Source organism: Ovis canadensis, chromosome 3 (assembly GCF_042477335.2).
Source record: "Ovis canadensis isolate MfBH-ARS-UI-01 breed Bighorn chromosome 3, ARS-UI_OviCan_v2, whole genome shotgun sequence".
Classification (NCBI taxonomy): Eukaryota; Metazoa; Chordata; class Mammalia; order Artiodactyla; family Bovidae; genus Ovis; species Ovis canadensis.
This window is the reverse complement of record NC_091247.1, coordinates 5811325-6096452: the sequence shown is the minus strand read 5'-3', so window position 1 is coordinate 6096452 and position 285128 is coordinate 5811325. Positions and strand designations below refer to the sequence as shown.

General features: G+C 47.7%; 5 protein-coding genes and 1 non-coding gene across 13 annotated transcripts; 5 read left to right on the top strand and 1 right to left on the bottom strand.

Annotated features, from left to right (window-relative positions):
- Window positions 1-42102: 42102 nt before the first annotated feature.
- FUBP3 (far upstream element binding protein 3) lies at window positions 42103-89868 on the top strand. 7 transcript variants are annotated; one of them, XM_070292290.1, is made up of 20 exons: window positions 42106-42305; window positions 53708-53813; window positions 63256-63286; window positions 65601-65650; window positions 66001-66072; window positions 67493-67550; window positions 69572-69734; window positions 70552-70650; window positions 73284-73388; window positions 74399-74501; window positions 75547-75647; window positions 77881-78022; window positions 81806-81966; window positions 82712-82785; window positions 83105-83185; window positions 83365-83441; window positions 86282-86353; window positions 87484-87611; window positions 88500-88544; window positions 89633-89868. In XM_070292290.1, the coding sequence occupies exons 1-19, from the start codon at window positions 42222-42224 to the stop codon at window positions 88506-88508; spliced, it is 1716 nt and encodes a 571-aa protein (XP_070148391.1). In that variant the 5' UTR covers window positions 42106-42221; the 3' UTR covers window positions 88509-88544; window positions 89633-89868. The 7 variants fall into 7 exon arrangements, with proteins under 7 accessions (XP_069436108.1, XP_070148391.1, XP_069436109.1 ...); XM_069580008.1 differs by having other exon boundaries at window positions 63253-63286; XM_069580007.1 differs by having other exon boundaries at window positions 42103-42305; window positions 63253-63286; window positions 88500-89868.
- Window positions 89869-95318: 5450 nt separating this feature from the next.
- Window positions 95319-95421, bottom strand: LOC138438423 (U6 spliceosomal RNA). The gene has a single exon (XR_011256359.1). It is a non-coding gene; the product is annotated as a U6 spliceosomal RNA (small nuclear RNA).
- Window positions 95422-109194: 13773 nt separating this feature from the next.
- Window positions 109195-125507, top strand: PRDM12 (PR/SET domain 12). Its single transcript, XM_069586271.1, has 5 exons — window positions 109195-109417; window positions 111162-111352; window positions 112879-113034; window positions 121496-121607; window positions 123549-125507. The coding sequence occupies exons 1-5, from the start codon at window positions 109195-109197 to the stop codon at window positions 123953-123955; spliced, it is 1089 nt and encodes a 362-aa protein (XP_069442372.1). The 3' UTR covers window positions 123956-125507.
- A 7599-nt stretch (window positions 125508-133106) lies between these two features.
- On the top strand, window positions 133107-143061 carry EXOSC2 (exosome component 2). Its single transcript, XM_069580006.1, has 9 exons — window positions 133107-133267; window positions 134906-135007; window positions 136691-136736; window positions 136995-137084; window positions 137937-138002; window positions 138948-139016; window positions 140171-140347; window positions 140790-140918; window positions 141425-143061. Exons 1-9 carry the CDS (start codon window positions 133146-133148, stop codon window positions 141503-141505), a joined length of 882 nt encoding a protein of 293 aa, XP_069436107.1. The 5' UTR covers window positions 133107-133145; the 3' UTR covers window positions 141506-143061.
- A 2422-nt stretch (window positions 143062-145483) lies between these two features.
- On the top strand, window positions 145484-284317 carry ABL1 (ABL proto-oncogene 1, non-receptor tyrosine kinase). Of its 2 annotated transcripts, none has more exons than XM_069582162.1 (11): window positions 145484-147082; window positions 249400-249573; window positions 250152-250447; window positions 258029-258301; window positions 268162-268246; window positions 269048-269225; window positions 270977-271161; window positions 274412-274564; window positions 276091-276180; window positions 276529-276693; window positions 280637-284317. In XM_069582162.1, the coding sequence occupies exons 1-11, from the start codon at window positions 146947-146949 to the stop codon at window positions 282355-282357; spliced, it is 3456 nt and encodes a 1151-aa protein (XP_069438263.1). In that variant the 5' UTR covers window positions 145484-146946; the 3' UTR covers window positions 282358-284317. The 2 variants fall into 2 exon arrangements, with proteins under 2 accessions (XP_069438263.1, XP_069438264.1); XM_069582163.1 differs by lacking the exon at window positions 145484-147082 and adding an exon at window positions 234489-234735.
- Window positions 146242-146340, top strand: LOC138436517 (uncharacterized). The gene has a single exon (XM_069582164.1). It carries the CDS (start codon window positions 146242-146244, stop codon window positions 146338-146340), a length of 99 nt encoding a protein of 32 aa, XP_069438265.1.
- Window positions 284318-285128: the final 811 nt, after the last annotated feature.

Here is a 285128-nt window from a genome sequence, read left to right as displayed (position 1 = left end):
GCTATATGATATGAGTTACACGATATTTGCTTTTCTCTTTCTGACTTACTTCACTTTGCATGACAATCTCCAAGTCTTTTTCCTTTTTTATGGCCTCCTTAGTATTTTTATGTGTAGAGCTTGGTGGCATTTCACATTTTCATGCAACTATCACCACCATCCACCTCCAGGACTTGTTAAGCTTGTTTTCATCTTGTTAAGCTGAAACTCTACGCTCATTTAACAGGAATTCCCCACTTCCCTCTCCCTTCAGCCCAGGAAGGGGTTATTGTTAAACAAGGCTGGGAGGGAAGACTTTCTGAAGTGGTGACATTTAGAAAGCAACCTGAGCTAGCCCTCCAGATGGAGGAGGTGGGGGAGGGATGCTCAAAGTAGCAGGTGCAAAGGCCCTGAGGTGAGAGTGGGGTCATGGGTTCAAGGAGCAGCAAGGAAGCTACTAGTGGGATGGGGGGTATAGAGGGCAGAAGGGGAGGAAGGCAGCGGAGGAGAGGAGAGATGGAGGGCAGGTCACATAGCATATTGTGGATAGAGATGAGGACTTTGGCTTTTGCTCTGAGTGAGACAAAAGGCATCGGGGGCTTTTAGGCAGCGATGTGTCGTGGTTCCTCGCGGCACCACTGCCCTCAAAGGCATGGTCTCCAGTGACTGCTGAGTGAAGAGCCTGAGGCCGGGGCTCAATCTGGAGACCATTAGGATGCTACTGCTGGGTCTGCAAGATCCGTGAGGGGGCTTGGATCAGGCAGCAGGATGGAGCGGGTGGCCCGTGTTGGAGTCAGGATTGGTTCTGAAGGTGGAGACAGCAGGATGGGCTGATGGACTTGGTGTGGGGGTGGGGGGAAGGGCGGAGCCAAGGAGGCCCCAGGGTTCTGTGTCTGTTGAGCTCTGTGACCCAACTTTTTTTTTTTTTTTCCCCAGCAAGAACATATTACTACTATAATGAGAAAGAGAAAAAAGAGGCTTGGACTTCTCTGGTAGCACAGTGGATAAGAATCAATTCAGGGACAATGTTCCATCCTTGATCCTGGAAGATCCCATGTGCAGCAGAGCAACTAACAATGGCCATGGGCCACAGCTATTTGAGCCTGCGCTCTAGAACCCGTGCCGAAGTACTGAGGCCCATGCGCCTAGAGCGCACGCACCACAACCAGGAGTAGCCCCTGCTCTCTGCGGGAAAAAGGAAAAAGAGATTTAGGAGGGAAGGGATATGTGTACACTTATAACTGATTCACATTGTTGTACAACAGATACCAACACGACACTGTAAAGCAATTATCCTCCAATTAAAAATAAATTAAAAAATAAAAAGCAAAAAAAGGAAGTCTATCTTTTACTCAAGGGGGAAATCATCCTCTTTGCTGAAAGTGATCCTGAGGGAAACATTGCAAGAGGCACCGTCTTTTTCCGGGGGCCCCTTGAAGATGGTTTATCCAACTTAAGGGACTTGAAGCGGCGGCAGGGGCGGTGGTGGTGGTGGGGCCTAAACCTGCCTGCTGGGCAAGTCAGTCTCTTATTCCTCTTGTTCATACTATGCCTTTCCCGTCCTCCAGCTTCTGACCAGGGCTGGCGGGAATGGACAGAGCAGAAGAAGGCAGAACAGAGCAGAACAGAGGACTGGGGGTCGGGTGAAGGACAGGGGAAGCAGGAAGGTATCGGTGAGTTGAATGAAATCCTTGCTTCTGGTAAAAGAGAGCATCCTTCTCCTCCATCACCTATTGGGCTGGCCAAGAAGTTCATTTGGGTTTTCTCATAGCATCTTAAGAAAAACTCAAATGAACTTTTTGGCCAGCCCAATAGATTCCCAGCCCAGACTGGGTTCCCCTCCATGCCCAGTTCCTCCTGGCCAAGGACTGTCCTTGGCACCTCCCTTCATCCTCCCCTCTGTCACCTCCAGTATTTACCATTGAGGCTTGGAGAATCGGGCTCCTTCTGGTCTCACTCCTGTGCCCAGGCTCACATGGGTTCACTGGCCCCCAGCGTGTCCCCTCCCACTCCTCAGGGATCTCTCTCCTCAGAGCTTTCTCACTACTTTTCTGCTGCCCAGACATCTCCTTTCCTCCTCTTTCTGCCCACCTGAGGCTCTCCGTGTCCCCCACGCCTCTCCTCCTGACCGACCCTTCCAGCCCTCCCCACAGGGCCTCTTCCTCCAGGCAGCCTTCCTGATCCCCCACCAAGATGCCCTCCAGCCCAGGCAGCTCCTCCACATAGCACATCACAACTGTAATTAATAATTATCTGGGATTTTAAATCATCATCTTCCCTCTGCTAACCTATAAGCTTCTCATTCACTCAGTATTCCCAGCCCCTAGCAGCATGCCTGACCCAGAATCAGGGCTCAAAACATACTTACTAAATGATCTATAACTCAGATAGAGACAAGTGAATCTGAAAAAGCCCCACCCAGGAGCTAGCATGCAAAATGGGCTTTGAAAGTAGATAAAAATGTCAGTAAGCAAACACAGAAGGATGAGGGTTTCCAGGGAAAGAACTCACCATGAAAAAGGAATGATGGTAAGAAAGTGTATGTAACCTCAGTCCTCAAAGAGGTAAACAGAGGAAAGGAAAATGTCTTTAACCTTTATTGAACAAAAATTCAAGGAATGACTGTCCATCTGGATGGAGGGATGGACAGGTAGGTGGTTGGATGGATGATGAATGGATGGACAACGGGTAAAATCAAATCCTCTCCTTTTAAGAAACAAGACCTGGGAGAAAGGGGGTTAATAAAGATGCCTGCGTTGAACTGAGGTTAAGGAAAGCGGCTTTACCTCCAGACCATACCTTCACTGCCTACCCTTGTGCCAACCGCCTGTCTGCCACATGCCTTCCTGCTCTCGGGACCCCAGTCCCCGACTCCAGCGTCTCCCCCACAGGTACCTACTCCTTTGCTCTCTACTTCTTAGCAAAGTAGAGCAGAAGCCCCATCCTTGAGAGTGACCAGGAGGTGGACCCTTTGTCCAAGCCCCTGCCCAGGGAAGGAGGGCTCCCTCCTCCCCGCTCCCTCCTCTGCCATCTCTCGGTGACTTTTGTCCTTGGACCGGCTGCGTGATCAGAAGAGGTTTCGTTCTCTGGCAACTGGGTGGCCATTAGGAAGCGGCAGACGCATTACCATCTCAGTGCACAATGGCTGGCTAATTCAGTTATTCTGTTTCACCTGAAGACTGTCTCTGCCGTCCCCAGCCTCTCCTCTGGAGCAGGGCGGGCCCCATCTGTCGGACAGTTCGCTCCGATGTCTGCGGCCATTATGCCTCCACTCGGAAGATGGTGCGTGTGCGCGCGAGCGAGCGTGTCCGCCTGTCTGCACTCTCTCCCTCTTGTCTCTTTATCATGCTCCCAGGGCTAAAGAGAACTTGCTTCAAAGAGTGATGTCAGATGTGTGCAAAACAGACCGATAAAACCTAATGCATTCGCTCCCCTTTTGTCTGCCTGACTCTCCTACTAAACATTTCCCACTCAGAAAGCCACTTAAAACACATCAGCAGTAACTCCACAAAACAGCCACTTGTTGGCTAATTGTGCTAAGCAGCTGCCGGCAGGGTTGGGGGAGGAGTGGGCAGGGCGCCTCTCTGAGAAGCCCCTTTGCTTCCAGTCCAGCTTCTGGGGAAGGGTGCCTAGCCGGGGCATCGCCTCCCTTCTCGGCTGCTGCCCCCGGAGGCTCCCTCTAGGAGAGACGTGGCAAGGCTCATTGGATGGGGGACAGAGAAGAATACAGGCTTGGGCCAGGATGCCCTCCCAGCTCCCCACCAACTTGCTAGGGGGCCCCTGGGGTGGCGGAGGGTCATCACCCTTCTCTAGGACTCAGTTTCCACACCCGTCCCTGGAGGGTTTTGGACTGTGTCATCTAAGGTGGCTTCCAGCTCCCAAAGTCTGCCTGGAGGAGAACTCCAGGGCCTCAGACAGACCCGGGTTCAAATTGTGACTCTGCTCCAGACTGGCCGTGTGACCTGTAGCCCCAGTCTCTCAGAGCATTACCTTCCTGGTGGAGAAAACGGGATGGTTGCAATGCCTAGCCCTCACGGATGCTGTGAGAATTCACGGAGGTGGTGCCTATGTGGATCTCAGAGAATCACGGTCTGAATGACTGGGGCTGCTTGTTACACAGCACCCTGACCCAGTCTCAGCAAATCAAGTAAGTTGAGACCTGAAGGATAAGAGCTGAACCAGCACAAGAGGGCAGAGGTGAAGCAGGGCAGGATCACAGTTGGCATTGGTGGGAATGGTATATGCAAAGGCCCTGAGGCAGAGCTGGACGGGAGGACCAGAAAGGAGTCCAGGGGAAAGGCTAGAGAAATGGCAAGGGCTGGACTAGAGGGAGCCTACAGGACACCATAAGGAGCTTGACTTTATCCTGAGGGCAATAGGGAGTCACTGAAGGGATGAAGGCAGCAAGACATTCTCATGAAATTTCTCTTTTTCAAAGACTCTTATTGACCTCCAGGTGGAGAAGGAGTTGGGAGGTAGGGGTTGAGGGCAGAGACAGGGCTCTCTCCCTCTGCTCCAACTGCCCGAGCAAGTACCGGCGGGGCAGCGGGAGTGAAAGGTCCTCCTGGGGATGGGAAGAGGGAGGAGCCAGGATTCCCGCTCTGGATTCTCAGGCCCCCCAGCTCACTGGCCACTGGCTGGTGTGGCCACTGCCCAGTCTGGAGAGGCAGGGGTTAAGTGCAGCAGCCTTGCAGAAATCAGAGGATTACAGGGCTGCTGGTGACCTGTCCCTTCTGTCAGACAGACATGACGCACCCTGCTATCTCTGGGCTCAACTGTCACTGCCACGCACTGTATCAGGACTCCATTAGCAGGCCCAGAGCCGGCTTGCAGCTGTCAGGCCCGGGGGTGTGCGGATGGCCGGTCCTTCCCCTGCTGTGCCTGCTCACGGGGACCACCCAGTCCACTGGTGCAGGTTGCAGCTTCCACCTGCGGCTTTCCCGGAGGGTGTGGGCTCGGGTCTGAGCCTCTCCACTTTTAGCAGCTTCCTGCTCCTGGACATCGGATGGGATGCTGGATTCTCCGAACGTCAGTTCTCTCATCTGCACAGTGAAGATGGAGGTGGCACCCACCCCAGGAGGCCATAGGGTAGATTCAGCAAGGCTCAAGGCTTCCGCCAAGTGCCTAGCAAACTGGAGCCGCTGTATACTCCCTGCTTCTTTCAGCTCCCTTTCCGCACTGCGAGGTGCTGGCTATTATTATCACCCCATCTTCCACTTCTGCCCGTTTCCCTTTTGACCTTGTCTTTGGAAGCTCAAAGTCAAAATGAACTGTTGTTCAAAATAACTCATTCTTCCCAGGTTCCTGGTATAATTACCACCCCCCTTCACCATCGCTTCTGATGCCTCCTCTATTTTTGCTTTGAAAACTTTAACTGTCCTTGGTGCATGTGATTTCAGGGGGAAAAAAAATCTTGCAAATGAAAATAACTTAATTGCTTTTTCTGACTTTCAAAGTAACACATGCTCCAGGAAAAACATCCAGACAATACAGAAAGGTAGAGGGAAGAGAGAAACAATGAGATGATTTTGAAGCAGCCTCAAGTCCTTTGTAACAGAGTTGGAATAAAACAGGGGTGCTCCCCACCTGCCCCCCAGCCCCTCCTGGACTCCCTGGCTTCAGCACACACCCCTCAAACCCCCTCTCAAGTTCTTGCTCCCCACACATGCTCTCTAGACTAGGCACTTTTTCCTTCCGTTGAACTCTTTTCATTTCAACATTTATGAAGCGTCTGTTTTGGGCCAAGACTCATGATCCAGCCAAGTTGGACTCAACCCTTTCAGCCTGTGATTAACGGGTGTTGCATTATTTCATTGCCTCAAGTCTAGACTTCTGCTCCCTCGCCTAGATTGTCAGTTCCTTGAGGGCAGATCCGCAGCTTCTGTCTCACTGTGGCCCCACCCCTAGCATCTACTATTTCCAAGTAGGATTCCCCAGGTTTCCCCGGCGCCTCAGTGGTAAAAAAATCCACCTGACGATGTAAGAGATGCAGGTTTGATCCCTGGGTTGTAAAGATCCCTTGGAGAAGGGAAGGAAATGACAACCCACTGCAGTATTCTTGCCTGGGAAATCCCATGGACAGAGGAGCCTATGGGCCACAGTGCATGGGGTCACAAAGAGTCGGGCACGACTGAGGGACTAAACAACAGCAAGGACTCCCTGGGCGCCTGCAGGAGGGGTGGCCGCCCTTTAGCTCAGTACGCGTGGACTGAGCACATGTACCCAGGCCGCGCTCTCTGCCCGCTCTAACTCATCCGGTCCTCCTGTCTGCCATGGGATGTGGCTGTCATTACTCCCACTTGGCACATGAGAAAACTGAGTTCAGACAGGTTGGGACGCTTACCCAAGGAACCACAGCAGATGAGCTGAGAGTCAGGATTTGAACCCAAGTTTCTGAGGCTCCTGGGCCAGCTCTGAGCTCCTACACCGGACCGCCTCCTGGCACAACCCAGTAACAGTACAAGGCAGGTGATAAATGCTCTCAGCAAGGCATGTGCAGGACCAGAAGGCACGAAGGACAGTGCCGTTGTGCACAGGGCCCTGGGAAGGCTCCCTGGAAGAGGTGATGCTTGACTGAGTTTTGAAGGGTGCATGGAAGTGAGACAAACGGGAAACAGGTGGGAAGAATTGAAAGCAGAGGGGACAGCATGTAGGGCTGGTCAAAGGTGCGAGTCAGTCGTGACAGGAGGACCATGGGCTGTTCTGATCACTGCAGGCTGCACGTGGGGTTGGCTGGGAGGTGAGGTGAGTGGGGAGCGTGTAAGGCTGAACCGTGAATCCCTTATACACTCTGCTTAGGCATTTGAACTTGAACTTGAACTTGATTCAAACAGCTCCCTGGAATTCTAGGGCTTCGTCAGAGGTGCCCCAGGAACCAGGAAGAAGATCAACCAAAGGGAGGTGGCCCCAGCCCCCACCCCGGTCTCAGGTAGCGAAGCTGTGCTTTCATTGGTTGTGAATTTAGATTTTCAGTGGAAAGTTCCTTTTGAAGGGTTCTGCAGCAAACATGTTTGAAATCGCTCTTGCAGGTTGTAGGATGTTTTCAGCTGGGAGTGACAGGACCAGATTTTTATGGTTTGTTTGTTCTTCAAAAACCTTGGTTGAGCCCCACCCTTCACCCTCCCTGCCCCAGGCCCTAGAGAGGGTGTGTTCAGGAGCTCCAGTCTTGGGGATGCCGTGTCTTAGGACTGAGGTCGGGATCCTTGGGCCCTAGTCCTGGCTCTGCCTGTAACGGGCACAAGCGCCCCCTCTCTGGGTCTGGAGATTTTGCCCCTTGACCTTGAACTTGATCTGTGCCTTTGGCCACAAGCCAAATGTAAATCTATCCCCTGTAGCTTGTCTTCAGGGCAGATGCCCACTGTTTATTTGTTTGGTTTTTTTTTTTTTGGCTGTGCTGGGTCTCCTCCCAGCTGCCGTCCCTGGCCTTGGGCTCTCAGTGGCTCCTCAGGGTCACCGCCCCTGACCTCGGACGTGGGGTAGCTCCTCTCGGCCGCTGCCCCTGACCTCGGACACAGGGTAGCTCCTCTCGGCTGTGCTTAGTGAGCCGGCTCACAGCCGCCTGCCCCCGAGGCCAGGGCCGGTGGCCGGGAGGAGCAACCCAAGGGGTGGTGGCTGCAGGCACAGGAGGGCCTGGAGGAGCCATCCCACGTTAAAGGTCAGGAACGGTGGTGGTAAGGAGATACCCCTCATCCAAGGTAAGGAGCAGTGGCTGTGCTTTGCTGGAGCAGCTGTGAAGAGATACCCCACGCCCAAGGTAAGATGGTAGGTGTTGCAAGAGGGCATCAGAGGGCAGACACACTGAAACCATACTCACAGAAAACTAGTCAATCTAATCACACTAGGACCACAGCCTTGTCTAACTCAATGAAACCAAGCCATGCCCGTGGGGCAACCCAAGACAGGCGGGTCATGGTGGAGAGATCTGACAGAATGTGGTCCACTGGAGAAGGGAATGGCAAGCCACTTCAGTATTCTTGCCTTGAGAACCCCATGAACAGTAGGAAAAGGCAAAATGATAGGATACCAAAAGAGGAACTCCCCAGGTCAGTAGGTGCCCAATATGCTACTGGAGATCAGTGGAGAAATAACTCCAGAAAGAATGAAGGGATGAATCCAAAGCAAAAACAATACCCAGTTGTGGATGTGACTGGTGATAGAAGCAAGATCCGATGCTGTAAAGAGCAGTATTGCATAGGAACCTGGAATGTCAGGCCCATGAATCAAGGCAAATTGAAAGTGGTCAAACAAGAGATGGCAAGGGTGAACATCGACATTCTAGGAATCAGCAAACTAAAATGGACTGGAATGGGTGAATTTAACTCACATAACCATTATATCTACTACTGCGGGCAGGAATCCCTCGGAAGAAATGGAGTAGCCATCATGGTCAACAAAAGAATCCGAAATGCAGTACTTGGATGCAATCTCAAAAACGACAGAATGATCTCTGTTCGTCTCCAAGGCAAACCATCCAATATCATGGCTATCCAAGTCTATGCCCCAACCAGTAACGCTGAAGAAGCTGAAGTTGAACGGTATTATGAAGACCTACAAGACCTTTAAGAACTAACACCCAAAAAAGATGTCCTTTTCATTATAGGGGACTGGAATGCAAAAGTAGGAAGTCAAGAAACACCTGGAGTCACAGGCAAACTTGGCCTTGGAATGCAGAATGAAGCAGGGCAAAGACTAATAGAGTTTTGCCAAGAAAATGCACTGGTCATAGCAAACACCCTTTTCCAACAACACGAGAGAAGACTCCACACATGGACATCAGCAGATGATCAACACTGAAATCAGATTGATTATATTCTTTGCAGCCAAAGTTGGAGAAGCTCTATACAGTCAACAAAAACAAGACCAGGAGCTGACTGTGGCTCAGATCATGAACTCCTTATTACCAAATTCAGACTCAAATTGAAGAAAGTAAGGAAAACCGCTAGACCATTCAGGTATGACCTAAATCAAATCCCTTATGATTATACAGTGGAAGTGAGAAATAGATTTAAGGGCCTAGATCTGATAGATAGAGTGCCTGAATAACTATGGACTGAGGTTCGTGACACTGTACAGGAGACAGGGGTCAAGACCATCCCCATGGAAAAGAAATGCAGAAAAGCAAAATGGCTGTCTGGGGAGGCCTTACAAATAGCTGTGAAAAGAAGAGAGGTGAAAAGCAATGGAGAAAAGGAAAGATATAAGCATCTGAATGCAGAGTTCCAAAGAATAGCAAGAAGAGATAAGAAAGCCTTCTTCAGCAGTAAATGCAAAGAAATAGAGGAAAAGAACAGAATGGGAAAGACTAGAGATCTCTTCAAGAAAATTAGAGATACCAAGGGAACATTTCATGCAAAGATGGGCTCAGTAAACAACAGAAATGGTATGGACCTAACAGAAGCAGAAGATATTAAGAAGAGGTGGCAAGAATACACAGAAGAACTGTACAAAAAAGATCTTCATGACCCAGATAATCATGATGATGTGATCACTCATCTAGAGCCAGACATCTTGGAATGTGAAGTCAAATGGGCCTTAGAAAGCATCACTACCAACAAAGCTAGTGGAGGTGATGGAATTCCAGTTGAGCTGTCTCAAATCCTGAAAGATGATGCTGTGAAAGTGCTGCACTCAATATGCCAGCAAATTTGGAAAGCTCAGCAGTGGCCACAGGACTGGAAAAGGTCGGTTTTCATTCCAATTCCAAAGAAAGGCAATGCCAAAGAATGCTCAAACTACCACACAATTGCACTCATCTCACATGCTAGTAAAGTAATGCTCAAAATTCTCCAAGTCAGGCTTCAGCAATACATGAACCATGAACTCCCTGATGTTCAAGCTGGATTTAGAAAAGGCAGAGGAACCAGAGATCAAATTGCCAACATCTGCTGGATCATGGAAAAAGCAAGAGAGTTCCAGAAAAACATCTATTTCTGCTTTATTGACTATGCCAAAGCCTTTGACTGTGTGGATCACAATAAACTGTGAAAAATTCTTCAAGAGATGGGAATACCAGACCACCTGACCTGCCTCTTGAGAAATCTGTATGCAGGTCAGGAAGCAACAGTTAGAATTGGACATGGAACAACAGAGTGTTTCCAAATAGGAAAAGGAGTACGTCAAGGCTGTATATTGTCACCCTGCTTATTTAACTCATATGCAGAGTACATCATGAGAAACGCTGGACTGGAAGAAACACAAGCTTGAATCAAGATTGCCGGGAGAAATATCAATAACCTCAGATATGCAGATGACACCACCCTTATGGCAGAAAGTGAAGAGGAGAGCGAAAAAGTTGGCTTAAAGATCAACATTCAGAAAACAAAGATCATGGCATCTGGTCCCATCACTTCATGGGAAATAGATGGGGAAACAGTAGAAACAGTGTCAGACTTTATTTTTGTGGGCTCCAAAATCACTGCAGATGGTGACTGCAGCCATGAAATTAAAAGACGCTTACTCCTTGGAAGAAAAGTAATGACCAACCTAGATAGTATATTCAAAAGCAGAGACATTGCTTTGCTGACTAAGGTCCATCTAGTCAAGGCTATGGTTTTTCCAGTGTTCATGTACGGATGTGAGAATTGGACTGTGAAGAAGGCTGAGCGCCGAAGAATTGATGCGTTTGAACTGTGGTGTTGGAGAAGACTCTTGAGAGTCCCTTGGACTGCAAGGAGATCCAACCAGTCCATTCTGAAGGAGATCAACCCTGGGATTTCTTTGGAAGGAATGATGCTAAAGCTGAAGCTCCAGTACTTTGGCCACCTCGTGTGAAGAGTTGACTCATTGGAAAAGACTCTGATGCTGGGAGGGATTGGGGGCAGGAGGAGAAGGGGACGACCAAGGATGAGATGGCTGGATGGCATCACCGACTCGATGGACGTGAGTCTGAGTGAACTCCGGGAGTTGGTGATGGACAGGGAGGCCTGGCGTGCTGCGATTCATGGTGTCGCAAAGAGTCGGACACGACTGAGCGACTGAACTGAACTGTGCTGGGTCTCAGTTATGGCATGAGGGCTCTCAGTTGCAGTGTATGAGATCTAATTCCTTGACCTGGGCCCCCTGCGTTGGAGCTAAGAGTCTTAATGACTGGACCGCCAGGGAAGTCTCCTGGATGTCCTGTCTTGATTGGGCAGTGGCTGCCTGGGACAGCGCCTCCCAGAAAGGAAAAATAACCCCAATAAACACGGCAGCCACCGCGAGTCCCCAGTCCCCAGCACTTGCTCTATGACAAGCACCCGTCATACCGTGTCCCTCTGAATCCTCAGAACCAGTCATCTTACAGGTGGAATAACTGAGGCTCAGCAGTGAGGTCTGTTGCCAAAGACACAGAGCAACTCCAAAGTGGAGGCAGGACTCGAACCCCAGGCCTGTGGCTCCAGCGTCTGCACTCATGGCCAGCAGAAGACAGGGTGGTGGGCTGGCAGCAGCCGTGAGTGCCCACCTGAGGCTGGGCACCCACCTCCTCAGGTCGGCCGGGCAGCGTTTCTAAGGAGGAGGAAGGATGGAGGTTGTGCTGGATGAAAGGGAAGGAGAGTGGACTACTCGGAGCTGGGGTCTAGTCCGGCCTCATTCTCACCCTCTGACTTGACTCCTCCGTGGGGAGGCCCTGCAAGCAGAGACCCCAGCCTGGCCCAGCGGCCCCCTCCGGCCTCTGAGAGAATCCGGTGACTCCACCCCTGGGGCTCCACGTGGAGGCACCTCTGCTGTCCCACCTTCCCAGTTGTGTGCCCCAGCTCTGTGGTGACCCTGTGGGTATCTATGGGCACCTCCCTGCCTTCGATGGTGGGCCATCACTTCCAATCCCAGAACGAGGGCACTGGAGGCTGGCCCGGATGTCTGCACTGCAGGTCACATGAGGGGTCCTCCTGCTCTGTCTCTGGGGGTCCACCCTCCCTCACATCAATCCCAAAAGGAGCAGCCCTGGTCTTGTCCTCAGCTACGTGCTGTAGTCGCTCACACCAGCATCTATGGATTTTGTGGCCTTTCCTGGAGATAGTTGGGCTGGGGGATTGGGTCCCAGAGAAGCCCTTGCTGCCCCCACACTTCTGCTCTTCATCCTCAGCCCCAAAGTCCCCTGCTTTCTTCTTCCTCTGCTGTGCAAAGCACCTCCTGACACCCTCTGATGTCTTAGGGCCCTGCTGGAAGTCTCAACCATCCCCAACCTGAGAAGTCGGCTACGTGGTTTGGCACAGTGGGTCCAGCAAGTCTGACCCTGCAGCAAGTTGTCTGGCGACAGGGATGCTGGATGGAGCTCCATAGTCATCCACCTGGGCACCACGATCGGGGACTGTGCTCGCCTCTGCAGGGGCCCTGCCTCTCAGCACTGGACTCCCTACAAAGGGTGTCATCACGGGCACACCTTTATGGAATGTTCTCTCCAAGAGGGAGCTCGTCGATCTTTCCCGGGTCATCCACATCTTTTTTTATTTATTTATTGCTTCTTTGAGTCATGCTGTCTCCACTGCTGCGCATGGGCTTTCTCTAGTTACAGCGAGTGGGGGCTGCTCTTTAGTTGTGGTGTGTAGGCCTCTATTGTGGGGGCTTCTCTTGCTGCAGAACACGGTCTCTAGAGAATCCAGGCTTCAGTCGCTGTGGCACACAGGCTTTGTTGCTCAGCAGCAGGTGGGATCTCCCCATATCAGGGATTGAACCCGTGTTCCCTGCATTGGCAGGTGGATTCTTAACCACTGGACTACCAAGAAAGTCCCACATCTCCTTTTCTAAGGGGGAAAAAGAAGCTATTCAAACCCTTATCCTAGTGGAATGCTCAAGTTCAGTCCTGTTTCCCAGATACTTCAAGTTTATATACAGTCAGTAAGTCTGTTAACAATTGCCGTTTTCATCTGTCATGAAAAATATCCCCTATGTTTATGTTACAGCCGACTTTTGCAATATCTGGGTGAGAAGAGGAGGCCGGGAGAGTGACTTCTGCAAGTGTTCATCGATTTGTGGATTCAGCAAATATTGTTGAGTTCCTCTTATGTGCCAGGTAGGCCCTGTGCTATGACCTCAGGATACAACTTTGAAAAAGGCAAACAAATGACCCTGACCTCGGGAACTTACAGGCTACTCAGAGGTTTAGCCAGTTAGTATAAAAGTCTCAGGAAGGGCTTCCCTGGTGGCTCAGTGTTAAAGAATCTGCCTGCCAGTGCAGGAGATAGTGAGTTCAATCCCTGATTCAGAAAGATCACATATCGTTGTCACTGTTGTTCACTCAGTCATGTCCGACTCTTTGCAACCCCCATGGACTGCAGCACACCAGGCTTCCTGTCCTTCGCTATCTCCTGGAGTTTGCTCACACTCACGTCTGTTGAGTCTGTGATGCCATCCAACCATCTCATCCTCTGTCACCCTCTTCTCCTCCTGCCCTCAGTCTTTCCCAGAATCAGGGTCTTTTCCAATGAGCTGGCTCTTTGCATCAGGTGGCCAAGGTATCGGAGCTTCAGCTTCAGCATCAGTCCTTCCAATAAATATTCAGGGGTGATTTCCTTTAGGATTGACTGGTTTGATTTCCTTGCTGTCCCAGGGACGCTCAAGAGTCTTCTCCAGCACCCACATGCCTTGGAGCAGCTAAGCCTGTGTGCCACAACTACTGAGCCTGTGCTGTAGAGCCCAAGAACACAATGCTAAAGCCCTCACAGCCTGGAGCTCAAGTTCTGCAACAAGAGAGGTCACCACAATGAGCAGCCCCCACACTGCAACGAGAGAGTAGCCCCTGCTTGTTGCAACTTAGAGAAAGTCAGAGCAGTGACAAAGACGCAGCACAGCCGAAACTACATAAAGCCTCGGGGGAAAGAGGAGAGCATTCCTGAGGAGGCTAGGTCTGGCTGGGACCTGGAGGAGAAGGAATGTTAACCAGCCAAGCAGAGGGGAAGGATGTTCTGGGTGTAGGGAACAGCATGTGCAAAGACTAGGAGGTAAGAGACCCATAGATCCGTCTGGGGAGCTGAACGATCAGCGTGGCTGGAGGGAGGTATCCAGCCAGAGTGAAGGAGTTCAAAGGGGACAGGAGAGACTTGAGGGAGAAGACAAAGGCAGGGGTCAGGCCTGGCTGGACCCTTGGGCCAAGTTTAGGAGTATGGGGGCCGCAGAGGATTATACATTCAGGAGTGGCCCAATCAGATGAGCAGTTAGTGGAGGAAAGTTCAGGATCTGGCTTCAGAACGGTTTAAGTTCAAATCTCAATTCTGACATGAATCATCGATCTCGGGTAAATTGCTCAAGCTCTAAGCCTCAGTTTCTCCAGCTATAAAATGGGCACAATCATAGGTTCTACCGTCAAGAGACACAGAGAGGAGTCAATGAAACAGTGCGTGAAGCCAACAGCCCAGCTCCCACACGTGGTGGGTGCTCCATGGACCACATTGCTGGGGGCAGACTCTTCGCTCTACCTGCTCACTGCTGTATCTTCACACCCAGGAAATAACAGACACAGAAAACACGCGTCAAGTGAATAGAGAAGCAGATGGTGGATTGGAGAGGTAAGCAGGAGTCAGCCAGGAATTCCTCTTGATTATGGAAGACAAGAAGATTAAGAAATAAGCTAATCCAGTTATCAAAATGGGCTTCGCAGGTGGCACTAGTGGTAAAGAACCTGCCTGCCAATGCAGGAGACATAAGAGACGTGGGTTCGATCTCTGGATTGGGAGGATCCCCTGGAGAAGGGCACGGCAACCCACTCCAGTATTCTTGCCTGGAGAATCCCATGGACAGAGAAGCCTGGTGGGCTACAATCCTTGGGGTTGCAAAGAGTCAGACATGACTGAAGCGACTTAACCTGCACGCAATCATCAAAATATTATAAGCCAGCACAAAAGGTTAAGTAACTTCCACAAAATAGCATTTCCCTGCCCATTGACATGTGCGGGCACAGAGGGTCAATCAGTTGCCCAAGGGCACCCAAACAGAGAGAGCTCTGAGGCTGAAATTTGCATCCAGGTCCTCTGAAGTACAACCACAGTGTCACATGTCCCACCAAGTCCTGTTCCACTTGGACTGGCTCATGTGTTGGCCGCCCACCTGCAGGCATAGGAGGGGACTGGTGGGCACAGAAATCAGTGGTCCCCAGAAGGGGCTGGTCTCGATGACTTCAGTACGTCAACAGCTATTGGGATGGCCAAAAAGTTTGTTCAGGTTTTCCATGACATCTTATGGAAAAACTTGGATGAACTTTTTGGCCAACCCAATATTTATCCAACACCTACAGGTGCAACAGGGAGCATGAGCTGTTTGCACCAGATTTATATCTCATGGGGGTGGAGGTGTTGGACATCAAACCAAGAATGACCAGTGGGTGGAGAGCCATGTTGGACAGGAACAGACAAGCTGATGGCCACTGGCAGGAATGGTGGCTGACCTATGGGGACAGTTCTGTGTCCATTTCCCTCCCCTGGAACCCACGTGCTTCACCAAGCCCTTCAACTAAAGGGTAAAAGGCTGCCCCCCGGGGCCTCCATGTCCCTGCTACAGGACTGCACCCAGGGCCCATCTGATTGGTCCATGCAGCTGTTCAGGATTTTCTGAGTCACCCCCACATGGTTACAGAGAGATCTGAGTAAGGCCCTTAACCCTAACCCTAATCCTAACCCTGATGGCAGAGAGGAGTAAGCTGGGAAGGCTCCTGGAGGAGGTGACATTTCAGGGGTTCTTCAGGCTGAGTGCGAGTTAGATGAGTGAAGAGAGATGAGCAGGGAGCAAGCCAGGTGGAAGGAGACACAGCTGCAAAGGCCCAGGGCAGAAAGGCACAGGGAGGGGAGGAGAGACTGATGAAGCTGGAGGGAGGCAGGGCTTTGGGGGGAGGGGAGGGTGAGATTTGGTTTTTATCCCTGAGCCAGGCCAATGAAGGGCTTATCCCAAGGTCAAAGAACCAGAAGAGGGTCAAGGAAAGGGATGGTCCTTGCTTGGTAGCAGGGGCCAGAGTAGGGAAGGGAGATATGAGTGAGGGGAAGCTGAGTTCTTAATGACGATGGCCCACACGCCATGGAGCAACCAAGGCTGGGGAAGTGAGCTGGAGAGGGAGGCACAGGCCCCCAGGCAAGTGACGGGTCAAATGAGAGCTACAATCCCCCATATGCGCCACCCTCCTAGGATCCTGGGGCCATATGCTCGGACATCATCCTCCCAGAGCCCCAGAGAGAGCTTTCTGGAGCTGGCGGCAGGTTCTAAGGCTCAGAGCAGACAGGTGGGAGTGTTGCAGCCCCCAGGCCTGGCTCCCTGATGCGCCAATTCCAAAAATGACAAACGGAGACCCAATAAGAAGGTTGGAAAATGGACCTCAGCACCTCCGCATGTTTATTGCAGATGTGGAAATAGCTGAGTTGAGAGGGGACCTGCAAGGCAGGGTGCCCACGGGGCAGCCGAGAGGCCCAAGGAAGCTGCTGGTACCCGTGATGGGCAGGAGGCCGAGGAGGGAGAGAAGCCCAGGGAGGATCAGGGAGCAACAAGGACACAGTCAAGGGTGGAAAGGACCAATGTCAAAATGGCCACACACAAAGACCAGTCGTGGTGTGGCCTCAGACTGTGGGGTGTGTGTGTGTGAGAGAGAGAGATGCAGGCTTGGAGGAGCAATTTCAAAAATCTCCAGCCCCTTAGCCCATCTGAAGACCCCCCCTTCTCTCTTCAACCCCGACCACCGAAAAAAATAAAAAGAGAGAGAGAGAGAAAGCGCAAGAGAAAGAAGGAAAACAAAATATCTACAGTTGTCGAGACAAGAGGAGAAAAATAGAGGCAAACATCCGTAATTTTCTCTGTGGGGCTTTGCGGTAATTGAGCCATTTGGATAAAAATAAAGGCAGCAGGCCCCTTAGGTAAGAAGAGCTTTTGCAATCTAAGAAGCTTGAATTATGCGTCTTGTGTCACTTGAAATCCCCCACCTCCCCCTTCCCCGAGCAGCCCAATCCACTTTCCCTTTTCTTCTTATTTTTTTTAAGTACCCTGTCAAATGCCGTCTGCAGAGCAGAGAATTTCAGCTGTCACAACCAATTTCAATTTTTCCCATGTGCTTTTCCCCCCTCGGTGTCCCCGGGGGAGGGACCTGGCTGAATCCCCCGTTCCCTCCTTCTTGCATCCGCTCGCTCTTTTTATTTATCATTATTGTTAGTATTTCAAAACCAGATTGACATCATACATTTGTTTGAGGAGTGTTTAAGGACTGTGGTTTGCTTCTGGCGGGAAGCGGGGCCTGGCCTTGTAGGTTCCCAGCCTCCCTCCCACCCCTCCCCCATGCACCTCCCCACCTCTACCACCTTAGGCCCCCATCACTTTCTTCTAGGCACCCCCCTCCAACCCTGATCCCTACCAGCCACTGGAGAAAATTCAGACCTCAAACACCACACTGATTCTTGAGGTTCTATCAGAACCACGGGAAGCACTCAGGGTCTCGGAGGGGCCCAAGGGGACAGGTGACCTGATTTGACCCACTTCCACTCTTGCCTGGAAAATCCCATGGACGGAGGAGCCTGGTAGGCTGCAGTCCATGGAGTCACTAAGAGTCGGACACAACTGAGCGACTTCACTTTCATGCATTGGAGAAGGAAATGGCAACCCACTCCAGTGTTCTTGCCTGGAGAATCCCAGGGATGGGGGAGCCTGTTGGGCTGCTATCTATGGGGTCACACAGAGTCGGACACGACTGAAGCGACTTAGCAGCAGCAGCAGCCACTCTTTTCCATCTCTCTTATCTTTTCTCTTGTCTTTCTTTCCCTCTTGATTTGTGCATTAATTCAGTGGGCATTGAGCCAGGGTCTCCTCCTCTGTGCCCATCCTGCCAGGGTGCTCAAGACCTGAAGGTCAGCAGGCACAATCCTTACCCTGGAGGAAATGGCAGTCTGGGGGAGTCAGGTCAAGAGCAGGATGGTACAGAGCCTCTGATGTCCTCACTGGCGGCCGTGTGAGGACAGCGAGGCACAGCACGGGGCGGACCACTTCCAACTCAGCTACTGTGAAGCCTTCGCCAAGGAGCCACGCTTGAGGTGATGTTTGGAAGCAAATGGAACCAGCCTGCCAGATGAGCTAGGGAGGGGAGTTCCAGACAGAGGGAACGGCATGGGCAAAGTCTAGTGGTGAGAGTTGGATTGTGAGAAGTGATACGAATGAACTTCAGAAGCAGAAGCTGACTCACAGACTTAGAAAACAGACTTACGGTTGCTGGGGGGCAGGGTAGGGAGAAGGCATAGTTAGGGGGTTTGGGATATAGATGTTCACACTGCTATATTAAAAATGGATAACCAACACGGACCTACTGCACAGCGCAAGGAGCTCTGCTCAGTGTTACGTGGCAGCCTGGATGGGTGAGGGGTGTGGGGAGAATGGATACATGGCTGAGTCCCTTCCGCTGTTCACCTGAAACTCCCACAACATTGTTAACTGGTTATATCTCAATACAAAATGAAAAGTTAAAAGTCTGAAAAAAAAAAAAGGATAACCAACAAGGACCTACTATGTAGCACATGGACTGTGCTCAATATTACCTGGCAGTCTGCATGGGTGGGGGGTTTGGAGGAGAATGGCTATGTGTATCTGTATGGCTGAGTCTCTTCATTGTTCACCTGAAATTGTCACAAGATTGTTAACTGGCTATACTCCAATACAAAAGAAAAAGTGTTTTTTTAGAGTTGAATTGAGACCCCAAAGTCACATGCCAAAGTCCTAACCCCTAGTTCCTCAGAATATGACCTTATTTAGGAACAGGATCCTGGCAGGTGGGATTAGTTAAGGTAAGGCTACCCCGGAATCGGAGGGGACCCTCATCCTATATGATCCAGACAGACACACAGGGAGAAGCGGCTGTGTGAAGATGAAGGCAGAGATTAGACGGAGGCTCCTACCAGCCAAAGAACATCAACGCTTGCCAGCAAACCACCAGCTGGGAGAGGCAGAGAACAGGTTCGGCATCACAGCTCTCAAAAGGAGCCAGCCCTGTGGACCCCTTGATCTCAGACTTCCAGACTCCGGATCTGAGAGCCTGTAAATTGCTGCTGGTGAAGCCACCCAGCTTGGGGTGCTTTACAACAGCAGCTCCAGCAAACTAACGTGCGTGGAGAGCGTGAAACAACATGTTCTGAGAAGTGCGCGTGATTCAGCAAGGCGGGTGCTGGGAGTTTGAAAGGGGTGGGGTTGCAGTGCAGCAAGGCCAGATCCTGCAGAATCTGGAACATTATCTGGGGAGCAGGGGTTGGGGGATGGGGAGAGGGCATGAGAGCATTTTAAGCAGCAAAGGGGGTGAGATGGGATGAGCTTTATGTCCGCAGGGTCACGAAAAGTCTGACACGACTTGGCGACTGAACAACGAAGTAATTTTATTTATTTATTTATTTATTTATCAGTTTTGGCTGTGCTGGGCCTTCGGAGCTGTGCGCGTCTTTTTTCTCTAGTTGTGGCGAGTGGAGACTGCTCTCTAGTTGCATCATGAAGGCTTCTCATTGCGGAGGCTTCTCTTGTTGCGGAGCACAGCCTCTAGGGTGTGAGGGCTTCAGGAAGTGCAGCTTGTGCTCAGGAGTTGCCGCTCTCAGGCTCAGGAGCACAGGCTTCATAGTGGTGATGCGCAAGCTTAGTTGCTCCACGGCATGTGGGATCTTCCTGGATCAAGGACCAAACCCATGTCTCTCCTGCATTCGCAGATAATTCTTTACCACCGAGCCATCAGGGAAGCCCTCAATTTTTAAAAACTGAAGTCTAGTTTTTAACTATACTTAACACTGTTGTGTTAATTTCTGTTGTACAGCAAAGTGATTCAGTTATACGTAGAGATGCATTCTTTTTTAAAATTCTTTCTGACTATGGTTTACCAAAGGATATTGAGGAGAGTTCCCTGTGTTATACAGTAGGACCTCATTGTTTATCCATTCCATACATAAAAGCCTACATCTGCTAACCCCAACCTCCCACTCCATCGCTTCCCCAACACCCTCCCCCTTGGCAACCAGCAGTCTGTTCTCTATGCCCATGGTTCTATTTCTGTTTTGTAGATGTTGATTTGTGCCGTATGTTAGATTCCACATACAAGTGATATATGGTATTTGTCTTTCTCTTTCTGACCACCTCGCTTGATATGATAATCTCAAGGTCTTTCCGCGTTGCTGCAAATGCTATTATTTCATTCTTTTTATGACTAATACTCCATTGTGTGGGTGTATCTACATATATATGTATGTATAGCACATTTTCTTTATCCATTGTTTTGTCAGTGAACATTTAGGGTGTTTCCATGTCTTGGCTATTGTAAATAACACCGCTATGAACATTGAGGTACAAAGATCTTTTCGAATTCTAGTTTTGTCTAGATACATGCCCAGGAGTGAGACTGCAGGACCATACAGCAACTCTATGTTTAGTTTTTTGAGGAACTCCCACACTGCTTTTCATGGTGGCTGCACCAGTTGACGTCCCCACCAACACTGTGTAGGAGGATTCCTTTTTATCCACAACCACTCCAGCGTCTGTTATCCGTAGACTTTTTAATGATGGCCGATCTGATCAGTGTGTGAGGCGGTTCCTGACTGTACTGTGGATTTGCATCTCGGGTTGAGCTTCGTTAAATGTGCACCCTGGTTGCAGAGGAAGCACTGAGGGGGTGAGGCGTCTTTCTCTCCCACTCCCTTGAATCTCCTCCCCGAGCACCAGCGCTCCAGAGCCAGGCCTGCTTTACTCACCAGTGGGTTCTGGGGCTCACAACTTGGCCTGCTCCTCGTGGGCCCCACCCAGAGTCTGTCAAAGGAAGAAACAGTCTAGCAGCTCCAGGGTCCCCTTCCTCTGTTGCCCCCTTGGATAACAGCCCTCACAGAGGACCTGATGTGCGAACACAGAGGCTTCAGACAGAGAAGCAGCCACCTTGGGACCAAGATGAGGATGGTCGTGGATGAGGTGGAGGGCCAGGCACCTGCTTCTCAGTCCTGCTGCTCCTCTTTAGTCCGCCCAGGCTCCCAGTGTGAGCTGCGTGGTTTTCTCCTGTGTTGCTCCGTCTTCCTCTCTTGTCCTGCTCCCCCTGGGAAAGAGCAGAGAAAGGCCTAGAAAAGGCCGGGGCCCTCCTCCAGGAGTGGGAGGATCTGAGGCGCAGAGAGGTTACATGACCTACCTAAGGTCACACAGCTGATAACAGGCAGAGTCAGGGGATTGAACCCAGGAAGTTTGGGCAGAGCCCTCACTCTCAACACACACAGCAACACTTCCAGAAAGGCAGTGCACCTGGTGGTTAGGGTATGCTACCTGGAGTCAGGCTGCCTGCAGCTGAATCCCACCTCCATCCCCGCCCAGCTGAGCTGCTGGCCCACTCTGAGCTTTGGTCTCCTCAATGCAAAAGTGGAACACTAGTGGCTCCTACCAGTGGCAAATACTGGCTCCTCTCCACCAAGTTGTTTCCCTGTTCCTCCCAGGTACTCCCAGCCAGACTACATTTCCCAGGCTCCCCTGCAGGTACCATGTGACAGAGTTCTGGACAATGGAATGTAGGAGGAAGTGATGTCGCAGCTCCTAGGCCTGGCTCCTAAAACTTCCTGTGCCATTCTTCCCACTCTCTAAGCTGGGCCCATGAATGACCACATGGAACAGAGTCCCCACCCAACCCCCCTGCACCTCATGGAATGTGAAATGAATAGGAAATGTGCTCTTATTGTGGGGTTATCTGTTAAGATGTTAGGCAGCTCTTATGACCACCATCCCCATCAGCTCTCATGAGGACTGAAGAGCGAATCTCTCCAAAGTGCTCAGCACAGCATTTGGTGTCTGTGAACCTCTAAGCTAATAAGTTACCATCCTTGTTCCATGTCTGCTTCCTGCTGGAGTGGGAGCTCCAGGGGCCCAGCACTAACCGGCTGTTCATAAATACACATCAGAGGGCTGGTGTGCCTGTGTCTGGCGTTTGGGTCAGTGTTCCCTTCCCAGGCCCCCAGTCTGTAAGAGCTGGGCCGTCTGTCACTCTGTCAAGAATACCTTGAGCTGGTGGCTCCTGGCTGCTGTGGCCTTCCTCCTCCCCACAGCTGCAGACTCAGCCCTGCCTCCACTCACAGTGTGAGAAAAATGTGCTAGCACTTACTGCAGGAGCCCCCCAGCCTATGGCTATGCCTCAGAACCCAGGCTCAGAGTCCCTCTGCTGGGGTCTGAGAGCCTTCCCAGGATTTGGCTTCGAGGAGCTGAGAACCCCCTGAGTCAGATGCCATAAGGTGGGCAGTGCTGCCCTGCCTCCTCCCTCTAAATGTCTGCAGGCAGGGCATTATTACCACACAGGACTGTACCTACCAGCCAGCCCTGACTTCCTGCTATTGGGAGCTCCTTGGGAGCGCTGTGTGACTTTGGACCTGCACCTCAACCTCTCTGAGAGGAAGTTTCTTGCTTTTCTGCTCCTAGGGCCAGGCTACTGGCTATGGTGCACAAAGTAAGTGCTCAACCGGTGCCTGGGGTCAAGGCTCAGCTCACCCTTCCCATCCCAGCCGGCACTGCGAGGATGGATCTCGAGTGCTGAGTGGACATCTGCGCAGGCAGCGTCAGGACAGAACCAGGGAAGCCAAGCCCATGCCCTGGGCTGGGGCGGGAAGTCATTTGGCTGGAAAATCACTTGTCCACAAGCCCAAGCCTAGCCATGGAGTCGCGCTGCCACGAGGGAAATTGCTCTAAATGTGAATCCACCTGCGAGCCTGGGGAAAGTGATTTTGATCCTCATGAGCGGACAGCAGTAGTCCTTCTGTGCACAATGTTTTCAGCCTGTCTGCCTTCCAATCACTCCTAAATAATATGTTTTATTTAGTGTGACTGCTCACAGGGGCCCTGCTCCACCCGGCACTGGCTGCAGAAGCGTAACATTTAAAATCTTATCTGAACAACAAAATTCTGTAAAGCAATTATCCTTCAATAAAAAATTAATTAATTTAAAAAATCTTATCTGCTTTTCATCTGTAATAAGCAAAACAGGTTTCAGGCTCCTGCAGCCATCTTGCCCAGCACTGAGAAGCAGCTCTCCCCAGGATAACTTTGGGTCAAGCCCATTACTCAAGAGACACTAGTGTGGCCCAGAGGGATGGACAAGAGAGACCAGGAGGCTGGGAAACAGCACTACTGGGTTCAGACCTTGAGTCCTCCACTTCCCAGCTGTGTGACTTCAAGTAGGCTGCTTGTCCCCTCTGAACCTCAATTCCTCATCCATGGAAGAGAGGATGAGGTCTTTGCCGACCCATGGTTCCTTTAACTCTGATTTCCCCAGGAAAGAACCTGTACGGGGAGTTCTTGGTTTATTCCTTACCACCTGCCATGACAGGGCTTCTCTGGCGGTGCTAGTGGTAAAGAACCCACCTGCCAATGCAGGAGACATAAGAGACACTGATTCGATCCCTAGGTCCAGAAGATTCCCTGGAGGAGGGCCTGGCAACCCACTCCAGTATTCTTGCCTGGGAAATCCCATTGTCAGAGGAGCCTGGTGGGCTACGGTACATACAGTTGCACAATTGAAGCAATTTAGCACATGCCATAACAAAGGATTCTAAAGTCAGCTTCCATATTTGCACACCCATGTTCATAGCAGCAGTTTTCACAGCAGCCAAAAGGTAGATACAAGTGCCCACTGACAGATGAATGGGTAAACAAAATGTGGTAAGCACACAGGAATGTTCAGTTAGGTTCAGTCGCTCAGTCGTGTCCAACTCTGAGACCCCATGGACTGCAGCACGCCAGGTCTCCCTGTCCATCACCAACTCCTGGAGCTTGCTCAAACTTATGTCCATTGAGTTGGTGATGCCATCCAGCCATCTCATCCTCTGTTGTCCTCTTCTCCTCCTGCTCTCAGTCTTTTCCAGCATCAGGGTCTTTTCAAATGAGTCAGCTCTTCGCATCAGGTGGCAAAAGTGTTGGCGTTTCAGCTTCAGTATCAGTCCTTCCAATGCACACCCAGGACTGATCTCCTTTAGGATGGACTGGTTGGATCTCCTTGCAGTCCAAGGGACTCTCAAGAGTCTTCTCCAACACCACAGTTCAAAAGCATCAATTCTTCAGTGCTCAGCTTTCTTTATAGTCCAACTCTCACATCCATGCATGACTACTGGAAAAACCATAGCCTTGACTAGATGGACATTTGTTGGCAAAGTAATGTCTCTGCTTTTCAATATGCTATCTAGGTTGATCATAATTTTCCTCCCAAGGAGCAAGCGTCTTTTAATCTGGCATTGTAGGCAGACGCTTTACTATCTGAGCCACCAGGGAAGTCTAAATATAGATTATACTTGTATAAATTATATATTACATTTATAAATGTAAATATAAACATTAGGAATGGGAAAGGGAATACAATGATGGAGGAGATTTCAAAAATGAATAGAGAGGACTTCCCTGGTGGTCCAGTGGTTAAGAATACACCTTCCAGTGCAGGGGACCTGGGTTTGATGCCTGGTTAGGCAACTAAGGTCTCCCATGAAGTGAAAAGTCAAAGTGTTAGTTGCTCAGTTGTGTCTAACTCTTTGTGACCCCAAGGACTGTAAGCTCACAAAGCTCTTCTGTCCAAGGAATTCTCCAGGCAAGAATACTGGAGTGGGTAGCCATTTCCTTCTCCAGGGGATCTTCCCAACCCAGGGATCGAATTTGGGTTTCCTGCATTGCAGGCAGATTCTTTACCAGCAGAGCCACCAGGGAAGCCCAAGATGCCCCATGCCTCTGGGCAACTAACCCCACAAGCCATAACTAGAGAAGACCTGAGAGCCACAGCAAAGACCCCACCTGCCACAGTGAAGACCCAGTACAGCCAAAAGTTTAGAAAGATTGAAGAGAGCTGCATGTACAGATCTGGCTGGTAAAATTGAAAATCTGGATGGAATGAATGATTTATGACTTCCAAGGCCTTATAAAATTACCAAAAGTGACTTTTAAAGAAGTGAAAAATCAAATAACATATTACCTATGGAAGAGATAGTTAATTTTCTCCGAAAATTCTCTCCCTGGAAAAAGTCTCCAGACCCTGAGAGTTTTATGTCTGGATTACTTCAGACATCCATGGAACAGGTAATCTCAAGATTCAGATTCTTCCATAGCAGAGAGAAGAATGGAAGCATCTTCCCAATTTATCTCATGAAATTTGTATAACCTCGTTGCCAAGTGGTGATAACACAGCACTGAAAAAAGAAAACCAGAGACTATGTCTCTTACGAATATATATGCAAAAGTCATGAAATAAAATGGTCACAAAATCAGGATTTGGCAACAGTCATTGCTACTTTTCCTTTAATAACTTGCTACCGGTGTGAATCAGGAATTCATCTTCAAAATTTTTTAAATAAATGTTATTGGAGGATAGCTGACTTACAATGTCATAGAGTTTCTGCTGTGCAGCAAAGTGAATAGCTTATACACAAACCTATGTCCACTCTTTTTAAATTTCTGTTCCCGTATAGTTCATTACAGAGTATTGAGTTCCCATGCTATGCAGTAAGTTCTTATCAGTTATCTACCTTATATATAGCAGTGCATTGGAGAAGGAAACGGCAACCCACCCCAGTGTTCTTGCCTGGAGAATCCCAGGGACGGGGGAGCCTGGTGGGCTGCCATCTATGGGGTCGCACAGAGTCGGACACGACTGAAGCGACTTAGCAGCAGCAGTGTGTACATGTCAATCTGAATCTCCCAGTTTATCCCTCCCCTACCCCATCTTTCCCCTTTGGCAATGATAAATTTGTTTTCTATATCTGTGACACTATTTCTGTTTTGTTAATAGGTTCATTCGTACAAATTTTTTTTTTAAAGTGTTGGGTGCTTTTATGCATTTTAAGCACAAAAGCATGTCTATATTGAAAATAGCATGGGAGGGATATATAAATGTGAACTATAAAGTTGGTGTGGGGACTTCCCTGGTCGTCCAGTGGTTAAGAATCTGCCTTCCAATGCAGGGGACATGGGTTCGATCCCTGTTTGGGGAACTAAGATCCCACGTGATGTGCAGCAATTAGAGAGGCTGTGACTACTAAGCCTGTGCTCCAAAGCAAGGGAAGGCCACACGTCCCAGTTAGAGAAGCCCACGCACCCCGCAGCCAAGACCCAGCATAGCCAAAATAAAAAGAAAGAAAGAAAAACAAAATTTGTGTGATAGCTCATCTCATGTAGACACAGGCACTGTTGTGGAGGAAGCTTCTTACTGTTAGAGATAAAACCAAGGCTGCAGGGATAAACCAGAAAGACATAGAGCTGTGCCTTTTCATAGATGTTAAATGCTGAGACCTCCTGGGAGAAGTAGGAGGCTATGAGGACTGGGCTGTTGCTGAGAAGCCTTGCTTTATTTCCTCACGTGTTTATTTATTCCCATGGGAAACCTAATTGAGCACCCACTCTTCTTCCTTCTGTAAAAATGATTCCTGAGCACTTGCTCTGTTCCAGCGACAGGCTACAGGGCAAACAAGCCCCTGCCCTCAAGCTCCCACTCTCAGAACCCTCTGGCAACAGAGGCAGGCCTGGCTGGATTGGGAGCACCTTCCTGCTGCCGTGCTCCATGCTCCACCCTCCTCGGTCTCTGGCAGAGTGCAGGTGCTCACAGATTGGGGGCTCAATCCTTAGGACACAGCCCACAGCCTCCTCAGCGATGCCAATCTTAGTAATGGGCACTTTTGACAACCTCTGGCCACTGTTTGCCCGAGCGCTCTCTGTGCATCCCAGGTGTGCTCCATAGAGTAGCTCTGGGACATGGCCATTTTCCAGGAGGGACAAGTGGCTTCGTCAGACACTTAGGGGACTTGTCCAAGGTGAGTCAGTTACTAAGGGGGCAAGGCTGGGATTGGGCCAGGTCTGACCCCAGAACCTGTGCTCCTAACCACTGGGTAACCCAGACTGCCTCAGTCCAGGTGGGGCATCCGTTGAAGGTTTCCAGCCAGCTCAGGGTGTTTGGGATTCACTTTTCTCTTCTTTTTTTTCACTCTCTAGTTGCACTGTTCATGGACTGCAGTGACTTCCCTTGTTTTGGAGCTCAGGCTCTAGTGAGCAAGGGCTCAGTATTTGTGGTACACGGGCTTAGTTGCTCCAAGCCATGTGGGGTCTTCCCAGACCAGGGATCGAACCCCAGTCCCCTGCATTGGCAGGTGGATTCTTAATGACTGGGCCACTGGGAATTACCCCATCTGCTACTCAGACTACCTTATGTCCTAAGAATGTTATGAGAGTGGTGGGTATGGGGAAAGGAGGAAGGAGAAGAAGGGGAAAGAGAGATACATCAGAGAAAAGAGGTACTGGGAATCCTGTGGGGTGAAGCCACAAGAATCCTGAGGGGGACTTCCCTGGTGGTCCAGGGCAGCTGCAATATGCTGCTTGGGCAGATCCCTTTAGCTCCCCGAGCCTCAGGTTCCTCATCTGTAACATGGGGATAATTAATAGTACCCAACTCATAAGGCCATAAAACATAGATAATGTAAGCAAACGATTTAACACAAGGCTGCTCCTACTTCAGTAACCTTGACAACACCCTCACCATCATTATCACTTCTTACGATGAGGGGGAAAATGACAGGTAAGTGTTCATTTCCATCCTTTTGTTATCTGACCTCCAATATACATTTTTCACCCACTTAGATATTCTCACTATGCTTTAAAGAATAATATCTTTTCTCAAAATTGATTTCTAATTGGGAACTGTTTTCAAGGTCTTGTAATAACCTATAATGGAAAACAATCTGAAAAAGAATAGATTTCTATATGCGTGTGTGTTAACTGAATCAATTCCCTGTACATCTGAAACTAAGACAACCTGTAAATCAACTATACTTCGATTAACAAAGAAAAAGAAAAATTTTTTTAATTGTATGAGCAGTTCACAAATACACACTGCTTGTTTTTTAAAAGCTACAATTAGGACTTCCCTGGTGGTCCAGGAGTTAAGTCTCTACCTGCAAGTGCAGAGGACACAGGTTCGAACCCTGGTCCAGGAAGATTCCACATACTGCAGAGCAACTAAGCCCATGCTTCCCAACTTCTGAGCCCATACGATGCAACTGCTGGAGCTGCCGCACCTACAGCTCACACACCACAGCTAAAGAGTAAGCCCCACTCTCCACAACTAGAGAAAGCCTGCAGGCAGCAATGAAGACCCAGGAGAGCCAAAAAGAAATAAATAAAACTCAAAAGATGTCATTATAGGTAAGACTGAAAAAAAAAAAAAAGTGAATGTGAAAGTCTCCCAGTCCTGTCCAACTCTTTGTGACCCCATGGACTATACAGTCCGTGGAATTCTCCAGGCCAGAATATTGGAGTGGGTAGCCTTTCCCTTTTCCAGGTGTTCTTCCCGACCCTGGGCTTGAACCCAGGTCTCCCACATTGCAGGCGGATTCTTTACCATCTGAGCCACCAGGGAAGCCCATTTTACTGCCTGTCCTGTAGGTCCTGCCATTTCCTCACAACTTCCCTCCCCTCCCCATCCCTCTCTAAAATGTTAGTTGCTCAGTCATGTCTGATTCTGTGCAACCCCATAGACTGCAGCCCACCAGGCTCCTCTGTCCATGGAATGCTCCAGGCAAGAATACTGGAGTAGGTTGCCATTTCCTTCTCTAGGGGATCCTCCCAACCCAGGGATCGAACCCAGATCTCCTGCAGTGCAGGCAAATCCTTTACCATCTGAGCCACCAGGGACGCCCACCATTCTCCAAAGGTAACCTCTATTATCTTTTTGCTGCCCTCTCCCTTGGGCGATTTTTTCCTTGCATTTGCAAGCACGTATACTTATCCTTTGAAATAAACTGGGTGGTTTGTGTGTGCAGTACATCTGATTTATTTTTACATAAAGGGATTGTACAGATATATTCTTCTACTATTTGCTTTTTTTTTTTTTTTTTTTTTGCTCAGTAACACCTCTTGATTCACTGATGTCAGTGAGAAAGGAAGGAGGAGGGGAGAGGGTTCCCAGCTGTGGAAACTTCAAGACCAAAGCCTGCAACTTGGACTAGTCATTCCACTGGGGCACTTGAATTTGCTGGGCTCGCCTTTGCTCTCCCCGTGACTTATCTATTTTATCTTTACAAACAAACCACAATTGTTCTCTGTCTGAATCACCTGCAAGCCTCAGGTTCTGAAACATGAAAACATCTTTCTCTCCCCTCTGTCGGGCCAGACTATCCATTAGACCTTGCCAGTGGGAGGGAAGCTTTCTATGAGCAGCATTTATTTCTTCTTTACAAGATTATGAAAAGACAGCTCAGGGGCTGTGGGTACAAGGCCCAGGCCTGTTGTCAAGGCCTCTTTTCTTGAGCCCCAAGTCCTTGGAAGCTGTGATGATCAACAGGAAAAACCAGACAGACATGTGTCACTGCGAAGCATGGAATACTCACCCAAGGGTTAAAAAGCAGCCTGTGCTTTGACCCTGGAGTCAGACCCTGTCCTGCGGATTGTGGTGAGAAAGATAACCCACCACCTGGCCTTTAGGACTTTTTGACCCTTAAGGCAATCCCAGCCACTGATTTTGTCTCCAAGATGAAGCACCCTTAGCCAGGAGTGACATTTTGGTGAAAATGCAGCCAGGTTACTTCCTGCTGCCACATGGGGTAGCATTTTCTTTGGAAGCATCACATTTTTCCTGCTTCATGGCAGCCTGGTTCTAGAGAAGTGGTCATTGTTTTTCCCCCTGGCCTCCAAATCCTGAGCTGAGCCAAGTACAACACCAAGCTGAAGAGCAGAAAACCAGTGTTTCTAAGATGGACGTAACATAGGAGCAGGACACCCATGTGACTGGGAGAGAGAAACCTGCCTGCCGGCCATGTAACTGGGAGGGAAGCCTGACAGACATTTCCAGGCTTCACTAGGTTCAGCACACACACACACACACACTTTTAACTCTATCCCTAATCTGTAGGACCTAAAGACTTGAGGATCTCTAGAAATCTCCAGGTGACAAATAGAGCATACGCTCCTACAGTAACTGTTCTTTTCCTTTATAACCAGCAAGTGGCCCCCCCCACCCCCACACCAAATGCCTACTTTATCCTTTGCAGTGTTCACCACTGCCACCACCAGCACTCCAGCCATTTCCGTCCGCTGACTCATGTCTCTTTCCCATCACAGATATCAACTACAGGCTTTCTTAATGGTTTGGTGATTATCTTCCGTCCGTTGTGACTCCTTCCTGGATTTTGTTTCCAGCCCTTGTTCTAACTATCTTGATCCTGACACCCTGTTGTCTTGGTGAGGATGGATTATTGCAGGCAAGGGACTTTCAGAGACCATACCTCAATAATCTATTCGCAGGAAGAGCCTTTGTTGGGTGGATGGATGGATGGAAGGAAGGAGGTTTAATGTAACAAACCCTAGCAGTCATTAATTACTCTCTGCGCAGAAGGAAAAAGTTTCACAGGCAATCAAATGATTTTGAGAAAGCCTAGCCAGGAAAGAAACTGTCTGTTCAATGCATGGTTAAGGATGAGGAGGGCTGAATGTGTCTAGTGGGGTACATGTATTTTATTGACGTATAGTTGATTTACAATGCTGTGTTAATTTCTGCTATACAACAAAGTGACTGGTTTATGTATCTATACACATATCTACATACACACACATATTCTCTTTCATCTTATTTTCCACGATGGTTTATCACAAAATATTAAATATAGTCCCTGAGGGCACGTATATTTTTGAATGCTGTCTGAGCATGACCCATTTAAATTCATCTTCTTTCAATCAAATCTGTTTCTTCTCTCACATACTCAAACTGTTTTGCGGGTCACTATTTTTAGTGGACAAGAGGTGTTTTTTCCATTGTACCCCCTTCTTTCCTGGTACAAGCTATATTTTCTTCAAGCTCTTCATTCCCTTCTCAGGTCTATGGCTCTGAGATCTCTGAGATCTTAAAACACTATGGCTGAGATTTATAGCTCAACTGTCTTCCCCCAGGATGGCTGATGTAATCTTTTATTCCCAGCGTATTATAACAAAAGTTTCAGATAGGCCAAAATTGAAAGAATTTAATAGTGAACACCTATTAACCCCACCTCAGTTTCTCCTATGAACATTTCACTACATTATCTTTACCTCTTGTCTATTCACTTACCTGCCCCTTCATTAAGCACTTAATCTATCTTATTTTTGTTGCCTCTCAATGTAAATTGCAGACATCAATACATTTCCTCATAAACCTGTATCATTCAGTACATTTCTTCCTAAAGGTGTATCATTGATTAGAGTACAATATTTATCTGCATGCTTTTTCTTTCATTATAAAATTTACATACAATAAAATACACCAGTATTGACATATGCTAAATTCTGTACATATTGTTCGGCCCAAATTCCTATGAATATGCAGAATATTAACATTACCCCAGAAAGTTCCCTCATTCTCCTTTCCAGTCAACCTCCATCCTCAAATTTCAGAGGCAACTACCATCCTGATTTTTCCACTTGGGCTGTTTCCAGTTTTAGGCTATGATGAAGTTATTGTGATAGTTACTGTATAACTTTTTTTTAATGGACACGTTTTCATTTCTCTTAGGTAGATACGTAGGACTGGAATTGCTGGGCTAAAGAGTGTGCATATTTTTAATTTATTAAGAAACTTCCACTCTTCTTCTTTGGTTGTACCATTTTACAGTTCCCAAAACCATGTGTGAGCATTCCAGTTGCTCCATACCTTGTCAATATTCGATATCTTTTCAGTTATGGTTTTAGCCCATTCTAGCCACCCAGCCATTCTGGGTGTGTAATGGTTTTAGTTTGTGTTTGTTTAATGACTAATAATGTTGAGCACATTTTCTTGGGGGATATTGATCATTTATTCATCTTCCTTTGTGGTGTGTCTAATTTTCTTTTTGCCCACTCAAAAAGATACATTCACTCCAATGTTCACCGCAGCACTATTTACAATAGCCAAGACATGGAAGCAGCCTGTGTCCATTGGCACATAAATGGATAAAGAAGATGAGGTATATTTATACAAAGGAATATTATTCAGCCATAAAAAGAATGAAATAATGCCATTTGCAAACAATATGGTTGGACCTAGAGATTATCATATTAAGTGAAGTAACTGAGAAAAAAAGACAACTATCATATGACATCACTTACATGCAGATTATAAAAAATTATTCAAATGAATTTATATACAAAACAGAAATTGACTCATAGACATAGAAAACTTATGCTTCAGTTCAGTTCAGTTGCTCAGTCGTGTCCGACTCTTTGCGATCCCATGAATCACAGCACGCCAGGCCCCCCATGCATCACCATCTCCCGGAGTTCACTCAGACTCACGTCCATCGAGTCCGTGATGCCATCCAGCCATCTCATCCTTGGTCGTCCCCTTCTCCTCCTGCCCCCAATCCCTCCCAGCAGCAGAGTCTTTTCCAATGAATCAACTCTTCGCATGAGGTGGCCAAAGTACTGGAGCTTCAGCTTTAGCATCATTCCTTCCAAAGAAATCCCAGGGCTGATCTCCTTCAGAATGGACTGTTAGATCTCCTTGCAGTCCAAGGGACTCTCAAGAGTCTTCTCCAACACCACAGTTCAAACAAATCAATTCTTCAGTGCTCAGCCTTCTTCACAGTCCAACTCTCACATCCATACACGACCACAGGAAAAACCATAGCCTTGACTAGACGGACCTTAATCGGCAAAGTAATATCTCTGCTTTTGAATATGCTATTTAGGTTGGTCATAACTTTTCTTCCAAGGAGTAAGCGTCTTTTAATTTCATGGTTGCAGTCACCATCTGCAGTGATTTTGGAGCCCCCAAAAAGAAAGTCTGACACTGTTTCCACTGTTTCCCCATCTATTTCCCATGAAGTGATGGGACCAGATGCCATAATCTTCGTTTTCTGAATGTTGAGCTTTAAGCCAACTTTTTCACTCTCCTCTTTCACTTTCATCAAGAGGCTTTTTAGTTCCTCTTCACTTTCTGCCATAAGGGTGGTGTCATCTGCATATCTGAGGTTATTGATATTTCTCCTGGCAATCTTGATTCCAGCTTGTGTTTCTTCCAGTCCAGCGTTTCTCATGATGTACTCTGCATAGAAGTTAAATAAGCAGGGTGACAATATACAGCCTTAACAGACTCCTTTTCCTATTTGGAACCAGTCTGTTGTTCCATGTCCAGTTCTAACTGTTGGCTCCTGACCTGCATACAGATTTCTCAAGAGGCAGGTCAGGTGGTCTGGTATTCCCATCTCTTGAAGAATTTTTCACAGTTTATTGTGATCCACACAGTCAAAGGCTTTGGTATAGTCAATAAAGCAGAAATAGATGTTTTTCTGGAACTCTCTTGCTTTTTCCATGATCCAGTGGATGTTGGCAATTTGATCTCTGGTTCCTCTGCCTTTTCTAAAGCCAGCTTGACCATCTGGAAGTTCATGGTTCACATATTGCTGAAGCCTGGCTTGGAGAATTTTGAGCATTACTTTACTAGTGTGTGAGATGAGTGCAATTGTGTGGTAGTTTAAGCATTCTTTTGCATTGCCTTTCTTTGGGATTGGAATGAAAACTGAACTTTTCCAGTCCTGTGGCCATTGCCGAGTTTTCCAGATTTGCTGGCATATTGAGTGCAGCACTTTCACAGCATCATCTTTCAGGATTTGAAATAGCTGAACTGGAATTCCATCACCTCTACTAGCTTTGTTCATGGTGATGCTTTCTAAGGCCCACTTGACTTCACATTCCAGGATGTCTGGCTCTAGATTAGTGATCACACCATCGTGATTATCCGGGTTGTGAAGATCTTTTTTGTACAGTTCTTCTGTGTATTCTTGCCACCTCTTCTTAATATCTTCTGCTTCTGTTAGGTCCATATCTACTACTGCGGGCAGGAATCCCTCAGAAGAAATGGAGTAGCCATTACGGTCAACAAAAGAGTCCAAAATGCAGTACTTGGATGCAGTCTCAAAAATGACAGAATGATCTCTGTTCGTCTCCAAGGCAAACCATTCAATATCACAGTAATCCAAGTCTATGCCCCAACCAGTAACCCTGAAGAAGCTGGAGTTGAACGGTTCTATGAAGACCTACAAGACCTTTTAGAACTAACACCCAAAAAAGATGTCCTTTTCATTATAGGGGACTGGAATGCAAAAGTAGGAAGTTAAGAAACACCTGGAGTCACAGGCAAATTTGGCCTTGGAATGCGGAATGAAGCAGGGCAAAGACTAATAGGGTTTTGCCAAGAAAATGCACTGGTCATAGCAAACACTCTCTTCCAACAACACAAGAGAAGACTCTACACATGGACATCAGCAGATGGTCAACACCGAAATCAGATTGATTATATTCTTTGCAGCCAAAGTTGGAGAAGCTCTATACAGTCAACAAAAACAAGACCAGGAGCTGACTGTGGCTCAGATCATGAACTCCTTATTACCAAATTCAAACTTAAATTGAAGAAAGTATGGAAAACCACTAGACCATTCAGGTATGACCTAAATCAAACCCCTTATGATTATACAGTGGAAGTGAGAAATAGATTTAAGGGCCTAGATCTAATAGATAGAATGCCTGATGAACTATGGAATGAGGTTCATGACATTGTACAGGAGACAGGGGTCAAGACCATCCCCATGAAAAAGAAATGCAAAAAAGCAAAATGGCTGTCTGGGGAGGCCTTACAAATAGCTGTGAAAAGAAGAGAAGTGAAAAGCAAAGGAGAAAAGGAAAGATATAAGCATTTGAATGCAGAGTTCCAAAGAATAGCAAGAAGAGATAAGAAAGCCTTCTTCAGTGATCAATGCAAAGAAATAGAGGAAAAGAACAGAATGGGAAAGACTAGAGATCTCTTCAAGAAAATTAGAGGTACCAAGGGAACATTTCATGCAAAGATGGGCTTGATAAAGGACAGAAATGGTATGGACCTAACAGATGACCAACTTAGACAGCATATTAAAAAGCAGAGACACAACTTTGATGACAAAGGTCTGTATAGTCAAAGCTATGGTTTTTCCAGTAGTCATGTATGGATGTGAGAGTTGGACCATAAAGAAAGCTGAGCATCGAAGAGCTGATGCTTTGAACTTCCATGTAGGAGAAGACTCTTGAGAGTCCCTTGGACAGTGGGGAGATCAAACCAGTCCATCCTAAGAGAAATCAGTCCTGATTATTCATTGGAAGTATTGATGCTGAAGCTGAAGCTCCAATAGTCTGGCCACCTGATGTGAAGAACTGACTCATTGGAAAAGACCTTGATGCTGAGAAAGATTGAAGGCAGGAGGAGAAGGGGATGACAGAGGATGAGATGGTTGGATGGCATCACTGACTTGATGAACATGAGTTTGAGACAGCTCTGGGGGTTGGTAATGGACAGGGAGGCCTGGCATGCTGCAGTCCATGGGGTGGCAAAGAGTTGGACACGACTGAGTGACTGAACTGAACTGAACTGAGATGTTCTGGAGGTGGATGGAGGTGGTGGTTGCACAGCAATGTGAATGTACTTAATATCACTGAACCGTACACTTAAAAAATAGTTTAAATGGTAATATATGTAATCACAATAAAAAAGTAAATATTTATTTTAAAATTGATCAGATTTCCAAAACTAAAAATCGTGATATAAACAAGTGTCAGCCCAGAGGAAGAGTAACAAGAACTCATCTGCGGCTGGTGGGATGTGGGTCTTCCTTTGGAAATATTGTCCACGTTGGAGAGCAATTGGGCTTCATCTACCAAAGCTGACGAGGTGTATTGCCTATCACTCCCCCCAGCTCCCAGGAATTTCACCCCTGGGTGTACATCCTAGAGAATCTGCCAAACACTACATAAGCAGACAAGTTCAAGAAAGCTCATTGCCACATCGTTTTGTCACAGAGAAAAGAAACATGGAAACAATTTAAATAGTGATCCATAGGAGAAAGAATATATAATTTCTGGTTTATTCATATAAGGGAATCACAGAGTGAAAGTATCTAAAATATGGCTACATATTTGAACTTGCATACACCTCAAAAATACATGTGGGGCCAAAAAAAAAAAAAAGACACAAAGGATATATAAAGCATGATACTATTTATATAGCACTTAAAAGCATTAAACACACACACACACACACGAACACAGTGACCATTAGAATGAATTTGTATAATTTTTAAAGGCATTACACACACACACACACATGAATACAGAGACCATTAGAATGCATATCACCAAGTTCAGGAAGGCAGTTACTACTGCAGAGGGAAGGAACAGGCAAGGATCATGGGGGGTTACACCAGGCTCTTCACTAGTAACTGCAGTGCTGATTTCTTATGTTGACATTAGGACATGGCTATTCATTACATTATTCTATATAATTTGTGTATGTCTGAAACATTTCATAATAAAAATAATAGATCAGAGATTAAGATAATATGATGGGACATTGCCAAAAGGGTCTTTTCGTTAATTTACAGGAATCATTGCTCTTTGAACGTGTTCAGTTCAGTTCAGTCTCTCAGTCATATCTGACTCTTTGCGACCCCATGAATTGCAGCATGCCAGGCCTCCCTGTCCATCACCAACTCCCGAAGTTCACTCAGACTCACGTCCATCGAGTCTGATGCCATCCAGCCATCTCATCCTCTGTCATCCCCTTCTCCTCCTGCCCCCAATATCTTCCAGCATCAGAGTCTTTTCCAATGAATCAACTCTTCGCATGAGGTGGCCAAAGTATTGGAGTTTCAGCTTTAACATCATTCCTTCCAAAGAAATCCCAGGGCTGATCTCCTTCATAATGGACTGGTTGGATCTCCTTGCAGTCCAAGGGACTCTCAAGAGTCTTCTCCAACACCACAGTTCAAACAAATCAATTCTTCGGTGCTCAGCCTTCTTCATAGTCCAATTCTCACATCCATACATGACCACTGGAAAAACCGCAGCCTTGACTAGATGGACCTTTGTTGGCAAAGTAATGTCTCTGCTTTTGAATATGCTATCTAGGTTGGTCATAACTTTTCTTCCAAGGAGTAAGCGTCTTTTAATTTCATGGCTGCAGTCACCATCTGCAGTGATTTTGGAACCCCCCAAAATAAAGTCTGACGCTGTTTCCATTGCTTCCCCATTTGAATGTGTACTTGAGCTCAATACTGGGGACACAATGGCAAACATGGACATAGCGCTGCTCTCTTGGAAGTGACGGTCACATGGGAGCATTAATCAGATCATCAGGTGAATGAATGCATGATTTAGAATAGGTGCTCCGATTTCCAGAAAACAGATTGAGAGTTTTCTATGTGGAGTCTAACTGGCCCAAGAGGAACGGCTTAAAGACGCTGACACTGGGAGATGCCCACCAAATAGCCCAGTTGGACCATTCTACACTGAAGTCCACAGTCAACAATCCTCACCTATGCTCACTTAATCAACCACTCAGAAGCATGAACAGGCCACCATGTATTCCGAAACATTTGAGGAAAGTCTGCACCATGAAAGATAGGGGCCATAAAGCCTACCTACTTGATTGATAGATAATTACATACATACATACATACAATATAAGAACAATAACCTGTAATCCACATGAAATGTACAATGAGAGTAAACTTTTATTTTAAAAAACCCTTTATCATCCTCAGAGAGACAAGGAAAGATAGTCTACCCAGGAAACAAGAACAAAATGCTGCTTTTTAAAGAAAGGAATGTTGGGAGAGCACAGAAGAGCTCTCAGGAATTAAAAACATGAAAGCATAAATGAAAAACCCTACAGAAAGACAGGAAGATCAAGTTGAGGGAATCATAAAGAAGAGCAAAAGACAAACAGCAGGGAAACAGAAAAGATAGAACAATTCGAGGGCAAGTAGAGGAGGTCTGTTACTCAAATGATAGCTCTAGAGAGATGAATAGAGAAAGTGAGGGGGGGACATCCTCAATGAAATAGTTCAAGATAATATTCCAGAATTGAAGGACATTAATTTCCACATTGAAAGAGTAACTGAGGGGCCAATATAATGGATAAAAAATATATATCCACTTCAAGATACATCTCCATGGAATTTCAGAACACTGTAGGAAAAAAGAACCCTGGATATTAGAAGACAATGAATGACGTCGTTGATGTTCCAAAGGATAATTATTTGCAATCCCAACTTCTACAACTATCTGAACAGTTGAGAGGGCAGAGTGGAGATTGTTTTGGACAAGCATGGTGACAGAAAATTTACCTGTGTGTATCCTCACAGGAACTTACTTGAGGATGTAGTACTGCTCTAGGAAGAGCAGGGTGGTATGGGGGCAAGATTGATACTCTTACTATGACGGTGAGATACAGGGTAACTTTGTAACCATCCAATCACTTAACATTGCTCTTAGGAATGTCCCTGTTCCTCATCAGTGCTGGAGAGTCTTAATAATTTTCCTTTACTTTTAGATTTGATGTTGACATGCTCTTTAGCCTGCATTTGAAATCCCAGTGGAAGCGTGACATTAGAAAAGAGGACCTATGAAAACCTCTAAATGGAGAACACCCTGCTCACAAAGAGTTACTGCTGTGAATTCTTTATGCCTCACGGAGGAAGAAAAACAGTGCAGACCCTGAATACCAAGTTTCCCCAAGTTACAAATGACCAGATGCCAAGGATCCTTAGCATAATGAATACTGAAAACACCCATACAAAACCCTTTACGGTAAGGGTCTACCCTACAACATTCTACCTTCATATTTTGTTTCTCTGAATTTTTTTAGAAAATCATGTTACTGTTCAGAAATAGTTGCCTTTTCTCCCTAGAGGTGGATTGGTTTTCTCCACCATTTGGCTGGTACTTGACCACTTGGCTTGTTTTGGTCAGTTAAGTGTGAGCAAATGTAATGCCTATTACTTTTGAGGCAGAAGCTTTAAAAGACAGGTCGTGCCTTACCACATTTTCTTTCCTTTTTGCCTTGATGATGTTTGATGTTTGAGACAGAGGCTGTTCTATCAGCTCTGGTTGAAGAGTGAAGACAACGTGTTGCAGAGTTACAGTCTACCTGTGATGTTCGTCATGCAGCATGAATGTTCGTGTTCCAGTGAGAAATAACCTTTCTTGTTATAAGCCACAAAGGTTTTGAGGTTTGTTACTGAAGCACAACCTAAGCTCTTCTTACTGATATAATGTCATTTCCGAGTGGCTTCTAGTTGCTGATATCTAAGGAGGCATTTCATTGTCATCAGGAATGTCTTTCTAAACCTCTGAGTGGGAATAGCCTATTTACATGACAGTCTCATATGCAAAATGAGTAACCACAGAGTATGTGATTTTTTTTAACTTCTGAGAATCTTCTTCCTACCCAATATGAGCAAAATTATTCCCATTCATTAATTTCAGAAAATACTGAGAGCCGACCAAATGCCAGGCATTGTGTTAGGTATTAGGGAGAACAATGAACAAGACGATACAGTCCTGGTCTCAGCAGAAGTGTTTTATTCTAGTAAAAAAAAAAGACAGATAATAAGTACACAGTGATTTAAAAGCAACTGCAATACAAGCTAGGATGATGAAGTCTAGGGTGTTAGTAGAACATAGAACACTGACCTGACTGGGTCTGGGTCATTCTCCTTTTTGGTGCTCCCAGAAATATTAACGAGAGTTGTCCAAAGCTACTCAATCACTAAACAGGAAGAATGGGAACCTCATTATCTTATTTAGGCATTCTATAGTCTTTGGAATAAACCTTGAACTGTGTCTTATATTTGGACCAATCACCCTGTTTTCATTCAAAGGGCGAGCCAGCTGGAATTTGAATGAATCAACACAGTACTCAGTCGTGTCTGACTCTGTGACGCCATGGACTGTAACCCACCAGGCTCCTCTGTCCATGGAATTCTCCAAGTAAGAATATTGGGATGGGTTGCCATTTCCTCCTTCAGAAGATTCCAGACCCAGGGACTGAATCTGAGTCTCCTGCACTGGCAGGTGGATTCTTTACCACTGAACCATGGGAGAAGCCCATAAATCAATGTACTCATCTCAGAATTTTTTAAAATATTCAAAACACAAGTATCACTGATACTGGGTCAGCAGAGCCATTCTCATTTGGGAAGGCTGATGCCATATCCTTGATTTTTGTAAGAATAAGAAAGTTAAAACACTAGCAAACCCAGGCTGGACCACAAATAGATGCGTTGGCCTGCCTCATAACAGCACTTACACAGCAGCAACACAGCCAGCTATGTGATTTCCAACATTTCGGCCAAAAGTGATCATCTCCAATATTGCAATCTTGCCCAATTCTTTTATTTTACCGTAACCTGTGGAGAAGGAAATGGCCACCCACTCCAGTACTCTTGCCTGGAGAAGCCCATGGACAGAGGAGCCTGACTGCCTCCAGTTTATGGGGTCGCAAAGGGTTGGACATGACTGAACAACTAACACTACACACCATAACCTAGCAATTAATCCAACTTGGTTTTATTCAATTCAAAATAAGTTTCTAAGTACCTAGGGATACAGGGAAAGATAAGACTCAGTCTCTGCTCTAAAGGGACTGACAGTGGAATAGTGAAGTCACTAACAAAGGAAGAATTGCTCTTGGATTATTGGCCAGTTATGGCTCTTGCTGCTAAGTTGCTTCAGTCGTGTCAGACTCTGTGCGACCCCATAGATGGCAGCCCACCAGGCTCCCCTGTCCCTGGGATTCTCAGGCAAGAACACTGGAGTGGGTTGCCATTTTCTTCTCCAGTGCATGAAAGTGAAAAGTGAAAGAGAAGTCGCTCAGTCTTGTCCGACTCTTAGTGACCTCATGGACTGCAGCCCACCACGCTCCTCCATCCATGGGATTTTCCAGGCAAGAGTACTGGAGTGGGGTGCCATTGCCTTCTCCGGTTATGGCTCTTACTACTTTGCAAAACCTACAGTCTCCTATTAGTCTAACAAAAAGGCTCCAGAGAAGTCACACTAGATTTTATCTTTATTTTCCCTTTCTTAGCACTCATCTTCCTTCATAACTTCAGATAGTGCATACAATGGTTGACAACATGACTCTTCATTAAAATTCAATTCCTTAGCACTATAGGGCTTGGAAATATTAATCACGAGGGTTAAGCCAAAGAGGGGCACTCCAATTTGGACCTGCCACTGACACGATGGGACTCCCCTGGTGGCTCAGATGGTAAAGAATCTGCCTGAAAGGTGGGAGACTCAGGTTCGATTCTTGGGTCAGGAAGAGCCCCTAGAGAAGGGAATAACTACCCAGTGCGGTATTCTTGGGGCTTCCCTGATAGCTCAGTTGGTATAGAATCCACCTCCAATGCAGGAGACCCTGGTTGGATTCCTGGGTTGGGAAGATCTGCTGGAGAAAGGAAAAAGTTACCCACTCCAGTTTCTTGCCTGGAGAATCCAATGGACAGAGGAGCCTGGCAGGCTACAGTTCATGGAGTCACAAGGCTCGGACACGACTTAGGGACTAAACCACCACCACCACCACGACCGCAACCACTGACAAGATGCGTGTCAAGCCCCTAAATCTTGTTTCTTTGCAGGGGGAGGGCGTTTGCTCATCTGTAAAAATGCACCTCAAAAGCTCAAGGTGTCTCAGTATTAAGATTCCGTCCCTCGCTTTGAAATATCCGTTATCTAGTTACTCAAGCCTTCCAAGAAGCCCTCTGGCAACACTGTTTTGACTCAGCAAGCAGTGAAGCAACGATGGTCTGGTAGTATTCCGTTTCCCTTGAGCCCGAGTTCGTGAAGGAATGTGCCAGAAGACACAACCGCTGGCTTCCACAGAAGCGTCCTTTCAGAGCCGTGTCGCTAAGCAACGCCAGGTGTGGTATTAGCTCATCCTACTGCAAACTGATGAGGCTGCAAGAACTCGGGCCCAGGATTCTGCAAACGTGGGGCACTGACATTTTTCTGGTGCTGTTGCTTGCCCTCCAGCCACCCTCTGGGTCCTCACGGTGCCATTTCAAACCGCTTAGTCCCAATATTCCTAATCGATGGTCACTTTCTGAGAGGGACAGCCAGGGTGCCGTCTAGGGAAAGCCACGTCACTCCTCTCTGGGTTTCCAAACAGCCGACAGCCGGGCATCTCGGACCACAGACACACGCCTCAAAAAGTCTGTCACGACATCGTCGACGGCCCTAGATGAAGTCGCGTCTGGAAATAGCCAGGGAGCGACCGGTGCCCTCAAGACCAGACGACAGGGCCAGCCCCTCCACTTCCGGCTGGACAGCGGTCACGTGCCCAGACCCAGCCCCGCAGACGCGGCTCCTCTCGCGTCGGCGAGCGTCCCGGCTTCCCTTCCGCCGGAAGTGGGGCCACTTTCCCTTTCCGGCTACGGGTCCCCAAGTGGAGCGGGAGGCCGGACAGGGTAGCCGAGCGGCGGTGGCGGCGGCTGCGGCGGCGGCGGCGGCGGCGGCGGCGGCGGCGGCGGCGGGCGGCGGCGGGGGCGGTAATGGCGGAGCTGGTGCAGGGGCAGAGCGCTCCGGTGGGGATGAAGGCTGAGGGCTTCGTGGACGCTCTGCACCGGGTCCGGCAGGTACGCGCGCGGCCGGCCGGCGGGAGCACAGGAGCCCGAGGTGGGGCCGGTCGGGCCTGATGGGGAGGAGGAGGGGGTCTGGCCTGGGGGCGGGACGTAAACCTGGGCTGACGCCCCAGCTGGGAGCTTCGGCAGTTTCTTGGGGCGCCTGCAGCCGGGAGGAGCCATGGGATGAGGCGCCAGTGGGAGGACCAAGGCCCAGACTCTCGGGCGGATCTCCTAGGTTCTTGCAGCTGCTGGGAAAGGGTTGATCCAGGACGCCTGGGCCCTGTCGCGCCCTCGCGCCGGGGCGGGGGCTGGACCCGCAGGGCAGCCAGCCTGGGGTTCTGAGGTTTACAGGGGTAGGGAACTGGGGAGCTCACGGAGTGAACCCGGGTCTAGGCAGAAGGGGCCTGTGTCAGGCCCAGTAGCTTCTTAAAAGTGGGGAAACAGCCTGTTCAGAGTAGGAATTAGAGGGTAGTTTACTTTTGAGTGTGCTCTGGGAGAGGGAAGTTGTTAAGTAGATGTGGATGGTCCGTAAGACATAGACATTCCTTATGGGCCATAGTTTTTCCTCTTTCAGGGAGCATGTGATAATGGAGTCATTCCAGCAGTGAAATTTGACCATCTGACAATGTCGTGCATTTTGTCAGAGTTAAATAAACTGATTTTTAAGAGATTGCAAGCTTCCCTGGAGAATGAATATGGGACCTGCCAGAAATACTCTTTGGTTTCTGGTATGATGCTTAGAACAGAACCTGTATTGTGTGTGAAACTTAGCGATAAGTTAGCTCTAACACTTAAACTTCTTTGCTGAGTGTCTCATACTCACCTTTTCCTATTAATTGTAGGCATACTAACGGATTCTTTAAAAGTTGGGCTATAACTAATTACTGCTTGATTCCTAACAGAAAGCTACAGGACCCATTGTATTAGAAGAAAGTCTCAACTCGGTCGCTTGAAGATATGGTCTTTACATCTCTTTCCAGTATTCCAGGGAAGGGAACCCTACCTGTTTCCCAGATACTGACTTTTCATTTTAATACTGATGCTCCTGTAGACATTACACTGGATCCCAGAAGTTTCCAAACCTGTGGTTCAGCCTAAAATTTTGTCTGATGACTTGTTACTTACTGCCTAGGCACCAAGCAGTATGCTAGTGAGTATCCATCTTAGACTTCAGAGCCAGCCAGTGGCTGTAATGGATGAACAGTGCCATCCAGCTCCCCTTCCACCACTCTGCTTGCCGGCGTGTTACACTGCTCTCCTCTACAGTACAGGGTCCTGAACCTTGTTTCTCACTGGCTACTAATAGGTAATGGCTTTTCACTCTGTGCTGATGTGTGACAATCACCTTGTCGGCCTCTGTATCCAGGAAGAAGTATAGTCACTACCCTAAAGAGCTCAGATCCTCAGTTTGCAGAAGGCCTATAGTTGAACATAAATGAATTTTGAACCTTTGAGAAGACTTTCTGCTTCTCTTGAGCCAGTGGTTGAACTCATATTCTTGGACAACCTGCTCAAGAGGGAGGGAGACCCTCTGTTTATATGCTGACCTAATGTGGATTGTTGAAGCAGTGGTGTTTACTACTAGCAGAGGAAACTTCACTGGAACTGTTCCCAGCTCTGAAATGCACCATTGACTGGAGCAGTTATAAGCCCAATGGAGACAGTGCTGTAAGTGTATCACTTCTGAATGTTAACAGCTGGAGGTCGATACTATCTCCAAGGACTGATGGCCTTAAAAACTAAAGAAAACACAGGTTTGTGGCTAATTTTAGGTTTATTTATAGATTTGCAATGGGCACGAATGGGATGTTAGAAATCTAAAATATTGTGTGCTTATAGTAAAGCTTACCTCAAAGGGCCTCGTACTCTTTGGGCATCTGGTGGTGGTGTTTCTACTTTGCCATTGTATACACAGCATGTTACAGAGGTGTGATCTCCCCTGCCACCGCCCCACCGCCCCCCCACCCCCCCGTAATTGGAGATAAAAGACAGTGTATTTCTTTAAATGACTGCAAAGCTTCCCCTTCTCTCAGGTACCCTTGTAAACACCAGGGTCTGTTGGTAAGGCCCTCATAAGTTAGTCAGGGAGCAGTGAGCTGTCTGATGCTCAGTTTATCCAGAATATCACAGTAGAGTCTGAGTTGACCCTGCTGGGACTTGAACCTGTGGTTTCTCTTCAGTCTGGTACGTGGAGTTCAGCACCTAATCCACTAAGCTTCCCTCCTAGCCTCTTGAAGCCTCTTTTCATATCCTTTGGACGCTTTCCAACAAAGGGAGCCAGTTGTTGCTGTTAGTTCGCCCTGAGCCTGGCATTCCTATATCTGAAGGGAATCTCTGAAGATGTCATATAAAATTTAAAATCTCTGCAGCATCATGAAGTCCGGTGAGTTAATAGTGTTTGGCCAAAGGGCTCACATAGCCATCTTGTAGGAAAGTACACACATGTAGAAAGGTGTTCTAATTCAATCCCACTGGTGAAGATCTAAAACTGCTGGGTGCTTCTGCTTCCAAATGATTGTGACCAAGCCAGTAGAGAGTCTGTGGAAAGTAACATTTCGACCGGTTTTAAGACCTAGGACCTATTCTTTACCAGCACATTTTTTGGGAGCTGGTGGGCGGCATGGGGCCTCAGAAGTTCCACAGTCTGCCCGGACTTGCTTTCCAGTGCCGCCAGTTCACACTTTGAGCCTGAGCAGTCAATGGTTCGGCCCCTGTGCTGTGAAGACACACCACGTGTCCTTTAACAGACTGTGTGTCCATCATTTAAAGGGCTGTGTTCATTTCCCGCTGCACACCCCTTGAGGAGGGATGCCTTTGCTCACCTCGTGTGTGATGTGTGCGCCTCACGGCAGAGTCATGGGTACTGAATGCTCAGTCGCTGTGCATCCACTGAGACCATCTCAGGCATGCCTGCTGGTTGAGGAGCTCAAATCATCATTTCACAAGGGGCTAATTCTGGTGTGTGCATTCTTTTGAACTTTCTCAGACACTTGAAGAAAAGCAGCATCTGCGGGACATCTGTGGGCTGCTCGGTATTTTACTTTGGTGGGACCCAGTAGAGGACCCTACAGGGAGCAAGTTCCTGGGTAAGGGTTTTCATGATGCGACTGAGTCCCTTTGGGTCACCAGACTTCATCTTTGGTGTGGAAAAGAGTAAATAAACAATGCATTCCACTGGATGCCTCTTAACACCATTCTCATTTTCAGCTGAGGCTTCTTTATCTTTCTCGTAAAATCTGACAGCCCATGTGTATCATCAAACTAATGTTTCTGTTACATGTCCCAAATTCAAATTTGCCTAGACCAGAGATTTCAAACTGGTGGCCTGTGGAATAGAGAAGGCTCAGAGTGGTCCTGCAGGCCTGTACTGTTTGACCACAGGGGTCCACCACTTGATAACCAGAACAATTCCATGCGAAAATGGAAATTTCCAGCTCAGCCCTGGCCACACTGCTCCCATGTTCTGCAGTGAGCTGGACCTGAGTAGCAGGAGCTCAGTAGCAGCTGCCCCTTTGCACGTGATGTTGACTCTCTGGGTTGCCTGGGTTCCCACCACCTCATTTTATGCTGCCCATTGGATTGTCTAATCAGCAGCTTTTCCCCCTCATCTTTGTCCAAATTTTAAGTCCATACTGTTACTTGAAATTTCTAATGGAGAGAACACTGGGTGGAGAGTTAGGACATCTGAGTCTCCTGCAAATAGCTACATGACCTGGGGCCAGCTCTGCCTTTCCCAGCATTTGATCTGCAAGCTGTTCATAGGTCTTCCATGGAAAGGGCTCATGGCCAGAGAGGTTTGGGGGATACAGGGTTAAATAAAGGTGAATTGGCTTCTTTACTTCAGGACTTCTCGGAGCCCTTGTTGTGTTGTTACGCTCAGTCTTGACTAACTCTTTGCAATCCTCTGGCCTGCCAGGTTCCTCTGTCCATGGAGTTTTCCAGGCTAGAATACTGGAGTGGGTTGCCATTTCTCAGAACCCTAAGTTTGCTTCTACACATAAAGTCATACTAGGGTTTGGGATATGCATTGTAAATATGCCCAAGATCTATGACTTTTTACCCTCTTTTCATGAAACCAGATCATCTCCTGTGGATCAGACCTTAGGAAACATTAAGCTAGATAATCTCAATGGCCCCTTCAAGCTCACAAACATTCAGAGCTTCTGTCTAGCTAGATCTGAAAAAAATTTTGACGGTATTATTTTGATTCTTTTCCTTTCGAATGTGTTGTGTTGGGTGTCTATTCAAGCTTCCCCTCTCCCTAGCTTTTCTGTGCAGTTCTTTCACTCTGTTAAGAATCACCCCTCTTGAAAATGTTTTGTGTGTAGAGTTCAGTTACAAGGATACTTGGGAAAGAATCGCCAATACTTTTGGAAGCATGAACTGCATTTTTATCCTAATGTCAGATGATAGCAAAGCACTTGCAAGACCGAGTAGTGTTCATGGAAATGGTGATGTAATTCAGGTTGCCTGCCGCTATTTGAGGATCTGCTCAGCCCAGGACCCCTTGCTGGGTGCAGGGGCACCAGTAATGATTAATAAGACAAGCTTACCACTGGTTTTATCTTACCGGGATTAGCTCCTCACAACAACCAAGTGAAATAGTCAAGATAAGGGCTATAATTCCCATTTTATATTTGAAAATAATAAGCCAAATAATAAGTTTTCTCAGAAGCATGCAAATAATTAATGTATGTGATAGTTCTTGGACCCTGTCTTCTGTGTTCTAAGAGAGACTTGGTTCCTTTGTAGTGGTAGTTTTGTAGTTTTCAATTTCAATGAGAATTCTGCATCAGGGTCTTCAAACAAAGCATTGAAAGGATGCTAGTGCAATTAGATGGAACATAAGAGAGGGCTTCCCTGGTAACTCAGAAGGTAAAGAATCCATCTACAAAGCAGGATACCTGAGTGTGGTCTCTGGGTTGGGAAGATCACCTGGAGAAAGGAATGGCTACCCACTCCAGTATTCATGCCTGGAGAACTCTTGGACAGAGAAGCCTGGTGGGCTACAGTCCATGGGGTCCCAAAGAATCAGACATGACTGAGCAACTAACACTAGGGGAAAAAGTAATGGTTGTGTCATCTTTAGGGCCTTTGAGGGGGCCTCCTAGCTGGAAAAGTATTTTGGCTTAGAGCCTCAGCTAGTCATCGTAGCATTTTGCGCATATTAAATTTAGCAAACATTTACTGAGTACTTTCTATGTGCCAAACATTTTGCTGTGTGTTAGTGAGGTTCTTTAACTTTTTTTGGAGTGTGGAACTTTACAAGACTTCCGAAAACTTTGAACTACGTCTCAGAAATATTTAAATAGTTCTGTCTGTTATTTCAGGAGGTTTATGAATTCTCTAAAGCTAACCCCTGGAGCTCCCAGTCAAGGAACCTTTGTCCTTGGAGTACCAGGATGATTGAGAGAGGTCCATGCCTCAAAGAGCTCCCTACAGTGAGGAGAATATAATCAATAACTTCCTCCATGAGATCGCACCACTTAAAGGTAGTTTACACAGTGCTTTGCAAACAGATAATAGAGTGTTTAATTCTCACCAAATGTGGGTGGCCTGTAGTTGTCAGGAAAAGCTACCGAGAAGAGCTGATATCATATTCGATTGTTTTGGTTAATGCCAGTTAATAGGGCAGGATCAGACAGGGCCCCACCTCTAATGACAACAGCAGTAGCTCCCATTCAGTGGGCTTGCGTTGTGGTGCGTGCCAGGCAAGGACTTTGATACAGGTGTCTCATTTGATGGTTGCAGAATACACAGGAGGTGGTGAAGTGTAGTGAAGTGATTATTAAGATGACTGGATTCATTCTATCTGAGTTCCGATTCTGGTTCTGAAAACTACTAGGTTAGTGACTGGCCAAGTTATCTAACATCTATGCCTCAATTTTTCTCATCTGTAAAATGGAGATCGTGGATGGTGGTTTATAAGGATACACACAGACATATAAAACCACCATATAGATGCGTGTATATATTTATGGAATAGCTTGGGAGGTAGAGGTGGGTAGTGACTGAAAGGAGCTTGAGACCAGCTTCGAGGGCACCAGTCATGTACTGTTTCCTGATCAGGATGCTGGTTGCACAGGCATTTTTGTATATGAAAATTCAAGTTAACAACTTGCCTACGTACTTTTCCGTATTATTATTAATTCAGTAAAGGATTAAAATAGCAAGGACTTCCCATTCCTTACGGTGTGCCCAGCATTGTTCCGGGTGCCTTACATTGTTATCTTGGTATCCCCTTGGATACAGTTCCAGCAGACTGGCTCCAAACCCCACAGAATTGAGACTAGTAGCTACTTTCTGAGGTCACTGTGAGGATTAAATGAGGGCACCATCAGACACTTAGTACACAACAAGCTTGATAGTCTGTCTTCATAGTAACCTAGGTAGTGGACTTGACTCTATCCACGGCTCTGGACCCTGCTCTCTGGGACTTGCTCACTCTTGGCCACTGGGTTCCACTGCCCTGGCCACATACTGTTTCTTCAGCTGTGGAGAGCAGAGACTTTCTGTCCAGCCTGTGAATTCATCAGGGGTGAATTCTCCAGGGCAGGGCCACTCGGGGCAACTTTAGAGCAGAGGTTCCAGGGACACAAGTTGGGTTCTTCCTCTCCGAGTGGTGGTGTGCGCTGTTGCCTCTGCTTGCTGGCCTCCTGAGAATCAACAGTGCCTCTTGAGTAGCCCGGACACAGCGTGTGGACGGCTTGCTGCCGCTCAGATGGCCTTGCCTGTTTCCATTGAGTATAAAGTTTTACTGAATGTGAAGCTGTGAAAAGAGACACAGCTTCCTGTTTGGATTTATAGGGTGACCTACTCTGATGACAGAGCTTAAAGATGTGATTGATTAATTGCCCTGGTCCCTAATGTAAGTGAATTGTGTACCACCTTTAAGTGAACCTTCAATATTCTTTTTACTTCATATTTTAAAATCATTGTAAAATTTAGATTTACTTAAAATGTTTTTGAACCTTCATCCATGCACCTCCCCAAATTGCCTTGTGCTCCTTGGAAAACAGTGGTTTTGTTCATCCCTGCATTTTTCAGGGAGCAAGACCACTGAAGGTCTTGCCCAAGGTCATACACTGGAAGGGCCAGCTAGAAGAGCCGGGCTCATGACTGACTACTGGTCCAGTGCTCCCCTTCCCTTCTCCACATTTCCGCTAGCTGCTGGCAGTGGAGGTTAAATGTCATGGCATTGATTTATAAATATTTCCTCTATTACCGTGCTTAAAATAGCACGGATAGTGAGGTAACCCACTCTTGCCACCTTCCCTCCAGAAGGGGGGAAAGTGAATCCAGTAGCAGAAAATCAGGACCAGCGTCCCCTCAAGGTCATGCTTTCAGATAAGCATTGGCATGGCCTTGTTCTTCTTGGAACATCCTGGCTTCTGTGGCTCTTTTCTGGCCTACACCATATTAACGGAAGATGTACCTTGCTTCCCTTAAGCAGCTGCTGTTCAGGATGGTCAGTTACAGGCATGACGAATTGCTGGAGTTCTGTGTACTGGAACTCATTAGGCTTTAAGTCCTCGGGGAGTGACTCTGGTTAAGAAAGCATTAGGTGGAAGAAAGAGGGATAGTCAGCCTAGTGCCAGATTAGTATCATGGACTCTGGAGTCAGGCAAGCCTGTGCTTCATTACTGTTTCTGCCACTTATAAGATGTGTGACTCTGGGCAGGTCACTCAGCTTCTTTTAAGCTTCACTTTTTCTTGTCTTAAAATGGAAATAGTACTGCTAACCTCCTAAAGAATCATCATGAGAGATAAATAAGATAGCATCTTTAAACTGCTCTTAGAGTGCCTAGACATAGTAAACATTGATAACACTTTAACTCTTATTATTTTAGAAGGCATTTAAAAGGGACAGAGGAGCCTGGTGGGCTGCAGTCCATGGGGTCGCTAAGAGTCGGACACGACTGAGCGACTTCCCTTTCACTTTTCACTTTCCTGCATTGGAGAAGGAAATGGCAACCCACTCCAGTGTTCTTGCCTGGAGAACCCCAGGGACAGAGGAGCCTGGTGGGCTGCCGTCTATGGGGTCGCACAGTCTGACATGACTGAAGTGACTTAGCAGTAGCAAAATCATTTCTTAGAACAAGGTTGCATTTGTTTGAATAAATACATACATTGTTTCTTTATTGCTATAAAGAAAGATTACAAAAATCATTGAAAAATACATTATAAATATAAAAATTACAAAGTATATTATAATATACAATGTAATATCAATGTAAATTATGATATAATTGTGTATTATAATGTTAAAATACTTCTAACATTTGTTTAGCCAAGGTTCAAGTGCAGTTATTGACTTCAGGGCTACAACTCTTAACCATTATCTTGTACTATTTTTCTCTTAGCGAAAATTTCCCAAATTTATAGCTGCCTAAAGCAAACATGATTTAAAAACAAATCTGAAATCCTCAGTCATGTTTTAGGATGCTTGTTGATTTAATCAAAGGTAGGAGCAGAAAAGCTACTGTAACGTAATGATTTACTATCTTAGCTTTGGGAGAAAGTGACATTCTGGCAATATATGAAACATAGTATATAAATTATAAGGAAGGCCAAGGACTCAGGAATAACATCTTGGCTACTTTGGAAGGAAGGAAGAAACTCGAAGCCAAGAGGCATCAATAGAAGAGGGTAAAGAGGGACTTCCTGGCGCTGGAGTGGTTTAGATTTTGCCTTCTAATGCCAGGGTTACCAGTTCGATCCCTGGCTGAGGAACTAAGATCCCTTGCCTCACGGCCAAAAAACCAAAACATGAAACAGAAGCAATATTGGAAGAAATTCAGAAAAGCCTTTAAAAAATGGTCCACATTTTACAAAGGATAGAGAGTGTGCCAGATATGCAGAGCTAATCCTGTCTTTGAGGGTGATCCGGCACACATGCTCTTGGGGGACTCCACTGATAATCACACCCTTTTCCCCTGTGTTTCGGGGTCCTCCTCACTGTCTCTTGCCAATATGTTGGTCTGTCTTTAAACCAGTAATCTTGGAAAGCCTCACATCAGCCATTTACCTGCTCAGTTCATTGTGGCAAATGAAAGGGTCTCCGTGGGGGCATAAACTACTGCAGTATCCTCACCTTTTAATCACTTGCTTTCCCAGCTGAGTACTTAAAGATAATTTTTGCATCTCAAGTAAGTAGCCAACTTTCCACTAGCTTATCCAAAACAAATATAGAGAGCAAGATTGCAAGTTGGTGGTAAAATGCTGTTAGGCAAGATTTATATAGTATTTTGTTTTAGAACAAATGGCCACTTGCCTTGAAGTTTGAATATAGGAGATGAGGTTTCTGTCAGCAGTCTCTCTTAACTTTGCGTGTTTAACTTAAAATAATATTTTAAAACAAGCACCTATCCAGGCTACCGTCATCTGTAGCCTCGACAGGGCAGACTCTTGTTTTTTAAGTCCAGATATTAAATTATATTCATGTATATGCTCTGCACGGCATATGATCTGTGTGAAATGGGTGTGGCTGTGTTCTAATGAAACTATTTACCGAGACAGGTAGTTCACCAGCTATGGCTTGCTGACTTCTGGCCTAGAGTAATTCCTAAATGGTCTTGCTACTTTTGTCCCCTTAGAATCTATCTTCCTTGTCCAAGGGAATCTTTTAAAATCATGAATCAGCAAGTTACTTCTTTTACTAAGCCTTGTAGTTGCTTCCCATCACCCTTCATATAAAACGCAAGGCCCAGATTTTTCTGACAGTCCAGTGGTTAGGACTGCACGCTTCCGCTCCTTGGGGCACAGGTTCAATCCCTGGTCAGGGAACTAAGATCTTGCAACCTAAGGGGGTGCAGCATTAATTAATAAATTATCTATATATACATATAATTCAAGCCCCTTCCAATGACCTCTAAAGCCCTACATGAACTGGCCATTGCCCACCTCTTGGAGTACATCTGGTTCCTTCTATTCTAGTGACATCGACCTCTCTCTCAGGCACATACCTGCCAAGCTTGCTCTAGCCTCAGGGTCTTGGAACAAGCTATTTCCTCTGCCTGTAATGCTCTTCCTCCTCATGTAGGTCTCAGATGACAGCTGCCTTCCCTGGTCACCCCATTTAAAGTGGCCCCTCCTAAGGGCTTTGTGTGTACTTGCTTTTTAGTTAGTATTGTGTATATCAGCAGCTGAAATGATCAGCTTACTGATTAGCTTGTGTACCTGTGACTCCCCCCTGACTCTTCTTCACCACTGAGCCTGGAACACAGTAGGCCCTCAGCTCTTGTTGGTTGAGTTGCCTTGTCTTACAGCCCTGGTATTTGTGAAGTGCTTTCTCATGTGCAAAGCTCATTTGTGTTCAGAGTATGTTGTTATCTTTCCAGAAACTACGAAGCAGATAGTGTTATACCCGGAAGATCTTAGGCAGAGAGGAAAGGTACTTGCCCGACATCACAGGACTAGTAAATGAAAGGATAAGACCTGATCCAGGATACCTAACATTAAATTCTGCCTTAGGTTTTCAGTATCGTGACTGTCTTTGGTCATTTATTTGTCTAAAGTACTTTATGTTGGTTCCGGAAGCTCTCAGACTTCTGGGCACATTTGGACAACCTCAGGAAAGCTACCTCTGAAAGGCTCTGCTCTGGGACATCTGTGCTGGCCGTCCCTTAATCCACCCTGGCTTGTTAGGCTTAACTGAGGGACTAACATCAAGAGCAGTTGTAAACATTCCTTTGATTGAATCAGAGTTAATTTATGTGAGCGTCACATTTAATCCCTAATTCCTAGTAGACAAGTGTAGGAAGCTCTCCACAGCATCTGTTTCTGGCGGAAATTTAATAGCTGTGTTCTGTTCTTTAACTGACAGGTAAACATTAAACGTTAAAGTAGCACTCACAGGTTATCTTGATTTCTCCAGTGCAAGAATCCTTCCAAACTAGCCTGGGCAGACGGTCATCCGCCTGCTGTTTGGACTTCCAGTGAAGAGCAGCGTGTTTTATGTTTTCATGTATTTCATCATCAGTTTATAGGTGTTGAAGTTTTAAGATGACAAACATTTCGAAAGAGCTGTCAGATTTGAACAAATTCATGGCCTTTTAAATATTGCTGGGGAATGTGTTCCTTAAGGAAACCCTGTGTTAAAATATTTTGAACAAAGTTCTTCATATTTTTGGCCTGCTTTTTTCCTTAAAACGTGTTTTAGCTGTATTTTAAGTGATGACTTAAAAATTTGCTTGTGGAAGACAAGTTTTTGGAAGTATCATTTCAAAAGACACATTATTACTAAGACTAAAAGAAAATTCAGGAGTGCAAAGTCCTTGTCCTGTAGCGTTGCTTTAATTAATCTCCTTCGGGTAGAGAAATGGGGTAACAGTCCTTTAAAGAAGACTCTTGTCTTCCTCCCTTGGTGGAGCCATGATTTGTTACTGAGTATTTAAATCTGGTTCTCTCTGTAGATTGCTGCTAAAATTGATTCAATTCCTCACTTGAATAATTCCACACCTCTAGTGGACCCCTCAGTGTATGGCTATGGAGTACAGAAACGGCCCTTGGATGATGGAGGTAAGTTGCTGTGAATGCCTTTGCCTTTCAGGTGGTAGTAAACCTGCCAGTTCAGTTGAAATCTGTCAGCCATTTCCTTAACAGCTTTCCCCAGCGTCACTCTAAAGAAGAATGGTTGAGGGGAAATATTTAAGATGATTTTCCTCAGCAGTTCTGCAGCGTTTGAGTTCTTATTTGCCTTGATAATACAGGAAATCTTTTCAGCTGGGCGAGAGGGTAAAAGACAGTCTTAAAGCATCAGCTTGGAAGTAATTTGACTGCCTGGAGTTTTGCTTGATTTAGCCCCTGTTATTCCAGTGCATATGTGGGGATTGAAGTTCCCACTTTTCTCCAAAGAGAAACTGAGATTGGGGTGTGGCTCTGAGGAAGCTGTGACTACAGGCTGACCTTAAAGAAAGGAAGGAGGGGGCATGACCTTCCTTCAGTCTCTGCTGGGTTTGTTTTTTTCTTCTTCTTCACCATTCCCATTTATAACAGGCAGCTAGCAGTATCCATTTCCCTTTCATTCATCCCTTTGTTTATTTCATTGGTTTGTTTATATACCCTACTCATCCCCAGAAGGATTTGAGACCACTCAGAAGTGCATATTACCAGCACTTCGGCTAAGAGACTCAGATGGGTTTCTGCAGAGCACATGGACTTCCTTTATCATGTTTCACCTCCCGCAAAGTAGGACCGTGAAGGGACCCTGTAATACGTGAGGCTGCACATGAATATGCGCGTAGTGGCTGGGCCAGTGTCTGCTCTCCCTGTCCTCTCAGTCTGCACATGTGCACAACCATGTCGGTATGTTCACATATCACAGTGTTAAATGAAAAAAATCAAAGTATACAGCAGTATATATTGTGTAATCTTCTTTTCTTAAAAAAAGTGCATGTTTTATGTTCTTGGAAAAAATGTAATGTGGCATGACTGCTCTCTGGTCTCTTTGAGGATTCTAAAAGAGCTCGGCCATGGGTTTTATAAGCAGAATAATTGTATAGACTCACGGTGCAGATTTTAAGGGTACAACACTCAATTTGGGTGTCAAAGTTCTTGTCTATTTAAGAAAATTATCAGTGTTTATGATCACACACACAAGCTCGTCCCCAGAGCCACTGGAACTAAGGTGACCGTTTACGCTGCTCCTCTGAATCAGTGCACTGTGGTTGTCTTACGTTTGATTGGTATCAGTGATATCTTAGGCTAAATATGAGTGATTTCATTGTCTGCATTTTTGCCTTAGCAGAAAGCTGTCATGCAGAGTAACCTTCTCTACCTTTTCGGGACAATCATGTTTCACTTTCCCTTACAGGACATCAGTGTAAAAATAACACGAAGTGCCCAACTCTGAGCATACGTATCGTTAATGGACAGTGTTTCTCAGGCCACCGTTTCCAGAAATGGAGATCAGTGCATGCCACAACTCTCAGCCTTGTTTTCACCCACTGCATGGTGTTCAAGTGTAAAATTTGTGCTTACAGAGAATAGTATGGCTATGTCCTTTGCCTAATGAGGGCCTAAAAATTTGCAAATGGAACCTTTGGCATCTTGCAGACGTTTTTTTCTCCCAGTAAGAGATAAAGGTTCAATCCCTAGATTAGGAAGATCCCTTGGAGTAGGAAATGGCAACCCACTCCAGTATTCTTCACTGGAGAATCCCATGGACAGGAGCCTGGCAGCTACAGTCCATAGGGTTGGAAAGTCGGACACAACTGAGCGACTGAGCATGCATGCGTGCAATCCTTTGCACACCCTTTTGTAAGAATGTAGCTAGTAAGTCACCAGCAAGTCCAGACTCTCGCTTGAAACTCCAGTCCATTATTATATGTATATCGTCACCTCTTTTTTGAGAACCATAATTTTTTGCATGTCTGCCTTTGGGGGACGCAGTTCTTGTGATCAGAGAATGAATGCAGTTTCTCTCCTCCTCCAAAATGTTAAGTCTACTTTTAGTAGGAAAGAACTGAAACAGTACTTTTCACCTGGGCCTGGGTCTTCCGTCATCCACAAGCCTGTGTCTCTTACCACAACAACACTGTTTTGAACTACAAGAGATTTCCCTCAGCATTGTGATTTGATAAAATTAACCCTCTCTTCTGTTTAGCAGAATTCCCTCCCCCCCCAAGTTGGTCTCTGTGTAGAATTTGAGATGTGCTGAGGAGCTTAGGGAGAGCTGGGCATCTGGGTCCTGCCCCAGGCTCTTGTCAGTTGTCCCCTGACAGGGCTGAGGTCACTGGGCCAGTTCTGTCCTCGTGACTAAATATGTGGATAAACAGAGCCCGTCATGAAAAGAGATGCTCATGTTTATCAGACAGCTTTCTAAGGATCACAGTCTCAATGTTTGTAAGGTGAAAGCTTAGAAAAGCAGAGACGAGCAACAGGCAGGAATCCCGGCACTTTTTTCTTAGCCATAAAGATTTCCCAGGACTTTGCAGGTTTTTTGTTTGCTTGGTTTGGCTCGGAAATTTTTTGACAGAAGTTCAGCAGATCGCTTAAGCAGTGTGAACTTGCTAACTTTCCTGTGGAGCCGGGTTCTTTGACCTTTAGGAGGTTAAAGTGCAGTCCCCTAGAGGTTTTTTGGAGGTGTTACTTGAGTCTGTTTAAAAGTACTGCAACTGATAAGTCAACCAGAAAGAACTTTTAACTTAGGGCTAATTCGGGACATTGGGATATGCAAGCTCATGTATGAATGGGAAGATTTTCAACAGTGCTAGGCAGTAAACCAGAAAAAAAGATTTGTTCCTGATGCAGAAAGCGATCTGGGGTCATTATGTTCCAAGGCAGTTTGGAGTTGTCCGTCAGACGGCCAGTTCAGGAGCCACTTGGAACCCAAGAGCTCCATGCCCAGCTTCCAGGGCCGGCCTCGGTCGGCCCCAGACCGAGGCCGGCCCTGGAAAGCGCAGCACTTTGCTGTCCTCCAGCTTCAGGTCAGGTCCTTTGAACTCTGAACATCTGTCGTGGAACCCACACTTTCTCTCGATCTTTGAAGTTTGCCTACCGATTCGGGAAGAGCCCCGCGGGTCTGGGTGTGACAGCGTTCCCATCCAGTACCTTCTTCAGGCTTCCGCTGGACTCACGGAACCAGTTCCATCTCTGGTCTAAGAGCTGTGGCCGCTTCCGGAACCCGGGGGCCCAGCCCTCCCCAAGGTGACCCCCGTCTTCTGCCCTCTAGGCTGGCTCCCCCGTTCTGCGCTCTGCGGCCGCCTCCTCACGGGGCTTCTCTTTGCCTAGCTGACTCCTCAGTCTAGGACTGGCCGTGGCTTCCTCCTGGGGCCCTGTCTTCCTCCTCACCTGTGACTGTCCAGTGCCCTGCTCCCACGCCGCCTCTCCTCTTTGGTTCCCCCAGCTCTCCTGGTCCCCCCCACCTGCCGTTCTCACACGCCTGCCTCAGGAAGGGGTCCGAGACGGCCCTCAGCTTTGACAGCAGTTCGCCCATCTTCCTGGGGCTCATCCCGCGTGCATTCTTCGGGAGGCAGAGACTGTCGCCTCCTGCTCCTTCCGGATTCTGCATGCCATGGTCAGAGAGATGTTTCCTTGATTCCCCTGCCTCGCTCCCGCAGCGAGTGAGCGTTGATTCCCCTGCCTCGCTCCTGCAGCGAGTGAGCGTTGATTCCCCTGCCTCGCTCCTGCAGCGAGTGAGCGCTCCACGTCCACGTTCTCCCTCTGCGCTTCCTGTGATGAGCCTGTAGGAAGTTTTTGAAGAGTAAGCTCCAGATTTAAGAGAACAGAGCTAGCTAAGTGATTTAGAAGTGCAGATTTCCGTTTAATCTGCATCAGAAGTTGGCAAACTGTTTCTCAGGCTTGTAGGCCATAGGGTCTCTGACCCACTCACTGAGCTCTGCCATTGGCATTCGAAAGCACTTAGACCACACCTAAACAAGTGAGCAGGACTGTGTCCCCTAACTGGTTGTTTACAAGAATGGGAAGCCGGCCCTCCTCCGGCCAGCCTTGTCAAATAATTAACTCCAACACTTGCTTAATCCTCAGTTAGGAAGGGGTGTGAGGATCCCCCTCCCTAGTTTCCTTAAACCTCCCTGTCTCAGGTTCCCCTACCCAACTCTTGACTGCCAGAGAAAGCAGGTGATTTCTGGCATTTCTGTGGAGCTGTTGACAGATGGACGGGGCACTCTTGCCACTGTCTCCTCCATGTTTCCAGGGGCAACAGAGCATCTTATCCAGGTTTTTACCCTGAGAGAGATTTAGGTCCTCCTGTCCCCGTGAGCTTTTTAGTTGAATCAAACAGACCACACACTGTCCCTGTCTATTCTCTGAAGAGTGGCACCAGAGTTAGAACCTGGGGTAAGTAAAGAGCCGTTCCTGCCATTGTGTGGGGCAGGGCTGGGGGCTGTCACGCTAGTGATTTTGAAAATATGCCTGCCTTTTCTACCAAAGGTTCACCTCTGGTGCTTTGGTAAGACCATTTTACATTGACCACCACTTCTGTTCCTCGTGTGGACAGAAATGAAGTGAAGGAAGGAGAGTTCTTAGGTGCGCTGCCAAATGAATCATTTACAGGAAGATTGGAAGGGGTGTGTGTGTGTGTGTGTAGTCCTTTCCAAGTTTCGTTTCAGCACTTGTGGCGTAAGGCAAGGAGAAGGAGGAAAAAACAGTGCGGAGGAAAGATTGTTTAAGGTCCCAGGCTTTTCAGAGAGAGAAGAGGGCAGAGAGGTGCCTGTGCTCGGGAGTAGTGAGGGCTGGTTCTTGCAGCTGCCTGGCCAGGGTGTCTGGACCCCTGCCCCTGTTCCTCAGTGGGGAGCATCTACTTTGCATGGACAGGAACATGTACCTCAGAGCTGCTGCTCTTTTCCCCGCGTCGGGGGGTCATAGTGGATGCTGCGGGTATGAAGAGCGGAGACTAAAACTCGGTTCCTAAGAGTCGCAGGGGAAGAAATCAGGGGTGTTGTCAAGTAGTAGTCTTCAGGCCAGGGTGCGTGACGTTTGCCTGGGGTGGACGAGCTCACGGATCCTCCTCCAGCTCTTGCACCTCTGTGCACCCTCTCCCCTTAGACGGACGGATCTCTGAGAATCGTGTCTGCTGGGGATTCCACGTGGGGCCTCCCTTTCCACACCCTTTCTAATAGCACCCTTCTTTAGTTTGTGGTGGCTCATCACCAGGAGAGGCAAAGTCCTCAAACACCTCAAAAGGGGTGAGTCTGTGGGTCCAGTGGTTAAGAATCCACCTGCCAATGCAAGGGACGTGGGTTCCATGTTTCCATCAGAACTAGTCACTGCGCACTTACTAAAACACGTGTTTAACTGTGTTAATAAAAAAGTTTATTAAATATATATCCCAAATACGTATCCATATATAGTCCCTTCTGTTTTCTATTTCATTTTTTAATAAAGTTGGTTGTGCCCCCCTAAACTGGTTTCATTACTAGTGGATGAAATGAAAATAAGCCATAGTGCTGAAAATAAGCATCGCACACTTTATTTTTCCTCATAATTTTCCTCCAGAGACCGCTGGTGGGCGCTGGCACTGGGGAGGGGCGCAGGTGCACCCCTAACACCTCTGCACCCCTGGAGGCTAGGGTAGCTGCTGCTCATCGTGGAGCCTTCTGCTTTCCGCACTAGACTCGAGGCTGGTTTGTTTATGGCTGTGTGGATCTTTGTTGCCGTGCTTGGGCTGTCTCTGGTTGCAGAGAGCAGGGGCTACTCCAGTGGCCGTGCCCAGGCGTCCCACGGTGGTGGCGTTTCTTGTGGCTCGCGGGCCCTAGAGCTCGGGCTCAGTAGTCCTGGCACACGGGCTTAGTTGCCCCAAGGGATATGAAATCTTCCTGGATCAGGGATCAAACCCATGTCCCCCAGATTAGCAGGCAGATTCTTACCTGCTGAACCACCAGGGAGGGTGGAACTCTAAATTGCTTGAAGGCAAATATGACCTTGCTCACCATTTTATGCCCAAGACCCAGCGTGGCGCCCAACCCCCGAAAGATGGTGCAGGGGTCACCTGGGCACAGGCATTCACGCCCCTGTGCCCTTTGCTGAGGCACCTCCATCAGTCAGATGAGACTGGTGGTAACAGCCTCTGCCTCCCAGGGCACTTGCAGGACTGGATGAGTTTGTGCCGGTGAGGCACCTAGAGAAGCACCGTTGCAGACTGGTGGTGGGCCTTTCCCGTCACGGGGCACATTCAGCTGCAGCTGAGAGGGACATTACTGGGATAAACTTGGATTTACGCTCACTTTTAAAAAATAATAATTTGCTAAATTAGTAACAGGTTACTTGCCCAGGGACTCTCAGCTGAATTTAGCCTGTCAGTGTGTTGTGGGCCCTAGGGCATGAGCTGAATTTAGCCTGTCAGTGTATTGTGGGCCCTAGGGCATGAGCTGCTGCATTAGAACACAGGCAGCCTTTGTGTTGTCCTTGGGAGAAGAGCTTTTCAAAGCTGCTTTGGAAACTGCAGGAGTGGCCGCAGCTAACTGCTGCTGTGGCCAACCTTAACCGGGCTCAGAAAGGCGCTGGTCAGAGTCGCGGAGTCGGGAATCCAAGCGCGGGCGCAGGCTTGTGTTCTGAGGCTAAAGAGGAAGGTTTGGTCGGTTGGTCGGTTTATCGTGCCGGTCACTGGAGCACTGTGGGCACGTCCTCCCTGACCTGCCCTCTCACCCGTCCACGTCCGCTGCTCTGTGTGCGTGTTTTCGGTGTTACAAGCGATGCCGGGCGCTTGGCCCCTTGGGCTGTTTTGAGGCTGGGCGTCGGGGGCTAACCATTAAGATTGTGTGTACTATAAAGCTGGGTATATTCCCCAGTGATAGTTTGTTAGCATTATTTTGGAGCGGGTCAGGGGTGGGGGGTGAATGGAGACTGTTTTTCCTCCTCTCTAAGGTGAAAAAATGTGTCCAGTGCCTTATTTTTTTCAAAGATCATGATTGAAACCAGCAGCAGATGACTCTCCAGAAAGGCGTTCTCGTGTTGTTTTTTCTCATGGATGTTTTCTCTGGGAAGCTCATCTTTCCGTTGCCCAGATGGCCTCCCATTGCAGAGCGTGCAGGGATAAGTGAGAACCGCACCTGAGTGTGTACCGCACACACGTGCCAGGAAGTCTGGAGGCCAGGTGAACCCTGGTTGGCCAGCAGGTGCCATTAAGAGGAAGTAGGATTGATTTTATTCAGCATTTTTCCTTTTTTTACAGTAAAATGACTATAATTGTTAAATCGAGCTTGCTCGACGTCCCCATATGCCTCCGTCGTCTGTTCATCCTGAAGACGGAGAGAAGCCCCCCGTTTGTTTGCCATGTCCCTTACCTAACTGCTGGTTTTCATTTTTAGGCACCAAATGGGACTGTTTCAGAAGGGAGTGAAACTTTAAATCTCACTTTTTCCTCCTCGAGCGCTGGCATTTGCGTGGAGGAGAGAGACGATCTGTGCTGAAGAGTCCAGCAGCTTAAAGGGTTGGGTGTGGATTTGAATTTGATCTCACTCTTCAGTGGGGGGCTCCCAGCAGCCCGTCTGTTCGTGGGGTGACAGTGTGCGCCCTTTATTTTCCGTCTCTCTAAGCATCTCACCACCACTTGTCGCCGGAGCAGTTGGCTGTCAGAAATGATACGGTGTGTGTGACACCCGTGACACATACTTTGCTGACAAAAAGAATTTCCCTTTTTTTGATGAGAACAAAATTTCAAATGGCTTTTGGCCAGGAGCCCTCCGAACATTCTCGTGAATCTCATGAAGTCCTCTGGCAGTGTCACCCTTCCGTGCTGCCGCTTTTCTAGCTGAAGTATCGGTAGATCAGCCACCAGGTAGCACGGCAGACCCTGAGCCAAGGTCCGGCCGCGTTGCCCCAAGCAGGGACTAGTCCCCGCTCTTCGGTGTTTGTATCACGTCAAGACATTTCAGTTTCTTTGTCCTCGCTGGTTTCTTGACCCCAAGGGAAAGAGTTCTGACCGTGAGCAGGGATGCTGAGCGTGACCCTTAAATAGGAACGGGTGACCAGACTCAGCGGCTCTCTGTCGTGGACCTTCTCCTCCCGCGTGTTGTCCTCTCGCCTGCTGCCTCTGCTGTGGGCGATCCTCTCTCACAGCGTCCAGGGCCTGAGGGGGCGGCGAGGAGTCTCCTCTCGGGCTGGTGCCTGTCCGCTTCTCACACAGAATGGGAATCGTGGACACAGCCTGTGCGGAGTGAGGGTATTTGTCATGCTCAGACTGGAAGCCCAGAACGAAAATGTTTAAGAGTCGATAAAGAGCAGTGCTGTTATCTCTGAGATAAGCAGGGTAAGAGTATATAAGGTCGGTGTTTTGGCTGTAGACCATTATCGTGCCATTGATCAAGGAGAAATATGGTATTGACTCAGTAGCTTTGTGTACTTTTTTGCTGTGTGTTTCTCCAGGCAACATCATAATCTGGTTTATTTTCCTTGGTTGTTTTATGACCATCTCCTCTGCAGTCCAAGAATGACAGGGTTAAGTTCAAGCAGAAAGAAGAGCTGTTGGAACCCTAGATTTCAGATGTCGGACATGTCCCTCTTTGTTCTGAGGCTGATGTAATTGATTCTTCCCCACTTAGCGTGTATCTGCCCTTCTTATAACTTTGCCGGGAGACATATTTTTGAATGCTCTTGTTAGCATTTTGTAAGATTCATTCAGTTCCTTGTGATGCAGTTGGGATGTATACTTTTTCATTGTCTGCTGACTGTTTCCTGGGCTGCATTTTCCAAAGAGAAATACTGCAGATTCAGTTTTTGCTGATGGCTGGTGGAGACGCTCATCAGTAGCTGAAAGAGGAGAAATGAACACAAAGCATAGCAGAAGTGGCGTCGCGGGAGTGTGCTGCAGACTTGGTTTTCATAATTAGAGCCTGTTGGGCACTGTTGTCTCTGTGAAATGGGCTTGAAAGACAGTTGCTCACTCCTAGCGTCCGTGGCGTCCAGACTGTGAGGGTGGCTCAGCGAAGAGGCCCAAGAAGGGAGGAGGCCAGCTCCTCATTCCTCTCCTTGAGATGCTTATGCTCCTGGGAGGGTAGGGAGAGTGGGGGGGATGCCCCGTGGTGTGGCCAGCAGGAACATATGTGCACGTTCTTAGAGACTGCAGCTGCCACGGAGCAGTCCTTAACAATGCTTCTGAACGAGGAGGTTAAATCTTCTCATTTGTTTTAAAAAGGGAAAGAAGGGACCCTGGCCATCTTTACACTGAGTTTGGATCCCAAGCGGGAGGGAGGTAGGAAGTGAGAGGGATTTAGCGAGCAGGATTTTCTCCCAGGCTGCTCAGCATGTGGACACACAGATCAATTTCTTATCCTGCGTTCAGCTGGACACTGGGTTAGAGACTGTTGATCACGACATCCCCTCCTGTTTCATATCATGTAACGCATTCATTTCAGCCACTGAGCCTAAATTACTGTTTGCTTTCTTTCTGCCTTTCTTTTTTTCCCCCTCTCTGAAATGGTAAGAAGTCGTGTAAGGGTGAAGTTAGTTTATCCGTGCTAATGCTTTGATTTTTCTTTTTTCTTTCTCTTTGCCACAGTAGGTAACCAGTTAGGGGCCTTGGTACATCAAAGGTAAGCAGTGGGTTATGTTTTATTATTTATTGATCATTTCTAATTGTTTATTGATCCACCATCTGTACTAGAGTGTAAGAAAGTCAGAGGTTGAGAGTGTGAAAAACCATGGGCTAGATTTCTTTTTAAGACTCAACTTTTTTTGTAGCCCTTTCCAATACGGTGTAAGCTGAAGGGATAAACTGATACTTGGTATTAAAAATCAACCATTATTGTAAAACTGAACTTAAAAGACTTCTGGGATGTTGAAGCTGCTCTTTCTGTCCACATATGTTGAATTTGAAAGTAGAGAATGTGAAAATTGTCCTCCTGATTTGATGGTTTTCCCCATGTTCTGTGAATCATTCACCTCTTTGCTTGAGAAAAGCCATGCTAAAGAAGTGTGACTTGACTAGGCTTTCCCAAGATGGAGCCTAGGTTGCTCCAGGAGTCGGGGCCCAGGTTGTGGAAGCCTGGGTGCCCTCCCCCCCCACCGCCTAGTTAGAGGCCTCACCCCAGAACCTTGGATGGGTGCCCCTTGATTTCCCTTCCTCAGTTTCTCCCCACCACTCTCCCATCAACATTGAGGATTTAGAGAGATACAGAGACCTCTGGGCTTTAAAAAGGCCAGTCTGTAAGACAGGATATTTGTGGTCACAGTGCTACCCTTCTAAAAGAGCAAAATATACAGGAAACCCACGAGGCGGGGGGGGGGGGTTCCCTTCCCTGAGGCATGAGATTGCATGCAGCGTGCTCATTACTGTAACGTGTTATCCCTAACCTTCAGCCCTGGTGATAAAGTTATAGCCGCTTGTATTCTCTGCCTGTTTGGGAGCTTCTAGACGTCACCGGGCACTATCCTGGTGACTTTTTTGTTGTTTCTTTATTTGCTTGCTGTTTGGTGTTTTTTTTTTTAAATGAATTGAAATACAGTCATTTAACTGAGGTTGTGTTAGCATCATATGTAACTTTCCTATAAAGCCGTAGTTCGTCAGGATTTTACTTTGCAAAACGTTTGTGCTTTGTGCCTTAGAGCAGTTTCAGCCTTGGGTTTATAATAAGGCCTTGTCTTCCCGGGAGCCCAGGGAAGCTCATCTTAACTACATTTTTCCCTCAGAGAGAGTCTGCTAAAATTGTTCTGCGAGCCAAGGAGCTGCCTGAGTTTCTGAGTGGGGCTGGTGCTGAACGCCTTCTAGGAAATTCCCCAAGGACTGTCGCCTGAGCGTAGACAGCTCTGTGCTGCAAGCGCAGGTAGCGGCCTGGCGGCTCCGCGCCCAGGAGCCCGGTTACCTTTCACCACCACCAGGGGACGTCCCAGCAGGGCCCTGGGTCTCTCGTCCAGTGGACCGTTCAGGCCGGCCAAGGCCTGGCGTTAGCATTTACAGTCTAACTGCTGAGGAAGCCAGGGATTCACATGTCCCCAGAGACATAGAGAACCCTCGTGCATGTACAGCATGAGGATGAGAGCACGGGAAGCCCGCGGCGGCCGCGGCTCTGCTAAGTGCTGCGCTTTCCCTGAGAACGTGCACTTGATCCAGCACTTTACGTGATGTGTAAAGATCCAGCTGTGTAAGGGAGGTGTGAAAGTGCTTGCTTTTTTTTTTTTTTTCTTTTAAACTACTTGCATTTAGTTTTCTTCCTAAGGTAAATGTTTAGATTTAATTGCTTTCTGGGGTGTTGGGCAAATTGGATATTGTCCACAACACACTATATGGCAAAATTTGAAGAGTTGTTTGAAAGAACCAATGCAGCAGTTGTATTTTTTTTTAAAAAGGCCCATAATGGATGGGGTAGCATTTAACAGAAGTCCCTTGCGGAATAAGCAAGGTAATCATTCTGTACTGGTCAGCACCAATTAGGCCTCAGCGGGACGCTGGTTCATTTGGGACGTCTCATCCCACGAGGCAGATAAATTAGAGGGTGGCCAGAAAGCAGTAAAAAGATGGGAAACAAGGACTGTTGACAAGTAGCTGTCTCTCTCCATCTGGGAGACCAGAATCGAAGGCTAAGCACGCCCCACGCCTCAGAGGACCTTCAGCTGTTCAGCACTGCTGAGGGTAACTTTAGGAAGAAGTCAGTGCTTAGTGGAGCTGATGGTTCCATGAAAGAGGTTTCTTGCTTTGACATAGGGAAAGGGAGGCTTGGGTCTTTGCAAGAAGTGACTGATCAAAGGGGTCTTCAGGGGGGCTACCTTTGCAGATGGTTGTAGACTTGTTGGCCATGTTGGCATGATTTACTTGACACGATTGCCAATATGGGAAGTTTGAGGAGCTGAAAATGATGGCAGAATTCTTTATTCTGTGTATTTTTCCAAAGTGTTCTTTGTTGTTTTTAGGGCAGTAATAACAGAAGAATTCAAAGTGCCTGATAAAATGGTTGGATTTAGTAAGTATCCACGTTATATGCTTTTTCCCTGATTCCTGTCCCTCGTGTTCATTGCAACCCCCTTAGCGTGTCTGTCACCTGTAGCAGAATGCTCTGCACACTGCGTTCTTCAGAGCCCCAAAGCGCTGCCCCAAAGCGGGACTCCCTGCGGGAATGTTGGGCCATGGGCTCCCCGCCGACTTCAGCTGGGGTACCTTTCTTGTCTGCTGTGTTTCACGCACAAGTTCTGTGGCTCGCTGGTTTGTTGTGCCGTGAGCCAAGTATAAATGTTTGTTGCGTTAATGAAGTCATCTGCGCATGGTTAAATGTGGAGTAAGGGGCATATCCTGACCCTGTTTCATCTGTTTCAGTTATCGGCCGGGGAGGTGAGCAGATCTCACGGATTCAAGCAGAATCTGGTTGCAAAATTCAGATTGCCTCAGGTAAGGGCTGATTTTTCATAGATCTCAGTGTGGTAGAAACCAGTCTTTATTACAAAGTTTTTCAGACGTAGTACCTCTGCCTGTTGCTTAGGAGTCTGTAGGGGCTTGGTAAGTACATGCGCTGGCTGTTTTCCCTGCAGTGGAGCTGGCCTCCCAGGTGAGAACCAGAAAAACCAGAGCAGAAGCAGGTCCTGGCGAAGCTGCCCGTCTGGCCTCTGGGGAGACAGACCCTCTGCAGCTCTGGGCCCAGTGTGGTCCCTCCCGAACACCTGCTGGTCCCGGACCTCTGTTTTCTGCACCAGAATGTGATGTCAGGCAGAGTGGGGCCTGGAGGAGTGCTGCTGTGGCTCTGGGCTCACTGCTGGGGTCTGCTCACCACCCCCCTGGAGTTGGTGGTCCCTGCCCTTCATGGGAAGGGGCCGGCTGGAGACTCTGGCTCCGTGAGCATGTGTGAAACACAGCTCAGGACCTTCCCCAGTGGGGTCATTTTGACCACGTGAGATGGAGAGACACACACTGAGGAAGAAGAGTTGTTACTGTCATTTATAATTTCATCATCTGAGTTCGACCGCTTTCCACAGCAGAGGACAGGATTTAGAGGACATTTGACGACAGAAATGTTTGTCATTTTAAAAGATACTTCTATAGTGTCTCGAAGGCAGTTGCTGCTGTTGGCCATTTGTCTTTCATTTTTTTGAACATGAATTTTCAGAGGCAGGTTTTTGTTGTTGTTGTTTGTTTATTTTTAATTGGAGGATAAGTGCTTTACAGTGTTGTATTGGTTTCTGCCATACATCACCATGAATCAGCCATAGGTATACATATGTCCCCTCCCCCTTGAACCTCTCTCCCGAGGCAGTTTTTTTTCCTAGGAACAGAATAAGGGTCCTGTGTGGTGTTGGAAAGTAAGGTTTTTTTCCCTCTCGTCAAATGGCCCAGAACCAATTCCACATGGATGTCACTGTTCCCTTGGCATATTTGTGCGGTTACTGGTAATAACTCTGATGTGCATACCATTAAACTCCACACTAGTGTGCCTCAGAGCTGCCGGCAGGTACCCTTTAAACTTCACTGCAGGTGGACAAACTGAGGAGCAGTGGGTTAAGTGACTCTGGCACTTACTAGCACACTCGTGGGTCAGGTATGCAGCTGAGGCTGGTAATTAGGACCAACGCAGAGCCCACGGCTGCATCCTTCCCGCTGCCCCCTGCAGGACTTGTTTTTATTTGGAGAATCCAGGCTGGAGCTCCCAGCTTCATATTCTTTCTGCAAGCAGGAGCAGACTGTTTTTCTGGGAGCTGGGGCTTCTGTGGGGCTGGTGTAGAAACCAGCCCGAGAGAGACAGTCTATACACAGAGGCGAAGGCGCACGGTTGCCTGATGCCCACCAACACACCTCGTCTTCTTGATTCTTCTTGTAGAGAGTTCTGGGATTCCAGAGAGGCCCTGTGTACTTACCGGAACCCCAGAAAGTATTGAGTAAGTTTATTTTATTTACTTTCTCCTTTTCACTCTTCTTCCTCCTTCCCCAGCCGGGGAGAAATGGAAGGGCAGAATTGTTACTGAATACTGTCGATCTTTGCCGCAGTCTGGCCACGAAACGCAGATGCTTCCTTAGAGGAGGATCTGGGAGGTTGCCACGCCAGGGTAGTTGTTCTATTACCTTAAACACAGAAGGCATCACCTGTGTTTTTCCAAACCCTACAGAACTTCTCACAGCTGCCATAACACCTGCTTCCTAAAGCAGGTCCTCCAGAGTGTCCGTTCACCCTGCCTGAATGCTCTCATTAACTCACTTCTTCCTTGTTAATAACCTCCTTTACCTGAGCAGGTTTGGATCAGTTAAGCCTCTCTCACTTTGGGAAGCGTTGAGAATCCTGGCATCAGGTCTCTTGCCTGGGGCTGGTCCCATCGCCCTTCTGATGTCTGTGAACCCAGTGAGTCTACTCTTGGTGGCCGTTGCCCCGCTTAGAGGGCCCTGTGGACCAACCAGAAGGTGTTTTGCCTCTTGGGGCCCTGAGAGCAGCCTTGGGACAGGCCTTGCTCTCATACACACATGCCCAGAGACCTGTACCAGATGCGGGCCTCCTAAGTCCCAGAACCTCCTGGGAAGAAGGAGGTGCTCACCCCGAGTCTGCTCCGTCTCCTCTTCCCATCTCTCGAGCAGCGTCGCGTCTGGGGACAGTGGTGCCGAGATTATGTCTGGCTCAGTAGGTAGGGCTGTTTTATTGTTTCCCTTTCTCAGGGAGTCTAGATGAGTTTAAATTCTCTTGTTCTGCTGTAACATTGCAAGCAGTGAACCAGAATAAACACCACTGGCAGGTGTGCATTAGAGGGCAAGCAGGATGCTTTCGCTGGAGTCAAGGCATTTTTCTTCCAACGCAGGTTAATCTAGTACACAGGCAAAATATTAAAAAGCTGCTGTAACTGAGAAGATGCACACGGCTGACTCTACACAAAGGCTCAGGACTGCAACAGGCAACATCCATTTCCTGCCGTTCACCTTCTTCCTCCTCTTCTAAACATTCCTGCTTCCTGTTCTGCCCAAGCAGTCGAGGCAGCAGGGTTATAACTTGAATAGAAAACCGTTTTCTTTGTTTGCTTCAGTGCGCAGTACAGCCAGCCTGTTCAGTAGCTATTAAAGGAACCACAAAATAGAGCGTACCTGGTGATTCAAAGAACACACACAGGTAACAGCCAGGGGAGATTCTGGTGCAGAAAAGGAAATTGGCCGGACGGAGGCCTCAGTAGGCTGGGCTGCACTGCTTCACCATTACAGTTTCCCTCCCCTCCCCCGCCATCGCCCCCGCTGTCTCCAGGTACATCAGCATACCATTCCAGGGGAATGCAGGCTTTTGACCATCCGAAAAGCACCAAGCAGGTGTACATGGCCCTGCAGTTGAACTGGGGCCCTGCCTCCTTTTCTTCCCCACCCTTGAAACTGAGCTAGTGACTCTTAGCCCTAGCTGAAAAGTCACCCAAGCAGTCTGGTTGGTTATGGAGAAGAAATTCGGAGTTTGAGGGTTCAGATGACGACTACTAACCCTTGCTTTCTTTCTTCCATCCCGTCTTTCTCCTTGCTTTCTCTTCTGCCCTTATTTAACCACCGTCCGTTGAGCGTGTGCTCTGTGAGGAGGGTTGTGCTGGACTGGGGCGCAGAGAGACGCAGGGGGATCAAAGGTAGGCTCTGCCACCGAGGCTGCTGACATTTGCATAGGAGACAGGCGTGTGTGTGGCATGCACACGAGACACAAGGGCAAGGGCAGACATGGAGGGGCTGTGGTGGGACGTTGCTCTTGTGGTGTGTGTTGCTTTCAACTTCCAGCCCGGTAGCGTGGCGGATGGCAGAGACCTCCCGGGTAGTGGGGGCAACAGCTGGAGCTGGCTGGAGGGCAGCCTTGACCCCTTCTTGTGTTTCCCCGGTGCTGTTTGTCCCTTCCCGGGCGCCCAGAGCATTCCCTTAACCACTAGTTCTCTTGTTGTTCTTCTCCCTCCCAAAGACAAGCCAAACGGCTCCTGGGGCAGATCGTGGACCGCTGTCGGAACGGACCCGGCTTTCACAATGATGTTGACGGCAATAGCACGGTCCAGGAGATTCCCATCCCAGCGTCAAAAGTGGGTCTGGTCATCGGCAAAGGCGGGGAGACGATAAAGCAGTTGCAGGTGCGTGACCCCCGGCCAGCAGCACTTCAGCAGGCCTTCACTTCCTTCATCTTCCCAGCTCGGGGGGTTTGGTCATGGCTCTGGCTGGCCAGAGCTGGGCTGGCTGTGCACCACGGTGCCGGGCTCCCCCCGAAACCTCTGCCCAAGGGCTTCCACACTTCTGAACATTTACTGTGGCCAGGCTTGATGCCAGCTGTGACACCAAGGCCTGGGGTCCCCCTGAACGGGCAGCACCCACTGTGGCAGTGAAGCCCTGTAGAGACTCTCAGATGAAGATCCTGTGTCCAGAGCTAGCAGCACTCCTGCTCATTAGCTGCCAGGCCATGGGTGCAGTTGTGCACTTTTCTAAGGCTCAGGCTCCTCGTCTGTAAGAGCAGGGAGGCACTGGCCTCACTGTTGTCATGAACTAAAGTAATGCCCGTTATCTTTATTTATGTGAGACCCTGAGCGAGGTGCCCACTACTGCATAAATGCCTCATGAACTGCTCTGAGCTCCAGATTCCCTCATCTGAGACATGTGGGGCCAGGCGTGCTTTAGGCTTTAACACCCCCAGCAAGTTCCGGGGCTGCACTGCGTAATCAGATGGAGATTTCCATGGCTGAGCATAGTAATAGTCACAGTCACTGAGAGGAGGACTAGAAGTATGCTTCCGTGAGTTTGAGTTAGTTTTGCTGCCAGATTTCATTAGGAGCAAGCTGTTATTTCAGGGCTCAGGGCCTTTGAAGTTGCAGGTCAGGGTTGTGGCCTGTGTGCTGTCGCAGAGCCCAGTCCTCGGAACCAGAAGGCTTTCTGCTGAGGACCTGTGTGCCCCCACAGGAGCGGACTGGCGTGAAGATGGTCATGATCCAGGACGGCCCATTGCCCACGGGAGCAGACAAGCCCCTTCGCATCACCGGAGACCCGTTTAAAGTTCAGGTAGGAGAGAAACCGTGGGTCAGGCAGGTCCCGGGTGTGGTGGCATCACTTGGTGGTGTACTTGTTATGTTTTATGTCATTTGGGAAATTGTAAGGGGGATGGCCCTTGATTTAAGGATTTAAGGTAAGCTATCTTCTCACTCCACGTTTGAGGGTGAAAAGAACTGAATCATGCTGCCCAGTACCAGGGCCGCTGGCCACAGGCGGCTGTTGGAATAGTTCAAATTGAATAAAAAGCGAGTCCTTTATTTACACGGGCCCTGTTTCAAGTGCTCAGAGCCAGCCAGTCCATGGAGGCTGCGGCAGGGGCAGCGCATGCAGAGAGCTTGTCCACAGCACAGACGATTTTGTTGGCTGATGCAACTCTGATCCGATGCAGTTTCTGATGCTGACCTGTGATCAGCTCAGATGCAGGCTCCGTGTGGCTTTTGTTTGTTCTCTCGACCCATTTCGACGAGACAGCTGGCTGAGGTGGGAGGTGACTAAAAAGATGCCCGGACCACGGAAGGCACGTGCGTGCTGTCATCGCAGGCACCCCGTGTGCCTCCGAACACCGCCCCCAGTGCCGAAAGCGGGCAGGGGCTCAGGTCTCAGTCATCCAGGGGCTCCGCCCTCCAGCTCTGTGACTGTTGGCAGGAGTGGGCATGGGAGCATGTCTGTCCCCGTGAGACACGAACGCTCATTTTTCTGCCGGCCTTCGCTGCATTTTGAATCTCTCCAGAGCGACACACCTTGGATCCAGCCTGGCAGCAGCAGCTGTCCTCTGTAGGGGATCTGGGGCTGTGAGCTGGGCGAGGCTACCAGTCTCTGACAAAAGATTTCCCCTAGTTCTTAACACTGCCGTTCAGCTGAGCTCAGGTGATGGTCCCTGGTAGATATCATCTGATAACACTTTTTTCTGGTCGGGGTCTTCATATTAAACAATGATTTGAAAACAGGATTGAGGGCAGGTGATTACAGTGGCTGCTCTGCTTAAGTTCCGGTCAGCAACGCGGCCCTTCACGCCCGCCCTTCACTCAGCCCCGTCAGGTCCCCCAGAGTTTCCAGCCTCTTTAAATGTAGAAAGACTGTACCTAACCCTCCCGCACTTGGCTCATCCAGTCCAGCCTGTGGCCTCCACTGCTGTGTGTCATAGAGCTCTTTGGATGGAGGGAAGAACTGGCTGGACAGCAGAAAAGCCACCTCCCAGAATACCTCCACTTTTTCCTTCGCTAGTGGAACATTTGGCTTTTGTAGGAAAGGTACCTGGGCAGAGAGCTTATTTCATTGATGTTTCATGAATTTGCAAGAAAATTATTATAAAGGAAAGTTTTTAGTATTTTTAATTTTAAAACTTTATTTTTTATTTGGGAGAAGCTGTCTGCTGTATTTAGGGTAAACTATTCTTTGGGTTGGTTTTTTTTTTTTAATTTTCCAAATTTTTTTTATGAAAAACGGCAAATATAAAAGTTGAAAAGATAGTGTAGTGAACATCTGAATACCCTCAACCTGCTTATACCATTTGTGTGTGTGTGTGTATATATATATTTTTTATTTTTTTACTTTGCCATTTGTGAGTAAATGGGAGGTACCATGTGACTTTTCTGGGCTTCCCAGGTGGGTCAGTGGTAAAGAACCCCCCCACCAACGCACAAGATGAGGGTTCAACCCCTGGGTTGGGAAGATCCTCTGGAGAAGAAAGATGGCACCCCAGTTCGAATATTCTTGCGTAAAAAATTCCATGGAGAGAGGAGCCTGGCAGGCTATAAGTACATGGGGTTGCCAAGAGTCAGATGCAACTGAGCACACGCGTATGACATTTTACCTCTAAATCCTGCAGTATGTATCTCCTAAGAATAAAGCTCCCTTTTTTATTAGAAAGCAGCCTAGGAAAATAGTAGTAATACCATGACATCATCTTAACAGTCAGTCCGTATTTCAGTTTCTCCAAATGTCCTCGGACATTGCTGTTTTGGTTTTTCTTGTTGTTTGATTTGATTTTTCCAGAACTCTGACCCTTTCTGGGTTCCCACAAGACCTTGACTTGTTACATGTGGTTGCTTCTTCGCCCCGGCTCCTCTGGAACTGGTGCTGGCCTGGGCGGGATGGACTGACTCAGGGACCTCCGGGAGGAGAGGACCCTGGATATGCCTTAGAGATGGTCAGGTGTGGGGCGTGGGCTTGCCAGTTGGGAGGAGGCACTTGAGCTCTGCGAGCCGGCAGGTATTTGTAGGCTCCCGGGCTGACCTCTTGCCTTGACCTCCCTGGAGCTTCTCTGCTGAGAAAGCTACCCCACAGTCAGAGCTCTCAGATACCCCCTCTTCCTGCCAGAAAGAGATGGCACACTGGAAGTATAGTGGGACGACCGTAATCGAGTTCTGACCCAGACCGTGTGTGCTGACCCCCCTGCAGCTTTAGCAGAGAGTGAACCCCTATCTGTGGACACTTGAGATTTGATATACATGCCATGCTGCTCGCCAGCAGCCTGCCCCTGTCCCAGGTAACAATAATAGTCATACAACACAGTGAGTTCTCCCACAGCTGAGCACCTTCTGAGGCTTTGAGCCCAACATAAGAGGGTTTAATCTTTCACCTGGTGTCATGTGTTTTTTCAGGGCTGTTTTCCTTAATGCCTTTTATCTGTATTTACGCAGCAAGCGAGAGAAATGGTCTTAGAAATCATCCGAGAGAAAGACCAAGCTGACTTTCGAGGTGTGCGCAGTGACTTCAGCTCTCGAATGGGAGGAGGCAGTATAGAGGTATGCTCGAGTTACAGGTTAGTAGGCAAGCTTAAGGTTGAAGGCCACGTTCTGTTAGCATTCAACCTTGAGCAAGTTATTTAACGCCTATCTCATCTGCAATACCCAATAAGTATGCTTGCTTCCCTGGGGGTGTATGGAACGAGTGTCAGCTATAGTGAGGGATGCCAGCTGCGTGCATTTCAGGGACTGGGGTCTTTCCCCTGGCTTGGGGTTGTGCTTCAAGGCTTACCCCACTGCCCAGATGAAGACCCAAGGCCAGGTTCTCGCGGTGACCTGTGTTGTGATTGTATCTAACCCCTAAGCCTATTTTACTGATGAGGTGGAATAGGGTTGTAATGTATCCTTGATGTTGCTACAGCGTGAGTGGATCTTGCAAACATGATGCTTGATAAACTCAGCCCAAATGCAGAAGGTCAGACATCATATGGTTCCACCTACATGAAGCATTAGACTAGGCAGAGAGACAGAAAATAGAATAGAGGTGACCAGGGCAGTGTGGTTTCACAGATACCGACTGCTTATTGGAGTGATGAGAAGGTTTGGGGCATAGGCGTCAGCGATGGTTACACAGCACTGTGATGGTATTTAATGCCGTTGAAATGTCACGTTTACAGTGGTTAGAGTGATAAGTACTATGTTACATGTATTTTACCACAAAAGAGTGAAGGACCATGTACCAATGTGTATGGTACATTTATGCTTATTTCATAGAATTTGGAAGATAAATCTTAAATATTTTTAAAACTCTTTATCAGGTTTATTCTTGCTTTACTTCATTTTTGTAACTATGTTTGATCAAGTCTCATACCTGCTAGATGCATTTAATGGACAGGAATGCAGTCATCAACCACAACATTTTTCCTAAGAGGAAAAAAATATGCTTTATGTATCATTTCCAGCAATGTGTTGTAATAAAAGTCATTGTATGTATACACACTTACACCAGACTTGCAGAAAAGACAGGTTTGCAGGGAAATGCTGACGAGGTTTTGTTTCTCTGTGCTCAGGTGTCTGTGCCTAGGTTTGCTGTCGGGATTGTAATAGGAAGAAATGGGGAAATGATCAAAAAGATCCAGAATGATGCCGGTGTGAGAATTCAGTTCAAACCAGGTTGGTTTTGATGATTCTCGAAATCTTCAGCATTATGAAGAAGTAAAGAACACCTCACAAAACAAGGTCTTTGTTTTGTTAGCCAGCTGTGTGTTCTTTACTCTCTCTCTCACCTTTTCTCTCTTTAGCAACATTCTGTTACCAGATTTCCAGTCCAGTTTCCCCTCCAGCCCTCATTTCTTTCTGTGGATTTGCTGGCAGGGTCATGCTTCATGTACCAGAACACACTAGCCCAGGAGTGTCCAGGCCTTTTTCTTTTTTTTCTTTAGATCAGTAAAAGTTAAGGGAGTAGGGTTCAATATTAGCATTTCCAGCTTTTAATTTGCTAATTAAAGATTTAAGAGCAAACACCTTATTTTTTATTTCATAAAATTAAAGATAAAACCATTAAAAAAAAAATATTGTCCTTCCCTGGTGGTCTAGTGGTTAAGGCTCTGTGCAGGAGGTCCCAGGTTCTATCCCTGGTCAGGCAACTAAGGTCACACAAAGCACCGTGGCGTGGCCAAAAAAAAAATCTTAAGGACAGTTAAGTGTTACAAATTTACTTTTATGAGCAAAATTATCTACAGTGTCTTTATTTTCCTCATCTCTCTGAAAACGGGAAAACATGATAGACATACTTGGAAAATATGGCCATAGCTCAGGTCTGTTTTCAAGTTTAGTTTCTGTGATTTTTTTTTTTTTTAACATTTATTTATCTGGCTATGCTGTGTCTTAGTTGTGGCATGTGAGATCTAGTTCCCTGACCAGGGATCCAACCTGGGCCCTCCGCACTGGTGGCGCGGAGCCCCGACCGCTGGACCACCAGGGAAGTTCTGTGATACCTCTTTTAAACGGCTGTAATTGCGTAATGAGGTTTGACAGAGACCGTGCAGAAAGATGTAGCCATGCATGTTTCCCTGCCTAAAATGTGTCCTAAATGTAGAGATGTGTTCTTATTACCCCTTCAGTGGTGGTAGGAACACTGACTGCAAATCAGATTGATGCTTGTTTCCTCCTGAAGCAGGGCTTTTCCTAATCCCATCTCTCCCGTCTTGTTCCACAGATGACGGTATTAGTCCGGAGAGAGCTGCACAGGTGATGGGGCCCCCGGACCGATGCCAGCACGCAGCGCATGTCATCAGCGAGCTTATTCTCACAGCACAGGTGGGTCCGCCTCTCCAGAGTTCTCGTGTCTCACCCTGGAGAAGCACCCTGGAGCAGTCGCCTCCTCTCAAGTCCCATTTCTAAAAACCAGTACTCTCGTCAGTTACCTCCCTCCAAGATTACAGCCAGCAGCTTCTCTCTGTCTGTCTTTTAACTGCCTTCATTTTATTTTTTCCCTGCCAGTTTATTATTATTATGCCTTTTTATTATTGCAGAATCTAGATTGTCTTCACAAAAGTAAGTTCCTGACTATTTAAGCCACTTGGAGGAGTCATAGTGCAGCCGGCCGGGTTTCGAACAGTCGGGCACACCCTATTATAAAACAAGTCAAGTCTGCTCTTAGCAGGCACTTCGTGATCGGCCAGAATTTTAAAGCTGTCTTCAGGCACCAGAGTCCGCACTCACGTTCACATTTCTCTGGAATGAGAGCGGGCTCACGTGACACCTTCCCCCGCTGTGCAGCCCGTACTCCCCATTGCTCTGGGGAGCTATTGTAGCTGCTGGTCGGTTGTCATGCCATGTCTCCCAGGTTTGTAGGAAAAGTCAGAGCAGTAGGAGCTGAAGAAAGAAGCAAAAGGTTAGAAGCCATCATCCCAGCTCTACCATCTTTCATGTGGCCTTTGGCAACCTAGCCATTGAGCCCTTCTGGGCATAGTTTTCTCAGCAGCAAGCCAGGGAGGTTGTTTGTACCTGGTGGGACACCCCACATGATCCCCTGAGTCATCTGGGGGTGTACCTGTTGAGGTTACAGATCCATGGACCACCACCTTCCCCACCGCCCCACCCCAGATTCCTGAATCAGAATATCCAGGAGTGGCTTGGGCTGCCCATAGTCCCCAGGCAGTTCTTAGGATGAGGCAGGTTCAGAGAAGAGTCACGGATTCCTGTCTGACATCTTCTTCGTGGTAAGAACTGATGATCCCGGAACTGCAAAGCTGTGAGATGAGGAGGAGACAGCCTTGTCTCCCAGAGCCCAAGGCATCCGCTTGTAGAAAGTCGGCTGCGTGTGTGCGTTCTCATGTAGATCCCTAAATCACCTTGTTTGCTGGTCGTCTGTCGCTCATAAAAGCAGAGTGCAACAGGAGGCAGTCGTCAGCTCGGCTTCCTGCTGGTCTAGATTCCGGGTAGACATTCGGTTCACTCTTGGCCCACAGCAGCCGGTTCACTTACTCTGCGCTGTGTCACGAGTCTGTTGAGCTGCCCCTTCCCTGAAGGAGGTCTCAGCTCCACCGGGTTTGCCCTCAACATTGAAAAGATTTTCAGGGCTGCCGCTCCTGAGCGCCTCACAGAATAGAGGCCGGAATGACTGCTTCGCCCTGGAGAGAAGGGGGTCTTCCTCTCTTGGCCGCCAGATGTAGGCCTTCTGTCTGCTGGGCGAACAGTAAGAACACATCGGAGGCCCCTCCAGCCCCAGACCACGGGTGGGTGTGCCTGGCTTCCCCTCCCTCTTTTGAGGAATGAGATAACCAGTTTTGGTTGATTTGCTTTTGTTTTTAACCCTTTTATTCCTCTTGCTGGTTGGATTGCAGGGTGCTGTGCTTTAGCTGACCCTTTTCAACCCCATGGACTGTAGCCCGCCAGGCTTCTCTGTCCATGGGGCTTTCCAGGCAAGAGTACTGGCATGGGTTGCCATTTCCTCCTCCAGAGGATCTTCCCGACCCAGGGATTGAACCAGCGTCTCTTAGTTTTCCTGCATTAGCAGGCAGGTTCTTTACCACTAGCGCCAACTGGAATTGCAAGGTAGTCTGACTCTCAGAGCAGTGTCTGAATTGTTCTTTATAGCAAACCCTTGTCGGGGGAGGGCCTGAAGTCACCCTTGCCATTCACGTGTCACTTTCAAAAGCCCATACGTAGCTCTTTAGGCTTCTGGTAGGCTCAGCACTGAGAAAACCAGCTCCTGATACCTGTAGACTGGGGCCCAGTGATTAAAACTCCCAGATCAGGGCTCTGGGCTTCAGACCTCAGGCTTTCTACCTGACTGCCTGGTTTAGCTGGGTGTGTTGGTGCTGTTTATGGAACCACGTGATTTGTCTGCGCACGTCTCCTCGAATGTTCCTGTGATTTGTGTTAATCCTGGTTTTAAAGGAGCACGTCAGAGTCTGAAATGTGGGAGAGGTGCTCGGGTCCTGACGTGTGGCTTTGATCGTGTCCTGTCGCTCAGCCTCCTCCCCAGAGAGGGAAACTCATGCTGGAGGCAGCGGGGAAGCACCACTTGAGCTCCGCTTTCTTCCAGGAGAGAGACGGCTTCGGAGGCCTGGCGGCGGCCCGGGGCAGAGGCCGCGGCCGCAGCGACTGGAGCGGGGGCACCCCCGGCGGCGCCCAGGAGGTGACCTACACTGTGCCGGCTGACAAGTGTGGCCTCGTCATCGGCAAAGGTAAGCGGTGCTGCACTGCTCAGCCTGAAGGCAGACAGGCCGCACGTCCAGTGCCTCCGAAGCACGAGGTTCACGCCGTTTTCTACCCTTGACCAAAGGGGCCAGGTGCGAGGCTTCTGCTGCCTTCCAAGGCACCCTCCTTGCCTGGGCCTTCTCGTGAACGGGGCAGAGCGAGTACTTCATCACCGCGTGGAAACAGATGTTGTATAAGGGAGACCAGCTGCCTGCTGAAGCAGCCTGGGTTGTTGGAAAGGCACAGGTGAGGGGCCCCTGACTGTTTGTCAGTGGACTGATTGGGGATTAACTCACTTGCAAGGAACTTGGAGGAACCATTCAGATCATTTCTTCCAAGAAGATTGCTTTCTGACAAGTGCGTCACTTTTTGCCTTACTGGATTTGGGTTTTTGGTCTGTATTGATGAAACACGTGAAAATGGCTTTATCTTTTCAGTATGTTTACCATGAGTAACAGACACCCTGTGGAGGGAAATAAAAATTGGTTTGTTAGTTGTTTTTAGGCATTTTAGAGAACATTAGGTAAGAAGCCCTTGTTACTGGCTAATGTGGCTGCTGCTTCAGTGAAAAGCAAGGGAGAGAGCAGGCCGGGCTCTGGGCCATCTGAGCTGGCCCGGCAAGAAAGGCTGCTGAGAGCAGGTTTGGGCCTCTGAGGCAGTAGGCCCAGCTTCTCCGCCCTCTAGGCAGAGCCCCTGAGCTGGCAGGAAACTCCTGTTCAGCACCGGGTGTTCTGTTTGCTTCTCAGTTCATTTCTTTTGTACGTATCTGACAACATATGGAAGATATAAAAACCATTTTCTCCCAGAGTTTCCCCAATTTCTGTGATCACCAGGCATCTTCTAGCCGTTGGAGGGGTGCTGGCATCCCACGGAACGCGGCCCAGGGACATCTTCACCCCCAGAAAGCCGAGGCTGCCGAGGCTAGTGCCCCCAAGCTGGCCTTCGGTCGTCTCCCAGAGTCCGTTCTGGGCCCTGCTCTCAGACACTGTGTGTTTTATGCTCTTTTAAAACGTTTTATCTCCTGTATCTGTGCTGTCTCTTGGTTATTAACCTCTCAGAGGTGGGAGGAATGACGTGAGTTTGTTCTGATTTTCTGGCAGGGCGTATTCATGCTGGGAGGTGTTCAGTGGACATTGTTAGCTGCCCAAATGCTGCGATCATTCAGACATGTGACCCAGACCGTCAGCTGGCCTACTGCCATGACGTTAAATCCAGCTGACGCCTTGGAGTTCGAGAGTCAGATCTCGGTTTTTCTGTGCTTTTGGAGAACGGTCATGTCAGTGAAGGTTTCATGGGAAGTGTCTTCTCCAGAGCTGGCGGAGCCTTGCTGTTGGTGCTGTGACAGTTGCTTGTAGTCGGTGATGCCTCAGCGCTCACAGGACAGCCTGTCTGTCCTCTGTAAGGTCCTCCTGAGTGGTCCCCAGAGGAGGGAGGCGGCAGAATGCAGCAGTCACAGATGCTGTGTCCTACCGCTCCAGGAGCAGCCTCAGGAAGCCAGGATGTATTTCGCTGGGGCAGTAGCTGGGGTCTTTCTATAACTCCCTCCCCACAAGGGCTGGGTCTGAGGTCTTCCTGTTTCCTTGGGAAAGGTGCCGGGGTGAGGGGTGCCACCCGCAGGCAGGCCTGCTCCCACCCCCCTACCCCCCACCCCCCCCACTACAGCCCTTGGACAGACGCTGCGCCTCCCTGGGCCCCTGCTGGATTTCCATGATAAATACAGCAATGGTGACAGATAGTGTGGCCAGCCCTGCTCTTGTCAGCCAGGCCTTTTAGCAGGTTTGATTAATTGCTTTACGATTTCACGTCCGGCCGGGGGGCCACTGGTGGGTCGCTTCTGCCCCCCATCAGGTGGAAGAATGGAGCAGGCTGCTGAATGTGCCTGGAGACAGCCACCATGTGCCAAGCTGGTGACCTCATTTTGCAGGAAGATGAACTTAAATTAACTCCTTCCGGCCCCTTGCAGTTTTTCGGTGCCTCCTCATTGTATTAGCATGCGCCCGGCGCCTCGGGGAAGAGTCTGGGGCTGCAGGCCCGAGTGCCTGACCTGAAGGAGGGAGCTGCTGGCTGGGCCTGCGAGTTCTCAGTCCCAGGCATGCATGCCCTTTCCTGCTCTTGGCTCCGGGACCAAGCTGTCTGGGCAGAAGTGGGATGTGCAGTGAAGGGTCTCCGACCTGTTCTTAGCTCTTCATCAGTCCCCCCAAACGCTCTTGCCTAGGAGCGAAGCTGCTTACCTTTCATGATGCAGAGAAGAAAATTCACAAGCTGTGGGTAAAGGTTAGTAGTTTGGGGGCCGGGAGGGACTTGTACCGACCCGGAAGTAGAGCGAAGCTGCTGAAGACTATGACTTTCTCGCACTGGCTAGCGCTGCCCCCAGGACCATGTGTTTGCTCGAGGCAGAAAATGCAGGGACGCTGTGCTTACACTGTAGCAGATCTTCAAGAAAACCATCCATTCAGCCTTTGGGTCAGCTGGGCTTCTCTTTTTATGAATTTCCTTTTAAATTGAGCACCACCCTAAACCCAGCTAGCATCCTGCCCAAACTGATGCTGAGCCAGGCTTTCCTGAATGCCCACAGCCGCCTGGTTTCCTTCCTGTGATGCCAAGGGCCGCTCACGCTGCCTTCAGGGAGAACGGCCAGACCCAGGCCCCATCTTGGCTCCCGGGCCCTCGTAGACTCCCCTGGTGCTTTGAGGATGAGATGAGACAAGGTGCAGGCTGTGCCTGTTGATGGGGCCCCTTACTCACCTTTGCCTTGATGCTTTGTGTACATGTGGGTTTCCAGCCATGCGGGTGAGGGGCAGGCTGGGGAGTGAAGGATTGTGGACACATTAGTATGAAATGACAGTTGGAGGTTAGTTTTGACTCTGGGTGGGGAGGGGTGACACAGAGACTGGCCTCTAGCCTTCGCTTTGATCCTCTGAGGCTCCCTGGTACCCTACTCCAGATTTTATACAGACTGTTCTCCAGTTTTATAAAATCCTGTGCTCCACATTCTCCTTGTATTCTGGCTTTACCCCACCCCAAAGAGCAGAGCGGATCTGTAAGTTGTGTGAAATTTGAAAAGAAGAATCAAACCATTGTTACCCCGGTGGAGCTTTTGTTACGCAAATTTCATTAAGAGACTGGGACTCTCCCATATTTTCAAAGAGTCCAACTACATTTTCGTTAGCCCCGCTCCACCCAGGCTTCTGTGACCCCCATCCTCAGCCTGCCTCTCCGTCTAGACCCGCCCCCGCCCCCGGGGAACACAGAGATTTGAGAAGCGACAGGACGGGGAATTAAAGGCCGGATGGGCTCTGGGTGTCGCTGGGCCTGTGGCCGTCTGTTTGACCTGTGGAGGGAGGGGACCAGCTGTGCGGTGACCCCCCCGCTGGGGCTGAAGGCCTCCATTGTGCCAGGGAGGAGCCACCGGCTCGCCATCCTTGGGCGGAGAAGGAGGGAGCGCCTTCCCCAGCTGAGCTCACTGTGTGTAAATCTGCAGTCCAGGGCGCCTCAGCCCAGGACAGAGACAGGGACCAGTGGCTGCTCCATGGGCTCCATGCCTCAGCCTGGCTCAGAAAGCAAGACCAGCTTCACCGCAGAAGTCTGGTTTCACAGGTGAGACAGCCCTAGTTTTGACTAGAACCATTCTCAAGCATAAGTGGACAGGACTTGTCAACTCTTAGGACGAGCGCTGGTGGGCGGAAAGCTCCCCCTCCTCCTCTGCGAGCTCCAAGCTTGGGGTTTGCCGCAGTCGCTGCTTACCCTTGTGTCTGTCCTGCCGCCCACAGGGGGCGAGAACATCAAGAGCATAAACCAGCAGTCGGGAGCCCACGTGGAGCTTCAGCGGAACCCCCCCCCCAGCACCGACCCCAGCCTGCGGATATTCACCATCCGGGGGCTCCCTCCGCAGATCGAGGTGGCCAGACACCTCATCGATGAGAAAGTGGGCGTACGTACGCGGGCCCTGCCGCCCGGCTCGGGAGTCGCGGGGGTTTCTTTTGTCTGTCCGAGGTGCCTGCTTCCCCCCAGAACCTCACACTTCCTGGGCCTCTGGGTCCTCCTGTGATGCAAGGGCCGCAGCCCCCTCCCCCTGTGCCGAGGGGCAAGGTCATGGTGCAGGGACACGGGCCAGGCCCAGACGCGCAGGGCGCCCCTGGCCACCACTGCTCGGCCCGAGCCGCGGCCCCGCAGGCTAGAGGAGCAGCCGGGCGGCAGCCTCCCCCAGCTCTGCCCCTGGACCCCCACGGGCCTCGCCCTGGTGGCCAGCCCCTCAGGCAGCGTTCATTGACTCTGGCTTTAGTTTCAGGCGCCTCAAAGCAGATAAAGAAAGGGAGTGTTGATGGAGGACAGATGGGCCACTGCTCACCTCAGAGGGGCCGTAGAGTGGCAGAGAGAGCCGTGGGCCGGCCTAAGTTGACGGGAGAGTCCAGCAGGTTGGTCCCTCCCCCAGGGCGGCACGCCAGGGCAGGCGCGGTGGTGCAGGACTGGCGGCGTGGCGCATCGCCACCCAAGGGGCAGCAGCCGCCCCGCAGTCAGGCCCTTCCGTGGGGAAGGAAGGCTAGTGAGTGCCGCAGGGTGCCTTTACCCCACGAGTCTCTGTCTCCCCGGAGGCTGTGGTTCGTCCCGGGGCGGGCCTGGGCAGAGGGCACCGGTGCAGCCGGCGGGCAGTGAGAGTTCCCTCTGTGCCCTGACAGGGGACCAGTCTCGGAGCTCCTGGACCCTTTGGACAGAGTCCCTTCAGCCAGCCGCCTGCTGCACCTCATCAAAAGTGAGTCTTCTGCACCTGTGTGGACTGCGAGAATTCCCTGCCCACCTAGGAGGCCCTTCTTTGCAGCTATTCTGGGGATGCCAGCCAGAAGCCCGGGGTGTGGGCAGAACCCGTCCCCGTCATCCCTCTGGCCTGTCCATGGCTCACTGACCAGCGCTGGGCTGAGAGCCTGCCCAGAGGGCAGAGGGTCCCCTGGCCTGTCAGCATCCCTAGGGAGGGCTTCCCGCCCTGGGCTGGGTTGGGGAAGGGAGTCTCTTGTGAAAGCCCTTCCTGTGTTGGGTCTTCAGCTCTTGTCTTTATTTTTCCCACTTTCTTTCAGCACCTTTCCTCCAAGGAGCTCAGGGTGCTTCCCAAACATTGCTGCTAAAGTGAACGGAAACCCCCATAGCGCCCCTGTGAGGTGGGTGGCCTGCCTTCACTCTGCACACTGGCTTCTCGGGAGACCTTGGTGCTGGGGGGTGGGGGGGGTGACTGGTGGGGAGGGGGTGGGGGGGTGACTGGTGGGGAGGGGGTGGGGGGGTGACTGGTGGGGAGGGGGGTGTGCCCTGGCCTGGAATGAATGGCCCTTGTCCTCCGCAGTGGTCCTCCTGCCTTTCTGACCCAGGGCTGGGGCAGCACCTACCAGGCGTGGCAGCAGCCCACACAGCAGGTTCCAAGTAAGTGATTCGGGAGGAGGCAGGACCGCCCCCCACCCCCCAGACAGGCCTCCTGGGGCTTGGGGCACGTCTCCAGCTGGGGGGGACCTGGGCCTGAGGACTTCTCAAACCTTTCTGTCCCACCAGCCCTGTCCTCCTCAGGGCTGCAGCCTTCACTCCTGTTCCCTGCCGAGGGTCCGAGAGGCCTGCGGTTTGGCCTGAGTGCCCCTGCCCCGCACCCCACCCGCCCCACACTGGGTGCCCACCTGCTCTCTCCCTCTGGTCTCCAGGCAGCTTGGCCTGAATGTCCCCGCCCCGCACCCCACCCGCCCCACACTGGGTGCCCACCTGCTCTCCCGCTCTGGTCTCCAGGCGGCTTGGCCTGAGTGCCCCCGCCCCACACTGGGTGCCCACCTGCTCTCCCGCTCTGGTCTCCAGGCGGCTTGGCCTGAATGCCCCCGCCCCACACTGGGTGCCCACCCGTTCTCCCACTCTGGTCTCCAGGCGGCTTGGCCTGAGTGCCCCCACCCCGCACCCCGCCTCCCCTGCACTGGGTGCCCACCTGCTCTCCCCCTCTGGTCTCCAGGCGGCCTCCTCCCTGTCTTCTTTTCTGGCAACATCTTAGGAAGGGACTCTTTCTATCTCCTGAACTTTCAGAAAACACAGTTAGAAAATTTGCTCTTAAGAAAACTGATTGTAAAAGAGAAAGAGGTTGCTGGAGTCACACCCACACCACACCCTCTCTCCAGCCTCCCATCAGCTTCAGGGACTCATTCTTGAGTTCTGTCGCTGGTAAAGCTTATTTTTCATAGGCTTCCCCCATACCACCCCCCCGCCCCCCCCCCCCCCACAAAAAAGAGCCAAAAGCCCCACGAAATTGCTTACCTTAGGTTCTTTTGTTTTCGGACATCTGAAGGGCCAGCCTGGTGGTGTTTGGAAAGCGCTCTTCAGCGCCTTGGCAGGCTTCCCTCGGTGCCAGGCCACTGGACACACTGCAGCTTTGCTCTCAGGGGCTGGGCCCAGGGTTCCCCCCACCCCCCAGCAGAGCGCTGGCTGTGAGCCCTGCCCCAGGCACCTGTCAGATCCATAGCTGGAGAAGCACCCAGGAGTCCGGAGCCTGGCTGGATGGCCTTAGGCGTGTACCCCCTTCTCTGGGGCTCCATTTCTTTTGTCAGTGAAATGAAGGATTTGGATTTGATTTCTAAAGTACATGTGAGCTCTGACACTGCATGGCTGTGTTTTTTACCTTCTCTTCCCTGGCATTTTCTTAACAAAACGTTTTACACGTGCAGAATATCCTTAAGAACTCCACCACGAACACCTTCACACCACCCAGGTTCTTCCTCCCCATTGCACAGTGCTCGCTCTCCCCACAGCCCGGCACATCTCCTTTCCTCCTGTTCCACCAGAAGGCACCCCCAGCGTGGGAAGCGGCCTGGGTCAGGGCTCTCCCATGCCCATCACCCAGGACAGAGAACTGGGGAGGAGCCCCTGACTGGTGAAGCTCTCCCCTAAAGCTGCAGGGTTCACGTGCATCTCTGAGGGCCTGGGGGTTCCTGCAGAGCCCACCCTGCTGCTGCCCCAGGCCCAGGTGGGTAAGGAGTCAGCAGAGGCACGTGGGCCGGGGAAGCGGAGCGCAGCTCGTCCTGGTTCTTCAGCAGCTTCATCTGTGCTGTCGCTTGGTTTACTCGGGAATTGAGAACTGATTTTGGCCCGTGAAATCTTGTTGAGAAGAAACCCCCGTTGCCCACGCCCCCCATGGGTGCTCCCTCTGCCCCGTCCCTCACGCCTGGCCTTCTCCGATCGACAGCCTCCTGTCATCAGCGTCCAGGTCCGAGTCTGGTCCTGTCATGGTGGTCCTACCCCGGTAGGGTGGGGGCTCTTTCCCCAACCCGTGCCCCTCTCAGTCCTCAGTAAATTAACTCTTGGGGAAAGCATTTGACCATGAAACCTGATTTTGAGTATGTCCTTCCTGCCTGAGGATGAGATGGTTGGGTGGCATCACTGACTCAATGGACATGAGTTGGAGCAAGCTCCAGGAGTTGGTGATGAACAGGGAAGCCTGGTGTGCTGCACTCCATGGGGTCGCAAAGAGTCGGACATGCCTGAGCGACTGAACTGAGCTTCCCACCTGCTGCAGGCGGTGATTCTAACCGAAGGAAGGACATTGGTGGGGCCTTCACAGGGGGACACACAGGCCAGCCCTCAGCAGAAGAAAGGTCCCACCTTGTCTGTGGTCAAGTCTAGTAACCGCCCCCCCCCCACACCGCCTGATGCCCCAGACTGACTGCTGCTGCTCTGCGCCTCCCACCCCAGCCTTTCCGCACCCAGTAATTCAGAGAGGAGGGCAGGGGCCACCCCACACACGTCCTCTACCCGCCAGCCCACCCTGGACAGTGCGAGGCTGGGTGGGGGTCAGGTGTACGTTTTGGCGTCAGTCCCTCGCTGCGTGTACTTCGTCTTGTCATCTTGAGCAGTTTCTGGAACTTTCCCTATGTGTCTCCTGTAATTTTCTCCTTGTCCAGAGGCAGCCATCAGTCTTTGAATAGAAGGGGCAGTGCAGGGGAGTAGTCAGTGCCGTTTGGACTCTCTGTCCATCTAAGGGCCAATCCAGGGAGCTGCAGACAGCGCTCGGGGCCTCAGGCTCCGGCCTCGGAAGCCCAGGTCTCTGACCCAAGGGAGTCAAGGCCGCTCCTGCTGCTTGCCCCAGCCTCACGGGGCTCAGTGGCATCCGCCCCCGCTGGCCTGGGGGGCCCTGCCAGGGGTGGGCCTGAGCCGGCCTGCCTCCTTCCTCCCAGGCCAGTGAGTGAGTGCGGAGAGCAGGGCCCAGAGCCCTGACTGCCTCTGTGTTCTCCGCGCAGGCCAACAGAGCCAGCCACAGAGCAGCCAGCCTGACTACAGCAAGGCCTGGGAGGACTACTACAAGAAGCAGAGTGAGTGCTTCAGCCTCTGCACAGGGAGGGGCCCGGAGCCCGTGGCCCCGTCACCTTCGCCACGTGCCCTGTGTGCGTCCATCTGGGCATCTGCCTTTGTCTGCTCCACCCACCCCAACCCTGTCAGCGAGACGCGCGGGCATCCTTTGCCTTCCTCCCCTCCTCGATCTTCCCTTCCGGGCTCCACACGGGGCAAGCCCCAGCCCAGGCTGTCCATGTGAGAACCCTTGGTTAGACCCAGACCGGCCGGGGGCTGTTGACTGTCGGCCGCCTTGCCACCCGGCCGCTGCCCGGCTCTCCCTGGCCATCGCGGGCACGTGAGACGGGGAGGAGGGAGACTCAGGCTGCGAGAGGGACTGAGGCCGCGGGAGACTCTGAGGCTCTTCTTCCAAAGTAAGCTCTTCGTTGTGCCAGTTTTCTCCACTAAGCCAGTTTTTTTAAAAAGAGGAGAAAGCTTCATAACGGCAACCCCCCAAAAAAACCTGCTGCAAGTGAATCATTTCAGGTGAGTCCTGAGCCCTCCGTGCGCATCCCACAGTGCTGGGCCAGCGCACTCAGGTGTGGCCAGAAGAGGCATCTCGTGTCCTGAGTCTGAAGGGTGTCACTTGCTGCTCTGAAGAGCGCGGGTCAGACACTGTCAGAGAAGCAGCCATCCTGTGTTTGCGATCGTTACCAGGTCCATAGCCCTTCTAGGGCCGGGGCCTGGTCAGCGGGGTCACCGTCGCCTGGAGCAGCCAAACCCCCCCAACCCCCACGGTCCAGATTCTGGACCCCCCTGGGCTGCGATGCCCTGTGCAGGCGCGCGTACACACCCCCGCTGGGGCACCCACTTCCTCGCCTTCCCTTCTCCCACTCTGGCCCCGGGCACTGGCAGGGAGCTGGCTGGACAGACAGATGGACGCCGAGGACGTGGCTGATGACAGAAGCAGACTGTAGGTGTGGTCGGGACCCAGGCGAGGGAGCGCTGACAGCCGTGCCTGGGCAGGCCACGTCTGCCCGGACAGTGTGGGCACCAGGCGCTTGGTCCAGGCGCCCCCTGGGAAGCCTTCCAAGAGGCTCTGGGAAGGGGTCCCTGCAGACTGACCGTGCCCTTCCCCTCCCAGTAACTGGCGCTCTGCTTTGCCCGTCAGGTCACGCCGCCAGCGCCGCGCCCCAGGCCAGCACCCCACCGGACTACACCATGGCCTGGGCGGAGTACTACCGGCAGCAGGTTGCCTTCTACGGGCAGACGCTAGGGCAGGCGCAGGCCCCCAGCCAGGTCTGTAGCCGATCGCCCGCAACACCGGGACCGCCCGGGCCTCCGCTCCCCCTCCCTAAGCCTTCTGCGTGTGCATGACCCCGGCCCAGGCAGTACAGAGCCACCACCTTGGCCCCCTCCTCGCCCCTGCTGGAACAAACTGGAGCCTCTTAGGGAAACAATAGGTTAGGCAGACCGCCGAGCTGAGCGGCCTCGGTGTCTTCCTCTGGACCCAGGCTCCCAGTTGTAAGTGAGCATGCCAGGCTGAGCTGGCCCGGGCAAGCATGGCACTGCCCCTGGGGACTGTGGTGGCCACTGCCGAGTGCTGTTCTTGAAGAGGGTAGGGTGGCCAGGCTGTCGCGCTCATCCCCAGTCCGCAGTGAGGGGCAGCAGGCGGAGGGCGAGTGCCCCCTGCAGAGGCCGGAAACCAGAGGGCTCTGTCCACAAACAGCTTTCTTCCAAATGTGGCGAAGACAGGGGACCAAGGACTCCCACAGCTGATGCCAGTCAGGTCCCTGTGGACAGTCCCTTGGTGACCACAGGCCCTGAACCCCCAGGCCAGTCTGCCGTCTCACTGGGAAGCTGGGCCCTGTGGGGACAGGAGCTGAGCGGGGGCGGCGGTAGGTGACCGAGGAGGAGTGTCACTCGCTCACTCCCCTCTCCCCGCCCAGATCCCTGTGGAAGGAGGTGCCTGAGGCCTCCTGTGTGAGAGCTTGTCTGGGCCAGATCCCGGGGTGCGAGGCCGGGAAGGCACTTAGACATTGGTGTTCACGCGGGGGTGTGTGTGTGTGTGCACGCCCAAGCACGCGTGTGCCAGCGTCCGTTACCTCCATGCAGACAGAGCCCCAGACAGCACACCAGCACCTGAGACTGCCCTCAGACTAACCTGTCTCCCCCTTCCTTCCACAGGAACAGTAGGACCGAGACCCGCGGCTCCCCTCCCCTAAAAGCATTGTGAGCAAAAACCTATTTGTAACAGAGGTTTTTAGATTTGCAAACCCTTTGATGAAGAACCTTTGTTTTGTTCTGTGAAACACTATATTTAGATTAACAGAATTTTTCTAAAAATCGGGAGAATTAGTTACTAAAAATTGCTGACAATTTTTGTTTCATTATTTTTGTTCGTTACTTCAAATGTATAAGCTCTGGGAATCTTTTTGGAGCAATACCTGCAAATTCTGGCCCCAGAATGTGCCTCAGAGCAGTGACATTTCAACATGGTGTGTTCTGTTTTTGTTTTGTTCGTGTGTCTTTTTATTTACAGTTTTTTCTGTTGCAACAGAAAAAAGTGGCTTGGAAGTCTTAGGTGGTGTGTAACAAATTCTTTAAAAAAATTTTTAAACAGTATTTAAATATTCTTAAATGTGTAAATTCATTAAATGTTTTACTTCTAATTTCTTGTATCTTGGCTGTCTGGTTTTATTGCATTTTTTAAAAAACTGAACTATTATGTATTGTAATTAATTATGTGCATTCTGAATTGAGACAGATAATTGTATTGCTGTCCAACAGGGATCGGGAGGGGGCATTTTTTAGGGTTTGTATAATTTCTAGAGTTCTAAAGGGGTTAATAATATAAAAATGTTGTTGTGTGTTTAGCAGACGTCTTTTCACGTCTCCATTATCTACCTGTTGCAATTGTGTATCTAAGACCTCCAAGCTTGTTTTAAAAACAAAACAAAAAGCCTTTCTCTATTCTCTCAAAAATATAAATACTGTTATTTTTAATATTAAAAATAAATTCAATATAACTTTTAACAAACACTGTGGAACATTAAACCGCATAAAAATGTAGTAACTATTTTTTAATTCCAAGGTGTTTTTTGCTTTTTTCTTTTAAATATTTTCTTAATATTTGTCAAATTAACTAGATGAATAAATAAATCTAGCATTAACCGCAATATGAATTAAATAATTTTGGTTTAATAAAAGGGATAATATGATTTCCAATGTTTACTGTAGTGTATCTTGTACAGGTAACATGTATTTTTAAAGGAAAGAAAAACGGAATTGAAGCTATTTTTTTTTCTTGCATTTTTCAGTTGACCTGGGGGACATTCCGTTTGAGATGTACTGAAGTTACAGTGTCTGGGGGTTTTCTCCTTTTTTTTCCTTATAATGCTTGAAATGTCTAACTATTAAAAAAGGCAATTGGAAAATGTTATGCATGTGTTTTTTTGTTGTTTTTTTTTTAAAGACGTGTTCTTTTTATTTGACTGACAATTCATTTTACACTCTACATAATAAAATTTCCACAAGACATCTTGTGGGCAAAGTATTTTTCGGTCTGTTTGCTTCCGGTCTTCTTGTTCCTCCCGTGGCCCCTGCCTGCCACCCGCCCCTCCAAAGAAAGGCAAGGCTTCTCAGCCCGTCACCGTGTGCTGCGTGGCTGCGTGGTGGAGCTGATCGGGCACAGCCTGCATTTGCAACTCCTTCGTTAAGCTAATTTTATCTTAATGGCTATGCATCATCTGACAGTTTTGACTTTAGAGCCTGGGTTACCATCAGCCCCTCTTACCTGTCACATCTACGCATCTCTCGATGTGGGTGTGACACCAAGAAGTCAGTAACGGGTCTCCTTGCTGTCATCGTAAGTGGAGCCGGAAGATTCACAGAGGGCAGTCGATCCGGGGGCGGGCGGCGGGGGGTGGTCCACCCACGTCCCCGCTCCTGAGTCAGCTCCCTCCCACCCACCTCCCCACACACCCCTGGGAAATCAGAACCTAAACGGGGGCAGCCTGGACGTGGCCCGGTGCATCGTTTCATCGGCCACCCCGCTGGTTCCTTCCACAGCCTGGGGTCCACCCCTTCCATGGATGGGTGCTGTTTTCTCTCAGCCCCACCAGTGGTGGGACCTGGGCAGCTGGGAGAGCTGGAAAGTGCCAGCAAACATGCTCGTTCCGTTTCAGTGTTTTTATGAAGGAGGCAAAAAGCGGTGCCCTTACCCACGGGTTGAAGCCAGGGAGGGTCCTGTGGATTCAGGACATGGGCACGCTGTGGGCCCTGGACTGGAGGGTTTTTGAGGGGGTAAGGAGATGGGCCTTTGAACTCGTTTTCCTGCTTCCTTTCCCGTTGGTGGAAGTGACCAGAGCTCACTTTGAACTGAGCTCTCCCCTTGACTCTGAACTCACCTCCCTCTGCTGTGAGCCATGTGCGTGAGGCACCTCTTCGTTTAGACACAGGGCTGCAAGGAGGACCCTGTTTAGAACCTCCTTATGGCTCATTCTCATGGCGTGTGACTCCCGTTCTGGTCCCTTTTCTTCTCTCTACCCCAGGCTCTTAAGAGGAGGGGGAAAAAAAGCATCTGTGGCTCCTTTAGGCCAACAAGGGGTGTGGAGAGCCGCCCATCTGTAGCCATTCTGAGGCCTGTTGAGAGCCGGAAGACAAAAAGGAGACGTGGCATCTCTGACTACACCTCTAGAGAATCGACTTTGACGTTGAGAAATTGAATAGTAAAAGCCACTTGGAAAGAAGGAGGGGGTCACGCCAGAGAAGGGCATAAACGCTGATGGTGGGAATGGGGTTTAGGGAGACGGCATTATAGAGAAGACTTCCTTCTAATTCATCTTCCAAGCTCCGTGCCAAAACAGCATTTGGCATGGTTCACAGGGAGCGATTGTGTGATAATGAACCCTAAGGTGTCCCTTAATTGAAGACTGAGCATTGCGGTTTGTGCCAAGAGTCATAAATGGCGCAGGCTTGCGGGAGGATGCATTTTCTTAAATGTATCGGTAAGTACAGATTAGCGCTTGTCCCCAGTGAAATGCCCATACTATAAATTATGGAAATCTCTCTCTCTCTCTGATGCAACCTTTTATTGAGGGGGGTTGGGGTGCAGTACAGCGGGAGGAGGGGGGAAAGTTTGCAAGCATATGAAATTTGGCCTCTCATTAACATGGCGCCCACGGAAGATGGTTTTCATCAGCAGTCTGGTGTCCTGGAAGGCTAAAGTGCTTGAAATGTACCAAGTTCAGCGATTGTGTTCCATTAAGAAAGCTGCATGGTCATCACGGGAAGGACAGTCTGTGTGTTGGGGGAGGCGGCGGAGGCGGGGCAGGGGCCCAGGCTGTCTGCAGAACTCTCGCCTCACCTCCGTCCTCCATCACACGAGCCTGCCTAGTCTCTGCCAGCCGCCTAAGCTCCGGTTCCAAGGACCCAGCCAGGCTGTTCCCCATCCACCCAAGAGTTTGGGCTCGGGGTGGCGAGTCCTCCAGCCAGGGTGCCTCCATCAATACCCCTGGTCTCAGGTAGGAGGCGTCCCTCTCCAGGGGTGATCATCTGTGACATCCTCACGCAGTCAGGGTGGCTGGGGTACCGACAGCGTGGTGCAGGGCTTGGTCCACAATGGAGTCTGGAAGCCACGGAGCCTCTGCTTCTGGCTGGCTACAGCAGCACTGTTTCCTGAGCCCACGTCTGGCCCGCTGGGACCCAGCTGGGGTTTTTTAAGATGGGCTAATGCAAATGGTCCTGATAGACTCTTCGAAGATTAATGGCCAGAAAGTGGACTGACACTCAATTCCGCAGGGGGTGCTGGTCTGGGTCCACATCTTGGATGGGTGGAAGGGCAAGTGAAGACAGCCCTGAAACAATGGGAATCTTTGCTGGCCTTTGTCTTGAGGGCCTGTGAGTCGCATCTCCCACGAAGGTTCTGGCCCTTTTCAGGCATTTCCTCTACTAGGGGTCTCCACACCTGGGGAGTCTGGCAGGTCCATGCTTCCCCTTTCACAGATGAGGGCTCAGAGTCAGAGGCGAACCAACTGCCTTTATCCACCCAAGAACGCGGGCCTTCCATGCCGGCTTCTCTGCTCTGCTTCCCCTAAGACTTCAATCGAGAGAAACACAATTGCCCGCCAGGAGCTCGTGGTCAAGGAGCGGGGACCCTGCCATCGCCACCAAGTGAGATGCTTGGTAGGAGGAGGAGACAGTCGTAGAGCCGATGCCACTGACAGCCACGGGCAAGGCCCTGTTGGTGCACTGCAGTCAGTCATCTTCACTGATGCTGTATTTGCAAATTCACCTACTCACTAAAATGCATTTATGACCTTTAAGATCAACACTCACCACACTTTTGTGGTTATTCCTCTCTTTAGCGCCATGTATTTTGCATTTTTGTGCTTTCTCTGGGTGATTTTGCATTTACAATGACCCCTGAGGTAGCGCTGTCTAATGATGTGCTTTACAGAGAAAACACAGGTGTGAGGTAAGCTTTGTTCAAGCATGAGGTGCTGTTGGCTGTGAGTTCAATATTAACGAATCAACAACAATACTCTGGCCACCTGATTTAAAAGAGCCAACTCATTGGAAAAGACCCTGATGCTGGGAAAGATTGAGAGTAAAACGAGAGAGGGCAGCAGAGGATGAGATGGTTAGATGGCCTCACCTACTCAATGGACATGAGTTTGAGCAAGCTCTGGGAAATTGTGGGAGGACAGAGGGCCTTGTGCTGCAGCCCATGGGGTCGCTGCAAAGAGTTGGATACAACTTAGCGACTGAACAACAGCTGTATATAAGAAACATATATTGTGTTTCTTTAAAGAGAAACACAAATGAAGCAAAGTTATGTGCCGGTCAGCTGATGAAAAAATGCAGTGAGCTTATATTTCCCCAAGGAGCAAGGGTTCAGTATTCACAGGTTCAGTGTCTGCAACTTTATAGAACATCACATTGCAAATAACAAGAACAGACTGTATCTCACTTTCCCGTGAGAGCCCCATGGCTCTGGGTACCCACACAGGAGATGAGGAACAGGTTTGAGTAGGTTCTTGCCAAAGTCACACCCCAGATATGGAGACAGCAGAGCAGGGCTCAGACCTCAGTCTGACTGTAAAACCTGTCCATCATGCCCCGCCAAGGACAGAAACAGACATGTTCGAGGGCCCCCTGAGTTGGTTCTGGAGAGATCTAACAGGGTCAGCCCACATGGGGAGCAGAGTGGAAGGTTTAAAGATACAAACTCAAGCTTCCGTCTCCAATACTCAACAGTTTCCTCATCCACAGAGTGGGGATAACAGCTACCTCCCAGATCTTGGGGCTGAGTTGGGGGATCCATGACTATATGTAAAGCTCTGGCTTATCCTGAGCTCTCAGAAAGTAGCAGCTTAGAGCAGTCACTGAGTCCACGGCTTCTGACTGCTTTGATGGTATTTTCTGCTCCTCTCTGAGGGCCAGGACAGGCTGAGATCTGTCAAATGTCAGCCTCAGCACGGACCCTCTAAGCTTCCCCTGGGGTCTCTGGGTCTCCCCAGGACACATGATCTGAGGCCCAGCTTCCCCCAAAGTCTGGGCAGCTATAGGAGATGCATGCACGCTCAGTCATGTCTCACACTTTGCAACCCCACGGACTGTAGGCTGCCAGGCTCCTCTGTCCTTGGGATTCTCCAAGCAAAAGTACTGGAGTGGGTTGCCATGCCCTCCTTCAGGGGATCTTCCCAACCCAAAGGTGAAATCCAGGACTCCTGTGTCTCCTGCATTTCAGGCAGATCTCAAAAATGACTTTAAAGCTGCTAGGATTTTGTTAGGGATTGCACTGAATTTATAGGAAGAATTGACAACCTAACAACATTGCCTTCCAGTCTATGAATGTGGTATATCCCTGTCTCTTATTTAGTTCTTTGATTTTGCTCTATAATTTTCATGATTTTCAGTATACAAGTCTTGCACATCTTTCCATTGGTTCCTGGATTTTTTATATTTAGCTATTATCCAAAAAGATACTTTTTCCATTTCACTTTGTTGGCTGGTGATAGAAATATAATTTATGCTTACACATTAACTTTGATTCCAGTGACTTTACTTGAATTCTTTATTAATTCTAATAACGTATAGATTTATGTAGCATTTCTATGTACAGAATCACGTCATCTATAAATAACGAAGGTGTCTTTTTTTGCATTCCAATCTTTATGCCATTTGTTTCTTTTTATTGCTTCCTATCACTGGCCAAGACTGCCAGTACACTGTCAGCTGAAAGGAGGGAGAGAGGCCTCATTTGCAGTCTTAGGGCACACTTTCAATAGCTCACCATTCATTATATGTGTGCAATCGTCACGCATACTTTTCATCAGGTGAAGAAGTTCCCTTCTGATTCCACGTTGCCAGAAGTTTTATCATGAATGGGTGTGGAATTTTTCACATGCTTCTTCTGCATTTTTTTCACATGTTTTTTCATAGACATCATCACATGAATTATCTCCTTTTTAATTTTAATGAAATGAATCACATTGATGAGTATTCAATTTTTTAATTAATTTTTTGCTGTTTTTCAATGTTGTCTTAGTTTTTGCTGTACAGCAAAGTAAATCAGCTATCGGTTCAGTTCAGTCACTCAGTTGTGTCCCACTCTTTGTGACCCCATGGACTGCAGCACTCCAGGCTTCCCTGTCCATCACCAACTCCTGGAGCTTGCTCAAATTCATGTCCATCGAGTCAGTGCTGCTGACCATCTCATCCTCTGTCGTCCCTTTCACCTCCTGCCTTCAACCTTTCCCAGCATCTGAGTCTCTTCCAATGAGTCAGTTGAAAGAAAAGTGAAAGTGTTAGTTGCTCAGTCATGTCCGACTTATTGCAACCCATAGACTGTAGCCCGCCAGGCTCCTCTGTCCATGGGATTTCCCAGGCAAGAGTACTGGGGTGGGTTGCATTTCTTACTCCAGAGGATCTTCCCGACCCAGGGATGGAAACTGGGTCTCCTGCATTGCAGGCAGATTCTTAACCACCAGGGAAGTCTATAAATATATAGAATGTTTCATGGCTTTGTCATCCTTGGGCAAGGACTGTGCTAATCTTCTCTATATCATTTCAGTCGTAGCATATGCACTGCCTAAGCGAGCACGATTTTTCAAATGTTAAACTAGCCTTGTATTTCTAGGATAAACTTCACTTGGTGGTAATGTATTATCATTCCAATTATCATTGGATCGATTTGCTAATATTTTTGTTTAGGATTATTGTGTGCATATTCATGAGAACAATCTATAATCTATACCATAACTTAACCCATTGAAGACCTGAAACGTGCCCACCCACGCTTCCAGCTTAACTCATTCCCATTTGGGTTATACGCCCACCGTTCCTGCTGAGGAAAGTTCTCACTCTGCACTTGGTCTTGGAATTCAGACTGCCGCTATCTACTCCAGCAAAATCGTACCCAAAAGTTCATCACTCAGGTTATTACTGAGTTCCATGCTCAGTTAGAAGCCAGGCAAGAGGGAAATGGCAACCCACTCCAGTATTCTTGCCTGGAGGATCCCACGGACAGAGGAGCCTGGCGGGCTACGGTCCATGGGGTCACAAAGGAGTTGGACACGACTGCGCGACCAAGCACGCAAGACTCTAGCAAGCAGGTCATCTCAGCACGGCCAGCAGTCATTGTGCAGTTAATACCCACAACTAACACCACTGGAGAACCACCTATATACTCAAGGCACTGAGCTTGACCCTAGTGGTCAAGTTCTCCTGTCTCTCCCCCTACAGATCTTCTCGCCCTACAGAGCTCCTCCCCCTATAGAGCTGGCCATGCCAGAGAGGGGCTCCTTTACCCCTGGCAGTGGTTACTTAGCAACTCAACTTTGAAACAAAAAGTTCTTCCCACACGTTCTTTTTGAATCTTCTTCATCAGTTTTATTTAAGAGTTTTCCAAGATAACAAGGTAAGCAGTTCAAATACCATTGTCATGAACAACTGCGTATTTGTCTGAGTCAAGGTCACACCCACACTGTGCAACCGATGCAGAAATAACGTGGATGCTGTGGCTTCCGAGAAACTCATCCCCAAACTCCTAGTTTAGATTCTATCATTAGCCATGGACTGTTGGTTTTGCTGTTTAATCGCTCAGTCATCTATGACTCTTTGCAACCCCGTGGACAGCAGCAGCCCAGGCTTCCCTGTCCTTCACTATCTCCCAAAGTTTGCTCATAACTCATGTCCGTTGAGTCAGCGAGGCCATCCAACCATCTCATCCTCTGCCGTCCCCTTCATCTCCTGCCCTCAGTCTTTCCCAGCTTCAGGGTCTTTTCCAATAGGTTGGCTGTTTGTATCAGGTCTGGCAAGTAAATATGTAAATATGAATTTAGCCATCTCTCACTGTTGAAATGCCACTGTATTTGTTCTCTTTGGTTTTCTGCAGTTTGACGGTGTCATGCCCAGACGCGGTGCTTTTTGTGCATCTGTTTTTGTTGTTTTGATTCTTTTTTTTTGTTTTAATGTTCTCTGAGCTTCCTAGATCTATGGTTGACTGCCTGTCAATTTTTTTAAGTTAAAGTAGAGTTGATTTACAATGTTGTGATAGTTTCAGGCATATAGCAAAGTGATTCATATTATATATATATATATATATATATATATATATATATATATATATACACATACACACACACACACACGTATATATATGTGTTCTTTTTCAGATTCTTCTTCCTTACAAGCTGCTGTGTTGTTTGTGTGTGATCAGCTGTGTTCATCTCTTTGCAACCCCATGGACCGTAGCCTGCGAGGCTCCTCTGTCCATGGGATTCTCCAGGCAAGAATACTGGAGTGGGTTGCCATTTCCTCTTCCAGGGGATCTTTCTGATTCAGGGATCAAACCTGGGTCTCCTGCTTCTCCTTCATTGGCAGGTGGATTCTTTGCAGCTGCACCACTTGGGAAGCCCTATAGGTTACTATGAGGTATATTAAGCATGGTTTCCTGTGCTATGTGATACGACCTTCTTATTTACCTAATTTATACTGAGTAGTGTGTAGATATTAATCCCAAGTTCCTGAGTTAGGAGGGATAAACTAGGTGCTTGTCACTAGCTTTTGAAAATTCTCAGCCATCACTATTTCCGATATTCTGCTCTCTCGCTCTTTCTGCTCCTCATGGGGTCCCAGCTTCACAGACGTTACAGCTTTGGAGGCAGCCTCACAGTTCTTGGCTGCGCCTCCTGTTGTTTCTTGTATTCCCTTTTCTCTTTGCACTTCACTTCAGGAAGTTTCTCTTGACATCTGTTCAGATCCACTGAGTCTTTCCTCAGTCATGCCCAGTCCACTGATGAGCCCACCAGAGGCATCCTTTATTTCTGCCATTGTCTTCCATCTCTAGTATTTCCTTTTGATTCTTCTTTAGAGGTTCTGTCTCTCTGCCTAAATTACCCATCTGTTCCTGCATGGTGCCCACTTTTTCTATTAGAACCCTTTACTTAGTAATCAGTTATTTTAAATTCCTTGTTAGAGGGACTTCCCTGGTGGTTCAGTGGTTAAGAATTCACCTTCCAATCCCTGGTCGAGGAGCTGAGATCTCACATGCCACAGGGCGGGAAAGCTCGCATGCTATAGCGAAGAGCCCACAGGACACAGCCAAGACCCAGACAAGATGAAGACCTAGTGCAGCCAAAAGTCAGTCAATCAGTCAATCAATCAATTCCCTGTTTGATAGTTTCAGGCTGGTGTCCTATCTGAGTCTTGTTCTGATCATTGCTCTCTCTCTCTTCAAATTGTATTTTTTTTTTCCCTTACCTTTTGGCATGCTTTGCAATATTTTACTGAAAGCAGCACACGTTGTATGAGATGACAGGAATGGATGGGTTTTAGAATGAGGGTGCACATTAATCTGCCTAAGAGTAAGGCTGTATGTAGAGCTCTCCATAGATGTAGGTGCCAGAAGCTTCAAATTCTTGAGTGTCTTTTTCTGATTCCTCCCCTGACCTTGGGGTTCCCTATATGCTCCTCCTCAGATAGAATCTGAGACATGCAGCTCTTTCAGTGGCAATGCACCAGTTAGCATCAGTTCAATTCAGTTCAGTCACTCAGTGATGGCCAACTCTTTGTGACCCCATGGACTGCAGCACGCCAGGCCTCCCAATCCATCACCAGCTCCTGGAGTTTACTCAAACTCATGTCCATCCAGTCAGTGATGGCTTCCAACCATCTCATCCTCTGTCATCCCCTTCTCCTCCTGCCCTCAGTCCCTCCCAGCATCACGGTCTTTTCAAATTAGTCAGTTCTTCGAATAAGGTGGCCAAAGTATTGGAGCTTCAGCTTCAGCATCAGTCCTTCCAATGAATATTCATGACTGATTTACTTTAGGATGGAGTGGTTGGATCTCCTTGCAGTCCAAGGACTCTCAAGAGTCTTCTGCAACACCACAGTTCAAAAGCATCAATTCTTCGGCGCTCAGCTTTCTTTATAGTCCAACTCTCACATCCATTCATGACTACTGGAAAAACCATAGCTTTGACTAAATGAGCCTTTGTTGGCAAAGTAATGTCTCTGCTTTTTAATATGCTGTCTAGGTTGGTCATAACTTTCCTTCCAAGGAGCAAGTGTCTCTTAATTTCATGGCTGCAGTCACCATCTGCAATTAGCATACTAGGGCCCTGCTGGGGCCCTGGGGAGGGGTGGGGGATGGGGAGTACCCTGGCATCTCCCAGTTAAATATCAGCCTTATCTTTATTTTTATACTTCGGTTGCACAGGGTCTTCATCATGGCCTGCAGGCTCTTCACTGCAGTGCACAGGCTTCTCAAGTAGCAGCTCGAGCTTTCCTTGTGGTGCCTGGGCTCTAGAGCACACGGGCTCGGCAGTTGCTACTAACCCTGGCATTGGAAGACAGACTCTGAACCCCTGGACCACCAGGGAAGTCCCCTAAATGTCAGTCTTTCAGTGCACCTGTGTCTCAGGGTAGTTTCTTCCAGTGGTAGAGCTTCACACTTTGCCTCCCCACCTTCTCTGGCTGCAGCAATTCCAAGCAAATTCCTATCCCGTTTGTTTCTCTCTGAGGTGATTTGGGAAGTCTGGAGGGAGAATTCCCATTTCCCACATGCAATTGGGCTTCCCTGGTAGTTCAGATGGTAAAGAATCTGCCTGCAATGCAGAAGACCGGGGTTCCATCTCTGGGTCTGGAAGATCCCCGAGAGAAAGAAATGGCAACCCACTCCAGCATTCTTGCCTGGAAAATCCCATGGACAGAGGAGCCTGGTGGGCTACAGTCCATGGGGTCACAAAGAGTCGGACACGACTGAGTAAATAACACACACACACATGCACACACATGGGATAAGCCTCTGGCTGAACTTCACCAGGATTTTTCTCCTGTCCTCCCACCAAGGACTCTAGAGGGTCTTCACAGATCTTCTCCTGGAGAACCTGGTGGAATTCCTGGAGATAAAACCCATGAAAGTATGAGCCTTCCCCCGCCTCCGAAGACAGGAAACCCTGGGAGTTTCTCAGCCAGTCCATATGCAGCCTTCCAGCAATTCATCAAAATTACCACTGGGTGTTCCTACCAGCCTGTGGCCCCAGGGATTGCTTCAGCTGAGCAGATCTCAGCTGTGATCCTCCAGAGTCCCATCTCTCCAGATGGCAGGGTGACAGCTCGCCTCGCAACCTCAGTTCTCTGATGGACCCGAGAAGAACTGCTGATTTTCCATTCGGGAAGGTGATGCAAACTCAGGGAGGCAGTGAAGGACAGGGAGGCCTGGTGTGCTGCAGTTCATGGGATCACAGGGGGCTAGACACGGCTTGGCGAATAGACCAAAAAAAGGTGAAGATGATGATTTCCAAGTTTTCCACATGGCAGAGCTGTACCTGAAAGCCCTGTAATTGTGTTTTAATCAGATTCCTTCCCAAGATCTCACCCAAAGAAAGTATTTCACTGCTCACCCAGAATTCAAAGCCCCCCATCTGGGGGTGTGAGAGTGTAGCTTCTGGGACTTCCCTGAGGGTCCAGTGGCTAAGACTCCATGTTCCCAATGCAGGGGGCCCGGGTTCGATCCCTGATGGGAGAACTAGGTCCCACATGCCAGAACTAAGGGTCCACATGCTGCAGCTAAAGATCCTGCATGCCCTAGTGAAGACTGAATATCCCATGTGCCGCAAGTAAGACCAGGCACAGCCAAATACACACATACATAAACATTAAAAAAAGAAGAGAAAGTACACCTTCTCACTTCATGGTGAGAAAAAATGGGCATGGTAGGCTGGTGGCTCCAAGTACTCCCTTCACAGGAGCTGTAGAGAGGAAGAGGACATTTTGACCAGCGGGAGAACAAGGAGGCGAAGCTTCTCTTCTTGAAACTGCATGGAGAAGGAGTCTCCATCTCTGGCTAACATCTCACGGCGTGGCGTGGGCACGTGGATGTGCCTGGCTTGCTCCGGAAGCATCAACATGCTGAAGGTGGAAACCAGCTGAGTCCTCTTCAGCCTCTCAGTGCCTGGACAGGGCTGGTGCAGCGCGAGTGATCCTTAGATGCTGGCTGAACTAAATGACCTTGAACCAAAGTCTCTGGAACCAGAAGCCACTAGGGCCAGGCTGACCCTGCAGGATATGACAACCCTCACTCGATCTCCAGGTCCAGCCTGGCACCCAGCAGGCATACATTAAACATTTGCATAATTAAAATAAATACATGAGGGACTGTCCTGGCTGCCCAGTGGTTAAGACTGTGCCTTCCAGTGCAGGGGGCGGGGGTTCAATCCCTGGTGGAGGAAGTAAAATCCCACATGCCTCTGGGCCAAAAAACCAAAACAGAAAACAGAAGCAATACTGTAACAAATTCAATGAAGACTTTAAAAATGGTCCACAACCAAAAGAAAAAAAAATCTTAAAAATAAATAAATAAATAAATACACGATGGTCTGAGAGACTGGGGTGTCCAGAAACCTCCAGGAAAAAAATCCAATTTGTGACTTACTGGATATCTGAAAGTGAAAGCCGCTCAGTCATGTCCAACTCTTTGCGACCCCATGGACCATACAGTCTCCAGAATTCTCCAGGCCAGAATACTAGAGTGAGTTGCCATGCCCTCCTCCGGGGAAGCTTCCCAACCCAGGGACTGAACCAAGGTCTCCAGCAGAGCCAGCATGGAAGCTCTGGATACCTGGAGTGGCACATTTCCTTTCACTGTAACTGTACCTTATTTGGAAAAGGAAATGGCACCCCACTCCAGTATTCTTGCCTAGAGAATTCCATGGACAGGGGAGCCTGTCGGGCTATGGTCCATGGGATAGCAAAGAGTCGCGCACGACTGAGCACACGGCACACACCTTATTTAACTGGTCTGCAAGTGAGTTTGTTTTTCCTGATTGCCCAAAGTCTGCCCTCAGACAAAGAGGAGGAGGGGTGGGAGGATATACATGAGTCTAACATTAAGAAAAATCTCCATCCAATTTGAAATGGATAAGCAACAAGGACTTACTGTATAGACCAGGGAACTCTGCTCCATATTATGTGGCAGCCTGGACGGGAGGGGAGTTTAGGAGGAATGGACACATGCGTGTGTGGGTGATTCCCTTCACTGTTCACCTCAAACTACCACAGCACTGTTTTCTTTGTGTGTGGGTGTTTGTTTTCTTTTTTTCTTTATTCTTTTATTTTATGGGATTTTTTTTGTTTTCTCTTTTTTTCTTTCTTTATTTTTTATCACAACATTGTCAACTGGCTATACCCCATACAAAATAAAAAGACTTAAAAAAAAAAAATCTCCATTCAGTCCAGTTGAACACCCATTTTCTGATACATCTAGAGTCCTGAGCATGGGGGCACATGGAGAGCTTTCTTCTCTGCCTTATATTCAGGCTTATACACGGATATGATGATACCACCCTGAGGGCTTTCTTCACTGGCTGTGCAGAGAGCAAGGAAGGCATAGAAGGGAAGGGTCCAGGCTTGGAGAGCATCCACTACTCTTGCACAGCCTCCATTTCTCTGCTGTAGGATGGGGGGACTGTGGAAACCTACCTTGCAGAGTTGCTACATGAGCTCTTCATTGCCTCTGCACCTGCCTGACCCAAGGCTGCAGAGGCGTAAATGAAGCTCTCAGACAGCGGCGGCCCTCACCACTTTATACTCCGTGCTGCGGACTGTTTTGGAGCTAAGACAGCAATGATGATCGGATGCCACGGGAGCGGCATCTCTCTGTGCATGAGACATAGGACTGGAGGCAGGAAGGCCCAGGGAGTCTGAGGCCCCAGCTAGGATGAGTGGGAGCAGGCCTGGCTGGCAGTTGTGGGTCCCTCTGGCTCAGCCTCTCGGGTCTCATGACACACATCCCACTGCCTCGTGTCTACCCATGTGGGAGCATCCGAGGCTGGGCCTTGGCGTCTCCTCCCTAACATCCTAACTGGGGCCCAGGGTTCTGAGGATCTGGGCTGCCCTAGCCTGCTGGCTATGCTGGCTCGATAGCTCCTGGAGGTCCCTAGATGCCACTTCGCTGGGACACAGAGGCTTCCTCATGCCACCCAGAGAAGGTGAACAAGTTCAGAGGCCTCATGGTTCTTTGAATTAGTCCACACCAAGAAAGCTGAGTGCCGAAGAATTGATGCTTTTGAACTGTGGTGTTGGAGAAGACTCTTGAGAGCACCTTGGACTGCAAGGAGATCCAACCAGTCCATCCTAAAGGAAATCAGCCCTGAATATTCATTGGACTGATGCTAAAGCTGAAACTCCAATATTTTGGCCACCTCATGCGAAGAGTTGACTCACTGGAAAAGACTCTGATGCTGGGAGGGGTTGGGGGCAGGAGGAGAAGGGTATGACAGAAGATGAGATGTTTGGATGGCATCACTGACTTGATGCACTTGAGTTTGAGTGAACTCCGGGAGTTGGTGATGGAGGGAAGGCCTGGAGTGCTGGAATTCATGGGGTCGCAAAGAGACACGACTGAGCGGCTGAACTGAACTGAACACCATCTTGCCTCCATCCACCCCCGTCATTCTTTCCCTGGCTGAGCATCCGCTGTGTGTTAAGCCCCAGAGCTGGCCCCAGAGACCAAGGAAGATCCAGACAAGGTCTCTGCCTTCCAGGAGCTCCCAGTCTGATCACCAGGCTGTGAATATGGCAGAAGGGAAGGTGAGCAGGTGCAAGGGCCCAAAGATGGTGGAGGAAGGGCCTCTGGAGAAAGAAGGGGGCGGGGAGTGAATGAGTCAGAGACGCTTCCTTGGAGCTGGTCCTAGGCACACAGGAGGGGCTGAAAGCTGGTGAGGGGCCAGGCCAGAGGGCCTGGAGAAAGACAGGCAAAGAAGGGTACCACCCATCTCCCACCTACCCCGGGCCCCAGCCTCCTCTCTTCATCCTTCCTGCCTGCTTTCTCCAGACCCTCTCCCTGTACCCAGTCTCTGTGTCCCAGGCACCCCCATCCCTGCCTCTCCACCATTTCTCTGACTCTCAGAAGTCTCCCCAAGCCCCAGGCTCTTTTGGAATCCCTGCCTCCACTTCCTTCATTTCTCTGCATCCTTGGATCTCCGAAGTCTCAGACTAAATTTTATCTTGGCCTCTCTTTGCCTCCGTCTCCCTCCATCTCTGCCCGACTCTATCTCCTAAAGCCTGTGCCTTCCCGCGCCCCTCCTGGAGTTCCAGCTTGCCCACGTGCCTCACCCCTCAGCCCCGCCGCATCGATCTGCCAGGACTTCGGCGCTGCCAACCGCTGGCCTGGAGGCCCCGGGCGTGGGCGATACGGGGAGAAGGTTCCAGGAAGCGCAGAGGAGGAGGCACGCGGGCCTCCGCGCCCAGAGAGACTCGCGTGCCAGTCACCTGCCTGCCGGCCTGGGAGCAGATGACGGCGCTCGCCGTGGGAACCCCCGGGGCGCGCCTTTGTCTCCCCGCGGCCACGGAGGCTAATTAGATTGGAGATGGGGTGGGGCGGTCCTTTTTCACGGCGGCGCTGAGGCCGCCACTCCGCCCGACAGCCGCGCGCTAGCCAGCCTGAGTCACGTCTATTGAAACCGTTTCGGCGGACCGCGCCCCGACCCCATCTCCGCAGTGGTAGCTTCTTTGCGCGCGCGAGAGGGGACGCACCCCGGAGCCCCGAATCGGCCTGCGGGAACCGAGGAGACACGGGCCCCAGGCGAGGAAGGAGTTTTCTTAGGCCCCGCGGGCTTGGGGACCAGAGAGACTGAGATTTAGCAGAAGAGAGAAATGGGGGGAGGAAGCCCAAAGGGTGTGAGGAAGCCGGAGGGGCTGCCGGAGCGCAGGAGAAAAAGGAGAGAGTGCCAGGGACGGAGCGGGAGAGAAGGCGAGACGTGGATGGGGGCGCGCGACGGCTGCGGAGAGCTGGCGGAGCAGGGACGTGGCGGGAGGAGACGGGAACCCGCGTGCGGGCTAGGAGGGGCGGGGGCGGGAGCGCGGGGCAGGGGAGGGCGCGAGGAGCAGCCAGAGGCAGCCCGACCCGCCGACCGCCGGACGCGCGGACCGCGCAGGGGCCCCACTCCCGCCTCGGGGCTGCAGCGCAGGGGGCCAGGGGACCGGGGTAAGCGGCAGGGGCGCCGCGGGTCCGCATTCTTCGTCTTTTCTTTCTCCGGCTCATTCCGGCCGATCGATACCTGCGCGGGCCCTGCCCCCGCCGCTAATATCTTTTTAATGAGTTCGCGGGGCTTAGAGCGAGTGCGAGCTGCCCTCCAGGGTGGATTTTCCCCTGGCAGATGTTTCGGGAGGAGGAGGCGCGCGGGGCCCCCGGGAGGTGGGGACAAATCTCTCCCTCCGAGGGGCGAAGCAGAAGACTCTTCTAAAGTTCAAAAGAAAGACGGGCTTTCACTTGGCCCCCAAAAATGTATTTCCCGGCGGACAATGGGCTCCTTTCTGCGCCTCCTAGGGCCGGCGGGGCGGGAGGGGCGGGAACCGGTGCGCCGCGGCCCCGCCTGACTGACGAGCGCCCCCTCCACCCCGGACCGGGGCCGCCGAGTGAGGGCGCGGAAGCCGGGAGACAGGCTTCCCCTCCGATCACCCCGGGAAGAGAGCAGACCAGACCTGAGCGCACCGGCGTGAACGAACGTGCCTTACGGGCAGAGGAGCGGGGCCTGGGGAGCCCTAGGCGGCCCCCCTCCCACCCTGTGCCCTGGGCCTCGCAGATGCGGCCACCGCACTCGAAGGGGCTCCTGCGGGTGCCGCGAGGGGAGGTAGGACAGGCCTCCGGCGTCGGGCTGTGGCCCGGGTTCTCTCCGTGATCCGCCCAGCGCGGGTCAACAAGTAGAAATCACCAGCCCGCCTCCGGCCGCCGCGGGGCGCGGATTGCCGCTTCACCTGCCCGGATGTCCACCTGCCCCGCCCGCCCGCCCAGTGCCCCTCAGTCCGTGGCGTCGGCCTGCTCGCCGCCGCCTCCCTCTCTCCACTCCCGTGGGCGCGCAGAGAAGGGGGGACCCCGGGCTATGAGGATGACCTCCGAAGAGCCGCGGCCGATTGATTCGTTCCGCCCGGAGCCCGGGCCGCGTGAATAGGGGCCCGGGCTGCAGCGGCGGCGGCGGAGGCGGCGGCGGCGGCGACGACGGGGATAAAGATGTTGTCCCAGCCAGGGGGAGGGGGCGCGGGGCGGGAAGCGGGGCCATTCACTCCTGGCCCGGCCCCTGGGGAAGCCGCGCCGAAGAAAGGGGGCCGGGGCCTATTCAAGCCCTACGAGCCTCCCACAATGGACCGATATACTGGGGGCCTCTCTATTAACGCCCATGAATATTAAAGAGATCTCGGAGCGGCGGCCCGCGGGCGCGAGGGCGGAGGTGGCGGAGGTGGAGGGGGTGGGGGTGGGGTGTGGGGGCGCCTGCGTGTTCAGGCCAGGCCCGGGCTAGCGGAGGGGGCTTGGAGCGGACACACTCCGCGCCCTGGACCCCCGAAAAAGGACTCGGTTCATCCGCGGAGAAACCTCGGGAAATGCAGGGCTTTCCCTCTCAATCTCAGAGAGGGTAGATGCAATCGCGGGAGCCTTGCTCCCCAGTTCCAAGGGGCCCTAAGACTGGGGCGCGGTTGGATAGGTCGGCGGCTAGACACGAGGCACAAAATGTGAGCGCGCGGTGGAGATGCTCCCGGGCCGCTCCGCCTCCGTCCCGCCCACAGCACCGCTCTCTGCGTTCGCGGGTGCAGGCGAAGGGAATAGGGCTCCCTAGCTGCAGTCACTTCATCTTCTGACCCCGAGCCAAGAAGGTCCAGGACCTAAATGCTGCACCCCGGGACAGAGGAACCGCACAGACTTGGCTCGGTGGGGTGTGGCCCCTGGAATCGGCAAAATTCGCAGGGTATTCATTGGAAAGTGACCTGACCCAGAAAGACACAAGGCGCGAAGAAGCCTCAGTTCACAAAGTCCAACCCAAACCATTGCCCACACAGGGACACCGAGGCTCAGAGAGGAGAAGGGCCGTCCCAGGGATGACAGCAGGCCTCGATCCGCCGCTGTCTCCCGGAGGCGCTCGCTGAGCTTGGCTGCGGCTCCTGGGGGCTCTCCCCGACGGCGTAGTCGCCTCCACCCTGGGCGCATCTTGCTCTCCACCGAGTCTTCCTAGAAACAGAGACCCAGGAGCGGGGGAGACTCCCACGCCCTGAGTCCCTCCGCTCCCCTCGGAGTCGAACTCTCGCCTCAAGCCAGAGCCAGTGTGGCTCTCTGGCGACGTCTGGAAGAAAGTCGAGGTTCCCGGGACCCTGACCTGCGCGCGGGCTGCAGCTTGCTCCTCTGCCGCGCTGCCCTCTGCTGGCGCCACGCCCGACGGTCGCCCCTGGTGCCCAGTGCGGCTTCCCCTGAGGCATCAGACTCGAGGTGACTTCAGGCCTTGGGTCTGAAGAATAGTGGTTCCCGCCTTCCTGACTCTACGCCCCGATGGTCACCCCGGGATGGCAGGAGACCCCTGGGCCGAACCGTGTGTGTCTTGGTGTGTCCGTGGCTGCCAGGTGCAGGGCTGGCTTAGCAAAGACAGGACTCGGCTGCGAAGGGAGCTCTTTGCCAAGGGGCATGAAGACAGTACTCCTTGTAGGAAACCAGGCCCCCTTGCCCCTCTGCCCAAGCCCCCTCTCTGAGGACAAGGCCTGTGTGTGTGTGTGGGGGGGGGGGGTCCCATTCCTCCAGCTCACCAGTGAGCGAGCCCAAGGCACTGGCCTGAAGGTCCAGAAAACCGGTTATTGGAATCTGACATTGGTGGGAACGGTGCGGAGTTCAGCAGATGAAGGTGCCCTCGGTGCTCCCCATCCCTCGTCTGTGGCTGGGGAGTAGGGGTGGGACTTGAGAGTAACCCTGGGTGGCAGCAAAGCCCGCAGGTTAGCGGTGGCCTTCCCACTTTGGTTCCCGGCTCCCGGTCTCCCGAGAGAGACTGCGCTCGCCCTCTGGGAAGCCTTGGAATCTTCGTGAAGAGAGTCTGCTGGCCGGGTAAGGTTGAGGTGGGGTGGGGAAGCAAGCAGGGAGAGAGGGAGTGAAGTGGGAGGCCAGCGGTAGGAGGCAGGAAGGGGTGCAGGACGCTGGCGGGCTTCCCTAGGTCGCAGCTGAACTGAAGGAGTCAGGGGGCTCGAGCCTCAAGCCAAGGGAGCAGCGCGGCCCGGCCCCGGGGAGCTCCCTGCAGATGCGGAGGCGTTCGCTCCTGGGCACTGCCGTTCCCGTTGGCGATGCTCCAGGGACCTCTTTCGATCTCCCTACATCCGTCAGGAAAAAGCCTTTGCCAAGCGACCCGCGAATTTCGGTCTGCGGGTGTGCCCTTCCCAACCCCGATCTAGCCCCACCCGAGGACCGGGAGATGTCTCCCGCGAAGCCGAGACATCCCCAGCCCCGACGGCGGCCGCAGCTCCGCCCCGCAGCCCTCTCCGCCCAGAGAGGAGTTTCTCCACCGGCTACCGGCAGCCAGCCGGGCGGTTGCAGAGGCCCGTTTGAAGCGAAGCGGCTGTCTCCGCAGCGCCGTCTGCGCAGGAGTTCAACGCGGGCCTGCGCCGGGCCGGCTGGCTCCGGGGCGACTACCGCACTCTGGGGCGTGGAGCGCGGGGAGAGCGCGGCAGCCGGCGGGCCAGGCAGGGCCAGGGAGCGCAGGGGAGGTGAGTGGCGGCCTGGCCCGGCCGGGATGCAGAGCGCAGATCCGGCCTGGGATCGTGGGTGAGTGCGGGGCCCGAGGGCAGGCGTCTCCTCCTGCCTAGTCTTGGTCCCTGGAGTCCGAGCGAGCCTCGCTGCACCCCCTGCCCTGCTCCGTCCCCCTCCTCTCTTCGCCGCGGGCCGAGCCTCCTTCCTGGCCCGGCGCTTCCCGTGGGGAGAGGAGGAGAAAGAAGGGGGGGTGTGCTGGCAGGGCCAGGGAGGGGCGGGAGGAGCGCGGGGTGGGGGGGACCGATCCGAGCGGCCAAGCGCCCCCGCCCCTTGAGCTCTGGCGGCGAAGGCTCCTCGCGCCTGGGCCGGGTACAACAAGTCTGTCCTCCGACGTCAGGGGGTCATTAATAACCAATTAGGAGGGTCACTGCGGCTCCTATAAAGGCGCTGAGATTTTTTGCCAAGGGGAAGACCGACCGGGCCGGGTGTGTGAGAGGCGAGCGCGCGGCGGAGAGCCCCTCGCCGCCCGTTTCTCTGCAGCCACCCGCCTCCCACCCACCCCGCACCGCCCGCCCCCGCCTCCCCGCACCCGCCTCCGCCTCCACCCCTGGCTCTCCAGCCCTTCGCGCCGCCTCTGCCATCGCTGCACATTTCCCGTCTCCCTCTGCCTTCTGCCTCGGGCTCCCTCGTTCACTTCCCTCCCAGCCACCCCCTCGCTTCCCTCTCCCTCGGCCCCTCTTCCTTCCCTATCACAACTATCTTCTCCCGTTCCTGGGCTCCCCCCCAGCTCGTCCAACACATCCCCCGCCTCGGCCGGGCCGTCCGTCCGTCCGTCCGTCCGTCCGTTCGTCCTCGGCGCCGGCGAGCCCCGGGCCGCCCATGATGGGCTCCGTGCTCCCGGCGGAGGCCCTGGTGCTCAAGACCGGGCTGAAGGCGCCGGGGCTGGCGCTGGCCGAGGTCATCACCTCCGACATCCTGCACAGCTTCCTGTACGGCCGCTGGCGCAACGTGCTGGGCGAGCAGCTCTTCGAAGACAAGAGCCACCACGCCAGCCCCAAGACCGCCTTCACCGCCGAGGTCCTGGCGCAGTCCTTCTCGGGCGGTGAGTCGCTCCGTCGGGGCGGATCGCATCCCTCCCTCCCCGCAGCCCCCTGATTCCCGGGCCCACACGCGCGGGCCGCGGCAGGGACCAGAGGGCGGTGGCAGCCGCTCGCGCCCATCCGGGAGTTCCACACGCGGCCCGTGACTCAGTTTCTCGTAAGCCGAGCCGGGGCGCAAGCAGCCAAGCCCGGGCTGGGGGGCGCCTCCACTGCGCGCGGCTCGAAGTCCGAGATTTGGGCGCTCAGGCTGTCGGCCCGCCGCCCCCGCGCTTCCCCAGCCGCCCCTCACCCTCCTTGAGCCGGCGGGTTCCCGGCATTTAAAGCCTTACTAGGCGTGTAATAGCAGTTGACTCAAAAAGAAGGGGTTTTAAATTCATTTAGTTAACTTGGGCTTGACCCGCGAGAGTTCCCACTTAAACCAAGAACTTTAAAAGGCAGCGAGGGCTGGGGAGGGGGCGGAGGGAGGGCGGACAGGAGAGAAAGCGGCGAGAGCGAGCGAGGGAGAGAATGAGAGAGGGAGAAAAGTTTCTTTTCTTTAAGATGTCTCAAGTTCTTACTCCTCATTCATCAACCCGCAAACAATATCTTTCCCCGGCGCTGGCATCTCTGCGCGTCGCCCCCTTTTCCCCCTTTACGATTTCTGTTCCTCTCTTAATTTACCGTGCAGACTAATTCCACTTCCATTCACGCTATGTCAACCGTCTAATCCCCCCTTTTTGTAAGGGGAATTCCTCGGCCCCTTTTAAACAAGTCCCCTCCGCATTGAGCTACAATTTACTGCTACAGCATTCTTCCAGGGCTAATGAATTTAGAATTAGCAATTTCTTTCGAATGGAGCCGAATGAATGCGATCACTTTAACAGCGTGACAAATTGCCGGCCGCGCCGCAATGGACACCGTTTAACCCCCTCTTTCAGCCGGCCCGCTCGCCGGGTATTTTCCCAGGTAGCTTAGAGGGGAACCTTGTAAGACATGAAGGCCGCCCCTGTGCGCCTCTCCGCTCCCACCCCGGCTGCCCGGCCAAGGCAGGAGGACCCCCCCCCCAGGGGGTTGCGGGCCGCCCCGGCTCTTGTCCACCGGGAGAAGCGACTTCGCGGCTGGCCTAGGTCCGGGCACTGCCCTTCCTGGCAAACCCGGATCTCGCCGGGAACCCGGGCACGCCCAGGGTCACCCAGAAAGCGTGAAATACCGCCCGCCGCCGTCGCCCGCCTTTCTTTTTAGCCGCCTCCGCCTCAGAGCCCGACTTCCTTTCCCAGCACGGTCGGAGCGCCGCGGGCGCGGGGTTCCCCGCACCCCAAGCGAAGTCAGAGCCCCTGGCCGAGCCCGGGGTCCTCCGACAGTGCCCTGCGCTCCGTGCCGGAAAGCGCAGCGCGCGCGGAGCCACGGGAGAACCGCCCAGAACCCGAGCCGGGCGAAAGAGTTTTGGCTGGGCCGTCACCTCCTCGTGGGACCGGGCCTCAGTTTACTCATTGGTTAAGGCCTAAACTGCCGTCGGCCCCGCAGTTCTTAAACTTGGCCGAAGTGGAGGGGAAGGGCGGTTGTGGATGTTCTGAGAATTTGTGGAGAGACCCAAAACGAAAACAAACACAAGAAAACTCTCCTAGAAATGAATTCCAAAGGCACCTCTTGCTTTCGGAGGCTCCGCGGGTTGCTGAGCCTTCACCCCCGGGGGGCGGGGGAGGGGAGGGAAGAGCCGGGCCTCCCTGCCTTCCGCTCTGACCCAGTCCCCCTGCCTGGTGGCCACAGAGGTTCAGAAGCTGTCCAGCCTGGTGCTGCCGGCCGAAGTGATCATCGCGCAGAGCTCCATCCCCGGCGAGGGCCTTGGCATCTTCTCCAAGACGTGGATCAAGGCCGGCACCGAGATGGGCCCCTTCACTGGCCGTGTCATCGCTCCAGAGCACGTGGACATCTGCAAGAACAACAACCTCATGTGGGAGGTAGGCAGGGTCTCTGGGTCGTGGGGGTGAGGGGAAGAGCAGTGTGGACTGCGGGGTGTGGGATGTGGGTGGGGCCCTGGCTGCCTGCCTGACCCACTGCTGGTTCTTCCCTTGCTGGAATCTGTAGGCACTTTGGGCTGGGCCATGACTGGTCCCTGAGGTCGATTCCTTCACCTTGCCTGATGTCTGGAGGTTCCTCCCCAAATCACAAGGCGAAGCCTCTCTCCTCCTGTGAACCTTGGGGAGCACTTCCGGGGCTGGGGTGGGGCAGCACCGGGACCCAGAGAAGACATGTACCTTGCCCAGAGTCCCACTGGAGACCTGGGAAGCCATTCCTGGGAGCCACCTCCCTGCCACCTGCATTTATCCCCTCACTCCAGCAGCAGCAAAAGAGAGCCCCTCAGAGCCAGCCTTGGACTTGGGGTGATCATGGCTGGAAGGAAGGATGAAGGGAGAGGGTGCTTCCTGGGAGTCGGGCTTCTCAAACCAGATGGAACAATGACAGCGGACACGAGTGCCATTGAACTGGCACAGAGTCCGCTTTCTGAGCATGGAGTCCGCTTTCTGAGCACCGGGCCTGCATTCCACCAGATTGTCTCAGCAGCCCAGTGGATTATTATTCCCATTTTAGAGAAGGAAAGTGACCTTCCATCCAAGGACTTCTGTCTCTCCTCCCTACAACAGTGCCAGATGCCAGCAAAGCCCCCCCCCCCCCCCCCCCGCCTTGGGATAAAGCCAGTCCAGAGCACTTCCGCCTCCTGGGGCTCTCACTTGGAGGAGGTCAGCTGATGCACCCACTCCCAAGCGTCATTTCCCCTCCCTTCCCCAAGGCTCCACCACGACCCCCTCCTAGCAGATGCTCAAGGAGTGGGACAAATCCTGCATGTGGTCACAGGAGCAGCGGGGGACGGTGGGGGGGGAGGCCACGGAGATGCCCCAAGGCCTCTCATAACCTCACCTCCTCCAACACCTCTGGAGACCTGGGCCAGCAGTTCCTTTCTCCACTGGCTGCTGGGTTAGGAAGTTGGGCTCCAGGAGATGTAGGAGTGCTTTTGGTGGCTCCCACAAAGAGAGGCCAGGCCAAGGTCCCCAAGTGGGCCAGGCTTCCCTTTATAGGCCCCTCTGTGTCCCCCTCTGAGGTCCTGGCCAGCGCTCTCCACTGCTTCCCCAGAGAGCTGGCTGGAGGGGATGCCGTTTTGGTCAGTGATCTCCTGGAGAGACCCCTCTTCATCGGGGGTGGGGAGGCTGGGGCAGCAGGAGCCTGTGGGGCCCTGGAGACTGACTCCCTATTGGTCACTTCCAGCCAGCCAGCCTCAGGCAAATCGCCATACTGCTCTGAGCCCTCCCTTCCTCCACTGGAAAACCGAGATGATGAGATGATAATAGCTGTGTCCCCTTCCTGGGAGTGCTGGGAGGCTGGAAAGAGACACTGTGTGGATGTGCTTGGTGTGGTGCCTAGCCCTGGCCCCAGGCAGCACACACCACACAGCCCTGCCTCATCCGGCCCCCGATTTACCTGCGCCCAGGTGTTCAATGAGGACGGCACGGTGCGCTACTTCATCGATGCCAGCCAGGAGGACCACCGGAGCTGGATGACCTACATCAAATGCGCCCGTAACGAGCAGGAGCAGAACCTGGAGGTGGTCCAGATAGGTACCAGCATCTTCTACAAAGCCATTGAGGTGAGTGTGTGTATCACTGTGTAGGGGGCAGTGGGGGTACAGCCGGGCTGGGGTGCAGGGCAGTTGTGTCCAGGGACTGTGGTGGAAGCAAGAGGTGAGTGCTGGGGAAGATGCTGGCCTAGCTGGCCCTGCCCAGGCTGGAGGACTGAAGCCCGAACATCATAGTCTCCAGGAGCATGACCTTCAGGGCAAGCTTCCTGCTGCAGATCAGAAAGGACAGAACCTTTGACTGCAAGCCATTGTGAACATCATGGGTGCCTCAATAGCCAGGTCCCGGGATTACCTGCTGAGGGGGTCCTGGGATTGAGAAGCCACAGAGATGCAGAGTCATCAGAAAGTGGCCCAGGGAAAGCATCTGGTGGGGAGAGAGGTACTGAGTCAGCAGTGTTTTGGCTGTGCGTTGCCCGTCATCCTGCATGCATGGGCCACCAGTGACGTGTGGGTGGCGTGGATCGCGACTCTAGCCTCAGCTATCACATCCTCATCACTGGAGGCGTCGGGCTTTTTTAGATGTGGTATGAGCGTGATCGCGTGTAATCCTCATGTGTTTAATCTGCGAGGAAGGCGTCTGTGATCATCTGCCGTTTACTGGGTCTTACTTGGTAACGGGCAGACTCGGGAGCTTTTACGGGCATTGGAGTGGGGTGGGGGTAGGGGGATGTTAGCATTGATATCTGAGCGAGTGAATCTTCTCAGACAAGACGGAAAGCGAGATAGCAGGCAGATAGATATCACTTCCCATGATGGGGGTGGGGGTGGGGTGAGGAGCTGGCCAGGCCCAGGGCAGGAGGTTCAAGGGGGATGGAAAGGAGGTATGAAATGCTTGGGCAGAGACAGACAGGCTTATGGTATTTGGGGAGGGGATAATGGCATGAGTGGTGGTAGTTGAGGCAGCCAGGCTGTCGGGACCCTTAAGACCTTGTCCCTTGGCAGGAAAGTTGCTCAGTGTCTGGCCCAGGAGAGGGGCTCGCAGCCCCGCCTCCCCATGGTAGGTTGGCAGCAAGTGCTGTGAGGGGGTGGGGGGGCGGAGGGGGATGGTGCCCCCATAGTCTTCTGGACCCCATGCTTGTGGAAGGAGGCACGGTGCCTCTTGGAGTGGGGCTGGGCTTGGCTGAGTTTGGGGGTGTTCTGAATGACTCCTCCTTCCTTCAGTCCATTTTCTTACTGCAACTCAGAGCCTCACGTCTTTCTAAGGCTCTGAGGGGGCACTGGACAGTTGTCACTTAATGACAAAACCCCAGGGAATCTCCCAGGGGTGGCAACAGAATGGCCTTTGCTTGGGCCCTGGTGTGGCCAGGAAGTATGTTCCATTGAGGGCCAGACCCAAGGAGGAGCAGGAAGGGTAAAGGGAGGTTGGGGATGCCCTGGAGGTCTAGGGGTTAGGGCTCGGCGCTTTCAATGCCAGGCCCAGGTTTGATCCCTGTCTCAGTACTGAGATCCTACACGCCCTGCTGTGCAAAAAAAAAGGAAGGTGAGCAGTTCTTGGACTGAAGTTTGCATGAGACAGGGTAAAGACAGGACTGATCCGAACCCAGGCTGAGGGTGGAGGTGCTTCTTACTAGGATTGGCCTCATGTGTGGCTGAGCCCCACTTCTGGCAGAGAGCACCCCCTCTCACCTGCTCGGTCTCACATGTATCCTTAACATTTGTGCACTGCTCCTTGGCTACCCTGAAACAGATGAGATGGGGGACTCACACTCATTCCATCTCTCCCACGGAGAGACGTGCGCACTCATACACACACACACGCACACACACAGGGTAAGGATGCCGACGTGATTTTAGCAAAGGACTCCCGACAGCATCAGTCATGGAGACAGGAGTCTCATCTCACTGTTCAGGTCACTGGCTGAGTGCTGAGCAGAGTCAGGAAATAATAACAGACATTTGTACAGAAATTCAGAGTCAGAGGGCAAGGTGGCTAAGATGTGTTTCCACGGAGGAATCTAAGATTATCAGATTTTTAAAAGTCATCTACATTTGACGGGGAATTAAAACTGAAGAAAAGAAGGGAATTTCCTAGTGGTCCAGTAGTTAGGCCTCAGCCTTTTCATTGCCGAGGGCCTGGGTTCAGTCCCTGGTCTGGGAACTGAGATCCCAAAAGCCACCACTCGGAGCGACCAAAAGACAAAACAGAATAAAATACATTTTAAACATTGAAGAAAGAAGATTAGGAAAATATATCCTCCTGGATATGATCTAGATTAGTGGATATCACCAATTTGGCTATCCGTGCTTCTACAGAATTAGCAAGCCGAATGCTGGAGCGAGGGATAAGAAAACACAAAATATCACCCATTTTACTTTAAACAAGTGATGTTGGACACATTTTTTTTTTCTGGTGGTGGCAGTTTTCTTAAAGTGATGCGCCAAAATGTCAGATGCCGCTTACAGGACCAGCTGTGCGTCTGGGTGTGTCTGACTGACTGCCATGCAGCAGGGCTCGGCTGGAAGAAATTCCTGCTGCCCCCCGGCCACTTCCCCAGACGCCTCTGCAGTATGGGGGCTGTTTGTCCTGTGTTTGTGTGAGGGAGCCAAGAAGGGTCTGTGCCATGACCTGTTTTCTTAATCTTCCCGTCACCCAGAACTGCTATGTTTATTTCATAACAGTAACCCGTTTCTTGCGAAAAAAAAAAAAAAAAATGGAAAGAAGCATCTTCATAAAATAAGCAGAATATACTAATGTGGCTCTGAAATTTTCTATAAATTCAAAAGGAAGGCCGTCCAAATGGAGACGAGGGTGGTGGGTTTCTGGGGCCAGCCGGCCCAGGTGGATTTGGTATCTGGCTGGATTTGCTGGCATGTTATACTAGGACCCTCCTCCCTTTGCTGTCTTCTACCACGGAAGAATTGACTATAACCTCAGGTGCCTAAAATGACATTTCTAGAAATTGCCCAGCACCTGGCACATGGGCACTACATGTTAATGCATAAGTCTTTTTCTGGGTGATGGGAGCTGGCTCGAAAGCGGACACACAGACCTGTTTCTCCCAGGAAAACAAAAGGGATAAATAAAATCGGCTGCCCTGCGAAGCAAGAAATTTGACCCCCAAATTCAATACAAGTAAAGTATTTAGGAATAATTTATACAAAGTTTGGATTTGGGAACTGGGAAGAAACTTCTCAGGCTTTCCTCGCCCGATGTTTTGGCATAGGACTGTGCCCTGAAATGTGGGCTCTTCCCTTGTTTGCGACTTTTCTTTTTGTTCCAGGCTATTGAACTTCTTCTCCCCCTAAAGCCCAACAGCTCCATCTCTCCATCTTTCTTTTTCTGTGAGGACAGGCTCTATTTTCCTTTCAACCTTGCTCACTGGTGGGTGCAGTTAAGGGACTTTGATTATTAATAATAAGCATCATTAATGATGCTACCATCCGTGGAGCAGCTCGATGTGCCAGCACCACGCTAAGGATATTCGCAACTTTCATCCCCTCAGCCTGGGGCTTTCCTTATCCCCATTTTAATGATGATGAAACTGAGTTTCAGGGGGATCTTGGGAGACTGTTGAGCTGTGGTTTGAATTTGTCTGATCCCCGAGCAGAGCCCTTGGTCACTGTGCCATGGGACCTCCCTGACCAATATCTATTTGCTGGAACTCTATTAATTGGTGTGTCAGGACATCTGTGGTACAATGGAAATTGATATTGGTCCAGATGACACCGAGGTCCTTCTGGATGAGGGTTTCTGTACCGCCGGGGGCAGGGGCAGGGGGCATCAGAGCCTCCTGGGAGCATGTTCCATGTTGTGACATGAATTTATATTAGGAAAACAAACCCAAACCCCCACACATTTTCAACTGATAATAAAAATTCAGAAATGGGTCAGGACAAAACTTCTGGGCTGACAGGGAAGGTGAAGAAGCACACATGGGAGATCATGTAATTTGTCAACTTAGGAGTCAGGCTCTGAAATTCACCCAGAGTCTTGATGATGCGAACTTTATGGTGTGGCATTCGTCTCCTTGGGAACTGCTTTGTTTATTGTGTGTCCCGAGTTAGTCTCTGCTATACAGAAAAGTGAGCAAGCAGCTGATTCTCATTCTCTGAGCCCCGGTGGAGAGCCCCGGCTGGGCCAGGCCAGAGTGTTGACTGGAAAGAAACGGGGCTAGGGTCTTCCCAGGCGGTCCAAGGGTTAAGACATCACACTTCCACTGTGGCGGGAGGGGTGTGGGTTCGATTCCTGGTTGGGAGACTAAGACCCTACATGCCGTGCAGTGGGCACCTCTTCAAAAGAAAGGAGAAATAGGGCTCCTGAGGGCACTGGGGGTCCCTGCAGAGGACCGTGGCTGTTCTTTGCTCTCAGGCGACCAGCATCCAGGAGCTTCCGGCCAGTGGTACTAGGCTCTCAGGGAACAGGCTGCCGGTTCTTGGGCTCTCCTGGTCTCCATCTCTGGGGCCACTGGGAGCAGGCAGAGGCCAGAGGTCCAGGCCAGGAGCTGCTGCTAATTCCCTGGAGCTCTGATGGGTAGAGAGAACCTTCAGTGCCCAGCCTCCAAGAGGTGAGGCTGCCTTCCCCAACGCTGCTTTGAGAACTGGACACTTCTTTTTTTTTTTTTTTTTCTTGACCGGGATAACCTCAATTACTCTCATGTCATCAGTTCTGATTACTTTATTTTTAAACATATTTAATTTTGTACCGGGGTACACCGATTAACAATGCTGTGATAGTTTCAGGTGAACAGCGAAGGGACTCAGCCATACATACACATGTATCCATTTTCCCCAAACTGGAAACTTCTTGCTGTCTGGGGATGTGTGTCATTGTCAATTCTAGCAGGTTCTTTTTAATAGATTTTCTTTCTTTAAAAACTCTTCTTTTTGTGGGACTTCCCTGGTGGTCCAATGGCTAAGATTCCACGCTCCCAATGTAGGGTGCCCAGGTTCGATCCCTGGTTAGGGAACTAGATCCCACATGCTGCAAATGAAAAAAATAAAAATAAAAAAGTCCTTCCTGTTGTAACTAAGACCCAGCACAGCTAAATTAATTAATTTAAATGTATATATTCTTTTTGTATAAAAGCAATATGTGCTTATTAATTCTTAAAACATTGGATGCAGCCTGTAGAAGATATAAGTCAATTTTAATCAACATTTAAAAAAAAAAAAAGGGTCTCAAAATGACAAACCCGTCTGAGGAAAGATTCGCAGAAAACCAGAAAACGTGGCTGGGCACCTTGGGTGGGAGAATTACTTTTCCCAATATGCTCCTTTGTGTCTGTCACTGTTTTAATTTTTAAAATCCAGGAGTAAAATTAATTTTCGTCCATTTGAAAAACGTGTCCGTAAATAAATGACTCAAAACAGTCAGTATTAAAGCTCTTATTTTAAAAACATTATCCCCAAGCACCATTCTGAATAACAATCCTCAGAATTCGTGCATTTCCAGATGTTCTCGGCTCCTCATTCATCACCATGACAGTTGTCACTGTTACGTTTATGTTTCGTAATGGTTATCACTGTCAGTTCAAATGAAAAGGCCGCTGTTGACTTAGGCATTTGACTCCCGGACTGCAAGTCTGGAGATGGCGATGCAGTTTTCAGAGACATCGTGGGGGCTTGCTGACCCCTCTCACCCCACCTCTGGGCTTTCCCCTCCTGCTCAGTTGGTGCCAGCACACAGTGGCACCAGCGTGGTATTGGTGTCCTGGGGGCACACGGGCCAGCCTGTGCTTTTCTTTGTTGTTCTGCCTTGTGGCATGCGGGATCTTAATTCTCCAGCCAAAGACTGAACCCGGCCTTCGGCAGCGGAAGCGCCAAGTCCTAACCACTGGACCTCTGAGGAATTCCCCAGCCTGTGCTTTTGATGGTCACTAAAGGCAGAGCCACGGGCATCCTGGGCCCCCCTCGCCACACTGAAGGCTCTGTGGGGACAACTGGGGGACCCAATACCCCAAAGGTGGATGTCCAGCAGGGTGCGGTCACTGTTTTACAGGTGAGGAAAGTGAGGACTGGTGACAGAAGGCCACTTTCCCAAGGGGGCACGGTCAGCAGGCAGGGAGCCCAAGCGGACCCCGACCTGTGTGGCCCCAGCGCCTGAGCCAGAGCCCTTGGCAATACCATCTCCTGAAGGAAGGGGCATGTATAGGTGTCTGGACAGCTGGACCACTGGTCACTTTAGAAGAACTGTGATGTACAAAGATCTGGTGTCATCTGAACATTGAAGCCAGGGGCTGGGACAATGTCGGAGGTGACTGACAGAGTCTTAGAATTGGGGGGACCTCAGAGATCATGCTCCCCACCCCCCTCATTTGAGGAGACAAGCTTAGGAAGGCCGAGTGCTCGCCTAAGGTCACCCAGGGACCCAGGGACTGAAGGCCCACCAGCACCATCTCTCAGCAGCTTCCTTCATAGTGAATTTATCCTGAATACTTTACTCCATTACCCTCTTTTCTAAGGGGTTCACCGAACCTCTCCCAGCTTTTCCAGCAGGGCCTCCAGCTCTGACCTGCTGGCCTCCTCGACGGTGGCTGAGCCTGTGAATGATCAGAGGCCACGAGGACTCTTGCTGCTGAGCCAGATTCTCATTTATCTGCTTTTAGGCATGGCCTAATTTCCCTTGGCTTCTGAGACTGCATGTGATCTTTCCATATTTAAACCCCATCAATCTGAGCGGGCGTGGCACCCTCTGCCAGGCTCCTCGTCACTCACTGACCATGTGGCTTGCCATGACACCCCAAGGGCTGTGGGGTCTGTTGGAAAGGGGCATGGGGACCTCAGGCTGAGTCATCGGAGGATGGACATCGCCTAGGCCCCCTGGAACTTTGTTTCTTCCTCCCCCTCCTCTCCCTGCTTCCCTCCTCTGCAGAGTAGTGCAGAGCTGGCTCTGATGGTTTGAGGTTCTTCCTGGCTCAGACCAGAGGAACGCAGGTGTGGTGAGCAGAACAGTTCTGTGATTGGCAGGGGTCTGCAGGCCAGAACCAAAGGGAAGGGGTGGGGGCTTTCTCTGTGACCCTGGAAGCCAAGGAGAAGGGTCCATTCTAGGGTGATTTCAGACAGCCTACATGGAGTCCTGTGTGATTTTTTTTTGTATTCACTTCAACTAAAAGAGAACTCACCCAGGGACTTCCCTGGCGGCCCAGTGCTTAAGACTTTGAGCTCTCACTGCAGCGGGCACGGGTTCAATTCCTGATCCAGGAACTAAGATCCCACATGCCACGTGATGCAGCCAAAAAACCAAAAAGGACCCACTAGGAAAACAACCCAGCTGTTGCCTGGGGGTGTCCACCTTGCTCTGGGCTGATCAGAGAGTGACCCCCCAGGGTGGGTGCCAAAGTCACTCCTCTGGGGTCCAGGCCTCAGGAGGTGATGGGCCTTGCCCGCTCACCTTTGCTCTAGCTGGCTGGGACCTGAGGGTTCTTCGCCTTGAGTAACTGCCTGCCACCAGAGGGGTGGCAGGCCCCTGGGATGTCCCAGAGGAAGGGGTCAGCACCACCTCAGGCGTGAGCCTTCCGCAGCCTCCCTGGATTGTCACTGCAGAGCCCTCCCGATGGCAGGTCCTCCCCTGGGAGCAGCAGAGCCTTGTCACTGTGGAGTTCTCTGCCATAGACCTATCGTTGTTTAGTTCCCAAGTCATATTCGACACTTCTGCAAACCATAGTCTATAGACCACTAGGCCCCTCTACCATGGAATTCTCCAGGCAAGAATACTGAAGTGGGGTGCCATTTCCTCCTCCAGAGGATCTTCCTGACCCAGGGACTGAACTCTCGTCTCCTGTATTGCAGGCAGACTCTTTACCTCTGAGCCATCTGGGAAGCTGTACCAGAGGCCTATGACATGACGAGACAGATCCCATTTAAGGCTGGGTGCCCCGGTATGTCTGGAGGCAGAAGCGTTCATTGATCTGAATGCTTCTTTTTTAGCCATTTGCAGGGAGTCATACAGAGGCCTGTGATGGGGAGAGAAGTGTATGTGACATGGTGCTGCCTCCTGGATGTGCTGGTTGAGAGATGTTTCCAGAAAACCATTAGGCAGGGTGTAACTGAGAACCACAGGGCGCCCCGCAGCCCATGCTCCTTGGGGATGTCTGGCTTAGCCCTACAGACTTGAGGGCTGGTTGGCTCTGGTTCCCCTCGGAGAGAAATTACAAGTTTTCTAGCTTTCCTTCTTCAGTTACTTCTGCTTGAAGCATGGTTTCCATCCCATTGTTGTCAGTTTGGGAGAGCGGCCAGGAGGCAGCTCTGGTCCCAGCAGCAGAGCCAGGATGAGACGATGAGAAGCCTGGGCAGAGTGGAGCAGAGGGGCGGAGCATCCCAGGGCCTCCCGTGTCTGTGAAGCTTGTTGGAGATAGCCTGGTAGAAAGGGACCCCAGTGTGGCTCTCTTGGGGCTGCGACTGTATCGACATGTCCATGGTGGGAGCTAGGACAGCTCCTCCTGGCTGTGAGCAGACATCCTCCCCTGGCGGGGGGGCAGGGAACATCCTCCTCTGCTGCCTCCCGGACTTCCTCTTGCCTCCTTCCCTACAGATGATCCCTCCAGACCAGGAGCTGCTGGTGTGGTATGGAAACTCACACAACACCTTCCTGGGGATCCCTGGTGTGCCCGGACTGGAGGAGGAGCAGAAGAAGAACAAGCATGGTAGGTAGTCCCCATGAGTCCACAATGACAACGGACCCACAGAGAGTGAGAGGCTGAGGGTGTGTGTGTGTGTGTTTGGCAGGGAAACTCTTGGCTTCTGGGGACCTTGGTTCCGCCTCCAGCAGTGTCAAGCACAAGGCACTTCCTGGTTTAAGGAGGCTGATGCCCCTGGAGCCACTGCCATGGTCCAGGCATGGATGGAAGACAGTTCTGATTCTGGACAAAATAGACTGTCTGGGGGCAGATTGGGTGGAGGGAGAAGCAGGGTGTGGCAGAGGAGCAAGGGGCCAGGCAGTAAGGACACTGGATTGAATTCCAGTTCTGCTGTGCAATCGTGGGAAATGGCTCTGCGCTCGGTTTCCCGACCTCTAAAAGAAGGATGTTTGTTGGGCAAGATGATGTCTAAGCGCCCTCCCAGCTCTGTCCATGGTGCTGGACCTGGCACAGAGTAGGTGCTCAGCGTGCATCTGTTGAATGAAGGCTGAGCAGTGTGTGTGCACGTGTGTGTGCTTGTTGGGCGCAGCACTGATCATCATGGTAGAGACCATTTGCTCCAGACCTATTTCCTGCCAAGTATCTGGCTTAACCTCTTACAGGTATCATCCCACTTGGGTCCTCATAAAACCTTTGTGATATTTGGTCATTTTTATTTTTAAAGGACGACTCTGAGGCTCAGGAACTACTGTCTATCCAGCCCTTGGTCTAATGCTTCACACACCATTTTTTTCTGATCCTCATAGCAACTTTTTGCTGTGATAAGTAATGATAACAATGTCATCATTACTTTCATTTTGGGGATGAGAAAAGTGAGGTACAGTTCACTGGTACATAGTTGAAAAAGTGAGTTGCCCAGTCAAACCCAATTCTTTGCAACCCCATGGACTGTACCCCACCAGGCTCCTTTGTCCATGGAACTTTCCAAGCAAGAATACTGGAGTGGGTTGCCATTCCCTTCTCCAAGGGATCTTCCCAACCCAGGGATCGAACCCAGGTCTTCTGCATCGCAGGCAGATTCTTTACCATCAAGGCCGCCAGGTACATAGATGGCACTCAGTAAATAAATGTGGGATAAATTAATGAAAGGTTTTGCGGGGGAAGAGGAGTAGTTATAACAGTTACTACCATTTATGGATGGTTACTATAAGCCTGGTACTTCCTAAGTCCAGGCTTAGGCAGGTAAAGTGCTCTGTACAGAGCAGCCTTTGAAGATGTCAGCTTTTTTTGTGATTATCTCAGGAAGATCCCGTGGAGGATGAAATGGCAACTCACTCCAGTATTCTTGCCTGGAAAATACCATAGACAGAGGAGCCTGGCAGGTTACAGTCCATGGGGTCACAAAGAGTCTGACACGACTGAGAGCTGAGCGTGCATAATCCCCATGAGGTCGTAGTAGGTTCCCATTTTAAAAAAACTTATTTTTCAAAATTTACTTATTTAATTGAATCAGAGGATAATTACTTAACAATACCGTGATGGCTTTTGCCTTACATCAACATGAATGGGCCACAGGGCATCCATGTGTCCCCTCCCCACCTCATCCCTCCAGCTTGTCACAAAGCACCTGGCTTTGGGTGCCCTGCCTTCACATAGGTTCTCATTGTACTGGATGAGAAACTTGAGGCTTCCCCGAGAGGGTAAGTCACTAAGTCCCCGAGATCTCGCAGCATGGATCTGGAGTCCAACTCCTAACGGATGCCAGGTCAGGGCGCTCGCTGCCCCTTTCCACCCCCTGTGCGGCGCCCCCAATCAGTCGGCGGAAGGGTCACCCCGACTGATTGATGATCCGAGGCGGCTGAGCCCCGGGAGGGCGCCCCTTGGGGAGGCGTACGGGTGGGGGGCGTGGCGTCGAGCCGCCGGCCTCGGGGATGCTAACGAGGCTGCTCTCTCTTTCTCCTTCTTCCCGCCTGCCCGACCCCACCCGGACTCTGCCCGCGCGGCCAGAGGACTTTCACCCCGCGGACTCGGCGGCGGGCACTGCGGGCCGCATGCGCTGCGTCATCTGCCACCGGGGCTTCAACTCGCGCAGCAACCTGCGCTCGCACATGCGCATCCACACGCTGGACAAGCCCTTCGTTTGCCGCTTTTGCAACCGCCGCTTCAGCCAGTCGTCCACGCTGCGCAACCACGTGCGCCTGCACACAGGCGAGCGCCCCTACAAGTGCCAGGTGTGCCAGAGCGCCTACTCCCAGCTGGCCGGCCTGCGCGCCCACCAGAAGAGCGCGCGCCACCGGCCGCCCAGCGCCGCGCTGCAGGCCCACTCGCCAGCTCTGCCCGCGCCGCACGCGCACGCGCCCGCGCTCGCCGCCGCCGCCGCCGCCGCTCACCACCTGCCGGCCATGGTGCTGTGAGCCCCGGCGCCTGCGTGCGCGGCCCCGCTTCCCCCGCGCGCCCCCGCTCACCCCCGCGCGCCCCCGCCGCCCAGACCCCAGGCCGCCACGCGACACCTGCCGCCCAAGGTGCTGTGAGCACCTGCGCCTGCGTGCGCGCCCCCGCTCCCCGCTCCCCGCGCCCGCGCGCCCGCGCCTCCCATTCCCCGGGCCGCCGCGCGACACGTGGCTGTCATCTGTCCCGACACGACCCCCGGCTGTAGGCGCGCCCCAGAAATGACGCCCAGGCTTACTCTCTTCCCCCCAGTTTCGCACAGGAGGACCCTGAGGGGCGAAGTCCCTCTCCCAGGCCTTCCCTCCCCTCTCCCCGACATCGGCCACCTCTTCTTCAGACGGTCCCCGAGTCGCGCGCCTCTTGAGTCAGCTGACCGGGATGATATAGCCCCCTCGTGGGTGGCCGGAGAGGGGACTGAAAGCCTCCGAGGGTCCTCAGCGAGGGGGAGGGGAAAGGCAGACTCCCACCACCCTCACAGAGAGCCGCGTGCTGGGAATGGAGAGCGACCCCCCTGTCCCAGGGTGGGCACAGCGGGGCTGGCACGCGCCATCTCTCTCCTCCCTCCTCAGGGACTGCTATCCTGCAGTGTCGCCCCCTCCTTGAGAGCTGGGGGCTGGCGGGCTCAGGGGCAGCCAGAGGAGGCCGGAGAGACCTGCCCTTCCCTGCCAGGATGGGGTGGGGGGGCTTCTCTCCTTCGGGCCACCTGCCCCCCACCCCAAAATGGGCTCCCTGGGGACACACAAGGCACAAATGTGCCAAACAGGCTGAGAAGGAAGGCAAAACCGCGGTGGCTCAGCGGTGAAGAATCTGCCTGCCATGCAGGAGACCAGCTTCGATCCCTGGGTGGGGAAGATCCCTGGAGGAGGGCACAGCAACCCACTCCAGTATTCTTGCCTGGAGAATCCCATGGACAGAGGAGTGCAAAGAGTAGGACACGACTGAAGCGGCTTAAGCACGCACCAAGGCAAAATAGAAATCCACTCCCTGGGATAAGGCCTGCCTCTCTTTGGGCCTACGCTTCCCCTATCCCCATCTGTAAAATGAGAGAATTGGACCAACGCCACCTCGCCTTCAGCTCTAACGTCAAGCTTGGAAAGGGGATGCGGGGCCCTCCTCACCACCCTCCGGCACCAGGAGGCCAAGACTGGCTTTTCGGCCCGGAAAGCATCTCCGAGCGGTGCGGGATGTTAGGAGGTTCCGCCCTTGGCTCGGTCCGGTTTCCCCACGGTCCGGGCCATGGGCGCCCTCTAGTGTCGCCTTTCCCACCTTGCAGTCATTTACTAGAATCCCGCCTAGGGCGTTTTGTAAAATAAACTATAATGATGAAAAGTATAAAATGTATAGAGTTTTCAAGAACCTGTGCTCTACTTCCAGAAAACGGTCACTTTAACTTTGTATATACTTATCTTAAATGATATTTACGAACCTGTGATATATATTATTTGATTGTACATGTAGAACTGTAAATACATTTGTACCTCTCTTGTATTCTAAAATAAAATTTACTTGGAACATTTACCACTTAGCATCTGAATGGGTCGACGCTTTTGTCTGCATGAAAGGGGAATGTGGAAAATACCTAGGAGTTGGAGAGCGGGCAGGAAGAGTTGTTTCACCTACTGGTTTTTAAAATAACCATCCTTGTCGCAGCTGGGGCATCAGCTCCCCAGAGAGAAGGCCACAGTATAAAGCAGTCAAGGCTCACAAGGCGCTGGGCAGATTCCTCCTAGTTCCCAGCTGACTCTCAAATATCAGTGTCTTGCTTTGTTACTGCCCCCAAATCTTCGCTGCTTTTTTATTAATTTTCATGGACAGCTTGAAGGAATCCATGCAGCCTGTGCAGGTGGACCAAGATGGACATCAAGTACCTTCCCAATGCCCAGAATTTCAAAACGCTCTGGTGCCCATTTCCAGACCCTCCTTCAGGAACAACAAAGAGCAGGGAGGTCATCAGTGTAGAGCCAGGCCCTGGCTGTCCTCTCCAGGACCTCCTGGCCAGGAGAAGGTGCACAAACTGGGAAGTGTGAGTTCACGCCTGTGCCCCAGCATGTAACAGCCGTGAGGCTGTCACCCTTCCAACCTGCTGGCATCCATCAGGCTCACCTCTCTGCATTCTAGCTGTGTACACACACACACACACCCCTGAAGATGCTGGAATTCACACTTGTACATACAGGCCATGCCCATTTGGAGCTTCAGGTATTCCCAAAGACCCAGTACTTCGGGAACTGATCTTGCTCGAAGGTCCTGCAAGTTGTTCACTTGCAGGTCTTTGGTGCCAGTGGGGACATCGCTCTTCCTACTCCTCCGCTTCATCCCGTTAGAAATCTTTCTTCGCCTTTGATTCCTCGAGAGACGTTTTCCGATGCCTCTGATGGCCCCTGGCCTTCCCCTCCTCTCACTGCAACGGCATTGTCACACTTCATAAAAGTCAGTGGGCCGGCGCTTGATCAAAAATCTAAATTGCTTTCTGTAGGTAATTTTATGAAGTTCCAACCGGCAGATCTGAAGGGCAACAGCCCCTGCTCCAGAACCCACCTGGTGGCAGCAGGCTGTAATTGCAGACTGAAGTGCTTGTGTTCGATATCGTTGCTGGCACTAGAGATAACAAGATGAGCAGGGAGGCATTGGCTGCCTGAAGGACTGCACGCACGTGGGGGCTTCTCTGGTGGCTCAGCTGGTAAAGAATCCGCCTGCAATGTGGGAAACTTGGGTTCGATCCCTGTGTTGGAAAGATCCCTTGGAGAAAGGAAAGGCTACCCACTCCAGTATTCTGGCCTGGAGAATTCCATGGGCTTTACAGTCCCAAAGAGTCATGTCCCAACCCAAACAGTCGTGTCCCAAAGAGTTGGACACGACTGAGTGACTTTCACTCCTCGCTGGGAGGCTTGATACTCAAAGCTTAATCTCTTACTTTGTTCACTTTTTCAGCAGGGGCCTCGGGCTCCTTTCCCAAGAGTGCATGTCCCCCTGCTCCCAACAGAGGCACACAAATACACCACCTCCCAGTCAGCCCGCAGATTCAATCCGAAGGGCTTGCTGCATATCCTATAGGCATGCGGTATAGACCAGCTGGTCAAAGGGTAAAAATAAATAATTAAGTCTTTTAGGATATTCAAAAATAAAATAAGAAATAAAAACAGATCAAATTACTTCCTTGCTTAGAACACTTCTGGCAGCTTCCCTTTTCCCAAGAATGAAATCCAGGTTCATCTTTGCCTGACTCTGCCCATCTGCGACTGAACCTGCTCCCTCACCCAGTACACACGCTGCAGCCAGAGGTGCTGGCACCGCGGATGTATGTGCTTCTGCTACTGTCTTGACCTTGTAGCCTTAATCTTGGAAAACTCACTTATTCATTCTTGTAGCTTTGGGAAGTTAGATTACGTAGGACCTCTGTGTACACGATTATGTTGTGTGTGAATAAGGCAGTTTTATTTTTTTTTCCAATCAATATGACTATCATGTCTTTTTTTATTACATGGTTCAGGACCGCTGGGTATAGAGAGTTCTAGATAGAGGTCACTGCTCTGTGTTTGAAACTCTACTTGGCCATTCACTAGCTGGGTGAACTTGGACAAGTGAATTAATGTCTATGTGTCTCAACTTCCTCAAATGACAAATGGGGTGATACTTGGCTCCTAAGGAGATTGTGAGGACTAAGTGGGACAATGGATGTAAGTGAAATACATGACTTGGGATCTGGCATGTGGTAAGTGCTCAGCAAATGGAAACCATTGTTAACACAAGGATGCCTTTGGTGGAGTGAAGGGTTGTGGCTGCTTCTATCACCCACCTCACTGGGCATCCCCCAGGGGCATCTAAGGCAGCTGTCCATCACCCCATCTCCTGCCCTTTCCATTAGCCATTATCCTCGGAGCTCTTGAAATGGAGGAACAGATATTCTAAGCTCTCAGCTTCCTTCCCACTTTGGGGCTGGTCTGCTAGGCTGCAGGGCCATGATGAGGTGGGACAGATTAAGGACAACGGCTTGTTAGCACCCATCCTGACTGCTTTCCATGTCATGGCTGCCTTGGGGAAGTCAAACTTCATTCATGTTGGCTCAGGGCTTCAGGGTGGGTGTTGTGGGAGAACCAGGCTACCTGGTCTGTTCTGATGGGTCTTTGGAGTCCTGTAGAGGCACTTCTGACACGTGCTATCAAGGTGATAGACAGCTGCCTTAGTCACAAGTCTGCCCAAATGTAAGACAAGGAGGGACAGACTGCCATTCTTAAAATTCGTGGACACGCTTAAGAGCTGCCATAGGCATCAAAACTGTTTCTGATATTTTGGGAAGAGGCAGTCCTCAAAACATGAGGTCCTTGGGTGGAAATCTTTGTGCACATCTCTGACTGCAAAACTTCTAGGGATCGGGGGCTGGGGGAGGAATTCCCTGGTGGTCCAGTGGTTAGGACTGCATGCTTCCGAAGAGCTCAGGGCTAGAGGGCTCCTGCTGCCTCTGTTTTCACACTTTTCCTGATTTCCTTTTTGGTTACTTTCACTCAGAGTTCTCTGTGGCCCTCAACCCAACTCCCGAGTGTCAACAGTTCCTGGCCTTCAAGGCTCATTTGAACACCATTGCTGTCAGGAGGTCTTTCTGTCCTCCTCTCAACCCTCTGATCCCTGAGCTCCTGACCGAACACCCTGATGCCTGGGGTCGAAATGCTCCAGAAATGCTTGCGGAATAAGTTCATTCATTCCACAGATGTTTGCTGAGTGCTGTTCTGAGAGTACCTGGGTTTGTTTTTCTATTTTTTCTTCCTGTGACTGCTCTGCATGGCATCTGGGATCTAGTTCCCTAACCAGGGGAAAATTCAGTGACAAGAACTAAAACAGGATCAAGTGATAGAAACAGGACTAGTCTAGATAAGGTGGTCAGGAATTCTTCTCCAAGGAGGTGATATATGTGCTGAGACCTAAGTGAGGAGGAGATGCAGGAAGACCTGGGAGGAAGAGCGTTCCACACAGACAGCACCAAAAGTATACACGTCCTCGGTGCCAGCACCTCTGGCTGCAGCGTATGTACTGGGTGAGGGAGCAGGTTCAGTCGCAGACGGGCAGAGTCAGGCAAAGATGAATCTGGATTTCATTCTTGGGAAAAGGGAAGCTGCCAGAAGTGTTCTAAGCAAGGAAGTAATTTAATCTGATCTGTTTTTATTTCTTATTTTATTTTTGAATATCCTAAAAGACTTACTTATTTTTACCCTTTCCATTATGGTTTATTTAAAAAAAGTGAAAGTTAGTCACTCAGTTGTGTCGGACTCTTTGTGATCCCATGGACTGTAGCCCACCAGGCTCCTCTGTCCATGGGATTTCCCAGGCAAGAATACTGGAGTGGGTTGCCAGTCCCTTCTCCAGGGGATCTTCCCAACCCAGGAATTGAAGCCAGGTCTCCCGCATTGTGGGAAGATTCTTTTACCATTTGAGCTACCAGTGAAGGCCTGGTATGGTTTATTACAGGATAGTATATATAGCTGTCTGTGCTATACAGGAGAACTTTTTTTTTTTCTTTATGTGTCTTGCTCATTTTTGTTTCATTTTTAGTTACACGTTTTACTGAAGTGTAGTTGGTTTATTATGTTGTGTTAACTTCTGCTGTACAGCAAAGGGATTCCGTTTTATGTGCTCAGTTGCAGAGTCGTGTCCAACTCTTTGCAACCCCATGTACTGTAGCCCACCAGGCTCCTCTGTCGGTGGAATTTTTCAGGCCAGAAAAATTGGAGTGGATTATCATTTCCTATTCCAAGGGATCTTCCTGACCCACAGATTGAAACTGTGTCTCCTGTGTCTCCTGCATTGGCAGGCAGATTGTTTACCACTGTGCCACCTGGGAAGCCCCACTCAGTTCATATATATATGAGCATATACAGTTTTATACATATATGTGTACACATGCATTCTTTTAAAATTTAATTAACTAATTATTTAGTCACATTGCCATAAAATAATTTTCTTTTTTTCTTTACTTTTGTATACATTCTTTTTTAAAAATATTTTTTTCCCATTATGGTTCATCAGGCTTCCCTGGTGGCTCAGCTGGTAAAGAATCTGCCTGCAGTGTGGGAGACCTGGGTTCGATCCCTGGGTTGAGAAGATCCCCTGGAGAAGGGAATGGCTACCCTCTCCAGTATTCTGGCCTGGAGAATTCCATGGACTGTATAGTCCATGGGCTCGCAAAGAGTCGGACACGACTGGGTTACTTTCACTTTATGGCTTATCACAGGATACTGAATATAGTTCCCTGTGCTATATAGTAGGACCTTGTTTATCCGTATATAATAGTTTGCATCTGTTAATCCCCAGCTCTCAATCCATCCTTCCCCTATTCGCCTGGCAACCACAAGTCTGCTCTCTCGGCCTGTGAGTCTGTTTCTGCTTTGTAGATAAGTTCAGCTACCTCTGGCTGCTGTACAGAAACTGGCTGGAGGCATGGTAAAGGCAGAATTAGGGAGCTGAGTCGGGTGGTGATGCCATTGGCTTGGGGTGATGGCCCTGGTGCTGCACAGATGGGGAGGTAGATGGATATGGGAGGAAATGGTGAATGTTAGACCTGTTCAGAAATTAATATCACTTTGGGAGTTCAGACACCTACTCACAGACTTCTGGACCCCTCTTACAAAACCCCAGTGCTTAAATCTGGGCTCAAAAATCAGTATTTCCAACAAGCCTCTTGGGGATGTGATGCAAAGTCGTCCATCAAGGATCATAATGCCTACCTCCAAGATGAGCTGACTTCAAGGAATGTAAAACATAATTATTTTCTTGTTGTTGTTTTGGCTGCGCCAAGCAGCTTATGGACTCTCAGGTCCCCGATGAGGGATCAAACCTGGCATCCTGGCAGTGGAAGCACAGAGTCCTAACTACTTGACCGCCAGGGAATTCCAATAACATAACGTTTGCTTAATGCAAAGCACCAGACGCTCAGGATGTGCAGGCTCTAGGGTGAAGCAGGTGCAGTCAGGAGGAACATGGCCCTGCCGCCAACTGCTGTGTGAATTCCAGTCCTTTTTGGGGCCTCAGTTTCCTCCTCTTTAAAAAGGGACCTGCAGTGGACAGAATGTTTATGTCCACCCCAAATTCATATCTTGAACTCTTAACCCCAAGGTGATGGTAGTAGGAGGTGGGGCCTTTGGGAGGTGATTAGGTCATGAAGGTGGAGCCTTCCTGAATGGGATTGTGTGCCTTATAAAAGAGACCCCAGAGAGCTCCCTGGCCCCTCCCACCATGCAGGGGTCACAGGGACCCCTTATCTGAACCAGACACTGAACCTGCCACTATACTAAGACAGATCCACAACCCCAATATTGTGAAAGGCTCCATAAGCACAGTGCCATGAGAACGGGAGGGATTATGGTTATGTCCATGCTTCCTTGAAACTGGACAGTGTCAAGACTATAATCCAGCGTGCAACTATAAGCCAGGACTAGAACGTGGTCTAGCAGCATTCCCAGGCCTGGCAGCCTGACTGAGCTATACTGCTTCAAAGGACACCACTGCCCTCTCCTGGTCGAGAGCAGACTCAACAGATGCACCCTTTCTCATACTTTTCTTGGCTCTAGCCCCTTCTCCTCTGTCCTCTGTTTTATGAGATGGTTGGATGGCATCACCGACTCAATGGAGATGAGGTTGAATAAACTCCAGGAGTTAGTGATGGACAGGGAGGCTTGGCATGCTGAAGTCCATGGGGTCACAAAGAGTCAGACATGACTGAGCGACTGAACTGAACTGAACTGAGCCCCTTCTCCAGGCAAGGAGGAGGGCAAGTGTCTGGCTGTCCACTTACTGATGACCTGTGAGCAATTAGAATCTATATAACTGACTACCTTACAGGGTTGGCTTTCTAGACAAATGTAGTTGTGAGCCACGCTTAGGTGAAAGAAATGCTATCCTTTTGAAGATTTACCAGGTTATTGGTCTGATGGGTCTTCAGGAGAAAACAGACTTAATTTACTGGTCTCAGTGAGTGGTGCTGATGCAAGTTATTTTATTTCATCCTATTTAGAATCCCTGTACTGGGCTGTGCTGTGCTAAGTCACTTTAGTCTTGCCTGACTCTTTGCGACTCCCGACTCTGAGACTCCACAGACCGTAGCCCACCAGGCCCCTCTGTCCATGGGATTCTCCAGGCAAGAATACTGAAGTGGGTTGCCGTACCCTCCTCCAGGGGATCTTTCCGACCCAGGGATTGAACTCGTGTCTCTTATGTCTCCTGCATTGGCAGGCAGGTTCTTTACCACTAGCGCTACCTGGGAAGCCTGCATGAAGAATTATCACCTCCAATTCCCTGAGGTTGAAACTAAGTCTGTTGCGAATGCTATAAAGCATGCAGGGCCAAGCGTGAGGGAGAGGGTAGCACCTGGGGAGAGGGACAAGCGAAATACTCCTGACGCCTAGATAAAACCACATATCCTTCCATCTGTTCATCACTGAACCCTTAGGACAGCTCCTGGCTCATTTCGCTGTGTGAGTAAATGTAGGTGAAAATCTTTGTATTGTGTCCATTTGTCCTCCCTGACAAAACACACCCGCTTGGCAAGATTTAAATGTGTTCTTAGATGGCTTTTGCTTTTTCCAAAAGAAATACCAGGGAAATCAGCTCGCTTAAGAAAGAATGGAAACAGCACCTGCAGCACTGTTTGGGGGTGTAGGTGATGGTTGGTGCTGAACTAGCACTCACGAAGTGACAGTAATGTAGAATACAGGGGCTACTAGCAACAGTACGAAAAGAGACTCTTTCCTCTGTCCAAATAGTGTTTTCTCCTCTTGATCCTCCTGGTCAATCGCATACCAAAAAAGAGAGATTTCAGCAGCTTTGAATTGGAAGGAAACTCAGAGGCCCACTTCACAATTATTTATAACCCTGGAAAACAGTAAGTGAGATGAGCACAAGAGTTTTACTGAAAAGTCGAACGCTATGCAACCTGAGATTTTATTATTTGACAAGAGCAGCCTTGCCAATAGTAAAAATGGCAACTTGACTCCTTCCTTCCCTTCGTGTTAACCTAATGGTTGCCAGTAGCCAACATGGAGGCCAGACCGTGAGTTCCCGTTGGCGGCTGTTCTGAGGCCCCGCCCCTATGAGCGACGGCTGGAAATTGCGGAGACGGAAAGCGTGACTCCGAGTGGGGCTGCGCCTGCGCGAGTTATTGGCGCCAAGATGGCGTTGGAGATGAGGCTTCCCGTCGCTCGGAAGCCTCTTAGCGAGAGCCTGGGCCGCGAGAGTAAAAAGCACCTAGTGGTGCCAGGGGACACGATCACCACGGACACAGGCTTCATGCGGTACGTGGGGTTGTGGGGACAATGGGCGGCAGGGGCGGCTGCATTGCTCTCTTTCCGCATCAAACCTGGGCCTGTGTTCTGCATCTAAGTGCTCGCGGTACCCGGGGCGCATCTGGGAGCATCTCAGTTGCCTCGTTTTCGAGGCTTCGGACTTCCTACTTCCTGCTTCTTGTATGTCCCCGTCTGTAGCTGCCTCAGCTCCCCCGAAACCTTCCTGTCCCGATCACTGGTAGCTGTGACTCATGGGTCCTGTGCCTCAGGCCCCGATTCTGAGGCCTTCCTCGTTGAACCTGCAGCTAGGGCCTCCTCACAGGTTTCGGCGGAAGGGATGGTGGGCGTTTTTGACTTCTTCCACTTAGCCCTCAGCATTCCGTCTCCTAGCCAGGGGCACGGTTTTGGAACGAGCCATTGCTTGGGCTTAAAGAAAGTGAAGTCGCTCAGTCGTGTCCGACTCTTTGCGACCGCATGGACTGTAGCCTACCGGGCTCCTCCGTCAATGGTATTTTCCAGGCAAGAATACTGGAGTGGGTTGCCATTTTGGGCTTAGGGGGCATGCAAATATGTTATGTTACATGCACCAGAACAGGTAACTTTGAGTCTGAGGGCAGGCTCCAGCTTAAGGGCAGCTGGGGTTCCAGTCCTGCTGCCGTCACAATATTAGCTGTATCACCTCTCCGAGGTCAGTTTCCTCGTCTGTAAAATAATGATAATAACTATTCCAGAGAGTGGTGAGGATTCCATGAAAGTGAAAGTGTGGAAGAGTTAGTCCCTCAGTCATATCCGACCCTTTACCACCCGGTGAACTGTAGCCCGCTAGATTCCTCTGTCCATAGAATTCTCCAGGCTAGAATACTGGAGTGGGTTGCATTCCCTTCTCCAGGGATTTTCACCACCCAGGGATCCAACCCAGGTCTCTGGCATTGCAGGCAGGTTCTTTACTGTCTGAGCCACCAGGGAAGGATTACATGAGGGGTAATGATTATGAAAAAAAGTAAGACTCACCATTCTATCACCATCACAGTGGTCAACACTACTCATACCTCAGGCAGCCTCCGCCCTCCCCCCATATGCATATGAGAGAGGAACAGCGTTTATTCCATTGCCCTTTAACCTCTTAGTTTGGGATTATTGGTTCCCAGGAAATCTTAAGATTCAGTCCTTTATTCATGCAGTCCATAAATATTATTTGTGGTTGGGGTATAAACTGAACAAAGAGGAAATCTCTGTCCTGGTGGACTTTATGTTCTGAGACAGACAGATGAGAAATAAGCACAACAAACAAGTTATTTAGAATATTTGCTGGTAAATGCAGTAGAAAAGAATAAAGAAGTGAGGCAGGGTAAGTGGAGCATAAGTTGGAAATATGGTGGGGATGGCAGCCGCAGGGCGGGTGACTATTACAAATGGGAGAGTTGAGGAAGGCCTGGTGGAAAAAGTGCCATTTGAGTCGACTTGAGTACAGTGCAAGAGATGGCCACGTAGGACTCTAAAGAAGGAGTGTTTAGGCAGAGGTGGCAGCCAGCAGAAAAGCCTGTCTGTGAGGCAAGAGGAATCAGATATGAGGAACACATTGTTCTGGCTGCTAGAGGTCACCTCAAATATTACCCTGGTATCCTCTGTATCTTCCTGTTGCAACAGGGGCCATGGAACCTACATGGGGGAAGAGAAGCTCATTGCATCTGTGGCTGGCTCTGTGGAGAGAGTAAACAAGTTGATCTGTGTAAAAGCTTTGAAAACCAGGTGAGAGCAAAAGGTGTGTATTTTGTGGCATCTGAGTTGCACAGCCAGGTCTTTTCTGCCATGACACACCCCCTACCCCCAGCCCTGCCTGTCCTGTCGTTCTGTAGGGCTGGGATTTCGGGAACATGACTGGAGGAAGGGTAGAGATGACTGTAGGTAAGGGTAGGCTTCAAAGGTTTCCCTGCGATATCTGACCTCTTCAAACTTGGGTTCCCTCTCCTGCAAAATGAGACCTTGCCTGACCTCCTGGGTAGGATTTTCCTTGGAATTCACCGAAATAGTGTGTATAAAGTACTTTACACAGAGAGCCGTCTGCCTTGAGGGCTCAGTAAAGGTTAGCCCCAGAACATGAGCCAGTGGGGTTGGAACAGAGTGAGCAGGCGAGTAGTAGGAGCAGATGCAGAGAGGTGAGGTAGGCAGTCTGCATGCCCTGCAGCCACGATAAACGTTTCTGACTTCCACTCTGTGCGGTCTAGGAAGGCCCTGGAGCAGCTGGAGCAGAAGGACCTGATCCACCCTCTGTTTTAATGGAGTCACTCTGGCTGCTGTTGGGGGCGGGCGTGGGGCAGGGTTAGGGAGCCAGATTCCTGCTCTGTTCTCATCATCTGGGTTGGTGGTGGCTTGGACTAAGGTGATAGCCATAGAAGTGGGGAATAGTGATCAGTTCTGCGTGTATTTCGTGTTCTGCGTGTATTTACTGTGAAAAGCTGTAGGATTTTGTATGTGGGCTTTTCTACACGTAGGACTATGTCTGTGAGAAGAGATCATTTTACTTCTTCCTTTGGGGTGCTTTTTATTTTCTGCCTACATTGGTAAGGTAGAGGTCCTAGAATCTGCTGCTGGACCTGTCCTGGAGCAGGAGAGAGAGGGGAGGAGGGAGATACACACGGTTCCTCCAAAGACTCCAAGGACTGTGGCTTGAGCAACCGGAGGGGTGGAGTTGCTATTTCCTGGGCCGGTGACAGTTGGGAGAGGATCCATTTGCTATAGTGGAATTGAAGAGGCTGCTAGAAAGCTTTGTTTGAGGTTTCTAACTTACGCAGATTCCTGTTAGGCACGTAATGAAGGTGCTGGGTAGCCAGTGGTTGACTAGAGCTAGAGCCTGAATTCAGGGGAATGGTGGAATCATCAGTGGCATTTAAAGCCATCAACCTGGGTAAGCTCACCAAGTGAGTGTGGGCTGGAAAGAGAAGAGGCCCAAGGACTTAGCCTTCAGTGTGGAGGCTCTAATTCATCATTAGAGTTGGGAGGAGGAATTAGGAAAGGGATCCAAGACATGCAGCCAGTGGCTGAGGGAGACGTGAGTAGACCGGTTTGGGAGGTACCTGCCTCACTTTCCTTTCTCCTCCTCTGGCTGATGTGGAACTCGTCTGTGTTCCAGAGCCCACCAGAAAATAGCCCTTGCATATCCATTTTTCATGCAATTAACAAAATAAGGCGTTTCAGACTTAATGAACTCCTTGCAATAAATGGTATAAGAATAGTTGATAGGGACTTTATATGCATAGGAATGTTGGAAGTTGTCAGTTCCTGAAACTTAAGTTCAAACAGCATGGTTATGTGAGCTTACCAAATGTGGTGCCTGATCCAGGCCTGCGTGCTGTTTAACTGAAATCGCAAATGGTACTCGGTCTTGTCATGGAGGCTTTTCACTGATGGAGGACCTTCTGCTTTTTCTTTCAGATATAATGGTGAAGTGGGAGACATTGTAGTGGGGAGAATCACAGAGGTAAAGTCTTATCAGATTGGTTTTTACAAAGTAAAAGTGAGCTGGTGATCTAACGGATGAGATAGTCGTCCTATTACATGCAGTTACACGAAAGAAGGATTCATTGTGTTTGGCTCTTACGTGACCTTTGATGTAAACAGTTTGTTTGTGAACAGTTTGATGTAAGTGGTTTGTCCCATCGGGGGTTATTGTTCATTTGCAGTGTGAGCTCTGGCCTCTGGAGTATGTGTCCAGGTGTGGGGTTCCTTTGTTTTGTAGGTTCAGCAGAAGAGGTGGAAAGTGGAGACCAACTCCAGGCTGGATTCAGTCTTGCTTCTCTCATCCATGAACCTTCCCGGAGGAGAGCTGGTAAGGATCTCCAGCTAGGACTATGTATAGCTTGCTGGTGAGAGTGCTGGGATCCCTTGCTCCACCAGAGAACTTTGCTTTATACTGCGGTTGCCACTTGTACTCCTGTTTGTCTGCTGTGAATTTTGCTGTCTGGATGTACACGTAGGCTTTTCACTTGGCCCACGCCTCCCAACTCAGGCAGCAGTTGGTATGTGGTAAAATCTGGGATGTCTGTGGGGAAATCCCAAAGGAGAGTTGAGAGACGCCCTCTCAGATGCTTGGTGCTAATAGTTTTCCTTTTCTGGGTGTATCAGTTTTGTTCAGTGAAGGTCTTGCTTGAAAACTGTGTTTACAAATCAGTTGTGTTTACAAATCAGCTTTACATGAATCGAATGGCATTTGATTATTCCAGACAACCGCAGTTACCTAAGCTGCTTCCTTTTGTAAAATGCCATGCTTCAGCCTTATCTTCAGGCGAGCATCTATTTACAGAGAGACTCGTGGTGCTTGGCTGGCTGGAGAATGCCAAGATCCAGGAGGCATGATTCAGTTCCTGAAAGAGCTTAGACTAGCAGGGACTATGAGATAACTGGTCCAAATACCCTGCAGTCCAAGAGTAAACAAGTGTGTGATTGTACAAAAGACATGATTAAATTCCCCGTGAGAAGCTTATAGGGAAAATGAACGTTGGAAGTTGATCCTATCCTTGAAGGAAGGCTAGAATTTTAACAATGAATTCAGGAATCTGAGATAAACGGAAACGTGTGAGCAAAGATACAGTTAAGCAGGAGGTAGCCAGTCCTAGTGGAGCGTGGTGGGCCGCACGGTTCAGGGTCAGACTCCCTAACGTGGCCTTCTTGTGTGTTTCAGAGGCGAAGATCTGCAGAAGACGAGCTGGCAATGAGAGGTTTCTTACAGGAAGGGGACCTTATCAGTGTATCCTTCACCTTGCATTCCAGCATCTTCATGTTGGCTGGGGAATGGGGCTTAGATTGTTGGTCTCTCACAGGAGAAAATGGTAATCCTGGCCTCGACCAAGAGCCAAGGCCTCTGCTGCAGCCTGTCTCTTGCTTTTCTTTTTACATTAAAAAAAAATTTGAGGTATAGTTAGTTTTGGGAGCTTCCCAGGTGGTGCTAGTGGTAAAGAACTTACCTGCTAATGTAGGAGACGTAAGAGACCGGGATTCAGTTCAGTCCTTGGGTTGGGAAGATCCCCTGGAGAAGGCAATGGCTACCCACTCCGGTATTCTTGCCTGGAGAATCTTAGGGACAGAGGAACCTGGTGGGCTACAGTCCAGGCGGTTGCGAAGAGTCAGACACGACTGAGTGACTGAGCGCGCATGCTCACAATTAGTTTTATGTGTATAGCAGAGTGAATCAGTTATACACACACACATATGAGAATATGTAATTCTTTTTCACAGCATTTTCCTATATGTGTTATTACAAAATATTGAGTAGAGTTACTGTGCTAGACAGTAGGTTCTTGTTTATCTGTTTATGCATAGCAGTGTATATATGTTACTCCACGATGCCTCATTTATCCCTCCCCGCCCCATCTCCTCAGCCCAGGCTACCCTGCAGCTCTTGTTCAGACCTGCTGCTGCTCAGTCGGGTTTTTGGGTCTTGTAACTTGTGGTGGCTCATGCTTGAAGCCAGCTCAAAGTTTCCTGGTGATGTTAACTTTTATCCCAGGAAGGAGAAAAGGTGGTGTTCATGTCCGGATATTCATGACAGCCGAGGGGGAGAGGTTAGGTCACAGCAGTGTGACCTCCGAGTCCATCTACAGCTGCAGGCGGGACTGGTGGACAGACACGAGGATGGAGGGGGAACCAGGGACATGGGTGATGAGAAAGTGTTTGTTCCTTCATCACCGACCAGGCTGAGGTCCAGGCAGTGTTCTCTGATGGAGCCGTCTCTCTGCACACGAGAAGTCTCAAATATGGAAAAGTAAGTTGGTCTCTGGGTGTTCTCACTGGATGAGTGAGACTTCAAATCCGTTTCCCGGTCTCCAGCTGTCTCTGGCATTCTGGCCTAAAGCACCTGGAAGTTAAGTGCTAACAGGCTGGCATTGCACATGCTGACTCACGAGGTTGAGGGCTGGTAGCATCGTAAAGCACGAAAACACTCACCCTTTTTCTTCGGAGTAGATTGTTCTGGCACAAGAGCCCCTATGACCCTTGGGCCTGGCCCAGCGGCTGTCTCACTCTCTCCCAAGGGGTGCGGTGGCTTTGCATGGCCTTGGTCCTGAGTTGCAGCCAACGGAGCTCATGGACTGATGAAACGAGATGGCCCCCGGCCCTTGGACAAACATCCAATCAAGAAAATGGATATTATTGTTAAGAAAGATGGGTTTGTCACTTGAGCCTCTAAAGGAAATTTTGTTGCTTTTCTTGCTATAAGATGACAAGACATTATTGAGGCTATTTATTTTTTTTAATGACAGCATGTTTTCCCAAACAAATGATGACTCATTAGTCTTGGCTTTGTTTGGGTGAACTTTCTCATTTTCTCAGTGGAAAAGAAACCTCGCTGGTCAGTGGAGTGGCTGCAGCCAGCCATGCCCTCACCCTTGAATCAGGAGAGACAGGCTCACTGCCTGTGCTGACCTTTGTGGGCCCGAGGCCTGTAGCAGACGCGCCATCTGCGGGATGTGGGCCTTGAGCTCACCTGCCAAGACCGGGGATGTATTTGTGCCCAGCCCTAGGCCAGTCCCCTTCTCCAGTGGCATGTCTCGTGGGCAGGCCAGGCGGTTGGGGTCAAGGTGGAACAGGGCAGTGCTCCTTGGCCCTCAAGAGGCTCAAGCTCGCATCTTCATTGGCTCCACCTTCTCTCAGCCGTCACACCAGCCCTGGATCAGAGCATGATGACGCTTGCAAAGGAGAATAAATGGTGGAGGAGAGTGTGGGAGTCGCCTTCTGTTGGGGTGTGTAAGTGACATCTGCCTCCGGAAGGTGTCTCTCTCTACTGTGCATGCGCGTTCATGCCAGTTATCACCAGCAAGGACCCCGATTCCAGCCTCCCTAGGACACAGTCTGTACTCTGCTTCATAGTCGCCTCACTGGTGATCCTAGTGACTTAATGTACAATATATTTTTTTTTAGCTAGGTCAGGGCGTTTTGGTTCAGGTCTCCCCCTCCCTGGTGAAACGGCAGAAGACCCACTTCCATGACCTGCCGTGCGGTGCCTCAGTGATCCTGGGCAACAACGGCTTCATCTGGGTCTACCCAACCCCCGAGCACAAAGAAGACGACGCAGGGGGTTTCATCGCAAACCTGGAGGTGAGCACACGCCGCCCGCCGTTGCCCTGTTGGATGCAGAGGCACTGAGTGGGTACTGTGCTTCTGCGGCAGGTGGGGGCGCTCCCCGTCTCTCCCTGCTGCGTGGCTGTAGTTTGAGCTGGTTTGCATTTCCACTGAAGTCTGCTCAAAGCATCGTGCTGCCCTCTCTTGTTCTGGAGAGATGAAATCAGTGACTTTGATCTCTGCTGGCCCAGATGGCAGTTGCAGGGTAACAGCCAAAAAGCCACTGGGGAGCCATCCTTTTTCATCTTCCCTGGAGTCAGTAGTTTGCTTGGTTTGGAGTCCCAGAGTGATCCCGCCTCAGTTGTACGTGCTTGGTTTGGAGTCCCAGAGTGATCCCGCCTCAGTTGTACGTGGTTCCTGTGATCTGCTGTAACCATTCACTCATTCTGGTCTTGATTCTGTTTGCCTCCCCTGCTAGCCGGTCTCCCTCGCCGATCGAGAGGTGATCTCCCGGCTCCGGAACTGCATCGTCTCACTGGCAACTCAGAGGATGATGCTCTATGATACCAGCATCCTGTACTGCTATGAAGCATCCCTTCCGCATCAGGTATGCCACCCAGGGCTCCCCTTCTCGCTGTTGTGTGAGCAGGCGTCCCGTGTCATCCGCTCCGTGGCCCCCCACGTCCCTTCACCATGCCCATCAATATGAACTCACCTGGTGGACTCCCTTGTTGGCTGGTAGAGCTTTCCCCGAGATGCTAATAATATTCTCAATGTCTGATATCCATGTGAGGGTTTGTGGGCAGTTGGAGGTGCCAGGTGGGGCTGGTTTATGACAGCGACCCCCTGGACTTCATCTTGGCCATCCCAGTTTTAGCTGCCTTTCTAGGGAATGCTGGAGTAATAGCATTGTTGTTCTTGTTAGCTATATCCCAGAGAACCTTGCTGATTTGTTAAGCTAGTTCTAGCAGATCCTTCCTTGCAATATGTAGCCTCTGATAAACGAAAGGAAAACGGAAGGCTCGTGTTAGCTAGGCTTGGTTTCTACATTTGGGTTGGCTTGATGGTGTGCTTACTGACTGAACAAATTACCTTTTGTCTTTTCTTTTTCAGATCAAAGACATCTTAAAGCCAGAAATAATGGAGGAAATTGTGATGGAAACACGCCAGAGGCTTTTGGAACAGGAGGGGTAAGAAGAAGCATCTCAAGGCCAGGACTGTGTGGACCCAAGCAGAGCAGTCCTTGAAAGTGGAGAATCTGATTGGCAGTCCCTGCATGCAGCTCAGTGAAGAACCGGGAAATTCATCACTGGACCTACATCAGGCTGCCTCTACCTTGAAGACCTGCTTTCTCCTGTTTTAAGGCAAAGCGAGGGGGAACGTGATTACTGCTGCCAACCCCTTGAGTTGCCCACAGACTTCGGGTGCTATGGGTAGTTTCAGACCCTTAAAAGCATTCCGAGTTCCAGCCGAATAGACTCCTATCCTGGAATCATACGGGGAATCTTTTGTCTTGTAGTCACTGTCAACTCACCAGGCACAGTGCCCCATGAAATTGCCCCTATGTAAAACATAGCCTCCCTGATCCCCCCAGTTGTCTGTTTTGGCCTCCATTCTCACCTCCTCTGCATCTCGAGAATGACACTGAAGACTGTAGCTTGGTAAAATGAGCCCAAGAGTCAGTGGAAGGACACAGCGACCGGGGAGCCTTTTGCTTGGTTGGTTCTCATTTCCTGTTACATGTTCCTCCTAGTGACAGATGTAAGTACATCCCCGCCAGGCTGCCTTAATCTGTTCTGCCTTTGAGGATGATCTGTAAGAAGCTGAATAATTGAGAGAATGAATGTTTTGGGTGCTCTGATAAACGTGAAAACAAAGTAAAAAAGTGGAGATGGAAAAAGAAAAGGTTTTCCTGAAGCAGCAATGCATTTAATTTTGAATAATTCAGGGTTGAAAGGTAAAAACTAGATACTGAAGTTCTGTGTAATTGAGAATGGCTAGAATTCCTGTGTATTTTTCAAATGACTTTCTAAACATGGTGCCCTGATTTGGGTTTGGGGTAAACAGTTCTTTTAAAGTCAGTATATGAGAGTGCTATTTGGTGAGCTGTTTGTTTTTTTTTTTTAATTTATGTATGTGGCATCACTGTTTCTGTTGTATTCTGTGTAATACTTGGGAGTTAAATACAGGTGAAGGATGACTTGGGAGACAGAAATTCTTCTGACAGAGGCCCTTAAATTTAAACCCAGAACACCTAGTACAATTTAACCCTAGGACAGTTTCAGTAGTAATTTGGAGCATATGACAGTTTTGAAACATAGCTCAGCTCTTTTTTGTTAAATTGTACATCTTTATAATATTCAGTCTGTCTCCTGTTTTGAGGAGTTTGCAGTCAACTGAGTGTTGCACAGGCTATGTTGCAAATGTAGGTTTGCTCCCTGTTTTTGAGATCATGTTCTAGGTTGTATGTCCCTGAAGGGAAGGGAATGGGGAAGGAGGGGAGCCTGCATGCCTGGTTTGGGTTGGTTTTGATCAGGGCCATAAGTGGGTTCGTTGAATGTTTGCCCTTCTCACTTGGTCTGCCAAGCTGCCAGCCTGTAATGTTCACTCAGTATATCCTGAATAGTGATTACCTACTAAGTGGTACTTTTCTTGTGGCCCACTAGAGGGTGCCCTTGTTAAGCATAATTTCAGTATAAGTTTTTTTTTTTTTTTTTAAATAAAGCTGAAGTTTTTACACCGGTTCTGAATTCCTCTAGCACTGTGTAGGTTGCTTTGCTTTATAAGCGTGAGCACAAAATTAGGCTGAACTACGTCATTCTTAGTGGAATATATGAGCTTAAAGGGATTTATTCAAATTTGGCAACATTTATTTACTTCTGTCAGGCATTTGCTGGGCTCTGGATTCTAGTTTTAAGTCCTTAAGAATATCATTCTACAGTGTTACACAGTGCATCTCTGGAAAAAAATATTATAGTCTGGCTTGGGGGTTCACCTAAAACTAGAAAATAGCAGGAAGTAAATCGTGAGTAGGGATAAACCTTTAAATCAAGTGCTGCTGGCCTCTAAAGCATAGTTAGTCTCAATATTTATGGGAAATAAAGTCCTATTTGATTCTCATGATAACCTTTTAAAGTTTGATATGACTCGTTTATAAATGAAAGCCATTCAGATAATTAAAGTGACTTCATTAAAGCTCATTAGCAACTATGGATCAGTAGGCTTAAGCTCTTTGGATGAATCATAAAGCAACCCTTGAGAGAAGGGGTTGGACTGATAGTGAAAGGATATGGGGTCCAGAAATGTCATTTCCAGCATTGAGACCTACACTTTGGATTGTTACTCATTTTGTACACTGCCTGTCCCTCCCATGTCTGCTGTGGGAGACAAGGATGAGTCCTTCCACCCCCACGCTTCATTTGTATCCCAGCACCTAGGACAGTGCTTGGCACACGGGCTGAATAATGCTTATGAATGATTTATTAGTTCAAGAAGTGTGGGTTAGAGTTCTGATTTGATTGGTCAATTTTAAGCTAGAGAGTGAAGAATGAAGATGCGTAGGAAATGATGAAAGCGTGAAAAGGAATAAAAAGTGAAATCTTCAAAGAGAAAGGGTGATGGTAAAGATAAGGTGATGGGTAAATAGAGGGAACAGGGTGTTGATGCTTGAAGACTGATCTATAAGTCAGGATGACATTCATCAGCCAGACTACTCAGTGATAGAGCAAAGCTAACCCAGTTAACATCTAAATTCTGCTTCTGAATTCGCTTCACATTCAGTAGCTCCAGGGAACTCTATGTTTACAAGCCAGTATCTATAAAATTAGCACCATTTCCCAATCCAGCAGAAATATTTCTAAAATACACAACTGAGCATGCAACACCTATAATGCTACTGGTTTTCCCCTACTATCAGTAGCAATTTCTAAAATATTAACTAACATTAGATCAACAGTTACTTGATATTGAATGGTACAAGAGAAAATTCAAGGCTTTGGAGTAGTATCAATCTGGGCTCAAATTGTCACATGACTAGGCCAGTGACCTTGAGTAACTCACATCTTGGTTTTCTCATCTGTATGCAGGGGATAACATTACTTGTGTTACTGGGCTACAATACAGTAAGGATTTAATGAGAATATGGTTTATGAAGAGCGGAAGACCATAGTGTAGATTAGGTGTGATGAGTGGATTCCCTTAGAGATGGGTATATCCTGGCAGGTGCATTGCTCTGGGGAGACTTGGAGAGTGAAGAAGGGGACCAGGAGGGTACATTTTAGTTGCATAAAAATGGGTTATGGCATGTGTGGATCCGGTTGCACGGGTCATTAGCTAGTTCTGTAAACTCAGCAGCTTCGGCTAACATGTTTTCATGTGACTATGTGTACACCCCTGAAATTAGATATTGTAATCGTTTTCTGCTGTTCCCCCCCACCTCCAGTTTTCTTGAGAAGTTGACATACATCAGTGGACAGTTTAAAGATTCTTTCTCACTCAAACACCTATGTTTATGCGATGCCTCCGAAAGGTTCTTAAAATGCTATTAATGAGTGGGCTCCCTGATACTCCAAAGAAACAATTCGTTAGCAATATGTCGATGCTCTCCAGTTGTTTATTTTTCGCTCGTTCTAATATTTATGCTGCTTGGAGTCAAGGTGGAAGTTCGGGGTGAGGGGCGGCAGTGGAGGCACCAAATAACGTCGGTTTCCTGGAGCGAACTAAATTCTCTCTCCTAAAGAAGCTCAAAGAAGCGATCCAACTCCGGTTTTGGGGAAATCCAATCCGCAGTTTTCCCCTTGCTTTGGTTCCTCGCCGGCCTTACCAACCCGCTCAGGGAGACATTGGCCAGCCCCGTGCGAGGCCGGCTAGAGTCCACCGGCTCCCAGGAGGGCGGGACCGACGCTCAGGAGCCGGGAGCAAAAGGCCAGGCTCGGGCGAGCGCGGGCGGGGGCGGGGGCGCCGTAGGACCACAAATCCCGGCCTGCCCCGCGGGCTACGCCGAAAGTGGTTGGCTGGGAGCTCTAGCCCCGTCGGCCAATGGGATGCAGGAGAGGGAGCTGACCCGGATTCTCGGGGACCAATGGCAGTGCAGGGGAGGCGGGAGCTTCCTTACCACTCCTCTTGCCCCTCTAGAGAACCACATTTAACAGATCGTACGGGGCCAGGCCCTGCAGGGCAGGGGGACCAGAGCCGAAAGAAGCCGCAGCGTCTCCGAAAGCGGTGTCTGGAGGGTCCCGGTCCCCACGCGAGGCGCGCACCGGACGTCATCGGGAGGCGGGGCCGGGGCGGGGCCTGGCCTCGTTGTGGAGCGGCTAGTAATCCATCATGGCGGCCGCGGGGGTTGGTGACCGTCCCTGAGCAGCGCCGGAGCCGGAACCGGTTCCTGGGTCCTGCAGCTGAGGAGCCCGCCTTGCGTTGTCCACGGCCCCTACTTGGGCGGGGAGGCCGGGTCTTGCGACGGAGCCCGGGGGATGTGACTGCCTGGCAGCGGCGGCCCTAGCCACGTCCGGGCCCGGGGGAGGGGGGTGTCTCGGACAGAGACTCCCCCCCCAGGCTCGGGGCAGCTGAGGCCGCCGGGCCTCCTCCCGGTTCTATCCTCTACCCGCCTTCGGGGCCGCGAGAGCCCGTCGTCCCTTATCAGCTCCATCCCGGCTCTGGGACCCTGGGGTTGTGGTCTCTTTCCCCAGACCTGGGGACACCCCGTTTCCTGAGGCTTTGAGGAGCGTCGCCCCCGGAGTAAGCCGCCCGTGCCCCCCGCCTCGGCAGCCTCCCTCTTTACCCCCGAGCCTCCCCTTAACTCCGAATCCCGGCCTCAAGTTTGGCCTCGGAGCGCCCCCCTCATTCAAATCCCTTCCCTGCTGTCAAGTGGCCTCCCCTCCCCAGCCCCCCAACGTTGCTCCCGTGAGCCTGTAATGCCCTGACTTCTTCCAATGTCACCTACGGCCCCCTCAGCCTCAGCCCAGCCAGAAACTTTAATGCAGAGGAAAAGCCTGGACTGGTTTCACAGGCCTTTTAAAAAGCGGACTTAAAAAGTTGCTGGCCATGCATTCCTTCTCGTCAGAGGGCCAGCTCTCGCTGAAGTCGGGGTGACCCGTGCCCTTTTCCGGAGAGCAGAGTAGAGAAAAAGCAGGAGCGGCAGCTAGTGTGGCAGGAAATTTGTTGGAAGATGGAGACACCAAGATAGGGGGTGGGTGACTTCCCCAGGAAAAGTTCTGGAGGAGCATTCAAAGACCGATCCACGTTTCCTCGATGTGTGGAAATCGACACGACTTTAGCCTCACTGACCGTTGTACAGCATCCCCTGTGAATATTTCTCTTTAGGTTTTTCTCCTTGAAAGGGAGGAAACTTAGCCAGTAAAAGACACTTGAAATCCAGGAACTTTGAGGTCGCACTGCAGTTACATTACTTCGAGTTGATAAACTGCGAATATAATCGGAACTGCTGTTTGCACACGTCAACCTAAAATCTTCACTTCCTTTTATTGTGGAAGATGTCTTGTGATTGACCTCAGTTACTGACTGGTGGAGATGCGGTGAATGTGAAATCCCACGTAAAGACCGTTTCCTTCTCAGCTCACTGATCATTCTGAAAGATCTTGAACCCTCTTCTGGAAAGGGGTGCCTATCCTTGCTTTATGGGGCAGCAGCCTGGAAAAGTTCTTGGGGACCAAAGGAGGCCAAGTCTGCCTGCCCTGCACTTTATCAAAGGAGCAGGCAAGAAGGAATCATCGAGGCATGGGGGTCCACACTGCAATGTGTTTGTGGAACACGGTGAGTGCTCTTCAAGATTTCTGGTCCTATTTTCCGCTTTGCCATGCATAAGGAACTTTGGAACCACAGGGCTTGTGTTGGTTCCTTCCAGTTCTACTTAAAACTTCAGTTCCTCTAGGTATCTTTTAATCTCCGGTGGAACTTTCTTTGTATAAGAAAAAGTTACTTGATGACACTGGATGGCTTTATTCGAAGTCTTACTGCTTATTTCTTGCCTGATTCCCTATCTAATTCACCGTTGACCTTGGACAAGCCATTTTACTATTCCAGCTTCCTGAGGAGGTTGGACTTAGGGGATTTCTCAGGATCCATAGTCCATGATTCTGCTCTGACCTACGGCCTGGGCTCTTCCTTCCTCTGAGGTACATGGATCCTTCACTGCTTTATCTGTGGGGAGCTTTCAATCTTATCCTCAAAGGGGTTTGTGCACTCGCCAGAGCTGAAAACCACAGGCCCTAGTTGACACTAATAACCTTGATCTTTTCAGTCATAAGTAGAACTTGAAAATCCTCACTTTGGAGCTGTGTGGAAACAGCTGAGGGGAGGCCACATTCCTTGTGAACTGAGGAGCCCCAGCTTTCAGTGGTTTCACCTGAGACGGGAAGTAGTCCTATCCTCAGAATGGAGCTTTTTCCTCCTTTCTTGGGGGAAGAAAGGTTGTCTTTGACATTTTTATGAACACCACTGGCATTTGAGTGCTGACAGTACATATTATTCTGGTCATGTCCAGTAATTCTGCGTGAAATTTTAACGCTAAGGATCAGCTTAGACCGATGTCTGTGCCAGGGGCCAGCCACGCACCAATTAATTAGTATCCTGTTTGTACTGTCACAGCCTGACATTTTTCAGACCTAGTACTTATTTAAGTATCAGTCAAGCCCACCCACCCTCTGTAAGCAAATGGAAGACGTGTGCAAGTAGCATATACTTTGAAATTCAGTCACAAATACCCTTAACAACCTGTGACTGCAATAAACAAAGTTTTCTATTCAGTGAACTTGTATTTGACAGTTGAGGTTTGATTTTCTAAATAATCTGGGTACTTGGATTTTACTTTTGCCTTGAAACACGAGTTGTATTTTAGCATTGGTTTTAGACAGGTAAATAGCGTATTATGGTACTTCCCACGATCAAGATTTGTAAGTGAATTATTTGCATTTCAACCAGTGGTGATCGTGCAACCTTAGGTAGTGAAAATTGTTCAGTCTCTGAGTCACGTCCAACTTTCTCCATAGACTGCAGCTTGCAAGGCTTCCCTGTGCTTCACTGCCTCCCGGAGTTTGTTCATATTCATGTCCATTGAGCCAGTAATGCCATCCAGCCATCTCATCCTCTGCCACCCCCAGTGAAAACTGGTACAGACATTTTGGAGAGCTTTGACCAATCATATCTGAATTTAAGATGTACATAGCAGTGACCCAGTAATCTCACTTCTAGGAAGCCGTCCTAGCATGGAATAGTGTAGTGCCCTTGGTGTGCCTTTCACCCCTTCAGAGGGTCCAGAGGTGAAAGCTTTTCACAAAAACACAATTCTAAGATGTTGGGCTTCCCCAGTGGCTGAGCAATAAAGAGTCCACCAGCAATGCAGGAGTTGAGGGTTCTATCCCTGGGTCAGGAAGGTCTCCTGGAGAAGGAAATGGCAACCCATTCAAGTATTCTTGCCTGGAGAATCCCATGGACAGAGGAGCCTGGCGGGCTACAGTCCATGGGGTCACAGAGAGTTGGATATGACTGAGCTAACCTTAGCATGCACTCACACAAGACATTATTTGCAATTTTCGCAGTAATGGTGCAAAAGTAATGCAGCTTCTAAGCATGAATCAAGGTTGTGGCAACTAACCATAGCAGCCATTGTGTTCTTCATGCCACGCACTCATAGTAAACTAGTAAAAATACATACATACATATATTTTTTGGTTTTCACTCAAGGATGTTCCTGATGAAAGAGCAAGAAGTATTAACTTTATCAGTTCTCAAGTATTATGTATACATCTTTGTAATCTTCACTGAAGGAACTGGAAAGTACTTCTGTGTGCTGTTTGTCTCTAGGAAGAGCTTTGGGCAGTGGTTAGTTCAAGCCGAACTTGCTGCTTTTTCATAGACTACCATTTTTACTGACAAACTGTGGTTATTCAGATTTTAAAAATGTATTAAAAAGTGTTTCAAGGAGAACAGCTGGTGGTGTCTGTTGTCAATGAAAACATCTTTGCTTTCCAGCAACAATTAGGGTTTTGGAAAACTTGTATCTGCTCCTGTGAAGTAGAGATTGGTGATAATATTTATAAACACACTATTTTGGTATCTTATAATGGAATACATTATTTGGAAGGCCTGCATGATTCAGTGAACTGATATTTTGTAAATGACAACACATGATGTTATAAAGTCAAGCACAGGTAAAAAAGATTCATTCGAGGGGCAAGATGGACCATTGAATTTTAATGTAACAATACAAATATTAATTGATAAGAGTTTTAGATTCTGTATCAAAACTAGCCTTTAGGAAACTACCACTTACTGAGTTTGGTGTAGCTTCAAAGAACAGTATCTACAGTTATATACAAATAGGGGTAAACAAGGCATTTCCCAGTGAAAATAAACATGTTTATTTTTAGGTGAACAAATGAATAATTTAAAATTTTCAGTTTAAATTTATACTATAGTAAATATTGATGAGATAATCTATATAAATAAAAGCACTCGGGTTCTATTTAGTTTTCAAGAGTGTAAAGAGGTCATGAGATAAAAGTTTTTAAACTATTGCTATAGAAAGTCTATCAAGAAGTCATGTAGGGGAGTGAGCAAACAAACAGAAATAGGAAATCACATAAGGATGTTTATTGCCAACATACTGTAAATGCCAACACGGAAAGCTGTCGGTGTAATGATAAGTGGAAAAAAGCAATTGGGGGATCAGTCTGCATGGTGTGGCCCCATTTTTGTAAAACAAAAATTAGCTATTTATTTGTTCATGTACAGAAAAAAGTATAGAAGCATTTAGACTGACATAATTGTTAATCTGTAGGGAATTGGGAGTTAGGTGGAATAGCAGAAAACTTTCACTTTTTACTTTGCATTTGTGATGTTTCAGACTTTATACAACAAGTTTGTTCTATTTTGTAATACCCAAATTAGGAGGGTCTAAAGAACAAATTGATGACATCTCAACCAAATAGTCAATTCTTTGTAATAAATATTGTTTAATGAAAGAAATTGCCTAGATCATGTTTTAACTGAAGACAAGTGAATTTCTTTGGACTTTGGGTATACTTTTCCCAGGGGAGCAAATGGTTCTTGATCTCTCACAGGCTGATCTTTCTAGAGTTGGCTAATATCCATATAGTTTGGATTAAAAAACTTGCAGCCATTACATACAGTATTGGACCAGACATGAATCTGGAAGCCAAGAATAATGTTGTGTGGTGTGGTGGTGGTGATGAACCTGAATGGAATGGGCAGCTGGCAGCTTTTTGCTAAGATTATTCAGGTCAAAGGGCTAGCCATATGTACAGGCAACGGGGGGAAGGAAACCATGGTATTGTTTCATGGACCTTCTGTTCCTTCCAAATTTCAGTGTCTTGACTAAAAATTCACTTTTGTGAAAGTTGGTAAAACAGGATTGAAAGCATTCCCTAGTAAACTTGTTTACCTTAACGTGTCCTTCTTTTCTCAGCAAATATTTATTGAGCTCACACCATGTGTTTTAGTCATTGGTGATACATTAGTGGGTAAAAGCACCTCCCTGCCCTCCTCAAACTTACATTCTAGTTGGTGGGGTTGTTGTTCATTGTTCAGTCGCTAAATGGTGTTTGACTCTTTGTGACCCCATGGCCTGCAGCATAGCAGGCTTCCTTGCCTTTTACCATCTCCCGGAGCTTGCCCAAACTCATGTCCATTGAGTCAGTGATGCCATCCAACCATCTCATCCTCTGTTGCCTCCTTTTGCTCCTGCCCTCAATCTTTGCCAGCATCAGGGGTTTTTTTCCAGTGAGTCAGCTCTTGACATCAGGTGGCCAAAGTATTGGAGCTTCAGCTTTAGCATCAGTCCTTCCAATGAATATTTAGGGTTGATTTCCTTTAGGATTAACTAGTTTGATCTCCTTCCTGTCCAAGGGACTCTCAAGAGTCTTCTCTAGCACCACAATTCAAAAACTTCAATTCTTTGGCATTCAGCCTTCTTACTGGTCCAACTCTCACATCCATACATGACTACTGGAAAAACCGTAGTTTTGACTATATGGACCCTTGTCAACCAAGTGATGTCTCTGCTTTTTAATATGCTGTCTAGGTTTCTCATGGCTTTTCTTCCAAGGAGCAAGCATCTTTTCATTCCATGGCTGCAATCACCATCTGCAGTGATTTTGGAGCCCAAGAAAATAAAACCTGCCACTGTTTCTACTTTTTTCCCATCTATTTTTCATGAAGTAATGGGACTAGATGCCATGATCTTTGATTTTTTAATGTTGAGTTTGAAGCAAGCTTTTTCACTCTCCTTTTTCACCCTCATCAAGAGGCTCTTTAGTTCCTCATCACTTTCTGTCATTAGAGTGGTTTTATTTGCATATCTGAGGTTGTTGCTACTTCTCTTGGCAGTCTTGATTCCAGCTTGTGATTCATCCAGCCCAGCATTTCACATGATGTACTCTGCATATAACTTAAATAAGCAGAGTGACAATATACAGCAAAACCTTTCCCAGTTTTGAACCAGTCCTTTGTTCCATGTCCGGTTCTAACTGTTGCTTTTTGACCTGCATACAGGTTTCTCAGACAGCAGCTTATGTGGTCTGGTGTTCCCATCTCTACTAATTTCTTGTTGTTTTTTTCATCTCTTAAGAATTTTCATAGTTTGTTGTGATCCATACAATCAAAGGCTTTAGCATAGTCAATGAAGTAGAAGTAGATGTTTATCTGGAATTCCCTTGCTTTCTCTATGATCCAGTGAATGTTGGCAATTTGATCTCTGGTTCCTGTGCCTTTTCTAAATTCAGCTTGTACATCTGTAAGTTCTTGGTTCACATACTGCTGGAGCCTAGCTTGAAGGATTTTGAGCAGTACCTTGCTAGCATGTGAGATGAGCACAGTTGTGTGATAGTTGGAACATTCTTTGGCATTGGCTTTCTTTGGGATTGGAATGAAAACTGACCTTTTCCAGTTCTGTGGCCATTGCTGAGTTTTCCAAATTTGTTGGCATATTGAGTGCAGCACTTTAACAGCATCTTCTTTTAGGATCTGAAATAGCTCAGCTGGAATTCCATCACCTCCACTAGCTTTGTTTGTGGTAATGCTTCCTAAGGTCCACTTAAATTCACACTCCAGGATGTCTGGCTCTAGGTGAGTGATCATACCATTGTGGTTATCTGGATCTGGTTAAAAGAATCATTAAGACCTTTTTTGTATAGTTCTGTGTATTAATGCCACCTCTTAATCTCTTCTGCTTCTGTTAGTTTTTTGCTATTTCTGTCCTTTATTGTGGCCATCTTTGTGTGAAAAGTTCCCTTGTATCTTCAGTTTTCTTGAAGAGATCTCTGCTGCTGCTAAGTTGCTTCAGTTGTGTCTGACTCTGTGGGACCCCATAGATGGTAGCCCACCCGGCTCTCCTATCCATGGGATTTTCCAGGCAAGAGTACTGGAGTGGGTTGCCATTGCCTTCTCGGTGAAGAGGTCTCTAGTCTTTCCCATTGTATTGTTTTCCTCTATTTCTTTGCATTGTTCACTTAAGAAGGCTTTCTTGTCTCTCCTTGCTGTTCTCTGTTGACTGTATCATTCCATTTCTCCTTTTCGCTTTCACTTTTCTCAGCTATTTGTAAGGTCTCCTCAGACAGCCATTTCACCTTCTTGCATTTCTTTCTCTTTGGGATGGTTTTGGTCACCGCCTCCTGTATAATGTTATGAACCTCTGTCCATATTTCTTCAGGCACTCTGTCTACCAGGTCTAATCCCTTGAATCTATTCATTATCTCCACTGTATACTCATAAGGGATTTGACATAGGTCATACATGAATGGTCTAGTGGTTTTCCCTACTTTCTTCAATTCAAGCCTGAATTTTGCAATAAGGAGCTCAGCACCAGCAACAAGTAAAACATAGAGTTGCTGAGGAGCTGAATAACAGAAAAGGGGACAGGGAATGTTAGGGGGTGACTTTAGTTAGGGTGGCCAGAGAGGCTCTTTGAGAAGGTGGGGTTTGAATAAAGACCTAAAGAGGAAGGTGAGGGAGCAAGCCATGGAAATAATGGCTTTCAGGCAGGAGGGGAATCAAGGCGTATGGGGGCCCTAGGTCGAGCTTGCTTAGCAGGTTCGAGAAGCCCAGAGTACCTGGAGCAGAGAGAGTGAAGGAGGGTTGCAGGAGATGAAATGAGGGAGCCGGGAGGTTGGCTGGAGAAGTGGCCTTGTTGTCCATTTCAAGGATTTCGGCTTTTCCTCGTGTGGTCTTGGGAGAATTTCGAGAGAGGAGGACCACAGCCTGATTCATGCTGTAATGCAGTCTCTGGCTGCCTTGTCCTGAAGGGGAGCCAAGGAGGCAGGATCGAGTCCACCGGCTGTTGATGGCACTAGTCTGGGTGAGAATGGCGCTGGCTTGGTCAGGGCGGTGGCTGCGGTCAAGGGGTCAGATTCTGTGAGAATCTGAAGGCTCTCCTGACTAGATTTGTTCTTAGATGTGGCATGTGAGAGAAGTCAGGGGTCCAGGGACTGAGTGACTGGAAACATGGAGTTGCCTTTTCCTGAAATGGGAGCCAGAGGGTGGGAGGGTGAGGAAGCGGCGACCACCTGGAGCTGCTGCTAGCGCTCGCTGCGTGTGAGGTGCCTGCGCGTGGGTATGTCAGATACGCATACATGCATGCTCCAAGCTTGAGTTCAGGGAAGCACTCCAGGCTGGAGAGGGAACCTGAGGGTCACCAGGTTCTTGATGGTATTTAAAGCTACGAGAGTGGATGACATCCCCAAGGGAGAACCTCCGTGTGTGTTTCACATAAGCAAGGTGCCGTTCGGTAGTTTATGAAGTTAAGACTTGACGCCTTTATGCAGGATTAGTTTGAATTTTTTTTTTTCTTTTGTGGGGGTCAAGGTGGTGATATTCAAAATTTTATAAGAGAATGATTTTAACTCATGTTTAAGTTTTAAATCCCATTTCTCTAGGTTTTTCCACCCTAAATCAGAAAGTTGCGGAGTTAAAAAAAATTTTGCACACAAGTTTTCCTGTTTTTCTTGGTAGTAAATGTTTTTAATATAAAATCATTTCAATTTGTAAAGCTTTGTAATGCTTTTCTAGTTAGTACTTTTTAAAATTGAAGGTTTTCTTTCTCTAAATTATTTCTAGATTTTCTAATTTTTAAGTTAGTACATTCTATGTCTTTCAGGGTATTATTTAATTTGTACATATCAGATGTTTTATTATGAGCTTAACTGAAAAATGATTATAAGAAATTATTTACTCTCAGTTTAAAACTATTTCACTGTTTTCAAATAAAACTTTATGCAAGGTAATCAAATAGGAACTTGATAGAGCAACAATATAGTTCTTACTATTGTTAAATTACACTGTGTAACCGTATGGGTTAGGTGGTGGGAAAAAGAACAGCTGTTGAGTCTTATAGGTATTGAAGTTCAGTCAGCTCTTTAAATAAAGGGGTTGTTTGGAAAGATTATATCATGTACTTTATGTTAGGGATTGGGGTTGTGATACATGAACTAAGATGCAAAATTGTATGTTTGTACATTTCTTCAGGCATCCTGTTATTTTTCATAGTCTAATACATTTTGTATGGCTTTGTTTTTCATAAAATCTTATTCCCCATTTTTTTTAAAAAAACTTATTTTTGGCATTACAAGTAAGTTTTTTAAAAATTTTATTTACCTATTATTTATTTTGGCCAAATTATTTTTGGCTGCACTGGGTGTTCGTTGCTGCATGCTGGCTTTCTCATTAAAGCCTCACCTGGCTTTAATTGCAGCAGGTGAGGGCTACTCTCTGTTTGCAGCCGATGGACTTCCCATTGCGGTGGTTTGTGGAGCTCTAGACACTCGGGTTTGAGCAGCTGCAGCTGCAGGGCTCCAGAGCACAGGCCCAGTAGTTGGGGCGAGTGGGTTTAGTTGCTCTGTGGCACGTGGGATCTTCCCGGAACAGGGATCAAACTCATGTGCCCTGCACTGGCAGGTGGATTCTTTACCACTGAGCCACCAGCGAAGTCCCTTGTTCCCCTTTTTAAGAAATAAGCTAATAATGTAGAAGAAAATAGAAAATTCAGAAAACAGAAAAATGGGATTAGTAACGGAGGATGATCAAAGGTGATTTAACTGAAAGAGTTTTTACCTTCTTTAAATGAAGCAGCCTAGCAAAGAAAATAATAGAAATTGGAGAAAAGAAGAAATCACTTTGTATTGTTTAGGGACTTTGCCTGTGCCACAGATCTCCATGTGATAACCACTGGTGTGTTGTGAAGTGTGTTGCAAAGAGATGCATTTAATGAGTGGGAGGGAAAAGGACGAGTTAACATGATTGAGTTGGGAATTATACCCATAGGAGTATGTCAGGCATATTATCTGAGTCTATGGGCTAAAAAGATTAAGACCGCTACTTAGAAGATGAGCTGCAGTAAGGGGAAGCACTCCCTTAGGGCCTTCTGTGTACATCTTCTGTGTCGTGGTTGTGCCCCAGACATCACTATTCTGTGTGTTCAAAACCCATCTGCCTTTCAGCACTCTGCTTGACTCCCTCCTCCTTCTTAAAGGCAGATTTTGATGTGTTGTTTTTAAAGTGTTTAATTCCCAGATATTTGGGACAGTCTAGATATCTTACTGATTTCAAAGTTAATTCCATGTCATCAGAGAATATCCTCTGTAAAACTGCAGTCTTTTGATATTTACTGAGATTAATTTTATGGCCCAGCCTTTGACCTGTCTTACTGAATGTTCTATTTCTACTTGAAAAGAATATGTGTTCTGCAGTTGTTGGTTGTAATTTTCTGTAAATGTGAATTTCAAGTTGGTTGACAGTGTTGTTTAAAATCTTCTACAGCCTTACTTAATTTTGTGTATACTTATTTCATCTGTACTTTTGCTCAGTTTCTTTTTTGGTGTGTTTTGTTGCCGATCCTCAGATGTTAAAAATCACAGCTATGATAGGTTCGGGGTTTTTTTGCTTTTAATTCTATCTTAAAAAAAATTTTTTTTTTTAGCTTTAAAACCTTTTATTAGAAAACAAAGATGGTGGGGGAGAAGGGGGTAACTAAGCATTTAATTAAGAAGCCAGGAAAGCAGAGTAATCCCACAGTACACAAAAGAAGAAGAGTGGCAAGAATGAAAACACAAGCTGAGAGATGGAAATGATAAAAAGTGCCGCAAGCTGGGACTCCCCTGGTGGTGCAGTGGCTGAGCATCTTCCTGCCAACGTCGGGGACTCAGGTTTGATCCCTGGTCCTGGAAGATGCCATGGAGCAACTAAGCCCGTGCATCACCACTCCTGAGCCACCTCGCCTAGGGCCCGTGCACCCCACTGAAGAGTAGTCCCTGCTCACTGCGACTAGTGCAAGCCCACTTGCAACAGCGAAGACCCAGCACAGCCAAATAAGTAAATAAATAGACAAAAAAATTTTTTAAATATACCAAAAGCTGACTTTGAAAGAAATTTTATCAAACAGGCAAACATCTAGTGAGACTGATGAAGAAAAAGAAAAGGCATACAAGGGCAATATTTAGAATGAAAATGTAACTATAGATATTCTGTTACTTTTCATGTCATATAGTTTGAAACTCTGTTAAGTCACCAGACTTTTTTTTTTTTCCTATTTTTCAGTTGAGATACTTTCTGTTGATCTACAAGTTCACTAACTCTCTGCAGTTTCTAATCTTCAGTTTCTTTAAAATTTTCATGTCAGATATAATCAGTTTAAATTCTGAAGTTTCCATTTGGTTCTTTTTTATAGTTTGAATTTTTCTATTGAGATTCACCATCTTTTCACTCATTAGGTCCATCTTTTCCTCCAAATCCTTGAAGGTAGAGACCTGTTTGTTAATTCAAATATCTGGGTCAAGTGAAAGTGAAAAGTGAAAGTCACTCAGTCATGTTCGACTCTTTGCAACCCCAGGGACTATACAGTCCATGGAACTCTTCAGGCCAGAATACTGGAGTGGGGTAGCCTTTCCTTTCTCCATGGGATCTTCCCCACCCAGGGATCGAACCCAGGTTTCCTGCACTGCATGCCGATTCATTACCAGCTGAGCCACAGGGGAAGCCCAGTCTGGTTCATCTTGGGGTCTATTTTGATTGATTGCTTTTCGCCTGCCTTAGGAGCCACATTTTCCTGCTTCTTTGCATGTTTAATTATTTTTGATTATGTATCAGACATACGCATGTTACACTGTAGGGATTTTCAATACTTTAGAGAGGTTTTCATTTTGCTCTGACAGGCGGTTAAGTTACTGACATGTTCTTTTGGCCCCGTAGGTGGTTTGTATTTTGTTAGAGTGAGTCTGTTTTTGGATTTAACCTTAGTCCAGAGGCAAGGCCCTTACTGTAGAGGACATTCTTGATGCTAATGCTTGACTTTTCTGGAATCCGTGTTTAGCAAGGTCTCTCCGCTCTGGACTGGCTGCACGTGCGTGTTTCGGGCCCTGTGAAATCTTGGTACTTGTGTTCACTGCTCACCCTCGCAGCTGATGCTGCCTGTTGAGCCTTATGGAATGTCACCTTGCACGTGTGTCAGCCACCTGCTGTTGTCTTACGCTTTCCTCTTCCCAAAGCCTCCACCTCTCGGATGTCCTGCCTGCAGTTCCAGTTGCCTCAGCAGTCTGGAGTCCAGACTGTCTTCTGCAGTTCACTGGGACTGCTGCTGTCAGCTTGGGTGCCATCATCTCACTGCACCATGGTTGGGAAAGTGCCCCGTGCAGGAAGTCAGAGCGTCCCTGCTGTCTTCCTCTTCTCTAAGGGTCACCGCCCTGCCTGTCTTATGCCTGAAAACAGTTGTCTCGTTTATTTTGTCCAGTTTTGCATTTGCTTAGGGCGAAAGGATATCTGATACTGCACTGTGGCCAGAAGCAGAGGCTCAGGTCTACAGGTTTTTCAACCCGAGCAGTATATATCTATGTAGATTTCTGTGCTTTGATAGCTTCTTTCATTCCACGTTATTTTTGTAAGACTCATCCATGTTGTTGCAGGTATTGGTAGTTTGTTCATTTTCATTGTTAATTAGTATTCTGGTCTATAAATGTTCAAAAATTTATTTGCACATGCTGTTATTGATGGCCATGCAGATTATTTTCAGTTTTAGCTACTTACAAATAATGCTTCTACGACCCTTCTTATTATGTACCTAGAAGTGGAATCACTTGTTTACACGGTATAGGCATGTTCTCCATCAAAGAGCTTTCCAGTCACTGCATCAATGTCGTTCCCATCAGCAGTGGAGGAGACTAAGTTTCTTTACATTCTTGTCAAACCTTGATACTGTCAGTGTTTTAAATGTCCACTTTTCATGGGACTCTGCAGTAGTGTCTCATTGTGGTTTTAATTTGAACTGTTTTTGTAACTCATGATATTAAGTACCTCTTCAGATGTTTATTGGCTATTTGGATATCACGCATATATACACATACATCTATGTGTTTCTTATTGGCTCATAGGAATTGTTTATATATTCTCAATCACTTTTTGAATGCATTTATTGCAAGTATCTTCTCATACTTTGTGGCTTGTTTTTTTTTTTTTCTTCTGTTATTCTCTTAATGGTATCTTTAATGAACCAAAGTTCTTAATTCTAATGTTCAATTTAACAGTCTTTATGATTAGTGCTTTTTTTTTGGTCCTATACAAGAAATATTTGTCCACCCCAAGGTCTTGGAGAAGTTTTATTCTATTACCTTTCGTATTCAGACCCATAGTTCACTTGAAATCGATTCTCTCTATGTAGAGACAATGGTTTGTTCCCCTCCCCCCATATTTAACTGGTTCTGTAACTGAGAAGAACTCCTGCTGCTGCATAAACCAGGCATCCACGTGTGTTTAGGTCTGTGTGGGGATTGCTCACTTGTTTGTTCTATTTGTCTGTCCTGGCACCAGTGTCAGGAAGTCTTAAACACTGTAGCTTTAAAGTAAGTCTTAATAGCCAGTGGAGTATGGAGAAGGAAACGGCAGCCCGATCCAGTATCCTCGCCTGGAGAACCCCACGGACAGAGGAGGCTGGGAGACTGCAGTCCGTGGGGCCGCAAAGAGACGCACAGGACTGAAGCAACTTAGCCCAGAGTAAGACTTGTTCTTTGGGATTGCCTTGGCTATTCTTGGTCCAGGTACCTTTTAGATACATTTCTGGATACATTTTAGAATTACTTTAATTAACTTCTATACCAAGGTATTACTTAGTATCAATAGACAGTAGTAGGTAGTAGATATTAAGGTGGATACTATGTTGATAGCTACACTCTCTTCACTGGTAATGCACAAGGGTAATTGTATCCCCAGAGCCTAGCTGAGAGCCCCTGTTATCAAGTTTGGGGACTTTTCAGTAGGAAATAGTATCTTGGATTTACTGTGGGTTTAATTTAATTAGTAGCTCTCCTCTGAGTGAGGTTGAACATTTTTAACATGCTTAAGGGATATACGTGTTTATGTTGCTGCGAACTGTCTCACCAGGCTCACTGTGTGGCAGATCCTAAAGAGGTAACTGCAGGGCCGGGTTGCTTGCCTGCATAGCCCCTACGCTCCTTCACTGCCCTGCATCTCACAAGGAACAGCCCCACCCCAGCCTCCAGAGGGGTTGGTTCTCGCCAGGCAGTTTTTAGCCGTCGCTCTGCATTAGAATCTCCTTGTGTGTGAGTCACTCAGTCGCATCCTACTCTTTGTGACCCCATGGACTGTAGCCCACCAGGCTCCTCTGTCCGTGGAATTCTCCAGGCAAGAGTACTGGAGTAGGTTGCCGTTTCCTTCTCCTTAGGGGCTTGAGAAGACTTCCATCTAGGTTCCACCACTCGGGAGGATTTAATTGGCCTGGGGAGATACCTTGGGGAGCCTCAGTTTTTTTATTTGTTTTTTAGCAGAGAGATATTTTGCACAAAAGGATTACTGCCAGGGAGGGAAAGGGGCTGTTGTGCTAGAGAGAACACTGTGACCGTAAGGTCTGCAGAGTGTCTCCTCGTTTTCGTTCTTGTTTTTAACCCTCTAGGTGATTCTGACAAGCAGCCAGGACTGAGCACCCCTGCCCTCAGACCTGCACAGCATCTGAATGACCCTCTGATGGAAAGCAAGGCCTTATTCCCTGGAGCTGGGGGAGGACGGTCTTTGCTTCTGGCAGTCAGTGTAAACCATGAGGCAGCACCTGCAGGCCGGAGCCCGGAAGCCTTGGGAGGCTCGGCACTGGGGTGGAGTGGGGGAGTGAGGGGGACGGTGTAGGACTGCTACTGCCAGCTGACCTTTGGACTTTGAATTATGTGACATCACACTGCTTCCCGATTGTTTAAGCCAATTTTGTGTTGGATTTACTGTTACTTTTGGGCTTCCCAGGTGGCGCAGTGGTGAAGAATTCACCGGACAGTGCAGGAGACACAGGAGATAGGAGGGTTTGATCCCTGGGTTGGGAAGACCCCCTGGAGAAAGAAATGGCAACCCACTCCAGTACTCTTGTCTGGGAAGTCCCCCGATCAGAGGAGCCTGGTGGGCTACAGTCCATGGGGTCGCAAAGAGTCAGACACAGCTGAGCACGCCTGCGCTTTCCTATGACTTATACCACCGGTGTTCTCGCTGAAAAGGCAGTACATTTTAAGGTTATTTCACCTTGCCATTTTTTGAAAGAAAAATGGCAGATTTATTAGTCTTATGGATTCCCTGGTGGCTCAGACAGTAAAGAGTCTGCCTGCAATTTGGGAGACCTGGGTTTGATCCCTGGATCAGGAAGATTCCCTAGAGAAGGAAATGGCAATGCACCCCAGTACTCTCGCCTGGAAAATCCCATGGTTGGAGGAGCTCGGCAGGCTACAGTCCATGGGGTCACAAAGAGTCAGACACGACTGAGTGGCTTCACTTCTGCGTTTGTATTCTACTTTCACACTTGTTTTTATGTTTTGTGAAACTGGCAAAATTCTGTCTCATAAGGATGCTTCTCCCTACCACGGACTTCCCTTGTGACTCAGCTGGTAAAGAATCCACCTGCAAAAATAAGTTAAAAAAAAGAATTCACAAGCAATGCAGGAGACCTGGTTCAATCCATAGGTTGGGAAGATGCCCTGGAGAAGGGAAAGGCTACCCACTCCATTATTCTGGCCTAGAGAAGTCCATGGACTGTATAGTCCATGTGGTTTCAAAGAGTCAGGCACGACTGAGAGACTTTCACATATTTGGGCTTCCCTGATAGCGCAGTTGGTAGAGAATCCACTTGCAATGCAGGAGACCCTGGTTCGATTCCTTCCTGAGTTGGGAAGATCCGCTGGAGAAGGGATAGGCTACTCACTCCAGTATTCTTGGGCTTTCCTTGTGGCTCAGCTGGTAAAGAATTTGCCTGCAATGCAGGAGACCTGGGTTTGATCCCTGAGTTGGGAAGATCCCCTGGAGAAGGTAAAGGCTACCCACTCCAGTATTCTGGCCTGGAGAATTCCATGGACTGTATAGACCATGGGGTCGCAAAGAATCAGACGCGACTGAGCGACTGTCCCTCTCCCTACCACACTGTACTAATTGTATCCCTGAAGTGTATTGCTGGACTGCCTTGTTACAGCACTGCTTTGTTAAAGATAATAGGTTATTTTTATTGCCTTTAAACCCAGTCCTGGGTTGGTAGTGCGGCCTGGCTACTGCCACTTCTTGGGAGACTGACTGGGCCAGCCAGTGCCAGCCCTGGCACGGTGCCTGACCCTCCTGTGCTTGGCTGTTCCTGTGGTCAGCACCCCAGCTAATGTGCTGAGCTCCGGGTCAGTTTAAAGAACACAGGACCTCTGGCTTAAGGAGGTGTTGTGTTTGTTCCGGACTGTTTTACATGGAAGCCACATGGTAAAGCGTGCTGAGTACCCAGGGTAAAGACTGGTCAAAGACTCAGCTCATTTTCAGTGTCTTCCTTGAGGCCTGCTGGTGACCACTCTTGTCTAAATATTAAAACTGCTTCTGCCTCACCACACTATCTGTTCCTGAGAGATGACAGTTGGAAAACCAGATACAGTCATAATGCAAAGAACCTCAAAGTGTAAGATACAGTCAGAACATTGCCGAAGGGGAAAGAAATGTCACAATAATGTTTATCTTTCAATTGCCCTTCCTTCCACAGTAGTAACTGGCGACATTTGATGAGTACATTCAGGTACTAGTCCAGTCCCTTGTGATACATTAAGTTATTTAATACAACTACAGTTTCAGATACTTTTAACAGCAAGGAAAACATGGAAACTAAGAAGTGATCATTATTAGCACATTTGGCAGGTTTGTTTTGAGAAGCACATCTGAGGTAGTTGCTGGGATCAGGTGGTCTGCGTGGGTGAAGGATAACAGAAAAATGTTAAATCGTGCTGTTAAAAGTAATAGTGACAGTTATTACTCTCCACCACCACCACCCCTCCCCACCATTATTCAAAACAAAATATATTGTTCAGTGGCTACACGGTAAGGAAAAGCTTTTATCCTTAGAAAAATGTGTGTTTCATTGGTGATATGTAAGCCTTTTCAGCCTAGTAGGGAAAATGGAGCTCTTGAAATACAAAAGTGCGTTTCTTCTGTTATGCGTTAGCAGGAAGCTGCCTGTATAGCCTTGTCTTACTTTGGCTAAGCCATGACATATGATGTTTAATTAGTAGCACCTGCCTTGGCTTTGTCCTAATCTACGATCATGCCATCATGTCATTGTCAGTTAAATGCATAGCATTTCCTGATTTTTTTTTTTTAGGGCTCTTATTTTTGAAAAAAGTTTAATTAAGATGTGGGCATAACAGAGAAATAGCTGAGGTTGTGGTGCTGGAGAAGACTCTTAAGAGTCCCTTGGACTGCAAGGAGATCACACCAGTCAATCTTAAAAGAAATCAACCCTGAATATTCATTGGAAGGAATGATGCTGAAGCTCCAATACTTTGGCCACCTGATAACAAAGAGGAGCTGACTCACTAGAAATGACCCTGATGCTGGGAAAGATTGAGGGCAGGAGGAGAAGGGGGGTGACAGAGGATGAGACGGCTGGGTGGCATCACCAGCTCAATGGACATGACTTTGAGCAAACTCCAGGAGACAGTGAAGGACAGGGAAGCCTGGCGTGCTGCAGTTCATAGGACTGCAAAAAGTTGGACACAACCTAGCGACTGAACAACATCAACAACGACATGACAGAGAAGTGCCTTCAGGAAATATAAGATGTAGTACTTTAAAAATAGCTACTTTTTTTTTTTTTTACAAAAACAACATATATTTCTGTAAATTATTCAAAGAAGTAATTTAAAGTTCAGTCAGCATTGTTCAAATGCAAAATTAATGCTCTCCTGGGACAAGTAATACGTGATCAAAGTAAGAAAAATGTAGGTGTCCTACGACAGTTTTCAGGGTGCATTGGGGTTAGTGTTTCCAAATTATGAAGTCATGGTTATGGGATGGATTCTGTAAGTTGATCAAACTCTGTATGACTTTCTAAGTTCACATCATTGTTCTGTAAGAATGTGTGATCATGACGTAGATAGTGAGTCAGTGGAGTCAGTAACACATGATTCTTTAATTGAAATGAAGGTTTTGTTTAAATTGGCTTGTGGGAGGACTTACCAGTAAATTCATAATGAATCCCATAATGAATGGCCACAGATAACACAACCCAAAGAGCCATGTCCTTGCACCTGGGATGTCCTTGAATTGCAGGGCTGGAAAGAACTGGAAATTGGCTCCTTTTCTGTGCATAGGTACAAAGTTCCTAAGCTAAGTGGGCGGCTGCTCTGTGTGGTTGCTGGTCGTGGGGCTGCCTGCTCCCACAGATGCCATGGGAGACCTGTGAGCCCACCAGAGTGCCTGTGTTGGCCAAGAACTGTGGGTTACACGGAAGAGGGCAAGACCACCCGTGTCCTCAGCCATTTACAATCCAGCACAGAGAAAAACAAGAACAGGGTAAGGAAAATGTAGCGAAAAGGAAATTGGATGAGAGCCTAAGAAAAGGGATAAAGTAGGTTTGTTGGATTGGCGACGCCCAGCTGCTTGGCCACCGCATAGTGCCAGGGCTCTGGGGGCTGCAATAAGTCGGACCCAGACCTTCCATGCCCTTAGCAGAGCAGTCGCCAGCCCCATCGCCTGGGCCCTCTGTTGTGGTGCGGTGCTCATTCCTAGGCCTACTAAGGTTACAGGGTCACGTGTACTCTCTGGTTGTCTTTGGTTTGGGCTGAACTCAAAGGAGGGCCATCTGTGAGGGATAACAGTTCTCTTTCCCACGTATGTGGGATGTCTCCAGCTGCGTGGATGTCAGTCATTTTGAGGCTGTGCGCTCAGCAGTGAGTCAGACAGGACGCACACTGGGGCTTTTCAGTCATTAACCAATGCAGTGCACTTAGACAGACTTCTGAGAAGGCCGGATGACTACATGCCAAACCGTTTCTCCCCTGGCTGGAGACTGAGTCCTATTTCAGCAAAAGGGCGTTAGGTGAAGTGGAGGCTTGGACACCAGGTGTTGTCATATACCCCTTACCTGTTGCACCTGCCCCGGTAGTGCTTTCTCTGTGCAAAGCACCATGCAGAGCCCTTGCTGTGTTACTTTTTTTAATTTTTTTTTTTTTTTTACAATTTATGACTAAGTGTATTCTTTTTCTCAATTAATTTATTTTAATTGGAGAATAATTACAATACTGTGATGGTTTTTGCCATACATCAATGTCAGTCAACCACAGGTATACATGTGTCCCCCGACACACAGCCTGAACCCCACCTCCCACCTGGCATATTATTATTTTTAAAAGTTACCAAATAATGCCAGAGCCCTTACACTAAAGAACAATCTAAGTGTGGGGTGTTGTAGCTTAAAGCCTTCTGGTGGTTCCTATTATGTGGAGCAGCAGTCTCTATTTTTGTAAAATATCACATACCTTTATCTCTCAAAAATTTTTGAGCCAACAAATTATAGTTCCCAAATAACACCAGAGCCCTTGTGCTAAGGTACAATCTGGCGCTTTGTAGCTCAGAAACTTCTGGTGGTTCCCATTATATAGTGAAGCAGCCTATTTTTGTGAAAAATTATGTACTCTTATCTAAAAATTGAGCAGGTAAACGGTATATATGTATATACATATTATACATATATATATATTCATTTTATTTCTTTTGCTGAAGTTGTGTTAGAGTTGAATTGTTTTCACTTGTTTGCTTTTACAGAGACAAAAGTGGGCAAGAATAAAGGTCGGGAGGTGAGAAGGTACTCTCCCTTCCTTAGGACCTTTTAATTGTCTGGTGTGTAGGTGGCTTAGACTGGCCTGCCTAATAGACCACCCTGCAGTTTTGGTTTGCATTTTTCTGTAGAAAGAAAAAAAAAATAAACAACAGCATAACTCTTGATACCTCCTTGTTTCTCCCTTCCTCCCTTCTGCCTGCGAATTCTGGCTCACAATAGGAAATGGAAACTCCCGGAGTGAGGGGGAAATGACTTTCACATTTATGTTGACCATTCTGAAGCTCTTTCCCTCAGATTTCAGCCTGAACTCTTTTGAGAACAGACTTTAGCTCTTGTTCTTTGAAATGCATATGGAAAATGTTTATCAGCGTTGAAATTGGCCCTTTTTTCCTTTCTTTTTTTTTTTTTTTTTGGCCACACTCTGCTACATGGGGATCTTAGTTCCCCCTGCCAAGGGATGGAACCTGTACCCCATGCATTGGAAGTATGGAGTCTTAAAACCGCTAGTCCACCAGGGGAATCCTGAAATTTGTGGCATTTTTGATCTCCTAAAACTCCCCGTATTGTCTAATTATTAAACTCTTTCTTGTTTGATTGTGGCTGGTTCTGTTTTTGAAAGAGAAATTGAAGATTAAGTTAATAAATTAAAGTGAACCTGGGAAAGTAAGGCTTCAGAGAATGAGAGTATATGTTGAATCAAGCCTTCCCAGAAGTGAAAGTACAGACTGTGGAATACACAGGGGCTCTTTTGTACCTTGACAGGTTCCTGCTTCTGTGTCTGCCTCCTTGTTCCAACAGGGAGATAAGGGTGATACTGAAATCATGCTTTTTTCTGAATTCAGATTCCTGTTTACCACTTACGAGCAGTGTGACTGCCGACACCAGCATTGGTGTAGTTGATACTAGCTGAGGACATCCTCTGTGCTACACGTTTTGCTCGGTACTAGCAAAGAACTACAGAGCCTCTTGATGAAAGTGAAAGAGGAGAGTGGAAAAGTTGGCTTAAAACTCAGCATTCAGAAAACTAAGATCATGGCATCCGGTCCCATCACTTCATGGCAAATAGATGGGGAAACAGTGGAAACAGTGAGAGACTTTATGTTTTGGGGCTCCAAAGTCACTGCAGATGGTGACTGCAGCCATGAAATTAAAAGACACTTGCTCCTTGGAAGAAAAGCTATGACCAACCTACTGCTGCTGCTGCTAAGTTGCTTCAGTCGTGTCCGACTCTGTGCGACCCCATAGACGGCAGCCCACCAGGCTCCCCCGTCCCTGGGATTCTCCAGGCAAGAACACTGGAGTGGGTTGCCATTTCCTTCTCCAATGCAGGAAAGTGAAAAGTGAAAGTGAAGTCGCTCCGTGTGTCCGACCCTCAGCGACCCCATGGACTGCAGCCCTCGAGGCTCCTCCGTCTATGGGGTTTTCCAGGTAAGAGTACTGGAGTGGGGTGCCATTGCCTTCTCCTGAACAACCTAGACAGCATATTAAAAAGCAGAGACATTACTTTACTAACAAAGGTCTCTCTAGTCAAAGCTATGGTTTTTCCAGCAGTCATGTATGGACGTGAGAGTTAGACTCTAAAGAAAGCTGAGCACCAAAGAATTGATGTTTTTGAACTGTGGTGATGGATAAGACTCTTGAGAGTCCCTTGGACTGCAAGGAGATCCAACCAGTCCATCCTGTTGGAAATCAGTCCTGCATATTCATTGGAAGGGCTGAAGCTGAAGCTCCAATCCCTTGGTCACCTGATGCAAAGAACCGACTCATTGGAAAAGACCCTGGTGCTGGGAAGGATTGAAGGCAGGAGGAGAAGGGGATGACAGAGCATGAGATGGTTGGATGGCATCTCTGACTCAATGGACAATAAAAACTCAATGGAGTTTTTTAGTAGGCTCTGGGAGTTGGTGATGGACAGGGAAGCCTGGCGTGCTGCAGTCCATGGGGTTGCAAAGATTCGGACATGACCGAGTGACTGAACTGAACTGAGCAATACAGCAAGTGTTTTTTTTTTTTTTTTAAGTGTATATATTTACAATTGTATTTATTTGTTTTTGGCTGGGCTGGGCCTTCACTGCTGCTCGGGCTTTTCTTTAGTTGTGGAGAGCAGACGCTGCTTCAGTTGTGGTGCATGGGCTTCTAGTCGTGGTGGCCTCTCTCTTTTGCGGAGCACACGTTCTGGGGCGCGAGGGCTTCAGTGACTATGGCTCCCGGGCTCTAGAGCACAGGCTCGGTAGTTGTGGTGCACAGGCTTTGTTGTGCCAAAGCATGTGGGACCTTCCTGGACCAGGGATCGAACCCATGTCTCCTGCACTGGCAGTGGATTCTTGACCACTGAGCCGCCAGGGAGACCCAGCGAGTCTTTTTAACTTCTCAGAGTCTCTGGTTCCTGATTTGCAAAATTGGAATCGTAGTACTCCCCTTGATTGTACTGTTGATGGGAGAATTAAATGAGATAATAAAAAGTCTAACAAAGCCTGGCACTTAGCCTCTCAGTTCAGTCACTCGGTCATGTCTGACTCTTCGACCCCATGGATTGCAGCACGCCAGGCCTCCCTGTCCATCACCAACTCCTGGAGTTTACTTAAACTCCTGTCCATTGAGTCGGTGATACCATCCAACCGTCTCATCCTCTGTCGTCCTGTTCTCCTCTCACCTTCAATGTTTCCCAGCATCAGGGTCTTTTCAAATGACTCAGGTCTTTGCATCAGGTGGCCAAAGTATTGGAGTTTCAGCTTCAGCATCAGTCCTTCCAATGAACATTCAGGACTGATTTCATTTAGGATGGACTGGTTGGATCTCCTTGCAGTCCAAGGGACTCTCAAGAGTCTTTTCCAACACCACAGTTCAAAAGCATCAATTCTTCGGCGCTGAGCTTTCTTTAGAGTCCAACTCTCACTTCCATACATGACTACTGGAAAAACATGACTACTTAGCCTCTAACAAATGTTAATTATTGCTGCTCTTATTATTTATAATTCTAGAATCATATACCTGTCAGTAATAAGGATCAGGCCCAAAAGGACTAAACTAGAGGAAAATTAAGAAAGAAACACTAGTAGTGGTAATGTTGTGATGAGCAGCTCGCCAGAGACAAGATTGCACAGTGTTGGTAATTACGGATTATCTGTAAAATCCATGGGTTATACCTGAACACACAGTGACACTGGAATGCAGTGCCTCAAGAGAATTCTCAAGAAAACCCCTGCTTAAACTGTAAATACTTTTTTTTATTAAAGTACTTCCTTCAGGGTGGTTGGAGGATGTGAGCTGTAGAGATCTTTCCATTCCTGCTCCTTGAAATGTGTGCCTCTAATCACCTGCCCTGAGGATTTCCTTGTCGTTTGGGCCTTCGGGCCGTTCTTGCTGCTGACCAGATGCCTCTTTTTCTTTCCCTCCCGTAGTTTCTTATTTCTTCAGGACAGTTATCTAACCCTTGAATCTACTGCCTGTCATTTCGCACACATTTTTTTTTCAGCCCTTTTGTCAGAGTCTGCATAGGTTTTTATTTGTGAACCTTTGTAGATTCAGGAGGCACAGTTTCATGTAACGTATTGTGGATAGGGACTTCCCAGGCGGTCCAGTGGTTGAGACTGTGCTTCCAGTGTAGGGGGGCATGAGTTTGACCCCTGGTCGGGGAACTGAGATCGTACAAGCCACGCAGCACGGCCAAAATAAATAAATAAAAATAAGGATAATAAAACAATTTTAAAAATATTTATATTCATATATTGTGGTTAGTTTGCTAGAGATTAAGTTCTGAGGTTTTTAAGCAACCCTGCAAGCCTTCAATTTTCCTTGGTCAGAAAGATTTCTTGCATGGGTAAAAGCCTAAGGAATTTAGTGGTCTACCAGAGCCTGGGGGGCTGCAGTCCATAGGGTTGCAGAGAGTTCGACATGAGTGAAGCAGCTTAGCACACACACACCAGAGTATTTGCATTCTTTCTTTGTGTTGTTGTGATGGCTGATTCTCCTCATGACTTTCTAGGCATTTGTCAATTTAAAGAAGTCTGTAGGAATTTGAAGTAAAGCCTACACTCTGCTGGTTATTTGGCAACTGGTTTTCCAGGCCCTTGCTTTCAGCTTCCTCCATTCTTATGCTATTTAGCCAAGTTATTTTTCACCAGCATCTTCATCTACCATAGGATGAAGGGAAGAGGTGAATTTCTTTGAGGCTCTTCCAATACAGAATTAGTTTTTGGCTTTATGGTCCTTAGGCTTATGTTTAGTTGCATAGTGAGTGTGGGCTGACCCAAATGTCTTTGGAGAGTGCTTTGGGCTCAAAAGTTATTTAATTCTTTATTACTGCGTTAGTGCTGATTTAATTACAGAAGATGCGGAGGGAAGATGCAGAATAAACTATAAATAACTACCACCCACGACAACAGGACACAAAATGCTTTCACAGCCCCAGTAACCTTCCTCATGCGAGTCCTTTGCAGTCGCTCCCTCCCTCCCTCCTTAGCCGCTGGCAACCGCTGATCTGTTGTCGTCTCTGCGTTTTGTCTTTCTGAGAATGCCACATCAATGGAACCATGCAGTGTATAACCTTTGAAGACTGACTTCTTTCACTGAGCATAACACCTTTGAGACGCGTCCAAGTGTTGCGACTAGCACTAGTCTGTTCCTTTTCATTACTGAGTAGTAGTCTGTTGTGCCCATTACCACGGTGTGCTTATTCATTCATCAGTTGAAGGCCATTGGGGTCATTTCCAGCTACTGATGCGTATGAACAGAGTTGTTATAAACCTCTGGGTACAGTTTTTAATGGGAACATAAGCTTTCAATTCACATGGCATGTTAGTTTCCTATGAATGCTATAACAAATTACCACAAGCAAGAGAAATTTCTTTCCCCACTGCTTTAGAAATTAGAAATCTGAGACTACTACTGCTGGGCTGAAGTCATTGTGTCGGCAGGGCCTTGCCCCTTCCAAGGTTCAAGGGAAGAACCTCTTCCTTGCCTCTTCCAGTTTCTAGAGGCCACCAGCGAGCCTTGGCTTTTAACTCCTTCCTCAGATCCCTCCAACCTCTCACTTCCATCTTCTTCTCCTGTTTTGTAGTCCTGTTTCCCTCAGCCTCCCCCTTCTTTTTTCTGTTAGATTCATTTGCTTGTTTTATTATTTAGATTCCACGTATAAGTGATAACATATAGTATTTGTCTTTATCTGACATTTCACTAAGCATGAAAGACTCTGATGTTGGGAGGGATTGGGGGCAGTTGGAGAAAGGGACGACCGAGGATGAGACGGCTGGAGGGCATCACGGACTCGATGGACATGAGTCTGAGTGAACTCCGGGAGATGGTGATGAACAGGGAGGCCTGGCGTGCTGCGATTCATGGGGTCGCAAAGAGTCAGACACGACTGAGTGACTGAACTGAACTGATACCCTCCAGGTCTATCCATGTCCTTGCAAATGGCGGAATTTCATTCTTCTTTATGGCTTAGTGGTGCTCCACCGTACGTTATGTATGTGTGTGTCCACGTGTGTGTGTGTGTCTCACACCTTCTTTACCCACTCTTCTGTGATGGACGCTTGGGTTGCTCTCATATCTTGGCTGTCGCAGATACTGCTGCTGTGAGCACTGGGGTGCATGTATCTATTTGAATTAGTGTTTTTGTTTTCTCTGGATATAGACGTAGGAGTGGAATCACTGGATCCTGTGGTGACTGTTTTCGGCTTTTGAGGAACCTGCACGTTGGTTTCTATCGTGGCCAGTTACATTCCCGTTGACAGTGGCCAGGGTTCCCTTTCTCCACATCCTTGCCAGCATTTGTTACTTGTGGTCTTTTGGGTGATAGTCATCCGACAGGTGTGAGGTGGTCGCTCACTGTGGTCTTGATTTGCATTTCCCTGTTGATTAGTGATGTTGAACATCTTTTCATGTGTCTATATGTTTTCTTTAGGAAAAAAAAAATGTTTATTCACTCTCTCATCCCATTTTCTAATGTTTTTCTTTTTGATAATGCGTTTTATTAGCTGTTTATATATTTTGGATATTAACCCCTTATCAGTCATATCATTTGCAAGTATTTTCTCTCTTTCTGCAGGCTGTCCTCTCATGCTGTCACTGGTTTCTTTTGTTGTGCGAGAGCCTTTAAGCTTAATTAGGTCCCATTTGTTTATGTCTGCTTTTGTTTCTTGCCTTAGAAACAGATCCAAAAAACTACCTACAATTTATGTTAAAGAATGTTGTGCCTATGTTTTCAAGGAGTTTTATAGTTTCTGATCTTACATTTAGGTCTTTAATCCATTTTGAGTTTATTTTTGTATATTATGTGAAAAATGTTCTAATTATATTCTTTTACATGTTTTCTGAGTATACCAGTTATTGAAAAGACTGTCTTTTTCTATTGTATATTCTTGCCGCCTTTGTTGTAGGTTAACCATAAGCGTGTGGGTTTATTTCTTGGTGTGGGTATTACTAGGTCACCTGTTAAGTTTATTTAGTTTTATAGGAAACCTCCGAACTCTTTTGCAGAGGAGCTATCATTTGACATCCCTGCCAGTACCTTACCTTGCCAAAATCCCCGGCTTCCTTACCAACGCTTGGTATTATCTTTTTTTTTTTTTTTCGCTATTCTTGTTGGATATTTCTTTCTGGTTTTAATTTGCATTTCCCTGCTGGCTAATGATGTTGAGAATCTTTTCATGTGAAAACTTTATACTCTTTTTATTGCCTTTATAAGTATGAGGAGGAAAAGAGTGAACTGAATCATAGCTGAAGAAAGACCATGATAGTCTTGGAGCAGAATCTGGCCCAACAGCACTGTTATACAGTATCGTTTCACATGCTCGTAAGTTTAAGCTCAAAGTCCTTCAAGCCAGGCTTCAGCAGTACATGAACCAAGAACTTCCAGATGCATAAGCTGGATTTAGAAAAGGCAGAGGAACCAGAGATTAAATAGCCAACATTTGTTGGATCATAGCAAAAGTAAGAGAATTTCAGAAAAGCATCTACTTTTGCTTCATTGACTACACTAAAGCCTTTGACTGTGTGGATCACAACAAACTGGAAAATTCTTTTAAGAGGTAGGAATACCAGACCACCTGACCTGTCTCCTCTAAGAAACCTGTATGCTGGTCAAGAAGCAACAGTTAGAACCAGACATGGAACAAAAGACTGGTTCAAACTTGAGAAAGGAATATGATAAGGTTGTATATTGTCACTCTGCTAACTTAACTTATATGCAGAGCATATGATGCAGAATGCCAGGCTGGATGAATCACAGGCCGGAATCAAGATTGCTGGGAAAAATATCAGCAACCTCAGATATACAGATGATACCCCTCTAATGGCAGAAGCGAAGAGTAACTAAAGAGTCTCTTGATGAAGGTGAAAGAGGAGAGTGAAAAAGCTGACTCCAAATTCAGCATTCAACAAACTAAGAACATGACATCCATTCCTGTTATTTCATGGCAAATAGAGAGAAAGTGGAAGCAGTGACAGATTTTATTTTTTTGAGCTCCAAAATCACTGAAGATGGTGACTGCAGCCATGAAATAAAAGACGCTTGTTCCTTGGAATAAAAGCTAGACAGTGTATTAAAAATCAGAGACATCACTTTGCTGACAAAGGTTTGTATAGTCAAAGCTATGGTTTTTCTAGTAGTTATGTACTGATGTGAGAGTTGGACCATAAAGAAGGCTGAGCACCAAAGAATTGACGCTTTTGAATTTTGCTGGAGAATGGGAGTCCCTTGAACCTCAAGGAGATAAAACCAGTCAGTCTTAAAGGAAATCAACCCTGAATATTCATTGGAAGGACTGATGCTGAAGCTCCAATACTTTGGCCACCTGATGCAAAGAGGAGCCAACTCATTGGAAAAGACCCTGATGCTGGGAAGGATTGAAGGCAAAAGGAGAAGGGAGTGGCAGAGGACGTGATGGTTAAATAGCATCACCTACTCAATGGGCATGAATCTGAACAAACTGTGGGGATAGTGAAGGACAGGGAAGCCTGGTGTGCTGCAGTCCATGGGGCCGCAGAGAGTTAGACACGACTTAGTGACTGAACAGCAACAGTACAATACCACATTGCAAGTCTCTTTTATTCCATGTAATGTATCTTCTCTCAGGTTTCTTTATACAGTAGTATCTGAGTTGATGATATTCTTGATTGTGTTTTAAGAGGTGAATGTTATGTAGCTTTCTAATGAATAATTTTAAAAATCTATAACATGTTGATTCTTTACCTAATTATCTTTTTAAATGAAGACTCTCTACCAAACCCTGTCTCCACCACGACCCCAAGCATAATATGAGTTTATCTTTTTCCCGCTGTCAGGCTGCAGTTCACGCCGGTGTGACGTTGCTATAGATCACTTTTAGGGACATTTAATCATCATTTAGACTAGATTTGAAGTACAACCATTTATCTTCTCCTGAAGCAGTGATAATTTATCGTAATAAATTGTGCTAAGTTGTGTTTTGGTCCTTGATTAAGTCCAACACACTAGCTTCTGATGTGTGAGTTCTTATTGAGTTATGAGGGGCAATTAAACGAATGTTGGTAACCATTATCTGAGAATTAAAAACCTCAGTTCAGAAAGGCATGGCAGAGTAGAGTAAATGAACTGATACAAAATAAACGACGTATCTTTGTATTATTATGTTAGTCTAATTGTGTTCCTTTTAATATGACATTTGGGGTTTAATATAAATAAATAGCACCAAGTTTCAATCTCTGAAAATTGAAGAGCCCATTATTTAACCTAAAAATGGTCATGGCTCAGAAAATGGGATTCCACGTCATTTCCTTGCTACCTGCCAGAATCCACCCCCCTCCAAAGAGGTATCAGTTCCCCTGCTCCGGCTGCATTCTTTGCTTATCACTGTGGTGTTTATCACTCTGTTTTATAATCGCCTCTCTATCATTTCCTCTTACATGTCTTTAGAGCAGAGATTGTGTTTAGTGGCTATCGCATAGGATGTTCAGTAAGTATTCAGTGACTGAGTGTGTAATGAATAGTTGAACCTGGGTGATGTTTTGAGCTTGGAGAAGAAGAAACCAAGGGAAGGTGTGTTAGCTGTCTGAAAATATTTAAAGGATGGTCATGTAAGAGGAAGCTGGTCTCACCCTACACCGCTTTGGACGGCAGAATTACGAGAAGTGGATGGCAGTCACAAAGTAAAACGTGTTTGGGCTCAGTGTGGAAAGAGTTTTCAGACAGGAGAGCTGTTGAGCAATAGCACGAGTGCCTCGGGAAACCAGGATCATTTTATCACTGGGGTTATTCAGAAGGCGGCAAGATACGATGATAAAGAGGGATTCAAATTCAGAGGGGCCTCTCAGGATTCTTCCTTCTCTGAGTATCTTCATTGAGTGCCCTAGGGAACGGTCTCAGGGAGATGATTCTTTAATAAGGGAGAGGAGATGTCTTCAGGTGGCAAAGGAAAAAGTTTGTTAGGAATGGCTTGGCTGCAGTATTCAGGGTGGTGCATGGATTAAGGCAGAAAGGCACTTTGGGCTTGCTTCAGCGATGACCTCAAATGCAGAGCCAAAGATTTTGGGGATATTTGGCAGCCAATGATAGTTACAGAAAGTGAAGTTGCTCAGTCGTGTCCGACTCTCTGTGACCCCGTGGACTGTAGCCTACCACGCTCCTCTGTCCATGGGATTTTCCAGGCAAGATTAGTGGAGTGGATTGCCATTTCCTTTCCAGGGGATCTTCCCAACCCGGGGATTGAACCTGGGTCTCCTGCATTGTAGGTAGACGCTTTACCATCTGAGCCACCAGGGAAGTCGAAAGTTACAGAGGATTCCCATTAATCTGTTAGCATCATCAGAGTATCCCCGGTACTTAGAACAGTAGTTGACACATAGTACCTGTTCAATAAATGTTTGTTGAAGGAGTTTGTCAAAAGATCAGAGCCATGATTTAGCATAATCAGTCTGTAGTTTGAGAAGGAGGTAAGGAGAGCCTGATGAACAGCAGTGATGCCAAGAGCCATCTTGGGTATGGGCTTGACTGGGTTGGTCAGGTGGGCAGAGATGGGCAAGAGGGAAAAGTGATTCTGTTGAACTTCAGTCTGGTAACCAGAAACAGCAGTGAAATACGGCAGTTCCTTGTAGTTCTTGCCTAAGCAGAAGAAGGTGAGGCTTGTTCTGGACGTGCGTTAGTAATGATGTTGGGTTGACAGTCTCCATCCACTCTTCCCCCTGTGTTTTGCACACAGCTGCCACTCCCTCACCACTTACTTCCACGGTGTTCATGGTTCCCACGTGACTTGGGAAGTCTAGGTCTCTAGAGAGAATCCACTGTAATGAGAGAGTCAGTGCCTGGTAGGACTTACTCCCTGTAGATTCAGTAAGACACACCCCTCACCTGCTTTTCCTCCTCACTTGTAAGGTGTGTTTGATGTGTTAGCTATAATAGTGTGTAAATTAGAAGACCGTTTTGAGCAATTCTCTCCTTTTTTGTATCTTGGAAAAGCTAAGCGAAACTGTATTTTCTTGTGTTTTGGACACCCTGAAGCTCCTCTCCCTGGGCATGTGGTGTTGTGGAATGAAGGCTGTCTCTGCAAACCCAGCTCCAGGGGCGTCTGCTTAGCTGCTGCTCTGCCTGGTCTCCAGAGATGGGGTCTGTGACCTGCCATCGGTGGGCGTCTGCCCCAGGTGGCCAAGGAGGCCGGGGCTCGTTCCAGGACCTGGGCCTTTCACGCCTTTAATTGTGCAGAAAGAACACCCTTTAGCGTCAGGATAAGTTTCTGTCAGAATAGCCTAGTGTCGCCCACACTTCTCCTTTATTAGAAAGTGATCTGCAGGCTGTGTGGTCGTTTCATCAGGTATGCCGTTTAGTATTTCTCTGTGAGAGAAGCGGCAACCGCTTTTCTTATGAAGACAAATGGGTTTCGAAATGCAAAGATCAACAAATAGAAGCTGGTTCCCTGCTGTAGTAGCCTGCTTCCAAGTTTATACCGCTTTAGGAAAGCAGCTGAATCTGGGAGGCTTTGTGTTTTCTCACTTCCTTTTCTCCTTGACTTTGGTCACACAGGGTTCACACAGAGCCGAACCCCCCGCCCCAGGTCTCCTGCAGAGAGCTGCTTCTTGGGCTTTCTGCATCTGGGTGGGGAGTTTAATTAATTATGTGGTCAAATGAAAGGCATTTACTTCAGGTCTTCCGTATGAAATTGCAACAGACTTTAGATTTCCAGTTAGCTTATTCAGTGGGTCACTTAATTCTTTATGACTTTTAAAACATTTTGATGAATTCTGGCACAACAAAGTTGGTGCCTTTTTTAGCTGTTTTTCAGCACTGCTATAAATGGCTGTTTTGTCTTCTAAACCATTGAAGTCCATTTCACTCTTAACATTTCCTCTTCACCTTTAGACTTACCTTGACAGTGTCCAAGGCAGCCCGATAGTGTTTCACCAAAAAAGACAAATAGTTAGGGCTGTAGGAGTTGAGGGGAAGATGTTGTTTCATTGTTGCTGTTTGCCAACTTATCTTCAAATGTCTAAGGGAACTTTTGTGCCCATGGTGCCAGCTGGCCACTGGCCTCTGCAGAATTAGCGTTGGCTGGCTACATTCTATTATGTGATAACTGATCTTTGTCCACTTTGCCTTGACTGTAAGGAGGTTTTGAGGTGTGTATGCCTGGGGCATTTTAAAAGGAAATGAAAACCAAACTCTTTCTTGCCCAGTCCTCATGGCTGTGGGATGTGGGCATTTGGAACCAAGCTCTTCCTTGCCCTATGCTCATGGCTATGGGATCAGGGCATTTGGAATCCTCTAGAACCTCAGCCTGGGCAGAGCAGGGCTTCTCTTGGTGTTACCTGCTGGATTCGCTACACAGTTGACCTCAGGAAAAGGGGGAGAATCCTGAATGCTGGGTGGAAAGGGGGGTCTCAGGCCATTTTATTCTTCAGAATTTCCTTCTGACCTTGTGGGAGGGCAGTCTGGGGCCCTCAAAACTTGCCGTGTAAGGGAAGAAACGGAGATTGACTCAAGCATTCTTTCTCAAGAGCTCAGAACAAGTTGCTATAAGACAGGCTCTGAGTTCAGCCCACTGGGGAGGTCTGCTCGCCTCCTGGAGAACGCCAGATCCTGTTGAGAATCTAATGTCGTACAAGAAACTGGAGAGTTCGGGCAAGATTCTGAGAAAGCTGAGAAGCCATGGTCTCTCCAGGGCGCCCCCACGCACTGTCTTCTCTCCCCCAGGAGCGTTACCCCAGTTCCCTTCCTTGAAGGGATATCGTTGACATTACCTCGGCGGTCCCCTGACTTAGATTGAGGGCTTACTCTGAGTGGGCCACATGCTGCTGTGTGCTCGACATCTCATGCCCATTTTGCTTTGCAGAGTGGCTAAGAGTTTGGGCCCAGGAGTGAGTCAGACCTGGGGATGGAGTTCTGACTCTGTCTTTACTAGCTTCAGATCTGGCTGCTTGTTTCAGCTAAAATCATACCTGTTTCCTTGGGTTTGGGAGGGCATTCTCTCACTCATCAGAGCAGAGGGAGGCCTGGTAAGTGCCTGACAGCAGTTTCCCAGGGCTGGGGAGGCCTGGGGGCACCCCAAAGCTTGCCGACTCACATAGAGCAAGGGGTGAGCGTTTCCCAGGATGTCTGCCATTTATTATCGTAACTGTTGAGCATACCGTGTCTGGAATTCTCCTAGTCTCTGGCTTAATCCTCCAATCACGCTGCAGCGCCAGTGTCACTGAGTAGCCGCGCTTCCCATCTTCTCAGTGGTGGGCCTGGACAAGAGCCGAGGCTCCTGTCGCAGGCTTGGAAGGCTCAGCCTTGGCCTCCTTGCAGCTCTTTAGTGTTCCCACTTCAGCCTGGTTCAGATGTGGCCTCCTTAGGATTGTCGCTGCCTTGCCTACAGATCCTGGGGCTGTCGGGATGTCGTTTTGCTGTGCCAAGGAGAAGCAGCTGCTGGGTTCGGTCTCTTGCCCCCTCCTTAAAGGCAGTCCTTTGGTGTGGCGACTTCCAAGTGGCTGCTATCAAGTGGATTCCTGTTATTCTTGGGCTTGTAATAGACAGCGCCATCCTATCACAGGAGACCTGTTGTTTCTGAATTTCTTTCCGTTCTCTTAACATTCACTCTTACAAATGTCAGGGGTTCTTGAAAGCAGGAAATACTCCATTCTTTTCCAAGTGGCTGCATAACTGATCCTTGTAAGAAGACCCCAAAATATTAGGTGACAGCTTTTCTGCTAAAACATTAGGATAACACATCCTTAACATACTGCTTCTCTACTTTTTAAGGAAGAAAGTTTCTTTTATGTATTTTCTGGGTGGCTAAATGTATCTGCGCCGCCCATCTCCCCGCCCCCCGTGTTTCTGTGGCTGTTCGTGGGCGTTGGCATATCACTGAAATCTGATGATTGCCTTTGGAGTGGCAAATCACACCTCTAACCTGTCAGTCCTTCCCCGCCCTGGAGCTTCTCCCAGCTTTTTGTCTTTCCTCTGTGAAGGAAAGGTCTTTTTTCGGAAGCATTTTAGGACCAGGAGGACAAATATCAAGAAATGCTGAAATATCCTGTTTTAACCAACTCCCCCTTTAATTTTTTTGAAAAATCGTTGGTAGACATTAACAGATTTCTTCCATGCGATGTCACGAACATTGCATTTCACAGCTACCATGTGACCGGAAGATTCTCCCAGTTAAATTATTCTGCTTTGAAATAATATAAATCTTCATCTAGTGGGTTATCCAGCCACTTCTTCAAATTAAAAAAAAATATATTCTAAAAGTTAAGTGTTTCCTACCAATGAAATCAATGTTATGTTTCTCTCCATTAAATAAGTGCTCATTATTAGAAAAGAGAACGCGTGTTTTCCCATCAGGTGTGTTGTGTATGTTAAGTCACTTCACTTGTGTCCGACTCCTTGCGACCCTGTGGGCTGTGATGAATAGTGTGTATTTATACATGTCTTTTGGTAAATACAGATAAGAATTCTTGAACTGCTAGCCATAGGGTATGCATATATGAATTTTTAATGAATACTGTTAAAGAGAACTCAGAAGTATAGAAAGGGATCACAAAGGAAGTAAAAGCCATCCACAATTTCACTGAGCTCTCCGATCCTGTTTAGAGATAACCCACTCTTTGTTCTGTAGAAACCTTTCAGATTTATTTCTCTGCTCAGAGCTATACGCCTCACATATAAAAACTGTTTATTTGCTTTTAAAAAAAACCCTTCACAATACATTGTAAATATTTTTCCATGCCACTGAATGTAGAATATGGTAACTTTTTATTTTGTGTTGGGTGCATGTGTATGTACTTTATAGTGATTGCATGTTTATACTGATTTTCAAATTGAGCCCTCCCAAAGGAAAAAGGAATAGTTGGGTGCATCAAGTCTGCCAGGCAGTCTGCCCCGCGCTCGTACAGGAATCACCGCATCAGATCCTCACTTCATCTGGCCACGCGCACTGGCCTCCTCTTGCTTTCGGACTTTATGCTTTACAACTTATTTTTCATACAGAAACCTGAATAATCTTTCAGGAATGCAACTGAGATCATATTGCTCCTCTGCTAAAAACCCTCCAGTAGCTTTTCATTTCACTTTAGCTAAAAGCCAAACGCCTAACCAAGATCTGCCCCATCCATGTCCCCAGCCTCCCCCCACAGCCACATCGGCCCCATCTTGCTATTCATTAAACAGGACAGATCTGTTTCAACCGTAGGGTCTTTGCACTGCTTTCTAGTTCCTCTGCCCTGGGATACTGGGTGATGGGCTTTCCTTCCTTTCAGATCCCAGTGCAAATTGAATTCAAGTGAAGTGAACCCCAGAATACATGTACTTGGTAGGAAAACTTAAAAAAACCTAGCCAAGGGGCTTCCCTGGTGCCTCGGTGGTAAAGAATTCGCCTGCCAGTGCAGGAGACACAGGTTCAGTCCCTGATCCGGGGAGATGCCACATGCCTCAGAGCACCTAAGCATGCATGCCACCACTATCGAGCCTGTACTCCGAAGCCTGGGAGCTGCAACTGCTGAAGCCCTTGCTCCTAGAGCTTATGCTCCCCAGCAAGGGAGGCCCCAACAGTGAGATGCCTGAGCAGCAACAGAGAGCCAGCACAGCCAAAAATAAATACGAGAAATAAAGTTAAAAATCTAGCAAAATGTAGGCTAAAGCATGTCACCTTATAAATTCCACTACTGACTCCACATTTTGGTCATTCTTTTCATTTCATTTAGTCCATTTATTTTTCTTTTGACAAAATATCTGCTATATGCCAGCTCCGTTGTACTGGTGTTTGGTGGGGTTATAGCATTAAAAAAAAAAAAAAGACAGTCATGATTCTTGCCTTTATGGGGTCCTTTGGGGTCATTAATCCTGCTGTGGAGAAGGCTGCCTGGTGGAATGATTCAGAACTCAAGTTCTGGAGTCAGACTGAAAGTGAAAGTGGTTCAATCATGTCTGACTCTTTGCAACCCCAGGGACTATACAGTCCATGGAATTCTCCAGGCCAGAATACTGGAGTGGGTAGCCTTGCCCTTCTCCAGGGGATCTTCCCAACCCAGGGATCAAACTCAGGTCTCCCACATCACAGGCGGATTCTTTACCAGCTGCGCCACAGGGAAAGTCCAAGAATGCTGGAGTGAGTAGCCTATCCTTTCTCCAGCAGATCTTCCCAACCCAGGAGTCAAACTGGGGTCTCCTGAATTGCAGGCAGTTTCTTTACCAACTGAATCTCTCAGGGAAGACTAGTGGGATTCAAAAATGTTGGTCCCACCACTTGTAAGTTTTATAGCCGTGTTTCATTCTGCATCCCAGTTTTCCCATCAGTATTATCTATTTCTGCATGACAAATCTCACAAATCTCCTCACAATGTAGAGGCTTAAGACAACAAGCATCATGTCACAGTGTCTGTGGGACGGGAATTTAGAAGTGGGTTCGCTGGCTGCATCTGGCTTGTGGTCTTCAGTGAGACTGCAGGCTGGACGTCAGTTGGGGCTGCAGCCATCTGACAGCTTGACTGGGGCTGGTGGGGGCGGGGGGTCGCTTCCAAGGAGGCTCCCTCACAGGGCTGGCAGGGTGATGCTGAGTGTTGGCGTGAGGCTTCAGCTTTTCGCCACATGGCCCTCTCCACAGGCTACCTGAGTGGCTGCAGAGCAGGCAGTCCAAGAGACCACAAGGCCAAAACCACTGTGTCTTTTATGACCTGGCTACAAAAGTCACACTGTCATTTCTGCCATATCCTGTCGGTTATACTGGCCAGCCTTATTCAGTAAGGGAGGGGACTAAAATTTGCCAGCAAAGGTCCATCTAGTCAAAGCTATGGTTTTTCCAGTAGTCGTGTATGGATGTGAGAGTTGGACTATAAAGAAAGCTGAGAGCTGAAGAATTGATGCTTTTGAACTGTGTTGGAGAAGACTCTTCAGAGTCCCTTGGACTGCAAGGAGATCCAGCCAGTCCATCCTAGAGGAAATCAGTCCTGAATATTCATTGGAAGGACTGGTGCTGAAGCTGAAACTCCAATACTTTGGCTACCTGATGCGAGTAAGTGAGGTTGCTCAGTCATGTCCGACTCTTTGCGACTGTGGACTGTGAATAACTGAGTTATTTGAAAAGACCCTGATGCTGGGAAAGATTGAAGGTGGGAAGAGAAGGGGATGACAGAGGATGAGATGGTTGGATGGCATCACCGACTCAATGGAGATGAATTTGAACAAGCTTTGGGAGTTGGTGGTGGACAAGGAGGCCTGGTGTGCTACAGTCCATGCGGTTGCAAAGAGTCGGACATGACTGAGCCACTGAACTGAACAGAAGGTACGGTGGGAATCACTGGGGACCACGTTGGATGCTGACTGCTATACCGGCCCTGCAGTGACCATCCTAACAGTACTCGCATCCTTGGGTTATAGTGAGGATTAAATGAGATTATACGAGTAAAGTGAGGAAAACTCCCCAGGACACAGCAGGCACTGCAGGCATCTCACTTGTGACTCTGTGTTGTCATTAACCACCACCACTGCCTCCTCTGCCCACCCAGATGAGAAGCAGCCCTAACATAATGGGTTTGGGGGGAGGGCAGGAAGAGGAGACATTTAAGCTGAGACTGGACCGGGGGCAGGCTTCGGGTCAGTAAGAACTTTCCAGGCCAAGGGGTAGCACATGCGAAGGTCCTGAGTGGGCAGGCTGCTGAACGGGGAAGGGAGAGTAGCCACGACGGGGCAGAGAGCAGGTCGCACCCAGCTACAGAGGCCAAGATATGGCCATCACCATGCTTTTTAGGGAGAGTTTCTTCTCTAGAAGAACAGCTGCGTTTATCCAGAAGGTAGCAGAGAAAGTAAGAGCTGAACTTTCTGGATTGTGTTTATCCTGCAGAGGGAGGTTTTTGTGTACCATGCATCTCCCCAGAGCTCTTTGTTTTCTTTCGTTACCCCTGGAGGAATGTATGTCCAGGTCTTCTGGTTCAGACTAAACTCTGTCACTGACCTTTCTACATGTCAGAGGTTCCCTCTTTCATTAGAGGGTCTGGGCTTTTTGTCTCAACGATGTATTTGGTTTACTAAGCAGGATCAGACTCCTGTTCTAGTGAATATGTGCAAAAACCTTGGAAATCTCTACAGATTTCTCATTCCTTGTGCTTTTATGTGTAGGGCCAGGCATTTTGTGTTTTGTGTTCCCGACACCGTGTGTGGATTAATTGAATCATTTCAGGAGATAACAGGTAGTATGGCAAAGACTACCACACTATTGTAAAGTAATTAGCCTTCAATTAAAATAAAAAATAATTTAAAAAAAGAAGCGCCAGGTAGAGTTTGTGGTGTGCTTGGGGCCTGCCTTCAAAGACTGAATTTCCCCTACCCCTGTTCTTTGTGGTCAGAGTTGCCCATATTCAGAATTTGTTACCTTGCCAAGATGATTGTTTATTCTTTGTTTGTTTACTCTTAAATATAAACAATATGCTTCTCTTTGGATTTTGTAGGCCTTTTTGAAATTATATGCAGACATTTTTATATCCACGTGGCTTTTGTGTGTGTGTGTGTGTGTGTGTGTGTGTGAAGGCCTTTATTGCTTTCTCAGGGCAGTTGTTAGAGATGCGTGGAGCGGCTTTGCTGCAGTCATGATAGTGCTGCAGCTGGCAGCCCGGGCCACCTGGGCACTGCTCACCTGCTTCTCTGCCGAGTTCTCCCAGGAGGAGGGAGCATTGCACGCACCTGTGGCAGGATGGAAACCTCGTCTGCCTGGTAGATGTGGCCACGCCACGGTCTATTCTAATCTCCATTCACAAGCACTGAACGATGTTGGCAGTTTCTCTCCCCAGGATCGTCTTCATAATCCATTTTTGTATGTTATTATTTCCTCAGGATAAGTTTTCTAGAAGTGGGATCGCCTGGAAGATGTGTCCAGTAGAACAGTCCACCTGTGCACTGACAATAACAGAGCAGTGTTTATTTCTCTTTATGAAGGAGGAAATTCACATCGCTTTGTGGTGTGGAGCCATACTTCCACCCGACAGCCCCTGTGTTTCTGATCTGTCTCTTAGGCCCCCAAGAGCCCTTTTTGCTTTTTTTTTTTTTTACCATAGCTTAATGCTTTAACAAATGTTGAGATTTTTGAAAGCGTTATAAATCTAGTAGGGCATCATAGTTTGGCACATTTTCCAAATCCTGGCACGGGCCAAAAAAATCAGTCCTATGCAGACACTTGGTGGAAAAAAAAAACCCTTATCAGCAGAGTTAGGTACGGAGACGTCACAGGGACCAGGTGCTGGTCGCCTGATGAGCGCTTCCCCGAGGAGGGCAAAGCCAAAGCAGAGAACTGGGCGAATTCATGAGGGCCTGTCTGGCAGCACGGAGACCAAGTGGGTGCGGGTCATCGCCCACGACAAGTTTCCCAGGGTTGCCGAGAAAGGGCTGCCCAGCAGCGGCTTCCGGTGCGTTGGTGCGCGCCGAGGAATGCGGCCGTGGCCGGGGCACTGCACACACACATGCCGAGCACACTTGCCCTCCCCCCGGCGCCCCCCACCGCAAGCTGCTGGCCGCCAGCGCGGAAGGCGGGTCTGGCCGGGCGGGACTGTTGGCTCTGGGAGAGAAGGGTGATCCCAGACAGACTCTCGCGGAGGACCTGGAGGAAAGAAGGGGAAACCTGTGGTGGACGGCCGCCCAGCCCACGGAGGCTTCTGGCAGGACGCGGGAGGGCGCATAGGTGGGCTCCCCTGGGCGGCTGTGTTGGACGCAGCTCGTTAGGGCGCAGCTGAGAGTGAACTCTGTGACTGTGAAGAGGAAGACGGGCAGGCGCTTTCAGCGTCGTTGTTGTTGTTGTTTGCGTTAATGGGCTCTCTCCAATCCTGGTCTTCACACTGTGGTCCCGTCCTGTTTTTTTTCCATGGCTGGGGAAGAGGTGACAGCCTGTTTCCATGGCATCATCTCCCCAAGTCCGGCCCGCTCCCCAGTCCCGCATCTGAGGTGGCAGCAAAAGCTCCAAGAAGAAGAACTAAATCTTAGAAGAATCCTAGCATCCTAGAATAAAGGCTAAGAGCAAGGGAACACCACCCTGGCCCCTCACCACCACCGCCGCCTCTGTTGGGAAAAGTTCTCCGCCTTCTGGCTGGGTCTTTTTCCCCTCCGTGTCTGCACGCCTGCTGTCAAAAAGACCCTTCTGCAGACATCCATGTCAGACCTTTTCACTTCCCAGTTTTCGTCCTCCGCTGGGTGCCCACCTCAGGAGGGAGTCCCCAGTCTCCCTCCACGGCCTGTGGGCCCTGTGTGGTCTGGGCCTGGTCTCCTGCTCAGACCCCCGCTCCCGTCCTTCCCTCTGCCCACTGCGGTGCTCTGCCCTGTCGGTGCCTGCCCCCCAGCCCTGCTCTGCCCTCTGCTGGGTACTGGTACACCAGCTCTGGTTACTGGCCTTTCAGATCATGCAGTCCCAGCTCACATGGCACCTTTAGGAAAGCACTTCCCCGGCAGAGCGCCCACGCCAGCACCAGCTCTTTCTGCCCCTTTAATTTCTTCCCAACTCGTGCCATCCGAACTCAACCTCGTTTATTTATGGAAATAGTTGGTTGTGTGTGCTAAGTCGCTTCAGTCCTGTCAGACTTTTTGCGGCCCCATGGACTGTAACCCACCAGGCTCCTCTGTCCATGGGATTCTCCAGGCAAGAGTACTGGAGTAGGTTGCCATGCCCACTCCAGAGGATCTTCCTGACCCAGGGATCGAACCCGTGTCTCTTACGTCTCCTGCACTGGCAGGCGGGTTATTTACCACTGGCGCCACCTGGATCTCCCAGCTCTCTATACTCCTAAAATGCGGAGGACCCCTTCATCACCCTACCGTTTTTATTTGGCCACACTGCACGGCATGTGGGATCTTAGTTCCCCAACCAGGGATTGATCCCATGCACCCTGCAGCGGGAACACAGCGTATTGCTCAGGGAAGTCCTTCATAGCCCTGATCTTCTAAAGGCTTGCTTGGCCTCAGAATGCCCTGGAGAGTCTGACCTCAGGAGGGAATACCAAGTTTTAGTTGTGAAAGAGTTGCAGTTTGTCTGAGAAACTCACTTGATTCTTTCAACCAGCCGCAGAACAGCCCTCCAAAATAAAGTGTGCACACACATCCATCCCCGCCCGCCCTCTACACGCAGAAAAAGGCACCTCTTTTAAACAGCAGTCGTCACCCGCAAATGAGCAAAGGAAATTTTCGCAGGAAAAGCAACAATTAAAATTTAGCCCCCTAACATGTTAAACTTAGTCATCAAAATTTAGACAGAGGGCAATACTGGAGCAAAGGTCTTGGTTTATTTAGAAAGTGAATTAGAAGAAAATGATTAAGTGGAACCTATAGATTAAAGGAGAAGTAACCACAGTACATGGTGCTTATTAAGATCTGAACTCAAGCAAACTGTAAAAATTGGAGTGGTGGAAATGCGTTTATGAGCTGTTGGGGGAAATTTGAACTTTAACTGAATATTGGATGATATTTAAGATTTACTGTTAATTTTTAGGTCTTATAACCCAAAGGATCCTTATGTTTATAATAGACTTTATCTTCTAGAAGCACGTATTAAGATATTTATGATTGAAATTATGTAGTATCAGATATATGCTTCAAAATTATTTGGGCCAGAGGAGTGGGCCAGGGTCTAAGTGAAAGATGACTAGCTGTGCGTCGATACCCGCTGGAGCCAGGAAGAGCAGGGTGTGGGGACACGGAGTATGTGGAGTGCCCGGAGGTTCTGATGCTCTTCTGCTTTGAGATACATTTTTTTTAACTCCCATAATGCCTTTTTTTTTAACTGTGAGATTTTACCCCCAGACCCTGCATTTTTGCTTGTAGCTGTCCGCTGGCGCTGAGTCACTGCTTCTCTCAGTTTCATCTCTTAACATGGGGATGTTTCCCTGTGCCCTTCGTTCACGTGTACAACCGTCAGAGCCCCCAGCCTCCTCTTTCTCTGTTTCCTTGTTGAGAGAGAGGTTTGCTCGGCAGCCTCATTGGTGAACCTGTGAACTACTTTATGATTTGCCGAGCGTACCACTTCCTGGGAGGCTTGGTGTGAGCCAGCACGTAGCAGCAGCAGGCAGACGACTTCCGTTTTGGGAGCAGAGCCGCTCTGGGATAGAGTCCGCGACGACTATTGCTGTGTGTCCACCGTCTGATGGGGATGGAGGAAAGGCCGCACCAAGTATCAGGAACGGGAAGACCTCCCCTGGCGGCCACTCTGCACCCAGACCAGGCCGAGAGTCCCTCTGGGGGCCCCCAGAGCACCTCTCGCATCAGCCCTGACTTGTACCAGTCGGGGGGCTGAGGGGGTTGTTACTGGTTACAGCCAGTGAAGAAGAAAGGCAGTGACTTAGGTGGTGGCCAGGAGTGTCTGACCTGTGCACTGCTGTGTTCCTGGCACAGAGCAGGACTTGTGGAAGGAAGGACTTAGTGTGTCTTTCCAAAGCCCTGGGGCACTTATCTGTAATAGGCCCTCTCGTCGTTGGGTCATTGGGAGAATTAAACTCTCTACGAGGAAGCTACCTTAGAGCATTTGGAAGGAGTTAGGTACACGTTATTAGGGAATGGCTAAATAAATTATGGCCATGGTTCTGTGTAACATTCTGCAGCTGTTAAAGAGATCGAGGCAGCTTTACATAGACACGGAGAGATGTTCAAAACATTCAGTAGAAAAGCAAGTGTAATATGGAATACAATCCTATTCATTCCACAGGGAAAAGTGTGGGTCTGAACATGTGTAGGAAAATCTGTTGATGGTGGTTATGTCCTGGGAGTGGAATGGGTGTGGGAGTATGCTATGGAGAAGGGAAGGGGCATTTTCCCCTCGTTATTTCACACGTGTCTGAAGTTGACATAGAAGAGGAAGCAGTAAAGGGGAAGAAACAGAACCGTGCTTGTTACATAGTTAGCTCAGCAAACTGTAACTTCTATGAAGGGTAGTTATAAAGTTAATAAAGGATAGAGGTCAGTGACAGAGAAAAAAAAAATCTGACCAGTTTTTGTTTAACTTTTCTAGAATGCAACTTCTTTAGCTTCTTAAAATACAACTAGTCTTTAATTTGGAAAGCTAAACTGTGGACCTAGTCAGGTTTATTGAGGTATAATTTCCGTATAGTATAAAACTTAACTCTTCAGGGTACAGTTCTATGGACTGTGACGAATGCGTGCCGTTGTGAAATTGCCACCTCATTCAAGACACAGAGCCCTGCCCTCATCCCCCACATCCCCAAGCGCTGCTTCTTTGGAATCGTCCCTACCCCACTCCCTCCTCAGCTCCTGACAACCACGGTGAGCTTTCTGTCCTTATATGTACAGGGCATCGTATAGCAGCCATATAGTGTATGGCCTTTGGAGTCTGGCTTCTTTCACTCAGCGTCACGCGTCGTGAGTCATTCTCGGTGGAGCATTTTATGCGAGTCCCTCCCTTTATCCCTTTATGTCTCTGAGCGGTATCCCTTTGCGTGGACGTGTCACTGCTCGTGTATCCAGCCACCAGCTGAAGGACAGTGCTCCAGCCTTTTAGAGCACAGACTTCTGGCTTTTGCTCTTAGCTTAATTTCTGTGAATTTTGCATCCTTTTTTTTTTTTTAAAAAAACACCCTAGAAGATTGCTGAAATTTTATAATATAGGCTGTTACTTCAGACTCCTCAGATGAGAAGAGCTGCATTAAATACAAATTATTTGGAGATTTTAATTTTTTGTTTATTTGACACATGTAGTGTTTACTGTGCGCCAGGTACTGCTCTAAATACTGCTTTACAAATATTTATAAAGTCTCAGGCACATGGTGAGTGCCATATACGTATTTGTTAAATAAATAAATAAAATTGAAAGTTGCTGGATAACCTGCATCTTATACAGAAGAGCTGTGGGGTTGGGACAGCGAGGCAGGAGACCGGGATTGCAGGGCCTAGCAATGTTCGTGCCCCACCTCTCAGCCCTGCCCCAGTTACAGTTGCCTTGGGGATTATCGACTCTGGGTCTCACTAACATGAAATCAGGATCCCAACCTGAACCCTCCTGAAAAGAACAGAGAATATCTTGTTAGACTTATATTAAAGTCTGGTCATTTGTGAAAGTAATCTGTCATAAGATACCCTATAAAGTGTGGGCCTCCCCTCCTGTTCTGGAGCACAGAGCGCACTGTAGTGGCATCTGTTAGAAGTGTGCTCACGTCAGTCACCGCATGGTGGCACTCCCTTAAAAAGTGAGATTGGGGAAAACTAGAGGTTTGGGCGTGGAGTTGAGTACGGGCAGCTGGAATGCCAGTTTATGTTCTATACATTTGTGCTTTGAGCTTGAGGGGACAAACCTAGAGCCCTTTCATTCTGTTGGCTCAACAAATGATGCAGATGTCAGAATATAGGAACATTTGTTCTTTCGTAAGCACTGTGGCATATTCATGGTACATTTACCAGTGCTAGACTTTCGAAATGCTGCAGATATCTTCACTCAGAAGCGTGTGTGCTTATTAGGGGGGAAAAAAATCTGTAAAGAAAATATCATCGATATTTCTCCTTCAAACGCTGGTATTAAAAATGCTGCCTGATAATTACTCTAGGGAGTGCAGTTTTAACATGTAGTTGTGATTCTCTTGAAGCAAAGTGTACATGCCCTATAGATTTGAAACAGATACTTCCAAACAGTTCTTGCTGTGACTGTCTGGATTTAAGTGATTTGTATCAGAATGTCAGGCTGGTTTGGCTTCCCAGGCGGCACAGTGATAAAGAATCCTCCTGCCGATGCAGGAGACTCGGGTTCGACCCCTGTGTCAGGGGGATCTCCTGGAGGAGGAAATGGCAACCCACTCCAGTATTTCTTGCCTGGAGAATTCCATGGACAGAGGAGCCTGGCGGGCTATAGTCCATGGGGTCGCAGAGTCGGACACAGGCACACGGTCGGCCCTTCTGCACCTTTGGGAGATATCTCCCATTGTAATAATTTGCCCTTAAGGATTTTCATTCCCGAGTATGTTCAGTGATTCATTTGCCAAGTATTTATTGTTTGTTTATAAGAGCACAAGGCATTGTGCTAGAGCTGTGGGAGAGTCAAAGATGGTCCTGGTTTTCAGGAACCAAGTTGAGAAGATGAAACACCCAAGCATTTAATTCAAATGCCAGCCATGATTTAGTTCCCATTAAGAGTGTAGGTGAGAAGAATTACAGTGGTCGAGAGGAAGGAGAGCCTGCCACTCACTAGGGTGATAGGTCAGGGAGAGATTTGGGAGTGGTATTGTTTGGTGGGGGGAGATGAGGAGAGAGAGCTTTGGGGCATATGTGGAGGCCAGGAGTAAAGAGGTGGGATTTCACTACAGCCCAGGTTGAAAGGAGTTAAGGGTACAGGACAAAGACTCAGCTTCTGGGTAGAGTGCATGTCAAGAGCCCGAGGAAAGGGAAATACAAGGCCCATAAGGATTAGGTTTTGAACCAACTCTGCTCGCCCTCCGGGTTTTATTGTTGAAGGATTTGGGATGGAGTGGCATAATGTCATAGGACTTGGAAATTTAGCATCGCCTGCAAGCACAGATAACAAGGGAGACGTTCACTGGGGACGTGACAGGTTAACTGTTCTGAACATCCACCTGATAAAAATGCTTAGACACAATGCTTAAACAGATGACATCTTTTAGTAACTTGCAAGAAAAGGGGGAACTCCTCAAGGCCTAAAAAATAACGGACAAACTGAAAATTAGAGGCGCAAGGAAACCACAGCTGTCTTGGCATCATTTGCTGTTTTCAGTAACCAAGAGGCCTTTTCACACCCCCCCCCACCCCCAGATAGTTTTATTGAGGTATAATTGACCTATCAGTTCAGTTCAGTCACTCAGTCGTGTCCTACTCTTTGTGACCCCATAAATTGTAGCACGCCAGGCCTCCCTGTCCATCACCAACCCCCGGAGTTCACTCAAACTCACGTCCATCGAGTCAGTGATGCCATCCAGCCATCTCATCCTCGGTTGTCCCCTTCTCCTCCTGCCCCCAATCCCTCCCAGCATCAGAGTCTTTTCTAATGAGTCAACTCTTCACATGAGGTGGCCAAAGTATTGGATTTTCAGCTTTAGCATCAGTCCTTCCAATGAACACCCAGGACTGATCTCCTTTAGGATGGACTGGTTGGATCTCCTTGCAGTCCCAGGGACTCTCAAGAGTCTTCTCCAACACCACAGTTCAAAAGCATCAATTCTTTGGCTCAGCTTTCTTCGCAGTCCAACTCTCACATCTGTACATGACCACTGGAAAAACCATAGCCTTGACTAGACGGATATTTGTTGGCAAAGCAATGTCTCTGCTTTTGAATATGCTATCTAGGTTGATCATAACTTTCCTTCCAAGGAGTAAGCATGTTTTAATTTCATGGCTGCAGTCAGCATCTGCAGTGATTTTGGAGCCCCCCAAAATAAAGTCTGACACTGTTTCCACTGTTTCCCCATCTATTTCCCATGGAGTGGTGGGACCAGATGCCATGATCTTCGTTTTCTGAATGTTGAGCTTTAAGCCAACTTTTTCACTCTCCTCTCTCACTTTCATCAAGAGGCTTTCTAGCTCCTCTTCACTTTCTGCCATAAGGGTGGTGTCATCGGCATATCTGAGGTTATTGATATTTCTCCCGGCAATCTTGATTCCAGCTTGTGCTTCTTCCAGTCCAGCGTTTCTCATGATGTACTCTGCATATAAGTTAAATAAGCAGGGTGACAATATACAGCCTTGAGGTACTCCTTTTCCTGATTTGGAACCAGTCTGTTTTTCCATGCCCAGTTCTAACTGTTGCTTCCTGACCTGCATATAGGTTTCTCAAGAAGCAGGTCAGGTGGTCTGGTATTCCCATCTCTTTCAGAATTTTCCATAGTTTATTGTGATCCACACAGTCAAAGGCTTTGGCATAGTCAATAAAGCAGAAATAGATGTTTTTCTGGAACTCTCTTGCTTTTTTCATGATTCAGCGGATGTTGGCAATTTGATCTCTGGTTCCTCTGCCTTTTCTAAAACCAGCCTGAACATCTGGAAGTTCACGGTTCACATATTGCTGAAGCCTGGCTTGGAGAATTTTGAGCATTACTTTACTAGCGTGTGAGATGAGTGCAATTGTGCGGTAGTTTGAGCATTCTTTGGCATTGCCTTTCTTTGGGATTGGAATGAAAACTGACCTTTTCCAGTCCTGTGGCCACTGCTGAGTTTTCCAGATTTGCTGGCATATTGAGTGCAGCACTTTCACAGCATCATCTTCCAGGATTTGAAATAGCTCAACTGGAATTCCATCACCTCCACTAGCTTTGTTCATAGTGATGCTTTCTAAGGCCCACTTGACTTCACATTCCAGGATGTGTGGCTCTAGGTGAGTGATCATACCATAGTGATTATCTGGGTTGTGAAGATCTGTTTTGTACAGTTCTGTGTATTCTTGCCACCTCTTCTTAATATCTTCTGCTTAGGTCCATACTGTTTGTCCTTTATCAAGCCCATCTTTGCATGAAATGTTCCCTCGGTATCTCTAATTTTCTTGAAGAGATCTCTAGTCTTTCCCATTCTGTTGTTTTCCTCTATTTCTTTGCAACTACTAATATTTAAAGTGTACAATCTGATAAATTATGATGTATGTATACACCCCTGAAATCGTCACCATAATTGAAATAATGGAAATACCAGTCATTAGGTTTTCTTATGACCTCCTGCAGCCCTTCCCCGTCTGCACTGCCCGTCTCCTGTCAGCCACTTCCCTGTTTTCTCTTCCCATGTGTTAGTTTTCATCTGCATAAAATTCTAGAAAATACAGTCATATCCTGAATACTCTCACCTGTTTTGAGAGTCACCCGTACTGTTGTGTGTATCGGTAGTTTGTCTCTTTTTATTGCCAAATGCGACCGTTTGTCTGGACATGCCGCACTGTGTTTATCCACTCACCTGTTATTGGACGTTCAGGTTGTCTCCATTTGGGGCTGTTACAAATAAAGCTGCCAGAACATTTGTGAACAAGTCTGTGTGGACATATGCTTTATTTCCCTTTGGTATATAGCTGCAAGGTGGAGTGGTTCACTCATATGGTGGGTGTCTGTGAGACCTGTATTTTAAAGGCTTTTTGGGATAGGAGACAAAGTCTGGAGCTTGTGTTAAACAGGCAGGTGGAACTGAGACTATCGTATAAAGTTAGGATTATTGAAGTGCTACCTATATCTCTAGCAAAATGGTAGAATGAAAAAATAAGCCCATTGGCAGATTTTCTTTTTTTTTTTTCAAACTTGTCTGATTTGGCCTGTACTTTGAATTGCTGGGGTGGGGGTATGTGGTGGTGGTGGGATTCTCCTTGGATAGTTTTTACCCTAGGCCTGCTTTCTCATGCAATTTGTTTGAATTTACCTGATCTATGTAGTCTGGGGAATTCCAAAAAGAGAAATTATCTTAAAGAGATCCTGGGTTGATAGAGTTCCTGGATACTGGCAGTAGTCAATATATATCCTGTTTGGATATAGCTGCCTTTATTCTAGCCTTAGCCCAGGATTCCCACAGATAGAGCCTCTCCAAACATGAGCTCATAATTCTCAATTTAAAAATATGAGGAAATAAGCAACTATGAGTGCAAGAGAGAGGAAAAAAGCAGAACTAGTATGGAGCTTTGGATATTAGAATTATAATATAAAATTATAGCTTAAAAGCAGAGCTAAAATCCTATGAAGAAAGATCTGGAAGAATTGAAAGCAGAGATACATAATCAGTGAAACTAAACGTTAGTGGATGAGTCAAACAATGCATTAGACAAAGCTAGAGAGAGTTTTTGTAAACTGGGAATAAAGCTGAAGAAACACCATAGAATACAGTGTAGAAAGACAAAGGTGAAAACTGAATATTAAATCTAAAGAAACAGAATGAGATAATTTAAAATAAATAGCAAGGCAGAAAAAGATAAAAGAGAGTAGGGAAAAGGCAGTATTTGAGAAAATGATGCTAAAAATTTCCAAAAATACTGAAACCCAGAAATATTTAGATTTAAGAATCAGAGTAAATCCCAAGTAGAATTAAAATTAGAAAAAGCATTATCCAGGCAAATCAGTATAAAATACCACCAAAGGCATAAAGGTGATCTTAAAGGAGTCAAAAAGAAAATTTATTGCCTCCCAGGGAGACTCCTCTGCAGCAGCAGTGGAAACCAGAAGATAGTGGAGCAGTGTTTTAAAAGGGCTCAGAGAACATGATTGCCAAACCTAGAATCTTAAACTCAGCTAAAATATAACTTTTTAATAGTCAGGGAATAACGTTTTCAGATAAATGAAAACTGAGCTTTGACCTGGAGCAGACTCTCACAAAGAAACTTTTATACTTTAAGGAAAAAAGGGGAAAGGACCCCAAAAGGCAGAACAGATGTCTGCAATGCAAGAGAGACTGTGTGTGCTTGAGTGGTATAGCCACTGTGAGATACAGAAGTTAAGCCTGAGGGGTCAGTCTGCTCTAGGTGGCCTCTGTGAAATTTGAATCAGGTGAGCTCTAAGTGACCTTCAGTTGACAAGTTGTGGTAACTGATTTCCAGGCACCCTGGTGGCCAGGATGGTATCACACAGGAGAAAGCCTCGGAGGGGCTGGGCAGAGTAGGGAGAGTGCAGACCACCACGGAAGCCGTGAATCTGGGTCGTGTTTACCACAGGGGCTCTTTGTATTAATTTCATATTTGCCCTCCTGGACTTTGCCTTTTTTCTAGGGTTTTGGGAAATTTCCTTGACTACCTCTCATGCTTTAAAAAAAAAAAAAATCAATAATTAATTAAGCTGCCCCAAGTCTTAGTTGTGGCATGTGGGATCTGGCTCTCCCACCAGGGGTCAGACCTCCATTGGGAGTGTGGCCACTGGACCCCCAAGAAGTCCCTACTTTTCATTCATTTTTTTTTTTTAAGAATTTTTATTTATGTAGTTGGTTATTTTTTGACTGTGCTGAGTCTTCACTGGTGCACGGGCTTTCTCTAGTTGTAGTGAGCGAGGGAGGCTCTCTTCTCGCGGGCTCAGTGGTTGCAGCTCCCGGACTCTGGAGCACGGGCTTAGCTGCTGCTCCTCAGTGTGTGGGGTCTTCCCGGATCAGGGATCGAACATGTCTCCCCTGCATTTTGCAGGCAGCTTCTTTACCACCGAGCCACCAGGGAAGCCCTCAATTTTTTTTTTTTTTTAAATTTCAGCACTCATGTTTTTAACTACCAGAGGGTTTCTTTTTTAATTTTTAAAATCTTTTCCCTAGCATGACATTCTTGATTTCTCAACATGTAATCTTTACGAGACTCTCTGAGGGTATGAATTAGAGGAGTTGTAGGGTCTTGTGTTTTGGTGCTTTAAATTTTTTTTTCCTGCTAAATTACCTGTTCCGTTCAGGGTTAATCTGTTTGTCTTGATCTCTTTCTGTGATGCTCTAGGCTTTCCTCAAGAGTCTGGTGATCCTTGTTGTCCATAGAAAAGTGGGAATCAGGAGGGTGAGTGTGTATGTGGGTGAGTAGGGGAGTTAAGAAACCTTCTCCGGTGGCTTATGTGACAGCGGGGCATCAGTGGGCTGCATCTGTGCTTTGCAGACTCCTTTGGAGCAGACTCCTCCTTGCTGGTGGGGTGAGTGTCCAGGGGTGCAGAGGTGGGTCAGGTGTGGGTTTTGGCTGTGGATCCTTTTGTGCTCAGGCTTGCATCCCTCAGTTTTCACTCCCCTGTCTCACTTCCACCCTACGTTCTGCTTGCCATCTCAGTGCTTGGAGTTCTCCCGGCACATGGGTTCCCTCTTAACCACTCTCCTCTTTCAAGACTGCGCAGCAGTGATTTCCTCCGCTCTGCTTCACCAGGCAATGTGTACCCATCCCCTTTCAGATTCTAAAAAAATTTAGTTAGACCTTCTAGTCCGATGACAACCCCACTCTCTTTTCTCTTCCTTGTCGTGGGTTTAGACTTCCTTTGAAATTCCTGTGCTGTAATTTAAAGGCGCCGCCGTCCGTCAGAAGAGGAGTTGAGCACGTGTGCTCAGTCCATCATCTTTCCCCAGAAACCCAGTCATTATTTTCCCACCGTTGATGATGATGGATGACTGCAGATAGAGGAAAGCATAGGCCATGAAGCCAAATATACAGAGCCAAATATGGAGCTTAGAATTTTTTAGAGGTTTCTTATATTTTGAAAATTTGTCATTTTCTCCTTGAAAATTAAAAAGTTTGTGGCAATTAGGGAAGAAAAAACTTTCTAGTTGATTGAAAATTATGATTGAGATTTAAATATTACCATATATTGAGAACTAGGACTTAGCCCCTCGTGCGCTGTGTTTGCAGCCTCTGGTCTAAGCAGCTGCCAGGTGAACGAAAGCCGAGCTGGAGCGACAGAGTGGCAGTACCAGCACTGGAGATGTGTATGCAGTTGTTAAGATGATTCAAGTGGTAGTTATGGCAACGGAGATCAACAGAGGGAGAAAGAGGGAGATACTGGAAAAGCAGCCGCACATTTTAGTAACAGTCATTATTCACAATGGCAAAGCTGTTTACTATAAAAATTCCATCCTCCGTTGCCTCTTTGCTGCCCTCCGCCATTTTTTACTTTATGTTAGAGCTTGCTGACTTATGGCATATTGGGGTACAATTTCACCTCTGATACAAAGTCCTGTAAAGTCTTGAGATATGTTAAAGACTTTAGTCCCCAGTAGTAAATCCCGAAAGGGCCTTGTACTGTTTATCCCTTTATGCTTGGGGAGGGGGAGCGTATACATTTATATAGAGAAATGAGTTCAAAGTGGTGCATTTGATGGTGAACTATCTTAGTTGGGTGCCTCGACTAAGCACCCAGTAATACAGAGCGTGTGAGTAATCTGTTACCTGAGGAGCTTCTCTTTAAAACACTGTCATAGGTCTGATACTTTGGGTGGCTAATGTGCCCTCAAGGCTCCTCTGTCCACGGAATTTTCCAGGCAAGAATACTGGAGTGGTTGCCACTTCCTACACAGGGGGGATCTTCCTGACCCAGGGATCAAACCCTTGCCTCTTGTGTGTCCTGCATTGGCAGGTAGATTTCTTTACCACTATCGCCACCCATGTTGAAAGGATAAAATAGAAATATGATGAACTTGTGTTTGATTTTGAGAGATACTACAGGCAAAGCCTGACATTATAGCTTGATTATTCGAGGTTTTATTATTTACAGCTGCTCAGCTGTTGTATTAATAGACCCCACTCTGCTTTCTGGCACCATGGATACCTTTTATAATTTGAGTGTTCTCAGAAAGAACACTGTGTGAAAATGGTCAGCCCCAAATGTAAACTACTTTAAAAAAAAAAAAAAAGGCACGCACATTTATGTTGGTTCAGTCTCTGCCTTTCGGTCATGTGTTTTGGGAAGGAAGCAGTAGGGCTTTTAGGAAATGTGCTGAACCAGGTGACCCTGAAGTTACCTGGCTTTCAGGCCAGGCAGCTGTAGCCTTATTTGCCTTTCTTTGCCACATTGGCGGTGATTGGGACTGTCTGTGTGACTGGTCTCCAGATGAAGCCCCTTGAAGCTTCAGGCTTGGACTCCGTTAACCTCATACTGATTCTTATAGCGAGTGCTTCCTTGCCTCGGGCCTCTGTCCTTGCTATTTCCAGGTGAACTGTTCCCCCGGCTTCTCATATCCCACCCTCTCCTCTCCTTGGCAAACATCACCTCTTCCTCAAGGTCTCATCTTACCTGTCACTTTCAACGAGGCCTGTGCACTCTCAGCCAGATCGTCTAGCGCCTGTGTTAGTCCTTATTAGCACTTCTCCATGCTCACAACGAACCCTATTAGTGTGACAGTCATTTAAAGCCTCCCTCCTTCACTAGACTGTCAGCTCTGTGCAGGGAAGGCCCATGGCTGTCGGGGCCTGCCTGCTCCATCTCCAGTGCCCGCACGGAGCCCAGCGCGCGCCGTGGGCTGCTGCTCCTCGATTTTAAATGGCCGCGTGGAGGCCACGGCCAGTCCTCCCCGTTTCCCACTCTCCCCGTGATTGCTGGATGCAGATGGGGACTGATGCAGGAGTTGAGGGGAACCATTCGCTGCTGTCTCTGTTAGCACTAGAAGGAATATTGAGTTACAGCCAGCACTCAGTTTTTTCTAATAATGGGGCAGGAGAGCAAGGATAATTGAAATTGCCCTCCCACTCCCCACAAAAAAAAAAAAAAAAAAATTAGAGGAGGGAGCTGGAGATGTGTAGGAGACCCAGCACTGGAGAAATTTGCACCGGATTTCTTGTTTTGATTCTCCTTTTACTACATAACCAAGTAAGTCTAAGAAAGTAGACTGGATCCCAGATGGGCCGAGAAGGTGGATCTGAGGTCCTGAAGAGGACAGGCAAGCTAAGAAAAGATGTGGAAAAAGTGGTCAGGGTCTTTTACCAGTTGAGAAAAGTTTTCAGACTGTGATGAAATTGAAGATGAGAAGCAGAGCATTCTCGTCACCTGCCCAGTCCTAGCAGTAGTTGTGCGAATGGGTGCCTGATGGATCTGTTGGCTCCCCAGACAGCCTTTGCCTGGATATATTCACAGTCTGTTTTGAAGTTGTACAGAGAAGCTCACTTGCGTCATTCTGAAGATGCAGTGAGTCAATACAGTCCCAAGGGAGCAGTAATGGCCTTAAACAGAAACTTGGAATGAAAAATAGCTGTGGATTTAAAGACATAGTACTTTCTTCCTATGACTTCATTTGGTGCTGGTAAGACTAATTCACAGATAATCCTCTTTAAATGATAGTCCTTCAACACATTTGGAATTTTTCCCCCCCTTCACTTTTCTTACTTAACCTTTTAAAAAAGGTTAGGTACTTGGTTTGGGGAGACGCTGCTGATAGAATTCTGTATCACTCGTTTGCGCGGTCCTGCACTGCCAGCACAGACACATACACAGACACGCCTCACCTTGGACTTCTCGGTGTAGTTTTCACTCATCATTCTTGACCTCAGTCGTGTTGACATGCAATGGGATTTTCAGTGGAGAAGAATCACCAGAGAAGAATTTTCATTTAACAACTGACTGTATTTATATGTACCGTTTCAGCTGGAATTTTAAATTGGTATCTTTTAATAGAATGGCAGATAACATCTCACTGTAACAAACATCAAGGGGATTATCCAGATTCCTACTTGAAAATGTCTTTTATATCAGCAAATTTGCCAGCTGCATTGTTATCTATTAGTGTGTACTAAAAGTATATTATTTTGGCTTATATTGAGATTAGAGAATTCCCAGTGGAATTTTCCCTCTTAACTCTCTAAATCTGCGTTGCTTTTTTTTCCTCTCGTCTCCTAAACAGTGAGGCTTCTGGGCAGGAAATGAAAGAAGCAGCAGCAATATAGAATAACGCAGTGGTTTTCAAACATTGTAACCTGTGTGGGGAACATATTCTCTAGTACGATTCACTCTGTGTGTCTGAAGAAAATCTGTGAATTAATACACACCCTCTTCATCCTGCACAGTGATTTTTCTATTTTATTTCAAAAAGTTGAAAAATGCTGGGCTATGCCTTACTAGTGGATTTCATGACCAGGAATGAGTCCTGATCCAAGTTTGAAGAGACGGTATAAAGAGTATGGGCCCCAGAGTTTCTCTGCCCAGAAATCCTGACTCCACCGTAACTGGAGTGGGATCTCATAGTTACTGGGTTACCCCTTGAAAGCTTTGGCTCTGACTCCCATGAGATAGGAATGGTGATAACACACACCCACCTCAAAGGATTACTGAGAGGATGCAGAGAGGCCATGAGCTAAAGCTCTTAGCACGGTGCCTGCAGAGACCTCCCCGGTAATTGTATTTAATGGCTGCTTCAGTGGTGGTCAAGGTTCCCCTTACTAAGATGCTGCAGCTGTATTGGCTTCATGGGAAGTCATGAAATTTCCTTTCCTGAAGATGTTAAGAAGGATTGATTGACTTATCAAGAACATTTATTTTATTTTCTTAATTTTTTATTATGAAAATTTTCAGATAAAAATTTCCGGTAAAAACTTGGAATAATAAGTGCAGAGAACAACCAGTCTATCCCTCCCCTTGATTCATCAGCTATTAACAACTGCCACACCTCTCCGTCTCTCTTTACATACAAACACCTCCTTTTTACCCAGCCACCTGGAAATTGCCTGTAGACTCCTGATAGCAGAGAATAAGGACCTTCTCTCTTCTACCAGCGCAGCACCATTGGTGCACATAAGAAAATCAGCATGGATCCAGTAGCATTGTTCAACGTGCGGTCATATGCAAAATTTCCCAACTCACAGCAATGTTTTAAAGATGAACCATTCAAGAGTTAAGGATGAACCAGATGGCCTAGGAAGGTCCTCACTCCTGTGAAGATGAAAATAAACACCCAAAGTGTAACTCTCAAGTGGAATATTAAATCAGCTGCTGGCCTCCTTTTATATGAACCACAGAGAGCTGCTGAGATGAGATGGAGCCTGGGGTTGTCTCCTCTGTGTGGGGACAGCCATCACACCTGCAGTAGAGAGAGCATCCTTTACTCGGCCAGCTCACTGAGATGTGCTCTGATAGTAAAGTGAAGCACCAGAAAGGTATCCGCCAAAATGCAGAGAGGTGGAGCAGCAGGTTACATGTGAATTTGGACAGCTGTGAATTGGGAACCCGTGTTTTGTTGGAATTAGAATGTGTCTGGGTAGAAATTTAAGTTCTTCCCTAAAATTGAGAGTGACCAGGGTGTCTTTTCGGAGAAGGCAATGGCACCCCACTCCAGCACTCTTGCCTGGAAAATCGCATGGACAGAGGAGCCTAGTGGGCCGCAGTCCATGGGGTCGCGAAGAGTTGGACACAACTGAGCGACTTCACTTTCACTTTTCACTTTCCTGCATTGGAGAAGGAAATGACAACCCACTCCAGTGTTCTTGCCTGGAGAATCCCAGGGACAGGGGAGGCTGGTGGGCTGCCGTCTGTGGGGTCGCACAGAGTCGGACACTACTGAAGCGACTTAGCAGCAGTAGCAGTAGCAGTAGCAGGGTGTCTTTTAAGGAGAGAATTTAAGATGAGTAGTAGGGAAGTTTTGGAGAAGGAAATGGCAACCCACTCCAGTGTTTTTGCCAGGAGAATCCCAGGGACGGGGGAGCCTGGTGGGCTGCCGTCTCTGGGGTCGCACAGAGTCGGACACGACTGATGCGACTTAGCAGCAGCAGCAGCAGCAGCAGCAGTAGAGAAGTTTGTGCGTGTGTGTTTTTTTAAGTACACACAGTAAGAAAATGAAAGCAACAAAGGAAGGTATTTGGTAGAAAGTAAGGTCTACCTTGCTAGTTTATCCTGTGTTTTTTCAGAGCTACTTTAATTGTGAAATGTCCATTATTTCACACTTAAAAAGCTCTATAACAGATATTTTATAATAACTATAAATGGAATATAGCCTTCAGATATTGTGAATATTGTGCACCTGTAACTTATATATCAATTATATGCCAGTTTTAAAAAGTGGTTAAAAAATTAAAAATTGAGAAGAAAAACTCTAATATCAGGATGGATCTTATAATAATTCTATTAGAATGCCATGGTTTAATGATACATAAAGTAAATCTGTATCTCACAGTGGCGTCTTAGACGTGATGAAGTTTAATATTGTGTGTATATACAAGTCAGTGTGTTCTTTTTGGTTTTTCCTTCTCTTTTAAAGACATATAGTAGTATAGATGAGTGATAGATTTATATACTACCACCTACTGTGCAGAGATATGAGAGTATTTTTTTTTTTCTATAAATCACCAATCTGTCTTCCTCATAAATTGCCATCTTGTAGTGGGGAGAAGTGTTTTAATTAGCCAGTTAACAAGGTCTGATTTCCTTTCAGTTTAAAAATTGCCTTCTGGGTGAGCTCTGAGGCTTCCACGTTTCCCTCCTCCCCCTCCCCTGCCCTTCCCCAGGAAAGAATGGCATCTGAGTGGCTTGAGGATAATGAGGTCTTGTGATGAGGCCAGGCTCCGTGCTCGCTGCCTTTGCTGATCTAGTCCCGTCTGGGCCCTTTGTGCAGACGTCCCCGGAGGTGTGTTTGGTAACCTTGCGTTCTCTTTTACTCTTTGTTTCCATCAGGCCCGGCTGACTAGCCTCGTCTGCCTTTTCAGTGCATTCACCCTGTGGCAGATGACATGGCTCTTGACTTGGGTTTTTTTTTTTTTTTCCGTGAACCAGAAAAGAACTTCTGAGTCCCTTTCTTCCCACACAGAAACTAAGGGAGGCTCAGAGTGCTTCGATTCAGGCTTTCCCTGTGTCTCGTCCTGCCATGCCACGCCCCACTTTTATTCTGTGGCCTTCCCTGTGTATGGACGGGAGGTTGTCCTGCAAGGTGGTCCCCTCTCAAGTTTCAAGTGGGGCACAAGCCCGTTATTTCCCCTCTGTCTACAAGCCTGCCCTCCCCTCCCGTCTCTGTGCCAGGTCCCCATTTATTGCCTTTCATCTCCAAATCTGTTTTTCTTTGCCCTGCTTTGTGACATGGGATCTGGACTCTGTAAGCATTTCTCCTTTGCCAGCTGGCTTCATGTTAGGCTTTGTCAGTAGAGGGACAGAGTTGAAGGGACCCCGCAAGGCCATCGAGGGAGAAGGGGTTTCCTTCCCCATTTCCGGTGTGGTGATTTTCAGTGGGGCATGGCTTTTCGTGGACTACGCCCAGTGACACTCAGCATCCCTCCCAGACCACCCAAGAGGCCACACTGGGGACTGGCTCCACCCATTCACACACTCTCCTAACAGGTTTCCCCACTGCACGGCCCACGTCCAGAGGCCTGTTTTGCTCCTGCTGGCAGGTGTCCTTGCCCCCAGCTAGCTGTGTGTTCCTGCAGTGGAGCAGGACCTCTCTGTGCAGGGTGTGAGCCTCATCTTTGGAGTGGCGGGGAGGCTCTTCCAAGTTGTTAGTTCCTTCGTCGTGTGCTTTCCCTTGGCCCTGGATGACTTAGGGCAGGGGAAGTACCAGCTGGGTGTGTGAGAGCTGGATAAGGAGGTGGTTTGGAATGAAGGCTCGGGATCACGGGGCCGATGTAAGCAGCTTGGCTGGGTACTTTGGCCCTTTAGTTAATGGATGCCAAATAGACACATAGGGACTCTTAAGAACACACAGTTAGAAAGCCCTCTTACTAGTTAACAACTTTTTGTTAGTTAATTCTTTATATTAAAATTTCCCTGTACAAATTACTGCTGTGGTTTCTGTCTCTTGACTGATACGTCTGTCCCTGACTGATACATCATCCCTGCCCTCAGAATGTTGCAGGAAGGGGCGGTGATGACATGTCTGTCTATTTTGCTTCTTCCTCTTCTCTTCACACTTTGATATGGGAGGCTTAGACCTGCTACTTCTTACTGGTAGGACTTAACTCCTCTTACGTTGTCTCTTCCCTCTTCCCTAAGGCAATAAACGTTTCTGCCAACTTGTCATAGGACATTTAAGTTGTTTTGTTAACACAAACAGTGCTGCAATGAAAATATATTGAAATTAGTCATTAGCTTTCAAAGCTGGTTACCATATAGTAACGAGTAATAAAAGTTGGACTAGTAAGGATGAAGGAAGGACAAAGAAATGACTAGTTGGAATGAAAGGAAAGACTAAATTACTTTTATTTAGATTATTTCTTTTTATATTTTAAAGCTCTGGTATTAGGTATAGACACAGTTAGGACTGTTTAGACTTGAATGGGCCTCTTATCATTATGTATCATCCCTCCTAATCCCTGGTAATACTTTTTGTTCAGATAGCCACTTCAGCTTCCTTTTGATAATGCTTATGTAGTTTTTTCCCTATTCTTTTACTTTTAACCTACCTTTATTATTACCCAAGTGGTAAATTGCTGTAATTTTCTACTTGGAGCCAGGCACGTGGTTGCTTGGGACAGGGAATTGCTTGGTCCCCTTAGTCCTGTGCTGGGGCTTTCTTAGCATTCCAGCACTTCCACCCTCTGTGGCACACAAACTCTACCTTCTATGGCAGGTGAAGTCACTCAGTTGTGTCCGACTCTTCGAGACCCCATGGACTGTAGCCTACCAGGCTCGTTTGTCCATGGGATTTTCCAAGCAATAGTACTGGAGTAGATTGCCATTTCCTTCTCCAGGGGATCTTCCCGACCCAGGGATCGAACCCAGGTCTCCCACATTGTAGGCAGATGCTTTACTGTCTAAGCCACCAGGGAAGTCCCTCTATGGCAGGAGTGGAATATAATTTCTCACGGGCTGCTCCTCCCCAGCAATAGCAGACCTCTATATTGTATTAATGACCAATTCAGTCAACGATGTCTTTGCTTCTCCTCCACCCCCAGAAATGGTAGATCTTTGCCTGGATCCTGGGGTGCAGGGAGGGTTTCTTGCCCTTCCCCCTGGTGGATTAAAAAGCATTATTTGAGAGAATTGTCCAGGAAGTGGGCACGACTTTATCCCAAGTCAATACTGGGGGAGGTGAAGCGCTCTCCAGTCTCCCTCTCTGCCCCCAGTCTTTCTCATGAGCATCTGGTAGAATCCTCATGGGAAGGAGCTTGCAAGTCAGTCCAGACAGCAGTGATGTTTGGACCCCCCAGAGATCTGTTATACTAAGCCACAACTGTTCAGCTGTTTCCCTTTTACCTGATTTTTATGACATCCAGCTTTTTCTCTTGTGCTATGTGAAAGGTCGCACAGTCTGTATGTCTTGTCTCTCCTTGGAGGGACTTGCCACTCTTTAGAATTCAGTTCACTTGGTTACCTCGTGACCTCAGCTCTCTTTGATTAGCTCAAGAAATGTTACAATTTTATAGATACTCTTAACTTTTTCTTGTTAGGTTGAGAGAGACTTTTTCTTACAACTTTCTGTATCTTAAATGGGAGCAGAGCTCTGTATTATTTCTTCACCTGTTCCTCAGCAGGAATACTTGGTAAACTGGAGTTTTAGGTCCCTCGCAGATCAGTGTAGGTTGCTAATGCAAGCTCTGTATGTCTGCTTATTCTGTTTTCCACGTCTACCATTGGCTCAAGTTGGATCACCCACTTTTTTTCCTTTGTATTTTGAAATTATTTCAAAATTTACAAGCTATTTACTAGGATAGTATAGAGATTCCCACACGCTCTTTACTTAGATTCATCGATTTTTAGGATTTTTGTCAGTTTACATTTGCTTTAGCCTTCTTTCTTGCACCCCCCCCCATATGTGTATGTGGATATAAAATTCATTTTTCTGAGTCAGTTGAGGTTGTAATATTTGTCCCTTAATGTTTCAAATATATTTCCTTACAACAAGAATATTCTCTTATTTAACTGCAGTGTGATTACCAAATTTAGGAAAATTTTAACTCTGATGACAATATTCTTGTTTAATCTGTAATCTGTGTTTCCAGCTTTCTCAGCTGTCCCAGTAATGCCCTTTAGAGCATCTCTCCACCCCCACCCCCAAGTGTAGGACCCAGCCGAGGATCCGGGATTGCATTAAGCAGTCATATTCTTTAGTCTCCGGTAATCTCGCACAGTTCCTTAGTATTTCTATCTTGCGCAGCACTGATATTTCTTAACGAATATAGGCCAGTTATTTTATAGAATGTTTTTCAGTTCTGGCCAGTTTCCTTCCTGTTAGATTCAGGTCATGCACCCCTGGTTAGAATACTACAAAAGTCAAGCCATGTCTTTCTCATGGTATGACATCCAGGTACCCACAGTGTCCTTCTGCCTGTCATTAGTGACATTGATTTGAAGTGTGTGGTTTGGATAATTAGTTGTTGGTTTTGCTCTCGCAACTAAAAAGCAATCTGTGGGGAAGACATTCTGTGACAATGTAAATAGTCTGCTATTACAAAACTTTACCCCCAGAATAAGCATCCATTGATGATACCCTGGTACATCGATTCGGATGACCTGGAACTTTGGTGGGGGGAAGGAGGGGAGTAGTGTGCCTATGACAAACCTTGGGCTCTCTGAGGATAGAGAAGTGAGTTAGCTGGTGATCCAGGACTATTTCTTGTGAAGCCAAGACTTGAGAGAGGTTAGACTCTCAGAGGAAAGGTGGACTAGGAGAGAAGGACTTTATATAATATCAAGCAGCAAGGAAAGTTTCTGTTTCACTTTTGGCTTTGGGTGGAGGACAAAGTTAAAAAAAAAAAAAGTAACATAAGAACTGTGGCTACTGACCTGCTCTCACATGGATTTGGAAACTGATTTTATACTATTTGTGTGACCCCCCCACCCCCCTCCAATAACTACAAGTTGATTCTTGACTTAAAGTGGACCTAGGTTTTTAGTGGTCTTGGGTGCTTGACAGAAGCAAATCAAAGTCTTCTCTGGACTCAAAAGAGTTCCTGTGGGTCATTCCAACCAATGTGAACACACCAAAAAAGCTGACAGGCAGACACACAGAAGCAAGATATGAGCAAGCGTCACTAGAAATCATAGTCAGCTCTGACATCTAATGATTTCAGATATTTGAAATATTGGATGTTGAATATAAAATAAATTCACTTAGTAGTTTTTGGAAACAAAAGGAGGAGTTGCAAGTATGAGTAAATAAAAAGATATCATCAAGCAGAACCAGGCAAATTTATTTTAAAAACCAAATATAATGTCAGGAAGTGAAAAGTGTAATCTTTGAAATAAAAATTTCAAGAAGGGATTGAATATGGAAACAGATCTAGCTGAAGAGAGAATTAGTGAACTGGAAGATAAATTTGGAGACGTAACAGAGCTTGCAGTTTGGAGAGAGGGAGAGGCAGACAATGGGTTGGTTAAGAGAGAGTACATAGTGAGAGGATCCAGCTTATGTTTAATTGGAGTTCTAAGAAAAAGATGCTGTGGAGAATGGCCTAGAGGAAATACTGAAAGCAGTAATGGGTGAAAAATTTTATAACTGATGAAATCAAGCCATCCCTTAACATGTGTGAGAGCTGCTGCTGCTGCTGCTGCTGCTGCTAAGTTGCTTCAGTCGTGTCTGACTCTGTGCGACCCCATAAACGGCAGCCCACCAGGCTCCGCCGTCCCTGGGATTCTCCCAGCAAGAACACTGGAGTGGGTTGCCATGTACTTCTCCAATGCATGAAAGTGAAAAGTGAAAGTGAAGTCGCTCAGTCGTGTCCAACTCTTCACGACCCCATGGACTGCAGCCTATCAGTCTCCTCCGTCCATGGGGTTTTCCGGGCAAGAATACTGGAGTGGGGTGCCATTGCCAGAGCGAGTGCATCAGTATAAATGGAAACTTACACACCATATGTCTAAATATTTAAAAGTTACAAATGTAACAAACTATTAAATAAAGTATGTTCTGTATTCCTTTCTCGGTGAATATACCACAGCACCCTAGAAATTTAGAGTGTCCAGACTTCGCAGAATTTTGCACTGGCATGTAGCAGCGCACACTGAGCCAAACCCCGGCCTACGGCCTGACCCTCTTCTCTTTCTTCCCCCGGCTGTTTTCTGCACTGCCTAGGGGCCTTGAGCACACACGCATGGATGTTTCACCCTACATATATAATCTCAGTTCATACTTCTCACAGACGTGCCACCTGAGGACACCCTCTGGCATGTGTCCACACTGCTGGTGCCTTCCACTTTTAGAGTAGACATGGGGAAGAGATCCAGGTAAACCCTGACTGTGGGCTGGAGCTGTTTAGGTAGGGGATTCCAGGGTCCCGGGTACCTGAAGTATGCTACACAGGCTCTGGGTGGACATATCCCCTGAACCTTGAGACCACTTGCCTTATGGAGAGAGCTGGATTCTGTTAAATTGTGGAATTGAGGACAGGGGCCTCTCTTGTCCTAAGTTCTAAGGGTGGTAGAGAGATAAAAATTCTCAGGTTCGGGACGCCTATTAAAGTCCAAAGCAGTCAAAGAGAAAAGGGAAAGAAGGAAAGAAACACATGTCTAAATATATAGTGAACCTACAGAACATCAAAAACAGAGAAGACTCTTAAAATAGCTATAGAGAAAAGACAGATTACCTACCAAAGAGTAGAGCGATGGCTGGCTTTACTACAGCTAGAGAAGCCCTGAAATGGTGGAACGATATTTTCAATGGAGGCAAAGAAAATAGCTGTTAGCCTAGAATTGCATAGCCATGAAACTGTCTTTCAAGAATGAGAATGAAATAAAGACATTTGCAGGTAAATAAAAAGAATTTACCACTGAGAACTCAGCACTAAAAGACATTCCCAAGGATATATTTCAAAAGGGAAATGACTCCAAGAAAAAAAGTAAAATTTAAGAAGCTGAATAGACCCAGAAAGGTGGATTAACTTGCCTGAAGATCCCAGGTAGTTTAGAGCCTAGCCAGGATTTAAACCTCCAAATCATCTTTCTTCCATCCAGACAGAATGAGAGTAAGAAAGTTGACAACAGAATAGCATTTCTGTCTAGGAAGTAGACCTAGGGTGTCTTGGGGTTCACTTGTGAGGTAAGCCCTGCATGTTTGCCGGGACCCACCATCACTTAGGTTGAGACAGTCTCTGGGAATTTGCTCTGAGTTTCTCATTGCTAATGTGTCATTTTCCCTTTCTCTGGACACTGAAGTGGTTGCTCAAACTGAGAACTTTCTTCTTTATTTTCTGCCCTTAAGAGGCCACATGGTAGCCTAAGGCCGCAAGTAACCTAAAGCCTCTTCTGTGTTGCCAGGGATGTGACCGCTTTCATTTCACTCATGGGCTCTTGATTTTCTTCTTTTTCCTTTCCAGTTTCCATCAGCTTCTTCTTGCACTGACCACCCTTCAGGTGTTTCATCCTTCTCCCAGCCTTCCACAGACCAGTAGCTGCGTCAAGTAAGATTTCTGACGTAGGGTCCTGGGCAGCGCAAAGAGTGGAAATAGCGAATAGGGAGAGTATAAGATGGGTTAAGATGTGTGAAACATGTTGAATAGGATATTTTAAGAGAAAATCAACTAGAATCAAATTAAGAAAAAAAGATTTTTAAGAGCTATTTCAAATAATACTGTACCTTCTGTTTACGTGGTTGTGCTGGCAACATTGGTCGTGTGACATCATCTCATTTGGTGTCATATGAGATGGCCAATATTATCTCAGCTGTATGGGTAAAGGTTGTTGGGCTTAGAGAGGTTAATTGACTTGCTTGTGTTCATGAAGGGACAGAGTCCCAGGACTCAAGCTCATGCCTTCTTGGTTTCTAATCAGATACTCTCCACCAATACCATCTTGCTTTGTATAGTAATGGCTCCTAGATGTTGCTAAGGAACAACACTTTTTAATCAGCCACCAAGAACCGTATGAAATTTGCTTATTTTTAGTATTCCTGTCAGTATTGATGAATTTCTTCAAAAGTTTCTTCCATAGATTTACTTTGCTCTGCATTCCCCTAGTTCCTCCAAGGACTCAGCCTCTACCTGCTTTGTTCTCAATAAGTATTGTGAAGTCTAACCTGGGCCCAAGTAATTATGAATTTTTAACGGATGGTAGTCATACTAATCCGGAGAAGGCAATGGCAATCCACTCTAGTACTCTTGCCTGGAAAATCCCTTGGACAGAGGAGCCTGGTAGACTTAAGTCTATGGAGTCGCTGCAAGTCGGACACGACTGGGTGGCTTCGCTTTCTCTTTTCACTTTCATGCATTGGAGAAGGAAATGGCAACACACTCCAGTGTTCTTGCCTGGAAAATCCCAGGGACGGGGGAGCCTGGTGGGCTGCCATCTATGGGGTCGCACAGAGTCAGACACGACTGAAGCAACTTAGCAGCAGCAGCAGCAGCAGTAGTCATACTAATCAGGAATCCCTATAATTGGAATGTTCTTAAAACCTTTCAGGACATTGTTGATATTATCCTCTGGGTGGATTTTAGAAGTTTCAGGCTATTTCTTCTGAGAAACAGCTGTGGTCCATATAAGCTGTGTTGCGAACTGCACATTTTGATTTGAATTTTAATACTGAGCTTTGCCTGCTTTTTAAAGAGTGAGGTAAACCCAGCTAATGAGTGCAGTTTCAAACCTGGGCCACCATTATCTTGCTGGTGACATTGGATGGTGGTACATCGCTATCTTGTTGAGTTTAAGTTTGTGACTGCCTTTAAGTCATATGTATTATTTTTTACCTGTAAGCTTACATCCGTAAATATAGCAGAATACATCATAGTCAGGTTCATAAGCTAACTGATTTATTTCGGTCATTTAGTGAGCCTGGGAAAAATCTTTTTTTAAAGGTCTAGTTTAAGATACCTTAGACCATAAAAATATGTGTGTCTCCTGGCCTGTTCTGTCTTTTGAAGGCCAGATTTCATCAAAACAAATGAATCACTGTTTTTTCTTCCTTCCTCATCCCCTAATTGGTTTCCAAAATAAAATGATTAATGGCTGCATTTCTCAACTGCACTGTTTTGATTACAGTCCTGCCATCAGTACTGATGATGCATTGGGAAACACTTTCATAACGGGTGATATTCCTGACTGGGTCACATGACTTCATGAAGGGTTCCCCTGATATATTGCCACTAGGAAGTCTTCAAAGAAGCAAGCTCTTTTTTATGCTTTTGTTATAAGTTAAGGAAAATGATTTTAAATAATGAAACCTTGTTTATGATTCAGACTCCCCTTTTTCTTGAGATGTGTTTTAGTTTTCAGATTGGAAAATAAGTATGCATTTTTTGGAATTCCCTAGAGCATATTTTAATTCAAGGAGTGGTTTTTTTGTTTGTTTGTTTTTTAACCAGTTTGTGTGAAAGCATCATCGGTTGACCCACTGGCAGAATGTTGTTATTCCTGACTATAGGCCCCTCTCTCCTGGTACCCTGAAAAGAGTGGCTCCCTTCACGTTTCTTCAGCACTTTGATGTGTGATATGGTGGCATAAAGCTATTTGAACTAGCTAGTGCTAGTGAGACACAAGGGTTTTGGGGGGCATCCACTTGTGCTACGGTTGGGCCTTTTGTTCATTGGTACACTGCTCCTTGCCGTGATTTCTTATAGCAAGTTGGCCATTGAGTGTTTCCTTTATAGCAACAGGAAGGAATAATTACCCAGATATTATGAAGTGGGTGGTTTTAGAATTCCACTTCAGATGGCATTGACCCTTAATGCAGCTGGTTTTACTTAATACATTTTGTTTAAACAAACCCTATTCCTGGAAATAGTTTCAGAATAGTCTGTTCCTTGTAGCTGTTTCTTTGCTCTTATTTTTAAAATTGTTTTCCCAACAATATCATAAGTACATGAGCATGACAGATTCTACTTTTGCATAACTGGCCAGATATTTTTTGTTCAGGTACATTTCTCTGTAAGAGACTCTGATGTCTAAAAATTGCAGCTGGCTGAAGAGATAAATCATAGAATAGGTATTTTTCACTTTATAAACATGAACAATTCTTAATAAAAAGCCATGGTTGGGCTGATTAAGCAATCAGTATATTTTTCAAGTGGGATGTAAATTTCTAATTATTTAAAATTTTATTTATTTATTTTTACTTAGAGGATAATTGCTTTTCAATAAAGTATTGGTTTAAATTTCTATTTTAGGTATGATACTATAATACCAAAAATAAATTTTAAAAAAGACAAATAGAAATAAAAAAATAAGATACTAGCACTCTCTACTCTGACTTTTCTAAAATAAATTTGTATTACTTTATCAAAAAATTTTTAGTGAGAGAATCTTTTTTATATATTGATTTTTAAACTAGTGAATGTATTATTTTATCAAAAACATTATGACAGAAAATAGGGCTGGCTTGGCTTACTAACATAAGGACAGCAATCCTAATATTCTGCAGCATGTTGGAATCCAGTAGGGGGTTCTTTGGAATTTAAGTTCATTGATGTATACCTCAATTAAAAAAAAAACAACAACAAAGAAATGGTGCTTATGTAAACCTCAGAACTCTAGAATCTGGTCAAAAGCCGGGAAACCAACAAGTGGAGTCCCAGTGAACCCTTCAACAATAGATATCTATCACTATCCTTAGAAAACAGGGCTTACGGAAATTCACCTTAACACTGTTTGCTTAACAGTGGAATTAGGTTCTTAATTCAACCAACCCATCCAATCAATAATGAATAACTATAGGACTTGGCTCTAAGTATGTACAAAGGTGAATTGGACATAAGACATAGTTTCAGCTGCCTGGGGAATTCACAGTCTAGCTCTTCTTTTGAGCAAAATATTACTTAAGTTGTTGCCTTAATGGTAGGCTAAATCTGTCTTGGAATTAATCCAAGGTGATTTAATTACTATGAAATAGTTACACCAGTAAGACTTAAATTCCAGAGAATGCCCTACTGGACTCCAGCATGCTGCAGAATATTAAGATCCCTGTTCATATGTTAGTAAGCTAGGCAAGCCCTATTTCCTGTGATGACTTTTTAAGAGTAAAATAATGAATTTGCTAGTTTAAAAACTAATGTGTAAATAAAGTAGATTGAGAAGTCATACTCTGACCCTTGTGCGGAACTACTTGGTTATTCCATTCTCATTTCTTGCATGAATAAACACTATAGTCAGTTTTGTTAGATGTCTTTCCATCACTTTGTTGTGCAAACGTAAGCAAAAATGAATTCATATACTTTTAAATCCCATTCTTACACAAAGCTAGAATACCAGTTCAAAGGTGGTCAGGCAGTAGGAATTCTATCTTACTTGGGAGAGGATCAGCCCTTTTTTTCTAGTCAGGACTTCAGCTGATTGGATGAAATCCACCCGCATTAAGGAGGGCAATCTCATCCAAAAACACCCAGGTGGAAAGAACCTGAATAACATTTTGACCAAATATCTGGGTACTCTGTGACCCAGTTAAGCTGACACATAAAATTAACCATCACAAGGGTCTTGCCTCAGTTAATGGTAGAATAAACGCTAACCTGGTCTTGCCTAACAACATTTAAGAGCAAAACCCCAAAGGATCAAACTATTTCCCAATTGTATCTCAGAACAGAGCTAAAGAATAGTTTTAGCAATGGAAAAATACCTAGGACCTAATATGGTAAAATTCACAATGGCTGCATCCAATCAAAAATTGTAAGGAAGTAAGAAATACAACCAGTGACTGACCAGCAATGACACAGATGGTACAGTTAGCAAATACGGACATTAAAATAAGTATTATAATTGTATTCCATATGTTTAAGAAGCTAGAGGAAAGATTGCGTTAGAGACATGGAAGATAAACTTCTAGAGATTCCAGATGAAAAATATGCTGAATGAAATTGACGTCAGAATAAACAGCATAGAAGTAAAGATTAGTGGTTTTGAAGACGATGTAAGTTGTCCAAAATGAAACACAGAAAAGAATCGGAAAAAAATTAATGAACAGGGCATCACTGAAGTGTCGCGCCAAGTGTATATGTAACCGGAATGCCTGACAAAGAAGGGAGTATGAGGGACAGAAGAAATAACAGAAGCGAAGAATAACTGGGGGAAAAAAAAAAATCTCCAAATGTAATGAAGGTGATAAGCCCATAGATCGAAAAATCTCAAGAAACTCCAAGCATTAAAAAACATGAAGAAAAATGGTTTCAAGGCACATCATACTCAAATTATTTAAAACTAGTGATAGAGAAGAATGTGAAAAGCAGCCATAGAAAAAGACACATTGCGTATATAAGAATGAAGCTCAGGCTGACAGCAGATTCCTCTTGGAAAACAGTGTAAGCCAGGCGGCCGTGGAGGAACATCTTCAAAGTAACAAAAGAAAAAGAAAATTGTCAACCTAGAATTCTTTTCTTGGTAAAAATGTCTTTCAAAAACAAAGGCAATATAAAATCTTTTTCAGGGATATTAAAAGCTAAAAGAATTCATTATTGGTGGGCCACCACTAAAAATATGTTTAAAAGAATGTTCTTGAAGCAGAAAAAAAATGATACCTGGTGGAAACCAGAGCAACAGAAAGAAAGTAATACACTGGAAAAAGGATAACTATTATTACAAATATGTAATATTTCTTCTCTTTATTTAAACCTCTCTTTAAAAGATATGTCTTTTAAACAAAAGCAAAAATAACACACTGTGGCATTTATACCTTATGTGGAAGCGAAGCACCAATGGGAGTGGGGAAATGGAAGCATACTATTGTAAGATTCTTTTTCTAATATTTATTTATTAATTTGGCTGTGTGGGGTTTGAATTGTAGCCTGTGGGATCTTTCATTTTGGTGCACAGACTCTCCAGTTATGGCACGCAGGCTTAGCTGCTCTACAGCGTGTGGGATCTTAGTTCTCCCACCAGCGATCAAAACCAGGTCCCCCTGCACTGCAAGATAGCTTCTTAACCACTGGACCACCCAGGAAGTCTCAAGATTCTTATACCATATGTGAAGTTAATATATCATTTGCAGATAGACTGTAATAAGTTAAAGATGTATATGATAAACTCTAAAGCAGCAGTTATAGCTAATAAGCCAACAGAGATAAATTGTAATCATGAAGTCACTTACCACAAAAAAGGACAGGCAGAAAAACTTGGAAAAGCAAACACAGAGCCAATTACACATCAGTACTTGTCTTGTTCAGTTGTTAAGTCGTGTCCAACTCTTTGCAACCCCATGGACTGCGGCACACCAGGCTCCTCTGTCCTCCACTATCTTCTGGAGTGTGCTCACATTCATGTCCATTAAGTCATTGATGCTGTCTAACCATAGCAGTACATCTGAAGCTTACTTTTTGAAAAAGAATAGATTGGATAAATATAAAATAACAAGATGATAGATTAAAATCTGTCATTGATATTATGTTAAATAGAAAAGTTGTAAATGTCCCAATAAAAAACAGAGATTGTCAGATTGGATGAAAAAGTAATACCCAATTATATGCTGCCTACAGTGAACGTACTTTTAATATAAAGATGTGTTGTTGTTTATCGAAAAGTTTTGTCCAACTCTTTTGATACAGATAGATTAAAATCAAAAGGGTAGGGAATAATGTACCGTATCAACATCAGTTAAAAGATAACTTGAATGGCTGTATCAGACAGAGTAGATTTCAAAGCAAAACATATTACCAAGGGTAAAGAGAGTCATTTCACAATGATAAAGAGGTCAGTCTAATAAGAATCTATAATCCTAAGTGTTCATATATGTATTAGAGATTCAAAATACATGACTCAAAAACTGATAGAACTTCAAGGAGAAATCCACAATTATATTTGGAGATGTTAACACTTCTCACTCAGCTGATAGAACACATAGACAGAAAATCAGTAAAGATATGGGAGGTTTGAACAATAAAAACAACTCTCTTGGTTTAATTTATGTTTACAGAACACTCTGGCCCCACCTCCAAACAGGAGAATACACATTCTTTTCAAGTGCATGTGAAACTGTTACCAAGATAAGTCCTTTTCTGGGCCATTTAAAGGGTCTAATGCATGTAAGTTGATTCAATTCATAGAAAGTATGATCTCTGACCACAGTGGAGTTAAATGAGAAATCAATAACAGGGAGATACCTGGAAGAGCTTTCAACTATTTGCAAATGAAATAACACACTTTTAAGTAAAACCATGAGTCAAAGAAAAAAAAAATCAAAAGTGAAATTCTTAAGTATGTGGAACTGAATGAAAGTGAAAATGCAATGAAAAATTCGTGGGATCTTTGCTCTTCCTCGAACCTTCCCCGTCATCCTCCCTGCCCCACTGACTGTACTTTCTGTTCCCTGGGCTAGGAAAGTGCTTCCCCCATAGTTCACGCTACCCGCTTTGGGTCTTTGCTCAATTGCCATCTCCAGTGATGGTTTTCCTAATCACTTTATTTAAAATGTTGCTCTCAATCCCTACTCTTCAATGTCAGCATCCCCACCCCTATTAACGTGCTTTATTTCCCTAGTGTTGTGTTTTGGTTTTTTTTTTTTCAATTTATTGTTTGGCTGTGTGGGTCTTCACTGCCGCTTGGGCTTTTTCTCTAGTTGTGGGGTGCGAGGACCACTCTCCAGCGAAGGTACAGGGGCTCCTCATTGCGGCGGCTTCTCGTTTCGGAGCGCGGGCTCTCGGGCACACAGGCTGTAGTAGCTGCGGCATGAGGGCTCAGCTGCAGCTCCTGGGCTCCGGAGCACAGGCTCAGTAGTTAGCTGTGTTCTGTTGCTCCACGGCAGGTGGGATCGTCCCTTACCAGGGATCCAGCCCGTGTCTTCTGCATCGGCAGGCGGATTCTTCACCACTGAACCACCAGGGAAGCCCTCTCTAGTGGCCTCTACCCTCCATGGAGTCTATAATTTACAAGTTTATTTTGTTGTCTCTCTGCCGCCACCCCACCCCCACCCCGGGCGTGTGAACTATCAAGGGACAGGGGTTCTTTTCCCCTGTATTCTAGCTGTTGTAACCCTGGCGTGTAGGACAGTACCTGGCTCTTAGTAGGTACTCCATACACGTTTGCAGAATATTTAATGTTTATCTCTTAATATTTATATTAATATTTATCTCTTATTTATTGCAGAATATTTAATATTTATCTCTTTTGTTCTCACAAAAAAATAAAAGAAAAAAATTGTTAATCCACTATACTCAAATACAAAATAAAAAAAAAATTTTTTTTTTAAAGAAAACCAACTTCCTGTCTAAAGATATATATTCTCAGATTGTCCCATGGTTTATAATCAGGAATTTTTAAACCCATGGACTTATGAGGGGTATTCCTCTCTGTTGTGGTGAGAGTGAGGGGTCATTATGAGAGCAACATTAGTCAAAGAGAACTGTCAGAGGAGTTCTTAGGCAGATCAGTTGTAGAAAGGATAACGTGTGAAATTGAAGCTCTGAAACTTGACCCCTTTTTATTTATTAATTTTTTTTTATTCCTTTTTAAGTAAATACTTGCATATTTCTTGGAAAGCTAACGTGTACCCCCATCCAGGCATAAATGTACCCCATTTTGAAGGCTAAGACCAAAGTTTAACTTAACGATGGATATTTGCTGTTTAAACAATCTACAATGAATGTATGTATATTTGAATGAATATGTGTATATTCACATCCACTTGTGTGTGTATGGATGGCTATATAGAGTAAACCCCCCAAAATATAATCACTGGGTCAGAGGGTAAATGAATTTATAGTTTTGATAGATGTTGAATATTGTCAGATTTCCCTTATGGGGCTTTTTGAGACTCAGGAATCAGATATGCAAACCCTAGGCAGAGTCAAGAGCTCATAACTATAGGACAAAGTCAAAGGCAATTCTGTGGCCTTAAAGAGTGGAAAGCTGCAGAATTAATTAAACAGTGCCTTCAATCCTTAGGAGACTGCAAACCTGCTCAGCCCCACCCCATCCTCGTCTTTGTACACCTTACCAGCAGGAAGTTGAACACCCAGGGCTCTGGACACTGTTTTTCATAAAGCTTTCTGGCTCACTTGATCTGGAAATGTTGAGAGGAATCAGTTGCAGCCAGCCAGGGCTGACCGTCCACACTTCTGATGTGATTTGCTGGAGACCTGCCCTTCACTGTCCTGTGGCCCCAATGCTCCTAAGTCCATCTGTGAAGACTGACTGGCTGTAGGCATGGTCTAGATAAGGGAAGCCAGTCTTTGGGTACGATGCTGGCATTTGTAAGTTAGCAAACCTAACTTATCCTGGTCAGGAAAATGCCTGTGGTCATTTTTAAAAAGCCCTTGACAAGGAGAAGCAGAAAGATTTACCTTAGACCTTGAATCATCTTATCGACCAAGAGCTGGGACATATCACAACAGCCATCTGGTACAGCCTTCATTTTGCAGGTGAATGAGGCTCAGAGCTGGCAAAGTGCCTTCCCGAGCCTTACAGAAACCTCCGGAACCCAGGGCCCACTGTCCTGCAGGGCTTCTCTCCATCCGCCACAGCTACCTCTCCTCTGTGGTCACCAGTGCCTTCCCATCCAGGTCCAGGGAGGTTTGCATTAGAGAAAGACAACTCTTTTGCATGGATTTCTGCCACCTGGAATGCCAAAGGATAAAGCTGCTTATCAGTGCCGCGTGTACTTCTGATATATATTCATCTTTGAGTCTTGTAGCTAGAAGGAACAGAGGCAAAGAAACCAAATGGTATAGACTGTTCTCACCCCTCTAGGACCACTCCTTTGGTTCCGCTAATGAAATTCTCACCAGCCAAATCAAGTCCAGTAATGCAGTGCCCTCTCACAGCCCCTGAGGGGTGTTATTTACAGGGAAGCACCAAGCTGGGGCTCTGGCAGTGAGTGGATTCCCTGAAGGAAGAAGGAAATGTTTTTATTACGTTTATAATTTACCTACAGTAAAATGTGCCCCTTTTAGAGGTTTGAGTTTTGACAGTGCTCACAGTCATGTACGGCTTCCCTGGTGGCTCAGCAATAAAGAATCCGCCTGCAGTGCAGGAGGTGCAGAAGACGCTGGTTCCTGGCTCGATCCCTGGGTCGGGAAGATCCCCTGGGAAGATCCCCTGGAGTGGGCATGGTAACCCACTCCAGTATTCTTGCCTGGAGAATCTCATGGACAGAGGAACCTGGTGGGCCACAGTCCACGGGGTTGCACAGAGTCAAACACGGCTGAAGTGACTAAGCCCAGCACACACAGTCCTGAAACTACCACCACCCTTGAGATCTAGAACTGCCCCATCACCCAGGCCTCCGGTCCTGGTTCGTCTGGTTGTCAGCATATCCTCCCAGCCCCAGCAAGCACTTTTCAGTGTTGTTTCCTGAAGATGTTGTCTGTTATATAGGATATCATACATAGAATTGTGAGTCAGAATGCATTCACGGTTCATCTGTGTTGTTCCATGTAATCAACGTGGTTCATTCCTTTTCATTGCTGAGTAGTGTTCTGTTGTGTGATGGTGTGGCAGTGTGTTCATCCACTCAGCTGTTGAAGGACATTTGAGTTTCCAGTTTTTGATGGTGATGAATAAAGCCAGTATACTGTACGTAAGTTCACATATCGGTTTTTGTGTGAACATTAGTTTTCATTTCTCTTGATTAAATAATTAGGAATGGAATCGGTAGGCCATATGCTAAGGGTATGCTTAGCTTTTGAGAAACTGCCAAACTGGTTTTCGATGTGAATGTGTTACGTTGCATTCCCCATCAGCAGTTCACACCAGTTGCTTCACATTTTTACCAGCACTTGGCATTTTCTCCCAGTCTTGTCCTTTTCATTCTCTCAGGAGTGTCTTTAGAAGAGCAGAAATTTTTAATTTTTATCAGTTATTTCTCTTAAGGTTTATACTTTTGGTATTGTATCTAAAAAATTTTTGCTGACGCCAAGGTCACAAAGATACTCTTCTAGAAGTTTTGTAAGTTTTCATTTAGCATTTATGGTGCATATTGACCAAGTGTCATCATTTTGCATGTGGATGGCACAGTGTTCCAGCTCCATTTGTTCAAAAGACCGTCCTATCCCCACTCAACTGCCTTTGTACTGCCTCTGTGGAGAAGCAATTCAACACGTATGTGTGGGTCACTTGTATGCTATTTAGTTGATTTCTATATTCTGAAAGGAAATGGTACTGTACTACTGGTTTCTCCACTGGAAAACCTTTCCTGACATCTTTAGGCAGAATGTCTAGGCTCTTCCTGGGTCGGGGAAGATCCGCTGGAGAAGGGATAGGCTACCCACTCTAGTATTCTTGGACTTCCTTGGCTCAGCTGGTAAAGAATCTGCCGGCAATGCAGGAAACCTGGGTTCAATCCCTGGATTGGGAAGCACCCCCTGGAGAAAGGAAAGGCTTCCCACTCCAGTATTCTGGTCTAGAGAATTCTGTGGACTGTATAGTCCCTGGGGTCGCAAAGAGTCAGACACGACTGAGCAACTTTCACTTCACTTCTAGACAGAATTAGCCACTTCTTCTGGGCTCCTGTAGCTATTATGCATATACTTATTATTGAAATTTTCTAAACTGAAAGATGGCTCAGTTGGTAAAGCATCCACATTCAGTGCAGGAGACTGCCTGCAATGCAGGAGATCCGGGGTTCGATCCCTGGGTCAGGAAAAGCCCCTGGAGAAGGAAATGCCTACCCACTCCCGTATTCTTGCCTGGACAATCCCACAGACAGAGGAGCCTGGCGGGCTACAGTTCATGGCGTCTTAAGAGTTGGACATGACTTGGTGACTAAACCAACCACAACCTTTCAATTCCTTGTTTCAGTGTCTGTTCCTCTTTCCTTCGTCTCTCTCAAGACCAGCATCTTGAGAAGCCTGGAAGTGTATCTTCTTCCTTTTTATCGTCTTCATCACCACTGGCTCTATAATGTTTGTTGAATGAGCAGCCCATTCTCAAATCTCTGATGACAAGTCAAATCTTTGATTAACAAGTAATAAGAGTTTTATGAGAGCAAAGTCAAGGGTCAGACAAGGATCAAGAAGTGAAGATAAACACCCAGATCTCTTTAAAGCAGAAACTGTCTCTTATTCTAGTTTGATGTGACCTCTGTTTTGCCAGGCATGCATGGGGTGGATCCATGATACTAGGTACAGCTGGGCTATTGGTGGAATCTTGGCTTCGGAGCATGCCGGCTTCTTGAGTCCCTCTTCTTGTGGGATTCCTTCATGCTGGGCTTCAGTCACAGCGGCTTCATTGGGAATACAGTCTTCCCTCAGTACGTCCTTTGAGTTTTGGTTTTGTTTCCTTTTTTGGGGCCGCACTGCAAGGCCTGTGGGATCTTAGTTCCCTGACCAGGAATGGAACCCATGACCCCTGCAGTGGAAGCTCAGAACCCTAACCACTGGACTACCAGGGTATTCCCTCCCTTGAGTCGCTTTGGAGATCAGACAAGAAAAAGTAAAGGAGAAGTCTGGACAGTATTGAGAATTATTGACTGATTAACTTTTGCAGTTCCTTTGTTTGTCAGGAACTTCAGACGCATGAAATATTCCTTCCTAATTAATTCCAGGATTTAACTGGTTGCTTCTCCTTGGACTTCGGAAACGTAATATTTACCACCTAGACATTTTTCCTACAATAAATCTTAAATATTCTTAACATCCTGTTCTCAACTAATTTACCATGATTTTCGGTTTCTATGAGAAGTTTAACAGTTTGGACTGTGTCCAGAAGATGAGTGGTACCAAGGTGCATATTTGGGAACTCAAAAGTTGCATCCCTGCAGGCTCTGTGAAGGTGGAGGCTGGAAACTGCAAGGACTCGTGAGCATGTCTGAGTGCTTCTTATGAATGGGAGGCATGTTTCTGTGCATTTCAGTGTTAGTCTTTGATGCACCAGGTATCCTGGTTGTACATCCAGTCCTCCCCCACACATACACTCCTCAGCCAGGAATATGCCAGGAGACAGGACAGGTAGCAGGGCTGGGCGGAACTGTTTCACGTTTACCCTCTGGGAATGGGGCTCTTGGTAGAATCATCTCGAAATGAGATGCTACATACCCACAACGCACAGTAGGTTTTTGGTTCACAGCAGGGAACTGAGCGGCCAGGCTCTCTCACCCTCTCTATGCTCTCCAGTTAGGAAATGGAGTCAGAATCGTAGAACGCATTGCTTGCTTTCTTTTTTATTAACATTTTTTTGAGGTAAGATTTACATGCTATAAAATTTACCATTTTAGTGTACAATTCAGTGATTTCTAGCAGATTTATAGAGTGTACAGCCATCACCACAGTCCAGCTTTAGAACATTTCCATCATCCTAAAGAGATCCCTCGCGCCCCTGCAGTCAGTCCCACCGCTACCCCCAGGCAACCTGTAGACCTGCTTTCTGTGTCTGTAGATTTGCGTTTTCTGCCCTTTTCATATAAATGGAATCATACGCTATGCGGTCTTTGTGACGGGCTTCTTTCACATCACCGTGTGTTTTTGAGGTTCATCTATCCTTTGTGGCTGTTGTTGAGTGGCTCCGCAGTGTCCACCTCTTTTGTGACCTCATGGACTGTAGCCGACCAGGCTCCTCTGTCCATGGGACTTCCCAGGCAAAAATGCTGGAGTGGGTTGCCATTTCTATTGTAGCACCTCATTCGCTTTTGTTACTGAATATTAACTCCATTCTTTGGATATACATTTTGTTTAATTCATCAATCGATGGATATTTGGATTGTTTCCAGTTTTTGACCGTTACGAACAATGCTACTGTGGACATTCATGTGTTGATACGGTTTCATTCCTCTAGGGTAGATTCCTTAATAGTAGAGATTTTTGGGTCTTACAGTAAATTTGTGTTTAACTTTTTAAGAAACTGCCAAAGTATTTTCTGTAGCAGGGCTGTACCATTTTAGGTTCCCACCAGCTGTTCAGTCGCGTCTAACTCTTGGCGACCCCATGGACCACAGCACACCAGGCTTCTAGTTTCCCTACATTCTCACCAGCACTTGGTTTTGTCTGTCTTCTTGATCATAGTTATTTGGGTGGCTGTGAAGAAGTACCCCATTGTGTTTTTAGCTTCCCTTTCTAGAATAACTAATGATGCTCAGCCTCTTTTCATGTGCTTATTAGCCATTCATATTTCCTTTTTGGTGACACTCCAGTTAAAAATCTTTGTATCCATTTTTTATTTGGTTTGCTTACTGTCTTATTGAGTGTTGAGTTCTCTGTATTCTGGATGCAAATTATTTCTCAGATATATCATAGAACACAGAATCTTCTAATCTTCTTCACACCAGTCCTGGAGACTGTGGAAGGTGAAAGGGACAGTTGAATACTAGTAATAACAGTTAATGTGTAATATTTGAGTCTTTGCTATGAGCTGGATACTGGACTGTGTCTTTCACAGCGATTTATTTAAAACACTTTCTCAAATTCTACAGGTTATAGGGCAATTTCAAATGCTTGCTCTTTGATTAACAGTTTTTACTAGATAAAGAAAAGAAACAGTTGATTTGGGAAATTCTTAGCTTTATAGGAGTTAGAACTGGTCTTTTAGTATTATGGTAAAGAATAAATGGCTGTTGTACAGACACAAAATATCAGTGGTTTGAACAACTGCATGTTTATTTCTGGCTTCTGGAACAGTCGGGCGTTGGCAGTCTTGCATGTGTATGAGGCCTCCACAGACTCTATCTTGTTACTTTTCAGGTGTAGATTCTACTTCATGATCCAAACGGCCACTCCAGCTAGCCTGTCCCCTTGCAGGCAGTGGAAAGTAGAAAATGAGAGGGAAGCTGTTCTCATTCCTTTTAAGAACGTGGCCCAGAAGTTACACGCATCACTTCTGCTCGCCATGTTGCTCAGAGGCTCATTCGTGTCCAACTCTTTGTGACCCCATGAACTGTAGCCTGCCGGCTCCTCTGTCTGTGGGATTCTCCTGGCAAGAATACTAGAGTGGGGTGCCATTTCCTCCTCCAGGAAATCTTCGAACCTACAGTCGCTTGCATCTCCTGCATTGGTAGGCGGGTTCTTTGCCACTGGCGCCACCTAGCTCTAGCAGAGCGCCACCTCTGCTCCCCATATCATTGGTTAAAACGTCAGTTCTGTCGCTCAGTCGTGTGTCTGACTCTTTGCGACACCATGGACTGCAGCACGCCAGGCCTCCCTGTCCATCCCCAACTCCAAGAGCTTGCTCAAACTGATCTCCATTGAGCTGGTGATGCCATCCAACCATCTCATCCTCTGTCATCCCCTTCTCCTCCTACGTTCAGTCTTTCCCAGCGTCAGGGTCTTTTCCAGTGAGTCAGTTCTTCACATCAGGTGGCCAGAGTATTGGAGCTTCAGCTTCAGCATCAGTCCTTCCAATGAATATTCAGGGTTGATTTCCTTTAGAATTGACTGGTTGGATCTCCTTGCATTCCAAAGGACTCTCAAGCGTCTTCTTCAACACCACAGTTCAAAAGCATCCATTCTTCGGCACTCAGCTTTCTTTAAAGTCCAGCTCTCACATCCATACATGACTACTTGAAAAACCGTAACTTTGACTAGATGGACCTTTGTTGACAAAGTAATATCTCTGCTTTTAAATATGCTGTCTAAGTTGGTCATAGCTTTTCTTCCAAGGAGCAAGTGTCTTTTAATTTCATGACTGTGGTCACCATCTGCAGTGATTTTGGAGCCCCCAAAATAAAGTCTCTCGCTGTTTCCATTGTTTTCCCATCTATTTGCCATGAAGTGATGGGACCGGATGCCATGATCTTAGTTTTCTGAATGTTGAGTTTTAAGCCAACTTCCGCTCTCCTCTTTCACTTTCATCAAGAGGCTCTTTAGTTCTTTTTCACTTTCTGCCATAAGAGTGCTGTCTGCATATCAGATCTGCGTATCTGAGGTTATTGATGTTTCTCCCGGCAATCTTGATTCCAGCTAAAACTTAAGTTACATGGTAATGACTAGGTAAAGAGAGACTAGGGGCCATATGTCCATCTAAAACTTAGAGGTTGAGGGTGAGAGAGGAGAACAGATGTTAGAGGCCATTGTTGGGCTTGGCGGTTCCTCTAACTAGTCTGTGTGGGATTCTCATGACTTTTTCATCAAAGAAGGTCTAGTTGATACGCTGTTATTGGCCTAAACCTTTTGGAGGAGTTCATTTTACTCTTGTTTTAGAATTGTTCTTAATGGTGAAGTAGCCATAAATACTAAATATGAATTATTATTACTTAGGGAATGTGACGATACCCTAGTGATCAAATACAGTTCTGGAGCTGCTTGACTGAATATAGATTTTATATACCAGTGGTAGGAAGGTGGCAGACAAGAGGACACCCTCAGCTTTGTTTTGTAGCTTTTCAAGTGGCTCTTTCCCCCGACAGTGCCGTTTAATGAGCAGTTTCTCCAGTGTTAACTGTAGCTGCTCTTCTCTGGTTAATCTGTAGTTCTGTATTAATATGCCAGATCTGTCTCTTTAGGAGGAAAAAGAGCAGCAGTGTTTCGTTTAGAGATGTCATTGCTTCTCTAAGGACTGCAGTAATTTCTAACAAGTGTAGGGAAGAAATCTTCTGAATCCGTTTGTCCTTTGTATGTTTAAAACCCTGACAACAAAACAAATTGGTACTGAATGTTTGGAAGAAACAAACATTAACGCTCCCTGAGCGTTTCATTTCTAGGTTTTTCAGGCCTTGGTAACAATTACCAAGAAATCCGCTTTCCCGGGTGCAGCTCTGCTGCTGAGAAGGTTTTAATATTGAGGGAGCCCATACTTTCACAGCCCATTTCAGCTGCCCCAGAGATAACTTGGATAAACACGGGCTCCTCCACGTACCTCCTAATCCCTGCTGGGTCTTACACTGTGGGGAGGTTCAGACAACTTGTTTTCTTTCCCTTCTGGCCCTTCTCTCTACACTCCCCTCCAGCTGCCTCCTTCCCCCCACCCCCAAAGTAACGTGATCCCCTAGGCCTGCTCTGCTGCTTTCGCAGATTCTTTTAGTCTTACAGAAAGAGAGGAGAAAAGATTAACCATTGATTTTCCAGTTCAGACGGAACAACACTATAAAAGCCAAAAGCAGTGCTAGTGTTTGAAAATAAAAGGAGTACTGTTTATAAATAACCAGCACTGGGCTTTTCTTTTTTCAACCAGTTCTACTTAAGTGAGCTTAAATTTACTTTATTATAAAGAAAATAGTTTGAAGCCTTTAGATTTCGGCAACATTGCTCTTTTTTATTTGTCTTGTAGATTTCTCAATCTTTATTCAATATTCTGATTAAAAACAAACAAGACTTTCCACGATTTAAAATAAAATTCTGTGGCATTTATTTTAAAAGTTAACCAAAATGAAAGGGACAAAGACAATTCATGAAATCATGCGAAACCTCTTTAAATTGAATTCAAGCAACTTAGAGTTTAATAAAAATATCCCAAACTATTTCTGTTTAATAACATATCTGTTTATAATTTAAAGTTATGTGACTGGATTTAAGAATTCAGGCATTGGTGGTTTCTTCACTACCAGCAATATTAAGATTTGAGACCTGTAGCTTGCAACAAATTTTAGATACTTTTTCAGCCTCATATCCTAAAATTAGTCTGTCAGCTCTTGCTTATGGGTGCCTCGTGGGCGTCATATAAGGAAAAAGTCTAGCAAGGTAATTCAGAGATCCGGGCTCTTGCTCTGGCTCTGCCGCTAACTGGCTATAAGACCTTGTCAGGTTACTTAACCTGCCTCAGTTGTTTCATCTGTAAAATGGTCAAATGAGACTCTGATTTAAAATGATTAAAGTTTGCAGACCTGTTTTCATTTTTACTACCTCCCCCAAGCACTACTGGAACAGCAGTAAGATGATTTTTTTTTTTTAAGTGAAAATGTATAAGGACAAAAAGAACCCAGTAAGAAAAGCAGATAAGAAAGGCAAAAATGTTTTTTGAAACTGGAAGGCAGTCAAGAGCGTGGTAATAGGACTTCCCTGGTGGTACGATGGATAAGAATCCACCTGCCAATGCAGGGGACACAGGTTCGATCCCTGGTTGGGGAAGATTTCATGTGCCACAAAGCAGCTAAGCCCCCCAGCCACAACTACTGAGCCCGCACGCTCCAACTATTGAAGCTTTCGTGCTAAAGCCCGTGTTCCACAACAAGAGAAGTTACCACAATGAGAAGTACCACAATGGAGACCTAGCACAGCCAAAAATAAAGGAATAAACTCATTAATTAAAAATAATTAAAGAAATACATATATATATATTTAAAAAGTTGTAATAGACCTAGCAGAATCAAAGAAACTAAAGCCTAACCTCTTCTGAGAGAGACACTGATTAGAAGTAAGCCAGTTATAAGAATCTGAGAGGGGAAAAATAAGAAATTGGAGTCTTTAGTACTACAAAAAGCAGGGGGTGATGAGGCTCTTACCTGAAATCAAGGGGATCAGTGGAAAGCCTGTAAAAGAGTTTTTAGATTCTTCATACCCCTCTCCATCCCTGTACAGCCAGATGACCACTTCTCCTTCCCACTTTCGTGAGATGAGAAGTGTTATTGAGAAATTGCCCTATAAAGGCTCCAGACTCCGGGGTATTACCCCCAGCAGAGGTGTGGGTACACCATTGGGCTGAAACCGGTGGGGTGGGCAAGAGCAGATTCTTTTTTGAGTCTGCATACTGAATAATGAGATTCTCCAGCCTGCTTCCTAACAGAGAAGAGATGGAAAGAATCCTTTCTAGAAAAAAAAAAAACAAACCCAAAACTGAATGGTCTCAGAGAAAAGCCGACTTGGGCATTCTCTTGATGGAAAAGCAAGCTCACCACCTCCCTTCATCTAAGTCGACATGTTGCGCCCTTTCTGTGCGCACTTTCTAGCTCCTCCCCCATGTATAATGAATGGACAGCCAAATTAAAAGTGCATGATAGATAAAGGGTAAAAGAAATTCACAGAGAAAGGGAACACAGTGGGAATAAAGACAATGTAGGAAACAGAAGAAGAGTTCAGAAGAACTGTACAGGAGGCTTGGAAAATAGTCGCTCTCAGAAAGCAAAGCATAAAGCAAAGATTCAGACAACAAAACAGAACAGGTAAGAAGGTTAGAAGCTCAATCCCAGGGCTTTAGTAGCCATCTGGCAGGACTTCCAGAAAGAGACACCTGAGAGCAAATGGAGGAGAATTTATGAAACAGTGTATATCAGAAAAATTTCAGAACTTAATGAAGTGAGTATTTTCTGGAGTTCAGTGACTTAAATCTTTGAATTGGACTGGCTCCCTGAGTGCACGGTATAATATATGAAAAAAGACTCACTCCAAGCCATCTCATTGTAAAATCTCAAAACACTGAGAATATTAGAAGATCTTAAAAGCTTCCAAAGACAAAAGCAGGTGATATATAAAAGATCAGGAGTCAGAGTGGATTTATATTTCTAAACAACAGAACTGAGAACTAGAAGATAGCAGAGAGATAGATGCCTTCAAAATTAAGCAGGGAAAATGATTTTCAACCTACAATTTTATACCCAGCCAAACTCACTGGAATGGAAAGGCATTTTTTTCAAATATGCACCTCTCCCCACCCCCAGGAAGCTACTGGATGGTGAATTCCAGCCACACGAGGATGTGAGTCAATAAATATAACTGAGGCTATTTTAAATGTTTTGTAATATTTGGAACAAATACTACTAGTTGTTTAACAGATATTTGAAATGTTTGGGGAAAAAACAGTAATAGATATACAGAAAACTAATCAAATGAAGAAAATCAAGGCAATTATTAGGTTGGTGCAAACATGACTGTGAATTTTAAATCATAAATATACATCTTTATTAATCAAGAGAAACTGTTACAATCAACACATTTTTTTCCAATGGGAAATAAATTTGTTTATTCTTTTAGCATAAAAATCTGTGCTTTGGCCTATGACGACCCCTTGGAAAGCATTTCTGCCTCCTGCTGGTTGTGGCAGCATTCTCCCTGCAAAAAGTTGTCAAGATGCTTGAAGAGGTGGTAGTCCGTTGGCAAGAGGTCAGGTGAACATGGCAAAACTTCACAGCCCAACTCTTTCAACTTTTGAAGGATTGGTTGTGCCATGTGCAGTTGGACATTGTCATGGAGAAAAAGTGGGTTCTTTCTGTTGACTAACGCCAGCTGCAGGCAATGCAGTTTTGGTGCATCTCATCGATTTGCTGAGCGTGCTTCTCAGATGTAATAGTTTCGCTGGGATTCAGAAAGCTGTGGTGGATCAGACGGGCAGCAAACCACCAAACAATGACCGTGACCTTTTTTCAGGTGTGAGTTTGCTTTGGGAAGTGCTTTGGAGCTTCTCAGTCCAGCCACTGAGCTGGCCATTGCTGGTTGTCGTATAAAATCCACTTTTCATCGCACATAGAATAAGAGAAGACAACACTTCAAAACGATGATTTTTTTTTTGACCTGCAGTCAGCCCGTGAGACACCCACTTACCGAGCGTTTTCACCTTTCTAGTTTGTTTCAAATGCCGAATAGCCTTAGGTAGAATGGTCAATGTTGAGTTCTTCAGCAGCTTCTCATGGAGCTGTAAGAGGATCAGCTTCGATGATGGCTCTCAATTGCTTGTTGTCAACTTCCGATGGCTGGCCAGTAGGCTCTTTACCTTCAAGGCTTTCATCTCCTTTGCAAAACTTCTTGAACCATCACTGCACTATCCGTTCTGTAGCAGTTCCTGGGCCAAATGCATTGTTGACGTTGCGAATTGTCCCTGCTGCTTTATGACCCATTTTGAGCTCGAATAAGAAAAATCACCGGAATTTGCTTTTTGTCTAAATCATTTCCATAGTCTAAGATAAAATTCGCAGCAAGTAATAAGTCATTAGCCAAAAAAAAGTGAGAAGTGCACATTAAAATGATGTATAAAATAACCACATTTATTTAAGAATGTATTCCAATATCAAATGGCAAAGTTAACAGTGCAGAACTGCAATTAGTTTTGCAACCTAATAATATCTCCAGGATAAACAAAGTTATATAATAAAGGAAACATTCACAGTATATTATTGGTGGAGCAATGAACAATATTTATGTCATCGCAATAATGATCAACACTGACCGTTGTTGATTTAACCAAAAATTGTGATTGTATTGTTATGGGAGATTGGAGACGGTGATAGCATGGTACTACTATAACCAGTTAATATAGCATGTGGAAAGTTGATGAATCCAGAAACAACAATATGAGGATATTAAGAATCTGAAGAAGGCTGCCTTTGGAGAAACAGACAAGGGGATGGAGTCAGGGGACTTCTGATTTTATTGGATGACTTTTTAACCATGTTTTTAACCATGTACTTTTATTACTTTGATTAAGAATAAAAATAAGACTAGGGCATACCAACAATACTAGTTTCCTCTGGGAGAAAAATTGCTTAATAGTAATGTTTGACTTGTCAATTATAAAAATATAGTAAAATCTTTCTAGAATGAGATTTTCTAGAAAGTGGAGGTAATTACCCTAAAGCAGTTCAGATGTGCCTCTGCACCCCACCCCCGTTGAGAATTGTAGGTCTGGAACTACCAAAGGGAGTAACACAACAATCAGTGTTTTGCGAAAGACCGTCCTATGGGTAGACTGCACATCAGGTTCTCAAGTTCTGGGCCTGAAATAGACTTTCACTAAAGATGTGCGGTGTGGAGTTTGTGTTTTGCCACCAAGCTGTGGTTGTAAAACTTTGTCTTTAGAAGTTAAAGGTAGGACTCTCTGTGACATTTGAACCCTGGTTGCTACTCTTACCCCATAACTAGTGTTTCTTTCCCTTAATAAAATAAGTTGATTTCCTTGTCCCTTGGAAAACCTCCAGACTGCTTTCACTCCCTCGGACTGTGTTTTCTGGAATCATTTTCACGTATCACATTTGTTAATTTTAGCTCTTGACTTGGTCCCAGTAAGACTTAGGCAGGAACACAAAACATCACCTGATAAGAGTCCTCTTTTGGAAATAAAAATACTGTTCACTGAGCACCTTCTCTGCATGGGGCACTTTTCATACACTATTTCTAATTTTCATCACCCAGCGAGATGGCTCCTCTTAAGACCACCCCACAGTTTTACAGACTAGAAAACTGAGTCACTCGGCTTTGCCACCACAGTGAGTGGAAAATCTGAGACTGAGAATAAGGTCGTGTGATGTCATAGCTCTTTCAGCCTCACTGCATGGCCTCCCGTCTCACCTGGTTCCCCCACACCAGAGTACCTGGACCTTTGTGACACTTGACCAATAAACAGTGTTATCTCACTGAAAATCTATGATACTTAAAGAGATGCATGCATGCCCTTTATTTAGGGGCAAAAGTAGGTATGGTTGATATGTTCTTCTAAGCCACATTTTCCTGTGGATTGGATCCATCACTTGGGAGCCTGGCAGGCTCTCACTGGACAGTGTCTGCACATCAGAGGATGTAGTCTCTGTTGGCATGTGAAATAGTGAAATAGCAAGCATGTACATACCTCAAGATCTTTGCTCTTTCCTCCTAAAGATATTAACTGGGCTGGAAACAGGGAAGGGATCAGTCAGATCTGGGATCTTTTGGTCCTGGGGGTCCCAAAGCAGGCACCATATCAGATTTCATGTCTCCCTTAAATCCCTGCTGCTCCCAGGTAGAGCTTCCACATCCCGCCTCCAGCATCCATATCCTGCTTTCTTCCCTGGAGCAACTTCTGTGGTGGGCCCTTTCCTATCCACGCCCCGCCCCCAGCAACTACTTTAGGAAAAAAAAAGGACTGAACTCCAGACTTTAAAAAAGTTCATTCTTTATCCAAAATTTTCAGAGAAAAGTCCTCTTTTGGTAACTTGTTTTCAGTTCAGTTCAGTCGCTCAGTCGTGTCCTACTCTTTTCTACCCCATGAATCGCAGCACGCCAGGCCTCCCTGTCCATCACCACCCCCGGAGCTCACTCAAACTCATGTCCCTCGAGTCGGTGATGCCATCCAGCCATCTCATCCTCTGTCGTCCCCTTCTCCTCCTGCCCCCAATCCCTCCCAGCATCAGAGTCTTTTCCAGTGAGTCAACTCTTCGCATGAGGTGGCCAAAGTATTGGAGTTTCAGCATCAGTCCTTCCAATGAACACCCAGGACTGATCTCCTTTAGAATGGACTGGTTGGATCTCCTTGCAGTCCAAGGGACTCTCAAGAGTCTTCTGCAACACCACAGTTCAAAAGCATCAATTCTTCAGTGCTCAGCTTTCTTCACAGTCCAACTCTTCACATCCGTACATGACCACTGGAAAAACCATAGCCTTGTCTAGATGGACCTTTGTTGACAAAGTAACTTGTTTTAGAGTTATACAATTTCTTAAATGCAGAAACTTCTTTCAGATGAATAAATTTTAGAAATATCCATCCCTGTTTGTCCTATTTCCAGGGAAAACAAGGAGGAGCTCTTCCTTCTTCCAAAACAATGGTTGTCAGACTTATGTATGCACGCACATCATCTTCAGATCATGTTAAGATACCACCATTCCTTATATTCGGATTGTGTTAAGTCTAGACTGGAGAGCAAGAGTCTGCATTTTAAACAAGCATCCCAGGCAATTCAAAATAGGTTGTCCATGGACCGTGCTTTTAGAAACACAGCGCAGATCACATATTTTAATGTAAGTAAGCAAAGAGTCGGACACGACTGACCAGCTGAACTGAACTGAACTGAAGGACCTTTATTCTTTCTCATTATTCTGAATACATTTTAAAATATTCTTAAATAGTTCTAATTCCATCAGCTGTTTCAAGACATTTTTCAATAGTTAATGATTTTTATTTCATCCTCTGGCTTTGCTACAATTATCCACCTTTCACTTAAATTACAAATTATGTCCATTTTGGAAAGTTCAACAGCTTTAGACCTTACTAATTCCTAACTATGTGAACCTGGACAGACTGTTAACCTGTCCCTGTGCCTGCTTACCCCTCAGTTTCCTTACCTGTGAAATGGAGTTAAACTATAGAAAATCTATAGGATTGTTGGAAGGTTTGTGCCTGGCACATATTAAAAGGTTATTCCTTTCCCAAACTGAGTACAGTGTAGCAAACAAGTTACTTCACAATCTTTTAGATTTGTTTTCCTTTAAAAAAAAAAAAAGTTAATGGCCTTTAGGCTTAAGATTACTTAGAGGAATGCTTCTTGGGCTTCTGTTCTAGTAAGTAGACTGGAGCTCTCCTATCTGCTTGTAGCAGAATGTTTTTTGTACTTGTGAGTGAGTTTCAAAAGCATCAAAACTTAGATCTGGAAAGAATAGTCGTAGTTTAATTTGGTAGTGGGGAGCTTGGCAATATTTTCAGTGTTCATTGCTGCTAATTCAGAGCGTTTTCCCAGACCTGTTGATGTATGGTTTTATAACTATTTTAAAAGATCTGGACACAGTTTATAAGCATTACTCATTTTAAGATGTTTTAAAGGGATAAGTTCATTTTAGACTCAAGAGCAGAATATTAGTAATAGTCATTAACTTTTTAAAATAAACTTACATCTTAATATAAAATATAGCACATGCAAATATCTGGACCTGTATTAATTGATAGAATTCAAGGATATGGTTAAAATTGCAAAAATGCCCACTGTTCTTCTCATTAAGGTGCCTATTTGAATATAGCCCATCACATTACATCTGAAATGCTATATATTGACTGACTTTATTATAGTCTGATCCAAAGCCCTTGAACTTTCTAAAAGGTACCAACACAGTAGTTTTCAGCTTATTTGTATTGGTGGCACCCTTTGGGATTTTATTTTTGGCATTATACTTGGAGGTTGAAAGGTTCAAGTAACAGTTGGCCGTCATTATATACGGGCTGTTTGACAGAATGATAGTGTCTCCCAGCATCTATCAATAGATGGCATCCACAGTCACTTGTCACCTCATAGCCCTGTGGCCCTGTGTCTCCAGGCAATGGGAAGTGCTGTGTCTTCTTAGCTGCTCATGAGGTCTGACCTGGTACCACAACACAAACCACAGGTCACTTAGACATTTTGTATATGAATCAGAATTTGACAGGACATCTCTGAAAAATTAATGCGGCTGAGAAACACTGTGATACACACTAGTCACATCTAGTCCAACCTTGAACTGTCAGGTTTTGGCAGACCTGAGTGAAGGTCTTGTTACTTAAGCCATTCCTAGTATAGTGAAAATACCCAGGTTTTTGTCATTACAGGATAGGTTGGACCACAGCTTTGCCTCTGGGACTGATGACTGTAGCATGGTAACCTTAGTTATTTAGCCAAAGATAAAGATATATGTAGCTTTAATTTACTTGGGATTTATTTTTGGTGAGAAGGGACTGCATAATCCACTGGTTAGGAGCCTGATCCTTGGAGCCAGGCAGACCTGGGGGTAGTCCAGCTCAGACTTTGGGCAAGGTGTTTGACTTGTCTAAATTTCAGATTTTCACCTGAAGAATCAGGATGAATTCTGTTTTCTGTACAGAATAGTTGTGCACAGGTAATGATTGGACGGTGTTTCTCACAGGAGTCTGACTCGTAGTAGAATCTCAGTACCCCTCAGCTCTTAGTATTCCTGGACGCTATGATGTATACTAACTTGATTTTTCTCCTGTTGCAATTTAGTTATCTAACACTGTTTAAACAACTTCTCCTTCCTATACTTACTGAAACGTTTCCAATTTTGTTAAATTATTTGGTATGTCTGGATTCGTATTCCACTGATGTAGATTTCCCGTTTGGTGCCAAGTCACACGGTATTGTTATTTTTTATGTTGTTATATGTGATGATATTGTCTATTGGAGCCAAGCACAGCAGTGAGTGAAAGTAGCTCAGTCGTGTCTGATTCTATACAGCCCATGGGATTCTCCAGGACAGAACACTGGAGTGGGTAGCCTTATCCCTTCTCCAGGGGGGAAATGGGTTTTAAATAATGTTTTCCCCTCCCCCGATGGCACACACCAAACAAGAGAAAGAAAAATGAGGCTTCTTAAAGAAGGGATGCAGGCCATGCCCCTCATCAGGGGGAGACTAAACTCTCTTTATTAATAATCAGACATTGTGTTTGACCTCACACGTCTCCTTTGTCTCCTGATCTGGATGTATGACTTGACAAATGTGTTGCAAACTTGCGTAGTACTGCGGGTTGCAGCTCTCTGATTACTCACTCCTCAGACACCCACTGAGTTGGCCTTAATCACAGTAAGCTCACCGAATAGAAATGAGACCAGTATTGATAACTGCAGAGGAATCTGCCTTATTCACCAACAGTCAGGGGACACGGGGTTGGCCGGGGCACCGCGCCCGGTGCAACTCGCTCGGCCTTCAGCGGTGCAGTTGGGGGTTGGGGGGTGGGACCTCCTCCCAGAGATGCAGGAGGTTCCTAAAAGTGATGCTGAGCAGGCCCGCCCTCCCCCGACTTGCCTGCCATAGTTGCTGGTGTCTTTTCTTGGGGCGTCAGGACAGTACTTCGAAACTCGGAGAACCAAGACGTGCCGCGCTTAAAATCGCCATCCCCCCGCTTTCCTTAACGTCGAAACCCGCGAGGCGTCGGTTTTGGACGGAAGCCCGGGCGGGGCGGAACACGGGGCAGCCCTTGGGTGCGGGCGCGGCGCGCAGAGGGTTAAGGCGGCGGGGGCGGGCCTCGCGGGGCCGGGCTCGGGGCCCCTTTGTTAACAGGCGCGTCCGGAGCCGAGACCGGGAGCGGCCGCGGGCGCGGGGCGGCGGGGCAGGCGGCATGGCCGGGCCGCGGGGGCCCGGGGCGGCGCGCGGGGCGAGCCGGGCCTGAGCCCGCCGCGGAGGGCAGCCCGGGGCGCGGGCTCCCCGACGCCTCCGGCGCGCCAAGATGTTGGAGATCTGCCTGAAGTTGGTGGGCTGCAAATCCAAGAAGGGGCTCTCGTCCTCCTCCAGCTGCTACCTGGAAGGTGAGCTCGGGGGAACGGGCCGAGGATGGCCGCGTGTCCGCCGCCTGGCCGGCCTGCCTTCCTAGGCCTCGCCCGGCCGCGCGCGCGCGCTCCCTCGGCGCCCGCCCTCTCCCCCTCTCCCCTCTGCCTTCCTCCTTCGCCCTCTCCCGCTCTCCGCTTCCTTCGCCCGCCCCTGGGCGCCGCCGCCAGCGCGGAGGGTGCGGGGCGCCGGGCCCCCTCCAGCCCACCCCACCCCCGCGCGCACTAACCCCAGGGTGTCGGAGGAGCCCACACCGGGAGGGCCGAGTCGCGGGGCCCTCACGCCTGCGGGGTCTCCCCGAGAAAGTTTGAGAAAGCGAAGCGTACAAGGCCCAAAGGGCCTCGTGAGCCCACGTCGTGGAATTTCCACTGCTAATTGGGAATTACGCGTCCAAAAGGTCGACCCGTGTTTGTGAAACAGACGATTTTCATTAAAGTCTCGTGGACAAAAGGGAACACGGCTCTACCATTTATGGATACAGAATTTGAAGTGATCTTTCTACACCATTCCTCCCCCCCACCCCCCAACACACACACACACTCTCTCCATCTTATCTACGGACCACGAAGAGGTCGTAAGAATTCTTAAGACTTCTGCGGGGAGAAAAGAGAAGTTTCACCGCATTTTAGGAAGATTTTGAATGAGTCCAGGGCACTTGGAGGAGGGTCAGCTCGTGTTAAGTTCCTTTCGTAAAGCCTCAGAGCCCGGGCGGTTCACTTTTGCCCTCTTCCCATTCTACTCCTCTTTTCTTCTCTAATCCCCCCCCCCCGCCCCTTTTTCCCTTTTCCTGTGTGTCTTTGTTTTCTGTCCTGGTAAGGTGACAACTGGAAAAAAAAAAAAAAACAACTGACTATGATGAGTGGCCTTCATTTTGTAGCTTCAGGATGAAGCGGAAATTTATCTGACTTGAGGACTCGTAGCCCCAGACTATTGGCTTTCAGCAGAAAAGTTAATTGTACTTTAGGGATGTAAATCTGCTTGCATTTGTCTGTCCTTTTTATTTAGGACTTAAAACAGGAGTAGAAATGTAAAGCTCCTTTTAGAACAAGTAGTAGAATTCCGGCTGCTGGAGTGCCATCGGAGTTGTAACGTTTTTCTCTTTAAAATGAAGGAGAAATGAACAGGAGGCCTTGTTCATTGTCTCACCTACTTTTCTTTTCTCTCCAACTTTTTGACCCGAGGGTCTGCATGAAGTCACAAGCGCAGCTCAAACCATAAACACCAGTGGTACAGACGAAATCAGTTGTCCCTTCTTGCCATGAGACATGTATATTGGCCGCCTGGGAGAAGGCGCAACTAGATGGAGTGGGCTCACAAGATCTAGCGTTTAGAGGGAGAAGATGGTTTATTTGTCCCTAGAAGTTGGCATGTGAGCCGCCAAAATCATCTTCAGTTAATATGTTGTTTATTTTCCAAGTTGCTCAGAATTCTGAGCACATTCTCATTTACATCTGTAACGAGTTAGTGTTAGGCATCACCATCCATTTTGCAGATGATGCTTCAGGCAGAGTAGATGAATGGACTTTTGTAGCCGCAGAGATGGAGGAAGGTTTAGGTCGCAGCATTGTTGTGACATTGTTTTGTATTCCCTGGAGGTAAACAGTAGATTTAGTTCTTACCTGGATGGTTTAATTATGGGTTTTGGGTTTTTGTTTTTGTTTTTTTTGGAGGCGAGGGTTTACAAAATCTGATGTGTCTTGAAATGACGTTGACTCTCAAGTTTAAAAAAAAAATTCTGATTACAGCAGACTACCTGGCATTAAGTCTCCATCTAGGAAAGTATCACTCTAGGAATTCTTTTCTGTTACTGAGTTTTCCTTCTTTCATTGTTAAGTTTAATTGGAGAAGGTAAATGAAATCATTGTTTTGTAGTTGAAGGAATTTAACAGACCTAAGTGATCTTTTCTTAAAGACTGGATGTGCTGTTAGCTGCTTGGGAAAAATATTTCTAACATCTGGATAAGTAATCCAGCCTTTTTGTTTTTACCGACATCCTAAATCAGTCAGTGTGTTTATTGACACACACTGGGAGCCCAGGTGTCCCAGGTGCCCAAGAAAATCGAATATGATCAAGTTTTCCATTGAGAGTAAGTTCAGCCATATATGCAACTTGATCATGCATCTATTGCGATTTAGGCCTAGATGCCAAAGCAACAATTATTAAATGCTTACTGTATTCTAAGCACTGTTTGAGCATACTATGTGATTTTATTTGCTTATTTCTCATGATAGCCCTTTGGTTACTTCCATTTTATAGATGAAGAAAACTTGACGCATCTGAAAGTTAGAAAGCTCGTCTAAGGTCACAGAGCCCGCAAGTGGTGGTGCCAGGACGTGAACCCTTACTGTCTGGCCCCAAAGAGCCCAGATTTAGCCACTATATGCTTTACCAGCTATGACTGTTCATCTCTTTTGGAACTCTCTGTGGATGTTAAAATAGTATCTTCAGAAACACTCTAAAGCCTGAAACAGGGATTTTTTTTTTTCTTTCTAATACTGATTAAAAATGACTACTTTTAGCAGTAAAATTTAAAATGTTTAAATACTTATCAGAATAGCTGTACATCATTAAAAAATTCTTAAAGGTTAGTGAGAAGAAATTCTGTTCTTCATCCAGAAACCTCACTTGAGTTTCTTGTGTATCCTTCTAGAAACATTTTATGCATATATAGGCATTTATAGCATTTAACGTCCATGTTCCAGCTTTGCAAAAATGTGTGTTTATAGGTATATCTGTCCTTTATGGCCATATTGAACTTTACGATCTTAGGTCTACTTCAAACACGAATTTTCTGATTAGTTTCTTCTCTCTCCTAGAGGTGTGAAAGAATCATGAACATTCGCCAATTGAATTCTCCCTGCCCCCCCCCCCCAGTTTACTTTGACTTGTTCGTGTGTTTGTGTTTGCGTACACTGTGCATGAATCTTACATGTGGACGTGTTCTGTGAAGTGAACTCTTTGTGAACTGTCAGCATTTATTTTAAGGGCCCACTTTGAAACGCTTCTATTCAGCAGTTAGCTTTCTGGTGGAGGCTTTGTGTGGTGCCAGCCACACAGATACACTTTTAGAACTCCTGCCTCACAGAAGCTCATGCTCTCTTTCTAAATACTCTCTTCTGAGGTCATCAAATACTTCCCTTGTTTAGTAACAAAGAAAAATCTGAAGCTCTTTCTGTAACCAAATAGAAAGCCAGTCAGTCCTTTTCATTTGAGGGTTACATTGACATTGTTGAGCATCAATGAGGTGACAGTTCTTTGGCACCAAGCACTTCATAGACATCCTCACTTCATTCTCATACTGACACTATGAGGTTTCTAGAGAGGAGGAGGAAGAAGGGCCCCAGTTCAGTTGGGTAGGAAAAACATTTGAATATGGAGTCAGGCGAACCCAAGTTTTCTTCATGTCTCAACTCTTCTGCCTTCTTACCTCCAAGACCGAGAGAACAAACATTCTCTGGCCAGCCCACCTTCAAGGATTGTTTCTGAGGATCCAGGAGATGAGTCACAGGAAAGCTTTGAGACCAATGAAGTGCTAAGTGTATGTATTTATACTGATGTGAGGCTCCTTTGGGATGTCCTTAAATCCAGGCAGTATTATGGCTAGAATGTTGCCAAGGTCCTGTTCTCCTGGGAAGCACACAACTCCCAAGCCAGCCCGCCTGGCCCGGATGTCAGCCATCCTGCCAGTGAAGTGACTGTGGCATGTTGCTCTCTGAGCCTCGGTGTTCTCATTTCTAATAAGGCTCATCGTAGTCCCTGCCTTCTTGAGTTGGGAGATTCACATCAGACATTTCATTTAAACTGTTTAGCACACAGCAAGATGTTAGCAAATGTTAGCTGTTGTTAAATATTTCATGGTCTAAAATGTTGGCATTGCCAATTGCTGTAATGGCTGAAGTGTGATGATATAATTTGAACTAAACCCACCCATAGTTTTTCTTGTTAAAAAAACAATTTGTTTCCAAGTTTGCTTTGATGCCTATAATTAATACTTCCTGTCCTTGGTTTTAAGGAAGAGTATCTTCTCTTCCTCTGACCCTTTCTTACTCCCATGGTGAATATTTTAATTGTGAAAGAAAAATCCTGTTGGCAGGAAGAGATGCCATAGTTGGCATCTTATTTCTCATCTCTAGAGATGCATTTCCACAGCTCCAAACATGTGAAAACTGAAAACTTCATACTACTTATTACCTTATTGTAAAATCAGGCCACAATTTTATCAGTGTAATCACTGATCTGAAATAGAAACAGGAAAAATTATTGATGGATAGGTTTTAAAAACGCATAACATTGTACAGGATGGTGACCATAGTTAATAATGCTATATTGTATATTTGAAAATGACTTAGAGAGTAGATCTACGTTCTCCTCACAAGAAAAGTCATTTGTAACTGATGGATGTTAACTAGACTCCCTGTGGTAATCATTTCATAAATGTGCACATATCAACTCATTATGTTGTACACCTTAAATTTAGACAATGAGGTATGTCAATTCCATCTCAATAAAACTGGAAAAAATAAAACCAGAAGTATATGGAACCAAGAACCAAAGATCAGATGAGACATTGAAAGAATTTAACTTTTCCTCCGTAATGATGATCTGGCATTGAGAGTGCAGAATCCTAACCACTGGACCACCAGGGAATTTTCGTGTTTTTTACTCTTTTTTTAGTGGAAAAATTTTAAACCTGTAACAAAAGCAGACAGCATAGTGAAGTCCCTTGTACTCCTGTCCATCTTTAATAGTTATCACTTATGGTCAGTCTTGTTTCTTGCCTAGTGAAGTTCCAAAGCTGTTTGGAAAAATAGCTTGTTAGCTGCTGACTTCTGAGAGACTTAACTTTGTCCTCAGATACTGACAGTTGTTATTCTCTGAAATTGGCTTTCGAATGCTTCTGTCTTAATCCACACCTTCGATGCTTTGTTATATACTGTCTGTGTTAGGTGGTGGTGATAGAGCAGACAGACAGAAGGAGGAGGAGGTACAGACTAGGAGACAAAGGCAAGAAGACAAGTTGAGACAGGAGAGGTGGAAACCAAAGATGAGAGCGAAGGAGGGGGTTAGGGCTAGGACAGGGGCAGAGGGAGGGCGGGGGAGGGGAACAAGAGAGGCCCGAGTGGAGAAGGAAAAGAAAGAGCCAGAAAAGAAAGAGCCAGATCACGAGAGAGCAACGCTGAGACTGAGTGAGACTGAGAGACAGGTAGCCGATGGAGGGATTCCTGGAGAGAGAGCACGTGAGGCGCTTCACATCTGCTTCCATTTCCTGCACTCTCAAGTATGCTCATAATAGAGGCTACTCAATGGGTTGTGGGGATTTCGTGCAGATAAAGTGCTTGGCACAGTGCTGGCACTCAGCAGGGATCAATAAGTACTAGCTGTTGTTCCCTTACATTCAGTTGCATAAACTTCAGCCTTATTACTCTTAAATTCTACCTAATCCCTCAGTCTTATCAGTCCTCAAATTTAGCCAACAGCTCTATACACTGAATACCTTAACCTTAAAATTTAACTTAAAGATGGGCCATGAATAAATAGAGTTGACCATTGTGTTTTGGAGACAAAATACCTTTATTGGGGTTACATTCGGTTACTCCAGTTTTTGTTGTTTGCTGTCCAGTTCCTAAGTCGAGTTCCACTCTGCAGCCCCACAGACTGCAGCACACCAGGCTTCCCTGTTCTTCATTGTCTCCCGGAGTTAGCTCAGATTCATGTCCATTGAGTCAGTGATGCCATCCAGCCGCCTCATCCTCTGTCACCCTCTTCTCCTTTTGCCTTCAATCTTTCCAAGCATCAGGTCTTTTCCAATGAGTCGGCTGTTTGCATCCGGTGGCCAAAGTATTGGAGCTTCAGTATCAGTCCTTCCAGTGAATAGTCAGGGTTGATTTCCTTTAGGATTGACTCCAATTAAGGTTATTCCAATAGTAATGCCCGATGAGACGACGTTCTAGGGAAATTGCCTTCCATTGGGCAGCCTCTTCACTTCACTTGGGTCTAAGTGACCCAGGAGCCTTGATGATGCTCTAACAGAAAATAGGAAATGCGAAATGAGGGTTTACATACCCTTCCAAGCCTGGCAGGCAGAGGAGGCGGCGGCTTTCAGTCTGTTGCAAACGGCCTGTGACAGAATAAAAAGGCTTTTAAGGTTAGTGGGCTCACTGTGGCCACTTTGACTCTGGACCAGTCCTAACCCTTTCTTCCCTCACAAACAAGAAGTCTGTGGAGGCATCTCGGCCTGTTAGGAGACAGTAATGAATCCTGTTTCTTTTGAAAGCACAGAGAAAGGTACTTTCATGCTACACCTTGTTTTAGGTTCTTGGCTGTGGTGTACATTCCATTTTAAAAGTTACTGTATTTCCTAAATCTTGCTAAGTTTTCCTGGTTGGGTTGCATTTGCTTCTCATCTTTCCCGTCTGCCACTTCTGCTGTTCTTACTTAAGGTTGACAGGTCATTAAGGTGCACTCTTCAGTCATGACAAATGCAGGATTTTCTTACAACTGAGTTCATTCTAAGAAACCCTGAGCAGGGCTGAGTCATATATTGTATTAGGCAGGGAAACTGAAGACTGTGAGAAGAACGCTCCATCTCTGCCCCAGAGGAATTTACATTATTGTGGTAACAATAATAAGAGAAGGGATGATTACCCTTTGTTGCGGTGCCCTGGTGCCAGGCTCCATGCCCGCATCGGTGCGGAGAACGTCTCCACCAGCAACTATGCCTTGACCCCGCCTGACGGCCCGACTCGGTTTTGAAGCCATTGTGCAGTTGAGAAAATGAGGCTCAGAAATTAATATCTTAAAGACATGGTGGGCTGTGATTTGAACAAGCCTTGTCCACCCTGGAGCCCAGGCTTAGTGTCCCACGAGGGACATGGGGGCAGATTCCTCACGGCGCCCTTACGGACATCAGGTCCTTCCCGAGTGTGAGGCGAACCGGAAGTAATCAGCCAGAGGTGAGGGGTGGGGGGGCAGAAGGACCAGTCAGAGGTTTCCTGGAGATGGTGCGGCGGGAGGATGAGGAGGGGCTAGGCATTCCAGGGGCAGTGACTGGCCCTGGCCAAGGTGCTCACCGCTGAGGCAGCAATGGGGAGCCCACAGGGGCATATGGGAGGAGGCTGAAGGAAGAGCAAGCGTCCTGCGGGGGAGATGGGCCTTCTGGAGCTCGGGCTCCTCCCGCAGAGGTGGCGGCAGCAACAGCCCCCGCCGGTGTCTGGGGGAACAGTGTCTCCTACATTGTCGGGCCAACTGCCAGCTTCCCCGTGAGGCACAGGATAGCCCTGTTCCTCACATCGCCTCAGCTGACCGCGCCAGTAAACGTGACCGAGGCCCACAGGTAGGGCCGCCTCCCAAGCTTTCTCTTCGGCTTCTTGGCCGGCGGCCATCTTGGTGGATTTTAACAGAAGAGCGACTTGGGTCAGATCTGCCTTTTTTTAGGAAGACCGCTCTGGTGGCAGTGCGGAGGTGGAACGAGGGGTCGGATCAAAGCTGGGAACCAGTCGAGGGTGTGGAAAGTACAGGCTTGCTGAGAGATTTGGGAGGAAAAGTGGCCAGGCTGTGGGTGTGCGCTGACTGGATTGAGAGGGAGAGGGGTGTGAATGTTGAGTTCAGAATGACGTGAAGGTAGTAAAGTCTTATATGTCGGTCCTTGTACTCCATTTTTAGCCATCATAGACTTCATTGACAGTAGATTCTTAGAAAGTGACACGAAATTCCGTTGTTTTGTTTTTACTTTCTGGTTGAGCCAAGGGGGACGGGACTGTGTATCTTCAGAAGAGTTAGTATCCGAACTGCCTATCTGGACAGAGGTTAGGATGGAAAATTCTGTTTTCTAAAATTGACTGCCTAGGAGTATCACAATATAAAAAGGTTCTCAGCAATAGTTACACCTTGGGCCAATTTAAGTAACTTGTTAAAAAAACTTTTTTAATTTTTTAAAAGGGATTTCTCTGGAAGCCCATCTAATTTATTGCCTATAACACCCCTAAATGGGAAGTAATGGAAAGAAAATTATTAGTTCTTTTTACTTAAAAAGAAAGAAACTTGCATAATCTGGACTTCACAGGAACTTACAGCGACCCCCTTTCTAGGCCTGTCTCTTGTCCGGTTGCTGGGTTCTGCTGAACTATGTCAGTAGACATGAACCTGCAAGGCCCTTGGGGTCTGGGATGACATTCAGAGGCTCCATGTCCTTGGATAGAACAGTATTTAAGACTTTATTTCACTAAGTGCTAACTGAAAATTAGTGTTTTATCTTTTTCTTTTTACAAACGTATATAACAAACCACAGTAATATTAGCAGTGCTTGTGACTTTGCCAGCAGTAGAGCTCAGATATTTTCATATCATATAACAATTGTGATTATTACCTAAATTCATCGCTGCTTTGAAAGGACAGCTACTGCTGGAGCTTGCAATTTAATGTGTTAATAAAGGAGCGTATATTTAATGCATAGTAAAGAAACACTGTATTACAGATTACTTTCAAAAGATACTTTGAGGACTGTTTGAGTACAGTTGTTCTCTTCATTGCTCCATGTTTATTTAATGTGTTTGCAGACTTTATTCTGAGGAGTTCCTGGGCATCAGCAGAGGGCTCACAGCACAGCAGAGGTGAAGCCCCCTCCCTGAGTAGGCTTGATGTGTCAGGCTGACCTTGGGTCCCTGTGTTAAGCAGGCTTCTCTTGCTGGGCATGCTCTCATTCAGAGTCTACTTCCTTCCTAACCCTGCTGAGTTCTCCCCACTTCACAACTCCTGGTAGTCCATGTCTGTGTCCTTAAAAATTAATCCACAGGACAGCGCTTGTCTTCTGTTAGACTTTTTGCTTTGAGGGTATGTACATTTCCCTGAACGGTTGTTTCTCCATCAAGGAGCAGAGGCTGTGTTCCTTGCATCCTTACCTCATTGCCCTACCCTTGCTCCCCAGCAGCTGACACAGTGTTTTGGGGGCACATTGTGTTCAGAGTGTAAAGTTAATGCCAAGCCTTATTCAGCTAAACTTGTTTTTTAGGTTTAACTGCTCTGGGTGAGGGTGTAAATTACAAAATAAAGGACCATGTAGAATGTAGATAAAATTACTTTCATCGAGTTCAGATTGTGGGAAATCATCCTTTTCCTCTAGGCTTATATTATAAAAAGTTGTATCAGACTGTTATAAACTGACTTGAGAATAGTCTGAGCATGATCTCATCGGTTGGAACCGAGTGTGAAATAAAACACGAAGCCGTCCCTCTTTTTTGAAGGATCTGTTTTATAGATTTTTAAATTACAGAGATTCCTTGAACTGGAGGATCATATTGAAGGGGCCACAAAGGAAATAAGACTAAAGCGACCAGGATTTAAATAATGGAATGTGACCAAAAGTGAAGGGGGTGTTTATCACGTGTGACATGCCCTGTCCTCTCTCCCCTCCTCCCTTTCCCCTCCACCCCCCCCCCACCCCCCCCTGCCAAGAGCCACGAGGTGGACAGTAATGACTGCCACATAGCCTGGCTATCTGACTCCGGCAGGAACCGTGAACTTGTACAATCACCAACAAGAAGGTGGGAAGCTTTCCTGGAGGTGAAGCCTCCCTTTCCCTCCCCTTCACCCCTTCCTCACTTGTATCCCTCCCACCTCCTCCCCACCACTCCCATCCCCTCCCGCTTTGGGACTGAAGTACCCTGTTCCCCTCCTCCTTGGCAGTGGCAGCTTTAGCAGCAGCCCTTGAGAGTCTAGACCAGACATGCCATATGGGAGAATCTTTTGTAAACATTTTTGATCAGTGACTCACAACTTTTAAGAAATAATTATTTTGTATAAAATGATCTTTAAATTATACTTTAAAGACCCAAGCGCTTTTCTTCGAATGCTGTCCAAGTAAGTTAATCACTCACAGCTCCAGTGAATTCTACGGCACCATTCTTACAGACTTCTCAGTTTGTTGTCACGTTGGAGCCATAACTTCGGAGCACGTTTAGATAGCACCATTCTTGGTGTTCAACTGGCTAATTAATGACTTTTCCTGAGTTTTGTGGGTGAGTGGAAACCTTTTCATGACGGATATGGTAATAACAAAAAGATTTCCAATGAGGTGAGAGGCATTCTTGAAGATAAAAATGTTAAATATTTTAAAGCTATGACTCAGGATGGCGCAGAAAATGTTAAACTAACATTTTTAAGAAGAATAGATGCAAGGATTTCTTTATCCGTTGGCAGAAGAGGGGAGCTATTTTGGGCATCGTTTTTTTAATGAATCCTTTGAGCTCCTTTAAGGGTCCATCCGGGGACTGGCAGGAAGTTCATGTATTAGTCAAGAAAGATTTAAGTACATTCTGCAACTTGGGCCTTGTAAGCTGTGATGATTTTTAAGGTTGACGAGCATCGTTCACTATGAAATGAAGCAAGGAACTTGGCATTTATTCGTCGTGAGTCAATTTTGACATCAGCCTGGATTGGGAATTGACTGGAAGGTTTTGGTGTTGGACTGTGGCTGCACTTCAGCGTCTCGATCCAGAGGCATGCATGAGCAATACTTCCCTTTGGGCTTTGGCCATTAATTTGTGGAATGGAGCAAGAACTGGAGAGGAAAATCGAGAGGCTGCCTTGGATTTCCTGACGTCCTGTTGAATCAAAAAGCAGTGGGAGGCCCTTTCCTTCCTGACAGAGAGGCCTCATCCCCTCACATGAAGTTCTCAGCATCTGTCTCCATGTGAGGGACAGTCCCCCTTTAATAATCCACACTTTAAATCGATAGTCACCCCCGGGCTGGTGTCTGGGTTCTGCCCATTCCAGGTGTTTTCCAGGCCACTTCCCCCGATTATGTAACTTTGATCAAATCCAGATGCTGCAGAATGTTTGATAGAAGAGGTCAGATGGCCTTTGAGAAGAAAAGCATTTCTGTATTCATGACTCTGGTTTAATTTCCTGTGTAGCCCTGGTCTGCCAGAGCCGTGTGCTCACGCCCACGAGGTTGGGATCCTGCAGGGAAAGGCACATGGACTTTTTCAGGACGAAGAGAAAAGAGTCCCTCCTCCCCCTGTGTACTTTTTCATGTTAGATGATCAATTATATAAGCGTCAGCTGGCTTCTTCATGACCGTTTTTCTATTCTTGTAATTGTTCTCTGGTTATAGAAACAATTCACATTCACGATGAGAAGTATGCCAGGATATAGAAAAGAAAAAAGAAAACTTAAAATGTTTGTAATCCCACCACCCTGTGTTAAACTACTGTTAATGGTACTGTTGACAACTACCATGCATTAACTACTATTCACATTTTGGTGTATAGTTCCTTCTGGACTTTTTTCAATTTTTATAAAATTATGGATTGTTATAATATGTTTCCAAGTTGCTAGATATGTTTTTCCAAAAATATTTTGAATGACATTATGACTATATTCTTTTTTATGGATGGACGACAAACTAACCTATCTTAATGGATAAATATTTTGTGCTTTTCCTTTTTGGTGCTGTTATTTTAAAAATCAGTACATATAAGTCATTGGAGAAGGAAATGGCAACCCAGTCCAGTATTTTTGCCTGGAAAATTCCATGGACAGAGGTGCCTTACGGGCTGCAGTCAGTGGGGTCTCAGAGAGTCAACACAGCTGAGTGACTGAGCATATACAAATCATTGTTTGGGTCTCCTGGGATAAATTCCTCGAGGTGTATCTAAGGTGATGGAACTCCTCAAAGACTCAGTTCAGCTCCTGTTTCCAGTTTTTCTCCTAAAATGTTCCAGCAGTGTCTACATCAACTACTAGCACTGTATGAGAATGCCCATTGCATTGAAGTTTTATACTGTTAGCCTCAAGAAAATGTCCCTGCCCAACTTGACAGAGAATTTGCCTTTCTTTGATTACAAGAAAGGTTAACATGCTCTCCTTGTTTAGTAGTAATTTAAATTTTCTGTGCATTGCTTATTCATAGTTTTGGTTTAGTGGGAGTGTGTATGTTAGTCACTCAGTCACTTCCGACTCTTTGTGACCCCATGGACTGCGGCTCACCAGGCTCCTCTGTCCGTGGAATTCTCCAGGCAAGAATACTGGAGTGGGTTGCCGTTTCCTTCTCCATTTTTCAATGGAGGAGGGTTTTATCTTTTCCCTTTCGATTTTCAAGAGTTCTTTTATGTTAAGGTTCCTTTGCCTAATAAGTCTGCTTAATAAACGACCATAGACACTCTTTTGACTTAGTTTCACTTAACTGACTCTCTGCAGCGCGGAACGGCCTGGCTCCCTTCAAAACACACGCCTCTCTGGTGCCCACAGAGTCGAGCAGCCGCTCCTCTGCCACATTCTGCTCCCACCCTCTGAGTCACAAGCACACCCAGAGCCACTTGTGTTTCTTCCCACACCCCTTTTTTTCAGATATTCTGGTTTTATTACTCGGTTCATATGAAACCAGTGAAATCCAAATGTGAAGAGATTTGTCTATGAAAATTTAGGTCAGTGCTTTAGAGAGACTCTATAAATGCAGGTGTCTTTTAAAAAAATTGTTTCAGGACTAGGTGTGAGTGACACAACTGTGAACAGTTGGAAGGGATTGTCCTGGGATTTTATAGCGAGTGGCCCACCCTCTTCCTCCACCTGCAGGAATGTAGAGCTGGAACTGAGATGAGGCATCATGGGTGGATGGTAAGACAGCATCCAACTCTAATCACACACCCACGCTCAGGTCAGTCCTCGGCCCTGTCGTCAAGACTAGCAAATCAGTGTACATTCAGGCGGGGCTAGAGGATCTCATGTTTTAATTTTCATGAATTCCCTGCTGTAACCAGCTTTTTTGGTTGATTGGTCAGCCTCTGGTCATGATGGCACTAGATATGCTTTTAGAGCTATGTATACTGTAAGTACTCAGAGAACAGGGCCTAACACATCTCACTAAGCCTTTTGCACATTCTAGGAAATGATAGTGTCACAAGACCCTCTTCCTTGAAATTCTCTTTGCCTTCATGATTCACAGGATGAAATACCAAGCGCAGTGGTGACGTAATTTGGGACTTACTCTTTAGAAAAACAATTCCTGAAGATTCACTGTGGTCAGTAATACAAAACTAGGGTAGAAAAGGCTTCTTATTTATGTTCTATTGGTTTATTTCAAAGAGATTGTTTAAGAGTGTTTGTTTCTGAAAGTTTTCCAGCTGTGTTTCTGGAAGGTTAGCCTAGTCTCCCAGATACTTTAGGTGCCTCTAGTGTGTCCTTTGAAGTGACTACTGGAAAATCATGCCCACCCCTGAGATAGGTGTCATTCCCCAAGAAAACATGTTTCCCATAAAAAAGGGAAAAACGGAAACAATTTTGTTTTCTTGCTTTTGTGTTTTGGCATAAAAATCAGAATTTCCCACTTTCCTCCTTTTTAAAAGTTTGATTTCTTACTGTAGTGTCCTTAAATGAGCATTCGGATTTCACCCCATAATATTCTACAACTGCAAAGATCTACTTGGAGTAGATTTGCTGCCTTGAAAGAACCTGTGGAGAGTTTGAAGAGAGTTCGAAGAAAAAACAAATCGAAGACACTTCAGGAAAAAATACTGAACTGTGTTTAACCCCTTAGTGGGTAATAATCACACGTTCCTAACATAAAAGATGTTGATTGGTTTTCAACTTTTAGAATATACTTTGGCGATGGCACCCCACTCCAGTACTCTTAGCCTGGAAAATCTCATGGACGGAGGAGCCTGGTAGGCTGCAGTCCATGGGGTCACAAAGAGTAGGACACGACTGAGCGACTTCGCTTTCACGTTTCACTTTCATGCATTGGAGAAGGAAATGGCAACCCACTCTAGTGTTCTTGCCTGGAGAACCCCTGGTGGGCTGCCATCTATGGGCTCACACAGAGTCGGACACGACTGAAGTGACTTAGCAGCAGCATAGACAAAAATGGAAGACTTTGTTATGACAAAATAGAAGAACAGAACTTTTACACAAAGTAAAAGAAAATGAAAAGAAGGCCTACTTGGAGTATGTATGTGGGGAAGCAGGGGTAGGTAGACGGAAGGGTAGGAAGTTAATATCCTTATCTTGTGAGGTAAATCATTGAGAGATACTGACTCTAGCAGGGAGAACAGGAAATTAAAGTGGAAGTCTGTTACTGAAAATAGAAAGGTAAGTAGTTGAGCCTGGTGTGGGAGAGGGAAGGGCAGTTGTAATGATAGGATAGTTTGTGTTTAGAGAGATGGAGGCGATCACCAAAATAAGGCAACTGTTACCTCTGGGTAACAGAAGAGTGGGATGGAAAATGTTTGTCCTTCATTATAAGTCCCTCAACGCTATTTGATTTTTAAATTATGTATGTATGTTAACATTGGTACATTTGAAAACATTTTAAAGCAAGAACCTTTTGCTCTGTATTATAACATAAATTACCAATGGCAAAGAGGTGTGCGGGTGGACCGTCTCTTTCTCATATAATTCATTTTGAGTTAAAGAACTTAAAATTTAAACCGTTTGGCAACAGTAAGTAGTTACCTCTCAGGAGTGTAAATGCTTATGGTTTTTCACAAGATTTGGAAATAGAAGAGTCTCATTTTTTAACCCCCTTTTTTGTGAGTAAGTAGTATGTACACATATTAAGAAGTAAAAGTAAACCAGGAACGTATAATGTTCGAAACACAGATTTTGCTCCTGAGAATGAAACTCTTTTCCATTTCTTCTCTTTCTCTTCCAGAAGCCCTTCAGAGGCCAGTAGCATCTGACTTTGAGCCCCAAGGTCTGAGCGAAGCAGCTCGTTGGAACTCTAAGGAAAACCTTCTTGCTGGTCCCAGTGAAAATGACCCCAACCTTTTCGTTGCACTGTATGACTTTGTGGCCAGTGGGGATAACACTTTAAGCATAACTAAAGGTAAAGGAGCTGTGGGGCAGCTGCTGCTGGTTGCAGGAGACAGAGATGGGGGAATGTGGCTTGACTGGCCCCACCTGTGCTTGTTGAAAGAGCGGTTTGGAGTGCAGAGAGAGCCAGAAAAACTAGGAGCATCTTTATGAGAGTCACTTTTCCTTCAGGAGAAAAGTTCTTGAATAGTTCTTAGCAAAAGCAGAGCTTTCTCTATTTTGTATTGAAAAAGACATCTGGACCAAACACTGAAAACACTTTTTTTTTTTTTTTAAGAAAAAGTATTTTTCTACAAAAAGCTTCCTTATATTAGAAACTAGGGCACTTGAATAATAGATTTATAAAAACTGTGCCTATGTATTTATCTACATATTCACTGTCAACGGGAAACTGCATACTCATGCAGTTCTAAGTGCATCTATTTATGTGGACCTGCTAAAATGCTAAAATGAAGTAGGTATTTAGGAATTTGGAGGGTTTTTTTGGTTTGTTTTTTGTTTTTTTTTTTTAGTAATCACAGAAGAGTGAATGAGAATGAACGTGTTAGCTTTTAAACCTGACAAGTCCGGTTCGGGTTCTTTTCTTCTAAGGTGAAAAGCTCCGGGTCTTAGGCTACAATCACAATGGGGAGTGGTGTGAAGCCCAAACCAAAAATGGCCAAGGCTGGGTCCCAAGCAACTACATCACACCGGTCAACAGCCTGGAGAAGCACTCCTGGTACCACGGGCCTGTGTCCCGCAACGCCGCTGAGTACCTTCTGAGCAGCGGGATCAACGGCAGCTTCTTGGTTCGGGAGAGCGAGAGTAGTCCTGGGCAGAGGTCCATCTCACTGAGATACGAAGGAAGGGTATACCACTACCGCATCAACACTGCTTCTGATGGCAAGGTAGGCGGCCCTAGGCAGGGGTACCGATGGGCCTGGATGGGGGCCAGAGAACCTGCTGCTGGGCTGCTAAGTTCTTGCAGCAAAGCAAGATGTTTGAAACAGCAGGCATCATCCCACTAACCTGGTCAAAGACCCTCTGTGGAGGAGCAGTCGTGTGCAGTTAGAGGTCCGCAGCGTGATGTTCTTTCATTGTCCTCCTGGAGTGGTATGGTCAGCAGTTTCATAAGACAGGTGGACTGTTGGGTTGTGGACATACTTCTTACATTAAGACTCTCCCTTCTTAGAAAATCTCTTGTTATAGTAATTTATCCTTAGTGAGAATTCACACAATGGATGGTTATTTTTAAAGTGAAAGATCACCTTAATAGTACCTCTCCAAAACAAGTGTGGTACGTGGCCTTCTTCCTGTTGATAAAATCACGTGTGTATGTAATATTTTTAAATAAAGATGGGATCACATTATACCTATATATTTCCAAACCTGAGCTATAGTTTTGTAAAGGAGTTGATATATATGGTTTCTTGATCTTCCCATAAACAGTCATTAAGAGTCCATGAAGGGAAAGGAGAAATTTACATTTACTGAGTTCCTACTATTCTTTTAAACCTCACCTTAGTCCTCAGGACAGATAGTGCTTTTATCTACATTTTTGCATTAAGGAAATGAATTTTTGAAAGTGAAAGTCACTTAGTTGTGTCTGACTCTTTGCGACCCCAAGGACTAGACAGTCCTTGAAATTCTCCAGGCCAGAATACTGGCATGGGTAGCCTTTCCCTTCTCCAGGGGAGCTTCCCAATCCAGGGATTGAACGCAGGTCTCCCGCATTACAGGCAGATTCTTTATCAGCTGAGCCACAAGGGAAGCCCAAAAATATTGAAGTGGGTAACCTATCCCTTCTCCAGCTGATCTTCCTGACCCAGGAATCGAACTGGGGTCTCCTGCATTACAGGCGGATTCTTTACCAACTGAACTGTCAGGGAAGCCCCCAGTGAAGGTTTAGAGGGATAAAATTTCTTTATTGAAGATCACATAGTGAGTCATCAATGGAACCAGGCTCAGATTCCACTGTCTGCTTCATGCTGTCATCGAGGGTATAGATAGGTGGATTGTAGGCATGGGTCCAGATGGTGTATGTATTTTTTAATAACATGTATTGCGTGCATATGGTTTAAAAAAAGAAAATCAATTGCCATGAAACACAATTCTGTCCCCTAATTCAGTTCCCCTGCCCGGAGGCAACTACTGTGACCAGTTTCTCCCATAGTTCCTCTGTGTATACTTGTTTATACTTTTTAAGAAACACAAGTGATACATAATCTACACTGTTCCACATCTTGCTTTTCCAATCTAATAATATATTTTGGAGATTGTCTTATGGCAGCACATTCAGAGCTGCCTCATTCTTCTTAATGACTACATAGTATGGATTTTTTTTAAGCAGTTCCCTATTGGCCAATTTTTGGGCCGTTTCCAGTCTTTTGCTATTATAATGCCATTTTGAGGTGGATTTCAAGCCTTTAAAAAAAAATCTTGGCCCACTGTATGAAAAAAAAAAGAGCTTTACACCACCATCCCATATATACAGTAGTAACAGAAGGTTCAGGAAATCCTACTCATTACTCTTACTGTATGTAATGCACTCTGATATTTTGTATACCATTCTGTTCTGTTTCATTTAAAAACATTATGGGCATAATCCACTAAATTTATTCCGTAGACCCCACTGGTAGGTCATGACCAGCATTTTGAAATTATACTGCACATACTTCTTTGTGTACAGTCCAAGTTATGCAAGATAAGTTGCTAGAACTGATTGAAGGTTATACATATCTAAAACCCAGAGTGCGGCCTCATCAGCATGCTTTGCAGATGGTGCCAGATTACTTTCTTTAGGAATTGTGCAGATGTGTTTTCTCACCAGCAGTGTTGTGAGAGTGTGTTCCCTTTCCCCTCCTTAGCAGTCTGTTCTCAGACTTGCAAAAACCTATCACTGACTGGTAAAGATGATATCTCATTATGTTTACTATACCTGTGCTTCCTAAATTAATCTTTTCTTATACATTTGAAGTATACCAAATTTACATTTGCATTTAGGTATATTCTCTTTCATTGGTCTGTCTCTTCATATACCAATACCAGACTTTTTAATTGTACAACTTTAAAATATATTTTAATATCTGGTAGGGCTAGTCCTTTTTTTTTGGCCAAACTTCGGTGGCAAGCAGGGATCTTAATTCCCTGACCAGGGATCAAACCCATGCCCCCTGCATTGGAAAGCAGAGTCTTAACCACTGGACCAACCAGGGAAGTTCCTAGTCCCCTTTTCTTAATCTTGCTAGCATTTTCGTGGCTATTCTCACACATTCATTTGTATCATATAGACGCACAGTACATGTCTTTTTTCAGTGTTCTCATCTGATGTTTTTCTGATCCTTTCCGTCACTGCCCATGTCTTTACACCAGCACCAGAGTCTGTCTGTACGACAAACAGCATAGGCTGCTGTTGACGGGCGCCCAGAGTGCAGCCTCATCAGCATGCTTTGCAGGCCATTGTTCTCAGCCCAGCTGTGGAGCCAGGTCCTTCCATTCTGCGGATATATTCCAGGGTGCTAGGCCCTTTGCAACTTTGCCTTCAGGCCACAGGGGAGCCTTTTCAGTGAATTAGAACAGAGTGCACCACCCATGGCGGGGAGGTGATTTCCTGGAGCTGACAGCTTGCTTCCCATCTGTGCTGTTTACCCAGGGCGAGCTATGCTGCACCGCAGTAATCAGGCAAGGTCTGTACTGAACAGGATAATGGTTTCTTTTCCCTGGAGTTATTTAATCAGCATCCTTGGAACAGATGCAGGGCAGGCATGATCTAGTTTGACAACTCATTAGCTGGGGGTTGGTCTGAAATATTGTTAAAGCGGGGGAGAGAGCAAGGCCTGCGTGGATACATGATCTGTAGCATTCATCTAACGAGGAAGCCCAGCTCCCTGTCTGGAAGCTGGTGTGTGCCAGGTGGGTTCCTTTCATTCCAGGTAGTCCACGGGGAGCTGACCAGGCAGTGTCCATTACTGGGCAGCTCATGAGTATGTCCTAGGTTTCTTGACCCCCCCTCCCCTCCTCTGCCCCGCCCCCAGCAAAGACTCTCCGTTCAGCTGTCCCAGCACCTGGAGACTTCTCAGCCCATGGGGTCATCAGGTCACACTCGAGGGGACTCTGTTGGGTGGGGTCGTATTCCTGGAATGAGTGGAACAGCCTCAAAGTCGGAGGGAGGGGGAGGTATTACAGCGGCACATGGGACAACGTGGCTCGGCACTGAAAAACGCAGCTCGCATAGCAGAGCTTTGATGCAATCCTTTTTGGATTTCGAAGGGGAAAATTTAAAGTTTGGTGGGAGGAATAGGCCAGGGTTGAATAAGTCTAATTCTTATTTTCAAATTAGCTAATCTTTAGGAAACAACTGAATTTTTAGAAGATTCTTCTCTCAGGCCCCACAGGATTTCTTTCTGCCTCCACCCTCTTGGCTCTGGTTTCAGCAGCCCTTGTGGCTGGTCCGTCAGCCTCGGGCCCCAGAGCCCAGGACTCCGGGAGTCTCAGGCGAGCCTCTTGGAAGGGCCATACCAAACAGCCATTGTTGTTTCCTGGGTGTCCTGCGAGGTTTAACAGTCTCTAGATTCCCTGGGGTTTGGTTTTTGTTCTTGATGCTTTCTTAAAGCCTGGAACTCTCTGCCAGCAGAGTTAAAGCGGAATTAAAGGCTGCTGTTCCTCCTCCACCACCCACCCCCGTCCTTCTCCCCTTGTTTGGTTATTTGTGTCTCTATCTTTCTTACTTGGCGGGACGCCACTGCCAAGCCCCATAGCTCCTCACAGCCCTCGGTAAGTGTTTTTCCTGCCTTTCTTCAAAGAGCCGCCCAGTTGGCGTTTATTTTCACGGGCTGCTGAAGTCAAAGATTTGGGGTTGACAGGAGCAGAATCTGGGCCTAGCTTTAGCAGAGGTGGCATGACGGGGCACCACCTGTATCACCTCTCATGTCTTTAAGACCTGCCCGCCCTGACACTGGCTCAGCAGGTGCAGGCACCTGGTGAAAAGCCTGCTGAACCAAGCTGACCTTCCCTAGTCCAGGAGACCAGGGGGAATTATTAGTGAGGACTGCCTTCCTGCTGGTGTTTGAGGAGCTTGGGAGTTGCTGGGCAGGTGTCACTTCTGGCCTCACAGCCTGTAAATCACACATCCGAGGTCGGACGCCAAGGTCCGAGGCAGCCAAAGGTTGCCCAAGTCCGATGAGCCCGTGAGCCTGGCTGTCAGGAGGAGAGCTGTTCCTGGTGAGTGTCTCTGACAGGCCCCATCTCTCGGGTCCCCGCGTGATTAGGAGGACGTGCAGCCCTGGCTGAGCACCCAGAGTGTTTACGTAACTGGGCGCATAGCGTGGTGACATGCCAGTCATAATGCTCATTTCACTTTCCCCTGTGCACATGCCATGAATTCCTGATGACGATTCCCCCAGTTCACTAAGCAACATGCCGCTCACAGAGCAGCCCTAAGCAGAAGGAGGCCCCCAGACTTGACTCTTAGAAGATGGCTGTGCCGTCCGTTGAAGGGAGAGCAGTGTCAATATTTAATAAGTGTCGGGATGTAAATTTTATGTTGAAAAATGAACTGAGTCTCAGGGTCTGTAAATTTAATTATTGAGAAGGATAAAGTTTGCCCAGTCAGTGAAACCTCCCATCATTCTGAAATCTCTTAACCAAGGAGCTTGAGAGGGAATCAGCTGAGACCAAGAACAAATTCTGCATAAACTAGGGCTTAGGGGAGCCATTAGCATTCTGTGCAACTGAGTGAACTTGATCCTCAGGTTGGAGAGCACCGCTTTCAAGCTGACGGGGAGAAACGGGAGCCCAGCAGGCGGAACAGGCTCTTCTTCTGCCTGTGCTGTGCACAGATTTCCAGGCTGGGAGGGTCACTCTGGTCCAAGGGGGATGCCTTCTTGGAATGGCTTTTCCCTCCTCTCATCACTCCTTGGTAGGAAAAGTGCCCACCAGCTGAGCAGCCAGAGAGAAAAGGACTTGGGGGTGGTCTGCAGCCTATAGTGGTGCAGTCAGACTTTTCCAGAAGAAGGACAGGGGTTAGGAGCTCTCCCTACGTCCCCCACTCCGTCATCTTTGTGAACGGCAGGTGCACTGGTGACTTAACACTGACTGGGGTGTTGTGTCATCAGTGTGCAGACATTAAACTGAGGGCAGTCTCAGCAGTGCCCTCCTCTGCCAGCCCCCAATCCTGCCTCATTCAGAGGGCCTGCGGGTGGCCCATGGCCTCTCCCTAGAGCGGTTCACTCATGGCTTGGTCCTCGGCGCTCTGAGGTGTGAAGGTGGGGCCTCCTCACCCTGACTGGTCCTTCCACCCAGAGGCGCCCTCTTCCTGAGGGACAAGCTCCCCAGGGCTGCAGAATCGTTCTGCATGGTTCTTAGGGTTAGAATTTTATTTTAGTAGAATTGCTATAAAAAGAGTGCAGATTATAAACCTGTAAGCCAGAATCATTCCTGAATATTCATTGGAAGGACTGATGCTAAAGCTGAAACTCCAATACTTTGACCACCTGATGCAAAGAACTGACTCATTTGAAAAGACCCTGATGCTGGGAAAGATTGAGGGCAAGAGGAGAAGGGGACGACAGAGGATGAGATGGTTGGGTGCATCACTGATTCGATGGACATGAGTTTGAGTAAACTCCAGGAGTTGGTGATGGACAGGGAAGCCTGGCGTGCTGCAGTCCATGGGGTCGAAAAGAGTTAGATATGACTGAGCGACTGAACTGAAATCACAATTTGCCACTGGCTTGCCTGATTTTTAAAAATTTGTCGTCTTCGCAAGGAAAGAAAGATCTCTTATTAAGCACTCCGGTTTACCTCTTGAGAGCTATAGGTGGGATCTACTTATATATTTGTTGTTATTTCCTTCCTTTAAACTGTTTTTACTGCCTAAAATTGCAGACATGCAGAGAGTAACAAAGCCTTCTGTTGCCAACAGCTGAGACCGCAGCCCTGTCATAGGTGTTCTGGGCTTTTTCTTCCTGTGTCTTTTTTTTCCTTAAGTAGGGAGTTAATAGAGCTGCAGCTGACTGATCCTGTTCCTTCTGTCCCTCTTGCCTCAGGCATCACCACTGTCCCAAATCTGTATTCCTTCTTCCCACATCTTTGCAGTTTGGGCAAGGCTTACGAACACCTAGTCGTGATTTTAAAGATCCGTTCCACCTTGAGCGATTGTCAGCTGCCCTCAGTAAGCTAGCAGAGTCACTTGTATGCCTGGATCCCGAGTGTTCTCTGTGAATTTTAATGTGAATTGGTTTTGGTAAGGAAATACCCCCTCACTGCATCATTGAACCAAAAAGAAGGAAGAAAGATAGCCGTCCTGTCCTCGTGCTGCTCTCTGCCAGCCTCTGCCTTTGCCTTCCTCCCCTTTGCATGTTCAGATGAAGATGCCACATGGAGGGGTTCGCTGTGTGGGTGCTCACCTGCTATCAGTCTCAATTTGAGACTGACGTGTATTTGTGTGTCTGTCCCTTTTCCTTACTTCCCTGTGCTGGAGGGGGGCTGTGTGGCCTCTGTGTAGCCCTCCATGCCCCCACTCTGTCCTGAGAGAGAGCTGGCAGGGCATCCCACATGGGCACGCCACAGGCATTTGCAAGTCTTGGCCTTTGATGCTTCCTACTCAGCCCAAATCGAGGGAGTAGCAGTGAGGAGATTTATGTTTTATTTAGTGATTTTCACCTCTGATCACTGTTGTTGCTGTTCCGTTGTTAAGTCATGTCCAACTCTTTTGCAGCCCCGTGGACTGTAGCCCTCCAGACTTCTCTGTCCATGGGATTCTCCAGGCAAGAAATACTGGAGTGGATTGCCATTTCCTCCTCCAGGGGATCTTCCCTACCCAGGGATCAAACCCACATCTCCTCCATTGGCAGGCGGATTCTTTACCACTGAGCCATCAGGGAAGCCTGATCACTGTTTAGTTCTAGATAATTATATCATTATAAGTTTAGGGTAATAAACATAATTATTATAATTCATTTTCATTTTAATCAGTAAATACTAAGTTCTCCTGTTTATTAATTTAACCAACAGCATTTATTGAGTACCAGTTATGTGCTTGTATCTTTTTCTGGACACTGGGGACACAGGATAAAAGCGGATGGCCGAAGGGCTCTATTCTCATGAAACTGGGATTCTGGTAGGTGGAGACAGACAGTAACCAAGCAGGTAGACCAGGAATCATCAGCCTGAGGTAAGTACAGTGCGGAGAAGTAAGACAGGTGATGAGAAGACGGGCGCTGAGCCGTGACTTTGCGTTGGCCAGTCAGGGAATACTTCATGGATGCTGCCAGTGTGCTCAGGCTGGTTACAGAGAACCAGACGTGGCGGTCAGGCAGGTGGAGGATTTCACAGAGAAACACAGCGTGAGTGATTTTTCTCCACCCGGGGTCCTGTGTGGAAGGTGGTTCCTCTGAGGGGCTGCTGTGTGTTAAGGCTCCGCAGACAGAGCTGGCCTCCTGAGTCGCTGGGTTCTGCTCGCTGGCTGAAGGCTGTCCCTGTCTCCTCAGCTCTACGTCTCCTCAGAGAGCCGCTTCAACACGTTGGCCGAGCTGGTCCATCACCACTCCACTGTGGCCGACGGGCTCATCACCACTCTCCACTACCCGGCCCCCAAGCGCAACAAGCCCACCGTCTACGGCGTGTCCCCCAACTACGACAAGTGGGAGATGGAGCGCACAGACATCACCATGAAGCACAAGCTGGGGGGCGGCCAGTACGGAGAGGTGTACGAAGGCGTGTGGAAGAGATACAGCCTGACGGTGGCCGTGAAGACCCTGAAGGTAAGCCCGGGACGCGCCCGGCGGGCCGTCCAGCGAGGCCAGGCGCTCGCGGCGCCTCAGTTCCGGGGAGCCCTCCGACGCCTGCCTGCGCGCCCAGCCCCAGGCCTGACTCCCCGGCACACGCCGTCTGGGTTTCTATGAGCGGGTTGACTCACTCTCTTATTCTCCACGTGTTTCCACATATGCTGAGAGCTGAGAAGTGCTATGGGGTTTTTTTTTGGTGTAAAACGATTAGTCATTTGAAGGAGTTTTTTCATTCTATGGCAAGGGTGTTTTAAAGCTGCGGCTTTCCGTTCAGTTTGTGTGGCATTTGAATCACTTCCTGTTGAGTTAAGAGGGCGGGGGTGGGTGGGCAGGGAATCTCTTTCTTGAGTTTTGTAGGAAACAAAACCAAATCTGTGGGTTTTTTTTTTAGATGTGAGAGCAGATGCACCAGGTGTTTCTAGTAGGTTCTAGTTCTCTGTATCACGTGTCCAGACGCCTAGAAAGACGAGTGTGGGGCTGCCCCCACCAGGAGGCGTTAAGAAAACACGAGGGCTTCTTGCTAACTCAAATGCTGTCTATTCTGTGCCCTTACCTGTGGCTTTCCCGCTCAGCTGATGCCTAGTGTTTTTCGTGTCCAGGCGGCTCTTAGGATGCCCAGGGAGGGAAGTTTTCATTTGCAGGCCTCCACCTCCTTAAAAGTGTGACCCACAGTTTTAGCTGTGGCGAGAGTGTCCCCTAGTGTTGACCTGTGTGGTTTTCACTTGTTTTAAATAAACTTCTGATTCCATTGAGCTGTGCCCAGAAATGGGAGAGAGGGGAGCTCCATTTTTCAGCTATTGGCAGAGAAGCAGAACTGAAACACCCACCCCTGGGGAAAACGAACCCGAGTGTGTACGTGCTTCTTTTCGAAGGTCGTTCAGGTACATGTGGCCAGAACGCCTGCCCTTTTGGGACCCAGTTAATGCCCTGATGCTCTCACTCAAAGGCATGACAAAATAGAAGTTGTGGTTTCCGGTTGCTGCGAAGTGACACTTTAGAGAAAAGATCCCATTCTTTAGTCCCAGAGACCAAAGGTGGCTTCCTGGCCTTCGTACTGAGCGCATCCCATTAGCTTGGTCCTTGGATGCAGGATTGATACACTTGGTGGGGGGGATGGCATGAATATTTTGAGGACTCCTGTATATTTTCCAGATAGTGAAGAATTTGGTAAATGCTTATCAAGTTTTAAAAATCCTCTCATTTGCCAGACCCTGAGCTTAACACTGGGGTTGTGAAAAAGGAATTGGACAGACTTCTGGCCTCGGGCCGCACCTAGGCAGTTAGAGTGGTCTGTTTGGAAGAAGGCAGTCTGGAAAGTGCAGGTGTTAGTCTCTCAGTCGTGTCCACTCTTTGCGACCCCACGGACTGTGGCCCACCAGGCGCCTCTGTCCATGGAGTTCTCCAAGCAGAAATACTTGAATGGGCAGCCATTCCTGTCTCCAGGGGATCTCCTTGACCCAGGGCTCGAACCCGGGTCTCCTGCACTGCAGGCAGACTCTTTACTGTTGAGCAACCAGGGAAGCCCTACTCGGTTGTCTAGTTAGTAGGAGAAATGGGTCGGTGTGCCACTCCCTGCACCATGTGTGACGGAGGCTGTGATCGCGACAGGAGCTCGGAGCTGTAGCGCTACGTGGGGACGAGAGGAGGGATGGGTGAGTGCTGCTGGCCAGGGAGAGGGCAGGACGGACCCTAGCCAGCCACAGGAGGAACAGGGTGAGCAAGGGGACGGAGCTGGGAGAGGGAGGTAGAGGGCAGAGTGGACTCGGCATGTCTCAGAGCCCTCGAGCCCGCCTGAGGAGCTGGGGTGCTATCCCGGAGGCAGTGGGGCACCCTGAAGGTTTTGATACACAGGAAGAAGGTGATCGGATTCACTGCTCCTGGGGCAGCCCTGTCAACGGGCTTTGAATGAGCTCAATGGAGGCCTGGCGACGGCACGGCGATGCGTGCTCCCACGTCCCCATGTGGCCACAGCTGCAGACCAGACCCCGGGAGACAAGGCCTTGGCTGGCTTGCAGAACTGGTCAAGGCCCAGGCGCTACCCACATGCTTGCCAGGATTTGCCAAAGCCAAACAAGAGGAAAGGCACAGACAGACAGCGGTCTGGGAGAGGCCTATTCGAAAACTTGAGGAGGAGGTAGCAGCTGCACTTGGGGAAACCGTAGCCCACTAGCTGTGCTGAGCCCTTGTTTTCTGAATGACTGAAGAAGATGCTTCTAGAGGAGAGGCTCCCTGGAGCTCAGGGGGGTTTTATTCTACCTGTATATCACAATTAACTGGAAGTGGGTACCTTCCAGAATGTACTTCTCTAATGATGTGTTATTAAGCTTTTTATACTTTTAATGATTTTCCCTAAGAGCCTTATTAACTTATGATCCCGCAGTTCATGAAAAAAAAACTACAGAACATAGTTGCATAGATTTCTGTGACCAGTCAGTCATTCCCAGTGGCAGCTAATTAGGGAAGGGGGAGTGTGTCATTTTCTAGAGGTGGATTAACCCAATAATAAGGTACTGAGCAATGGCTAAATAAATGATCCCTCCTTCTAGGCCACTCTGCTCAGAAAACATGTGCACAGTATGTTTCTCGCTTATCAGATCAGCCTGGTGTCAGCATTTGGGGCGTTCATCTCCACTACAGACGTGGAGAGTTTGTGTGGGCTCTAAGTGGCAGTGGTGGCTGTCGTTTACTGATGCTCCCAACGTGCCTGGCAGAGTCTGAGTGCTTCATGCTCTGCATAGAGCATCTCATTTAATCCTTCCAACCTGAAGAGAAGGCTGCTGATTACCCCGACCATTTCAGAGGTGAGAGACCTGAAGCAGGGGGAGGTTCACTAACTGGCCTGGCGTCAGTTGCATGGCTGGCAGTGACAGAGGCAGGGCGTGGACCCAGACATCCTGCTGCAAAGCCCAGGTCTTTCTAAAAATTGTTACGCAGCGTCTGATTCCTCGTATACCATGATGAATACACAGAAACTACAGTTGCGCACCTTAAAAATCACCTTTCCCCAGCCCCACCCCCACCCCATTCCCTTCCCCCACAGGCTGTGACCTGCCTTTCTCTTGAAGACACCTTAGGAAGTCCTCATGTTCTAGCCCAAGCTTTTGTCCGATTAGCCAGTTCTCACTGAGGCCCTCTTTATCCTTCCTGTTTGGTATCGCAGGGCCCTCTGCAGACAGAACCAGACCCTCCTTAACCAGCGGGGGAGCAAGGCCCTGCTTTTAACCACCACTGTGTATTGATCCTCCAGGCAGCACTGGTCTCTTCCCTTCAGGGAAAAAGGAAGACCAGAAGAGAGAAAAAGGGGACTGTAGGTTGACCCCTTTTCATACTGATATGGGGTTCTCAAGGCAAGAATACTGAAGTGATTTGCCATTCCCTTCTCCAGTGGACCACATTCTGTCAGACCTCTCCACCATGACCCACCCCTCTTGGGTGGCCCCACGGGCATGGCTTAGTTTCATTGAGTGGGAGAAATATCAATAACCTCAGATATGCAGATGACACCACCCTTATGGCAGAAAGTGAAGAGGAACTAAAAAGCCTCTTGATGAAAGTGAGAGAGGAGAGTGAAAAAGTTGGCTTAAAGCTCAACATTCAGAAAATGAAGATCATGGCATCTGGTCCCATCACTTCATGGGAAGTAGATGGGGAAACAGTGGAAACAGTGTCAGACTTTATTTGGGGGGGCTCCAAAATCACTGCAGATGGTGACTGCAACCATGAAATTAAAAGACGCTTACTCCTTGGAAGGAAAGTTATAACCAACCTAGATAGCATATTCAAAAGCAGAGACATTACTTTGCCAACAAAGGTCCATCTAGTCAAGGCTATGGTTTTACCAGTGATCATGTATGGATGTGAGAGTTGGACTGTGAAGAAAGCTGAGTGCCAAAGAATTGATGCTTTTGAACTGTGGTGTTGGGGAAGACTCTTGAGAGTCCCTTGGACTGCAAGGAGATCCAACCAGTCCATTCTGAAGGAGATCAACCCTGGGATTTCTTTGGAAGGAATGATGCTAAGGCTGAAACTCCAGTACTTTGGCCACCTCATGAGAAGAGTTGACTCATTGGAAAAGACCCTGATCCTGGGAGGGATTGGGGGCAGGAGGAGAAGGGGACGACGGAGGATGAGATGGCTGGATGGCATTACTGACTTGATGGACGTGAGTCTGAGTGAACTCCGGGAGATGGTGATGAACAGGGAGGCCTGGAGAGCTGCGATTCATGGGGTCGCAAAGAGTCGGAGCGACTGAACAACTGAGCAACTGAACTGAACTGAGGTTGACCCCTGTGGTGGGAAACTGGAATTACAGCAAAGGCCTCCTCATGGGGAACGTTTAGTTTGAATTTTGACAGTCTTGAGCTGCCTAGTAAAAGTTTGTACATCAGTCATCTTTGTATAAAACATCTGTGTAAGTAATATAATTTGGAAAAGTCTGCCATTGATCTAATTGTGTTAATATTGACTCATAAGCTAGCTGACAAATTTACTGTTAAAATAGTGGAAAATAGCACTGTTGAGAAAAGTTGGAGCTTAGCCCCGTCTTCAGCTGCTGACCTGTTTTTCCAGTAGGTGATATATATACATAGTTCCCTCCACCCTTGAGTGTCATGTCCTTCTGGAAATAGTCCACACGTGTGTTCTCTTTTTAACCATGTGGTAGCCTGCTACAGATACAGCTCTGAACCTTCTGTTGCTGTATCTTGGCAGTTCCTCCTTGACAGTACTCGGAAGGTGGCCTTGGTTTTGGTCGATATTTTAGTATCTTACCAGCCTTCCGTAGACATGCGTCTTCTCTCCTCTCCTTTGCTGTTACACGCAGGGTACAGGGACTCTCCGTGTTTGCACGTGTGGGAGACTGAGCTGGTAGGTCAGTTCCTCTGAGAAGAAACTGCTGGGTCCACGTGCTCGTACCGGCGCGCACTCCAGCACCCGTGCGGAGGAGGTGCCTGTTCTCCGCACCTGCGCTGGCACAGTGTGTGTTCGGTTTGGGTTTTGCATTTGTCACTCCCCCGGCCCTCCCCCAGGAAGCTGGTCTTACTGGAGAGCTCCAGTCACAAGCAGACAAGGGAAGGCCCCAGGACACCAGGAACCCTGGCCAGTCTCCGCGGTCGCTCTGGCTTCGTGAGGAGCCATGTGCTGGGGAGAGGGGCTGCTGCCCTGTCACGTGGGTTCCCTCTGGCCATGGAGCTCAACACGGCTATACTACTGAGGACCAGAGTCTGGGGTTCCTCTCCGAGATCGTCCCTTATGGACTTTTCACTTGTGCTTTAAGCCCCCCCCCGATTTGTGAACCAGCCGCCTTCCTCACTCTAGCTCAGAACCTCCCCTGTCTCTCCCGCGTGTTGATCCTGGTCGAGCTGATGGTGCGGGGTGGCACTTCAGTGTGCTTGTAACTGCACTCCTCTGACGCTGGGTAAACACGAAACGTGGAAGCTGATCTACCTTAGACACGAGCCCAGCCCGGCCAAGAGAGAGGTCTGGAGAGGAATGAGAGCTGGGCTGGACTTAAAAATGGTGTTCTCTCCTGTGCCGTAGAGTTCCTGCTTTTGGGGATGAGGCCAGTGAGCAAAAAGGATGAAGCTACCTGTGACTTGTTGAGTCTGAGAGAATGTGAAAAAGACCCCAAAACCAATGTTAAGTAAAGAACCAGCCTGTCTTCCATACAAGCAATATGTTTAGCCTGCTTCTCAGGAATAGAGATCAGCTGTCTTAATAATAGTGACAGTGAATCCCCCAGAGTGGTGATGACCGTGTTCTGAGTGCTGCCCTTGGCGCTGTGTACGAGCCAAGTAATGCCTTCTTTCCGTTCGGTAGGCAAGACGACAAGTCCAGCGATACTGTCACCTGTCACGTAGGTGACTGACCGTGGTGACACAGCAGCAGAGCTCGGTGGGGATACCTCACGAGCATCGTCTTAACCACTGGGCCAGCCACAGCTTTCATCCACATCCAGTCAGGCCTCGTGAAGAGAGGCCGGGGGACCCATCTCCCTCCTTGACAGACAGGACTGAAATTCACAGCCTTTACTCACAGTATGGACTTCGCCCTAATCATTCAGAATTCCTTTTATTTTACTATGTAAATGGAAGAAACCTCTTCAAAAAGGTGATGGAGATTTTTTAAATGAAAGGACTATAACAGGATAGCATTAGGGATATTTCCAGTTTAACACAGCTACCAATGTAGGATGCTGTTAGTAGTTTAAGTTAAAAATTGAACCAGGCCTGCTTCCAGCAGGGGGAGACAAGTTCACACAAGATTGTCCTGAAAGACAAAAAACAAGGAGTTATTTATACTGTCCACATGCCGTGTGTGTGTCTGCATGTGTGTGTGTGAGTGAGTGAATGAGCGGAGAGAGAGAAGGATGCCTTTGAAAGCCGAAGAGTTCCTTTGCACGTCCACGCCCCTCAAGACCTGGAACGTGGTTCTTGTAGAAGAGTCAGTAGCTACAAGAGCAGTATTACTTCAGAAATGATCTCACTCTGCGTGGTTCGTTAGGGGGCCTTTACGCCGACAAGCCTTCATTCGAGGGCTGCTTGTTGAACGTACTGTTCGCTGAGCAGGAGTCGTACAGGCCCTGGTCCTTCCCGTGAGTGGCATTGAGTCCCGTGGTTCCGGCAGGCACTTGCCCCCCAGCCATCCGTAGTAGTGTGTCGCCCTGGTAGATCAGAGCCTGCCGCCCCAGAGACAGTGGGGTCCTGCAATGCGGGAGACCTGGGTTTGATCCCTGGGTTGGGAAGATCCCCTGGAGAAAGGAAAGGCCACCCACTCCAGTATCCTGACCTGCAGAATTCCATGGACCGTGTAGTCCATGGAGTCTCAAAAAGTGGGACATGACTGAGCAGCTTTCACTTTCACCCTGGTAGATCAGAGCCCACCATGCCAGAGACAGTGTGGTCTGCTCAGCGTGCTTAGGACAGAGAGGACTTGAAGAATTAAACAGCCAGGAAGGTGGTGGCAGGGGTGTGTTCTTTTCCCACCCATGCAGCTTGACACAGACACCACCCAGGATGTTTAACTGACCTTAGAATGGCTCACCTTTTTTAAAAAAAAACAACTTTCTTTCTTTCTTTTTGGCTTTGCTGGGTCTTGGTCGCTGCATGGCTTTTCCCTAGCTGCGGTGAGTGGGGCCGCCACTCTCGAATTGCGGTCCGTGGGCTTCTCAGTGCAGTGGCTTCTCTTTTTGCAGAGCACAGACTCTAGAGCACTCAGGTTTCCGTAGTCGCAGACGTGGGCTCAGTAGATGCTTAACAAAATCTGCAAACAATAAACACTGGAGAGAGTGTGGCGCAAAGAGAACCTTCTTACTCTGTTGGTGGGAATGTAAATTGATACTATGGAGAACAGTATGGAGATTTCTTTAAAAATTAGGAATTAATTGTGGCTCATGGGCTTAGTTGCTCTGCAAGGCACGTGGAATCTTCCCAGACCAGGGATGGGACTCAGGCCTCTCGCATTGTTTGGTAGATTCTTTTCTTTTTTAAATTTATCTAATTTTAATTGGGGGATAATTGCTTAACAGTGTTGTATTGGTTTCTGCCATACAGCGACATGAATCTGCCATAAGTATACATGTTTCCTCCCTTTTGAACCTGCCTCCCACCTCCCACCACATCCCACCCTCTAGGTTATCACAGAGCACCAGTTGAGCTCCCTGCTTCCTGCAGCAAATTCCCACTGACTGTTTTACATATGGTAATGTATATGTTTCTATCTCAATTTGTCCCATCCTCTCCTTTCCCCACTGTGTCCACAAATCTGTTGTCTATGGGTCTCTAACACTGCCCTACAAATAGGTTCATCAGTACCATGTTTTTAGATTCCATATGTAAGAGTTAATATGATACTGGTTTTTCTATTTCTGATTTACTTCACTCTATGTAACAGGCTCTAGTTTCATCCACCTCACTAGAACTGACTCAAATTTGTTCCTTTTTATGGGTGTGTATTATTCCCTTGTATATATGCGCCACAACTTCTTTATCCATTCATCTGTTGAAGGACATCTAGGTTGCTTCCATGTCCTGGCTGTTGTAAATAGTGCTGCAGTGAACACTGGGGCACATGTGTCTTTTGAAATAGTTTTCACAGGGTATGTGCCCAGTAGTGGGATTGCTGGGTCATACGGTGGTTTTAAGGAATCTCCATACTATTCTCCATTGTGGCTGTTATTAACTTACATTCCCACCAACAGTGCAAGGAGGTTCCCTTTTCCCCACACCCTCCCCAGCATTTGTCGTTTGTAGATTTTTTCATGATGGCCATCATCTCATACAGTGAGGTGATACCTCATTGTATTTTGGTTTGCATGTCTCTAATAATAAGCAATGTTGAGCATCTTTTCGTATTTATTAATCATCTGTATGTCTTCTTTAGAGAAATGTTTGTTTAGGTCTTCTGCCAGTTTTTTTATTGGGTTGTTTGTTTTTCTGATATTGAGCTGCTGCTGGGTGGATTCTTTACCACCGAGCTACCAGGGAAGCCCTCACCATTTCTATAGGGCAGTAAATTATGTCTGCGTTTCAGTCCCACCAAGCCCTGAGCTGAGTGATTCAGGGCGCTGACACATCCTCACTGGTCCTTCTTCGCTGGTAAACACGATTGACCAGAGCAGGACAGCGCTCAGTAGAGGGCGACCTGTCCTCTGGAGGTCATCCCCAGGTGCCAGGGTGGGAACCGGCAGCTACAGTGAGTAGGACACTTTAGCTCTTTGTTTCCCAGAGGGGCCGCAGGTACAGTGTAAAGAAAGCTCCACTTTTAAAGTAGTTGATAAAGCTTTCTTCTTGGGGAATCTGGTTTTCAAGACGTGCTCTCCCTGTCTCCCCTGCAGTCTTGCTCTTCAGACAGACTCAGACTCCATGTTGAAACCTGGGAGGGTAGGGTCTCACTTCCCTCGTTGGCCTTTATAGCAACAGACTACATCACATCTCATCCATTGGCTTCTTCCTTTGGTGGTCAGAAAAGAGGTCTCCCCGACATAAGCCCACCCCCATGATCTTGATAACAGGGCCAACCCCAGGACCCAGCATCGCAGCACTCCCCCCTGATAGGTGAGGAAATGTAGAAATATTGTCACGTTTGCTCTGGGCTTATGCTAATACCTTTGTCTCCCCTTGGCGTTTAAATACTGTGAACTCGCTAAAACGTGGTGTGGGCTGGTGATCACATTTATGAACCCGTTGCTAGGGGAGCTGCTAGTGAGGCTTGTTTTAGGATCTGAGTAAATTGACCTGACAGGTAGTGGCGATTGCTTCATTAAGGGCTGCTTGAGACCACGTTCTTAAAAAACTCAGCGTCCTGTCTTGCTGCCACATCTTGAGGCCCTGGTTCTTTGGTAGTGCTATACATCTTTTTGTGTCATCAAGGTCCCTTCTCTTGAATCAAGTACCTTTGGGATTCTTCAAGTGATTTTTTTTTTTTTTTAATGTTAAACGTTTTGGGAGTCCTTGGAAACCAGCCGTTCCTTAGGGAAGTGGTACCATGCTTGTGGTGGTTGCCTTCACACATCTCCCTCCCTCCCCGTAAACTTCACTAGGTGATGGAAACAAGTAGTCTGCATGGAGTCACCAGAGCAAGTCACCAACGTACCTAGCCGGCTTTGCTGTCGTGCTCAGGGTGAGAATTCAAAAGCTCCACGCCATAGTGGAAAATTCTTTGTGCTGTTGGGCTGATGACTGGCTACCTTGGAACCTGTCCAGAAGGATGCCGTGGTTGAAACTGGTGGACCAGGATCATTGCCCGTCAGAGCTCCAGCTTGTGTTAACCATTCAAGTCGTACTTCCCCACTTGAACACTTTCCTTGCTGAGATAATGTCATCACTTCTTTCCTACAGGAGGATACCATGGAGGTGGAGGAGTTCTTGAAAGAGGCTGCAGTAATGAAAGAGATCAAGCACCCCAATTTAGTACAGTTACTTGGTGAGTGTGAGGAGCTCTGAACTTTGAATTAAATTCTCCAAGTGATACAGGCGCTATTGGAGCAGAGGTGAATGGCTCACTGCCTTAAAGTTTCTGGTCTGTACGTCTGTTCCCCACCTGCATCAGCCCTTGGTACAAAGAGGCCTGTGTTGTATGAGTGTGTGTGTGTGTGTGTGTGTGTGTGTGTGTCCATGCACCCACACAAGTGAGAGATGGCGGGTGTGTGTGTCCGTGCACCCCCACAAGTGAGAGATGGGGTGTGTATGTGTCCATGTGCCCACACTAGTGATGGATGGCAGGTGTGTGTCCGTGCACCCACACAAGTGAGAGATGGGGTATGTGTGTGTGTGTCCATGTGCCCACATGAGTGAAAGAGAATATTATAACTTTTAGTTGATACCCGAAAGTGGTCAAGCACAAGTCTCAAATCAACATCTTGAAACGTAAGAATTTCAGAAGTTCCTTCCTGAAGCGATTCTGTACGTAGAAATATCCATATATCCATTGGGGTGATGACTTAGTGTGTTTGATGTGGCCCGGCCTCTGCTCTTGAACTCAGCGGCAGCCTCTTTCCTGTTGAAGCCCATGGGCTTGAGAGGAAGAAAAAAGGGGGGGACCACGTCCCTCCCACGGAAACATCATCTCAACCGGCGAGTGCATGGAGTCATCGCAGGACATGGGACCAGGATGTAGGGCAGAGTGAGAATCCGTCTCAGAAGCCTCATTCTTCAGGGCTCATCTTTTCTGGTGTGTGTTCCATTGGGAGCGGAGCGGCACGCTGAAGCCTTGTCTCGTTGGCAGGGGTCTGCACCCGGGAGCCCCCGTTCTACATAATCACTGAGTTCATGACCTATGGGAACCTGCTGGACTACCTGAGGGACTGTAACCGGCAGGAGGTGAACGCCGTGGTGCTGCTGTACATGGCCACTCAGATCTCGTCTGCCATGGAGTACCTGGAGAAGAAAAACTTCATCCACAGGTAGGAGCCCCAAGAGGCCGCCCTCCCCGCACCAGCAGAGTCACGGGGCAACAGTGGGACCCGGGCATCCTTTTACAAAAAAACACCCCAACCTACAAGGTCTTCTGGCTCAGCCTCTGACTTTTTTAGTGCTGGCAGCTGCTTGAACCTTGGAGCAAAGGCAAACACCAGGTTCCTGACGTTGCCAGGCTGAGAAGTATTTCACTGCAGAATCATTTTGGACTAAGAGGAATACTGAGTGAAGTTTATCAGAAGGCGCCCCTTTTCATTGACAGGGCTCCCTGTGACATAGGGCACCTGTTACTCCTCCAGGGCTGGGGCTCATCAGTAGTGTTGTGACCCCTTCCCAGCAGCCGCTGGCGTGTTTTTTCCCCACAAGCTCTCAGAAACGGCCCTACATGGGTTTTGTTCCCGTGTTGTGTGTGTATGTGTTTTCCCCTCCCTTCTGGTAATTATCATTTCATTCTCCACTTAACTTGCTGTCATCTGGTTCAGGGATGTTTCCACCATTGTCAGGATTGTGTATGCGTAGTTCTAAATTAAGCATCTTGGCTGCTTCAAAGCCTGGAGTGTTCTGACCTTCAAGCATGCCACAATTATCTTGGTCTCCACATTCTTTGCTGGTGGAAATGGCTTCCTAGCAGAGTGACGGCCTGTGCAGAACAGGGCCTGATGGGCTTTGCCGGAGTCCTCTATACAAGATGTTCTCCAGCCACCGTGGTGACCTTTCCTTCCCAATTAACTCAAGTATGAAACCTGTACACGGAACTTCGTAGTGAGGAGTAAGAGGAGCGTGTGTGAACTGCTGGCGGTGCCTTGTATGACAGATTTTTCTCTGCTCCATGAGAGTCTGCTTCAGAGGCTCCTGTCACTCAGGAAAGTGAACCCTCTGAGGCTGCAAATTGAAATTTCTTGACTTCTGGTTTGCCTTGCATGGCTCGATTCATTCTCTCTTCATTCACGCAAACTTAAAATGCTTTACTGAAATCCTATTAGGCACAACCCTCCTGAATTTCCTTTCCCTCTCATTGCTGGTGATCAGGCTATCTCACACAGCCATCGCCTTCAGCGGGTGCCTCTTCTCACCCCGCACTCCAGGTTGCCTTGAGATTTCATGGTTAACGTCCGTGAACCAGAGATTAGGCTCCTGCCTCCATGGGAGAATCAGGAGGCGAAAGGAAGCCGATTATACAGGAGAGAATCCATAGGATACATTTGGATACGCATCAGGAAGAAATAGGAAAGTGGGAAATACAATTTGGATAAAGAATGTCGTGGGCTTTATTTTATCCTGTTGAGTCTAAATAGGACAAGCAGAGACTCACGCTGAGTAAGTTTCTCGAGATCAAGGCCTGGCCTGGATGTCCGCTCCTGGTGCCTGGCACAGGGTAGTAGTAGCTGAACAGACTCCTAAGGACACTGTCCCCAGGCATCAGTCAGTGCTCTACTGTGAATTCACTACCACGTACAGCCACCCTAAGAAGCAAGCACTGCTATCATCATCTTCATCTTATGGGGGAGAGAACCGAGTCCTAGGGTGATTTGCTCACTCCAGGTCCTGGGGCCAGGGAGCCTGTTCCCCTGCCACCCTCTGCAGGTAGAGCTTTGTGGTTACTATTTACAAGTAGATGTATTTGTTTAGGATCTCCCGTTTTCCCATTGTGGGTGTTGCCCCTTGGTAAACAGTGGTGGAAGATTTGTAAAGCTGACAGCCAGCCAGGAACTCACAGATAAACTGTTTCCTTTCCCAGAGATCTTGCTGCCCGAAACTGCCTGGTAGGGGAAAACCACTTGGTGAAGGTGGCTGATTTCGGCCTGAGCAGGCTGATGACAGGGGATACCTACACAGCCCACGCCGGGGCCAAGTTCCCCATCAAGTGGACGGCACCCGAGAGCCTGGCCTACAACAAGTTCTCCATCAAGTCGGACATCTGGGGTAAGGGCCACTGCTTTGGTTTTGTCCTCGCCTTCGTCTAGGGTGGAGCTGTGTCCCCATTTTGCTTTCTCTCCTTGCCTTTTCAGTTCCTTTTCCCTTGCTCTTTCATTTCTTTCTCATTGCTTCCTTCTCTTTTTGTTTCTTTTACTTATTTTTCAATTTTAAAAATCTCTTCTCCCATGTTTTCTCTCCTAAATGAGGTAAAAGTGAGGGTTTTTTTCCTCTTCCAAAATAATTCAGATGAACTCTTTCCCCCAACTTAACAACTTTATGTCTTCTTCACTGTTAGATTGCCTGGATGTGCAGGGCAGCCAGCCCACCCTGCAGGCACCCAGGGTCCGCCTCTGTGGAGAGAATGCTGCAGAGTCTGATTTGAGAGTCAAGTAGAATGTTCCTCTCCAAAGCCTTGTGTGACAGTATTTTATTTTTACTTTTTGTTATGCAGATTGTCAGCAGGCAGTCAAGGAGGCAAGAGTTGCCTGGTGACTCCAGGCACTTGCCACCCCCAGCTTTGCTGTCTTCACCTCGTGGTACCCTCTCACCCTATACCCCCCGCCCAGCCCCAACTCTTGTTATTTCAAAATAAATTCCAGACAGCATAATGTTTTGTCCATGAATATTTCATATGTCTCTTAAAGACGGCTTTTGTGTTTGTAGAACCGCAAGTTGAGTTCAGTTTCTGAATTTTGTGTGCTTAGTCACTCAGTTGTATCCGACTCTTTGCAACCCCTTGGACTGTAGCCCGCCAGGTTCCTCTGTCCATGGGATGTTGTTTCAAGCCAGAATACTGGAGTGGGTTGCCATTTCCTTCTCCAGGGGATCTTCCCGACTCAAGAATCGAACCCGTGTCTCCTGAATTACAGACAGATTCTTTACCTGCTGAGCCATCAAGGAACCGGTTTCTAAATAGTAGCAAATATCAATGTTTAAATTTCCAGTTAATCATAAAAGTCATGCTGTTTTTTTTTTAATCTGTTTGAATTGGGGTGAAAATGCAAATTTCCCAGTGCAATTAGTTGATGATATTCTTTAGGTCTCCCCTAATCTGTAAACTCCTTTTTTGTCTCTCTGTGTCTCTCGCTGGTTGTTTGTCGAAGAGGTCCTGCCATTTGTCCTTTAAAGTCTCCCACATTCCGGATTCTGCTCACTGTCATGTTCCTCAGCCTTCACTGTTCCCAGAAAATGGGTAGTTGTACCTAGACACCTTGATCACATTCGGGTTTGACTTGTTTTGTTTTGGTAAGAGTACTTCATAGGAAGGAGGGTACCTTTGATCAGTAGCCCCGTAATTCTTGATTTTCCCTCTGTCTAGAGCCACTGATGGTTGCCAAATGACAGTTCCTTGGTTCTGTCATTCCTTATTCATTTATGAGCTCCATACTTCTATAAGAAGAAACTTCCTCCCTCCTACCATCTGATTACAGTAGGGGGTACAGTTCATACAGGAAAGACAAATATAAACTTCCTTGCCATTATTAACCAGTTTCCAAGATAACAGATTGATTTCTTAATACCCTCCAGTGGTGACCAATTCAGTTCAGTTCAGTCGCTGACTCTTTGCGACCCCATGAATCGCAGCTCTCCAGGCCTCCCTGTTCATCACCATCTCCCGGAGTTCACTCAGACTCACGTCCATCGAGTCCGTGATGCCATCCAGCCATCTCATCCTCCGTCGTCCCCTTCTCCTCCTGCCCCCAATCCCTCCCAGCATCAGAGTCTTTTCCAATGAGTCAACTCTTCACATGAGGTGGCCAAAGTACTGGAGTTTCAGCCTTAGCATCATTCCTTCCAAAGAAATCCCAGGGTTGATCTCCTTCAGAATGGACTGGTTGGATCTCCTTGCAGTCCAAGGGACTCTCAAGAGTCTTCCCCAACACCACAGTTCAAAAGGGTCAATTCTTTGGTGCTCAGCCTTCTTCACAGTCCAACTCTCACATCCATACATGACGACAGGAAAAACCATAGCCTTGACTAGACGGACCTTAGTCAGCAAAGTAATGTCTCTGCTTTTGAATATGCTATCTAGGTTGGTCATAACTTTCCTTCCAAGGAGTAAGCGTCTTTTAATTTCATGGTTGCAGTCACCATCTGCAGTGATTTTTGGAGCCCCCAAAAATAAAGTCTGACACTGTTTCCACTGTTTCCCCATCTATTTCCCATGAAGTGATGGGACCGGATTCCATGATCTTCATTTTCTGAATGTTGAGCTTTAAGCCAACTTTTCCACTCTCCTCTTTCATTTTCATCAAGAGGCTTTTTAGTTCCTCTTCACTTTCTGCCATAAGGGTGGTGTCATCTGCATATCTGAGGTTATTGATATTTCTCCCAGCAGTCTTGATTCCAACTTGTTTCTTCCAGTCCAGCGTTTCTCATGATGTACTCTGCATATAAGTTAAATTAGCATGGTGACAATATACAGCCTTGACGTACTCCTTTTCCTATCTGGAACCAGTCTGTTGTTCCATGTCCAGTTCTAACTGTTGCTTTCTGACCAATTAGGTTTTGCTTTTCTTTTGTAGTATTATTACAGGCTCTTGGATTTAATTATATTTGAGTATATTATAGATTAATCCACTGCAGCTGTTTTTTAAAATTGATATTCAGATCGTCTCAACTTTGGCCCATCGGAACTTCAAATTATTCCTGGTTCTTTCTGACAAAACCCTATAGTCTTCTATAGCATCTGTGCTATCTGAAATGAATGAAATACTCCAGGTTCATTCTCTGCCCCAGACCTGAACCACCCACTTCTCCAAGGAATTCAGGTTCCTTAGTGGGACCTGGAATTTCAGTGATTTCGTTAGATTTTAATGGAATTTTTTGAATTGGAAGGGACCTTAGAGATAACTTCACGTACCCAGGAGAGGTGCCTGTTGGAGGCACGCTGCTAGTTGGTCACTGAGCGGCGACTAGAAATAGCCTCTTCAGTTCTAGTCCTAGGCGCCTTCCACCGCATCTCCCAACAAGATGGCCATGCTCCCTTAAAGACCCTGGAGGGGCTGGTCACCCCAGGCCCCTCCTCTACTATAGCATGTGCTAGTCCGTGGGTGTGAGTGATCGGAAAGCCTAATTCTATCCTGTTCTGTCCAGGGCTGTTGGTAATTAAGAACCTCATAAAATGTCAGAGTGTCTGGGCTGCTTCTGAGGGTATAACTTCTGAAGTCTGCTGCATAGTTAGCCAGTTTTGAATGCGGTGCAGTCAAATCTTAAACGCGTCTTGAACAGTCTTGCTCTTTCTTTTTTCTTTTAGCATTTGGAGTGTTGCTTTGGGAAATTGCTACCTATGGCATGTCACCTTACCCAGGAATTGACCTGTCCCAGGTGTATGAGCTGCTGGAGAAAGACTACCGCATGGAGCGCCCGGAAGGCTGCCCAGAGAAGGTCTACGAACTCATGCGAGCATGTGAGCCTCCCCCTGCTGGTTCTGATGTGGGCTCTGTAGGCAATCCAGTGCAGGGCGTGTGTGTCAAGTGAGGGGTTAAAAGTGCTCCATTTCCTCTCTTCTTTCCCATTCTTCAGAAGCAACTACTGTACAGTTTGGAACTTTTTTTTTTTTCCATGTTTCTATGCGCTTTTATTCATATAAAGTATTTTACGTATGAGGGTTTTTTGTTTGCTTTTCATGCAAAAGAGACCGATGGATACCAAGCCTGGGTGGATAAAAGTCACTCAGAATATTTGCCTACTATACAAGAAATTTGCATTTATTAATAAGAACCCCAAGTTTTACAACCCTGTGAGCTGTAGCCCGCCAGGCTCCTCTGTCTGTGGGATTGCCCGGGCAAGAATACCAGAGTGGGTTGCCATTTCCTTCTCCAGGATCTTTCCAACCTAGGGATCCAATTTGCATCTCCTGCATCGGTAGGAGGATTCTCTACAGCTAAGCCACCAGGGAAGCCCATATATATTATGGGCCCTGAAATTTCAGCAATTTACATACACACATACATACACACACACACACACACACACGTGTGTGTGTGTTATATGTGTGTGTAAGTGTGCTACGTGTATGTGTGTTATGTGTGTGTTATAGGTTGTGTGTGTGTAAGTATGTAACGTGTGTGTGCATATATAAAATGTATAAAAATTTATCACCTCAACTTTTTTTTGTACTTAGCAGTGGAACAGGCCTGTGTTTCCATGTCTGTGATTCAGAGCAAGTGCACCCTCTTTCCCCCACTTCCCTGTCTTATATCTTTATGTAGCTGTCTGGCATCTATTGCATGATTTATTCATTCATCCAGTCTGCTTTTGATGAGCATTTGGTTGCTTTACACATTTGTTGTCGTTGTTTTTTTTTTTTGTCATTATAAATAAGGCAGGAACCAGCACCCTCAAACATAGGGTGCTGTGCACTTTGCTAGTACTTCTTGAAGTTGAACTGTTGGTTCAGGGAGCTAAGTGCATTTTAAATTTTGATAGGTTTTATCATCTTTTTCTCAAAAAGGTTATATGAATTGATACTCTCAACAGAAGTTTCTGAGAGGGACTCTATGTCTTCACCTAATGGGATTTAGTCATCCCTTAATCCTCATTTTAACCTTGTTTTAATTAGTACATCTTTTCTGATGAGGAACTTGGGCTTTGATAACCATGAAATAAGGGTAAGGTAGGAAGCAAGCTATTGGCTTTAGTAACTTTCTACATTTGCTGGAGGCAGGCCGGTAAAATCCTATTTGTAAATGTAGTTGTTGCTGTCAGCCTGTCTCTGGGATTTTAGACTCCGTATTCCTGCCAGTATGTAAAATTTTCTCAAATTCTCAATGTCTGTAATAGGACACAGTGACATTCATCACTTTAACTTGTCATAGCAAAAGATGCTTAAGCAGGATTGGAATGTTAATTTCCAGACTTTCCACTGAGAATGTCTCGTCCCCCCATGTTTGCGAGGCATCGTGGGCAGTCTGACTTGGGTCTCATCTGCAGGTTGGCAGTGGAATCCCTCCGACCGGCCCTCCTTCGCTGAGATCCACCAGGCCTTTGAAACGATGTTCCAGGAATCCAGCATATCAGATGGTAAAGTGCCCGTCCTGGGGGTGCCCGTGGTGGAGAGCGAGGTCGACCTGGGAGGGACAGCCATGTGGGGCCCAGCCCAGGCCTTCAGTCCACTTCCTGCTAGAGCGTGTGGGCCAGCATCTCGCCGGAGACCAGAAAGTGGAGCAGGGGTGCTGAGGGTGGCTTTCCGTCTCTTGCAGCCAGGGTTCTGAAAGTTGCTCAAGTACTGTTTCTTCAGAGTGTGTGTCCCTTTTCTGTAACCGTATATAGTTTACTACTGTTGCCTTAAGAAGAGAAAGCCAACATACCACAATGATACCACTGCTGATGACTGCTGGTTTTGTTCTTAATTTTTTTGGTGTTTCTTAGAAGTGGAAAAGGAGTTGGGGAAGAAAGGCATGCGAGGGGTTGCAGGTACCCTGCTGCAGGCCCCAGAACTGCCCACCAAGACGAGAACCTCCAGGAGAGCTGCTGAGCACAAAGACACCCCCGACATGCCCGAGACACCCCACTCCAAGGGCCCAGGAGAGACTGGTATGTGCCCACCCCCCACCTGCCTCGGGGGCCCCAGGGAGTCAACCCTAAACTGAAAGGCAGGCACATCCCTCATGAGTGGGCCAGCTCAGAGAGGAAAGTTCTCCTTTTCTCTGCACTCTCTACCCACCCCACCCACGGCCCCCATCAGGTAGGAGCCATTGCTTCCACAGTAGGCAGAGATGTTCATGAAACCTACAGGAACAAGCCCACCTTTTCATGTATCATTCACACTGTTTGTGGTTGTTCTGCACTATGGACAGATAGAGCAATAATAAACACTGAACCAAACAAAGAGCAGCTCGTTGTGAAAGCACTGATACGAAAAGCTCCCTGGTGCTGATGGAGCCATGAGACCCCCGGGGCAGAGCTGGGGTCCTCATTGTCCCTGAGAAGAGACTGGTGCTGTCCCCTTGACTAGCAAGGGCGGTGGGAGCACTGCAGGAGGGGTTAACATGAGCAAACATGGACCCAGTGCTTCCTGTGTGCCAGGCTCTGCTCTGAGCAAGGCTGCTCTGGTTTTGCAGTCGCCCCAACCAAAAAGAAAATACAGAAGTATGGATTCCAGAGCAGACCAACTGGGTGGAGATGTCTGCAGTGGGCCAGGTGTCTGGGTTTTAGCTGCCTCTAGGGGATTGCTCTGATGGGCCACATACTCTGGGTGAATGGGAAGGGACAGGACAAAGCCAGAATCTACAAGACCCCATGATTCCAATTTTTTTCATCATGTTCTTGTTCAGTCACTCAGTCGTGTCCGACTCTTTGCGGCCCTGTGGACTGCAGCACACCAGGCTTCCCTGTACTTCACCATTTCCTAGAACTTGGTCAAACTCATGTCTGTTGAATCAGTGATGCCATCCAGCCATGTCCTCTGTCGTCCCCTTCTCCTCCTGCCTTGAATCTTGCCCAGCATCAGAGTCTTTTCTAATGAATCAGTTCTTGGCATCAGGTGGCCAAAGTATTGGAGCTTCAGCTTCAGCATCAGTCCTTCCAGTGAATATTCAGGCTTGATTTCCTTTAGGATGGACTGGTTTGATCTCCTTGCTATCCAAGGGACTCTTCACGAGTCTTCTCCAACACCACAATTCAGAAGCATCAATTCTTCAACATTCAGCCTTCTTTATGATCCAACTCTCACATCCATATATGATGACTGGAAAAACCATAGCTTTGACTATATGGACCTTTGTTGGCAAAATGATATCTTTGCTATCTAATACACTGTTTAGGTTTGTCATAGCTTTTCTTCCAAGGAGCAAGCATCTTTTAATTTCGTGGCTGCAGTCACCATCTTCAGTGATTTTGGAGCCTAAGAAAATGAAGTCTCTCATTGTTTCCCCATCTATTTGCCATGAAGTTATGGGACCCGATACCATGATCTTCGTTTTTTGAATATTGAGTTTTAAGCCAGCTTTTTCACTTTCCTCTTTCATTTTCCTCAAGAGGCTCTTTAGCTTCTCTTCGCTTTCTGCCATAAAGGTGCTGTATCTGAGGTTACTGATATTTCTCCCAGCAGTCTTGATTGCAGCTTTTGCTTTATCCAGCCCAGCATTTTGTATGATGTACTCTGCATATAAGTTAAATAAGCAGGGTAGCAATATACAGCCTTAACATACTCCCTTCCCAATTTGGACCCAGTTTGTTGTTGCATGTCTGGTTCTAACTGTTGCGTCTTGACCTGCATACAGGTTTCTCAGGAGGCAAGTAAGGTGTTCTGGTATATCCCAGCTCTTCCATAGTTTGTTGTGATTCACACAGTCAAAGGCTTTAGCATAGTCAGTGAAGCAGTGGTAGATGTTTTTCTGGAATTTTCTTGCTTTTTCCATGATCCAGCAGATGTTGATAGTTTGATTCCTCTGCCTTTTCTAAATCCAGCTTGAACATCTGGAAGTTTTCGGTTCATGTACCGTTGAAGCCTAGCTTGGAGAATTTTGAGCGTTACTTTGCTAGCGTGTGAAATGAGTGCAGTTGTGTAGTAGTTTGAACATTCTTTGACATTGACTTTCTTTTGGTTTGGAATGAAAACTGACCTTTTCCATTCCTGTGGCCACTGCTGAGTTTTCCCAATTTACTGGCATATGGCATTTACACCATCTCTTAGGATTTGAAGTAACTCAACTGGAATTCCACCATCTCCACTAGCTTTGCTCACAGTGATGCTCCTAAGGCCCGCTTAACTTCTCCCTCCAGGATGTCTGGCTCAGGTGAGTGATCACACCACCGTGGTCATCTGGGTTATTAAGATCTTTTTTGTATAGTTCTGTGTAATCCTGCCACCTCTTCGTAATATCTTCTACTTCTTTTAGGTCCATACTATTTCTGTCCTTTACTGAGCTCATCTTTGCATGAAATGTTCCCTTGGTATCTCTAATTTTCTTGAAGAGATCTCTAATCTTTCTCATTCTATTGTTTTCCTCTTATTTCTTCACATTGATCACTTAGAATTTTCCACAGTTTGTTGTGATTCACACAGTCAAAGGCTTTAGCGTAGTCACTGAAGCAGCAGTAGGTGTTTTTCTGGAACTCTCTCGCTTTTTCTGTGATCCAGCAGATGTTGGCAATTTGATCTCTGATTCCTCTGCCTTTTCTAAATCCAGCTTGAATATCTGGAATTTTTCAGATTTCTTATCTCTCCTTGCTATTCTTTCATCATGTACCCATATTTTAAAAGTTGAATGTGTAGCTCCTGTACATAGGTATTGTATATGTACTGCTGCACAAATACATTTACTGTGAAATAGAGCAAAAATATACACTTAAAAGGTTTACATAAGAGATAAGTTATCCTGCTTTCTTTGCACACTCCCTGGACCGTCTTGCTTGCCCTGCTTCGACAGCATGTAAACTATCTAGAACCTGGCCCCTCCATCCTTCTGTTAGTCGTCCTGACGTCAGGAAGTGGGACAGCGGTGGGGAGGAGGGGCCACTCTGAGAACTTTCGGCTTATTAAAAGGCCAGTGATAAGCCATCATGTTCATTTACCCCCCATCAGTATTCATCTGAGGGGTATTCTGATATGTAATCTCATGGCGTGCCAAGAGTGTCAATTAGCTGTTCAGCCCCTGAAACAGAGCTGTGCATAATTCATTAGAAATTCACTCTCTTCGCCTTCCTCCGACGGGGCTGAGGTTTGGGGAGGGCCTTGACTTGCCCGGATCTGGGAGTCCTGTGTGCAGCCTGCTGTTCTGACAGATGCCCCGTCCCTCAGCGTCCCAGGTGCTGATGGCCACCGCGCTGCTCCCGCCCTCGGAGGGAGAGCTCTGTCACTCACTCGCGGGGAGCTTGGCAACGCCAGAAAGATTTCTTAGACACTGTTATTCATATTTAAAGGATGCCCATTTAAAAGTTTTAAAAGGTCACCCTTCTAGTTCCCCGAGCATAATAGCCTGTTGTCACTGCACTCTGTGGCACGCGGCCCCTCTCCCTCCTGCCCAGCCTTGCGGGAGCCGCAAGCAGCCGCCTGGTGGGAGAGGCCCAGCTCCTGACCCTGTGCTTGGCCTCGTCTGCCTTGTACCCTCCAGATGGTGGTGTGCAGGGGCCTTTTCTGCTTTAACAGGGGTGGGGCAGTGGGCGCGGGTGCCACAGCTTTTTGTTCTGCTGTCTTCAAGGAGAGAGAGCTTAGCTCTGCCCAGTAATGACAACACCAACATGCAGTGCCAACAGCTACTGAGGATTCCGTGCCAGGAGCTGTGATAAATGCCCACATCGCTTCTATTCTCACTGCAGCACTCCGGGTAGCTCTAATGTGCTCCGTTTCATCGATGAGGAGGCCGAGGGTGAGCAGAGAGAAGTCGCTCGCCAGGGTCGGGCAGCCCAACCACACACGCAGGCCTGGCAGAGCCCAGATGCAGGGCCTTTCTGTGAGGAGAGGCCGCCGGCCCGTGCGAGGCCAGGCTCGTCGCTTCTGGCCTGGACTCGTTCAGCTCTTCCCTGTGTGTTTCAGATCCTGTGGACCATGAGCCCGCTGTATCTCCACTGCTCCCTCGAAAAGAGCGGGGTCCTCCAGATGGCGGCCTCAACGAGGATGAACGCCTGCTTCCCAAAGACAAGAAAACCAACCTGTTCAGCGCCTTGATCAAGAAGAAGAAGAAAACTGCCCCGACCCCTCCCAAACGCAGCAGCTCCTTCCGGGAGATGGATGGCCCGCCCGAGCGGAAAGCGGCCAGTGAGGAGGAAGGCCGGGAAATCAGTAACGGGGCACTGGCGCCGGCACCCCTGGACACAGCGGAGTCGGCCAAGATGCCAAAGCCCAGCAGCGGGGCCGGGGTCCCCAACGGAGCCTTCCGGGAGTCTGGGGGCGCGGGCTTCCGGTCGCCCCACCTGTGGAAAAAGTCCAGCACACTGACCAGCAGCCGGCTGGCTGCCGGTGAAGAGGAGAGCGGTGGTGGTGCCAGCAAGCGCTTCCTGAGGTCCTGCTCAGCCTCCTGCGTGCCCCATGGCGCCAAGGACACAGAGTGGCGGTCAGTCACCCTGCCTCGGGACCTGCAGTCCACCAGCAGGCAGTTCGACTCGTCCACCTTCGGAGGCCACAAAAGCGAGAAGCCGGCCCTGCCTCGGAAACGGGCAAGCGAGAACAGGTCTGACCAGATGACCAGAGGCACGGTCACCCCGCCACCCCGGCTGGTAAAGAAAACCGAGGAGGCCGCCGACGAGGTCTTCAAGGACGTGGCTGAGGCCAGCCCGGGCTCCAGCCCGCCCAGCCTGACGCCAAAACCGCTCCGGAGGCAGGGTGCGGCTGCGCCTCCCTCCAGCCCTCCCCACAAGGAGGATGCCGGCAGGCCCAGTGCCGCGGGGACACCCGCCGAGCCGGCACCCCCCACCAGCCGGGCCGGGCCAGGAGCTTCCGGGGGGCCCAGCAAGGCCGCCGCCACTGCTGCAGAGGAGCCCCGGGGTAGGAGGCACAAGCCCGCCTCCGAGTCCCCGGGGAGAGACAAGGGGAAGCTGTCCAAGCTCAAACCCGCCCCACCGCCCCCGCCACCCACCTCCGCTGGCAAAGCCGGGAAGCCCTCGCAGAGCCCAAGCCAGGAAGCAGCCGGGGAGGCAGGCGCTGGGGGGAAGGCGAAACCCGTGGCTCTGGCTGTGGACGCCGTGAACAGCGACACCGCCAAGCCTGGCCAGCTGGGAGAGGGCGCCAAGAAGCCTGCACTCCCGTCCGTGCCAAAGCCGCCGGCATCCACCAAGCCGGCAGGGACCCCAACCAGCCCCGCCCCCACCCCCACCACCTTGCCGTCAGCACCCTCTGCCCTGGCAGGGGACCAGCCGTCCTCCACCGCCTTCATCCCACTCATATCAACCCGTGTGTCTCTTCGGAAAACCCGGCAGCCTCCTGAGCGGATTGCCAGTGGCGCCATCACCAAGGGCATGGTGCTGGATGGCACCGAGGCCCTGTGCCTGGCCATCTCCAAGAACTCGGAGCAGATGGCCAGCCACAGTGCCGTGCTCGAAGCCGGCAAAAACCTCTACACGTTCTGCGTGAGCTATGTGGACTCCATCCAGCAAATGAGGAACAAATTCGCCTTCCGTGAGGCCATCAACAAACTGGAGAACAACCTCCGGGAGCTGCAGATCTGCCCAGCAACAGCAGGCGGTGGCCCGGCGGCCACTCAGGACTTCAGCAAACTTCTCAGCTCCGTGAAGGAGATCAGCGACATTGTGCAGAGGTAGCAGGAGCCGGCGGCGCACGAGGGCTCCCTGTGTGTGCCCGGGGCAGCGGGCAGGCGGCCGGCAGGACCCGCGTGTGGGAACCTTGGCCCAGAGCTCTGCACCGGGCAGAGCAGAGGCCGCCATGGAGCGCGGCGCCACGACTTAGTCCTGCGCTCGCCGCCCCCCTCCGCCTGGCCCCCGGAGCCTCATCCAAGTTCTGTCTGTGGCGTTCCCGCTCTCTGGACTGCCGTGGGCACGCCAGCCTCCTCCCTGCGTGTGGGGCTTCAAAACTGAGCCCTCGGGGCCAGGCGGGAAGGTCGATGAGCACTTCTTTCCATCTTCCACCCTGGAGAACCTCCACTGGTTCTGCGTTTGCCCTCTTTGTCCCGAGGAAGGAGCACCCTGAATGGGAGCTGAGTCAGCAGGGCCTGGGGACTGTCCCCTCCACTCACCCCAGGCAGCGAGTGTACCCTCCCCTCACTCGGGCCGCCTGCTGAGGACATGTGTCCAGAGCCACATCCTGGGAAGTGCGGCCCGGGGATCACCCCACTCCCCACCCCCCCGCACCATCCCCCCATGTGAAGGACGGCTCTTGACTGGGGGCTGAGATAGGCCAGGGTGCCGCCACCAGCCAGCCTCTGGGTCCCGGTCTAGGGGGAAGCCAAGGAGTCTGCGATGGGGAGAGTTTCCTCGCCGTCCTCTCCAGGTCCTCAGGGCCCCGTCACCTGCTCTCCTGTGACATGCACTGCTAATCCTGGATAGAAAGCTTGAGTCTGGAGGGTAGCAGGGTTGCGGGGGAGCACACAGGGGCTCCAGCGGCAGGAGGGGATGGCGAGCGTGGGGGCGCAGCCAGGCCCAGGATGGCCCAGAGCGGGGCCTGGCAGGTCGGCAGTGAGCACAGTTACCTTCCTTCCAAATTCCCAGGGGCCCCTGATAAGGTGCTCAGTCTTCACTTCCAGTTGCTCTCTTTCATTCCATCATGCTCCTTTAAGGCAGAGTAGATTCTTGCAGGGCTCTTTGCCTGGTGACAAGTCAGTCTTCAGCTTTCCAGAGTTCTTGAAGCATTTCCAAACTGCCCTTAGCACAACTGCCTCCCCAGCGAGAAGGAGCCGCCATCGGGTGCCCAGCGCGCACGTAGGAGGGAAAGGACTGGGGCACCAAAGCCCCGCCCAGCGTGGGCCATGCCCCAATGGGCATGTAGCTTATGTAATTACCACGAGCAACACTTAACCTAATGTTCCGGTGGGAGTCATCAGGGATGAAGAGAATCAGACAAAGGAAACCCCAGGAAGTGTCTCAGAGAGCAGTCTTCAGCGTCATCTCCCCAGGCTGCCCAAGACTAGGCTCGGGGGCAGGAGCCCACATGCCCTTGACCTTGACCTGGAGCAGCTACTGAGGAGTGGGCCGGTACCTGCCTGGGCCTTGCTCAGGAGAATCGGAGGAGAAACCAGGAGGAGACCGCGTCCCACCTGCTCGCCAGGCCGCCCCGTGCCCATGACCTCGCTTGGGCCCTGTTTGTACACTAATCACCTGAGTTTGTCTTTTATTTCTCTGATAGAGATGGTTTCCTCTGGGTCGTTTTATGCTGTTTTCACAGCTCCTCACCTCTTTGCCCCCCCGGGCTGCTGTGCTGCGCAGACCGAGGGGGGTGTGTGCCCGAACACCGCCAGTGGCCTTGCAGACGAAGCGGAATGAAGCCCACCAGGTCCCCTCCACTGCCCGTTTCTGAGGTACTTGTCTCTTCCCGTTCACACGATGTGCCACTATATTTTGCATTTATACTTTGGTATTACACTCTTTTATAGACTTGCCCTTTTATAAATGACCTGTAAATAGTTTCCCACTGTCCTCCCTTCTGCAATGCCTATGGTGTCTTTTTTTTTTTTGGTCCAGTACATTTTGTTTCTGTATATGACTCTGTTTTTTTGAATCCACGTCTCTCCTCCGTAGTATTTTTTAAATAAATGTTTACAACACCAGACCTTGGGGTAATTGCTGTGGTCCATAATTCTTCCCTGTCATCCTCAGAGCCCTGGCGCGTGCATGGGCCGGGAGGAAGCCAGGCTTTCCAGAAGCGGCTGGGCTGTGTCGGATCTCACACGACAGGAGAGAACAGGAGTGCGGCAGAACCCCGCACCGGCCGTGTCACCAGCCAGCCCTCACATTGGGCCCCTCTGTGCCCTCGAGCCCTGCTTGCCAGCGGCCTGGCTTGGCGGCAGCACTGAGAACAGGCTGTGCTCCCATGCGGGCCGCGGCCGTCTGGCGTGGGAAAGGAAGACCAGCGACAGCGGTGCCGCCCGTCCCTGAGATGGGGAGGGGAAGGTCACGTCCGGAATGCCTCTCTGGCCTGAAAGTGTTCAGCCCTGCCCACGGGCTTTTTCTTTTTCTCCTTGCATTTGAATTCACTTTCAGCCACTGTCATCAGTCCCCAAAGCGCTGTCCACTCACTCGTGTTCAGTGCACCAGGCATCTTATTTCTCGGTGGACGAAGACGAGGAGGGTGTGCCAGCCTGCGAGGGGATGGAGCCACCAGCCAGGGCCACAGCATGACTTCTCCCGCGGGGACCTCCCGAGGGGGTGTTGGCGTGTCCTCAATATCCGTTCTCCATTTGACGCCAGCTGGTGGCTGGGAAAGTGGACGTCGGGGAATTGAGTAGCTGCCCCTTGCTAATGATACTTATTAAGCTAGCAGGCCTGTCAGAGGACGCACTTCCTGTCCACCAGAGCCTCTTTCCCAGAGACCTGGGCAGCGAGCTGTGCCGCTCCGCAGCGGGGGCAGTGGAAACGCCAGC

Bases quoted from the DNA above. Each gene is read 5' to 3' on its own strand.
- LOC138436517 (XM_069582164.1), top strand. From the start codon at position 146,242: ATGTCACCTACGGCCCCCTCAGCCTCAGCCCAGCCAGAAACTTTAATG.
- PRDM12 (XM_069586271.1), top strand. From the start codon at position 109,195: ATGATGGGCTCCGTGCTCCCGGCGGAGGCCCTGGTGCTCAAGACCGGG. The intron at 111,353-112,878 runs GTAGGCAGGGTC...ACCTGCGCCCAG, and splicing joins ACAACAACCTCATGTGGGAG to GTGTTCAATGAGGACGGCAC. The intron at 121,608-123,548 runs GTAGGTAGTCCC...CCGCGCGGCCAG, and splicing joins GCAGAAGAAGAACAAGCATG to AGGACTTTCACCCCGCGGAC.
- FUBP3 (XM_069580007.1), top strand. From the start codon at position 42,222: ATGGCGGAGCTGGTGCAGGGGCAGAGCGCTCCGGTGGGGATGAAGGCT. The intron at 66,073-67,492 runs GTAAGGGCTGAT...TTCTTCTTGTAG, and splicing joins CAAAATTCAGATTGCCTCAG to AGAGTTCTGGGATTCCAGAG. The intron at 83,442-86,281 runs GTAAGTGATTCG...TTCTCCGCGCAG, and splicing joins GCCCACACAGCAGGTTCCAA to GCCAACAGAGCCAGCCACAG.
- ABL1 (XM_069582162.1), top strand. From the start codon at position 146,947: ATGGGGCAGCAGCCTGGAAAAGTTCTTGGGGACCAAAGGAGGCCAAGT. The intron at 271,162-274,411 runs GTAAGGGCCACT...TTTTTCTTTTAG, and splicing joins CATCAAGTCGGACATCTGGG to CATTTGGAGTGTTGCTTTGG. The intron at 276,694-280,636 runs GTATGTGCCCAC...TGTGTGTTTCAG, and splicing joins CAAGGGCCCAGGAGAGACTG to ATCCTGTGGACCATGAGCCC.
- EXOSC2 (XM_069580006.1), top strand. From the start codon at position 133,146: ATGGCGTTGGAGATGAGGCTTCCCGTCGCTCGGAAGCCTCTTAGCGAG. The intron at 137,085-137,936 runs GTAAGGATCTCC...TGTGTGTTTCAG, and splicing joins ACCTTCCCGGAGGAGAGCTG to AGGCGAAGATCTGCAGAAGA. The intron at 140,348-140,789 runs GTGAGCACACGC...CTCCCCTGCTAG, and splicing joins GTTTCATCGCAAACCTGGAG to CCGGTCTCCCTCGCCGATCG.